Genomic DNA, 288,358 nt, shown 5'->3' with positions numbered 1-288,358 from the left:
TTTTAACTCTGCAGTTTATCATAATTATTATGGGCCATTGTCAACACAGATGCAGAAAACGGGAAATAAATGAAAATAGTTGCTTGGGGGTCTGAGCATTTAGCGAGGAGGAATTTAAATGATATATTAAAGTAACTTTATTGGGAGAGAAACTGTGCACTTCTACTAAAGTTATTTTTCCTTTTTTTGTTTTTATCTTGAATGTGGTTTTCCACAGTATTTCAGTCTTGCATATAGATCCTACCAAGCGAATCTATGAAATGATACCATGTGGAAAGAATGGCATGGGTGTGGAGGGCAAAGCGTGGCAGTTTTTGAAGCCTTCAGGATGCTAAGATCACATCACCTCTCTGGAAACCATGTCTAGACACTTCAGTTTAGGAAAATGAAGAATACATATATTATCTTTTAATAAATATATGCAAAGTATTCCTTGATCTTATGAGAATAATCGTCAGTAAGTCCTCATTCTGAAACTATTTGTATATAGTTCTTCTAAGCTTGAACATAAAAACGTACATAGCTATTACAAGTTGTAATGGATCTGAGAGGCAGTTAAGAGATAAAAAGAACAGTGAGTGACAGCAAAGATCCTGGAGGTAAGGAATTATAAACCAGAAGAGAAGTCAATTAACTTTAAAGTCTAGTTTTTTTGGAATCGGAGGCAAGAATTGTATCCTAATTGTGTCTCAAACATGTCACTAAATTATCCCAACCATTACCATAACTGAAATTTATGAAGAAACTGAATCATCATGTAACTATTAAATTATGTATACTCAATATGTTGAATTAATTTAGAAGACTAAATGTTATCAGTGTCAAAATAGAACAGTTTTTATCCATAGATAGCACATCTATCTATCATCTATCTATCTATCTATCTATCTATCTATCTATCTATCTATCTATCTATCTATCATGTATCTATGTATCTATGTATCTATCTATCTGATCTTCATATCTATCATCTTCCTTTTTAGTTTCTATATATAGGCATATTATTATCTAAATGCCTGTTTTAATTCTCAAATTAACACCACCTGTAAGAGTCATTAATCTAATCATTGCTTCACGTCCCAACTGATTATGAGTGCTGTTGAACAAAACTTGACCTAGCATTGATCCATATACCTTATTAGAAATTCCTTCAAATGCCATGCTCTGCCATTCATCATTACATTTGCTGACAGAACACACTTCTCATTTCATTTCATGCTACAGGACTCAGTTCTCAGCTGACCCTTGGTTTGTGCAGACATCTGGTCAAGTCAGAGAATAGATCATCTTAACTCAGTTAACTTTTCAGGAGACAAATATCTTCCAGTCAAAGGTTGTACCTCTCTCTCTAGTTGACAAAAACATGTTCCCATTTGGAAACATAAACTTCTGGGGAAATGTTTTTAAAAGTTAGTACAGGAAACATTGTCCTGTAAAAGGAAAAAAAAAGAGAGAATATTTATTATATTTGTCCTGTAGGATTTGTGTTTTTAAAATAAAAATCTAAATGCAACAATTCATATATCATCAGCTCTATCATTCCACTTCTTAAATAAATGATTTTCAAAGATATATTTAACCTTACTTTTCCAAGGGAATACTTTCATATTGTAAAATAGAGGAAATATAGTACTTACTGTATAGAATTGTTATAAGGTCAAGTTAGAATAATGGTGAGTAACATATGACATTATATATAAATGTCTGCCATTATTACTACAATAATAATAATTATTATTCTATTAACACCAAGAAATAGGATGATGCCTTAATCATATTGTTCAAACACCAAAACTGTACCATTCCTAAGATTGATATGATGGCTTTCTGTTCTAATTGCCTGATTTTATCATCTCAATATTAAAAATAACTGTCATATTCCAAATTGGATAATAAGATTTTATGTAGGTCATCTTAAAACCATATTGAAATATATTGTTTGAAGGCAAACATAATTAAATTAGAATTTCAGTTTTTACTGTATTATTTAACTGTTTTTGTTCTGTATATACAGTCTTTATTCCTGGTTATCAAAAGCCCCTGCTGGATTCTTTCCCCTCCAATTTACAAGGAGTCACAATTGATATTTCTTTTCTATTCAGGTGTCAGCCTTTCTTGATTGAAATCCTTTGTGTTTACGTCACAATTACTAGGAGTATTTTGTTTTCCAGAGTCTTTTGTAGAATCTCTGAAAAAAGAAAAGTGTATGTAGGGGGATAATTAGAAGAAAGAAAAAGTTCAATAAGCGTGATCATCAAGAACAAGTATAAGAAGAGTAAGAAAAAAGGAGAAGTTTGATAACAGGAGGGACATTTAGAATACTACATTGCTTTAAGCATACCAATTATTATTCCATGCACTTCAAATGTCTTCACAGGTGTAATCCTTCGAACAAGTATAGAAGGTAGCAGCTATTAGGTCCATTTTATACATAAGGAAACTGAGGCATAGAGAACTGAAATAAATTGCCCAAGATCGTACAGCTATTAAATGTTAAAGCCAGTGTTGGAAAACTTTTAGGTCTATGATCCACCCATATTAATTATATTCCCCCATCCTTAGTGTTTTTAGTTTTCCCATCATTAGTTATTGAAATGACTTTCCTTATGTCTTGAATCGCATTGGCACTTGTTTCAATAATCAATTGATGTTATATATATATGTGGACAATTTCAGTATTTTATTTATTTGATTTTATTATTTATGTGACTATTTATTTATTCATTCATTCTGATTAGAATGTCATATGCTCTATATAATTATATTATCTAACTTACCTCTTTTTAAAAATTCACTGAATTTATAGAATAAAAATATGGCACACTTTACTCATTATTTTTCCTGTTAGTAAAACTGGTGATAGTTGTGCTCAGACTTTTGTAAAAACGTGTTTGGACAGGATAATTATGGGAATTGTTTTATTAACAAATATTTGTTTATAGTTACTTTATTTTATAGGAGAGATTCATCTAATGAATAGCATTGAAAAGTTATTAAACGTGCCAATTTAATTTTAATAATGTCCTATTAGTGAATCGACTAGTCTATTTTCTATTTCTACTTCGATTGCGCTTGTTGGGTAAGAAACAATTGATTTTTTGCCCTTTTATTTTCTATCTAACTAGCTTACCGAAACTTCATTTAATTATAGTAGCCTTATTTTGTCTTTAGTTTCCAAAGTTCAATTATATAGTAACTTTTTCCCATATTGTACATAAATTATTTTATTGTCCTGTTGCTTCAAATCAAAGCCCTTCCAATGTTTCACTTTTTAAACTTTGTTGAAACGTATTTGATGTAATATATAAAAACTTAAGGTGTACAACACGTTTGATACCCTTATACACTGTAAGATGATTGTGAATATTGATAGTTATCATGTGACACCTTCATCATGTCACATAGTGAGTGTGTGTGTGTGTGTTGGGAATTATTAAGATCAACCCCTCAAATTATATAGAAAACAAAAAGGCAACACTAACAAGTATTTCTCACTTGGTCGATAATTTTAACAAAAAATAGCTTTGACATTTTACCACTCAAAAGGGTGCTTATTTTTCCTTTCGGGTAAAAATTTGGTTGGTACCATTGTTTACTTATTTTATAGCTTTCTTAAAGGCTGTCTTTCTCCTGTCTCCATCTCCCACCAGAGAGGTTGAAATGATTAGCTATTCATTCTCCTGGGCTCCTTTGCATTTACGGTTCGCATGTGTACATTATCTTGGGATTTTAGTCAATGTATTTAAAAATCAAGGTGGCAAGCAAAATATGAAATCAATTTAATGGGTGTCAAGCAGATACTTTTTAAAGAATAAAATAAAATAGAAGATATCAGAGTGCAGTACAGTGCTATGGTTTTTTTAAACAGTTGCTTTAGTTCATATATATGTATATAGATATACACACATTGATACACGTAGGTGTGCTAGAAAATGCATTCTTTGCATGATTCACATTCAAAAACTGAATGTTGCTTCTTTATGCCATAGCTATTTGAATTTGCTGTCACTTGTAGCTAAATGCATCCAAACTGATTCTATAGTGGATACGTATAAACAGTGTGCTTTAGGTAACATCCTTTAAGATTTGGAAGTGGTTGGGTACAGGAGGTAAGGCGGCCATTAATCTATTCCAGCTGGGCAGTCTGTGGCCCTTGATGTGAAGTAGATAAATATTTTATCAGCCTCTTTCCTACTGTGTCTTGGGATGCATAAAACATATGGAAGTCCAAAGCCAGGTAACTGGACTAATTTACAAAGGTATCAAAGAAAGCTAACCATGGCACAGAAAGTATCCCAAGGACAGCAATAGTGGGGAGGTATTAACAATGCCAAACCTGCAGAAGGAAGGGGCAAAGGAGGACTTACAGCTGTAGAAAATGGCAGCCCTACAGTCATTGTCCCTTTGATAGGATAGGCATACCCTGCCCTTGTGTCTATTTCTGGTGCTTCCATTTGGCTATATCCTAAATGAAACCAGTGGACAAAGAGGCTTAAGTTTTATGTCCATGCAGATTAGTGTCCGCTGGAGGCAGAAAACATTACTAGAGATAAAGAGGGTCTTTCCATAGACTAGAAGTTCAGTAAACACTATGAAATTATATGTACCTGTATCATCCTTAAAAATATTGAACAAATTCAACAGAACTGCAGGGGAAACATGGGCAAATGCAATATTTGAATGGGAGATTTTTAATATACTTATTTTGGTAATTGATAAATTCGGCAGAAAAAAAATCACTAAGGATAAAAATTATTTGAGTAATGCAATTAATGAACTTGATGTAGTAGATAAGCATACATTCCACTCAACAACAGTAGAATAGGCTCTAATGACTGTGGTAGCAGCACTAATCTTAGATTTCCTACCCAGACTAAGTAAAGGAGATAAATTTCTACCTTATTAAATTCACTAGTATTTTGAATCTCTTGGTTCTGCAGCTGCACTGATAGCTTAAATAATATACTCTTTTAGCCCCTACTTTATAATACTCAAAGACTGCAAGGAATATTGATGCTAAATAGAATTGGAAGGCTAAGTCAAAAATTAAATATGTTCGAGTAAGCGATGACATTTTTCAGGCCAGAAATTTTATAGTATTTTCTATTTATCATCAGAGTTTGTTTTATAAATAATCGTTTGGATCTGATAGTGAGTTGGAATAGCATTGGGTATTCATAGATCGCTGATTTATTGTACTATGAATGAGGTGATTGGAGTCCGTGTATGGTTAAATATGTAATAATTTCTTAGCTGTTTCGGATGATTAATACTGAAGCCAGCTCAACATTTCACTCATTGCGTGCATATACTTGTCTACCAGGATGATAAATCACTAATAGATTCTTTTTACTATCCAGGGGCAAAATGAGTTTCTCTTCAGCATTTTTGTGACTATCCTAACATTTTACAATGAATGCCCCGAGCCAAATGAAAAGATAGAATATAATGGAGATGAAGAAAAAAAGTAAATGATGAGATAGAATACAGATAGATTTTAGATAAAATTATTGAATAGAACTCCTTTCTTTGGGAAAATGACATGTTAGACAGAAATTTCAAATCACTATTTTATAGAATCATAGGTCTTAAAGCTAAAAGGAATGTTGAATAATAATCTGTGGCAAACCTCAGCTCCCAGGCAGGGGAGATATTAACATCCCTGGTCCATATACTGGTGACTAGCATTCTCCAAGATTACAAAAGAGGCAAGTCAGGATTAGAGCCAGAGGTCTAGACTCCTGATGTATATGAATGCTCGTAAATTACTCATCTCATGATGTAAAGTTAGATTTGGTGATTCATTTGTTTTTATTTATTTATCTACCCCAGTGGTTCTCAAAGTGTGCACCAGGATGCACTGGTGCACCTTAGAAGATTTCCAGGTGCACCCTATGGTATTCCAGAGAAATATGTGCCTGTTGGGGACCAAAAAACCAACAGGGTTTTTGGAGTTTAGATTTTTGGGGGACAGAGGTGTGGGGAATTGGCTGTAAGTTGACAGTCTGCCCAACCCCCCACCTCACTTGCTTGATTAGGTTGCAAAAGGCTGTTAAGCTGTGGTGCTGGATTGTTTACACTACCCCCCATGTTCCCCGGAAAGACTGGAGGCAAGTTTCTTCTATCCTTTGTTTGGTGTAAAGTTAAGATGATATGTATGGTGGGGGTTTTCTGCACTCAACACAATTAAGAGTAAAAAGAGAGAAATTCTTCAATGTATTGATGAGGAATTGTGAGTTTGCCTTTCAGGTATATGCTCAAATATCGAAGAAATCACTAGAACACATCAGGCTCATGTTTCTCATAAACACAAGAATGAAAAAACACATTCACGCCGGGACCTGCTGAATTTACTAAATCTTACTAAGAAAGTTTCTATATAAATAAAAAGATAATTTTTTGTCATTTTTTAAATTTTTTAATCCCTCTTTTTTATGAATTCTATTTTATTTTTATTTTTTTATTTATTCATTTTAGAGAGGAGAGGGAGAGACAGAGAGAGAGAAGGAGGGGAGGAGCTGGAAGCATCAACTTCCATATGTGCCTTGACCAGGTGAGCCCAGGGTTTTGAACCGGCAACCTCAGCATTTCCAGGTCGACACTTTATCCACTGCACCACCACAGGTCAGGCTTTTATGAATTCTAAAAAGCATAACTCAAAAAATGTACCATAAAAATGTTTTTTAATGTCAGAATAAATTTAATTTTATCATATTGATTTCATTTAATTACCATAAAAGCACCTTTGGACTTTATATTTTTTCTTTAATATTTGACTTAATTATTATATCACATTTATCAGAAATTTGTATATAGTGTGCCTATAATTATTTGTAGGATTTTAAATGCATCCCAACTTCAAAAAGTTTGAGAAACACTGATCTACTCAGTTCACAAACTTTTAAGGACCTAAGGTGGTAGGCGGGGCTACAAAGAAGGAGTCAGAGAAATGATGACACCACATGGCCAGTAAAAGTGAAGAGTGTGTTCAACTGCTAAGAACATGTGGGTAGAAGATGGTTCAGTTCTAGAAGGTAATCAGTTGAGTTTTTATATGAAGGGATATCTCTGAGCTTAGTATCAAGGGTAGATTAATGTTTTGGATGGGAGGAACAGAGCAGAGAAAGGCATTCCAGCCAGAAGGAATATGTTGTGCAGAGGCAAGGGGCCATGAAAGACCATGGTATGGCTGAAAATATGAGCAGCCCAATGTACCTTAGACATGAAAGGGCTGGTTCAGGTCTTTGGCAGGTGTCAAGAGGGACAATGTGCAACATGCTTGTGAATTGCTTCATCACTCAGTGAAGAAATCTGCATATTAATCCTGTAGGGAATAGAGACAAAAAAAAGTTTAAGGAAGAAAAAAATATGATTTGTCTTTTTTTTTTTGTATTTTTCTTTTTAGGGTGACCCCTGTTCTCTTCTGAGTTGAAGGTTAATTGAAGAAATTCTTGGAGCATGAGTAGCATACCAAATTTAGACATAAGAAAGAATTTTCCTGAGATGGGACTGTGCTGATGGAAGGAAAAGGCCAGGCTTTGTAGGAATTTCTAAAGTAGAAATTTCAATTAAACAAGGGGACTGGAAATTCAGACCATACTGACATTAATAGAGACTCTGGATTCAAGATCCTGAAAGTTGATGGAGAGGTGTTAAAGAACACATTTATCCATGCTACATAGAGGTCCCCAAAATTACTTCATTTTTCTGACCCACAGGTTTTTAAAAGTAAAACAGTGACCCTGGCTGGTTGGCTCAGTGGTAGAGTGTTGACCCGGCGTGTGGAAGTCTTGGGTTCAATTCTCGGGCAGGGCACATAGGAGAAGTGCCCATCTGCTTCTCCACCCTTCCCCCTCTCCTTTCTCTCTATCTCTCTCTTCCCCTCCAGCAGCCAAGGCTCCATTGGAGCAAAAGTTGGCATGGGCACTGAGGATGGCTCCATGGCTTCCACCTTAGGTGCTAGAATGGCTCCAGTTGCAGTAGAGCAACACCTCAGATAGGCAGAGCAACGCCCATGCCAGGTAGATCCCGGTTGGGCACATGTGGGAGTCTGTCTCTCTGCCTCCCTGCTTCTCACTTCAGAATGAAAAAAAAAATAAAATAGTAATAAACATGTATTGAAAAAGATTATGAAGCTCATAGAAAAAGTAAATCAGATAAGGCACATAAAGTCACCATGATTACCAGCTAAAGGGTAGGTCTTGAGTAAGAGGCAGTTATTTGTATTTCTTTTTCCCCCCTATTGATTTGACAGCAAGACAGAGAGAGAGAGAGAAGCATCAACTCATTGCTCCACTTAGCAGTGAACCCAGTGATTGATTCGCATATGCACCTAAACCAGTGACCTCAGGGTCAAGCAGGTGACCCTGGAATCCACCAGGTGATCTTGGCGCTCTGGGACACTGTTCTACCCAATGTGCCACTGTGCCACAGTGCTGCTCTATCTTATTTTAATCACTATTATTATTACAGTGAAATTAGAAATAAGTATCCTACAGGAAAATGAAATAAAATAGGAACCTTGGCAGAGAGGTCAGGCAGCTAAATGTCTATTCAGCAGTCATTACCGTAGAGGTGAAATTAAAAACCTAGGAGTAGACATAATCCTGATAAAAATTTTACTCATTAGCTGTTTTTGTTTAAAAGAAAATCGAGTTTTATGAAATTTGAACATCCAAAGTTAAACAAATAAGCACAAGAGCCTGGTAGCTATTAGCAGTACAACTCTACAGACACAGGGGCATTTGTGCGTTTCTGCCTAAACCTGAATAAATACATTTCAGGCTTCAAAGCATCCTCTAAGTAGCAATGTAAGTGGGCTCTAGGCCAAATTCTGAAATATGCAAAGGTCGTCTTGATGTGCTAGCTTTTCAAATCCACTGCAGGGAGTGGAAGGGGAAGGTTTCTAGAATAAGACCTGAAAATTCCTCAAGGGTTTTTCAGCCTTAGGCGTATAATAGCATACTCTAATCTCTCCACCATATATTTTCATAGAAGTGAAATCAAATTAAATGAATATTTGAAATCGACTTGAAGGAAAAAAGGAAAGCACAAAAGGGAATCACCGTATTAGGTAGCACAGAAAATTGTCTAGGTGACTTTTCTAGGAACGGTGGGTACCAATTATTGGTGCATGAAACTCAAGTCGTTTGTAGTGGCCTCTGACAGAATTGTATCTTTTGCTCATGCAAGGCTTTCTGAGTCACAGACTAAAACCTGAATGTGAGTGAACTCAAAATATGATTTCCATAGACAGAATAGCTGAGATACAGCTTTACTTTCCCTAGTTGGGCATTGCAGACGGAATCTCTCCTTCCGTCTCTAACAGGGAAAATCACCATCACCATTTACACCGTCATCATAATCACAGTCCCAGAGACTTATGAGACCCTTACGGTAAGCCTCTTCCAGTTACTTTTCAATGATTAATTCCCTTATTTAGCAGCAACTTTATAAGGTAGGCATTACTTCCCTCTCTTATTTTACAAACAAGGAATCCAAGGTAGAGTTTGCACGACAGCCTCAAGGTTGTAGACAGGAAAATTCCTTCATTTAGTTGGCTATCATTTCCATGGGCTATAGTGTCCTATGGCTGGTTTGACTTCCCAGACTGAGTAATCTCTTTTATCTGGGGCCCCAGGGTGGGTCAAATGGCTGCTGAAGCCCTGACTGACCCATGGGGGAAGCAGCCTCTTTAACTAGCATCATAAGCCTTTGGAAACTTATTTTGAACTTGAATTTCTGTATCTGTACAATAAAAACAAGAGTGAAGGGGAAAATGGGACAGTGTTAGGTCATTGTGAATGTCCCTAACTGGTGTGCCCTAAGGTTTGAATTGTAATCGTAGATAAGGGAGATGGCCCCAACGTTGTTAGAGCAAGAATCCTCAGCCCCGGAAGTCACCTATGCGGTCCTCACGGGGCAATAACTCACTGAGTAGCAGAACTGTTTTCTTAGTGGCTGTGGAAGTTCTGAGTGCTGATGTGGCTAGAGTAGAACAGCAGTGAGCTCAGCAGTATTACATGATTCCGTAAGTGCAATGCTGTCCCACTAGGGATAAGATGCCAGGGCGCCCAACTTTAGGTGCACCTTCTTTGAGATACAAGGCAGGCAATGGCGAACTTGTCCATAATCTGTGGTCTGCAAACTTGTGGCTCATGAGCCACATGTGAGTCTTTGGCCCCTTGAGTGTGGCTCTTCCACAAAAGACCACGTGCGGGCACTACATGGATAAAGAATATACCTACCTATATAGTTTAAGTTAAAAAAATTTATCTCTCCAAAGAAATTTCAATCGTTGTACTGTGGATATTTGGCTCTGATGACTAATGAGTTTGCCGACCATAGATACTTGAGGGCCTCCAAGATTACAAAGTGAAAAGAACTTTGAACAGTCTAAGGCCGGGGTAGTCAACCTTTTTATACCTACCGCCCACTTTTGTATCTCTGTTAGTAATAAAATTTTCTAACTGCCCACTGGTTCCACAGTAATGGCAATTTATAAAGTAGGGAAGTAACTTTACTTTATAAAATTTATAAAGCAGAGTTACAGAAAGTTAAAGCATATAATAATAATTACTTATCAAGTACTTTATGTCTGATTTTTGCTAAGTTTGGAAGAATAAATCTTTATAAAACAACTTACTATAGTTAAATCTATATTTTTATTTATACTTTGGTTGCTCCGCTACCGCCCACCATGAAAGCTGGAATGCCCACTAGTGGGTGGTAGGGACCAGGTTGACTACCATTGGTCTAAGCCATCACTTTTATCCCCACTTGAATTAGAAAAAGCCTGTGTAGCCTAACCTAGCTTAGTTTGTCCAGCACGTAGACAGGACTCAGTTTACTGTCCATACCTAATAACGGCCGTAATATTATATTTTAAGAAAGGTAGGGGATGGGGTCTTTAGAAGACTTGTCAAATCATATCATCACTGCAGTTCCCTAGTATATAATGAAGGTGCCCCTACTTAGTAGGTGAGTTTCTAGAAATAGTAAGCAATGATGTATTTGTTTTACAGATTAAGTTTAAACTTTTTTTGGTTTGACATTTCACTTTGAAATTAAGGACCCTTAACTCTTTTCAGTGCTCTCAGGACTCTGACCACATACTATAAAAATCACTGCTGGGCTACCATAAAATCCAGTTTGATCCAGGTGGGTATATTATTCTTCCTTTTGCAAAATATATTTTTATTTATTTGCTGGGTTTGCTTGTGGACTTGTGCTAAATCAAGACAAATTCTATTACTGTTTTTTATTTTACATTCTGTCAATAAAATGACCACAGATTTGAGAACTTACATTTAGGTCATCATTTTGCATTTTTCCCCAGAGACTTCCTGAAATTAGTAAACATTTTAAGTTAGAAGAATTGAGAAACAGAGTTAAATTATTTGCAGACTACAGAGTAAATTAGAGAAACAAATCACTGTCCAGGTGAGGCCAACCCAATCGATCCTAAATGCATTTAGATTTTTTTTACAAATAATATGAAACTGTGATTCTAAAATTCAACTAATATTCTTCTACCAGTGGACTTATTGCATTTGGCAGCACTTTTACTAAATATTATGGCAGATGTGTTAGACTACACTAATCTTAACTGCAAATAGTCTGGGTTATTAATGAATTCAGTTTCTGGGCATGAAACCAATCAAATATCTTAGCTAAGTTAAAGCCTGATTTTTTTTTTTGTTTGTTTGTTTAATTAAAAACTAATGCTCAATTTCTGGATCATTCTAAGCTATTATCACTTCGATCTGGAATGTTTATTCTTTCCACCTTCTCTCATGTCTGCATATCTGTTTTATATTTACAGAGATATGGGGACAAAGAACAGAACTTATCCCAGGTGGAATGACTCGCTATTGGGGGACGGAGGGTCCAAAGATGACTTACCCAGCAGCTTTTTACATCATAGTTTACAAAATATCAGGCATCTAGAGCAATAAGATAATTCCCTTGTTCTTTCAAAACTCTTTTATTGAAGTATATTTTATGTTAGAGATTCTATTAAACATTGCCTTCTAGGGGATTTATGTCAGACTGTATTGTGATTACAGTCTGGCTTCTTTCACGTAGTTTAATGCTTTATATTGTTACATCTATTTTTCATTTCTTGGTATTATCCCATTGTATGATATCATGTAATTTTTTTTATTCACTTGCTAGTTGAAAGACAGGTGGGTTGTGTTTAGTGTTTCAGAATATGAAGAAAATGGCTGTAAACGTTTGCCCACAGGTCTATGTGTGGATGTGTGCTTTCCCCTTTTGGAAAAATTTCTAGGAATGAATTAGCTGTGATAGCAGGTGCGGTAGCATATGGTCAAATACATCTCAATATACAAGAAACTGCCAAGTTTTGTTTCGAAAGCTCAGTGTCCCATTTGGAAATCCGATCAGCAATGTATGAAAGTTTCAATTGCTCCATCCTTGTGAGCACATGGTACTGACAGACTTTTTAATTTTGGCTAATCTAGTCTGTGTAAAGTTGAACCTTTTTATCATTTCTGCTTGCATTGTTGTAGTAGTTAATGATGGTATGCATCTTTTCATGTATGTATTTGTTCTCTCTATAACTTCTTTTAGTGAAAAATCTACTTATTTATTTTGTCATTATTTAAATTGGGTTGCCTATCTTTGTTTTATTCCATTTTAAAAGTTTTCTATACTATGGATTCAGGGTTTTTTTGTTTGTTTGTATGGTTTGTTTTTTGTGTGTGACAGAGATAGAGAGAGACAGAGAGAGAAACAAATAGGGACAGACAGACAGGGAGGAAGAGAAATGAGAAGCATCATTTCTTTGTTGCAGCTCCTTAGTTTTCATTGATTGCTCTCTCATATGTGCCTTGACTGAGGGGCTACAGCAGACCAAGTGACCCTTTGCTCAAGCCAGTAACCCTGAGCTCAAGCCAGTGACTTTGGGCTTCAAGCCAGCAACCTTTGGGCTCAAACCAGTGACCATGGGGTCATGTCTATGATCCCACGCTCAAGCCAGTGACCCCATGCTCAAGCCGGATGAACGGTTACCTCAAGGTTTTAAACCTGGGTCCCCTACATCCTAGTCCGATGCTGTATCCACTGCACCATCACTTGATCCAGCTAGTTGTTTATTTCTTAAATAATAAATGTCATTTTAAGTATTTTCTCCCAGTCTGGGTCTTATCTTTGTATTAACTTCATATTGTTTTTCAGGCAATAGAACTTTGAAAAATAATGTTGTATTTATCATTTTCTTTCATGTTCCATGCTTTTGTTAGGATCATATATATGAAATCTTTGCGTAACTTAAGTTATGAAGATTTCCCCTACATTTTCTTCTAGAACCTTTGTAGTTTGAACTCTTATCTTTAACTCTATGATGAATTTTAAATTAATTTTTGCATGTTGTGTAAAGTAAAGTCTTTGTTTGCTTGGGGCCCAGATATGCCTTCTTTGTACTTTTTATATATACGGTTTCCAAGTTATCTGCATTTATGTCTTCTCATCATACATTAACTTTAGAAAATTCTTCCTGGTAAAGTTTGAAAATAATTCTTCTCTGGTTTTCTCTCTTTTACCTCTGAGACTTCAGATGCAAAGATATTCATACTGTAACATTGTCCTACAGTTTTTGGGTGAAATATCTGCTTTCAGTTTGTTTGCTTGTTCTCTTTTATTCCTTTTTTCTTTCTGTTTCAGTTTGAATAATATCTAATGATCCTTGTGACATTTACTAATTAATTTTTCACCTAATCAGCCTCAGGAAAATCTGGTCCAAGAAATTTTCTATTTCTTATATTGTGTGTGTGTGTTTTTTCCTTCCAGCATATATAGTTGACATTTTAAAAATAATTTCAGGCCTGACCTGTGGTGGCACAGTGAATGAAGCATCAACCTGGAATGCTGAGGTCACTGGTTTGAAACTCTGGGCTTGCCCAGTCAAGGTACACACATGGAAGTTGCTTTCTGCTCTTCCCCCCTTCTCTCTCCCTTTATCCCTTTCTTGCTCCTCCCCCTCACTAAAATAGTAAATAAATAAATAAAAATAGTTTCAACCACTCCTCTTCAATTTCCCATCTGTTCACAGATTGTGAACACCTTTTACACTATCTCTTTAAAATATTAATCATCATTCTTTATCATTCTAGTTTAAAAGTCCCAATCTGAAGGCCCTTTCTGGTTCTGGTTCTGTGAGTCCCTTTATCTCTTTACCGTGAATCATCAGAACCACGCCTAAACATGCGCTGTTCTTTTTTTCTCACCTTCTTGTATTGTAATTTTTTATTCTGTGCTGAACATCGTATGTCAAAGAAGAACAGAACCCAAGGTCTCATGTGTTTTCTCGGCAGTGGACACTGATCTTCTTCCATCAGACTGTTCCTGGATGAGCTGAGTCAGGGTAGACATCAGTTTGGCTGGTCTAGGTCGTGTTTTTTGCTGTAGTTATCCACCATCAGGCAATGACTCTTGTTTGGCTTAGTGTGAGGCCTGGAAAACCAGAGGCTTTATTCCTCCCTGTTTCTGCACCATCCACCAGGCCCAGCAAGCATGGCATTCTTGATGTGTTCGCTTTTTCCTCTTCTGATGAATAAGCCCCACCACGTCATGCTGGGACGTTTTGTTTTCATTTTGAAATATATCTTCTGTGTTATGTTGCATTTCCTCTATTAAATGTTCAGTGATCCATTTGAACTATTTCATAGCATTCTCCCTGGCTCTTTATGTTTTGCTTTTTAATGACATGGTACCTTCATTATCTCACCATCTATATCACTGAAAAGCTAGGATTCTCCCCCATACAAGCCATACACTGTGGTCTTTGAAAGCCATTGGCCAATTGCATGCATATTGGTTACTGTGATGTAAATAGACCAAGTTGCAGAGTAGTGTGTAGACTTCTCTCTATTCATAGGAATGCAACTGACACTTGTGTGTCTAGGTGTATAGACTATCTCCCCAGAGCACAGCTAATGATCATTGACTCTTCAAAGAGGAAGCTAGAAGACTTACTTTTTTAGACCACACATTTTTATAGTTTCCGTAGCTTACCACGTGAAAATGTTAGCTTGTCAAAATTAGCTAAAGACAGTAACATAAGCTGTATAATTTAGCATTTGAACCTTTTAACATATTTATGTGTTGTTTATGTAAACAAATACTTCAACTAAGTCTACAGACGGTGTGTCCGAAGTCATGGTCTTCCTGAAATATCTCCGAAGCTCACTGAATTCTTTCTGATGTTGCATCCATGAACTGCCGGCCCAGAGAAGAGGTTCTCAGCGCTGGAAACGTTCTAGTATAACCTGGACACCTTCTAAAACTGTCCAGACTCTGCATCAGAATCTTGATTCAATTAGTATTATATAAGTGTCATGCATTAATCTTCTCTTTTATTCTAAATTCCTTTTTTACTTCCCCTTTAGATGAATGTCTGGGAATGGAGGCATTCGTATAGAGGGACCCTCAAAACTTGAGAACTCTGTGGTTCTTCCTCCATCTTTATTTCATTAGATCACATGTAGACTTTTTCTAGAAGAAAAACTATTGGTTATTTCACTGACACAATCATTCCCATGTTCGCTGTTTCCCACTGAGTCCTGTTCATGTAAACCTTCTCAAGATTTATGCAAAATAGGTTGAATTCATCTCTAGCTCTTTCTCTAAGCAGCATCTGTTTTATTTACTTACTTTCTATTTCATAAATTTGTTAAAATTTGTTTTGTTATCTGATTTTATGTAGACATTAAAAATTACTCTTTCTGCATTGAAATGAGGACTCAGGAAGAAGGAGAGTTATTATAGACATTTTTATGATTCAATATCTTAATTGAGAAGCCTGTTATGTATGTTAAATGCTGGTAAATAAAAACATTTCATTATTCTTTTAAATTCTCTTATATTAATGAATGTTTCACTAGAAAATTACCTTTTCTATACTTTTCATTTCCATGCATTTCCCATGTCTTACCCCATTGTCAAACATCATGAGCCGCTGAGACACAGTGCATAAATTGCTATTTTCCTGTCTTTCTAGTGTTTGAATCTTCAGTTACACGATAAAACTTAATTATCTGTGATGAAGCTAGTAGTGTAGGCAGAGAAGAGGAAGAAGCTGAGTAAAAGTCCTCCCTCTATACTTGATTAACACAAACCCAAAGCTGATTATTAATATGAATTGAACTGCTGGAAGAAGTTATGTCGGAAAACTAGGACTCACCACCATCTGGACCCTCCCATGAGAAAGACTAGCCTAAGTGGTACTGCAAGAAGGAACAGCTGCAGTAAATGCACTAGGTGGTTTTATAGACAGTGTTAAGTCATATGCAGGCTTCTGAGCTGATTTGCCAAATCGGAATTTTAAAATTGGACACTTTGTAATTCTGAGACCATGCTATTGATTTCCAAGTATGTAAACGTCCAGACTCAATCACTCATCTTGGAAATTATTCCCTGTGTTACTGTGGGTTGTTTAGAAGACATGGGAACCTTCCTTCTCCATCTAAACTGCCATAGAGTGCAGCATGGGTGTCATCTCGTCTCCAGCAGTACTGATATTAAATAATTCAAAACCCAAGACATGGAGGATTTTGTGAAGACGGCAGCAAAGTATTGTGTGACTGTCCCCCAGTTCTCTTCCTGAGAAGACACAGAAACTAACTGGGAAAAGCAATAACTTCGAGACACAGCAGATATTTTACAATAAAACTCAATGACAAGGTTATATCCCTATTAATCCTGAAATGCAGACATATACTGAAAAGGCTTCAACATTTAAAAGACTCGTGTGGAATCAATTTTGTGCAGGAGAAAGCAGAGGGAAGAAATGGATATGAAAGATCTGGAAATAGGACACATTCAAAATATCCAAGAGTTATTGACTGAAAAGTAGCAGCTCCAACTGGGAGGGGGGTTTCCTAATCCAATCATTGTTGAGCAGGAAGGACCAGGTTAACAACTGAATATGCTGGTGGAGTGCAGCCCCTAGGGCCCTATGAGGTTAATCAGCCAGGGCTAACTTCTGGGTTGAGGCTCCACAATGAGGATAAACTCCTGGGCATGGCCAACCATCAAAAAGCAGGGGAAGAATAGAGACAAAGGGATGAGAACCTTGTGATAACCTTGAGGAAGTGGAACAGACTGAATCAATCTTAGAAAACAAGCTAATATATATATTAGTCTATACTATATATATATTAGTCTATACTATATATATTAGTCTATACTATATATGTGTGTATATATATATATATATAGTAATTACATAAAAGCAATAGAAAGGTGGTAGGTATCTCAAGTTAGAAAAAATACCTGAACCATGAGTCCCTCTAAAAGTCCAAAAAGAGAAATATCACATGTACACACACCATAAAAAAGCCAAAAAATTTGAAATTAAACCCCTGATAAAGTGATCCTGAGCTGACAAAAATAGAATAATACCCCTACAGATGAGATACTGAACACAGAAGACATGCACACAAAACCGAAGGACACTAGACCCCTAGTATTTCAGAATGACTTAAATGACCGGAGATCCTCTAGACTCCTACAAACTTAGATGCATTGGTCTTTTCCTCCACATACCTGTTGTTTTCTTCCTCTTAGGTTCCTATCTCAGGTAATAATTAGGAGCATCAATTATCCTGAACTAGATACAAAGCACTGTTTTCTCCTCATTCTTCAATAAGTGGTATCTCCCGTCCATCACTAAGTTCTGGAAATGCTTCCTTCTAAAGATCTAGTCACTCTGTTTCCTCTTTTCTACCCTCCCTGTCCCTGAGCGCGCTGGAAAACTTACCAGCCCTCATGTGTATCACTTTCTTACTGAGGCTGTCTTTCTGTTTCATCTCTCGCCATTTCTCACTCCAAACGCAGCTGGCTTTTAGCCAAGTCAGCAATCAAGAGAGTTCCGTAAGAAGAGAGCCAGCAAGATCAAAGTCTGTCTTTTGTCACTTCGTCATAAAGTGACACACCATAACATTTGGCTTATGCTACGGGCTAGAAGCAAGGACCCAGGTCCATCCCACACTGAAGGGACAGGGGTTCCACAGGTGATGAACACCAGCAGGTAGGGAACAACTGGGGGTGTGGACTAGCAGCCTGCCACATCATTCATTCTCTCTCTCTTCTTCCACCCCTCTCTCTTCTCACCTCCTATTCTGGGTCTCACTGACTACATTGCAGCCATCACAGTGCCCCCTCTACCCTCCATGGGTTCCTTGAAAACATCAAGTACATCATGATAGGGTTTTCTATCTGCTATCCTTCAGTCTAAAATGCTCTTTCCCCCAGCCAACTCCTTCACTGCATTTAAAGCATTTGTGCAAATATCTTCTCATTGAGGCTGGCACAAACCTAACCACTCAAATAAACAAACAAACAAAAATCTCTTCCTTAACTCTGAAACCTAAATAACTTCTTCTCCTGTTCTTATTTCATACTCAGCAGTACCACATTCTAGCATATCATTCATTTACTTATTTAATCCCTGAACTGTTTATTGTCTATCCTTTGGCAAGACAAGCTTCATGAAGACAAGAATGTTTTTGTTTTGTTAACTAATGTTTCTTAGATGTCTAGAAGTGCCTAGCCCATGGAATGTAAATTTATTAATATTTTTAAAATGATGGATGAATAAATATATATTTCTTTTCTACCTTATGAGATTTCAGACATACTAAGGGTAGAGTCTGGAACTTTAATTATTAGTATCTTCTTAGTACTTAGCACAAGGACATTAAACTGTCACCATTCAAACACAAAATCTTATTGAAGATGATCTCTGTATAAGGACCAAAACTTGCGAGCATTGTAGAATCATTTCTTTTTGCCTGTAATGATTCTTTTGACTTCAAAGTTAGTTTATCAAGTAGTTCTTTTTTTTTTTTTTTTTTTTTTTTTTTTTTTCTGAAGCTGGAAACAGGGAGAGACAGTCAGACAGACTCCCGCATGCGCCCGACCGGGATCCACCCGGCACGCCCACCAGGGGCGGTGCTCTGCCCCCCAGGGGGCGATGCTCTGCCCATCCTGGGCGTCGCCATATTGCGACCAGAGCCACTCTAGCGCCTGAGGCAGAGGCCACAGAGCCATGCCCAGCGCCCGGGCCATCTTTGCTCCAATGGAGCCTTGGCTGCGGGAGGGGAAGAGAGAGACAGAGAGGAAAGCGCGGCGGAGGGGTGGAGAAGCAAATGGGCGCTTCTCCTATGTGCCCTGGCCGGGAATCGAACCCGGGTCCTCTGCACGCTAGGCCGACGCTCTACCGCTGAGCCAACCGGCCAGGGCTCAAGTAGTTCTGTAATGACAAAATTTGGGCTATCAAGTGTTTTTGGCATATCAGCTAGAAAAAAACAATTTAGAAAAGCCATTATAAAATGAATGAATAAAATTTGAAATTCGAAGTCATGGGTTGTGAATTCCATTATTTAGGACAGGAACTCTCCTGACTGATACTTCATTTCTGGTCTATTATCTCATGTCAGTCTTTGGTTTTATCACACCACTTAGTTCAGGCACTGTATTGATTACAATATATACCCTTTCTCCATAAGAGAAAGAAGAAGCTTTAGCTAAGGAAAAAAAGTCATGAACTAGAAATAAACCTAAAGATTAAATAAATGCATTGCACATAGGCTGTCTCAATCTCTCCCTCTCTCTCTCTCTCTACACACACACACACACACATGCACACACATACACCTCCTACTCTCCTCCTAATAAAGAGCACCTTGTAGAATTTTGCTGATACAAATACCTCAATTTTATATCCTAACTATGTCTTATAGAACATCTTATTTGACATTAGAATTGTGGTTCAATAAGATGCCTCTGCCTCTTCATTCTTTGCCCTTATTCACTCTTTCCCTCATATCTGAATTCTAGTGATTTTATTTTCACTATAACCGGCGGTCATATCATTTCTATAATTTTTTATCTAGTTCTTTCGAAGATAACATTGATTTTGCACTTAACTCATTTTAAATGACATGAACGTAGGGAAGATAGCAGAGAAAAATGTCAGAAAAGTTTTTTCTTGCTCTAGTTAATGTCTGATTCTTTAAAATTATATATACTTGTCTGTCCTGCCTTGTTCACTGTGACACCTCTTACTTATTTGGACATAATTTAAATACTTATATTGTATTTCTCACCTGAATAGCCTGGTATCTGAAATTTCTTTATAGCATGAGAATAAGTTAGGTCTTGTTTCCTTTTATTTAGTTTAGTTGTTGTTGTTTTTTTTTTTTTTGTAAATTATTTGCCACAAGAAGGGGAACTGTACTTTTGATTGCCTAAGAAGATAGTAATCTCTTATTTTCCACCCTTCCTGGTACTTCTTCTGAGATTTCTCTATGTGTTAATAACTCATTTTTGTCTCAAGAAGAATATATCAAGAATGTCCAGGTAATAGTTCTTTCATTTTTTAACTTTATTTTTTCTTAGAATTTCCTATCTTTTCAAAGAAAGTAAAACACTGAACATGAGGTGCATATCTGCCAATATTAATAATATATTATATAACAATATGTACATCAAAATATAGAATAATTTATCATTGCAAAATATACAATATCAAAAAAGACAAGCTGATGTGTGTTCACACACGTACCCTATACAGTTTTAACAAAAACTATCCTACTTACTGTGAAAATATTCTTTCACTGAAACCAACTGGGACAGTCCTATCCAAAAGTAATCTATATGTCATTTCCAGTCATTTAAAAATAGACACTTCATTTATATTAACATCACTAGAATTAAAATTTATGACAAAATAAATTGACAAAATTAAGAATACTATTCTCAAACACAAAACTTATTTTAAATATGGAAAGGAATACAGTGCATGAATAAATATCAGAAAATAGAAATTATTTAACAATTTCAATAATTGCAACTTGTATATACAAGTTGCATAGTAAAATTCTTTGGAACTTTCTGTAGCCTAACTAAACTAATATATATAAAGTAAAATAAAGATGTCTCTTTAAGGACAAGCAGTACAGGGGTATTGTATGATATCAATATAAAGATATATACTTACATATATCAAATAAGTGCTTGAATATTATTTTATACATTACTTGAAGACACACTTGTCAAAAGAAGAAGGGGAAAGAGGAGGAGGGGAGGAAAGGCATTATGAGCATTGACCTCTGTGTGTATGATGCGTAGATTTGCTGTTATTAAGGACAAACTCCTGTGTGTCAGCTCATGCTGGGTTACTCTCTGCTTAAAATGTCTGATCTTATAACAATATGATATTGCTTGACCTTTATTCCTTACCAGTTCCTGGGACATACATACTACAACAAATCTGACGAATCTATTGATATTCAGTAGCAAGACTGAAAGATTAATTAAGTCATTTTTGGAAAACAATATATGTTCCATGAAAAACATAAAATATATATTAAAGATCACCAACTAGTATGTCCCAGATTTCAGTAACAAATAGAAGTTTTTTAATTATCTTTAACTTCACTGTTAATGACAAAATCATGTACTGTTCTTTAAACTGTGTCTTGTTCATATAGAAATGCCAAATATATACTTCCAAGTGAACCAGCTGTGTTCATGTTCCGCTAGACTGAGTCATTTATTCCTTAATGAGTAATTATACTACTCTGTACAGAATAAACAGCAAATATTTTCCAAGATCAAAGAAACAACTGAGGAAGATCTTTTATTGTTAATAGGATATTAGAAGTGAACCAAACAACCAAACCTTCCTATCTGACACCAGAAAACTCTAAGGCTCAAAGAAACGGAGACTTGACCATGACTGTGTGATCAGAGACAGGAATGTTGCCTTGGTTTTAAACCAGGCTCTCCTCTTTCCGGTAATAACAAATCAGTGCCTACTAGAAAGTAAGCACTGTGCTGGGATACCAGAATGGTTTTGTATCCAAATTCCTCATAGTGTGGAGGGTAAGTTTATTTACAAAAAGTAGGGTAGAATACTATGATTTGTTCATGTATGTATGCATGTAAGTTTGAAGTATCACTTGAAACATGTATCAGTTCTGCCTGGAGGATGGAGGTGATGTCTTAGATGACTTCAAAGAAGCCTTATCAGTGCAACTCCGCCTTGAGAGAAGGAGAGTCACTCATTGATAATGAGAAGACACTCTCATAGGAAAGGGATGCTCACTGTAGCACTATCCTGCTCAGGATGCTACGTGAGGGAGACTAAGATTGTAGCCCTATCCTGCTCAGGATGTTACCTGAGGGAGACTAAGATTGTAGCACTATCCTGCTCAGGATGCTACCTGAGGGAGACTAAGATTGTAGCACTATACTGCTCAGGATGCTACCTGAGGGAGACTAAGATTGTAGCACTATACTGCTCAGGATGCTACCTGAGGGAGACTAAGATTGTAGCACTGTCCTGCTCAGGATGCTACGTGAGGGAGACTAAGATTGTAGCACTGTCCTGCTCAGATGCTACGTGAGGGAGACTAAGATTGTAGCACTATCCTGCTCAGGATGCTACGTGAGGGAGACTAAGATTGTAGCACTATCCTGCTCAGGATGCTACCTGAGGGAGACTAAGATTGTAGCACTATCCTGCTCAGGATGCTACCTGAGGGAGACTAAGATTGTGGCACTGTCCTGCTCAGGATGCTACATGAGGGAGACTAAGGTTGTAGCACTATCCTGCTCAGGATGCTACCTGAGGGAGACTAAGATTGTAGCACTATCCTGCTCAGGATGCTACGTGAGGGAGAATAAGATTGTAGCACTATCCTGCTGAGGATGCTACGTGAGGGAGACTAAGATTGTAGCACTATCCTGCTCAGGATGCTACGTGAGGGAGACTAAGACTGTAGCACTATCCTGCTCAGGATGCTACGTGAGGGAGACTAAGACTGTAGCACTATCCTGCTCAGGATGCTATGTGAGAAAGAATAAGATTGTAGCACTATCCTGCTCAGGATACTATGTGAGGGAGACTAAGATTGTAGCACTATCCTGCTCAGGATGTTACCTGAGGGAGACTAAGACTGTAGCACTATCCTGCTCAGGATGCTACCTGAGGGAGACTAAGATTGTAGCACTATCCTGCTCAGGATGCTATGTGAGGGAGACTAAGATTGTAGCACTGTCCTGCTCAGGATGCTACCTGAGGGAGACTAAGACTGTAGCACTATCCTGCTCATGATGCTACGTGAGGGAGACTAAGATTGTAGCACTGTCCTGATCAGGATGCTACGTGATGGAGACTAAGATTGTAGCACTATCCTGCTCAGGATGCTACCTGAGGGAGACTAAGACTGTAGCACTATCCTGCTCAGGATGCTATCTGAGGGAGACTAAGACTGTAGCACTATCCTGCTCAGGTTGCTACCTGAGAGAGACTAAGATTGTAGCACTATCCTGCTCAGGATGTTACCTGAGGGAGACTAAGACTGTAGCACTATCCTGCTCAGGTTGCTACCTGAGAGAGACTAAGATTGTAGCACTATCCTGCTCAGGATGCTATGTGAGAAAGACTAAGATTGTAGCACTATCCTGCTCAGGATACTATGTGAGGGAGACTAAGATTGTAGCACTATCCTGCTCAGGATGTTACCTGAGGGAGACTAAGACTGTAGCACTATCCTGCTCAGGATGCTACGTGAGGGAGACTAAGATTGTAGCACTGTCCTGCTCAGGATGCTACCTGAGGGAGACTAAGATTGTAGCACTATCCTGCTCAGGATGCTACCTGAGGGAGACTAAGATTGTAGCACTGTCCTGCTCAGGATGTTACCTGTGGGAGACTAAGATTGTAGCACTGTCCTGCTCAGGATGCTACCTGAGGGAGACTAAAGATTGTAGCACTATCCTGCTCAGGATGCTACCTGAGGGAGACTAAGATTGGCGCTGGATGAGGGCCAACATATAAAGGCTCTTGAACTTGATGAAGAGTTTGGCCTTCATTTTGTATACAATGTTTATGCACAGAAGAATGAGGTAGCTGGGCTTTTAATTTGGGGGAAAAAAGCTTTAGTTATAGGAAGGAGAATTGGATTGTAGACATATTAGAACACATTACTTAGTGATAAGTAGTTTTTATTATAGCAATACCATTGAGATTTAGAAAACTAATTGAGAGGAAAGAAAACTAACCAGTTGCTACTCTAAATGAGAGTAAACCGTCATAGTTCCATATTGACTGCACAGGTGAGTAACAGATAGCAATAGAACAGGCAGGGAAGTTTTGACAGAAAACTTATACATTACACATTTAATGTTGTGTATGTGGTATTTAAAGTCTCTTGGTCAGATTTGCTTGGGAAAACCTGATAGGAAGCTAAATTTAGATACCAGGGACACGGGAGACATATCTGAGCCCCAAGCATATATTTAGAAGTTAGAATATAGAGATAAAAATAAATCCCATGAAGAAAGGAATATGGGAAGGAGCTAAACAAGACAAGGAGACAGAGAATAGAAACTAGAACTTCTAAAAAAGTTTTTTTTTAATTTTTAGTATCACACAGTATGAGAAGCCTTCATTTAATTGAACTTTAAATTTATTAAAATCCTAATTATCTTTTCCAAATTAAAACATATGACTAAATCTGTCATCTTGTCTTTTCAGTAAATCCAATCGTAAAGCTAACCAAGGGTAAAACTCATGCATGCTCTGTACCTGGAAAACAGCACAATTCAATGAGCATCGTACTGTGAAATCTTGGCCTGCATATTTTATGTTGTAATTAAGCTTCTTCGAAACAGTCCTCATTTCCTATTTCTTTCAACAAACGCCCTTCCAGAACAACAGAAAATATTTTTATTAAAAAGAAAAAGAAAGTGACTTGTTAGAAACAGGAGAGCATTGGAATGCCTTAAGTAGTCTCATACAGCACCCAACAAAAATAAGTTTGTTTGAATCAAAATAGAGTTTATCATTACTCATTCGTTACAAGTTATCTTTTTTCGTAGGGCACATGTCAAAAACTCATTAAAATGCATGAGCAAACAGAACAAGATTGTCACATCAGATACTCTCTCCTCTATGAGTACACTAAATGAATAACTTCAAGGAGAAAAATGTTTCTGTCATAGTTTCCCTATATATCCATAAATATTCTCAGGTTAAAAACAACTTTTCTATCCCCGGAACACATCATAATAGAAGCCACAAATGAAATCGACTTCTAATGCCAACGTTCGCTTAATTTTTCTCTGGAAATTCCTCATTGATTAGTTCTGTACAAATAATCACTTGCCTCATACTAATCTTCGGAAAGCATTCTTACAAAATTAATCTGAGCATTTCAGACAAAAAGATGATGACATTAAAATGATAGCCTATTACTCCGTAATTACTAGTAGTGGTTCAAGCTAATGATCATAGTAACTTTTACTTGTTTGAAAACTATTTACATTCGTCATGTAAAGAGTTGGGTTACAGGGCTCCTCACATATCAGGTTATGGTCCTCGCATGTTAAAGGACCTGCCACCAGGTTCATTTCAGTTGTACAATAAGATTAACCTCAAGGAGTGTCTCTAAGGGAGCCTGGGAATGTGGTTGTATATACCAGAATGCCCTACTTTCCCACGAGGTTTTAATAGAATGAGAAAAGACAAGACATAATTCTCTTGTTTTGCTCTGCTGTCTTCCCACCCACCTAGCACATCACTACTATGAGGCGTGGGACTGAGCCCACACACCCTGACTAAATGGACTGTGAGGTAACTGAAACTCTACCCCCAGTCTGGCACCCGGGGGGAATGTTGTCATCACTCTAGGCCAGAAGTTCTACTGTGTCAAGCAAGGAGGTTGGGTTATTTTAAAAAATGGGGAAGTATCTTCCTCTACATAGACATTTAACTATGACTCTGGCGGTGCATTCTTGGCAAGTGGAAAATGTAATAGACAAGTTGAAAGAAAACGAGAGTCTAATTTTCCTTCTCTGTAGGAAATAAAATCGGTGAAGTAAAGAATGAGAGTTAGGAGGAAAATGCCTATTAAAGAGAAAGAAGCACACCACGTCTGCCACAATAATTCTCATTTGTGCTGTATTTTCAAAACTTGGAAAGAACAGATGCATAGCACCTCATGCTACTACTTAAACAAATTCGCTGTTTAAAAATTTTGTCTATTTGTGACTGGCGGGAACCAAGAATTTTGCCTTTTGGGATATTGATTATAAGCTGGTTATTAAGAAACAAAAGAATTAGAAAGAACCTTTGACCCTTCCCACTTGCATAAGAGGAAAAACTTGCTTCAGGGTGGGGGGGGGGGGGCTTTAACATTAGTCAGGAAGACTCCAAGCAGGAGGTGTATACACTACACGCACACTCACATTCACAATCAATTCAAATGGTTACTGCATTTATGAGAAAGTGATCAGCCTTGCTACAGAAAGAAAATATATAAGTTAAAACACGCTGAGACCATAATCACCTATAAGATTAGCCATCCCCATAAATTCGCCTGCACATACAAGCGCATGAAGCTGTGACTAAACCGGCCATCTCAGATGCTGCAGGTGGGCTAGCAAGATAACGCAATCGGTAGGCAGAGGAATTTGGCAAAACTAATCGTATATTGACCCTTTGATCCAAAAGCCCCTCTTCGAGAAAATTATCTTAATGATACCCCGGTGAAACCATAAAATGTGAGATGCACGGACCACTGGGTGTACGAGCAGAGACGAGAAGCAACCCAAGTGTCTATCCACAGGAAATTCATTGAGTATCTTTATAACATGAATGATTCATTAAAAGTAAAACACACCATTACTCGGCAGCCTTCAGAGTGAAGGGAAAATATCTCTGTATGCAGCTGCGGAGATCACTCTCTCATCTGTGGCTTATCCAAGAAGCAACGTGGGGGGTCTTGCTGTTTCTGGCCCAGCATGGGAGAAGCTGGGGAGTTGCTGCCCTGCACAGACCAGTGCACTGCTGACCACACTTAAAAGCCAACACCTCTGCCAGAGCTGTAAGAGACCCCGGGTCCCAGGGTAAACAGGAATACAGAGAAGCCAACTTGCCAGAGCAGGACATTTGCAGGAATCAGTGCTGAGGTTAGGACACAGCCTCCTCCAGTGACAGATTTTGGAGGTTCAGTGTAAATAGATCTGAGAGGTAAAAACTCCAGTGGGGGTGGGAAGAAGCCTGTTTTGAAAAATCTCAGGAGCATTCTGTTCTCAAGCAGACCTGCCCTCAGGAGCAACTATCCAGAGCCTAATTAATCTGCTGGGGGTTTTGTCAGAGTCTACATGATGGGGGTGGGGGGATCCCCAGTACTAGTTGTCTCCAGTCTGTCTTGAAGGAGGAAAAATATCACACCACCTGTCTCACCCCGGGGGGAGGGGGGGACCAGAAATGCTTAATGAAGTTAGCAGACCAGGGGCCAGCCTACTAAAAGACAGATGAAACCAGAGGCCCACAGGCAAGACCCTCCCCCAGCAGATCAGAGCTCGCTTCATTGAGATGGTCTGGAACCCACAGTGTCTGCCATGTCTGTCTCTGTAGGGTGCCCCCCACCCCATCACCACAGCTAACTAAAGAAAGGACAAGTAGTGTAATGTAAGAAAAAACAAGTAGGGTGAATTGTTCATAGGACAATTTAGGGTGTGTGCATATAGGTATTTATAGTACACTTATATAAACTTTCTTTAGACATCACATTTTTTATCATAATATATTAGGTGGGGCATAAAATAAGTTTTCTTACCCAAAGTCAGAAAAATATTTCCCTAGGTTTGCATCTGGAAGACTGGGTTCATAATACATCTTGAATTTTTGTGTAAGGTATGAAGAGTCAAGCGCTAGTATTTTCACCATATGGATCATCTGAAACCATTTATTGAAATTTCCATATTTTCTCATCACACTGCTATTATGTCTTTGTTCATATGTGAGGGGGTCTATTTCTGGGATCTCTATTACTTCATGTGTCCACTGTTCTGTATGTCTGTCCTGTATCATGCTGTCTTGAATATTTTCTCTTTAAAACTCTTGAAATCTGGTAATTTAAGTTTACCAGGTTTTTACTATTTTTTCCCCCAAGGTTGCCTTGATTTTATTGGGTCCTTCGCATTTGAAAATTTAATTTAAAATTAGCCTGCCAATGCCACAGAAAGAACTTGCCAGGGTTATGACTGGGACTGTAGTGACTCAATACATTGTATTGTTTTACAATAATAGCCAATGTTAGGATATATCATAGTAAACATATTCAATACATACGTAATATCTATTTCCTTTTTCTTTTTTTTACCTTCATGCCCCTAAAAGGTAGTTATAGATTAGGAAAGTAAGGTTCTTAGACATGACACATTTTGTCCACAGTGACACCTGCAGCAATATTTATATGCAAAAAATAATGGTGTCTTAGATACTGTATATCTTTTCATTCTTAAAAATATTATAATACAGTCTAGAGAGAAAAAAAAACCCCAAAACAATGGACTATTTTTTTTATCATATAGTTGTGTTACTGGTTGGGCGGGGGCAAGGAGAGATATGGATGAAACTTGTAAGTCTAAGTGTAATATATCAATGCGAGTGTTAACATTCTCAGTTTAGTTGGAGAAATTCTCAAGTTAAGTGTCTCCAGTGCTGACTTTAGCAGCTTCAACAAATTTGCTGACAGTTTAATTTTCCCAGTTGCTAGGATTGGAATGTAGGCCCTTAGATCGTGGACCCTCAGCCTGGTTATCTTCCTGGTTTAGAGGAGGAGCAATACAGATCCACCACACTATGTGAGAGTGAGAGTGGGTATCTGTATGGTGGACTGCTGACAGTAATGCTACATGTTTGGATAAAGAAATGCATTCTAATGGCTAGGAAGAGACAATGTACTTTTTTGTTAATTTTTCCTCTTCAGTTATATTTAATGTTATTATATTTTCATGTTTTCCTCTGTTCCCCACCCTGCTAAAATTTTAAATTATCATTTTCTTTTCACTTTCTAGGGTCTTTATATTTGTACCTACTTTATAGTTTGGATAAGTGACATTTTTCTTTATTTTCTTACTGATAGATTGTCTTATTTTTAATTTCTCCTCATAATATATTTCTCTTTTCTTCTCATTTTATTTCATTTGTTTATAAGATATTTACTTTTTTTTGGGGGGGGGAAATCCCATAGGTGAAATAAAATATTCAGAAAATATACAAAAATTTGAGTACACAAACTCTTGTATTTGAAAAAAAAAAATCATAAGAAAGTAAAAGGTGACACATATAATAATCATCTAAATAAAAGGCTCCCAAAATAAAAATAGGAGTAAGCTTATTGTGTGTAATATGATAATCAACATATTATGTTTATAGAAAAATTGCCAAAAAAAAAAAAAAGGAAAAATACACACCATGCCAGGCTTTGTCCTGTGCCTGCGTACCAGGCCTTGTTTGAAATCTTTGTTTTGTTAGCTCATCTAATCCCTCCCATTCAGGGTAACAGAGACAGATATTTTTAAATGTGCTATAAACCTTGAATGGTAACAGTCAATACACTTAACATTTTGAAGAAAACAGATGGAATCATATTACATGAGAACCCAAAGCAGATGGAATGAATATAGGAAAAGAAGCAGGATGTGTTCAATAGAGACGAAAGCAATTTCAGAACAGGAGGCCTGAATGCCTGGAGCCTTCAGGAGGAAAATGAAGGACACCTGAGAGGCTGTTTCTCGCCTCTTAGAAACAACCAATAAACATACAAAACTGCGTCATATTTGAATCCTAATTGGAGAAACCTCAGGTAAAACTAGATGCCATTTCTCACCTTTTAAACTGTTGACACTGAAAAAATATAGATATTTAACAGTGTTTGGGAAAACATGGGGACACAAACACATACTCACTCTTTTTTTGTGTGTGTGTGACAGAGACAGAGAGAGACAGAGAGAAGGACAGATAGGGACAGACAGACACAGGAAGGTAGAGGGATAAGAAACATCAATTCTTTGTTGCAGCACCTTAGTTGTTCATTGATTGCTTTCTCATATGTGCCTTGACCGGGGGGCTAGAGCAGACTGATTGACCCCTTGCTCAAGCCAGCGACCTTGGGCTCAAGCTGGTGAGCCTTGCTCAAACCACATGAGCCCTTGCTCAAGCTGGCAACCTTGGGGTTTTGAACCTGGGTCCCCTGCATCCTAGTCTGATGCTCTATCTGGTCAGGCTCACTCATTCTTCTTGACATGTAAATAGGCACAAACTTCAGAGACCAATTTGGTGATATGAATCCCAATTAAAGTGTCTACGTCCCTTAACTTAGCAGGTGTACTTCTTGAATGTAACTTTATAGATATACTTGAAGAAATTTGCAAACAAATCGACTCAGGTTCATTACTGTGAATCATATAGAATTGAAAGAAAACATATTTGGAAAGTGCAATGTCTACAATAGTGGAAGAGTCAAACAAATCATAGTGAATCCATATAATAAAATATGTTTTCTCATAGATAGCTCAAGTTTAGTTATGGGATGTGGTCCTTTTCAGGTATCCATCCAATTGTGTTTTTGAGAAATTGTCCTGCTAAAATTTATGTAATTGCTGACATATACAAATACTGGGCATTGAACAATCAAAGTAATGAAACTGGAACAGTTCTGTTTCCTCTTTCTCTTTCTCTGAAATGACAGGACATGTTGAGATAACAATTAGAATACTAAAAACATATACTGAGTTATACCAGGCTCATGTTACCATTCCCATTATTAATTCATATATACTTATACTAATCCTCTGATGTTGGTATACCTAAATCCTCAATTGTCCTATGAAATAAGAAAAGGAGTGATTCAGTATAATTTTTGAATTAATCAGATGGAATTATGTTACTAAAGAAATAAAAGCAGATGAACATATGGAGGGGGGAGGGAGTCTGTAATCGGCAGCATTGGTAAGGACAATCCTTGAGAAACTCCAGGCTCACAATCAACCACTCTGAGAAGCAGCAGGAAAGCCCGCCGGCAATTTAAATAAAACAAGTAAAATATAGCTGGGGGCAAAGGGAACAGGGCAAAATGGCTGGAATGCAGTGGATAAATACTGAGATAATTGTCAATGTAAGTACAATAATAAGTTTAGCCCTGGCCGGGTAGCTTAGTTGGTTAGAGCATCATCCCAACACACCAAGGCTGTGGGTTGATCACTAGTCAGGGCACAGACAAGAATCGACCAATGAATGCATAAATAAGTGACACAACAAACTGATCTATCTCCCTTCCTTTCTCTCTCAAGTCAATAAATACAAAAAAAAAAATTAAATAACAAGCTTTTTAGACATCTGTAGTATTAAAAATGCCACACAATTCTAGGCTCTGTCTTCCCGGATCCTGCAAGAAATAACAAGAATGATCTAGACCTGCTGAAATTAAGATTATTTATCCAGAACAATCTTATGTTACTTCTAAACCAAAAAATCTGATTTTAGTCTTTTCATCTTTCTTTTCTTTTTCCTCTTGAATGCACTATATTGTTTTATTCATTTCTGACTGGCAGAAAGAAATTCCAATAAGTTATGATTGCCACTTTATGAATTTTCAGAACATTTGAGTAATGTAAAATGATATATTACAACAGAGGAGATCTTTCAGGTACTGTGGAGACATTTCAATAGGTTTGGAGGGTAGGTAAAAAATATATATATATCGAAGAATATTTAGTATGAAATATTCTTTAGAAAATGACTGCTCAAGTGAAAATTTCTCTCTCTATAACTAAGATAACTTTCTTTAGGGGTCATCTAGAGAAAAAGCTAAGCTGGAAAAAATACTTGTATGAGATGTAAATGTTAACTGTACTCTTTTACTATATATATATATATATATATATATATATATATATATATATATATATATATTTGTATTTTTCTGAAGCTGGAAACAGGGAGGCAGGCAGACAGACTCCTGCATGCGCCCGACTGGGATCCACCCGGCATGCCCACCAGGGGGCGATGCTCTGCCCATCCGGGGCGTCGCTCTGTCGCCACCAGAGCCACTCTAGCGCCTGGGGCAGAGGCCATGTAGCCATCCCCAGTGCTCGGGCCATCTTTTGCTTCAATGGAGCCTCGGCTGCGGAAGGGGAAGGGAGAGACAGAGAGGAAGGGGAGGGGGAGGGGTGGAGAAGCAGATGGGCGCCTCTCCTGTGTGTCCTGGCCAGGAATCGAACCCAGGACTTCCGCACGCCAGGCCGACGCTCTACCATCGAGCCAACCAGCCAGGGCTACAATAATTTTTAATCCCAGTGGAACTTGGAGCAAAGAAAGATGGTTTTACTTCTCTCTTTATGGTACTGTGTGTTGGTAATGCGTTATTTATCTCTGTGATTGTTCAAAGGGAAATAGGGGAGACAGAATAAACCTTGAGCTTTCGGTCCTATTTTATCGAGTCAATTGAGTACTAAGTATCTTGTGTGACCATATTTAGAGATAGAGTTAAGATCAGCTGCATTATCACATTACATTTTCTCAGCTAAGTGGGTCTTGGACACTTCCATAAGCTACTCCCAGACAAACCAAGGGTCCTCCATCACAATCAGTACTAAGGAAGAATACAGGAAGTGCCACAGTGGAAGATTTTGGCACCTCCTCGACATTATGATTAACTATTTGTTGATCATAATGATAGTGAACTTATTAAAAAACCATTCAAAGTTTCACTTACATATATATAGGGGAAAATATGTATTTTATCAGTGATAGACAACTGATATTCAAATTAACTAAACTTAGAATTTCAACAAACATGATAAAAATGTGCTTAGGGAATGTTAGTTTTTAGAATAATTTCTCAAGAAGAAGAATTTCTCAAAATAAAAATTTAATATTCCTCTTGGCTCTTCAAAATCCCACTGGAAATTATTAGGCTATGTTTTCTTATATTACAAATACCAACTTCTCATATGATGTCATGACACTAGGATTTTAATCCTCTAAAATTTTGAAAACAGGACAACTTAAAATCAAGGAAAAATAAATGAAGAAATATGGTTATTACTGTTTAGCTATTTGTGCACTGAATTATTTCATAGTTTAACAAATCAACTGACAAATCAGCAATACATGTGTCAAACTATGAGTTTTGAGTATGCAAAGAGCAAATAATACATATGCATACTAACAGAAAGTTTCTCAGCCCCCTGGTGTTAGCCCTTATGTTGCCTATGATAATTGTCTTTTTCAATATGAGTTTCAAGAAATCTGCTTAAATATGCTCTGCTGGGCTTCTAAAACATTATACGTGCTCACAATATAGACAATTCTTGGGGAAAAGATGAATTCACTTGGTTATATTCTCCAAGGTTTTGCCTTGTAGATTTCCTCCAAATCAAGACTTGTCTAATTCTTCTCAAAAGGAGGTTGCAAATAAAACAAGATTCATTTTTTTCCCCTCAAACTTTCCAAGAAATACTGACTTTTTATCTCTTTTAGTTTTAAAGTGATACGATTATTTAAAAAGGAGAATTGGTCCTCGGGAAGTTCATTAAATCTTATTTGATCTCTCCTTAAAGATTAAATATTTCATTTCAATTAAATGTATAAAGAATGAAAATCCTCTAGTTAAAGTAATAAACTAAGCAATGAGATTCCCAGATTCTTAAACCATGTACAGCGTATGGTTTATTAAACATTAGAGAATATTTGGAAACAGCATTAAAAATTTTGAGGATGGGAAACAACTCTTTTATATGCTTCCATGGCAAGTTGAATGACAAATATATTTTGAGAAATAGAAATTGGGGGAATGTGTCATATTGTCATTTTGAGAAACAATATCTTCTTATTTACTTATATGTAAATTAAATGTACTAAAGTAAAGAGAATCCTAGGCCAGAACTTAAAAAAATAATGCTAATACTAGCATACAGAATAAAAATTATAATGCTTTTATTTATTTATTTTTACTCCTTGAGACTGAAAAACATCTTATGGGAGCAAAAGGGCTACCTGAAGGCTTAGGGAATGAAAACATTAAATCAGAGAATACTACCTTTGGGAGTGATGATCTTGAACTTGTATTGTGAAGGAGGAAAAAAAGTAAATTGTTTTTCAAAAGAGAGAAGCTGATACATATCGAAAAAAATAATTTGAATAAAGTGATGATGATTATTATTATTTTATTAAGTGAGAGGCAGGGAGGCAGAGACAGACTCCCGCATAAAACCCAACAGGGATCCACCCAGCAAGCCCCTACCAGGCAATGCTCTGCCTGTCTGGGCCACTGCTCTGTTGCTCAGCAACTGAGCTATTTTAGCAACTGAGGCAAGATCATGGAGCCATCCTCAGTGCCCAGAGCCAACTTTGCCCGAACCACTCAAGCCAAGGTTACAGGAGGGAAAGAAAGAGCAAGAGAGTGGGGGGCTGGAGAGGGTGGGGAAGCAGATGGTCACTTCTCCTGTGTGCTCGACCGGGAATCAAACCTGGGACTTCCACCCCCAGGGCCAATGCTCTACTGCTGAGCCAACTAGCCAGGGCCAAATAAAGTGATTATTGGTTGATCTTGTACTGGCATTATAAATAAATGAGAGAGAAACTGCCTACACCACGATGGATTTTGAGAAGATAACAATCACGCACAGCCGTACCCCATCTCTCTCCGCAGTAGCACAGGAACCAGCAGGTGCAGTCTGTGCGTGTTGGTGCAGCCGGGGAGCAGGCTGAGGTTATCAGTGGTGAAAGAGAGGGTCTGCTTTTTCTGGAGCCATTCGGCCAGTGCTTTTCATTATTTTGCTGCAGAGTAGCATCAACTGGAGAACTATAAAAAATATGGATGCTGCAGTTTCAGGCTTAGAAATTTTAACTTAATAAGGCTTGGATATGACCTGTGTATTGGGAGTTTGAAAGGATCCCTGGGTTTGTTTGTGTTTTAATCTGCAGTCAAGTTAGAGAACAGTGGCTTGCTTTCCTGGCTTCCTCCTGCGGGGGTCAGATGGCAGAATCCAGTAAATCCTCTTGGGAAAGAGTTCCAACAGTCGCTTTCGTGCTAGTGCTTCTAAACAGACTCACCAATCTTAGGAACCTTGCAATGAGGAACTGCCCTGGAAAACCAGACTTCTTTCAGTTTCTGAAGATGACAAGGAATTGTTAAAGCCTAGTAGTTGCTGATAACCCTCAAGAGAAGAAATGACTGAGCCTTGACCACCTCTCATCCGATTCTGGTCAAGAGACTCTTAACAAAATGATACAGGTTGGCAAAACAAACAAATAAACAAAATAAAACAAAAAGGAACCCCATATCTAAGACTATCAATAACCTGAAGGATAAAAATTAATCTGAACATCTAGAAGAAGGGGTTCTCTTTTACTAAAAGTACCCAAACAATGGCTACTCATCCACAAGCACAAGTTCTCTCCCTTTGGAGAAACATCCTGGAGCAACTCTATGCAAAACAAGCTAAATGTTGCCTGCTTCCCTATTTCTAAAGGCTGGTAAACTATTTGGCCTGCCTTCTTAACTTCAAACTCAAAGTCAGAGCCTTTTCACGCCTAAAATTTAAAAAAAAAAAAAGTCGTTTTTTGAAAGTCTTATTCTGACTGCGTTCCAGTGATAATAACTTCCATAGATGTGTTTGCAGTCATGTTTGGCCCAGACATCAAGTGCATGTTTTACATTGGCTCATTTCTTTCAAAATAATTCCTTGTCATAAGACTCCTAGATCCTAGCATCAAAATCCTCCCTTTCGTCATCACGCTCAAATGCCCGTCCCTATGGTCTGGGCTGGGACAGCCAAGCAGAGGGAAACCAGCGTAAAGACTATGGGATGGAAAGATACTGCATTTTTGTTCCTGGAGGTTAATTATGTCTATCCTAAGTACCCAATCCATCAGATTGCCTCACCATACATCATCGTGAACTATACCCGGCCCTCCAATACATATTTATCGAATAGATGAATGGGAAGCACAATTTCGTATTTTAAATGATGTAAGATCTGTAGTCCAGGAAAGATGGTGCTGAGCCCTGAAATAACTCTAGCACAATGGCTGATGGAAATGGGAATTCTTAACGCACATGGCATTACTGTCAACCATGCATTCTTCTGAGAGAAAGGATAGCTGTATATAGAGAGAAAGACTGTCAGACATCTCTCCATAAATGTTTACAAATTGATGCCCTTATTATTACTAAGAATGGTGCAATGAATAAACTTCCATCTATTTCTTATCGGCCACGGGCAGGCAGGCATAGCTTCCAACTCTTTGCTTCCTCCCTGTAATTGGATTCGATGCCCAACCTCCTCCCCATATGACTGTGCAATACTTCCTGGCAGGTAAAATACAACTCAGTGCCCTGATGACTTTGGTCTTAGTCTTGTGACTTCTTTGTCAGTAAGCAGAAGGAAGAGTATCCTAACTTCAAGCAGAGACATTGGGAAGTCTTCCATGTGTCCACTACACCTTTTTAGCTTCTGCCCCTGCAATAAAAACAAACATGTCCCAGATAGTGGGAGCTACATAGGCCCTGGTCCAGGAGTGAGAAGGCACCAGAAAGACCAGAAACTGACCTGTGGTCCTCATGTAATATGAGCATTAAATACAAGTTTCTGTTGTAAGCCATTGAGATATTAAGGTTGCGATTGCTGCTGCAAAAACTGACCAGCAGAGTTAAGCTAAACTCCCAGAAATGGGATTTCTGGGTCAACAAGTAAATATATATATTTTTATTTTCATAGATATTGCTAAATTTCATTCCATTGGAACATTACCATTTTGCAATCTAAGGACATACCAGTATGTCTGTTTCCTGACAGCCTGTGCTGTGTTCAACTTTTGCTTTTTACTAATCTGATAAGTGAGAAGTTACATCTTAATGTCATTTGTATTTTCAGCTCTCCAGTTACTGCTGTGATTTTGTTCCTTTTCGTAGATTAAGGCCCCTGTGTTTCAGAGGACTCTCTAGTAATACCTTTGCCCATTTTTCTTTTGGTTTGATAGTATCTTTCTTCTTAATTCCTACACACTCTCTGTGTATAAGGAAATTAGTCCTTTGCAGGATGATCAACATTTTCTGTAATTGTCTGTTGTTATTTCACTGGTTTACAGTTTTATTACATTAAATTAAATTATATTTTATTTTACTTCAAATACCTACATCTGTATTATATTCTTATGGTTGAAAATGAGCAGAAATCAATTGGATCTAATTTGCCATACATTGGTAGAAGAGATAATGTGGTCAGTTACGTTTGATAGAGCCCTTTGCTGGGTATAGCCCAGGTATAGCACACTTAATATATGAGTCCTATATTTCCCAGTACAGAAATAGCTGGTGTGACAGACCTCTCTGACTATGATAATGAAGGTTCTTTGTCTTAGAATAACAAAACAAAAGTTAAAAAATTACTTGCAGAATTGAGTGCTAAGAAATCATGGTCCTAGCTGATTCTAAAAAGAATCAAATGGAATATGACTCATTTTTTTATGGATAAACAAGACCAGAAATAATAAAAAAAAAGTCACAAAGAATGCTCCCTATTACACAACATAGCAGAATTATCTAATTAATGACAGATGCAATTTCCCAGCTCCACACTTTATCTATAGACAGTAATGGGATCTCTTTTTCAGAAGAGTGGTTTTACAAATATTTTTGCTAGCTACTTTAAAACATTGAACTCCATGCCTTCTCACATATCTTTAAGTTGATCTAAAATTATTCATCATCAGTTTAAATAGTTGCAACATATGTTTATTTTTTAACAAAAAAATAGTTTAAGTGACCTCCTGTGGACTGTTGTATGGACAAGTTTAAAATATGTTGGACATAATTTTTGGATACTTTTACTTTTCCTACAAATCAGTTTATTCCTCTGTAGAACCATTCAGTTCTCAATTTCTTGAGTCAATTCAACACCCCCACAAACCAACAACCTTACTGAGACTTATCAAATTCCTCTTCATTATAATATTAGTCTTTAACCATGACAAACCTTTAGTAATTCAATATACTTCAGAAAGGGTTAGGAAGATTGAAATATTGTTCATTGCAATATGTCTTTGCCAACAAGTATTTCAGGTGAAATGTTTTCATCTTATAACACTCTTTATTTTTCTGTTTGTCAAAGCCTGAGCCTACAGATTTACTGTATTCAATTTGGAAAATATCAACCTTATACCCTAATTGGCAAAGCCAGTCGATATTTTCAAATTAATCAGCCAGTCAGAATTCTTTCTGCCAGAGAAAGTCTGACTTCATTTTTCAACTCAAATAAACATACTAATATGCATACCTTCGACAGCTGTCTCATTTCTGAGTTCCAAGTCTAAGATAGACAGACCAGACCGAGTCTTCCCATGAATATCTAGGTTGAGTGAAATAGAGTGCCATCTCCAATATTTCTAGTGAAGCCCCCTGGCTTAGCTTTCCTGGTGTTCTCTCAGGAGTGATTAATTTTTTCACAATAGTTGGAAAATGAAAGAGGCACGTTCTCCAAATGAAAACTGTCACTGTCTCTCTGCTGTCCTGCTCTAAAAATGCATCACAAAATCCCAACAAAATACTCTGGGTCTAAGGCGACTTGAGAAGCAGAAATGTGCACCAGGCGTGGACAAGCCATCCTGCTAATTAAAGGGGTCTTTCTGCAAAATAATTCCTAATGCAAACGTTCCTTTTGTTTTCTACCTGACCACATCCTTTCTTCTGTAAAGTAGAAAGAGAGAAAGGAAAACCGGCATTATAACTTCTTGGTGTTACAATCTCATGCTGACCAATCTTAGGAAAGAGCAGCTGCGAAATATACAGTGACAGTAAATGACTTGACTTTGGGTGATGGGCACACGATACAATCAGCAGTTCAAATGCTATAGAAATGATTACCTGAAACCCATGTACGCTTGTTGATCAATGTCACCCCATTAAATTTAATTTTATAAATAATTTTTTTAAAAAGGCGGACTACAAAAAATTGTCGGTATTTCTGGAATGTGATATACCTAAAATACTCTTGTCTATGTACCCCTGGGGATGTTTTGTGTACTGCAAAACATTGTACCCTAGTTTGAAGTCTGTTCTCCAGAGGGTGATAGCTCCTTTACCTTAGGGGAAACTTAACTTTTTTGAAAACATGACATTTTCAGAGAAACCAGATTATGTAAGAAGGGGACAATTTCCCATCTTGAGCAGAAAGAGACTGCAGACATAAAACCCATAGAGCAGTTGGATCCGCTGCATGATGAGGTTGAAGAGTGTCCCTCCAAAAATTGATGTCCACCCAGACCTGTGAATGTGACCTGACCTGGGAATAGGGTCTTTTCAGATGAAATCAAGTTAACATAAGGTCATATTGGGTTAGGATGCGCCCTAAATCTAATAGGACTGTTGAAACACAAAAATGTCAAAGCTTTAGAAAGAAAGGAAAAGCAAAAAAAACCCCACAAAACTTTCTTAAGTTAAAATTTCTTAGAAGCTTATAATAAGATTACCAAAACCAAGCACAATGTGACATTTGAAAACCAGCAGAAACAACAAACAAGTTAAAAATCACAAAGGGACTCAAATTTTAAAGGTTTTTACCCCTGGAACGTTTCAAGAAATAAGACGGCAGTGTAGCTATTATAGAAAGAGCAAGAGGTGCTACAGCAGTTCCTCTTGTCGGATCGGAACATTTAAAAGTGACTAGTGCTATTTCACTCCCAAGTATGTGTCACTTTTCTTACTAAACACTTGTTCTGTAGAAAACATTTAGAAATCCTACACATTCAGGAATACTCTAATACAAACACTTGCTAAAAAAAGTTGTTATATTGTGGGGAAAATATGGGATCCAGTACAAATGGGGTTTCAGCAAGTGGTGGTAGTGGGGGTCTCTTAAAAATACCAATGCCACCTGACCTGTGGTGGCGCAGTGGATAAAGCGTCGACCTGGAAATGCTGAGGTCACCGGTTCGAAACCCTGGACCTGCCTGGTCAAGGCACATATGGGAGTTGATGCTTCCTGCTCCTCTCCCCTTCTCTCTCTCTCTATCCCCCTCTCTCTCCTCTCTAAAATGAATAAATAAATAAAGAAAAGAAAAGAAAAAAAAAAATATATATATAAAAAAAGTCTTTTTTAAAAAAAAAATACCAATGCCTGGGACTCATTCAGATGAATGAAATAAAAATTTCTGTGGAAGGGAAAGCCATTCCTATGGTGTAAATCTCTCCAGGTGAATGCAAGATATATTCCGAATTGGGAAAGACTGTTTCAATTGGATCTATATAAAGAACCCCAGAATTACGTTAGCAAAAACAAAAGCAAGGTGAGTACTGGAAAGGCAGTCAAGAATATTTACCCTCTCCAATAAAACCAAACCAACCAAACAAACCCTTTCAATTATACCGCACCATGACAACCAGCAGAGACCGCCATAACTTTGTTCATAATAAAGCTCTCTCTAAATATTAAAACATTCATGATTACTCTTATTTTTAGACTCTGGGTATTTCTCCTTAAGTTCTTCAACAAATGTAAACAGACTGATATAAAAGAAATTAGAGGAAATAAAATTAACCTTGAGACAGTTATTCACTATAATGAACTGAGACGGCTACCGCTCGTTCCAATTACATGGAAAGAAGGCTTAGGCCATTGTTTTCGAAGACACCTTCCACACTCAGTTTGCATTTAATTCTTAGAAGGAATTTGGCCATCTTGCTTGTTTTTGATTTGTTTTGTCTTTTAACCACATCAGAAAAGAACCAAGAGCTTAGAAGACAGAGAAGGATGCTGACAGGCTGGCACACTGACCGCACTTAGAAGCTCTGGCTCACATACTGATGAAAAGAAAAAAAACACGTTATATTGAGTGATACATTTTGTTTTGGTTTTTTTGTTGTTGTTGTTTTGTTTTGTTTTCCCTTGACAATTGCACAACGTTGAAAGAAAATCAAAGTTTTCTTAGATTGATGTGCACTTGCAATTTATAGGGAAAGGAAATTATTACCTCTCCTTTTAGAGTTGAGGAAGGGTTACTTGTCAATCACTGGGATAACACCTTCACAGAGGAGATGTAACCGGGGTTTTAGTCTGATAGAGCTTTACAAATCAAAATAAAGAGCTATCTTATTGAATGTTCTTTAAATTTATTGAAGTATTTGAAGAGTAGAATGGTATCTCTAAGAACCACTTTTATACACAGTTTAATAAAAATTATATTCAGTAGACAGTTTATCTTGCAATACATATTAAACCAATATTAACAATATTGCTGGTGAAAGAAGTTGAACTACCAACGATCAGAGAACAGTATTTATCTCTAAATTTTAAATACTGGATTATCTCCAACTGAATGGATAGAATTTTAAAGTAAAACAGTTTAACATGTTCATCTTCTGTGATAAATTTATATCCCATATCTAGTAAATAAAATCCCAGTGGGGCACGCAATTGACATAATTTGAAACTTACCCAAAAGACATTTTGATAATAATATGGAAGAGTATAAAGGTACTCACATAATGTTCCACTAAAAATGAAGGAAATAAAACTTTTTTTATTATATACCCTTCAATATACACATCAATATTTCAACAACTATGAATTCCATTCCTGCCATTTTATAGTCAATTTGAGATATTGGGAGTCTCCCATAAATCACAGAGGAAGACAGTAACAGTCTGAGGGCTAGAATTTTGTTCCTACTCTATTGATTAAATACTATATTTCTCCTGTTTGCTCACAGGGCAATGTCAATTTTAACATGACTAAATAATTATCAATAAAGGAATTAAGTCAACATTATAGATATTTGATAGAAAACACAAGAAGAAGACATACTGAGGAATCTAAAAGCTATAAATAAGAGTGCAAAAATTTTATTGAAACTGAACTGATCTTTCCCACCAAACATTTTGGAGTTCTATTTTTTTTTTAATCTTAGTGATGGAATTTTCCCAACCTAGATTTCCTAATTCATTTCTAAGTAGTTTGACTCTTACTTTATTTTAAAATACCTTCCTTAGGTTTATGAATGCAATGATGAAAATCTACACATACAATATTTATTATGCTTTAAATTTAAAATCTATAGAAATTTATATAAAAAAGAGTCAATCTACTTTTAAAGCATATCACTAAATCTTTAATTTAACAGTTATTTCATTTTAGTAATTTGATCATTGCAGTATCTGTCATTGAATAAAACAAAGACTATATTGCTGGAGTCGACCAAAGTCATATAGGGCATGACTATTATTTTTATTAGCTCTTTGAAGTATTTGAAACTCTTCCATTTATATTTTGTATTGATCATATATATTTTTTTAGTTTATTGATTTTAAACAGAGGAAAGGAGAGACAGAAACATCAAACTGTTCCTGTATGTACCATGACCAGGGAGAACCGGCAACCTTTGTGTATTGGGATGACGCTCTAACCAACTGAACTATCTGGACAGGGCTGATTATATTTTTAAAAAGCATTGAGAAATTTTTATTTTCTGGTTCCTCTGTGCTGTATGTCTCCAACCCTTAAATCAAAAGAAGATTACAGTCATGCTTAATTGACACCTATGGAAGGCAAAGTCTCTCTCTCTTTCTCTCTCTCTTTTTTTTTTTTTTTGTATTTTTCTGAAGTGAGAAGCAGAGACAGAGAGACATACTTCCGCATGTGCATGGCCAGAATCAACCTGGCATGCCCACTAGGAGGCGATGCTCTGCCCATCTGGGTTGTTGCACTGTTGCAACCAGAGCCATTCTAGCACCTGAGGCAGAGGCCATGGAGCCATCCTCAGTGCCTAGGCCAACTTTGCTTCAGTTGAGCCTTGGCTGTGGGAAGAAAAGAGAGAGATAGAGAGAAAGGAGAGGGGGAAGGGTGGAGAGCAGATGGGCGCTTCTTCTGTGTGCCCTGGCTGGGAATTGAACCTGGGACTTCCACACACTGAGCTGACGCTCTACCACCGAGCAAACTGGCCAGGGCTAAAGTCTGTCTTCTTAAATGATAGTCACCCAAGGTTGTTCTGAAAGTATCTCCTGATAATATGCTCCACAGTTAATAGATAGCATTGAAAATAGAGCTTTGAAAGTTCATCTTAAATTTGAATATTAATACCTGGTATGGAAAATAAACCAGTAAAAATATTGTTCTTTTGGAATAAAATGATATTATGTTTTTAATAGTGAATTGATTAGTCAGCATGGAAGGTGTAAAATTAAAGAGCCTTATGTATACTGATATGCCTTGTGAATCTCCAAAATGAAGCCATACAGTAAAAAACTTTCCAGACATGAAGATTTTTGTGTTGCTGTTTATATTTACATAGATAGACAAATAGGTAGGTAAGTAGGTAGATGATAGATAGATAGATATAGATATAGATATATACAGTATAGATATAGATATATACACTTAAGGGTCTAATATTCACAGAACTACACTTTGGAAAACCTAATCTGACCTGAAAAATTTAGAACAGAGATTTTGACCTTGATTGACTGAACATCATTTATCAATAGGTTTTAAGGGATCCATAATCTTTACTATTTTTGCACTACTAAGAAATTTTTGGATATTCAATATAGCATTATGGCTATGGAACACACATAACAAGTGTACATTAAAGGTACATATTGCATCAGAGGAAGAGAAAGCATGAGTTGTATCGAATTTCTTTGAGAATACTATCTTTGTCAGAGAAAACTCATTTGTTCTTTACACTTTCTCTATTAGAAAACACAGAATCTCACTCTTATTTCTTTAACTAAAATAAGTCTCTTATAATCAATTGAAATGAATAAATCAGCTTCAAATACTGTTAAGAAAGTAATGATTGCATGTGATTTTTGACTGGAGGGGGTAATAAATGAGAACACAATATATTTCCCCTTTGGTTCTGTCTCAGGATCTTGTATCAAGGTTGTGGCTGCACCTGTCCCTAATACCATGGCAGTGTAGGATTCTGAAATTTTGGACATGGAAGACTTCCTTTTTATAGAGGACTAGAAGAATTCCAGGTAATATGTGAATGCTGTTTAGTAAGGAACAATTAAACATTTTTGGATTAATTTTTTCTACTTGTATCTTGAAATTCCCACTTATTGCAGATATATAAAATAATATTTAATATAGAGGTATCTTTATTATTTGAAAATTCTTAAGTCCCTACCATTGTGAGCACAGGAAGAGGGAAATGATGTTCATCAGATAATGAATCTCAAAGATTCAGAAAAGACTTTAATGTTGAGAGTATCACAATACATTTAGAGATTGATTTGGGTAGTATGGGCATTTTAACAACATTAAAGTCTTCTAGCCCATGAATACAGGGTGTCATTCCGTTTGTTTGTGTCTTCTTTAATTTCTTTCATCAATATTTTTATGTTTTCAGTATGTCTTTCATTTGCTTAGTAAGCTTTATTTCTAAGTATTTTATTAGTTTTCATGCTATTGTAAATGGTAAAACTCTCAACTGACTGGGAAGATAAAACAATTATAAATATAATATCATATACCCAACATCATAGTGATTACAAAATATGTGGCAATTTGGCCATTACCTTACATTGTTGGATAAAGCAATGCTCTTAAGACATTTTTTTAGTCAATAAATATGAAATGTAATTGGGCAGGGTATTAGAAAGAAAGGTGAGTGCCTCCTCAATGCTTTTCTCTTTCATGAATGTCAAGCAACACAATGAATATATACTTATATCTTCCTTCCTGCCTCGGGTGCTAGGCCCCCGTGTGTTAAATTAGTACTCTATCATTCTGGCTTACATTTATGTCTCAATAACTAGTATTTTAAACTTGAGTCTTAAGAAATGACTCTCAGTATGGTCTTTTCTTTGGTGGAGCTGAATCTTGGAATAAAATCCAGTTCACCTTTTATAACCAGCTGTTGTCTTATTTTATTTATTTTTCCCTTTCAATTTCTTCCTCCAAACTTTGTTGCCATAGGCACTCTTCTTGGTTCTCAGCTGTCATCATAGGATTCCATTCTTTTGTCATATTACAAAAATGAGGCTCTGGCCAGTTGGCTCAGCAGTAGGGAACTGGCTTGGTGTGTGGAAGTCCCAGGTTCGATTCCCAGTCAGGACACAAAGGAGAAGCAACCGTCTGCTTCTTTCCCCCTCCCCCCCTTCCCCTCCTGCAGCCATGGCTCTGGGTGAGCAAGTTGGCCCTGGGTGCTGAGGATGGCTCCATGACCTCAACTCAGGTGCTTAAAATAGCTTGATTATCAAGCAACAGAGCAGCAGCCCCAGATGGGCAGAACATCAGCCCCAGACAGGGGTTGATGGGTGAATCCCAGTCGGGGCACATATGGGAATCTGTCTCTCTGCTTCCCTGCCTCTCACTTGATAAAAAAAATGATAGATTATTTCCCAGATAATGACAAATTTACTTAAGAGACAAGTTGAGATGGGGGCTGGTCATCTTCTTCCATTTAAGGAAACTGTCCTCACAGGCCTGTCTTTCAGGGGTACTTTGAGGACTAGCACCACTCAAAACAACACTTTTCTTCTCACTGACATTGGGTAGCCATGGCAGTAATTTTTGTTACTTTGTAATCTATAGGCTAAAACTTATTAACTAGGCTGGAAAAGTGTTTGAAGACATGAACAAATATCTGCGTTGCTAAAAACCAGAAGAAAGGAGTCAGCCCAACCTTAAGCTAATCAAGGTCTGCTGTTCATGTCCATTACTCTCTGGCTGTTCCTGGGTTGAACTTGACCTCATTTCAGAGATAGTATAGTAGATATAAATAGAAATGAAATATCACTTCCCAAGGAGGGACTGGTTTACCTAAAATTCATAGAATTCTACCTCCACCCAAAACTATAAAGTGATATTGGAATCCTGAGGATAAACCTTTCAATTATTACTTCTTGGACACAGATAAATCTTGATGATCGGCCTGAGAAACTATTAAGACATAGGTGATTTCAGGGGCTTTTGCTTCACTCTTGTAGTGGCTGCCTGTGCCCGAGGCAGGGATCTAGATGCTAAGCAGCAGAAGCAGCCTCTGGCCACCGGTGAGTTCCTTCCACACGCCTTCTAATTTAGAGAAAATCCCTCCCTTGATTCACTCTGATCCTCGGAGCCCAATAGAATGGGAAACTGGCAGAGCAGCTCCAGGACTCCAAGTCTCTCAATAGTCCATATTTCAGGAGCGGAGTGTGTATGCTGTACCGAGACTTCCCTGAGTCAATCATTTCTTGTTCAATCTCTCCAAAGAAGATAACAAAATAGAGGGTCTACCTAGAAATCATTTTTCTACCAGCCAGTCTCTGTTGCTTTTATTTCATAAATTTATCAGTGGGGGAAATAGCATGGATTTTAAGAAGTTCTCGAAAGGACCCCAATTTCTTTTCTATCAAACCTCACAGGCAACGTTTGATGCAGCTACGTGCCCGATGGTGAAGTCTGTGCTCTATGCTTTTCAGGATGAATGTGAGCTCTGTGGTGTGTGATGCGGGCTGTGTGCTGGTGTGTTACAGACCAAGAGAAAAACCATGGTGGGGAAAGTTTTCAGGGAAGAAGGAGAATTTGAACTGAGACTCTTAGGATATTTTCGGTTTTAGTAGATTATAGGCATCACTGAAGACATAGAATATGGGTTGTTTTCAATGAAAGATAATAATTTTATATTTTTACATATTATTTTAGATATTGATCATATTATATTTAATAGAAATAGCCAGTAAACTAATTGGAAATAAGGAGCTAGAACGCTAGTATAAGGGTCTCATAATTCTGAATCATTTAGTGAAACAAATCAACAAACTACAAAAAGTTGAAATCTCAGAAGTGGGCGAATAAAATGTTGCAGTGCATTGAATACTAGCTTTAAACCAAAATTAGTAAACTGAGGAATTTAAGAACTTACAATAAATACTCTTATCTAGTACAAACATGTCCTTAGAATGACAGATTCTTCCCCATCCCTGCCTTTAGAATCTCATGCAAGAGGAGTCTTATTGGCAAACTTTAACATGAAGGAGAAGAGGATGTAAGAAATACAGTTTCATCTCCCCTTGGCATTGTCCCCATGTGTCCCTAGTGAAAGTATTTCCTCTTAGGAGCTAAGACCACTAAACCATCAGAGGCCAAAGTTGTATTTCATTCGGTTTACTAATATGAGGAGTGACTCCCGAAGACAATACATTTAAAGCTTCTTTTTATAGTTTGTTACTGGAGAAGTTTCTCAGAAAGTCAAGAGGAATGAGCCTTATTTCCATTCCTTAGATCCTGGGCCCATAAATGAAAGAAAAACTCGTAATGGTATGTGAGAGGAGGAAGAAACTTCTGCCTACAGGACGTAAGCTGAGACACTTGCAAGGTGTTTGAGCTGAGTCTTCAGAAGCCCAGTGCACCACTCTATCAGGCAGGCGCTGGGGTGTACGGCAGGAACCGTGAACTCCCTTTGCGCAGGCCAACTACTATACTTCATTTGCTCTACAATGATGTCCTCATTCAAGTAATACCATGGAGAATTTCCTGGCTGGGAAAAGAGCTATCTCCCAGATCATGAATGGTGCTTTTGTCAGGATTGTTATTGGCAGTGAAGGGAAATCCATCTCCAGCATAAGTGTCTATTCCAGAAAGTACAAAATGCTTCTCCTTCGGTGACAAAAGTGTCGAGTTGTCACCAGGTGGCTGGCTTGTTCACTCGGGAAATTTTACCATATTGGTGGCTCAGTGTCACGTCCTGTTGCTGACGTGCGGGGTACTCACCAGTAGTTGTAACCACATCACAGTGGCTTGGGGTTGAAGGCCACATTGTGGGGTCCAGGCACAATCTCCCTGCCTGCTTCCTCAGTCACTGGTTTGTTCCTTTTTATGAGCATTGAATCCAACAGCTGGGCAAAGAGAATCAGCGGCATTCACCTGATGGGCCATCTTGTTCTCATGATTATTGAGACCTTTCTCTGCTGTGGACATTACACAAGACAAAATTATCCTCATGGTGTCATTCCCCGAGCTCTGCCCCAAGCCTTTTTATCACTAATTCTCTAATATTTTTCTTCCTACATCTATCACCACTCCAGCTAAATCGTTAGCCATTCATTACTCAAAAAACAGTATAAATGTAATATTTTTCTACTTCTTTTTCCAGAAAAAGTAAACAACCATGTACACTCCTCAAACTTATGCCAATGGAAAGATTTTCCTTCTCCTAGGACCTTTTTTAATGTCTAAGTGAGGCTAATGTTAGAGTCATTCAATTTTAGGTGTTCCTAGTATATGATGTGGAACCATCCATAAATCAAACATAAATGTCTTCTTCATCAGACAACCTTTTGTAGGAAACTGCTCAGAAAGCCATAAGTGTAGGTTCATGGAGAGGGGACAGTGCTTTCAAAGTAGATGCGTGAGAGTCTAAATCTCTTGATCATGTAACTTAATTGTGCCATTAGCATCTGTTTAAGTCTCCCCATGAGACAGGCTGACCATCTGACTTAGAATTCTCTAGTCAGTTGGACAATTCAGAACCTACATTAAATAGCTCATGTCATATAAAGTTGGTTACTCTCCCTTGAATAGGATCCACAATAAATTGTCTCATCCTGTTAACCTCGCTCAGAGGAAGTTTTTGTTGTGTATGTAACTTTGAGTAAATACTCTTCCCATTGTGTACACTTGTTACCACATCATGTTATTTAAAGCAGTGGTCCCCAACCCCTGGGCCGCAGACCGGTACCGGTCCGTGGGCTATTTGGTACCGGTCCACAGAGAAAAAATAAATAACTTACATTATTTCCATTTTATTTATATTTAAGTCTGAACGATGTATTATTTTTAAAAAAATGACCAGATTCCCTCTGTTACATCCGTCTAAGACTCACTCTTGACCCTTGTCTTGGTCACGTGATACATTTATCCATCCCACCCTAAAGGTCAGTCCGTGAAAATATTTTTGACATTAAACTGGTCCATGGCCCAAAAAAGGTTGGGGACCACTGATTTAAAGGACATGACTTCTATAAGGAAATACACAGCAAAAAAAACAAAAAAAAAAAAATGAATTATTGATATGCCCAGTAATATCAACTTATTCTCAAAAAACTGATGCTGAATGAAAAAGCATGACCAAAGAGAATATGCTGTATGAATCATGACATAAAACTTTAGGAAATGCAAATTCATAGAGAGTGACAGAGTGGGATTGGGTTTGCTTGGGGAAGGATGTTGGGGATGGTGGTGGTGATGGTGCAGAAAGAAGGATTCTTCTTATACTTTTTTAATGCTTTATTTTTTTGATTGGTCAGCAGGAAACAGGCACCTTTGTTCTTTAGTTACAAGAAACTAAATCCTACTAACAATACACATGAGCAAAAAAAGTAATTCTCCTTAGAACCTCCAGAAAGGAATCCTGCCAACACTTCCTGTTAGGCTTGTGGTGTTCAGACACATTCCTGAGCCTCCTTGCCCCCCACAGAACTGCAGACAGTAAGCTTGTGCTGTTTAAAGTGCTCAGTGTGTCATAATCTGTTAATGTAGCAAAAGGAATCTACCTCAAGCTCATTAACCCCATCCCAGAAAGGGTAAGTAATACCTACCTCAAGTAAAATGTTGTGAACGGACTATGAACACGCATGTGCACGCACAGGCACACTTGAAAACCTTAGGATGACTAAGCCCATTTCATTTTACCTTTAGCATCCCGCATGAAAACCTTGGGAATTAAAGTAATTTAAATTTAGAATAAAAAAAAATACCACTGGGGCTTTATGTTTATCAAAATATAGTAAACACTAATATTCCCTCATCTCAATTGCATAGCAATCTTCAAGAGTATGCTTTATTAGTTTAAAATTTATTAGATTATTTTGAAAAGGGCTTGGGAATTGTAGGTTTACATAGAATTCAAACTCTAGATATCTACTACTCTATTTTACTTACGAGAAACCAATGTTAGATTTTAAGGCATTTAACCTTTAAAAATAAAGCAATCTGTTATGGTAGGTTTTATAAGGCATGACTTCAAGTTTTCTGTCCCTCTCATCCTTGTTTTAGGCCAAAGGCAGACAACTGTAATTACCAGAGAGCTAGAAAGATTATTGTTGATATAAGACCCAAGAATAACTTATTGTGATCATGAAATCACCCTGTGCAGGTTTCGTCAGGAAAAAAAGAAACTATGTCTAAACTAAAATTATTCTATTATAAACTAAAATCATTTACATGGAAAGAAAGTAAATGTCATTTTTGAGTGTGTGTAAATTTTAGTCCTGACATTGTTCTTTAACAAATTCTAACACTCCATTTTTCATTGTCTATATATTTTTTATATCTCTGAAGGATTTGGGGGGCTATTACTCATTGATTATTCCTTTAGATAAAATTTTTTTCAGATGTATACTTAATTACAGATAGCTAATATTTTACCAACATATCTGTCCTTTTTATTTATATCATTCTTACCCATTGCTTTTTAATTTTTCTTAGTTATTACATTTTTAGAGACAAATAAAGATTTTTTTATTTTGAATTAAATTTATTGGGGTGACATTGGTTAATAAGGTTATATAGGTTTCAAGTATATTAGTCTGTGATACATGGTCTATATATTGTATTCTGTGCCCACTGCCCAAACTTTTTATAATATTACAGAGATAATTTTTATTATAGTTTTTAAAATGATATTAGTTTGTGTAGAAAAACTGTATAGATTTTTACATATCTATTTTATCAATTTTATTATATTTTTATTTAATATAATGATGCTATGAGATTTCAATAAATGTTCACCTTTTCTAAAAATTTGTATTAAGTGAGGAGAGAGGGAAAAGTTACTTTTTTGTTATTTTTACTGTCTTTTTTAAAACAACCTTTAATCTTTTTAAAAACAATTCTACTGTGGCACAAATAATACATAAATAATTTAGAAACAAAATGTATCAATATTACAAAAATTTAAAGACATGTTTCATAGTTGCACATTCCTCAATGAATTTAATGCTAATAATACTCTATTATTTTCTGATGTGCTTAAATTGTTCAAGTAATTGAAGCCCAGAGGAATTGTGTGAATGTCAGGGCACAGTTATTCAAAAGGTATTTGTTTGTGTAAGTTGACCTGTAAGTATTGGGCACTAGAGGATACAACTAAATCAAATGAACATGTTTCTCAGGGTGAGTCAGCTTGATCACCTTCAGAAAAAGGTAAAATAAATTGAGTGCTTTATGTCAACAGGGTCTATCACCTAGGGTGACAAGCATGCAAGTCTAAGACACCTCAAGGTTATAAAACAAATCCTAAAAGTTCAGGTTTATTGCTTCACACTGAGTCACTGTAAAACCTTCCGAATCCCATCGGGAACCTTTTATTTCAAAATCAATGTTGGAGTTGTTTGAAGAGAGGAGAACTCTCTCTGGACCAATGCTCAAGCAGTTATGGAAAAATCACAGGTGTTTGAAATAAACTTCTATGGAGCTTTTCAAAATTTGAAGAAGGGGGCATAACAGCTACTTTTTCCATAACACCCCTAGAAACAGGACTGATTTTAGCGACATATAATTAATATATATTGTCATCAAGGACTTTTAAGGACTCTGTGGGAAAGGATTATATTTTGTACCAAAGGTGGATTTAAATCCATCCTTCAAGTAAACTCCTTAAAACACCACATATCCTGAAAATTTGGTCCAGGCTTAGAAAGAGAAAGGACAAAATTGCATATAGAACATGTTGAGTATTTATAGATATTTATCGCGGGAGGCTACATATAGTTTGAAAAATGGTCACACAGATGATCAAAATATTTATTTCACTCTAATAACACACACAGGTTTCTATGTAATATGAGCACATACAGATAATGGAATGTCATGCTTGCTCTCCAAAGAGCACATTGTGCAGGAACATGGCAGATTCAGAACCATTCTTTTTTTTTTGGAGGGAAAATCTGAATGCTGATCTGGGATTTCCTTGAACCCATGCTGGAAAAATACTTCACCTTTCATTTTATTTTCTCCTTCTTTATATACTCGATTTAAAATATTCAATGAGATATTACATATTTTAAAATAATATGTCTCACCTATATGGATGTTAAATAGATTTATAGTAACATAAACCCTCATGTACACAATGCATGTAATTTTTGTTTTGTTTTGGGCCCGCACAACAGAAATGTATTATCTCACTATTCTGGAGGCCAGAAGACTGAGACAAAGGTGTCAGCAGGGTTGGTTCCTTCCAAGGGCTGTGAGGGACAGGCCTGTGTCCTTGGCTTGTGGATGGCCATCTTCTCTATACACCTCTTCACATTCTCTTCAGTCCGTATGTGCCTCTGCAACCAAATCTCCCCCTTCTAATGTGTTTTTCTCAGTCTTAGTGGTCCAAGGGGGTGCATCAGTGTCACCCCCATGTTCCAGGATTTTCACTCTGGTGTCTTGCCTATGGATAGTTGCTAATTGGTCTTCCCGTGAAGGGGGGTTGAAGTCAGGAACAACCTACATGGTTTTCTTGATGACATCACTCAACACACTGTTGGAAAAAAGCACGTCACCAATGTCTTCTCCCCACGACCTTTCTCCTTGCTTTCCATTACAGTATAAACACATAGGAAGGCAAGACTGAAGAGGACAATGTTCAGATTCTCCTTGACTTAGCGTGAGGTGTGAGCACCATAATGAACAAAGCAACATACCTTTTGTTATTTTTTCTGAGTACTTATTACAAATAAGCAGTAAAAAATGACATCACCAACAGTTCAAATGCTATTAAAATATTGACCTGAAACCTACGTACTCTTATTGATCAATTGGTCACCCCTTTCAATGTAACTTTTTAAATAAACTAAAAAAGAAATGAAATCGACATTATCTTTCACGATATGGAGGAGGCTTTCATTTTTCAATGAGTTCCTGCAGGACTGGATGGTTATTACGAACAGCTAGGATGAGACCTTTTTCTAGCTTTCTTTGTTATGGATGTAAATGAGGAGAAACTGTCTGAGTTTAAATGAAGAGATACAAATGAAAAGAGCTCTGGAGAAGCACTGCTTCTCAGCTCTTTAAATGCTCTTTAAATTATATTCGAAATAACATAGCGGTTTCTCATAAAACCTATTTTTAATGTTATATCAGCTGACAACTTGATTACTTCCTCCTTCAGTTTTATTGATAGCAAGGCATTGGAAACGACCCAACTTTCAAGAAGATTTGTTACTTTGTCACGTAAATCAATCACACACTCAGTTTCTAGGAATTATACCCTAAAAGGCTTGAGGAGAACTTTTCAAAAGACTATTAATTATTCCTCTTAATTCTTCCTCAACCTAAAGTCAACCTGTTTAACCTGATATGCTAAAAATGTATGGGAATAAAATAAAAATAGGATTCATTTCAACATCCCTTGCTGGTGCGATACATATTTTAATAATGCTTTTATTTTTATCTCCTGCTTTACATATATTTGAGCACAGATCATGGAGCCATAGTTGAACTCATTTCGTTTATGGGAAAGGATGGTCACATAACATAATTGGCAAAGTCAATCCTTGTCATATCAACCAGATGAGATTTACTTGCTCTTAGACAGTAATATAAGCATGTTAGGCTTTCCCTGGGCAATCACTGAACTTCTAATCCAACTCTAAACTACATAGATTCCTTAGGATGAGTTTGTGGTATGAAAAAAAGGAAGAGCTATACCAGCACTTTTGAAGTTGTCATTTATTCTGAGTGTCCCTCTCCTGCCCTGTCCCCATTCTCTTCCCCACCTCTTCCCCCACCCCATCCTTTTGCACCACAGGATTTTCCCCCAGGAATTGTGCATTAATTATGGGAATGAAAACAAAACACATAGAGAAAGGAGCTTATAAATGATACATTTACCTCAAGTATATCTTCAGGCAGAGAATTTTGACAAAAGAAAAGACATTGAATTTAATAATCTAGAATTATTTTCTGTTCCAATGCTTTGTGTTTGCATAAGACTTAAGCTCCTACTGTTTACATATGTCAGGTTGGAGGGGATTGGTATATGTTGTGAGATAGGGAATTAGTTATCTTTATTTTTTAATATTTACAAGCAACTGAGGTATCAACATATATCCCATAGGTACTAGTAGTCTGCATTGGTAGGTGAGTATATAATTAAGTTTCCATTTATTACACAGGTGTATGCTTCAGGACGCACTATACTGTTCTGATGTCTTTTTCTGTGTCAATAATACAGAATTACCATAGCTTTGTAAAAATTTTTAATCTATAATATGGCAAAGGAATAACTTTTATCCTGCTGCTTTTTTCTTCCTCTTCCAGAAGTAGCTATTCTCTTTTATTTAAACTTACAATTAAATTTTAGCATTACATTGTGAAGATCAACAAAAATCCCTTTTGAGATTTTAGTGGAATGTGATTGAACTTAATATCAATTGAGAATTTATATATTTATTATGTGAACTTCTTGTGTATGAACATACTATCTCTCTATATTTAGGAATTTATTAGTGTTTTACATTTTATTTTTTTCCATAAAAGGGTTACCCTAGTTTTCAGCTTTATGCCTAAGTACCATGCATTTCTATTGCTATTTTAAGTGATATTTTGTTTGAAAACACCTGTGAAGTGAGACCTTTTATATATCTCAGCAAACCTGGAAACTGAAGTGAAATTTGCAAATTTTTAAATTTTATAATTGAACTCATTAATTCTCAGAGAAGTTAAACAACTGTTTAATATTAACTGAAGGGCAGAGAATGGTTTTGAACATAGGACTAATTTCTAAGGCGGTGTCCTTAACTACAACTTACTTTTTAGAGAAACTTAAATAGATACAAGGAGACCAAATGTGAGCAAGTTACAATGCACTATAAATAGTATCTAATGTGGACTTATAAAAGTACAGTTAAAACCCAGATGAAGTTAATAGCTATTTTCTTGCTTACACTATAAAATGTTTATTACATAGTATATTTTATAATATATAGTTAAATGTTATATAAATACAATTTATATAGATATGTACATATATACTATACCATGATATAAAGTTTGCTTCTGCTTTGCCTAAGGTTCCATCAACCTATCAGAAAATTTCCTTCGCTCTATAATGTACTAAATTGGCTTGTGTTATTTATGAGCGAACTTGGCAAACATATCACAGAAAAGTCTGAAATAATTTGCTACCATTTCTTTTTAACTTTGTGACTTTGCTTTATTTACCCACACCCTGTGTGTCATATTTTTCATTATTTGTAAAAAGTTCCTTTGGGACTCTGGTACTATTACCAAGTTATTTGTTTTGCCTCCCAGTGGCTCAGGTATGCGGACATGGGGCAGGTGCGCTACCAGTGTTTACGTGGCTCGGGGATCTTGCTAACGGAAATCAGGTTATAACCATTGAGTCATGGTTTCAAGGAACCAGGAGACATGATTTTTAAGTAGCACTTCAGTGGGTGCATACATGCTAATTTTCCTTCTAAGTGGTCTTTTTCCTTCCCTTCAGTATTCTTGCTTTTCACTATTTTGTGTTTGTTTATCTATTTTCTTCCTTTTATCCATCACTCTAACATCTAAATTATGTTGTCTCAACAATCATTTGTGGTGTTCTTAGCCCTATCAGTGCAGTATGCTAAGTACAGCCAAGGGTGAAAAATGCTGGTCCCCCATGGGCTCTGCACCACTGGAATTTCCAGTCTATGGCCTATTGTGAAAGATGCCTTATGTACAAAAATGAGAATCACACTAGAAAGCAGTGATAGAGACAAGAGGGAGAAACAGCCATGAGCAGTCAATAGAAAAGAGATCACATCCACATGTGATAGATAGAAAGACTTTCTCAGAAGATGCCTTTTAGTCTTCCCCTTTAAGGTTCTGGGTAGGTGTGGGCAAGAAAGAGGGTGGGTAGTAATTTCTCTCCCTTTGTGTTTTTTTTCTTAAGTTGGATCAGTATTCCAGTTCCCAATTTAATTACATTCTTGGGAAGGTAACTGCATTAAGCTCTGTTCTCTCCCATAGCTTGCCTGAAGTGCGACATGTCATTATAAAATCACATCTAAAGTTGTTTTCATGACTTTATAGTCCTCTATGCAATTACCTAAAAGAATCTAAACATAACAGACTTCATTAAAAAACATGCAATAGTAACTCTTTTCTGCCCCTAGTAGAAGCTCCAGTAATATTCACTATCTTCTCCCCTTTCCCAGTTATTGTTTTTAGCAAATTTAATAGTAAATTGATTATCTTCCACAATCTGTTTTATTTTTTTAGCCACCAATTTTTCTACCCTATTTTGGTTGAACCACAATAATACACACACACACACACACACACACACATACATATACATTGATATCAGAATACCTCATAAGCAATTTCCTTCTCAAAAAAAAAAAAAGAAAGAAAGAAGAAAAAGAACAAAGTCATTTGTCCGGCCAGCTTGGTTCTTACCTTTTTTCCCTTAAGGGATCTTAATTACGAAACCATTTTTTTCACAAAAGAAATGCTCCAAAGAATTTTTTTATAGGAATCTTTTACTCACTCCCAATTTGTTCAAGAACTCATGTAAGAATTCATTGCTCTCACGGGAGCAGCATGGCTCTAAAAACCATTCAACAGATTCTATCACCCTCTCTTACAGATGAAAATAAATAAGTAAACACCACAGACAAGGTTTATAATACTTTTAAAAATCTTGTTTCAACTTTGTAAGGCGGCAATTTAAACCCTCCTCCATCCCTGTGCTTTCCTAAACCAAAAGCTTTATTTATTTATTTATTTTTATCCAGAAAATTCTGGATATGTTTTAATGGAATGGTATTTTGAGTGTATTTTTTTGTTTCCCTAGAGCAATAACATTTCTGCTTGGGGGAATGTGAATTTTTTTCTTTATAGTCTTGGTGCGAGGAGAGAATGGGTGGGTTAGGGAAGGGGTATTAATAAGAGATAGAGTGAACGTAAGACATCTTCTGTGTTTGGAAGTGTATTTCTGTGGAATATAGAATATGTGCCCTGGAACAGGAACTCTTGCAAACAGAGTGAGTCATAATCTTCATGGTGTTTTTTTTTTTTTTTTTGCTTAAGGTTACATTGGTATAAAAGTGGGTGCCCTTATGTAATCAGCACATTTCCATCACGGTGTATAAGAAATAGAATTGAGGCCCTGGCCGGTTGGCTCAGTGGTAGAGTGTCGGCCTGGCGTGCAGAAGTCCCAGGTTCGATTCCCAGCCAGGGCACACAGGAGAAGCGCCCATCTGCTTCTCCACCCCTCCCCCTCTCCTTCCTCTCTGTCTCTCTCTTCCCCTCCCACAGCGAGGCTCCATTGGAGCAAAGATGGCCCAGGCGCTGGGGATGGCTCCTTGGCCTCTGCCCCAGGCGCTGGAGTGGCTCTGGTTGCAACAGATCGAACCCCGGATGGGCAGAGCATCGCCCTCTGGTGGGCTTGCCAGGTGGATCCCGGTCGGGCGCATGCGGGAGTCTGTCTGACTGTCTCTCCCCATTTCCAGCTTCAGAAAAATACAAAAAAAAAAAAAAAAAAAAAAAAAAAGAAATAGAATTGAGAAATATTCATAACAAATCTACAATACATGGCAATATTATCTTGAATAAAGTTATCGTGGAAGCAACTTTTATAATATTTTTATCTTCTTAGATATTCTATATCCTGATATATAATTAGTTTTCGCTCTAAAGGTGCTTAATAACATAAAAAGTTCCTTATTGACTGACTTTAAAATATTGTCTTGTCTCTGAATATTGAGTTACAGTTTTCAGGTGAATGAAATATTATAATTCATTTAGAATGTTTGGTGACTAACTTTTTATAAAAAGCTAAAATAAATGAAGATAAAAACACAGAAACATGATAATTTTAGGTAGAGATTTTCATATATTTCCATAGTCTTTTTAAATTTTTTTATCTTGTTTAGCTCATGCTTCAAATTTTATTATTAAAATTTATTTGTGACAAAATGTCTCAGAAAAATATGTAAGAGTAAATAAGAACTACATTGATTTTAGGATTTTCCTACTTACTACCATACCATAAATATTTTAATATGCTATTAAAATGGTTATAAAAAGCTATTTAACTGGTGTACATTATTCTATCAATTAGAAACACAGTAATTTATTTAGCATTTCCTTCTTATTGGAAATTTATCTGTTCTATTTTTCCACTACATAAACAATATGGGCAGAATCACTTTTGTGCATAAATCTTTATTCACAAGCACAGCAAAAATGATAGAACAGACTTCCAAGAAGTTGAAATTGCTTGTTTAAATTTTGAATAAAGAACTCTGATTTTTTATTGTTTAACCTTTACTGAGAAATCTTGTGCCATTTGACGTTTTATGTTCAAAGACACTCAATAATCTGACAGATGAAAGGTAAAGCTTATAGTTTGCTGGTTTGGGATTTTTAGTTTAAGGTTAAATATAGTATGAAAAGGATGTTTATCAATCATTGTTCATTTTGACCATGTTTTCGAATTGTCTGCCTGTGTTTTACTGATTGTAATGCTATTCTAGCTCCCTTCCTTCTGATCAATTTCTCTCTCACCTGCTGCCAAAGGTGGAAAGAAATTGCATATTGAAGTAAAACACATCTATTTCGCCTTGTAACCACATGTCCCTGAACTGTATGTACGTTCTGGGTTCAGATACTTTTACCCAGCATGCCTATGGGATTCATCCATGTTATTATGTATGTCAGTATTTTGATACTTTTGATTGTTGAGTAGTCCACTGTATGCATCTACCACTATTTTTTTTCAGTATCGATGGCCTTAATAACATTACCATTAAAATAACTAGCAATAATTAATACTTTGAAGTTCATTGTGGCAATTGTATGGTCCCCCCCCCAAGGTAATTATCTTTATTAATTATCTTCTATAATTCTTCAATTCTGAAACTTCATTTTATCCTTGAGTCTTCATTTGTCAGTGAGCAGAAATTTTTCTAACTCAAGGCACATGGAAATTTCTACTTTTAAATTTCCTTTTGGGTATACTGTCAATTCAAAATTCTTAGTGACTGTCTCTTTCCAAGGTAGAAGTTGAGCTGCTTTTCATATAGCCTATTGGAAAATATTGGCGTTTCCTAAGCTGGGGGTTCCTTTGCTGTGAAGAAAAACCACTGTACACCCAGCATCCAGCTGGGGTGCTCTGCATCACCACAGGAAAATGGTGCAAATGTGAGAAGTAAAGTCTTTTATCTCTGATCCATGAATACTGTGTCATTTGGTTGCATTTATAAAACTATGGAGGGACTTATATGCAATTCTATACTGCTTGCTATACAACAGATGTTTGTGCCTTTCTCCCCAAATTTATATGTTGAAACCTAATCACCAGTACGAGGGTATTTAGATGTTGAGACTTTCGGAGGTGATTAAGAGTAACATTAGTGTCCTTATAAGAGACCTCAGAGAGCACCCTTGTGCCTTTTGCCATATGAGTTTACAGGGGGAAAAATGGCTCTCTATGAAATAAGATGAAACGTTATGCTTCATAGTCAAGCATCTTGGCTCTGAGGCTGCAAGAAATAAGAGGTTATTCTAGTCCTATCATGGAAGCCATCTGGTTCTGAGATCATGACTAGAGCTAATAATTTAACAATGTGAATTCCCTAAAAACTTGCTTCAGTTGTCATTTATCACAATCACAGGTAACAACTGGATGCCCTGTTGATACCAGTGTAAGATAAGATTATTATTTCATTTTCCATAACAAGTTGTTCATCAAGACCATGACTAAATCAACTGCTGCATTCTATAATTGAGGGACAGTATTCTAGGACCACAGGACCAGTTCTGTATCTGTCATGGTCCTGTCACAAAGCACAAACCATACTAACAATTTGGACAAGCAGAGATTTACTAAACTGGAACTTCCTCAGTCAAACATTCTCCAAACATCATATTTAAAACTGCAATCCCACACACTGCCTAAATGTCACAATTTAGCTTCCTCCAAAATTCTCACTGCTACTGATAAAGTGTATATATATAAAATATATATATAGTGTATGTGTATATATATATATTATCCTTATGTGTTATATATGTTTTATTACATTATACCATAAACTCCAGAATGTTAGAGATGTTTGTCTGTTTCACTCATTGCATTATTCCCATCACCCAGAATGGTGTCTGGGATGTGACAGTTCTCAGTAAACTTTTGTCAAAGAAATTAAACTCTATTCCAGATGGCAAAGGAATGCCTCCTATAGAAGAAGGATGGGCTTGGATTTTCTTCTTAGAATTAGGACACAATATAATCCAAATATTTTAAAGACATATACTGTGTGTGTGTGTGTGTGTGTCTGTCTGTCTGTCTAATGAGATTTTTCATAATAGATTATTCTAAGAAAAAATTATGTTGCCTTGAACAGTGGTTTTTGGCTTTAAACATTAAAAGTGTTTTGTGGAAATTTTTTCTCTATCATTTAAAAAGAAATTAAAGAGGCTTTGGAAAAAATCATTTAAAAATGATCTATATCGATGATAAAATTGAAATGTGGCGGTAGAGATCTGACAACATCCCAATGAAGTTGTACAATCGGTGAATGTTTATATGCTTTTAGCTTCCCTAAACAAACTAATATCTCTGACACTGAAAATGAATGGGTCCTAACATCCCAGTTTAGAAAAAGCATTTTATCTGCACATTGGTTATATTTGTCTTTTCCATTTCGGTCCTGGCCTTCTTGCCCAGGGCAAAGGGAATGAAAAAGGGCTAGCAATAGTATTTATTACAAAGAGCAATCAACCATAAAGACTATAATTGAACACACACACCGTGCAGTCATTACATGATTAATTACTTTGGCAAATCATCCCCTACATATATCACAAACACATTCAAAGGAGCCAGAACAGAGTGTTCCAAGATCAACTTGTCTTCGGCATAACCACTACCATCCGTGCCTTGTTTTCAGTATTTTCCAGTTTCCATCATTCTTCCTTCCTGCTAATCCTCTCTCTCTCTCTCTCTTAACTACATTTTAAGATAAATTTGTTGATGATTACGTGGTAGCAATGCAAACATTGGCTGAGGCAAACACTTTTTTTTCAAGTTTTCTGTCGCATGCACAAAAGATTTAACTCAACAATTCATTTGTCATCTTCTGTGCCTATTGTTGATTGATACATTATAGCACTCATTTCTAATATTTTTCTAATGCTGTGGTTTAGGAGGCGATATATCAATATCATTTTTTTCACAAGTTAAAATCAATTCAATGGCATATACAAGGCTCTGGAAAAACAGTGCAGAGAATAAAGTCTGATGGGATGCAAATGATGCATTAGACATGGTGTCTTTTGTTCTGAATATTCTTATGTCTGGATAATGACACCTAGAAATTTGGCTGCCATCCTGTAACCTCGAGGGGAATCAGTGTAAGGATGAAACTGTCATATGTCAGGTGACAGACAAGAGAGAAAGGAACCTACATCTCAGGTAACATTAAACTATTGGGACAGCTCTGGCCCAATAGCTTGGTTACTTAGAGCAGTGTTTTTCAACCAGTGTTGAATGAGACATGGTAATGAGACATGGTCAGGTGTGCCGTGGGAAAATTAAACATGGGTCCCCAAACTACAGCCCACATGCTGGACATGGCCCGCGGAGGCTATATATCCGGCCCACCGCCAGCCACCAGCTGCTTCCATCCGAACATAAACATTCCCCTCACAATCCCTCCAGCTATCAGCGACAGGAAGAGTGGAGGGACAGGGAATGCTCACTGACCAGTCACCTTCTAGGATTCATCCCGACCACTAGCGATGAACCAATAGTAGGCCACCTCTCATCCACACTCAGGAAGGTCCCCGCTCAGGCTGCAGAGAGTAGTTGAAGCTGCTACTCCTCCCCATGGTCCCAATTTCTAATCCTGATCAGGACTGGTGGTAAATGTTGCCACCACTAAATGAAGCCTCAGCCTCAGCCTCAGCTGGTTATGTCTATCCTGATGGTGAATTTAGATATTTGACCTTTTTCTTTTTAAAAGAGGCCCCCGCAGAGGGTGATATACAATGCATCACAATGTTATCTAACTTTAAAGCTAAAGTTTGCTGATCTTTCTTTGGATAGTTTTTGGTTATCTGTTGCCAAGGCATTCCCCATTCTGGCCAACAAAGCTATTTTGACATTGCTCCCATTTTCAACCACATATCTATGTGAGCTGAGCTTCTCAAGCTTGACTGTGATAAAAACTAAAAACAGAGAGAGACTGAGAACTGTTGAGAAAGAGCTTCGTGTGTGTCTTTCTACCATTCCTGCCAGGATATCCCTTTTGTGTTCATTGAAACAGGCCCAGGTTTCACACTAAGTGAGTATAAATACATTTAGAAACTATATTATTAACTATATGTATAATATGTACTGTGTTAGAGTGTCATTTTGGTAGGTGGTGTGCCCCAGGACTTTGTAAATGTAAAAAATGTGCCGCAACTCAAAAAAGGTTGAAAATCACTGACTTAGAGCATCGTCCTGAAGTGCAGAGATTGCTGGTTCCATCCCGGTCAGGGCACATACAACAACAGATCTATGTTCTCATCTTTCTCTCTCTCTTTCCCTATCTTTCTCTCTCTCTCCATTCCTTTCTTGCTAAAATCTCTAGCTTATTATGCTCAATGTCTGATTCCCTCTGTTGCCTTCCTTATTAATATTTAGCTACTTACCTACACCAACAGCATGAAAGTGGAAACAAGAGGACAGAGCATTGCCTTGTTGAGGAGGCAAATTGAAACATAACATTCACAAATAATGAGAATGGACCATATATTATTTTTGATAATATTACTATATCCCTATTATTATGAATATTAGCATCTACTATATTCAACAGTAATAACACATTTCATGCTAATAACTAATAGCTTTCTAAATTCTATGTTCATATTTTTTTATATGTGTGAATGATAGAAATATTGTGAACAAAGTAACTAATGGGTTTGATAGGCCATATCACCCCTGTATAGAGCAATTAAAACAGAGACATAACATTTCAAAAATTGTTCACCTATTGAAACATAAATTAATCCTGCACTATTTTTGTTTCATGTATGAATGGTAAACTTTATAGGCTATTGTTAAGACTTAGGATGGGTTATTGTTGACTTTACACTCACAAAACTTTTGGGAGTTGTGTTGAAGTGTATATTAGCAAATTCACTAAACAGTATATATTTTAATATATTCATTTCCTGATAAGCCTACTTCAGTGTTCCACAACATGGAGGCCACTTTCCTTTTTTATTTTTTAGACAATAACACCAGTATGGCTTTATAAAAAAATGCCCTCCAGAAAATTTCAAATTAGATCTTGCTTTCTATATTGCCACTACTGTTATATTTTTAATGACATTTTCTGAGATAACAAAACAACTCACAAGATTAGGCTTTTTAAATGAAACCAATTTTATGCATTAAAGATGAGCATTTTAGAAGATAATGCTGACTGGTGCTCACATAGAGTCCATTTTTTTTCCCTATATCAAGGGTTATAAATTAAAGCAACCCAAGAGTCTATTGAGGGATAAATGGATAAACAAAATGTGGTATATACAGACAATAGAACTTATTTGTTTCTGTATTGAGGCCACTAATACAGAGCTTTTCTGGGTGATCAACCTCAATTATTGTTTCTCACTGATGAGAGTCGAGGGTTGACAACACTTTCAAGCCCCTCAGAGTCCATAGACAGGGCTTCCTACTCACTCAGCACAATGGTGGGCTATGGGCTCTAAAGACAGAAGAGAGAGCCCACTGGAACTACTGTGCAACTGATAACAGGTAATATTTATAATTTAAACATTTCAATAGCAAAATTCATATGGAATTTATCAACATGATCTGAATATTTATATTCAACAGAAACATTAATATGAGAATACATTCAGGATCTTAGAGATTTTGAACTTTATTGCAAAATATGCCTTCAACTTACGTCTTCCAGTATTATTGTTATCTTAAAAGGATCTTTGAGCAAGACAAAATTGCAGCAAATTGAATTACAGAATTTAAGAAAGAGGTCTAAATTGCCAGGTATATGTACATTTTGAAGATGTTCTCGGAAACATAATTCATTTGTATTCCAAATCTGAATACAACACACACATTATTTGTCACAATTTCTTCTTTAGAGTTCTGTAAACTGACAGCCCACACATTAACTTTAGTCTTCAAAAATATACTTATGGCACCAAACCTAGCTAGAATATTGGAAGATTATAAACACTGCATTTTTCTCTATGAAATTCTGTTTTCCTAATAATGCTACATTGTTACATCTATATATATTGTATATTTACAATGTGTCTGGCACTGGGCAGGAGACAGGTACGTACTGTTAAGGTGAATAGAGAAGAATTTGATTTGGTTTGGCTTTTGTTGCTTATATGGCAAGGTTCACGTTACAAATTAGCAAACAAATAGAGGAGGAGATAAGGCGAAATCATTGCATACTATTTACAATACAAAATCTCATGGCCTTTATTCTGTAACGTAATGGATAATATGGCAGGTTTTTTTCTTTTAATCTGAAGATGAATGTTATTAGAATTTTAAATATCTTATACATGAAAAAGAGAAGACCTAAGGAGTTGAGGATTAAGCAGAAATTCTGGATATAAAGAATTAAGAATATGAACTTTGGCAGTTGTAAAGAAATGGGTATAAAAAATTTGAAAGAGAATGAATATCTTTATTAATTTTTCTTGTCTAATTGCTCTGACTAGGATTTCCAGTACTATGCTGAGTAGAAGTGGCGAGACAGGGCATTCTTGCTTTGTCCCAGATCTTAGAGGAAATAAAATATGATGCTTTGAGATTTTACATATAATCTCCATTTCTGTTGAGGTCATTTTTTCTATACCTAATCTGTTGAGAGATTTTTTTTTAAAGGAAAGTATGCTGAATTTTATCATTCTTTTTCTGCATCTATGAAGATGACCATGTGTTATTTATCCTTTGTTATGTGCTGTATCACATTTATTGATTGGCATATGCTGAATTATCCTTACATCCCAGGGATAAATCCCACTTGGTCATGGTGCATGGTCTCTTTAATGTATTGTTGACTTAGGTTTGCTAACATTGTGTTGAGGATTTTTCCATACATGTTCATTAGGATATTGGCCTGTAGTTTCCTTGTGGTGTCTGTCAGAGAAATACTGGCCACATAAATGAGTGTGACAGTGTTTCTTTCTCTTAATTTTTTTTTTTTGTGTGTGACAGTAACAGAGAGATAGAGAGACAGAGAGACAGAGAGAGGGATGGATAGGGATAGATAAGCAGGAAGAAAGAGAGATGAGAAGCATCAATTCTTCATTGTGGCTCCTTAGTTTCCTCAGTTGTTCACTGATTGCTTTTTCATATATGCCTTGACTGGGGGGCTACAACAGGATGAGTGACCCCTTGTTCAAGCCAGCACCCTTGAGCTTAAGCCAGCGACCATGGGGTCATGTCTATGCACCCACTCTTAAGCCAGCGACCCCATGCTCAAGCTGATGAGCCACCACACAAGCAGGATGAGCCCATGCTCAAACCAGCAACCTCGTGGTTTCAAACCTGAGTCCTCCACATCCCAGTCCAACACTCTATCCACTGCACCACTGCCTAGTCAAGCTTACTCTTAAACTTTATAGGAATTCTTTAAAAGTTTGATAGAATTTGCCTATAAAGCCATTTGGTCCTGCGCTTTTCTTTTTTTTCTTTGTAGGGGTTGTGGGGAGGATTTGACTACTAATTTAATCTTATTTGTTATTGAGCTGTTCAGATTTTTTATTTCTTCTTGATTCAATCCTGGTACATTGTATGTTCTGGAACTTATTCATCTATGTTGTCCGATTTTTTGGTGTATAATTGTTCATAATATACCTTATGATATTTTTTATTTCCGTGGTATTTATTGTAATGTTTATTGATTGTCCTGTTTTATTTTCAAATTTATTATCTTTCCTCTTTTTTTTCTTGGTTAAGATAGCCATGGGTTTGTCAATATTTTTTAAAGCTCTTAGTTTTGTAAATTTTTTTCTAACACTTTTACAATCTGTATTTCATTTATTTTTTCTCTAATCTTTATTATTTTCTTTCTTTTAATAACTTTGAGCTTAGCGTTTCTTTTTCTGACTCTTTCGGGTGTAAAATTAGGTTGAGTTTTCTCTTCTTTTTTAATATATGTGTTTGTCACCATAAATTTTCCTCTTAGTATTGCTTTTACTGTATCCAATAAATTATGTTTTCTTTTTATTTGTCTCAATGATTTTTTCTAATTATCCTTTTAAATTTCTCTTTGACCCAATTGCTGTTCAAATATGTGTTGTAAAGTTTCTGTTTGTTTGTAAGTTTTCTCATTACCCCTTTGTTATTGATTTCTAGAGAAATTGACAGCACAGTGGTCAATCTCTATAGAAATAAGGGGAAGGGAGTAGTAAAAAATATATTTGTGATTTTCATTTCAGGCTCTATGAGAATGACACCAGTGAGAAAAACAGAAAAGTCAATTTTGTTTGCAAAGGGAAGGAAAATTTATACTAAACTTCATTTTAGGATGAATTCAGTTTGCAGAGTAAATACAGCATTCAAATGGAAATTACCATAGAAATGGAAATGACACATGAAGGTGTAATTGCTTATTGAGTAAGAGATGTTTATGAAAATTACATTTTTGGTATATAATAAGATATCTTTCCCTTCCTGTAAAGAAAACCTGTAAATTTGGGTTGATTGTAGAGAAGATCATATAAATTTATTTTGTCCTCAATATTGGCCAGACTGAAACACAAAGATGTTGAGGTCTAGATTGTAAGTGGCAGCCAAAAATATTGTTCACCACTGACCCTTGCTTGCTCTTACTGTCAGAGCTACTAATCCCGAATGAAAGAACTCACTAAAAAACAAGAGGGCCAACCATTTTCTATAGAAACAATACATGCTCTGCATTCTCAGCTCTGGGGTAATATGGAATGGGGCAAAAGTAGGAATATAATTGTTTATATGAAAAATAATGCAATGATTAATAAACACTAACACAGAATAAACTTGGTGTTGTGTGTACTCACAACTGTAAACCTACTTATGCCTCACCCTATATCACATTGAGAAGTTTTTCAGGAGAACACTTTCTAATATAAACCAATTATAGATTTTATCTTAATTTGGGCATTGGGTGGGGGAGAGAGGTAAATATATATTAAATCTTTATATTAATCATCTTCACAAGATCCAAGATTTATTAAGTCAAGCTACCCAGCTTCCATTTCCTACCTTTGATCTAGATGGTAGAGGAAATATTAGTGATCTATAGCTTAGGAAAAAAATAAATGCATATGCATGTTTGCCTTGTGAACTTCCACTGGTAACATGAATTTAGTTTGTACAATTTCGGAATTCTGTAGAGTTACCAAATAAAAATTTATTAGATAGTATCTCAATAGCCTGGGGACTGAGGCTGAAAAGCAAACGGAAGAGAATATTACTCAGGAAGATAAATGGAACCACATTATAGCTCCTTAATTCCAAAGAAAATGAATCATTATTCATAATAAATTTATGTGGAAAATATTAACATCATAGTGTGTTTCAAAAGGCTGGTCTGTCTTATTTGACTGGGAAACTTAGTTTTCCTTCAGGGCATAGTTTATCATTTAAATTATGGGGGAAAAATGTGATGAACATAATATTTGAAATAACACAACCTAAAATTTATCTTAAATGAGATTAGACTGTGCTGTTGTTCCTAAAGGTATATATCTTTCTTTCTTTTATTTTTTTAAAACAGCTGTTGGGAAATGAATGTATCATTTCCATATCAATTTTAAAACAATTACTATATATCTTTTGAGATTAATTGGCTACTCAAAAATAGGCATCTATATATGAAAAAAGAAACCAAAATGCATGCTGCAATATCTCTTGGTCTCTGTGTCTGAGATAGTTAATGTCATGATAAAAATGCATGTTCACAAGGGCCTGAGGAATATTTAATAATCTCTGTAATTTTTTTCATAAAACTTTAATTGGGTTTTTATGAGAGGGGATGTGGACACCTTTACTAAATACAGAAAGCATCTCATTTATTTTCTCTTTGTCATATTAATACAGATTTTTAAAATAACACATCCACAAGGATGGTTCACAGTGAGGCAGAGGACAAGTTCTACATTTAGATTGTTGGTATTCGAAGTGGGTCTCCACTTTAGGGAAACTTTGCCTTTTGTATTTAGCTTCTGCTTTGCTCACAGAATATTTCACAAAAGGCAGATGAAATCTGGTGATACGGAGACAAGAAAATGGTATGCGCAGAGCTAGGGATAAGGAATTGTTGTCCCCAGATGATCCATAAGGAAGTAGGGATTTGTAGACTCCAACACAAAATAGGGTTTAACCTTTTCTCTTGTGATTTCTTCCCTATAAAGCGATTCATCAGAAATTATTTTGTAGGTTTAGATTTATAATGACTATGAGTCTAGCATCCTCAGTGGAAATTGTGACTAACTTGACAAAACATTAAGATATAAACAAAGTAATTACATAACTCATTTGCATTTCATTTTATGTAGTGTAATGTTGAATCCCACGCAATACCTCACTTAACTATATACAAGAAAGTATGCCACTAAAAATAATCTCTTCCATCTTTGCCTATTTTCTCTTAATTTTACTCTTTCAGTAGTCTAAACATTTCTTTTCTGCCAAGGGTAATAATCGTCAACAGGATTTTAAGTGGTTATTTGGGGACTACACTTTGACTCCACAGTGGGAGTTGGGGAGATCTGGTTGGAATCAGGGCACAAGATACTCAAAAGGGAGAGAGCAAGCAGCAGGTGTTAAGAAGTAGACATGGTGAGAGGTGACAAAAGGGCCTCAGAGCCTCTGTCACCTGCTTCCCAGTCAGCCTTTGTGCTGTTACTACTCAAAAGATACTAAGCATCCCTGTTTCTATATTATAAATGAAGGTTACTTCAAAGCAGGAGAGGACAAGTATTTCCTAATTATGACTTATTCGGATCCTGAAAAGCCAAACAAAAGTGAAAATAAAAATAATAGATATTAAAAAATACTATGTTAGCCCTGGTGGGCTGGCTCAGCGGATAGAGCGTTGGTCCAGTGTGCTGACATCCTGGGTTCGATTCCCAGTCAGGGTACACAGGAAAAGTGACCATCTGCTTCTCTCCTCCTCCCTCTGCCCCTTCTCTTCCCCTCTTGCAGCCAGTGGCTCGATTGATTCAAGCATCTGCCCCAGGCACTGAGGATAGCTAGGTTGACTTGATTATCAGCAACAGACAGGGTTGCCAGGTGGATCCTGGTTGGAGCCCATGTGGGAGTCTGTCTCTCTATCTCCGCTCTTCTCGCTTAAAAAAATATTCCATCTCTTTAAAATTTCTGGGACAGAGTATTGGTTTCAGCTTTAAAAATACTTTAGAAAAAAAAAAGAAATACTGTAGCTTCATGTCAGTTGTATATGACCTATTTACTTTGAAACAACATTAAAAAGAAACAAGTTAAATATTAAAGGCTTTTCATAAAGTAAGATAGTAAAAATAAATAAATACCGCCATCTATTATTAAGGGCACTTTATTTTTTTAAAATAACTTTACTTTTACCAATGGACAATATTCCCTTGACTATTTTTAACCTAGTTCATAAAATCCAAGTATAACCCTAGGATATTTTTTTTTCAGTATTTATATGTTGAATTTTCTCAGCTGTCTCTTATTTTGTCATGGTTGGAGTACGATGTTAAAAATATATTAAAAAGAAATTCCGATATGTAAAATACTTTCTTTTCTCAAAGACATTATTTTGAAGAGTGTCATATTCTGTTGGTTACAGTATATTTTGAGATGGAGCATGTTCCTCCTAATTATATTTAAATCGTCTGAGTCTTTGTAGAAATCAACATATTTTAAAACAAAAAGTTAAAAAAAATAAACAAGTAAGGATGAAATAACAGGGACTAGATTGATTCTACTACCTGAAGCAACAAAAAGTGGCATCAAGTGGGCCACTCAGCATCATCTACACAACACATCATGCCCCACCACGCCCCATGCAAAGTCTCTGTCAACCCGCATCCCCCCTTTTTCTCCCCGCCCACTACCTCCACCTTTCCCTCTCTCACTATTGCTACACTGTTGTCTGTATCTGTGTTCTATGTATATATAATTTGGCTAATCCCTTTACCTTTTAATCCAGTCCCTTCTTCCCCTTCCCTCTGACAGCTGTCCCTCTGTTCCCTGTAACCCTGTCCCTGTTTCTATTTTGTCTCACTTTCTTGTGTTCATTAGAGTGTTTTAAATGTCTAAGCACGCTGTAACAGAAATGGTCCATATGATTTCTTTATTAAAGGTTGCATAAATTAATTCAACATATGTTTAGTGATTGGCTATTCTATTTACAAAAATTTCTAGGCTCTTTAAAAACTAAAAGGATGGATTTGTCCTCAGTAAGCTTATACACCATGGACGAAATAAGATAAAGGCATCTTGATATTGATAAATGAGTACAGGTAGCATAATGTGATTATTCATAGATGGGACCGAGCACTTTAGACTGACTTTTTCTCTTGTTATATCAGTTACCTAAATAGCAAATATTGAATAATCAATTGAATGTTAAAGAAAAGGGAAGAAAAATCTCCCATATGCACAGGTGTCTATATTAATTGACGCCTATGCAATAACTTTCACTACCTGCCAGTGGTTGGATTTTCTTCACCATAAGGCAGCTGAGGACATAGTGCTCATTAGCACCTGTCTGTCAGCTTCAGCAGCGTCATCAACACCAACATGAACAACAACAGCAAGAACATTCAACACAACAAGGTACCTACTGGAATTACTGAAAATGCCAATACAAGCCATATTCCTTTAATGCCCAAATAGATCCTCCTAATTTTTTGATGGTTCAGATATTTTTCTAGTGTCTTAAAAGCATTTTAAGAGCACATATATTGCCAAAGGCCATCTTCCTGGTTTACTTTTTTAAAGCAGCTTTGTAAGCTATACTTTATAAGATGCCATAAAAGTCACTCATCTCCAGTACAGCACTCGAAGGCGGTTTTGTATATTTACAGAGTTGTGCCATTATCACTACAATATAATTTTAGCCATTTCAGTCATCCTAGAAATAGATCGCATTGCCTGCCTAGCTGTTACGCGGGCCTCCTTAAACTTTTCCAAGTGATGTGCATGAGTGGGGATGTTTAAGACATGTTTGGAAATGTATGCGAAAGTGTAGAGCTGTTTGTAAAAACTCCAAAATTCTGTAAAATGTCAGAAATATTTACTAGCTCAGATACTAAAATAGCTGCAATAATTTATCGCTCCTGGAGTGTGAATATTGAGGTTTTTAAATACAGAGATTTCAGTTATAAACTTCTTTCTAACCATCTGAATGAATACTTATGCATAATTATTGGGGGAGGGATATATAATGAGAGTACCTACCTGAAATCCATGTTCTTAGTCCATGCCCCAAATTCAATACAGTATTACTATCAGCATCCTGCCAGTCATGGGTCTATAGACTTAGTCATTCTACATGTCTGCAACTGTGTGCTCCCCTTTTTTTTTTTTTTGACACAGACAGAGAGAGAGTCACAGAGACAGGAAGGGAAAGAGATGAGAAGCATCAATCTTTGTTGTGGCACCTTAGTTGTTCAATGATTGCTTTCTCATATGTGCCTTGACTGGGGAGCTGTAGCAGAGCCAGTGACCCCTTGCTCAAGCCAGAAACTTTGGGCTCAAGCCAGAAACTTTGGGCTTCAAGCCAGTGACCTCTGGGCTCAAGCCAGTGACCATGGGGTCATGTTGATGATTCCACACTCAAGCCAGAGACCCTGTGCTCCAGCTGGTGAGCCCATGCTCAAGGCAGATGAGCCTGCCCCAAGCCAGTAACCTCAGGGTTTCAAACCTGGATCCTCCACATCCCAGTCCTATGCTCTAATCACTGTGCCACTGCCTGGTCAGGCTGCAACTGTGTACTCTTAACCATTTTCCATCTTCCCCACCTCTCCGTCCTTGGTAACCACTGTTGTATTCTCTGCTTCTATGTATTCAACTTGTTTAAATTCCAAATATAAGTGGGATCATGCAGATTTTTTTCTCATTCTGGTTTTTTTTTACTTAGCATTATGCCCTCCAGTTTTATAGTTTTATCCATGTTGTTCCAGATGGCAGGATTTCCTTTTTAAGGCTGAATAATACTTTGGTGTGTGTGTGTATGTGTGTGTGTGTGTGTGTGTGTGTGTGTGTGTGAGAGAGAGAGAGAGAGAGAGAGAGAGAGAGAGAGAATGTGTATGCATGTCACATTTTCTTCATATGGTCATCCACTGACAGACGACAGACCCTTAGGTTGTCCCCATGTCTTCACTCCCATGAATAATGCTGTAATGAACACGGGAGCCCAGAGGTGAACTCTCACTGTCTCTAGCTGACCTTGGAGGTTCTCCTTGTCAGAAGTCTTTGCTCAGATCAAAAAGGTGGAAATCTTTGGTGGAACATCAAGGATAAGTATAAATTAACATGGGAAAATAGGATTACTTAGAAAGATAATAACTAATAAGAATAAAATTAAATGAAAAACTCTACCTTTTCCATATACTTGAGTGAAAATATAGGTTCTTATAAAAGCTCAGTTGTAAGGATAAGTGTATGGTGAGTTTGAGGAAGCTTGCTTGATAAGCTATTAAAATCAGTCATATGTAAAAATTAGATGCTTCTAGATCCAAATTTCATAGCTTTAATAATTTGAATTTTTCTTCTATACAAACCAAATTGCTTCAATAATCTCTAGAGTAACATTTTTAAACAGCCAAGTAATGAGCTCATAAACTTACAAAAATCATAAAGAAAGGGCTTGAGTTGTTAAAGTAATAAAAAGGGGATATAACGATTCAAAATTACAAAGGAAGGTGTCAAATTAAGTATTATAAGTCCTAAAATGTTAATAGGCATGCTAATAAAGTATGAATGCTAATAAAGTAAGGTAACAATAATGGTGAGGTTACTATTGGCAAGAGGCAATCACTTTATAATATGGAATTCTCAGTTAAATGAAGAGGATTAGAAAGCTAAAATAAGCAAAAATATCTTATGGAAATTTTTATTTTTCTAGATTGACTTTCAAAATGATTTCCATAGTAATTAACCAAATATTTCACCAAACATAGATTCAATTATTTTGTCATTTCATATAGGACCTTTTTTTGTGTTCATATTTATCTCAGATAAATGAGTCCCCTTCAATGAAATATTGAATCCGCAACACTATTAAAAACAGCACATTCTGCAAGCAATACTTTAAATATAAGGACTCGATAAGTTGAAGGTAAAGGGATAGAGAAAATATACCAAAATAACATAAAAATTGAAAGCTGGAGTAGCTATGTAATGTCCAGACAAAAATGTAGAAATACAACTACCAGAGGCAAGAAAGGAAATAAAGTAACAATAAAAGAGTAAATTCCCCAAGAAAATCCTAAACATCTACATACAAGACACCTAGACACAAAAATAGAACTGAAAGGAGCCACTGACACAACCACTATTTTAATTATGTAGTTTAGCATCTCTTCTTCCATAATTGATAGACAAAGCTGGCAGAAAATGAGTAAGGATAAAATTGACCTGAAAAGCACTATCAATTGTCTGGATCTAATTGACATTTAAAGACTCCTCTATCCATCAATAGTAGAACATACATTTTTCTAAAACTCATCAAGTATTGAATAGAACAAATCACATTCTGGCCATAAAACATATTTTAAATTATTTAAAAGTACATAAATCATACAAAGTATGTCCTCAGGCCACAATAGAATCAATAATTAATGATCTTCCCAAATAGAAATGCTAGGCCCAGGTGATTTCACTTATGAATTCTGTCAAACAATTAATAAGGAAATGATACCAATTCTCAAACATCTCATCCAGAATCAAAGAGAAGGAATGCTTTCTAACTCTTAGGTGACCAGCATCATCCTAATAATATAACCAGATCAAGATATTAAAATAAAAGAAAAATGAAGACCACATCTTTCACCAGCATACATACAATATTCCCCTACACTGTATAAATTAATTGTACATCCTAGTGATATTTACTTCAGGTTGCCGGACCATTTCAACATTCAAAAATCAACTCAATGAATCCCTTAGATCAAGAGGCTAATAAGAGAATTCATATGATCAGATCAACTCAGGCAGAAGAAGCAATTTACAAAACTCAAGGCCAACTCATGAGAATGCCCTTAACCTGATAAAGACTCACTTCATCAGAGACCTGAAGATGGCAGTGGAGTAGGCAGATGCCCAGATGCCCAGCTCTCACCACCAAACAGGAATACAAATCAATTTAGGAGAAATCAGCGTGAAAAATCAACTCTGGACTACAAGAACAGCTCTCAAAAACCAAGGAGCAAAGAAGAAGCCACAACAAATCTTGTAGGGAGCACCTGAATCTCCCCTGCTTACAGGGAAAAGAGCAGAAAATACTGCTCACAGCCACTTGCCTGGCAACCAGGGAGTGAGGTGTGTTGAAAGGACCAGCTTATCTTCCAAGTGGAAAGGGGAAAGAGAAGGACAGATGGTGAGGGGCAAAGGAATGCAGGAGATGACCTAAAAAGCTGACTCATCCATGCTGGAGGTGGCCATAGCTGGGGGAGGGACTGATCCTTCCACAAAACATGGCCAAAGTGCTTCTGGATCACAGATCTCCAGACATCTCTCCAGTTCCAATCAGCACAACAAGACACAGTTGAAAACAAGAAGTAGGGAGGAGGTGCAGTAACTCAGGTCTCCATGGAGATCTGAGATACACCTCCCCCTACTGAAACTGAGAAAACACTCTGCTCCCAGAGAGATTAATTGGCTAAAGAGGCTTTCAGAGTCGCAGGTTACACCCACCACATCCCTGGATACAGTTTCAAGGAAGCCCCCTGCTGAGATCAGTAAACAAGACTATCACCTGTTAAGAAAACAAACAAATCAAGACTTCAAAGCTGCCCAAATCCGAAGGTGGATTACAAATAATAGCTGATGCCAACCTAAGAAGACCTAGAAATAACACAATTGAAAACTAGAGGCAGACAACACTAAGCCTAGACTCAACCAATTCTACAAACAAAACACCCAAACACAGATAATGAGAAGACAAAGAAGTGCAATCCAAATGAAACCACAAGAGAAACCTTCAGGAGATGAACTGAGTGATATGGAAATAATTAAACTTCCAGATGCGGAGTTCAAAATAATGCTTGTAAGGATGCTTAGGGATCTTAGAACAACAATGGATGGATGGTCATTACGAACACCTAAATAAAGAAATAGCAAGTATAAAAAAGGATATTGAAATATTAAAAAAGAATTGGTCAAAGATGACAAATACAATATCAGAAATGAAGACCACAATGCAATGAATTAAAAACAGGATGGATAGAGCTGAGGATCAAATCAGCGAGTTGGAGGACAATTTGAACGAAGGCAAGAAAGCAGAGAAGAAAAAAGAAAAGAGACTCAAAAAGTCTGAGGAAACTCTTAGAGAGCTCTGTGACAACATGAAGAGAAATAACATTTGCATCATAGTGGTTCCTGAAGAAGAAGAGAAAGAACAAGGGATAGAGACTTTGTTCAATCATATCATAGCTGAAAACTTCCCTAAATTAATGCAGGAGAAACTCTCACAAGTTCAAGAAGCACAGAGAACTCCATTAAAGAGAAACACAAAGAAACCTACACCAAGACACATCATAATTAAAATACCGAAGCTAAGTGATAAAGAGAAAATATTAAAAGCTTCAAGAGAAAAAAAAGCTATCACCTACAAAGGAGCCCCCATAAGGATGACATCCTACTTCTCAACAGAAACACTTGAGGCCAGAAGGGAATGGTGAGAAATATTCAAAGTAATGCAGAACAAGAATCTACAACCAAGACTACTTTATCCAGCAAGGCTATTATTTAAAATCGAAGGAGAAATAAAAAGCTTCTCAGACAAAAAGCAACTCAAGAAATTCATTACAACCAAACCAATGCTGTAGGAAATGTTAAAGGGCATGGTGTAAACAGATCAAAGTGGGAAAAGAATATAGCAAAAAAAAAAAAAAACGAAATACAGCTTTAAAGAATAAAATGGCAATAAACAACTATATATCAATAATAACCTTAAATGTAAATGGATTAAATGATCTAATCAAAAGACAGGGTAGCTGCATGGATAAGAAAATAGGACCCGTACATATGCTGTCTACAAGAGACATACCTTAAAACAAAAGATGCATAAAGATTGAAGGTAAAAGGATGGAAAAAAATATTTCGTGCAAATAGAAATGAAAAAAAAGCTGAGGTAGCAATACTTATATCAGACAAAATGGACTTTAAAACAAAGGATATAGTAAGAGATAAAGAAGGCCACTACATAATGATAAAGGGAGTAATCCAACAGGAAGATATAACTATTATAAATATTAATCACCTAATATAGAAGCACCTAAATATATAAAGCAGACTTTGATGAATATAAAGGGTGAGATCAACAGCAATACTATAATAGTAGGAGATTTCAATACCCCACTAACATTACTAGATAGATCCTCAAGAAAGAAAATTATCAAAGAAATAGCAGACTTAAAGGACATACTAGATCAAGTCGATTTAATAGATATCTTCAGTACCTTTCACCCTAAAGCAGCAGAATATACATTCTTTTCAAGTGCTCATGGTACATTCTCTAGGATAGACCACATGTTAGGGCACAAAAGTGATCTCAACAAATTTAAGAAGATTGAAATCATATCAAGCACTTTCTCTGATCACAATGGCATGAAACTAGAAATGAACCACAACAGAAAAGCTCAAAAATTCTCAAACACATGGAAACTAAATAGCGGGTTGTTAAATAACGAATGGATTAAGAATGAGATCAAAGAAGAAATAAAAAAAAATTCCTAGAAATGAATGACAATGAGCATACAACAACTCAAAATTTATGGGACACAGCAAAAGCAGTACTGAAAGGGAAGTTTATAGCACTACATGCACACCTTAAGAAACTACAAAAAGCTCAAATAAACAACTTAACCCTGCATCTAAAAGAACTAGAAAAAGAACAGCAAGTAAAGCCCAAATGTAGTAGAAGGAAGGAAATAATAAAGATCAGAGCAGAAATAAATGACATAGAGGCTAAAGAAACAATACAGAGGATCAATGAAACTAGGAGCTGGTTCTTGAAAAGGTAAACAAGATCGATGAACCTTTAACTAGACTCACCAAAAAAAAAAAAAAAAGAGAGAGGACTCAAATAAATAAAATTAGAAACGAGAGTGGAGAAATAACAACTGACACAACAGAAATACAAAAGATTGTAAGAAAATACTATGAAGAACTGTATGCCAAAAAACTAAACAACCTAGATGAAATGGACAAATTCCTTGAAACATACAATCTTCCAAAAATCAATCTGGAAGAATCAGAAAACCTAAACAGACCGATTACACCAAATGAGATTGAAACAGTTATCAAAAAACTCCCAAGAAAGGAAAGTCCAGGGCCCGATGGCTTCACAACTGAATTCTACCAAATATTCAAAGAAGAACTAACTCCTATCCTTCTCAAGCTATTTCAAAAAATTCAAGAGGAAGGAAGACGTCCAAGCTCCTTTTATGAGGCGAGCATAATTCTGATTCCAAAACCAGGCAAAGACAACACACACACAAAAAAATTATAGGCCAGTATCCCTGATGAATATAGATGCTAAAATCCTCAACAAAATATTAGTAAACCTGATCCAACAATATATGGAAAAAATCATACACCATGATCAAGTGGGATTTATTCTGGGGAGGCAAGGCAAATCAATCAATGTGATTCATCACATAACAAAAAGAAGGAGAAAAACCACATGATAATTTCAATAGATGCAGAAAAAGCATTTGATAAAATCCAGCACCCGTTCATGATCAAAACTCTCAGCAAAGTGAGAATACAGGGAACATACCTCAACATGATAAAAGCCATCTATGACAAACCCACAGCCAACATCATACTCAATGGGCAAAAATTAAAAGCAATACCCTTAAGATCAGGAACAAGGCAGGAGTGTCCCCTTTCACCACTCTTATTCAACATAGTCCTGGAAGTCCTAGCCACAGCAATCAGACAAAAAGAAGAAATAAAAGGCATTCAAGTTGGAAAAGAAGAAGTAAAACTATCATTATTTGCAGATGATATGATATTGTATTTAGAAAATCCTAAAGTCTCAGTCAAAAAACTACTGGACCTGATAAATGAATTCAGCAAAGTGGCAGGATATAAAATTAATACTCAGAAATCAGGCATTATACACCAACAATGAATAGTCAGAAAGAGAAATTAAGGAGACAATCCCCTTCACTATTACAACCAAAAAAATAAAGTACCTAGGAGTAAATTTAACCAAGGAGATTAAAGACTTGTACTCGGAAAATTATAAAACATTGATAAAAGAAATCAAGGAAGATACAAACAAGTGGAAGCACATACCGTACTCATGGTTAGGAAGAATAAACATCATTAAAATGTCTATATTACCCAAAGCAATCTATAAATTCAATGCAATACCAATTAAAATACCAATGACATACTTCAAAGATATAGATCACATATTCCAAAAATTTATATGGAACCAAAATAGAACAAATAGCCTCAGCAATCTTAAAAAAGAAGAATAAAGTGGGAGGTATCACACTTCCTGATATCAAGTTATACTACAAGGCCATTCTACTCAAAACAGCCTAGTACTGGCATAAGAACAGGCATATAGATCAATGGAACAGAACAGAGAACCCAGTTATAAACCCACAGCTCTATGGACAACTGATATTTGACAAAGGAGGTAAGGAAATACAATGGAGTAAAGACAGCCTCTTTAACAAATAGTGTTGGGAAAATTGGACAGCTACCTGCAAAAAAATGAAACTAGACCACAAGCTTACACCATTCACAAAAATAAACTCAAAATGCATAAAAGACTTAAATGTAAGCCATGAAACCATAAGTATCTTAAAAGAAATCATAGGCAGTAAGGTCTCTGACATCTCTCAGAGCAATATATCAATATTTGCTGATTTATCTCCCCGGGAAAGTGAAATAAAAGACAGGATAAACAAATGAGACTATATCAAACTAAAATGCTTTTGCACAGCTAAAGACAATAAGAACAGAATAAAAAGACAAACTACACAATGGGAGAACATATTTGACAGTACGTCTGATAAGGGCTTAATAACCAAAGTTTATAAAGAACTTGTAAAACTCAACATCAGGAAGACAAACAATCCAATCAAAAGATGGGAAAAAGAAATGAATAGACACTTCTCCAAAGAGGACATACAGATGGCCAATAGGCATATGAAAAAATGCATCACTATTCATTAGAGAAATGCAAATTAAAACCACAATAAGATATCACCTCACACCAGTCAGAATGGCGCTCATCAACAAAACAACACAGAATAAGTGCTGGCGAGGATGTGGAGAAAAGGGAACCCTCCTGCACTGCTGGTGGGAATGCAGACTGGTGCAGCCACTGTGGAAAACAGTATGGAGATTCCTCAAAAAATTGAAAATCGAACTGCCTTTTGACCCAGCTATCCCACTTTTAGGAATATACCCCAAGAACACCATAGAACTGCTCCAAAAGGAGAAATGCATCCCCATGTTTGTGGCAGCATTGTTCACAATAGCAAAGATCTGGAAACAGCCCAAGTGTCCATCAGAAGACGAGTGGATTAAATAGCTTTGGTTCATATATACTATGGAATACTACTCAGCCATAAGAAATGATGACATCGGATCATTTACAATAACATGGATGGACCTTGATAACATTATATGGAGTGAAATAAGTAAATCAGAAAAAACTAAGAACTATATGAATCCATACATAGATAGGACATAAAAATGAGATTCAGAGACATGAACAAGAATGTGATGGTAATGGGGTGGGGGGTTAGGGGTTGGAGCGAGGAAGGAGAGAGGGGTGGGAGAGGGGAGAGGCACAAAGAAAACCAGATTGAAGGTGATGGAAGACAATTTGACTTTGGGTGAAGGGTATACAGCATAATCAAATGTCAAAATAATCTGCAGATGTTTTCTCTCAACATATGTACCCTAATTTATCAATGTCACTGCATTAAATTTAATTTAAAAAATAAAAAAGACTTCATGATGGTACAAAAATTAGAATGCTATAGGGCAAGAAAAATAACAAGGGTGAGGAGAACCCCATATTTTGTGTCTTAATGCATCCCCTGGTAGGTTGTGGAGGGTGGATGTTCAATTTTATGTTGATAATTGATATTTTCAACTAGTTTTCTGTCTCATCCCTTCTAAGTGTTATGAAACACTTCCTTTACGAAGTATAGCTCTGTATGTCTTATAATAATTACTATTAATGTAATAAATATTTAACATTTATTAAGGATTTATGTGTCAAATACTGTGCTAAGAAGTTGATGTGTATTCTCCTATTTTAACCTCAAAACAATTTAATGATCTACCTCTGATTCCCATTATTCAGAGATGAAGATCCTAAGGTCCGAAAGTAAGCACTATGATTAGTGCTGTAAACTTAGTGGAAGAGGCAGCACTCAAGTCTACAGAATCTGGCTCCAAAAGCATCTCTTGTCTCCCATGTAGAGCTGCCTCTGGACAAGGACAGGTAAGCATAGTTACAAAAATAAAATCTCTCGATTAATTCTGGTGAAGCCCAGAGCCTTCTCTCTTCCTTGATAATTCCTGATGTAAGCCTTAAACCTTTGTATTAGAGTATTAAAGAACATGTTTTTTTCCCCCTCACACTAACTCTATCTCCTTTTTGATAACTGTAACCTTTTCCATGTCTTACCCTTAGAGTATTTGTGAATCTCAGCTTCAGATTATTAGCTTTCTTTTTTTTAAATTTCACCATCATGGTCAAACAGAAACATTTCTATTTTAGAAGCTTAAAACTAGTTTTTAATTATTATAGTAAAGCTAATAAATTTATCTCAAGCCATAGAATCTTTGTGGAGTTTTAATTTCCAGATTTAATATGTCCAATACAATACCTCTAAATCAAATGAGGTTATTAAATATTTTTTTATTTCAGGAATTTGAAACACTCAATACCTAAACTAATTAATGATCCTCCCAAATGGAGTTCTTATTCTTTTCTTGCTCTTATCCATGAAAATATTCCATATCGAGGCATTTATAAAGATAAATGGGTTGTTTATGGAAGAAAAACACAAAGCACCAATCATAGAGTACTATAATTAAATTCCTCAGCCATTAAAATCATTGTCAAATAGAATTCAAAATTGTTTTTCTTTATATGAAAATATGGCTTGCTAAAAACACTATAGTTCAACAATTATTGGCAACTGCATACTTTTCCGCAAATTTAATGCAACAGAAGTCCATAACATAAAAGGACAAATGAAATAGCGAAAATAAAAAAGAATATATACCTTGTAGGTGAACTTGAAGTTTTCTTTTGTGGAGGATTTATTTATTAATTAAGTTAAATAGAAAACACATTAAAATTTGACAAACGTTCAGGTATGGAAACAGACACAGTTAGAAAAAGCTTTTATGTGAAGTGTTTTTCTTTCAATGAGTTCCCTTTAAAAACAACCACAGCTTAACTGTTCATATCCCCCTTGATTAGTCTTCTTTGTCTCCTCCATAAAAGGTTTGGCAAAAACATTCTTTAGTCTTTTTCCATTTATATAATTCCGCAAGGCCTACTCTAGTCATTAAGATATACATTTAAATATTCATTACACTAAAATACTAATTGCTCCTTCCTTGCTTACTTTGAATACCTGGTCTATAAGTTTATGAAAACTGTACATGAACTACAGTAGAATTGTATGAAATAGGCTTATTAGAGTTTTTTAAAACACTTTTATGTGTATTTAACAGTAAGAATATATTTAATAAATTCTAACAGTGACTCTTTTTTTTTTTTTTTATAATTTTATTTTTTTAATGGGGTGACATCAATAAATCAGGATACATATATTCAAAGATAACAAGTCCAGGTTATCTTGTCGTTCAATTATGTTGCATACCCACCACCCAAAGTCAGATTGTCCTCTGTCACCTTCTATCTTGTTTTCTTTGTGCCCCTCCCCACCCCCTTTCCCTCTCCCATTCCCCCCTCCCCCCCGTAACCACCACACTCTTATCAATGTCTCTTAGTTTCACTATTATGTCCCACCTACGTATGGAATAATACAGTTCTAACAGTGACTCTTAAGATGTATCCCCTTATAATTTTGAAAAAAATGATGCCAATTTGAAATATAGTCATACACAATGGAATGAAAAGTACCAATGATAGCTTTGTGGATAAACGGAAGTTTTTCTTATTATGTAAACATTTCTAAATGGTAAATAACTGTTTAAATGAAACACAATAATATGGTGAACTTCATAACATTTGTATGACAAGAATGGCAAGTAGGTATAAAATGAAAATATATGGTTGTAAGGTTATGATACTGTGTATGAATGACACAGTGTCATTTGAAAGTCAACAGTGATAGGTTAACATGCGTAATAGAACTATAACCAAACACTAGAGCAACGAAAAAATGTTATAGCTAATAATACAACAGGGACTAAAATTGATTTATAAAATATACTGAATTAACCCAAAATAACATTATACAGTGGGACAAAAAAAAGAACCATATAGGACAAATAAATAAAATAGCAGCCATAACAATGATATCAATGACATAAACTATTTAAATAATTGGCAGTCATTCCCAAAATGGATCAAGAACAAGACCCATCTATATTCTGCTTACAAAATGCTCATTTCAAATATTAGGTGCACTGAATAAATTAAACGACAAAAACTACCAAAAGCTAATTCAAGAAGAAATACTCAAATAGCCTCGTATCAATTACTTTTAGCTAAAATCCTTCCCACAAAGAAAAGTATCTGGCAAGTTGGCTTTACTTTAGTAAGTTAACTCCAGCAATACATAAGAAATACAATAATTCTTATTTCAAATCACCTGCATGTAAATATAATATAACCATGGACCTAAATATGAAGCTCAGAGTTCTAGAAAAATGTAGAGGAGAAAATAAGTGTGATCTAGCATTAGGCCAAGGTTTCTTAGAAGTATAATAAATAAAACATTTACTAAATCAACTTTTATAAAAAGTAAAAATGTGGGCCTTTACAAGTCCCCCCTATTTCAATATTAAGACATAACTGGAAGAAACTGTCATATATCTGACAAAGAACACCTATTCTGAATATGTAATCTCAAAACTTCAGAAGACGACCAGCAACTCAACTAGAAGACAGGCTAAATAGTTGAAATATATTTTTGTTCACTAGGGAAGAAATATAAGCTGCAAAGAGTGTTTGAAATGTATTCATCATCATTCATTATAAAAAAAAATTCAAATGAAAATCACAATGTGATACTACTTCACATTCTTTAGAAGGTCTAGGGTTAAAAAAGACTAACCAAAAATATTATTGGAAAGATTGTAGAGCATTAGTAAAGGCACATTCACTTCTGTAAGAATGTGAAGTCATAAACATATTTTGGAAAACAGCTTGGCTTTTCATAAACCTAGGCATATGTCCATGCAAAGACTTGCAGACAGAACCGAATAGAAGGTAACCTGTAGGAGGCTTAGAGGAGAAGACCAGGGAACTATAAGGGATATGAAACTCTTACTTACCACCTGCACTTATCAAAAGGGGTGAAGAAATCTCTAGGCTTTCCAAAACCTGTGTGAGAAAGAACACATATGTGAAAAATGTGGAAATTAAATCATATAAGTGAAACCAAAGGCAGTAGGTTGAGGATAGATATTTACAAGCATTTTATATATTAAGTCATGATACCTCAAAATATATATTAAATATTAAGGTCTAGAAGTCTCAAGAAGGAAACCATCACAACTAAAAGAAAATTGGTAAAAGACATCAATGCATTTACATATATTTTTAACTCAAAATATACCATAAGTGTACACAAACATGTTCAATTTCACCATTAAGAAAATATAACAGTAATAACTAGACAGCCTGAATAACGTTTATACTGACAACAGTCATTACAAGTGGTAACCCTGCTTGTGTCGCATGTGCAAGGAAAGGGGCTTGCTCTTGGGAACTCATGAACAAAGTATTTATTGCATTTCATTCATTTGAAAAAAAAACCTCCAAGTAGCTACTAAAATTGAAAATGTATAAACATTGAAATAAAAGACAAAAAATGTTATTGCTGCATCCCTTGTATAGGCAAAATATTTGGAAATAAATTATGGTACTGATTATTAAGAATTATATATGAAAAAATTTTAAAAATAACATATCACTAATTTAAGGGACTCCTTAGATAGTATTATGTGAAAAGTGTAAGATGCAGAGAAACTATAAAATGTCCCATATTTGTTACACAAAAATGGCAGAAATTCATTTCATGAGTGCTTATGTATATCAACAATAACATTATATAAACATGGAGAACAGTACAAATCAGTTTGTCAGCATTAGTTACATGATAGGTAAAAGTAATAAGAAGGTGAGAAGGATGTAAATTAAAAAATACCAAGCTTTTATAAAAATAAGAATGTTCATTTTCCCATAAAAAAAACAGCCATAGGGTAAGATGGAAAATTAAAATTGTATAAAGAAAAAGAAAAATGTAGCCACTTAAATTTATATACTTTTTTTACATGACTTTCATTATAAAGCATACTTAAAAGACAAGAAACCAAATGAAAAACACATCGTAATAAAATGTTTAGTATGTACATGTAAAGTCCTTATAACTCACAAGGCAAGAAGAGCAGTAGAAAAAAAGGAATTCTCAGTTAAAAATGTTTCATCACCGCATTAGTAATCCATAATGTAGATGAACATGATCAAAAGATTTCAATTCTTACTAATTATATGATGGAACTGGAAATATATGTATGGTAAATTACAATGGTTAGACAGTCTGCTAAAATTGGTGCTCACATATACAGTTGACAGAAGTATAAATTGGTGGAGCCCTTTTGTCTGGTACAGCTTTTAAGGTTGACAAGTTGACAGCCATCTGTCAAAATTGAAAATGCTCATACTAATATCTACCCCACAAAAACATTCACCAGCATACACAAATGTGTATGTATAAGAATGTTATTGCACTATTGTTTTAATAGCAAAAAAAAATAGAAAAATCAATATCTATCATTAGGACAATGATTAACAAATTATGGGATGCACATATTTTGAAAAATATGAAAGTCCTATCAGACTATGAAGTAGCTGTATGTAAATGAAACTGTATAGCTCACTAGACAGTGGATGTGTGAGTCTGTTGAAAATAATACTATATTTTAGTACAAGTACAAATTTGCCCGAATTATCCCTGTGTGTGTGTGTGTGTGTGTGTGTGTGTGTGTGTGTAAATGCATCCAGAAAGAGTAAAAGAATGGGTATCAACTGTTGATAGAGGTTACTTCTGTGGCAGAGCCGGAGAAGAGAGAGATATTTCTAAGTGCTAGAGCTTTGGGGACAATTTTTTACAATTTTTCAATTTATGGTTAGTGGAGAGAAAGCACGGCACATGCTGGAACAGATGAAGAAAGAAATATGCCATCATGGCAGAAATTGTGAGAATCATCTTTCTGGAGCCTGTTGTTCAAAGAAACAGCAACAGTTGCTTTTGTTCTTAACCTTCATTTCACAGGCAAGCAACATCTCTCTCCTGGTCTTGCACCCTGACCCCATCTCCCCACCTGGCGCTGGGGACATGCATAGAGAGGGAAATAAATGCTCACAGAAGCAGATCTGTACCTGGCTATTAGAGCACAGTCTCTACGGAGAGTATCTCATACTGGGTCATTTGTTTCCACTGATCAACATGCCATTAGGAATTCACTGGCTGTTATGTGTTAGGTCTTTGGAAACTGTCAGAATTGCCCTAAGAGTTGAAAGAGCTAAGACTTCAAGATAAAGCATGTCCTCCGGAGGCTCACAGTCCCAGAGTTGCTTTCCCATTTTAAGGTAAGTTAACTATTTTAATGTGTTTCTTCTTTTAATTGTTAAAAATAACTGCATCATTTGCTATGAATCAAGAGGTCATCACCGGAAAGCGGTCTGTGGCTTGCCACAATTGCTTTGGTGTTTTCGGAGCACGTGGAGCTAAACGTAAGTGGGCTAGTTTGTTGGTGCTCAAGGGAAGCATGGTTGTGGCTGCCTGTGGGCCAGAGCCTCAGGAGGATGGGCCAGCAGGAGTGCAGGCCACCTGTGCCTCAGTCCGCACAGAACAAGGGTGTTCTACACAGCTCTTCCAGAAAGCTGCTTAATTTGAACATGGCTACTAATGCAATATGGCAAAGGTAATTATTTTCAATGCACACTGTTGTAAAAACTAACTTTTCTCAATCATTATTTTCTTTCATTCTGAAGCCAAAAGATTGTTGGTGAAAATATATCACTAAAATCACAGCTCTGACCCAGTACTTCCGTTGGTTAGTGTGTTATCCCAACATGCCAAGGTTGTTAGAGATCCAATCCTGGTCACAGAGCACATGCAAGAATCAACCAATGAGTGCATAAATAAATTTAAAAAACAAATTGATGTTTCTCTCTCTCTCTCTCTCCCTCTCTCTCTAGAAAATAAAAGTGTATACCAAGGGGTTTTGCATGAAATTTTAAGAAAATATTCAGCATAAAAAGTATTTTGCATCTTAATTCTAAGATATTTGGTTTACAATTTGTCTTTTTTATACTCTGCCACATGGGTTCAGAGTTGTTGAGTTCGATTACTTAAAAAATACAATCAGCTTGATAATTCTTTTTGTTGTTTTTGTTCCCTCCCATTCATTCTTGTTTTTTCTGTTAATTGTCCTGCCATTGTGCTTTCACTTTTTTAACAAAAACAATTTTTTTAAATGATGTTGCTCATTCAGTGATGATATGAGCATTGAGTGTAAATGTGCCTTGAGGGAAGTATTTGATATCCAAAGCTTGGAGAATTTCAGATTTTGGATGAAGGAAAACTAAGTTCCTTAATGTAATTTTAATGCATCATTTAATGACGGCCATAAATCCTGAAATATTTTTTTTCTTTTTACGAAAGAGAAAATAACATCACCTAATATTTAATTTACAATTTACAATACAATTCCTCATTTTCCTGTTCTTGGTACATAAACCTCTTATTATACAAAATAGCTAACTGTGAAGAAATAATTTTTTTTTGCTATGAACATAATTAGAAATAGAACTTCAGACTTAGCAATTTTTAACTCAAAATTCTTTCTTGCATAATGATCTGTTTCTTTTATGTTTCTTCATGCAAAAGCAAATGCATAAACTTTCTAGCTTTTTTATCTCACATATTTTAAGCTCATTTTTAAATTGGGAAACCATCCTTTTTAAGCTATTAAAGATATGTGAGGGAACAGGTAATTGTATGTAAAAGAAAATACTACAAAAAATGCATTTGAGTTTTAGAAAGTCTTGATAGGATTCCACAGAGTTCATGGCATGGTGATGTATCACGTGATTGAGAAAATAGGAAAATATTGCCCTATCATAAAAAATAAATAAATAAACTGAACCACCTGGAAAGGGAGCTGGAGTGACCATATCAGAGGAGCTAGCCTTGCCCAGACTGTGCCTCAAATCTTTGGAATAGTGAAACAGGAAAAAATAACCTTTGAACTAGGACTAGGGCAATATTATACCCTAAAATAACTGTTTGGAAACATAGCAAGTAAGCAGTTATTATGACCCTTGGACTAAAAACTGAAAACATAATTTAGAATAAACATAACTATGTTGTTATCTGCACTAATAGAAGAGCCTTTTATTGATATAATTATTCCCCGTCTCTTTTGCATAAATACCCTTTGCCTTTGTCCCCTAATCAAAACACTACTTGAGGTTTGGTGTGAATCAGTGGGTCCCAGATAACTATTTTTATTGATCTCAAATAAGTGGGTGTTGCCTGACACTTCACGTATATACAATGGAATATTACTCGGTTGTAAAAAGGAATGAAATCTTAGCATTTGTGACGATATGGATGGACCTAGAGGGTATTATGTAAAGTGAAAGAAGTCAGACAAAGACAAAATACTATACGATTTCACTTGTATGTGCAATCTAAAAACAAAATGAATGAACAAACTGACAGAAAAAGAGAACAAATTGATGGTTGCCTAATGGGAGGAAGGTTGCGGGAGGGGGCCCGAGTTTAAATGGAGACAGGATTAAAAAGTGTTGATTGGCAGTCATAGAAGCAGTCCTGCAGATGTAAGTTGTAATAACTATGTATGCTGACCGGTAGGCACTAGACTTATGGGGTGAATCCCTTTATAAGTGATTTAAATGTCTAACAACTATGTTGTACACCTGAAATTAAAATAATAGGAATCAACTGTCATTGAGATTTTTATTTCATCATTAAAAATAAAAATAAATAAATAAATGATACCAATCTCCTGCAATAAAACCCTCCCATTTCCTCTGACTGCACTTAGGATAGCAGGTAGAGCCCTTTATTAGGTTCACCTGGCATACAAGTTGCTTGTGACTACTGTCACAAATGACCACAATAAGGTGGCTGAAAACAACAGAAATTTGGAGCCTAGAAGACCAAAGTCAAGGAGTTGACAAGGCCTTGACCCTTCCAGAGGATTGAAAGGAAGATCTGTCCTTGCCTCTTCAGGTTTCTTTTAGCGCTGGGCATGCCGTGGTTTGTGGGTGCATCACCCCAAGGTCAAAGCCATTAGCATTGATCCTCTCTGCTCCGTCATCACATTGCCTTTTCTGTGTCTCCGCTCTCCCTCTGCCTCCCTCTGATAAAGACTCGTGTCATGGCCTTCAGAGCTCACCCAGACCCTTCCAAGCTTCTCAGCACGAGATTTCAAGGTAATCACATTTGCAAAGACTGGAACCACGGAATGTAATGTTCATAGGTTCCAGGGATGAAGACGTGGCATTTTTGAGACCTGTCATTCAATCACAACACCAGGTTTCTGTCTCCTTCTCCAGCCTCATTTGATGCCACTTTCTCTCATTGTCGCAGCCACACTGGAAAGCTCTCTGTGTCTATCAAGATGTCGAATTCTCTCTGATCACAATGGCTCATGGATACCACTCAATCGCCATGGGTTTGTCTCTCAAGCACTCCGCAGGCTAACATCTACCCCTTCCTACGACACATGCTAAATGCTACTTTCTCGCAGAATCTGCCTAGTGTTTCACAGTGGAACTGGGTCCCGTTATGCCCCTCACAGTGTCCTGTCCTTTTCATTTGCATTATTTGTGGCAGTGGTTAACTATGTAATCATTTGTGTTATTATTTGTGTAAGTTCTGTGTGTTCTCCGCTACACTTTCTGAAGCCAGAAAAGAGATCTGCTTTACTCAACAGGGAAGGTTTAAGAGTATCGTTCACAGGGCAAGAAGCTCAATCAAGACACATTTCGATTTGGAGATCATCTTCATAACAATTATGCATTTATTCAACACATATAGACAGAGGCTGCATGATGTACCAGAGACAGTTCTAATAAAGAGATTTTATCTCATTTAATAAGGGGTGTGGTGTTTGATTTAATAAAATTTTAGTGTAATGAAAACATTACTGCAGTCAAGTACAAAGTTTAAAATGGCACGTTTTTATGTATATTTTGGATTCTGAATGTGTAATAAAATTCAGAAGGTTAAATTAGCCTTACAATAAGCTAGCAAATAAAGGTAACATCAGCTTCCACCTAAACTTTGAATTTTGCACTAAAAAACTGAATTGGCTTATTTTTATGTCATATGTTTTGCTTCTAATTGGAAAGATGAGGAATGATTTCAAGATATTTGAAATTACAGCTATGAAAATAACACAAAGTGCGAATGATATTTATTCTCAGTTAATGCAAAAAAACCACCAAATGCGATCATCGCTCTTTTTTCTTTCTTTCACCTTTTGTTTTTTAACACCACAGTCATTCCGACGTGCTACATAGAAACTTTGATCAGCAGGGTACAATTCGTAGTTGTGATGAACATCTTAAAGTGAATTTAATTAGTTTCTACTCCTAACAGACTCATTATATTTTAACATCTGCGTACCTCACATTTTCTGCCTTTAGCCAATAGTACATTATAGATTTATATCAAACTAGCATTAACTGGGGAAAAATGATATAAACTTTATAAATATCAAAGTCACCCATAATAGCTAGTGGCACTCCACTGAGTGGTAACTAATCTGCCAAATGATAGAACTCTGAGGACTTACTTTGGAATTCCCTTTTAAAGGGCAGAGATGTCTAAATAGTCTTTACCTATAGATTTAAAAATTTTTGAAACAGAAACACATGATCCCACTCTCTTATGATACAATTATTAGCTTGGAGAGAAAATCTGCCATAGGTCATGAGCATCCCTGTATTCAGTGGTAGTCAACCTGGTCCCTACCGCCCACTAGTGGGCGTTCCAGCTTTCATGCTGGGCGGTAGCGGAGCAACCAAAGTATAAATAAAAAGATAAATTTAACTATAATAAGTTGTTTTATAAAAATTTATTCTGCCAAACTTAGTGAAAATCCAACATAAAATACTTGGTAAGTAATTATTATTATATGCTTTAACTTGCTGTAACTCTGCTTTCTAAATTTTATAAAGTAAAGTTACTTCCTACTTTATAAATCACCATTACTGTGGAACCGGTGAGCGGTTAGAAGATTTTACTACCAACAGAGATACAAAAGTGGGCGGTAGGTATAAAAAGGTTGACTACCCCTGCTATATATTCTGTGAAGATGCTTTACCTGACCAATTCTTCAGAATGGCATTGGCAGTGGGAATCCTAAGGGATGTGGTAACACTTCCTCCTGGACAAAGATTCGGCTTGCTTCTGCTTCCCATAATATCTCCCAAGCTCAGGGTTCCTCTCCTGTACCTCAGTTCATGGGTCTACAGACTTCCATCTTGCCCCTCCTGTAGCACCCCTCCCCACAGGGGACCTAGGGACATCAGGATTGGGCACAAAAATAAAGCTCTAGGCAGTGCTTTTACTGTGAGTTATGAAATTCTTTGTTTCTGACCCTGTAGTCTCACATCTTCCGCCTGAATCCAAGAAACAGTAACAGGACGACTTACTACCTTTACACTGGGTAAAATCCCCAGCCTTCATGGTTTGGGACATCACTGTAGGGCCCTTTTGCAAAACAGCCTGACGAGCACTCGGCAGATATTAGAATATCACTCTATCTTTTCAGCCATTCAACAAATACTTTGAACTTCTGTTTTCTATACATCATCCATTTTAAAATGATAGGTCTGCCTTTCTGGCTTTGGCTTAAAATCCTTAATTGACTCTTTGGGGATGTGGATCTGAATCCAAACGTCTTTCCAACAAACGCTTAGTACCTAAGAGCAACTCTGCTGTGCGCTTCCCAGACCTCAGCCGACTTCTCCCCTCTTCCTTTTCTTTTTTTTTTTTTTTTTCTGAAGCTGGAAACGGGGAGAGACAGTCAGACAGACTCCCGCATGCGCCCGATGGAGATCCACCCGGTACTCCCACCAGGGGGTGATGCTCTGCCCCTCCGGGGCGTCGCTCTGTTGCGACCAGAGCCGCTCTAGCGCCTGGGGCAGAGGCCAAGGAGCCATCCCCAGCGCCCGGGCCATCTTTGCTCCAATGGAGCCTTGGCTGCGGGAGGGGAAGAGAGAGACAGAGAGGAAGGAGAGGGGGAAGGGTGGAGAAGCAAATGGGCGCTTCTCCTGTGTGCCCTGGCCAGGAATCGAACCCGGGACTTCTGCACGCCAGGTCGACGCTCTACCACTGAGCCAACCGGCCAGGGCCCCTCTTCCCCCTTTTCCATCCTTCTCTCTCTGCTGTGATGTTGTCCACATGATTCCCTTTGGCTGATCACTTCATATCCTTCAGAATATTCCCAGTTTGTGTTTCCTAAGAAACTCCCTGGGCAGCATGGACCTCCTCTTTCCTTCATGCCATTTCTCAGCCTCCGTACATTTTGTTTTCCGAAAGCTCAGTCCTAAAGCCTCCATCCTTTCCTCAACATTGCAGACGCTGAGGAGTGGAAGAGGTTTGCAGCCTCTCTTCTTCGCCTTAGCCCTACTTTCGCTGTGACCACCAACCCAGCATCTCAGTGGCTTGCCACCCCCGGGGTCCCCTGCCCGGTGCTACAAGGCACTCGGCAGTGGATGGAGGAGTTCTCTTAGAGGAAGGAGAAAGCAGAGTCCATTACAACCTAATCCAGACCAATAACAAAACCAAAACCAAATCTTTCATTTTCATTAACAGAAAGTAAGTCTATATACAGCTGTGAGAGCCCATGAGAGTCAATATCCAGATAAATTTCACAACCTAGTGGGTCTAAGTTTTCCATTTATTGACCAGGGACTTATGTTCCCTCTTGCATCTTCAAGGTTACCAGATTGTCTTTATGTTGTTGGTTTCCACTCTCTTAACCCTCCCAGGCTTGCTGCGGAAGAAAATACATTTCCTCAGTCTGCTGGCTCTTCTCCATTTCTGCCAGAATAGAAAGACAAGCCTTTCTCCTTTCTCCTGTTGAACGTGATAGAAAACAGAGCAGCCGCAGAAAGGAACAACAGGGGAAAATGGCTAAAGTCCCAAGGGCCAGCGAGACTTAGAGCCCTGACTCCATTTGGTAGCAGCTGTCTGAAAATGCCAAGGCACTTCTGAGAAAAAGGAACGTCCTAACCTCGCCTCCCACCCCAGCAGACTCCCTTCCAAAGGCCTTCTCTGAGACAGCTATGCAGGGGCAGGCTGACCACGAAGTTCAGACAGCTGAAGCTTCAGCATCACCTCCTCCACAGGCTTCTTCCAAGGTGCCGGGAGAGACCTTTGTGACACGCATGGTCACAGCTCTATGGATTTAAATGTGTCCCTCCCAAATTCATATGTTGAACCCTTAACTGCCAACATGCCTATATGTGGAGACAGGGCCTGAAAGGAAACAATTAAGGTTGAATAAGTTTCTAAGGGCAGGGTCTTGAACTGATACAATAGTGTTCTGATAAGAAGAGGCACCAGAGGGCCAGCTAGCTCCTTCTCCCTGCGTGGGAGGACACAGTAAGAGGGTGGCCCATTGCCAGACAAGCAGAGCATTCTCATAGAAACCCACCATGCTGGCATTCTGATCTCAGACTCACAGCCTCCAGAACGGTTATGTCATTTTGTTTGGGCAGCCCAAGCTGACAGAGACACACCTTTGCAGACATAGCAAAAACTGAGGCATTTCAAGTCCATTTGCTTTAAGACCGCCATGTTTTTTCTCTTTCAGCTTCTCTCACATCATATTCCCTGGTGTGTCTAATGACGTTGACTTGGCTATGATGATTTCAGGATATTATTGAGGGTCAGTTGAGCTGAGGATGGGTTTAGTTTACTTTGGTTTTCAGGAGATACGTTTACAGGTTTGTTAAAATTTTTTAAAGTATTGCTATATTCTCTCTATACAAAATAATTAAAAATCACTATTATATGGAGAGAGAATCAAAAGTGAGGCAGCCAGTTTTGGGTTTTTTTTTTGTTGTTTGTTTGTTTTTTTGAGAAAACATTAACAAAGCTTTGCAGACCCTCCTGTCTCTGTCCAAATCCCGCCTGTCCCATGTCTGGCTAATTGCATCACCTTAGCCAAATGCTTCAGTCCCTCTCTGCTCTGGTACTGGTATCTCATTGGTTAAAAGGAGATTATGATAACACCCAAGTTCGAGCTTTGAAAATAAAGTAAATGAATAAATCCTAAGTGTTTAAACAAAGTGTGACCCACCATAAGTACTATAAAAGTATTAGCCTTTTATCCCCCCCCCCCCCCACCACTTTTGGTCAGAGTTAATCCATTTTGGAGCAAGGATTACATTAATTGCATGCTGACTGTATCCTGGTCAACATGCTTAATTTAGTGCATATCAGACCTTCACTGGAGGGATGGCCTTCACCTTAAAGGCAGTGACTGAATCATGCCAGTGATGTTCTTATGGTAATCTAAGTCCCTGCAAGTCAGCAGGAGAACTGGTGCTGACAGCCCATCCTGGAGGTTGGTACCATCACCGAGGGTGCCGATTAGGAGCAGACAAATGGAAGGCTCTCTGAGCCTCCATCTCATTCCCTACAATGGCACCTGTGTTATGACTGAATGTGGAGACAGCTCTGATAGCAGGCATGTGTGTCTGGAGGGTCGATCCAGGGACTTCTTTAATTGTCCTTATACTCGGATCTGCGTGTTTTTGTCTAGTTTTATTTCCCTAGAAGTTAGTAGCTTACAGGTCTACATTAAAAATATATTGTTGGCCCAGCCCTGGCCGGTTGGCTCAGCGGTAGAGCGTTGGCCTGGCGTGCGGGGGACCCGGGTTCGATTCCCGGCCAGGGCACATAGGAGAAGCGCCCATTTGCTTCTCCACCACCCCCCCTCCTTCCTCTCTGTCTCTCTCTTCCCCTCCCGCAGCCGAGGCTCCATTGGAACAAACATGGCCCGGGCGCTGGGGATGGCTCCTTGGCCTCTGCCCCAGGCGCTAGAGTGGCTCTGGTCGCCGCAGAGCATCGCCCCTGGTGGGTGTGCCGGGTGGATCCCAGTAGGGCGCATGCGGGAGTCTGTCTGACTGTCTCTCCCCATTTCCAGCTTCAGAAAAAATACAAAAAAATATATATATATATATATATTTATAGTTGGCCCTGGCCGGTTGGCTCAGTGGTAGAGCGTCGGCCTGGCATGCAGGAGTCCAGGGTTCGATTCTTGGCCAGGGCACACAGGAGAAGCGCCCATCTGCTTCTCCACCCCTCCCCCTCTCCTTCCTCTCTGTCTCTCTCTTCCTCTCCCGCAGCCAAGGCTCCACTGGCTGAGGGCGCTGAGGATGGCTCTATGGCCTCTGCCTCAGGCGCTAGAATGGCTCTGATTGCGGCAGAGCGATGCCCCAAGATGGGCAGAGCATCGCCCCCTGGTGGGCGTGCCGGGTGGATCCCGGTAGGGCACATGCGGGAGTCTGTCTGACTGCCTCCCTGTTTCCAACTTCAGAGAAATTAAAAAAAAAAAATTATATATATATATAGTTGACAGAAAGAAACATTGCCTCCTGAGATCTAAGGCCCGCTCCCAAGGAGGAGGATTCCAATCAAGGAATTTTATTTTGTATCTTGGGATAAGTCTACCTCAGTTCTTCCAATTATTGTCTGCCAGGTGGCAAATGCTGTTATTCTAGAAACCTCAAGAAACTCCAGGCAAGTGCTCCAGGCTTTCCCAGATCCTACAATGATCCTTTGCATAGGAAATAATCCAGTTTGCCCCTGAAAAGCATGGGCTATTCCTTGATGGAATGCCGTTCAGTCTAGTGTACCAAGCACCGCAGGGAGACAGGAGGGTGGAGATGGAAGGCAGCTCTTATCTTCAAGTTGCTCCTAGTTTAGTATCAGAAATGTCTTTTAAGTAATGGACACATCAACGCATGAATGACTGAGTTATCTGTGATCAACTTACCAAGTCTCGCTGATCCTCCGTTCCTTATGATAAAAGAAGGTGGACTGTGCCATCACTCCAGAGGACGTAAGTTGGAAACACTGACATGATGAAACTAACAGGCTCTGGCACCATGTTCTGCGAACAGTAATCACTAAATAAAATTTTCATGATTTTTGTTATGAGCGAAATATTCTAATGTTATTACTGGGTGACACTTCCACTTAGCCATTAGTGTCGACCTCAATGCTCCAGCACTCAAAACGTGAATAATTAAAATACATGTTGATAAGTCATATCACAAACATTGCTGGCACAGTGGAAACTTTTGTCCTAAAAAAATTCACTGTCATTTTTTTCATAACACAAAGTAAAACTAGAGTGATTTTACTTAAAATTATTTCAATGTTCATGAGTTTATCATCTCAGTAATTACTTGAGAAATAAAGTTAGCTCTGTTTGAACTTGATATTTAGCTTGGAATAAAGTACACAGCGGAAAGTAAAAAATAACAACACTTTAAGTGATTAAAGTACTAATTTGAAAGAGTAGAGTAGAAGATATAGTATTGTATGTCAACTCTAAATATTTTTAAATTAAAAATAAATAAATGGGGGAAAATAAATTTAAAAATACCATATAAAGTGTTTAGCACAGCGTCTTGTACTGGATAATCTTTCAATGAAGAATAGCTCTTGCTGTTACTACCTGCGTCGATAACACTGTGAACAGTTCATATTTTAGGGCTCGACTTATTTACGTTGTTATTTCCATCACAAATTTAAACACATTGAAAAAAAAAGCTGTGTGCATATGTAGAAGTAATATTTGTAACTCAATTATAAAATAGAACATGCTGCAAGTCGTTACATAAGAAATACTTGTTTGTGTTTTTTTTTTAAACTGTCTAGATGTGAGCTGTATTTTTCTTTAGCTTTTCTCCTACCTTCATACAATATTATTGGTAGGCTCAGAATCGTTCCAACAAATAGGGCGAGATCAAAGATAAATGAAACATTTACTAAACTTCCCTCTGTAAACATCTTACTCTAAAAGAGCGTTATTCATCTTTCCTCAGGTGTGCTGGACTGCCCTGGGGGGTATTCAGGAGGTGCTGAAGCAAGTAAGAGGGAACTTACTGGGCGGGACTGAAGACTCATAACCAGAGTGTCATTAATTTTTAAAATCTTTTTTTAATACTACACTAGAGTAGATGGCTTCTTTAAAGGACATTTTCATAGTTAAGTTGAACCAAAATCAAGATAATAGTTATTATAGAAATAAAACATTGTATATAAGAAATATATCTGCTCATTTATCTGCCTGTCTGAGGCATAGTTCTCAGCCCTATGCAACCTATGAAGATATTAGACCTAAGTATGTAAAACTGGCCTTTTTTACACATCTTAAGCTTGACTATTTATATAAAAATCTTCCAAATTATTTTAATGTGATTCCTACTGGGTTTTTTTTTTCTAATTCCAAAAGTAAAGCATGCTTATTGTAGGAAACCTGAAAATTAAAAAAATATATAAAGAGTAATTCATAATCTCATGATGAAGAAACACTGTTAATAGATTAGCATATTTACAATTCACTATTTTCTATAGGCAGATAGAGTTCAGATTTAAGGTGCTATTGTATTATGTTATTAAAATTATTATAGCATAATTGTGTAATCTGTCTTAAAATAAATATTATGTGGCAAGTATTTTTCCATGGCATTACAAATATCTCAATACCACCATTTTAGAAGTAGAATAATCCTTTTATAAGTGTGCATAATTTATTTAAACATTTCCCCATTTTTGTACATTTTGGTTCTTGCCAATCTGTCTCTGTCTTAAATAACTATATAATAACAAGCCTCCTAAAGAAATACTTTTGTGGCCCTGGCCGGTTGGCTCAGCGGTAGAGCGTCGGCCTGGCGTGCGGGGGACCCGGGTTCGATTCCCAGCCAGGGCACATAGGAGAAGCACCCATTTGCTTCTCCACCCCCACCCCCTCCTTCCTCTCTGTCTCTCTCTTCCCCTCCTGCAGCCGAGGCTCCATTGGAGCAAAGATGGCCCGGGCGCTGGGGATGGCTCCTTGGCCTCTGCCCCAGGTGCTAGAGTGGCTCTGGTCGCGGCAGAGCGACGCCCCAGAGGGGCAGAGCATTGCCCCCTGGTGCGCAGAGCTTCGCCCCTGGTGGGCATGCGGGGTGGATCCCGGTCGGGCGCATGCGGGAGTCTATCTGTCTCTCTCCGTTTCCAGCTTCAGAAAAATACAAAAAAAAAAAAAAAAGAAAGAAATACTTTTGTACTTACCCAGATTACTTGCTAAGAATTTTAGAGAGAAACCTAATTCAAAAAAACAAACCTATTTCGACTCTGAAAATATAGGACTTTTCTCTATTTAACTGAGGCATGCAAGCACATATCAAGTCCCTACTGATGCCATGACTGTTGTGAGCTGCTTTATTATTATTACTGATTCGAGAGAAAGAGAGAGAAACATTGATTTATTGTTCCACCCATTTACGCAACATTTGGTTGATCCTTGTCTGTGCCCTGACTGGGGATCAAACCCACAACCTTGGCATATCAGGATGAGGCTCTAACGGTTAGAGTCTAACCAATGGAGCTATCTGGCCAAGGTAGAGCTTTTCTAATATCTAGGTGTACTCCCAGGTAGCTTCAAGACTGGTAGGGACGAAAGAAAAAAAAAAAACACAACAAGAAAGAAAGAGCAAGAGTAATTAGCCCATCTCCTGGCTTTCTACTGTGCCTTTACTTTTATATATTATACTTTGATATAAGATCCCTTTAAAGAATAGGCTCAGAGTTGAAAATCATTTGAAAAGCACTGTTAGTCTATTGTAGCATCCCTATGGAATATTTCTTTCTTTCCCCAGTGAGAAATTATAGCATCTTGACCTAAAAGATGTTTTATAGACTGTGGACTATGCAAATTCAGGGATGCCTCTTGGCTTTCTAGATCAAATATGATACTATTTAATTATTATAGCTTTATGATTTTTTCAATATGTGGTAGGTTAATTTCTCCCCTTACATTTCTTTTCATATATTTTTGGCTATTTTTAAAAGGAACTCCAGAGAACTTAATTATTTTTACCCATTTTGAAATAAAGTGTTTAATTAAAAAATAAAGTGTTTTAATATTTAGTGCTGCAGCTAAGAACAGAATGTTGACGCCCCTCTTATTAAACTTATATTTCAGATTTGGGGGATTTTTTTGTTTTACCCATGAAGATAATGTAAAGTTATTTCTAATATTTATACTTAACCACAATTTTTTGTTTGTATATTTTTATATTATCTTATATTAAATTGGTTTGGATGATATATAGCAAATATATTTATTTTATATTTTTCTTTCATACAGGCTAACTCTGGGGCCCTCTTATAGGCCCTCAATATTTTTTCAGTTGATTAATTTAGACTTTTGATTTCTCTCATACAATAACCCACAAATAATTATAATATACATCTTACTCATGTTTGATATTTTAATTAATTTAGTAAAACTCCAGAACAAGCTAAAATAAATTTTTTCAAAAATCTGAAGAAATTTTATATCAAGTTTTGTCCCTCAGGGAGAGTAGCTTTTTCCAGTGAAAGTGTTTTAATATTCATTTTGTGTTTGATCTAGAATTGTTTAGAGCCAGAAATATCAATTGCGCAGGTGCCTGACAAAAGAAAAAACTTCATTTACCTCGCAGTTCGAGCATGCTTTAAGGTTGAACATTATGCTCAGGGACATTCTGAATCTATTAGAGGATTTCAAAATCTACAAATACAATGATAAATTTTGTACTGTCCTCAGTATGTCCCTACTATAATGAAATAAAAAAAGACAAAACATAGCATGAAAATGAACAGAACAAAAAAATAGCTTTAGAATTTATTTAAAATGCTTCATTTGAGCTGGGATGTTTAAGAAAATTATTTGGGTAGCTCACTCAAGATCTGTCTTCCCATTTATGCTCTAATAGAATGACATCTTAGCCTGTTTATGCATAGGTAATAATGTATATATTAAAATCCGTTTTGATTAAGATCACATTCAAGATAATAAAGCACTTATATATTACCAATAATTATATAATATATGTTGTTTTATTCTATTTCAAATATGTACAATTTTCTGAATATTAAATACTGGCTAAGAAAATAATTTTTATCTCACCACCCTATAGTTTATCCGTATCTTGGGTCATTATTCATTGAAAACATTTCTTGAATAATTACTATGTGTTAAACCATATACATTAACACTGTTCAGTACAGTTGCATTGGTCACCTAGGACTAGTGAATACCTAAGACGTAGCCCCTCCAGACTGAGATGTGCAGTAGGTGTAATATATATAACTGATCACAAAGATTTGGTAAAATAAAAAGAATGTAATTACATAATATTAATAATTTTTCTGCTGATTGCATGTTGGAATGACCTTTGAATATATTGGATTACAGAAAGCATGATTATATTCATTTCACTTAAAACCTTTTTTAATTTGACTAGTAGAAAATCTTAAATGGCACATGGACTTCCATTCAGATTACTATTACACAGGGGGGACATGAGATACGGATATTAAAATGCATACACTTTGTTCTCAATGAGTGACAACTGTTTATTACTTCTGACGCTTTTCTGTTTATTGAAAACTTACAAATGACTAATCAAGTCATCATTTGTATTTATTTTACCCAGTAGTTTGGTGAGGCTTAAAGTAGCTAAGTAAGTTTTTTTTCCACAATATTTTACAGTGGGTCAACATAGAAGGTAGAATTTAAACCTAACTGATCGAGCATTCAAAGGCACTTTTCCCTCTTTGCATCTCTAGAGAGGTCATAGGCCCAATAAAATATAATCAGAATGAAAGATAATAGATTCTGGCACATGAACAGATTTAAAGCCACTTCCTGGGAAAGTGGCTCTCTCTCTATCGTCGGCTTCATGCAGAGTTGAAAGGCTAGCTATTTGGGCAATGATACAAATATCTTGCTCTATATTTTTCAATAGAAAGTCAACTTTTCACCTCCCTGTCTGGTTTTTAATAAAAGCCTCATGTTTTCTCCAGAAAAATCTCACTACCGACTCGATTCATTTCCTGTGCTGCTGAGCTAATTGATATAAGAGAGAGATGTTCAGCTTTTACTCATTTGGAATCTGAGAGCAAAGTCCTGGTATCTGGTAAGAACACCACAATGTTCTTCACCTTCCTGATGGTCGTCCTATTTCCACTAGAATAGCTTTCAACCTTTAGAAATATGCTCTTGGGTATTTTTTTTTTTATCATCAAATGATGTAATAAATAGTCCAAAAAGAAAAAGTAAGGATAAAATAGATAGTATGTCCACATTTCAATGAGCAGCATGATTCAGAAGTTGCTCACATAAATTTTGATCATATTTCATTTCCCTGGACTTTCTGGTATGGACAGGGGGGCTGGAAAGTAACCTTGCCAGGGTATCTGTGTGCCCAGGGGGCCCACTCTGGAGTGGAAGAAGAGAACTGACGAGCTTCCCAGTTAGTAATGTCTATAATGTGTTTGCCTAATGCCTTTCAAAAAAACTCCCAAGTTACCTTGGAAAGGTATAGTCTCTATTCTCAGAGCTTTCTCTCTAGTCTCAGTTCTTTTTTTGTATTTGGAGTCAAGCTGGGGCATTCTCTAAAAGTTCAGTTCTTTGTAATATGTGAAGGAAAGGTATTAGCCTAATGATGCTAATCTTCCTGAGGTATTGGTAGCCTTAAAGATTATAATGTGTAAAAGATACACTATGAACTGTAAACTCTCACTTTAAACCAAAATATTATATGATATTATTTTAATTATGGAGGAAGAACTGTTGTTTAAGGACCATCATTCAAAAGTGATCAGTTACAACTCAGGACAACTAAAAACGATGTAAATGTTATATGTATCAAATGACTAAAAATCTAATTCAGAATGCAAATCATTAAAAGTGGTAAAAATAAATACAGTATTTCAGACGAAATACTTATAAAACATTACAACTGAGCAGACAATATGACTTATGCATATGAATATACCTACACAAACATGAGATACACCTGTATATATTCCATTTAGCATCAGCAAAAATTTTTTTTTTTTTTCCTGAAGCTGGAAACGGGGAGAGACAGTCAGACAGACTCCCGCATGCGCCCGACCGGGATCCACCCGGCACGCCCACCAAGGGGCGATGCTCTGCCCCTCCGGGGCATCGCTCTGCCCGACCAGAGCCACTCTAGCGCCCGGGGCAGAGGCCAAGGAGCCATCCCCAGCGCCCGGGCCATCCTCGCTCCAATGGAGCGTTGGCTGTGGGAGGGGAAGAGAGAGACAGAGAGGAAGGAGGGGGGGTGGAGAAGCAAATGGGCGCTTCTCCTATGTGCCCTGGCCGGGAATCGAACCCGGGTTCCCCGCATGCCAGGCCGATGCTCCACTGCTGAGCCAACCGGCCAGGGCCAGCAAAATTCTTTAAAGCAAGCTTTTGATGTTTCAAATGAAGAAAACTAAGGGCCCTGGTTGGCTGGCTCAGGAGTAGAGCATCTTCCCAGTGTGTGGAAGTCCCAGGTTCAATTCCTGAGTCAGGACATATAGGAGAAACAACCTGCTGCTTCTCCATCCCTCCCCCTTCCCCTTCTCTCTCTTTCTTTCTTCCTCTCCAGAAGGCATGGCTTGAATGGTTTGAGCAAGTTGGCCCTGGGCACTGAGGATGGCACCATGGCCCTGCCTCAGGCACTAAAATAGTTTAGTTGCTGAGCATTGGTGCAGCAGCCCCAGATGGACAGAGTATTGTCCCATAGGGGGCTTGCTGTATGGATCCCTGTCGGGCTACATGCAGGAGTCTGTCTCTCTGTCTCCCCTCCTCTCACTTAATTTAAAAAATAAAGAAAAAAGAAAACTGAGGTTCAGAGAAATGATGTATATAAACTGATAACAGAATTGTGAGTATAATGCACATATGATTCTAATGTCAGAACTAAAGCTTAAACATGGAGTCACTCTTTATTCTGATTGATCCAAATATTAGCAGGTATGTAAGGTTTAAAAATAGCAGCAGCATTACAAAAAGTAATCTCACTACACTGACTAATTCTGCCATCATCTTGCAGCTTTAGAGCAGAAATATTGGAAGCTTCAGTGAGAATACTGCTAACTAAATAGGAAAAATGTATGTTTTTACTACGGCCTATCTAATTAATAAGTTAGTCTAAGTAAAAATGTATCATAAATAATGTATATCCTAGTTAATGGGGACTGTATAATTTTATTTTGGTAATTTTGCTAAATACGAGATGCCTAGAATTGGAAACACATCTACATATTGTCATTGATTCAACTGAACGTGTTTGATCCCTGATGAAATATTCCCATTTTTTTTTCAGTTTGGAGGAAATCAATATTGATTCATCATCTTTAGCCCACTGGATATAGCATCCAAGTGTCAAACTACAAGCCCATCAGCCTCATCGATGATTAAATTTCCTTTAAAATAGAGATGTGGGAAATTGAATTTGCTTATTGTAAATGGAAAAAAGATTGGATTGCAGCCTGCTTCCCAGAATGATTGAATCATTCTGGGTGAAGCAGCATTAAATAAAATGATTAACAAGAGACTGTATTTTTTTTTCTTTTATAATGTGGATGAATCGGCTTTCAGGGTGAGTATGAGGTGCACATTCAGCCATTCAATCAGTTGGAAAAATGAGTAATGAAAACCTTATGGAAAATTAACATTTTTTTAAACTATCCAAATTAGCACAGGCACAGTCTGCTCCAACTTCCAGCTACAGAGCAGCAGAGGACCATGCCAAAAACAATTCTTCAACTCTTGCTTGTGCCGTTAGTGGGGAGGAGGAGGGGAAAACGGGACATTGAGAAGGTTTCTGAATGTTGCTTGCCCTTCCCTGCCAATCCATCAAGGTAATGAGCAAATCATACCTGTCATAGGCCATTGCTGCATCTCCGAAGCACTTAAAGATATTATGAGCTTTCTTTGAATACTGAGAAATATAAACGTCAGGCTGAGTTCAGCTGGAACCACGGAGTTCTTAAGCTTCTTTGACAAGTGCATTGCGGTAAACAGATGAGTTTTATAGAAAGGCGATGATGACAAAGAAAGGTTGAACCGTTTCTATGAAGTGTCTTTGTGTGTAATATAAGAAAGTAAGTTTGGATGGCTTCCCCGGAGACGATGGCAGTACTGCACAGAACGACTGCTTCTTAGTTACCAACTATTTACACGAAAAGAGGCACTCCTCAGACACCTGGATGATACTTCATGATTCCATCATGACTCCAATAACATACAGCTTTTTCCCCATGTATGCTAGTAAAACATATCAGTATCTAGACCTAAGAACAGCTTAAAACACCGCGTAAGACTTATTTATACCGTGACACTTCATGCCCCATAACTAATCCAATATTAGGATGGCCCATGTTATCAATAATCCCTACTTTACTATCAGGATTCCCAAGTGTCCCCTGATAGGAAAAGACTCAAAACCTGACAGTCTCTGTTATATAATATTTAAATGTTAGTTCATTTACATTTTGGTTATTATTTTCTTTTTTTTGTATCAGGTCATGGATATTTATTTTTTACTTTGGATTATAACCCAATTCTACATTAGCCTTTGAGCATCCTGTTAATATTTTATTTCAATGATTATAAATTTAATATCAATGTGTCCTTTCGGTTCTTCCTTATAGTTTCCAATTGTTCTTTTCAGACAGTCCATTAACTCATTTAAGACCATGTTTTCTTTTAATATATTTATACTTATTTGAATATTTTATAACAGATGCAATTTAACAAATTGAACAATTGTGCCATTACTAGGTTAGTTTCTATTGGTTACATTTCTTTTTTTTTTTTTTTTAGTATGAAACCTGTTTTCACTAGTCATTTTTAAAATTTTGTATTGCACATTACAGATGACACATTGTGGGTTTTCTGGGTTATTTTAGTGTCTTCTAGAAGCACTGGTTTTTATTTTAGTGGGCATTTCAATTACTGTACTGGCTGCTCTCCTGTAACAGGAATAGGCTTGACTTCACACCGTGTATACTTGAGGAAAGCCCAATGTGTTTCTCAGACCTCTCTAAATTACCAAGAATTAATCTCCAAACTCTGTCTCCTCTGTAGATATTATCAAGGGTGGTCTCAGACTGGGTTAGGGTCAGTCTATAGGAGTCTTGTTCTAGAATGAGGACATAACTCCTAAAGCTTGGCCTCAGCGGAGTCTCTGTTGGATACCCAGTGTACGAGGCACGTGTCAGAACCCCGATGTCGCTGGCATGTCTCAGCCTCCAGTATCTCTACTTCACTCTCCACCTCACAGTTTCCAAATTCTTCTAAGACAGTACAGTCTCGCTCTGTGGGTAGACAGCCCAATCCTTACTTTGGGGGAAACTTCATCTTGACTCTCAGACTCCTCTCCTCTGTGTTGCTCTCGTTTATAGATCATACCTGCTTCATCTGTCCCAGACTGACTTTTGTCTTCCCCACTCTGAAGGACCACATCACTTTTTTGGACTCTACTTCACTGCACTCTCGCAAGAATTTGTCCCCAGAGAGAGAACAGCATTGAACAGGGGTGGAGGAAGGATTTCCCTCATGTATGTCCACGCTCTCAAGGATAAAGTTCTTGCGTTGGCTGTTGTCAAATGCTGTAGAACAGTTGATATAAACATACATAGATGTGTGTTTACACACACACACACACACAAACACTTGTTTGTTGATGTTTTCATCAGTGACAGTAAGAGGACTAGTGTAGTACCAGATAGAAAAAAGAAAATGTTCTGCTAGAAAGTTAATTGAAATTTGTTTTTTTAAAATATACTTATAAAATGCTTATTATAAATAGTTTCAATCTTCACTATTGCTCTTGGAAACTATATAGTAAATCTTATTTTTCCATTGTTCATCTACATAAAATGAGAGTTTTTTTAGAGTGCTGGGGATTATCTATTGACACATTTCCCCCATTTCTGTAGATCTTTTTTCAAGTATTTCTAGAGTATGTCCAAGTTGATTTTTAGACAAATGTTCAGAAAAGAAACACAAAGTGATCGTTTCTGGTGGTTTGTATTTAATTGTATACCATTATCTCTAAACCACAACTAGGTTTTTGAAGTATAACATCCAATTAAGAGGGAATGAACTTGGAATGAACAAGTGAATAAAAAAAAGGTCTTTCCTCACTTCAACAGAATTTTCAGTGCAAGATTCCAAGATCAATATTGTCTCCAGAATTCAAATTACACTGAATTCTCTCTGTAGCTTTCTGGACAACTTCATCTGTCCTGAAATGCATTTTTTTTTTCTGCCTACTACTGACTTCTCATCTGCTCAGTGTTTCACTGAATTAAGATCCTAGGAATCACGATTATGGACAGTGTGGAAGTAGTTCTCATTAACTTAATATCTTTACAGTGGTTGTAACCCACTGGCAGGACAAGGGCCGTTGGCTGTTTGTCCTCTAGGAGCGTCTGCCATTAGTACGCTTCTCTTATGCGTGAAGTTCCTACGAGGACGTATACATGGATTCTGATACAGTATTAATCAAATAATTGATTAAGTATATATTGACAGATACTGATTTTACTTCAGATTTGATCTTTTAAAGATGGTAACTCAAAATTATCCCCACAGCGATATCCCCTACACTGCCATCTGGTGGAACAAGTTTCACTGCAGAAGGTTTAGAGAGCTTCCATTAGCAGATACAATCTGCCAGTATTGGCTCTTGAAGCTAAATGGTAAGGAAATAATTGTTTGTCCTCTTGTAATTCTTCCTTAATCACTAGTAATTCTTCATCCTACGGAGCCTGACTTTTCCTCCAAGTGATCTAGCCTTATGAACAGTTTGAGAACTGCCAAGACATGGCGGCAATGTAAAATACAAGGAAGGGTAGTGGAATGTAAAGATTATAATGCAACTAGGTAGAGCATCAAGAAAATCATTAGAAATAAGTTGTCATAAAATAAGCCTAGAAAGGACAGTATCACTAGAGTTTAATGTTATCTGTTGTTCATTTGACATTATCCAAGAGCCCTTAAATGGCTTCTGAGCAAGCGTGCCACAAGGTCAAGTCTTCATTTTGGTATGCCAAAGATGCATCACCAAACACTACTGAGTGACTTCCCCAAGGCAAGATAACTGTAGCTGGCTATGGTAATGGTGTCCTTCAATTCCCTTACTCCCCTCTACTACTCTTATGGCCAGGCACATGTATCCCTGGGGCCATACATTCAGAGCCATCCTTCTCTCATTGAACGAGGAGGGTGTCTAGCAGATTGATCCTAGTTCCCACGAGGATAAGCAATTTGATTAACTTAGCATTCATCCACAAGATGGATTTCAAAATCTCTTCTGTGTTCACAACGACGTGTCATTTATTACTTTAATAGTTTCAGATAAATGCCTTAATATATGCTAGTGGGAACTTTTGGAAATTTCTAATGGTATAAAACGTACAAAGAAAAACTCATGGGGACTCTGCAAATCTCTTGACTCCTAGACAAATTCTTGACAAGGAGAAAGGTTTGGAGGATACAAATAACAGAAGTTCACTTCTGCCCTTCCTATGTAGGAGTCTATTGATAAGAACTTTAATAACAGAAGATATTTATGTGCTAATGCTATACAGTAGCAGTTTTGTTGTAGCCTCAAATTTAATTTTAGTTGCTCACATATTTAATGAGCACTATGGATTCTGACATTTTGCCACAAAACGATAGAATTTCAGATTTGAAATAGTGTTCAGCCCAGTCTCTTCGCATTTATTCTCCTCATTGAAACACTATCAATCTTGACTTTTCCTGACATGCCAAGTTTTTCTAAATCTTTCTAATATTTATCATTCTTCCTTAGATAACGTATTTTTAATTTCCTGTCCTTTCAAAATGTTTTGATATGAAATAAGATTATGTGAAGAAAAGAGGGACCTAGATATGAGAGGCAAGGCCTATAACAAGAATTTATTCTAAAAAAAATGAAATTAACCTCTTTATATGATCTTATGCAATCACATCGGAGGTCAAGATTCTAGGCAAGACAGGGTTATAAGTAGTTTCTAGTGCACCTTGGACGGAATTTAACCCTGCTGTCCTGATAGTGCATCTCCTTAAAGTCCTCTGTTCATCAACATTAGATAACACACTTTATGATAGTTGTACTTATAAGGAAAGTAGCAGGATCCATTTTAGGCAGACATTTATTAATTTATTTATTTTCTTTTAGCCAAGTGTAGTCTTTGGAAGTCACAATGTTCATATTGCATTTTATTATTATTTTTTAATTTTTTATCTTTTATTTTATTTTATTTTTGCCTGAGTTAATGCCCCTAACATAGCAGATATTTAGGGATGGAAGCTGGGCACAAGGTGGGAATGCTTGGGCTCCCTGCCCAGTTTTTAGTGTCTTCACACACTCCTCCAAAATATGGACATTCCTCTCAGTCCTCCGGTGTGAATAGATTTGGAACTTTAAAGCAAGAATAGTCCCTTTTCTTTCTCTGCTATCATGCAATTATATTTCTCCTCTGAGGCAATGAAAAACCATAATGACTGACTATCTTAGAGCAAGGCAGGGCAAGAAGACTAGAGAAAGATCAGAGCTTTTTTAAAAAAAAAATTCAATTACATTATCTTGTTATGTTTATCTTGGCTCCATGGGTAGCGCCTTTCATTTAAATGTCCTAATTAAACATTTGGTGAGGAAATGAATGACCTGGAATGACCTACACCCCTATCACAAAATCCGAGGTGACCAGGACACCTTCCAATTTCAGAAAATAATATTAGGCAGCTGTGAACCCTGAGAGACGATGGCTTCAGCTGGAGCTCATATAAATTCGGACTGTTCAAGAATGTTAATCTTTTGTCGTTGAATATTCAAAAGTATAGCAATGGGTTAGAAATGGCTTGATATTCATTTCCGTTTATAAAAGTGTCCCCGGGTTTGAAATGAGTGGCTCCCAACATGAGCAGAGCTTTGTTCTTAGTTCCTCAGTCAACTTGGTTCCTTTATTACACTGAGGTATGTTCCCTGAGTTCCAGCTTTGCTGGGAGTTTTTCCTCTTAAATGAGTGCTAGATTTTATCAAATGTTTTTCTGCATCCATTGATGTGATCATGTGGTTTTTATTCTGCATTCTGTTTATGTGGTGTATCAAGTTTATTGATTTGCAGACATAATACCAGTCTTGAATCCCAGGAATAAATCCCACATGATCATGGTGTATGATCTTTTTAATGTATTGCTAGATTCGGTTTGCTAATATTTTGTGGAGGATTTTAGCATCTATGTTCATCAAGGATATTGGTCTAGAATGTAAGTAACCTCAATGAGATCAATTTAAAAAAACTTGGTTTCTATTCAGAGTTGTATGAAGTTTTCTTTTACATCTTTCTATTGAATTTATTGAGTGTTTGTTGAGTACCTATTATGTGTTTTGAACTAAATAGAAAAAAAACCCCAAAATTTATGTTTGTGTTCATGAAGGTAAAAGAAAATATGTAACAAATGAAATATACATAGTCAGCCATATAGTATAAGAAAAAATTAATGAGTAAAATATGTTACAAGAGTTTTTAAACAGACAATTGATGGTGGTGACAGCAATCTGGGAAGACAGAATGCATGATGATAAACATGTGCTCTGAGTGAGTAGAATTTGGTGACCCTGAAGATATGGAAGGAGATACCGATGTTGACATTTCACTGCTAACACTGAATCCTTTTGTCATTGACATTCTTGAAAAGATGTATTCACACCTATGTTCAATGCAGTATTTTTTACAAAGAGCCAAGATATGGAAGTGATCTCTGTGCCCATCAGTAGACAAGTAGATAGAGAAGATGTGGTGTGTGTGTGTGTGTGTGTGTGTGTGTGTGTGTGTGTGTATGTATATATATATATATATGATGGAATATTACTCAGCCATAAAAATAATGAAATCTTGCCATTTGTGACAACATAGATGGAAGTAAAGGGTATTAGGCTAAGTGAAATAAGTCAAAGAGAAGATAATAATTATCATGTGATTTCACTTATATGTGGAATCTAAAGGACAAAATGAACAAACAGAACAAGAACAGACTCATGGATACAGAGAACATTTAGTCAGTTGCCAGAAGCACTGGGGGTGGAGGGAGCTGGGTGAAGAAGTGAAGGGAGTAAGGAGCACAAATTGGTAGTTATGAAATACTCATGAGGCTGTAAGGTATAGTATAAGGAGTATAATCAATAATATTGTACTAATTACATATGATGCCAGGTGGGTACCAGAATTATTGGGGAGATTACTCCATAAAATATTTAAATGTCTAGGCCTGATCTGTGGTGGTGCAGTGGATAAAGCGTCGACCTGGAAATGGGGAGGTCGCCGGTTCGAAACCCTGGGCTTGCCTGGTCAAGGCACATATGGGAGTTGATGCTTCCTGCTCCTCCCCCCTTCTCTCTCTCCTCTCTCTCTCTCTCCCCCCCCCCTCTCCTTTCTAAAATGAATAAAAAAAAATTTTTTTTTAAATATTTAAATGTCTAACCCTTATACTATCACCTGAAACAAATTTAAAATAATATTGAATGTCAATTGTAATTGCAAAAAAGAAAAAACATAAATGAAAAAAAAAGAATTTTAAATACTTGAAAGAAAACATCACCATGTCAGTCACACACCCTACCACCAACCACTTTCCCTGCCCCTCTGCCATTCAGATGTCGTTGTATCTTATTGGTTCTCCTCTGTGCCCCAATTTTCTCTATGTTATACAAAAATCTATGCATTCTTTCTATATATATGGAATCATTTTTTCTTTCTACATTGTACTTTGAGCAAATGTTGTTCAGGGCTTTTGTTTGAGTCTATGACCACTTTTTAGCTTTTAACATAGATTCTAGAACTTTTTAGATGTTTTAGTGTCATCCTAGTCTTTAAGGGAGTTTCAAGTACTTATTTCTCTAATGTCTACATTGAATCATTGTGCCCTTTTCAAAAAGTGGGGAACTGAATGACAAATTATTTCCACTTCCTTCCTCTGCCAGCTGTAACGTTTAGCCAAATTGGCATCATGATGTGATCGTGGTTCAGCCAAGTCCCCTCTTCATTCTGGTCCTTACACGCTCTTCAAAACATTAACACATATTTTATCACAATTTTGAAACTGTGAGTTTTGGGTAATTGCCTATTCTCCATTAAAACTCTACAATTTCTACTTCCTCGCCTGTATCTGCTGATCAAATGTGTGTTTTTTATGAAATTTCTCTCTAGGTTAATGCCACAACTTTCCTAACCAAGTTTAGTCTCAATAAGCTGTATGTATCATGTGTATATACATTTCTTACTTAAACATGTGTTACACATCGAAGATTTGAGAAATCTTACAAAAGCACATTTTTCTGTAGCGGCAGCAAAATTGTTCTCCGAATGTTTCTGTCATGTGGGGATACAGAAGAATTCCCCCAGGTAGGGTTGCCAGATAAAATACTGGATACCTAGTCAAATTTGAATTTCAAGTAAATAATGAGTAACTATTAGGGTCATTATGCACATGTGGGTCATAGCTATATAAAACTATAGTGGTCATTTTCTTAATTCAAATTGAACTGGGCCTCTTGAATTTTAATTTGGCAACCCTACCTGGAAATGAGTCCCAAGACTCCATTGGACTTCCCCGGAGACATCTGCTTTGTATTTTTCTTCCTTCTTTTTTTATCCAGTTTCTCCCTTCGCTACTTTGCTCAGTCTCTTTAATGGTCGCTGTCAGTCCCGCACAGCCTTTGGTACGTCCCCTCCCTGCCTCTCGTTTCTCGTCTGACCTACTTGTACACGCTGTCTGAAATCATCTTCCCATGTCCTTGACGTCTGCTCTAAAGTTGTCCTTGGCTCTCTAGTCTGCTCGTGATGAAGTCCAAATCTCTCAGCTAATTTTCTGCCTCTTTTATTATTTTAACAGGGGACGGGTTTCTATCCAACTACTGTCGCACGAATTCCCCTAATGCCTCACTGCAAACACCTTTAGAATAAACATGGGTTTTGTATATTCCTCACATTGGTCATGTGACTTCCATGCCTTAGCTTCTCTCTTCTCATCTGATTGTCCTCTTGAGGCCCCACACACATTCCATCTCTCAGAGGCTCCCCTATGCTTTTTAATCCTCTTTGCAATTATTCTTCTATTGACGTTACCTATAACAATTACTTTAACCCGTGACTATGTACGGCATGCTGTTTTTTTAAAACAGCATATTACTTCTTTCTCACTCAAGAAAATACCAGTATTTTTGAGACCACTGACTTTGTCGTTTCTTAAAGTGCTAATCAAATAGCAGGCATTCAATAAATATTTTTTTAATTGACTGGAATACAATAATGACATCCTGAGGTAGAGGCTCCCGATTGTCACTGAGAAGGAAACGATTGAAATAGTGTGGGAGGGTATGGACAAGCATACCCTCTGCTTTGCACTTAGTAACAATCAGAGAGGAATTTAAAGTGAAAAAAACAACAAACAGCATTAGGCTTTCTTTCATCATGCTTCTCAGAGTGAAAGCTACAGGGCTCTACGATTCTCTAAAATAGAGTATTTTTGCAGAGTTCCTGTTAGTGCTTGGCAGTCTCAAGGTATTTCCTCCTTGTGCTGATTCCTCATCCCTGGAGCTCCAGTCTGACCTTCTACTCCAAGTTCAGATTCCTACAGATGGTTCTTTCCCAGCCATTGCAAGAAGTCATTGCCTTATATTTGAGAGCAGATCAGTGGAGGTCAAGGTGCTGGGCCCTTGATCAAAGGAATGGCATGAAGAAAGTGGGCATCTCAGTAATCATTCAGAACTTGATATGAAGAAAAACAATAAGACAACAGACACCTTTGAGCTACTGACTGAGTCCCAGACATGACCTAGTATTTTTTCTTTCTTTCTTTTTTTTTTCTTTCTTGCGAGTACTATATCTCGAGAGTTTGTATAAATCAATTTCCAGGAACATTATTTATTCCTCTCTCCAAGACGATTTGCCAGAATGAGGTCAGAAAGAAAGATTTATATGACAGCTAATACGGCAGCAAGAGGAAGAAAACTGTTTTACAATTAGGGTCAAGTCTTAAAGGGGCAGGTGTTTTTGCTTTGGCAGAAAATATGAAATTCACAGCCTCCCATGAAGGTAGGTCCCAGGCAAGAGTGCCCAACATCAGAGCAGCAGAGATGATCCCTTTTAACCTCTCTGGGCCTCAGTTTTGTCAGTTGTGAAAATGAGAAGTGGGGTTTTGTGAGGATGAGAACCGAACATTGGCGGCTGATGGGGCCTCTCTGTGAACAGTAGCCGCTCCATAAATGCGGACACTTGGCTCCGCCCCTTGCATCTTTCCTTGCTGAGGAACCAAAGTTTGAGCCCAGGTCGGAATTTGTAGTCTTTTCATATTGCCAAGCTCTCTCAAATCTCATGCGTGTCTCACAAATTAATAAAAAACTCCATTAATGAGCAAAGCTTGTATTATTCTTCTTACAGTTTTCAGAGAAAGAAACTGAATTGCAAGGAAACTGTGGAACAGAACAGTGAGAGATTTCTAAACAAGAATCAGGGAGGCGGGTACATTTTTTGACTCAGCCGTGAGCATTTTTAGCCTTCTGTGTAAAGTAAAAACGATGATCTATCTAGATGTTCATCACGGTCTGGCGTAACACAGTCTGCAAGGCAGCCTGGATGGGGACAAAATTATAAACAGAATGTGGGTTTTCTGGTTATTGAGTGGTATGACTTTCCTCCCTCGAGCCCATGGCTTCTGTTGCAGTTGTGTGTGGCATTGATTGCACGTTTACGTGGAGAAATAGAAATTCCTTTGCCCTTTAAAATCCAGCTGCTAACTGTGAGCCTCACAGTCAGTGTTGTTCAACCGCCGATAATCTGCCTGCCGTACCTGCGTGGGGGCCACCCATAAATCAAAAACGCATTTAGGGCTCTGTCCAAATTATAAATTCAGTAGCTCGGTCCAAATGATAAATCAAAGAACTGACGACTGTGCAACTGTCAATCAACTGAAATGGATTAGTAACCTGCACCGAAGCGACCCGAACTGTAGAAGTTATGGGAAACTGAAATATTTCAGCTCTAATTTGAAGAGCTCCTCTTATTAGCGTTTGGTGGGATGTTGCTGTTAACTGGGTAACGGGAATAGGGGGATTTATGGAACACACGTGCCGCCCCCCGCAGAAGCTGCTCACTGTTGTTATTATTTGACACAGGAGGGACTAAGAGCAGAGAGGTGAAGTGGCTGGCCCCTGGTCACATGTTACTAGAACACAGGTGGGACTCCTATGCCTCCAAGGCTTTCTCTAGACTCTGATTACCTAACAATTACAACAAACTGCTTCCTGTACCATTCTAAGTAGGGGAGGGTGACTGATGGGTATAATTTCACAGTCAAGTCATCTTCCATTGAAATCTACCTCCATGGGCTAGAAATGTAAAGGTTCTCCCAAAATCCCAAGGGTGGTGGATGTATCGGCTTTAATGATGAGTTAATGATGAGTTTCATTTTTTTTGCTCCAATGCATTCTTTCAGATTAGGGTATGCGGTCCACCTGTGCTGTTTTCATCTCTTACTTGAACTACAAGAGGACTCATTTGTGGAATTAGATGCTTGTGTTTTTTCCAATTTTTATAGTAACTTGCCTGATGCACTTAACCACCACCTGAGGCTTCCTCCTTTTCCACACACAAGAAATGTGTGGCCATGTCAGGGGGTGTTTTGAGGATTAAAAAGAAAAGATAAGTAATTGTCTACCAATAGCTCGGTAATCTGTTTCTCAGAGATTACAGATTAGGTTGAGATAAGTGGCTTTCATTTATAGTATGTCATTTTTTTATTTTATTTATTTATTTATTTTTTTATTCTTTGTATTTTTCTGAAGCTGGAAACGGGGAGGCAGTCAGACAGACTCCCGCATGCGCCCCACCGGGATCAACCGGGCACGCCCACCAGGGGGCGATGCTCTGCCCATCTGGGGCATTGCTCTGTTGCAACCAGAGCCATTCTAGCGCCTGAGGCAGAGGCCATGGAGCCATGCCCAGCGCCAGGGCCATCTTTGCTCCAATGGAACCTTGGCTGCGGGAGGGGAAGAGAGAGACAGAGAGGAAGGAGAGGGGGAGGGGTGGAGAAGCAGATGGGCGCTTCTCCTGTGTGCCCTGGCCGGGAATCAAACCCGGGACTTCTGCACGCCAGGCCGACGCTCTACCACTGAGCCAACCGGCCAAGGCGCATGTCATTTTTAATATGACATACCGCACAGCGGGCTGTGTGTTCGCCACCATCACACGGATTGTCCAATTCCCAGAACCACACTGACGGGAAGTTCTTATTGTCGTCATCAGCGCAGAGTCTCAGGCTCATGAGAAGAGGGGCAGGATAGTCTCGTTGACAAACAGTGTGTGAACACTGGTTACCCAGATGCAGAGGAATTGAACTGGACCCTGAACTCACACCACAGACCACAATCCACACAAAATGGATTGAGACAATTTCAACACCTGAAACTTCCAAATCACTAGGAGACAACATAGGGGAAAGTTTTCTCATCTTTGGTCTGGGCTATGACTTTTTTTTTAGATATGACACCAAAGGCACATGCATAAAAAAAGGGGGAGGGGATCACATCAAACTATGGAATGAGATAAAATAATTGCAAACCACAAGAATCTCATACAGCCTTGGCTGGTTGGCTCAGTGGTAGAGCGTTGGTCTGGCGTGCAGAAGTCCCGGGTTTGATTCCTGGCCAGGGCACACAGGAGAAGCGCCCATCTGCTTCTCCACCCCTCCCCCTCTCCTTCCTCTCTGTCTCTCTCTTCCCCTTCCGCAGCGGAGGCTCCATTGGAGCAAAGATGGCCGGGGCGCTGGGGATGGCTCCTTGGTCTCTGCCCCAGGCGCTGGAGTGGCTCTGGTCGCAATAGAGCGACGCCCCAGAGAGGCAGAGCATCGCCCCCTGGTGGGCAGAGCATCGCCCCTGGTGGGCGTACCAGTTGGTTCCCAGTGGGGTGCATGTGGGAGTCTGTCTGACTGTCTCTCCCCGTTTCCAGCTTCAGAAACACACACACACACACACACACACACACACAAAAAGAATCTCATACAACTCAGCAAATAAAAGTGATTGGCAAATGGGCAAATAGCCTAAATACGCATTTTTCAAAAGAAGATGCACAATGGCCAATAGGCATATGAAAAGGTGTTCAACAACACCAGCCATCAGGGAAATGCAAATCAAAATTACAATGAGACATAACCTCATACCTGTCAGAATGGGTATTATCAAAAAGGGAGCAGATCTATTCTAATTAAGACAGACATATAACCCCAAATAAAATATACTAAAGCTTCTAAGATCTTTAAACATCTCCCTGACTCAATTTCATATGATTATATGATATGTGCTGGCAATAGAGAGTCAAATAATTTTTCTTTCAGGGGAATATAGTTATCACAAACATTTCCCTTTGTTTCACTTCAGTTTATTATGATTAAAGACACTACTAAGGTTCTTCAAAAAACTGGTTACAGATTCTCCGATGCTCACAAATGTTGCCAATCTTTTGTTTATTTTCCTCCCCTTCCTTCTTCAACAATCTACAAAATAACAAACATCTTTCTTTGATTTGCTCAGCAAGACTATACTTTCAGGGATCATTTCTATAGTTTGTCATTTGCTCACAATTATCTCCATTTTTTTTCTTTCTTTTCTTCTCACTTAATCTTTTCTATTTTTTCTTCCTTTTAGGTTGATATGTTCTGCTGATGGGTAATAGACCTCATCTTAATTATTGTTGTGGAAGTTTCCCTCTCACCGCGTTCTCCATTCCTGGAGATAACTTCTACCGCAGGTCTCTATGCTACAGCTGCTATAACAGCTCCACAGCCACGAAGCTGTTACCATTTCTATGGCCAGGTCTTCATTCCAAGGTTCATCAGTCACTCATCTTTTTGAAACTGTTCATTTGATTCTCTTAAAAATCTCCTTGAAATGGAAAAATTTTATTGCACCCATTTTCCAAATGAAGTAGCAGAGTAGAAGGCATTTAGTGCCTTTCCCAATTTTTTAAGGGGGTTGTCACCCAGACCTCTTAACTCTTGTTCCAGGATTTATTAATAGTGCTTATATCTATCTTATCATTTATGATATGATTAATATAACTTCTAGGAGATCTATATAATATCAGAACAAATTCATCAACACATTCAGAACTGAATATTTTTTTGTTTCAGATTTTTTTTTGATTTGGGTGTAATAAAATATTATTAGTATTAAAGAAATCAGAATGAACCTGAACAGGTGAATACTAGAGTTTGCATTTCAGTTTTTTTTTTTCTCTTTCTGATATGTAATTAGACACTTAGGGTCTCTCTTTTTCTTAACATTAATTAACACATATCTTCTTTTCCTTTTCTCAGATTTGCATAGCCATTTACTTGAAGCAACGTTATTTACAAGCAATATTTTTCTCCTGCACTTTGGTGTTATATAATTTATTTGGTGTTATATATTATTTATTTGGGGTCACATATAATATTTATTTGGTGTTATATATATTATTTATTTGGTGATATATATTATTTAGTTGGTTTTATATGGATGATATATATATGAATTTTATATATATGAATTATATATATATATATATATATATATATATATATATATATATATATATATATATATATATATATCTCCTATGTGTGGAGAAACACATTACTAGCTTTTTTAGTAAAGCAGATCAGGCAAAATAAAAAAGTCTTTAAAACTTCAAAGAAAATTCACATCAAATCACATCAATTTCAGTCCATGTCTGACTTACTTAACTTTTCCTGATTTATGCTGATTATATGGCTCTAGGATTATGCTTCTTTTCTAAGCCCAAGAAGTCAATAGAAAAACAGAGTTTTAACTTTAGTCTCTTTTGATAAATTTATGAAATACCTGTAGTGAAATAACAGAAATAATCATTAATGGATTACCATCTTTATGATGGTTACTCTTAAATTTGAAATTTGAAAGCAGTCTTTTTAAATGGATGCAGAATAATACAATAGGTAGAACTATTACCTACTGCTTTGTTTGCTTTTCTAGTTTTTGTGACATTACTCCTGGCAAAACATTCCCAGCTGCCCTCATGTAGACTATAAACTACTGGTTCCTCATAATGGTGGGTGGCACTTCAATATCAAACCTACCCTCCATAAAGAGAATGAAGAATTACTGCACTTGTGTATACACGGCTTTGTGACTCAAAGTTTTTTTTACCCTAATCAATAAGACCCAAATTCCAAAAGAATCAAAGTGTATATAAAGTAAAACCATCTTATTCTGTATGCTAAGCAAATTCTTTATAATGTTTTGAAGTAGAAGAGATGAATAAAAAACAGGGAGCGTTACAAGGTAAAACGTTCATTGTACCAACATTATAACGTCAATTAAGTGGTCAGCTATTCCACAGACCAGCTCTGTCTCTGATGGTGATTTCGTTTAGGTACTTGGTGATTTCCTCAGATGTGTGATCTAGTCTCACTCATCTAGTCACCAGCTCTGATCTGTCCTCTGAGAACTCCTAAATACCAAACAGTATTAAACATCACCTAGGAAAATACATTGTGCTCCAGAGAAGTTAACTTCCTGCATAAAGAAACATGTGAGAGCAAATAATTCTAAAATAAAATTTTAACTTTTGCATATTATACGTTTAGAATAAAGGTGTTTCTATTCAGAAGCCTGGCTTTTGCTCTTCACTTATTTTTTTTCTGGTCTTCCAACTCCATCCTTCCTTAAATATCTACCAAATATTATTTTTAAGGGCATATTATGTGAAGCATTCACTGAAGCTTAGATCTAACTATAACTGTCACAACAATAAAAAGAGTCAGGATGTCACAATCTGCTTTCTACTGCTCCCTTGAGGAAAATGCTGTTCCTGAGGATAAGGCTATTTGCAATTGAATCAAAACTTCAACACGACATGATATGAGAATCCTCATCCTCTCTTATTTGGCTGTAATAAAAAGAAATATAAGTATGGAATTAAGGTTTTTGTGACTTGTTAGTGGTGTGGCTCTTCTCTTATTTATTCATTCTTCCAATGCCTTTTTATTAACTACTACTTGCCAGGTACCCCTCTAGACTACCGGCCTACATTAAGGGACAAGCAAAACAATGTGTCTTCCTTGTGGAAAATACATTTAGTGAATGGGAAAGTGGATGGTAGCTAGACAGAGAGAAAGATGTAAAAAAGTGAAATATTGTGATATAATATGATAGAAGTACCATTTTCAATCACATGGGCAGAAAGAACCATTCTGAAGAGATAATATCTGAACAGAAGCACAGTTAAGGTGATGGATTTAAGAAAACATGGTAATTTCTATAGAATACTCCATGCAAAGGCTTTGGAATGGGAAGTGAACTTTGAGCATTTGCAGAAGGAGAGAAAGAAAGCCCAAGTGGCTAAAGCATTGGGCACCAAATAAAAGAGGTAGGAGATGACTTCAGACCAATATGGAGAACTCAGATTGGGCAGACGGTATAAGCCAGAGCTCACTGGCTTTGATACGTGCGGGATGGAGAATCACTGGAGGTCTTGAGTAGCAAAATACCCTGAATGTATCTTGGCTGTAAAATGTTCTCATCAACCGCTGATGGAGGACGTGCAGTTACTCAATCTCTCAAATCTCGATTTGTCATTTTGAAACAAGCATAATAATGTTTGCCTAGTGTGTCCCATGAACATTGAATGAATTAGTATACATTAATGTCTGACACACACTAAGGTCTCAATAACAAATGTTTTTTTTTCTTTTCTCTGTGTTGGATAACACAATAGCCCCATTCCTTTTAAAGCTAATTTCACCCATCACCCCGATTCCCTTAATTCAATATCTTTCTAACTCTGAGCTCTTCTCTGTCAATATTTTCCTTTCTAACCTCTAGCTTTCTTGCAAATAATGTATTCCATTCTAGAAGCATATATTTATCTTCTTACCTCAAAAAAAATTTTTTTCAATCCAGTTACTTCAGATGTCAAAGTGTACCAGTCTCTATTTTTGTAAAACAATTTTTAAATAAGAGCCACAGTCCCTATACACTGTGTTTATGCTTTCCACATTTCATTGTTCCCTCGTGTTTGTAGCCTGACATTTGCCATTACAATTCCATGAAGCCCAAGTCCCTTGGCTGTTTGGCTCCGTAGACAAGGTGGTGGGAGGACTTTAATCATGATGGCAATGAACTAATCCCAGTGCTAGAGGTTCGAGAGTCATGGGCTCTCCAAGACTTCTGAAAGGTGTGGATAAATTTTAAGGAGTTTGTCATTTTGCACCGTTGGGAAAGAAAACCGCTTGTGGATAGTCCTGGATAGTAAGGGAATAAAAATATAAATAGTTTCAGAGAAGAGACTGCAGAAACCCACTAAGCTGCGGTGGGGGCTCCCCCTCCCACCATGATGGGAGAGAGACTGCCGGACTTGCCTGCCCACTCACCGTGAACAATCTGACAGATGGAAAACTTTATGGAAAAGTGGATTTTAGACACTGGGAAGCCATTGAAGAATGCTGATCCCTGATAGAAGGGAAATAAATGAATGAGGTTTATGATAACTGGTTTTCTACCTAAAGGCCCTTTGTTGAACTGCAGCACAAGCTGATGTGATGTTCTGGCAGAATAGAGAAACCAAATCTCAGAACTCATAGCGGCCAAGGTGGCTAGAATTTATGACACAGTACTGTGAAGACAAGGAGCTAGGCAGACAAAAGATCCAGAAACCTACAGATTTCCACCTGAGTGTGTAGCTGAATCAAAAGCTATAGGCATTTAGGATAAAACAAAGCAGGGAACAAATTATCGGGGACATGGAAGAACTAAATTAATTCCCTGATCTCACATAAGACCAGGAGATAGCACAGTTCTTACCGGCCAAATTGGAGAGACTTCACTGAATATGCAAAGCATTTAGTTAGAGACCCAGAAGTGTTTTACTTTATCAGCCGATTGTATTGGTTTGGCTTGACCTAGCTTTGGTCAGATTTCTCTCCTCTCTACAGGCCCCTCAACTTCGATTCACCCTCAAGATTAATAACAGCTTTCGTAATGTCCAGTCTGCAATAGAAATTATGTGTGAAACCAGGGTGAGGGTGAAGATCAGGCCACACAACTGATACAGTATAGACTGAGATGATGGAATTAGCAAACAGGACTTCAAAACACTATTACAAAGGCTTATGTCAGTGGTAGTCAACCTGGTCCCTACCACCCACTAGTGGGCATTCCAGCTTTCATGGTGGACGGTAGCGGAGCAAAAAAGATAGATTTAACTATAATAAGTTGTTTTATAAAGATTTATTCTGCCAAATTTAGCAAAAATCCAACATAAAGTACTTGGTAAGTAACAATTATTATATGCTTTAACTTGCTGTAATTCTGCTTTCTAAATTTTATAAAGTAAAGTTACCTTCCTACTTTATAAATCACCATTACTGTGGAACCGGTGGGTGGTTAGAAAATTTTACTACTAACAGAGATACAAAAGTGGGCGGTAGGTATAAAAAGGTTGACTACCCCTGGCTTATGTGATTAGACTGTGCCCATCCAGAGAGTCATGATAATATTCTATATAAAGTTCCCTAGACTTAATTACAGCTGCAAAGCCCTTTCCCCACATAACGCAGCACCTTCCTGGGTCCCACTGATTAGCATGTGGACATCTTTAGGGATAGGGACACACAATGCATAACAAAGTCCACAATAAATAACACATCGACTAAAATGCACAGCTATGTTCCATGTTTGTCCCCCCAACCTGAATACCCATCAACTTAATTATAGCTGATCATTGTTCAATGAAAAACTCATATAGAAATATTATTAATAGATTTTCATAATAAGCAAGAAGTGAAAAAAACAAATACATCTTTGCAAAAAAAAATTGGAAATGTTAGAAAATGAAGATAATTCTTTGAAAATAATTTACATGTACTGGGGTGAGAGAGAAGAAAATCTCTCTTTTATTATTAGTTATTGTTTTATATTCCAGCATCTAAAATACGTGTTAAAAAAAATCTGTCCTCTTTGTCAATCTGTCATGAAATATAAGCCCACATCAAGCCTCCTGCTCCCAGGGAAATCACGCAACATCTCATTCAGCTGAAGAGGCTGAAATTCTAAGCAGTACAGTTAATATCTCCCATTTCTGCCATTGGCACGAAGAGCAGCTCCTTGGAAGCAGAACTGCTAATTGTGTCTAATAGCTTACATCTGGCTGTGCAAGTTCAGCACATTAGGACTTGCTGTAATGTGTCCTGGTCACCGGGCATGGAGTGGACGTGTTTAGACCAGAACTTCAGAGTAGCTGCTCCATTCTGATGGTCTCAAGAAATAACATATTCATTAATAAATGATATCCGGATTCAGGAAAGGCTCTGTAGACATTCTTCTTACCAAATGCAGCTTTATTATAACTTGCAGGATTGAATAAGATGATAAAAATACCATAAAAGTAAAAAAAAAAAAAAAGAAAAAAATTTCTCTAGAATGTGTCAAATTAAGTTTTGTCTAAAATTATGAGATAAACAGGGTGTTATACTGATTCAATTAATTTTGTCTTCCTGCTCTAAAAATTCAAGACTCTTGCATATATTAATTTTAATAGCTATCTTGGAAAACCACTCATCTATGTATAAGTTCAGTTCTTAAGATACAAAAAATATATGCCGTTATCTTGTGTAACTGAAACTTTATATTCACTGAACAACAATTTCATATTTTTTCCTCCCCCAAAACCCTGGAAAGCCCATTCTAATCTTTGCTTTTCTGAGACTGACCATTTTATAGACTTGATATAAGTGAAATAATATAGTATTTGTCCTTATGTAACTCGTTAATTTTATTTAGCCACAATGTCCTCAAGATGTATCCATATTGTTGCATGTCATTGGAGTTCCTTTTTTTCAAGGCTGAATAATATTCCATAATTAGAGACACTACATCTAATGTATCCATTCATTTGTTGATGAAGAGTTGGATTGTTTCCAAATCTTGGCAATAGTGAATAATACTTGAACATCAGAATGAAGGTATAGTGCCTGTAGTTAACATTACTATATTGAATGCTTAAAACTATGTTAAGGCTAGATATCCTATAGTCTTACCACAAAAGAAAAAACAAGCCCAAGAAAACCTTTGCATATGGCTGTACATATTATCTTGATTGTGGTTTATGTTTCATAGATGAATGCATATGTCAAAACTCAGGGAATGATATAATGATGAACGTATCAATTATACCTTAATAAAAGTATTTGAAAAGAAGTATAAGTTAACAGAGCTTCAGCCCTGCCAAATTCCTCTGTCCACTCAGGAGCCATCCTCATGCCCAGGGCTGATGTACTCTAACCCACTGAGCCATGGCTGTGGGAGGAGAAGGGGGGAGGGGTAGAGAAGCAGATGGTTGCTTCTCCTGTGTGTCTTGACCAGGAATTGAACCCAGGACAGCTACACATCAGGTCTATGCTCTACAGCTGAGCCAACCTGCCCAGTCCTTTCAATGAAAACATAATTCAGATACTATGCTGATTCTTAAAAAGATACAAAACTACCTGTGGTGTCTTGTTAATCAATTTTGTTAAGAATTTATAGGGCAAAAATCAACTTTTCTGACAGCTGTTTAGGTAAATAAAAAAAGGTTTTTACTAAATATAGATTTCTTTCTTTTTTTCTTTCTTTTTTTTTTCTTTTTTCTTTTTTTTTACAGAAACAGAGAAAGTCAGAGAGAGGGTTAGATAGAGACAGACAGACAGGAACGAAGAGAGATGAGAAGCATCAATCATTAGTTTTTTGTTGTGACACCCTAGTTGTTCATTGATTGCTTTCTCATATGTGCCTTGACTGGGGGGCTACAGCAGACTGAGTAACCCCTTGCTCAAGCCAGCGACCTTGGGTCCAAGCTGGTGAGCTTTTGCTCAAACCAGATGAGCCCGCGCTCAAGCTGGTTACCTCGGGTTCTCAAACCTGGGTTCTCTGCATCCCAGTCCGACGCTCTATCCACTGCGCCACTGCCTGGTCAGGCACTAAATATAGATTTCTATGAGGAGACAGCACACTAATAAAATCAAGGCAAACATTTATTTGTTTATGAACACAGTTGAAGACCTCTTTAAATTAAAAACAAAAATCAGCTACTGCAGGCCAATCCATTCACTAAGTCACAAAGAAAGGGAAACAAATGATGTCATATCCCTCCGTGGCTCATTGACACATACCCACAGAATCCAGATTTCACATTGTTTTGTTCTGAAAGGTAGTTCTTGTCCAGGAGGCGGTGACATTTTCCCTGGGATCTAATTTCTATAGCATTAATAATCCTTGCTAATGAATGCATCCTCAAGGAGAAACAGAAAGGCAGTATCTTGGCTCTCTGACAGTCTTAGATTAGTCCTGTCCCACGTTCCTTGCACATATCTGATCGTGCTTCTAAACTCCCATTTATCTTGTCCTATTTTCTCCCTCCTATCAGCGGTGGCTATCTGAAAGTTCTTTTTAATATGTTTTTTTTATAGAACCTAAAGTTTCTTAAGTGAAATAAAGATAACTAAAATATCCTGTAGGGAAGCACAGTCTATAACGGCTTTGGCGGGCAAGGTAAAGTATTTTTAATAAAAGTGTACGACCATGTTTATCCCGGTCGGATGATTGAGTGTGATCAATATTGAATCCAAGACTGTGCAATGTGAGGGCACTGCTTTTATGGGTACTCTCATAAAAATAAGTTCTATCTTTCCAGGTCATCGTTAATATCACTATTCTTCAAGTACCATAATGGTGTGATAGCGTTGAGAAAGAAATATGATAATCTCATGTTGGCAAGGGGCGGGGGAGGAGGCATTGAAATTAGATGTGTTTGCCTTTTTGTCCTTCAGAGACAAAAATCAGCAACTTTCTTTTAATTTTAATAAGTTTCTGTCTATTCACTCACATTCAAAACATTTTGCAAAGGGTCTAGTATATAGTACTATAAAAAAGTGTATAATATCAAGATTTATTAACTTATCAGCCGCTGCAATATTTATTGGTGTACAAAGAAGAGAGCATTTGTATCAATAAAGAAAAGTAAGATATTTTTTCCTCTATTTATTTTTCAAAATCAAAATATGGTGATAAGTCCAACATTAACATTCTTTTTTTTTTTTTTTCAAGAAGGTGACTTGAATTTCTCCCTTGTCTCCAGAAACTGACGTTACCAAATAAGTAAGGAAAAAACAACAATTGTGTGTCCCACTGAAACTGCTGGGACAAATACTAAACACTAGGATGAGGGCGGGAGGCACTTACACAAGGACCAGGTTTTCCTTCAGAATTTCCTTAAGCGACCTCAAGCAGGATTTCCTTTGGAGGAACAAAAACTGTCAAATCATCCACTGACAAACAGTGCCTAGGGCACATGACCTGGATGTCCTTCCCCAGGTCTGTACCACCCCACCTAACCCACCCCTGGAGATTCACAGAAGAAGGAAGCATGGGTATTATTTTTAAATATCCCCCCAAAGCAAAGGACAAGAAAGACTTTTCTGTTTTTTTTTAAATCTTAGAGAATAATACAATGTGACTATTTTAATTGCTACATAGTTGATTTGTATATAGATTAGGACTGTGGACCAGTACATGGAAAATCAGATACATAAATGGGTATGTATATAAAAAAGAAACATGAGTAATAATTGGAGAAAAAATGGATTTCTGCAATGGAATATACACACCTCAAATATTTTTATGAATGTGCATGTGTATGTGTGTGTGTGTGTGTGTGGAGAGAAAGAGAAAGAGAGAGAAGTAAATATATAAAGAGAGGGTTGTTCAATAAACAGGCAGGTGGATGAATTCTTCTAGGTATGGATCAGTACACATGCACACACTACTTAGCTCTGACGTCCTGGCAGGGCGAAGGCAAAGACAGCCCAAAAGCAATGAGTACAGGACGTCACAGGAGAAACTGAAAATAAATTATTTACAGTCATTACAAGTATCTTAATCTAAAACCAAAGGATAGAAACCTCCATTTACAGGAATTCTCAGGGTTTTTTTTATCAGAATTAAAGGGAAGGTTAAGAAGTTCATTTATTCCTTTAAGAAATGTGTATTTAATGCCTGCTATGTGCCTGATATTATACTAGGAACAGTAGATTCAAGGATGAAGAAGATGAAATATATAAAACAATTATCATACATAATTATCACATTATAATCATGGAAAGGAAAATTTACTCTGTTTTACTGGTGTCTTTGGTAAATCACAGAATTATTAAGCCCTGAAGCAATCTACCTCCTAAATTATGGCTAGGTGAATGAAATGTTCCTATTTCGGATCACATTTTAGAACTGATTTTCTGCTACTTGCCATAAATTATTTTTAATTGATAGCCTTTAAATATTTTCATGACTGCAATTAAGTGATGAAAGAATCTTGATCATACTAGGTAAATATCCTGAGAAGGTGCAGAAATTGGTCATTTTCAATTAGGAGTTAATGAAAGATGTTAGGGGCAAAGAGGAGGCACAGATCTTGGCTTGTAGTTTTGTTTCAACTGTTCAACCTATTTTCAGTCCGGTGTGGTAAGCTGACAATTAGCCCTTATAACCTCTGTTCACCGGGGCTACTCTCAGGTTAATGCCATGAGAAAGGCAAAGGAATTCTGCAGATATAACTAAGGGTGGTAATAATTTCTAATGAGGGGGATTGTCCAGGTAAGCCCAATGTAACCAGGAGTCTTGCAAAGAAGGAATCTTTCTCTGGTGGCAGAAAGAGATGGCAGAGAGATTGGAAATGCAAGAACTAAACATCCTGTTGGCTTGAATACGGAGGAGTTCACATGGAAAGCCTGAGCAAGAAATAAGTTCTGTCAACAACTAGTGAGCCTGGAAGAGGATTTATAGCCCAGGGCAACTCCGAGCAGAGAATCGGGCCATGTGGTGCCAGATGTCTGCCCTACAGAAGCTACAACATAATATACTGATATATAAATTCGTGTTGTTTACTGCCACAAGGTTTGTGGTGATTTGTTAGTGCAGAAATACAAACGAATGCACTCGGATATTTATAATTTGTATTGCTTCTTTATTTCGATACTCTGAGGTGTGGTTTTTCCTTTTCCCCTTAAGTTAAATAACTTTCTCCAGGAATTCTTGTAGAGTCAGTATGCTGGCGATGAACCTTCTTATTTTGATTTCAACTCTCATTCTTTTAGCCTCATTCCTGAAGGGTATTTTCACTAGCTATAGCATGCTGGGTCAAATTCACTCCCCCATCCCAGTACTTTAAAAAATGATGTTTTACTTCCCTCTTGCCTCCATGGTTTCAGATGAAAAATCATCAATAATTCTAATTGTTCTCTATAAGAAAAGTATCGTTTTTCTCAGATGTCCTGTTCTCAAAATTTTTTTCAATTTTTATTTCTTGATTTTAGAAAGAAAGGAAGGGAGAGAAAGAGAAAGACAGAAACACTTATTTGTTATTCCACTTATTTATGAATTTATTGGTTGGTTCCTCTATGTGCCCTATGAGCTTGGCGTATTGGGACAATGCTCTAACCAACTAAGCTATCTAGCCAGGACAAGACTTTTTTTTTTACTTTAAGTTTTTATTATTTGGTTATAATGTATATGGGCATCAATTTGAGTTGTTCATATTTTGATGAACCATTTCAATCTATAGATTTATGTCTGTCACCACATTTGGGAGGTTTTCAGCCATTATATATATATATGGCTGGGACTTAGGTGACATTAAAGTTTAATCTTTTGGTCCATGAGTTTCTGTTTTTTTAGACTGCATAATTTACACTAGTACATTTTCAAGTTACTGTTTCCTTCCTGTCATCTTCATTCTGCTACTGAGTCAATTCCAGTAAATAAAATACTCACTGGTTACTATATTTTTTAATTTTGTAATTTCCATTTGGGTCTTCCTTCTATAATCTAAATTTTGGCTTAGACTTTTTGCCTTTCCTTTTTGCCTTTATGAATTTCAACAAGGAAGAAAGGCTTCAGAAGCATGTCTGTCGCATCCACCATATTCCTCGGACTTAGCACCCTCTATCACTTGTTTTTGTCCTTACAAAATTTTTTGAAGGGCAAATAATTCAAAAATGAAGAAGATATCAAACTTCTACTGTATATATGGTTCTATAGCATTTCTTCCTTGTTGAAATTTGTAAAGGCAAAAAGGAAAGGCAAAAAGTCTAAGCCAAAATTTAGATTATAGAAGGAAGGCCCAAATGGAAATTACAAAATTAAAAAATATAGTAACCAAAATAAAATACTCACTGTATTCATTTCATGTGTGTACCTCTTACTTTTTGGAGAATTAAAAAAAAATTTAGTATGTGAATTTTAACATGTGTCCTCTCACTATATCATTGCCTATTGATTGTCTTTTTTTGTGTGATTATAGATTTTTTTAGGTCTGCATGTGTAAAACTATCTTGGATTGTATCCTGAACATTTTAAATACTATGTTTTGAAACTCTGGTTGCTATTTCAATCTTATAGAGAACGTTGATTTCCTTTGTTTGTGTTATCAGGCTATCAACTTGGTTGAATATTGGCTACAAGCTGCTACCAGCCTTCTTTAGGTTGCAGTTTCAAAGTCCGTTACGTTTTCAAAGAGCTTGCGGTGCTGCTTGGGTCTGTTCGGCATGTACTCCCCCCAGTGCACAGTCTGAGACCTAAGCAGTGGTCTGTGTGTCAGTTCAGTTCCCCAAACACTGGCATGAGATTTTACATCAGTTAATCCCAGAAATTCAGAAACTACATTATGGGTTGTTTTCCTGAGCGATTCTCTCTCCGTGATATTCCAAATACATCACAAGTGCCTGGGACTCACATATCTGTCCTTTGACCAGAAAGTTGTGCTTCTGTACTTCTTAATCCCTTCACCTTCTTCACCCAGCCCCCCAACCCCTCTCCTCTGGCAATCATCAATGTTTCTCTGTATCCATGAATCTGTTTCAGTTTTGTTTATCTTGTTCTTTAGATTCCACACATAAGTGAAATCATACAGTATTTATCTTTCCCAGTCTGACTTAATTCACTTAGCATAATAATACCCTGTAGGTCCACGCATGCTCTTGCAAACAGTAATCTGTCGTTCTTTTTTGTGGCTGAGTAGTATTCTACTGTATATATGTACCACTGCTTTTCTTTATCCACTTGTCTATTGATGAGCCCTTGGGTATTGGAAATCTCAGGGGGAACACTTAGTAAAGTATATAGTTAACTAATCACTATGCTATAACCTGAAACTAATACAAAAAAAAAATAATGTTGAATGTAAACTGTAATTGAAAAACAAAATTTAAAAAAATAGCAACAAAGCTGTGCTGTTATTCACTCCACTGGGCACTTTCTGAAAATGTTCCTGCATCAGAAGCCAAGCAGCAGGACAGAGAGAAAGTAAGAACAATGGGAGTCAGATCCCCTCTCTGGCAACTCCAGCTCCTCAGATCAGAGTGAAGGACCCCCGCTCCTGCAGAACTCTAGGTGACCATGGGTCCCCGCTGCTACACCTATTGCTCCCACTGCAATCCCAGTGGCAAAGCTCCCTGAGGACTGTTTTGCATGTGGAAGAAGAGGAAACGTGGGTGGGATTTTCCATTTTTTTCTGAGCATTAGGAAATCATCTTTCTGGACTTAGAACTAGATGGTTTCTCCTAAAAGTCACTCTGTCCTGCCAATGCCAACTTCCTGATTAGCGGTGGGCTTTCGTCCAGGGCAGGGTAGACTGTAGAGAAAGCAGTGGTAAGCTCGCAGCCAGTTAGGGGGTTCTGCATTCCCCGCTAGCTGCCTCCTGCCTACGGCAAGATTCCACAGTGCATTCCGTGGGAGAGACAGGGTCAGTATACTGACTCCATTTATCCTAGAATGATACTCCTGTGCCCATAATCTTTAAACTTAGAAAATAAATTAATTTATGGTTTTCCAAAATTCCACAGAAAATATATATTTAATAAATGTTTTCCTTATGATTTATTGCATTGTCTTGTAAGTAGAAGGAGTCATCAAGAACTGGCTGGTGGGATTCAGTTCACAGGAAATGTAGCGTGATAAATGACGGGGAGTCTGCCATTGAGTCAAAGTGAATAAAAAGAAAAACATTCTAAGAAAAGATAGGAAATGGAGGTGAATCTAACATTTCTTAATAGTGTTCAGCTTAACATCAATATTTTTACAATAAATTATTTACACTCCCGAGTGAAGAAACAATAAAACTAGAACTATGCAAAATGGAATTATCATTACAACGAGAAATAATTTTTATAAATAGGTACAAAAATAAATGTGTGATTACAGTTTCTTTAAAGCATGTTTATTGAGTCTATCTTCAGAAAGATAACATTCTGTTTCCTTCTTCTAACCTAGAAGTATGTCTTTCCATGCCCAACAGATAAAGACTATACACATATCAGCATTCCAAAAATAAAATAGTATATTTGGGTTGAACTTCTAATAGTAGATGAGAGACACTGGAGCAGAGACTATTTTGCACCCGTAATCACTACCACGTAACTGTTGCTCTTAAACTCCCTTAGTCATTCAGTTTATATTCCTTGGTCCTTTCTCTCTGTTTTGTTAACTATGTCATTCTATGATTCTCTTCTCTTTGTTGTGTGGCACACCACTCATGCTCTAGGGACAAGATTTGCATACAACCGAGACAAATTTCCACCTCTATACCTTTGGTATCAATGAACCTTGAAGACACTCAATTCCTCTTTGCCTGGACTTCTCCTGAGAAAGATGCACTATCTGTTGCTCCTCACACTTAGGAGAAGGAGAAAATCCCAGAACACAGTTCAAAATGATACCCAAATTTGGTTCATATTTTTCTTCACTCCCTTTTAACTGGGGAAGTTTTCAGGATCCTTATGATGGGTGCATTTTACAGTCCTGCCTCTCAATCCACTAACTCCCATGACACTGCAGACATTGTTTTCATTGTGTACCAACCACTCACCAGCCTGGACCATAGGGCACAACATCATACTCCCAGAGCTTGGTGACATTGTCTTAAATGAGCTGTAACTCCCAAAATTCTTTAAACACATTTTTTTTCTTATGGAACATAGCACTACACTTCTAATATTCTTAAGTTGCTTCTCAGATATCTTGACATCTTAGTAGGGATCAGGACTAATAGAGAAAGTTTCTGCCTGAAGTTTATCTATTCATTTCTGGTTTGTATATAATTACCAGCATTTAGTCATGATGGATAACTTCACAATTCAGAGAAAGCCCACAAAGTAGTAATAAAAAAACCCAGCATAACCAATTATCAACCTAGGATTTTCAAAAGTATCTGGCAAATAAATAAAGATATTTGGGATCTAGGTATGGAGCAATACATAAAAAGTATGTTTTTAATATTTAAAGTAATATTGATAAAAAGATGTGTTAAGCACATTTCCCCCTTCTTCTGTTTGGTTCAGCTAATAATCCTGGAATCCTGGACAACACATATAAAATAAGTATAAGGAGACCGACAAGTGGAGAGAATTAAAACAGTTTGGCTATGGACTTCATCACCTGAAGAACAACATGCTGGTAGTGGAACAAGTCAATGTGTTTATCTCTCCTTCTGTGTGTGTGTGTGTGTGTGTGTGTGTGTGTGTGTGTGTGTGTGTGTGTGTGTGTCTCCTCTCCCTCCACTCCCCCTCTAAAAAAATCAATCAATCAAGAAGAAATACACATATACTGGAAATAAAGAATATAGTCTCAATAAGACAACGTATAAGGAAACTGTTATTTAAAGCTAGGGTAAGATTCATGCATTCTTTTCATGCTCCTCTAACTTTACAGAGTAGGGTTTTGAAGTTTCAGTGTCAGTGAAAAAAACCCAGCTTTCTCTTCTCAAGCAAAAAAGACTTGGGAGTTTTTACATTTTTCATAGCAGCTTATCTGATTTGCATTCCCAAACACTCGGTGATTTTGTCTACACGTAAGACATCAATATTCTCTGGAAACAGTGACAAACCACAAAAAAACAACATGGGACTTACAAGCAGTCTAAACTACTAGGAAAAAAACATATTCTTCATATCTTTCTAAAGTCAAGACAAGGAGGAAAGGAAATTTTTTTAACTGCATGTGTTAGGTAAGTAAAAATACACTGTATTTATTTCCAGAACACTTGAAATCACTCATTTCATTGTTATTTATTTTCCAGTTTATCACCCATTTCTCTGACCTTCACCAATTAAAAATAATCTGATAGTTAAAGGTGTATTAGTATGCATCAGAATAATTGATAGTAGTTCAGTAATACATCTTGGGAAAAAGCACTCTGAGATCTCTATAAAACTTAAATAAAAGAAAAAAGTTGCAGTTGTGTTTAGCATTGATGGTATTTTTTAATGTGCATTCCCAACTTAATTCATAGTTAACGCTATATATGGAATCTGTAAACATTTAATTAGCTTTGTTTTTCAAATTTGTTAAAGAAAAAAGTCAAATACATCAAGATTCTCATTTCTAGGGTAAGCTCATTTCTTCATTTCCTGGTATGCAAGGTGTACATAAATATAGTTATCAGGGGTTTAAACAACTATAGCCATCAATACCATGCATGATAAAAAAAAAGAATTTACTGAAGAATCATATATGTCATGTAATTATGGGAGCATGAATAATGGTCCCCCAAAGCAGTTCACATCCTAATCACCAGACCTGTGAACCTGGTACCTAGAATTTAAAACAACTTTTCAGAGGTAGTGAAATTAATTATCCGGAGATACGGGCATTATGTTGGGTTACCCAAATGGGCCTATGTAGTTACAAGCATCCTTACAGGAAAGAGGCAGGAGTTCAGAGAGGATAGAAGACACTATGCTGTGGCTTTGAAGATGGAAAAAGGTCACAAGCCAAAGAATATACTTGTCTCTTAGAAACTGGAAAAGACAAGGAATAGATTCTTCCAGGAAACCTCCAGAGGAAATGAAAGATTAATGAGCTAATACCTACCAAAGTCAAAAATAAAACTATTACATGGGAAAAAATTTTTCAGAATATTTTTGAGAAATGACCTATCATTTAAAACTTTCATTTCATCTCATTTCCATGAGAAGAAATAATGCAACTTTGGTCATTTTTATGCAAAGCAATTCTCTAAATAAAGATAGGCTTATTGAAACACAAACTTTTTTTTACCAGACTGTTAATATTTTTCCAATAAGCATGAGAGCTGTAGCAGCTCTTGACATTGTGAAAATGCAAAAAAAAAATAGGAACGTATTTGGACAGTGGTCACCACTCACTCCTTTGCATTCTTTCCTCTATAGTCACAGAACAGATCAATACTATTGGTACCCACGTAAGCTTAAATCATCAAAGTTTCCAATAAATATTTTTTAGTTTAATATTTTCTGAAGTGTTTGGTAAGAAAAATTTAGCTGGTCCTAAAACGTTTTGCTACTATAAACTCTACAAATTCTTTTTCAGCTCTAGTCATGGGTCCATCAAAATACTTAAAGCTCAAATTCTGTTAAGCATCTATGCCTGACATTTTCTTTCAAAAGGAAATTAAAAGTAATCAATGATGATGGCCTATGGAACTTTCCAATTAAAAGAGCTAATTGAATATCTGACTTCTAGCTTTCACCTCCTAATTTATTATGAATATTCATTTCTAATTTTATAAAATAAAATAAGTACATTTAAAAAAACACTATGGGCATAAACCTTTAATACAAACTATTTTTTAAAAAAGCTACTTTCCATTTTGACCTCATGTTTAGGAAAACAGTAAGTGTGATGCATTTGTTGGGTTGAATGAAATAAACAGTCATTTAAAAAAATTTTATTATCTTTGATTTATGTTAGTACTATTATAATTCCAAACTATTGAAGTAGTAGTTGGCTTTTAATCTAACATAGTTGCATAATATGTCTTATCTAAAGAAAATCATAAGGGCACATGAAATAATACCTTTAATTCTAATTGAACTGATTCATTAAAGTGACTCATGTGAGGAGTAGTAATACAAAAACCATTAAAAATATATTATTATTGGATTGTTGCCCTGAAATGGAGCATATCAAAATTCATTTTCACACTGGGGAGTACAGCTAATGACAGTATAGCCAAATGTCATAATTTCTGAAACACTTTCAATTATTGACAGTCTAATAGAGTTTAAAACTTCCATTGTCTTATATGATGATTGTAACTCCCAATCACCTGTCCCCAAAGAGAGTACAAAGGCAATAAGATTAGGCTATACCCCAACAAAGTTCTAGTATTAAATTTCTTCTACATGTTGTGGTGATTAGCAGCTTTTATGATGTCAGTGTATATACTTTCTTTCTATTATTTTTTCAATGTATGAAATCCAAAGGTTTTTATAGATAACATATATAATACTCTGTATAAATCTAAAATAAAAAGTGAAATCATCTAGTACAAAAAGAAAGAATAAACTAAGAGCAAAAATACTGAACAGATAGGGGAAGAAATCTCAGGAATACCAGCACCTTGAGGAAGTCATCATAATACTAATGTCTAGTGTCTTTTCGATGATCGTGTAATAACTATCATAGGATTGAATGGGATAAATAAAGACTTTCTTTATGACCTACGTATGTACATGGTTAAGAAACATACAAAGGAGTCGTGAAGATAAAAACCAATGGTAGCTAAAAATTTACTCCTCCATGGGTTGGACCTACTCACCCCCACAGAGAAAACAAAATTCTATGAGGGTGGGCTTTTTCCCAGGGAAAGTTCCCAGATCAGAGCCCATTTTCTCAGAAGACAGATTGGGGTGGAAGAGAGGGAAATAAAGGAACTGAACTTCGTACCTTGTCAGAAATGCACCAATCAAATCAGTCATCCCCTGAGAAGGGAGTAAGTGAAGGATGAGTTTCACTGATTCCCATATTGGCTACTCAGTGAAACGACCTGGGGGGTTTTAGAAAATACTTTGGCCTGGGTCCCTTTCTCAGAGACTCTCATTTAATTGGCGTTTGTCTTTCAAAATGACGATCTGTTTCCATCTACTTCTAGGTTTTAAGGTGAAACACTGTTACAGTGGGATTTTGTGAGCCAAATTTAGTATGACAAAGGAACACAATTTACACATTTAATATCAGATTTAATGGTAAGGACGATTATTACTATGCCAGATGGTTATTAACCACAATGAGTAAGTGATTAAGATAATTGAATGAAGGTATTATGGCTTTACATATGTGTCACAAAGTTAAATTCTCCCTGGGGATACTATGAGCCTCTCATCTGTTATTGTACCCCAGGGGTATCTTTTGGCTACACCAATAAGGTCATAGGTTTGAGGACTCATTCTGGAATCACCTTTGGACATCTAGATTTTTACTAGCATTTTCCTACTTCAAATCAGAGACCCAGAGCTCAAACCGGTAACCTCAGAGGTCTGGGTCTACACTAGTCCACTGCGCCACCATTGGTAAGGCTTAGCTATAATTCTTTAGCTTTTCTTTAGCTTTCTTTCATTTTTTTTAATTCAGCAGCAATTAAGGTACACATTTATATATATGGAATTTATTGCTTTTGTTAGAAAATGTAAAAGTATATATATATATATATATTATACATTATAGTTAGTTAGTTATTTGGGTAGAACAGTTTTGCAAAGATGCATGAGAAGCCTGGAATGTCTTATGGTCTATATGCCTTTATGTTTTACATTTTCACAATAAGAGTATCTTATACTCACAATTTTTAAAAAGGTAAAGGGCTGTCTACTACAGAAAAAAAATGCACTAAAATATTTATCTGATTTCTTTCTTGCCTCTTTTTAAACCAGTTTCCAATCTTTCGATAGTTGGCTGGTTTTCCGTGAATCTTTTGAGCCACATTGTAAGATGAAAACAAATGAAGCCTCTGATTTAAAATTGATCTGGCTATATTGGCTTGATGTATTTTTCACAACTTTCCACTAAAATAAACATAAAGGCAAAACAAAATAAAAAAAAGGGATGAAAACCCACCACACTGCTAAAAATGCAGTCCCTGTTTCAAATACGTAAGGTTTTCCCTGAAATATAAACTTGTAACAAATTTGAGAAATAACACTACTGATGAACATAACCATACTCAGGTAACAGCAGAAAAGAACACAATCTATCACTCCAGCCTCCTACTCCACAAACCTGAGGTTTTTCTTCCCATCAGAAAATTGAGTCATCCCCATCTATGTATTGGTGCCGTTTCTATGCAACCTAAATGCCACAATATTTCCATGCCCTCTGTTGCTGATATATTTATTTATTAACATCCAGAAAGATACCACCACCACCATTTATCCAAAACATACACAAACACACAATTTGTCTCAAAGTAAATGGGCACCTAGATGTTGTATGCTTGCAGGGTTTCATCCTCACAGGTAAAGCACAAGAGGAGGGTCAGAGACAGAACAGATACACCCCCCGCCCCATGACAATGCCTGCTGGAGAGCCGTTATAGCACCGGCTGTGTTTGTGGAAGTGACGGTAAGAGATTTCTTTCGGGTCCCCCAGAGCCCCAGTCAACTACGTGATGCCATTTTCTGGAATGGGAGAAGCAGCTATGTGCATTTACTCTGCTGTTTTCTTTGTAGGGAAATAAAGAAAATGGATGTGGCTGACTTATTGGCAAACAGTCTCCTAGACAGATGTAGCCTCATCGATAAGGAAGTCAACATAAATAGACTACGAAAGTGGCTTATTAAAATTTTAAAACAAAAGGAAAAGAATAGCTTACACTTTAAATTTAATTACCTTAAATCTAAAAAGAGCATTATATTTATAGATATACATTTTTTTATTTTACATGTAATACATATCACATTGATTTGTATGTATTATTTACTATTCAGTTCAGATTAACATTTTAGAAAACGATTGGGCATTTTTAATGGAAATATGTTAAAAGCAGAAAATACAGAACCTTTATAAAACAAGTGAACAAACTGGAACATCAAGATACCTTTAAAATTGAGATAGAGGTAAGAAAATACAGAGACAAAAAATTAATTAGAAGTTTGTAATGCAGGGTTAGGAACAACAAAGTGCTTTATTAATACTCAAGTATTTTTTAAGCATGAAGAGAAAAGCTTAAAAGCTATCATTGAATGACTAAAGAAATGAAATACAACTAAAATGTTTCAAATTTGTTTGAATGATTATAAAAAGGGTAGAGGACAGCATAACTCCAACTCTTAACTTATTGACGTATTTGAGAAAAAAAATAATAATGCAAACAGTAAAACATAACTAAAGCATTAAAGTACTTACTGAAATTTTTCGAGTATGGTTATATTATAAGACTAAAGGTCTAAGAAATCCCACAAAATATTTACAACTGGGAGATAAAACGTTTTAGAAAATGCTACCTCCAGTCTTTAGACAGTTTTGCTTTGCAGAGCAAACTATCAATAATAAAAGTTCAATTTCAATCAACAGGGGGAAATATCTTTTTCATTTCATAATTAGATTAAATGTTCGGATCAAAAATAATTTCTTGAAACATAACATTTGTGGTTAAATTCCTAGGACAGCTTTGGCAGTCAAAATCTTTCGAAATCTCTTACGAATTTAGCAGGATTCTCATAGCTGTAACTGACAATCAAGGATACTTGTCGACACATTGATCCATTTTGATGGACACCCTCAGGCCGGGTTGCCTTAGATATTATATTCAACCATTTCACTCTTGGGGGCTGGTGGAAATAGAAGAATTATTTCAGGGATTGCTAAGGCAGAAATCACCCTGAGCATAAGCGAATTCAATTAAGATCACTGAGTCTATAACCTTCATACAACATCAGGGTGGTAAACTCTTTCGGGAACCTGCAGGGAATTCCTGGCAGACCGGTCCATGGGCTGGCAGATGAAAAACACTGCTTAGCACACCTGTGTACCTCTCCCTGCCTTCAGCCTCTGTAACACTGTTTGGAAGAATTCTCCTTGGGCTACAGGAGCTGCTCTGTCTTCAGGCTAAGACATCTACAAGTGCCAGGGTGTATAAATCTGTTGTCCTGACCTGGGAGACCCTTAGCCCGTAAGAATCTAAAGTCGGAGTTTGATGAGAGCCCATCTCCTTGAATTTTAAACCATGCGTCTCTATGTGTGATAGTTGGTTTGTGTACTCATCAATATATTTATTTCCTTCATAGCTCTTATCATAATCTGTAATTAATTTTTTTGCCTTCTTTCTTAACTATTTTATGTTTTCTCAGTTAGGCACATAGGGCACACACTAAATATTTGCTCCTATCCTTATTCATCCCTTCATTCATTTAGGCAATGATGCACTCAGTAGATATGGATTAAGTGAATAATACCATGTGTCAGCACTGTTTAGTATGAATCTAGATCAACAATTTTCACTCTTTTTTTTTTTTTCATGTGGCACACATAAATTACTAAAAATTCTGCGGAACAGCAAAAAATAGGCTTTTGCCGATCTGACCAAAAAACCAAAAAATTAGGTATAATTTTGATTCATTCACACCAGGCGGCTATTGTTATTGCCTGTTATTTTTCCCTTTAACAATCTAAGGGAAAGGAGGTCAATGCCCCTGACTAAACAGTCAGGCAGTGCAGGCTTTGAAAATTCTTGCGGAGCCCTGAATGAAAATCTCTGATCTAGATAATAGGAGAGCACTTTGAACACAGAAACATTGTCAAGTTTTATCTACCGAGCTTCCAGCCTCCAACGTTTGCCTGAGAAGAGAGGATCACGACCAGTTACTAATTTACTGATAAGCAATTCATACACAAACCCTCTGATCTATAAATATAGATTTATGTGGTTGGGGGACTATCTTTGATATGCTTTATTTCTTGAATTGCATAAAATAATAAATAGATATGGCACATAAGTGTATTGAATGAAAAAAAAGAAGAGGCTCTCTCTATGTATGCCTACCTCCATGTCAGGATAATAAATGGAATGAATTTACAGTGGCAAAGGTTTTATAGCAAAACCAATGCCCTTATTTGACCGGTAAAGAACCAGAAACCCAGGTATATGACTTACTGACTTATGCCCTAAACACAGTTCTGTGCCACGGCAAAGAACCTTCACACTCAATTTTTTTTTATCTTATCTCCTTTGGGTTCTTCTAAGACCTTACTCCATTATCCTTTTGCAGTCCCCCTGACTTTTCTCCATCTAAGCAGTCTGGGATAAAGACTGAGGAAGAAGAGGAAAGAGCCAGAATATAAGGAACGGGAGGCACAGAATTATTTCACAGAATTATTTCACATCAGATGCAGCATTTAAGATGACACCTAATATCGTGCAGATGGCTAGAAGTCCCTTGAGTCATTTTCTGACCTGCACTACCAGGCCTGCTTCATGGTGCCTTTTACCGAGTAGGCATTCAATCAACAGCCATCAGCTGTTTCCTTTGTCACTGCCGCATCGCAACATAATATAAAAATTTATAGTGGCAAGTTCCCTAGTGAAAGTACAGTTCTGGCTTATATCAGGATTAAATCGGAGGCACTACCATCCAATACTTGCTCTAAACGTTCTTCAATTAGCATTAAATCTTTCTGGTCTGATGTCCACGTCCAAGACCAAAGTGACTGTGGGTAAGTGATTGTAGATATTCATTTCTACTCTACCTTTTACTCATGTGAGCTATAGTCACATTTCCAGTGTGAGGAGGCATTACTCCACTGTGCCTCCCAAGGGGAGAAAACATTACTAAATAGATCAGTGTATTTGTTAAGTGCCACGTGAATGTTTTGGTTGTTGTTGACAAGTTCATGTCCAAAACCAATCTACTATTTCTAGAAAGAAACAAGGGGGTAAAAAAACTATGCTTTTAACATGCCCATCATTTCCACATAAAAATGCTATATTATCCGATGCTTCTATTAACCCCAAGTAGGTTGGAGGCCGTGGGTGGCCTAATACAATCACTTCCCCTAAAAGTCTCAGACACTAATTCTAGTTCTCCCCTCTTATTCCATATTATCTCAATAGCATCCCATGTTTAAAAGTCGACTTGAGGAATGAACCAAACTTTTTCTCCACCTGACTCCTCTCAGGCCCAAGGACCTTTCTAACTGACAGCAAATTTCTGTTGAATGAAGGATGAAGGGCAAGAGGAAAACATTAAGATATTTTGTCCTACTTTCTTGTGACTTGTTAAATATAATCAGGGGGCCTATTTGTCATGCCAGAGGTTTGTCTCTCTTCCCCGTAGCCTCTGACAGGCTCGATGAGAAAAAAAAAAAGGGCAAGTGAAGACGAATTGGCAGTCATATCATTTCTGCTCTGTCTCCTGGTCTTTCTAATTTCGCCTCCAATGAAATATATATACAATATCAAGTCAGTTAAGTGAAAGAAACATCTACAGGGAGAGGGAGAGGCACCAGGCTCATTCTCTGGCACAGAAATGGCTATTAAACAATATCTGTCTCTTTCACTTTCAATAGTCCAGTTATACCCTAAGTCCGTATGTCGGGGAAATGAAAATGTGTTTTCCTTTGGAAAACAGAAATGACAGATGGCTCAGGGAGGTGGAGGACCGAGAGGAAATGAAAGGGAGGGAGCAGAGGACTTAGGCCAAATAAACACTAACAACCATAAAGTGAGCTCAGGGAGGGAAAAATAAAAAAGATCGTATTCTGAAAGACATTGTCGGGATGAAGTGTTTTAAGTTCAAGGAAACAATTCACTCAAGAATATGTAAGAGAAAATAATACGGCCCTGGGAATAAAAGGATGACATAGGGACCATATCACATAATTTAGAGCTCAAGGGTACTGGTAAGGCTCACCAAGTCATCTGGTAAGGATTCCTTACACAGCCTCCTGGACCAGTCTCAGGAAGCCCCTTCGTGAATGCACACTGGAAGCATGAACCTGCTTTTCTCAAATTGCCCCACCCTGACGTTGGACGCCTCTTTCTTATTTTAGAATAATATAACTTTCCTTCATCAATCCTAATTTACTAGGTGATGCTACTCAAGATTACATTAAACTTTTATCCTACATTTTTTTTGGGGGGGTGAAAAATATCTCCCCCAAGTTTGATGATCTCTAGGTCAAATATTCTTGTATCTTTTGCTTTGGTTTTGTTTCTGTCTAACCTATTACTAATCTCTAGACCCCCGTCGAATTTCTCAGGCTTCACAGTTTTTTGAATTGAAAATATTATGCCAAGCCTGACTAGGTGGTGGCTTAGTGGATAGAGTGTCGGACTGGGATAAGGAAAATATTATGCCAATATTCACAATTCACTTTCCGATGTGTAGCAGCTAATTTCCCGAGGTAGTATTTGTTTTCAATAGACACTGTTGATCTGTATTGAACTTATATTTAAGCCAACCACTACTTTTTCATTTTTTGTGTTTTGTTTTTGTTTTTGTTTTGCTCTCCCATGAACCACTGTTCAGCCAGTCACATTTCCCATTACTTATACTTGATCAGTTGTGTTATTATTGAATAAAACTAAGTGAGAGTTGAACTGTTTGAATTTGGTCATGGCCAAGTGTCTTGCTCTAGCCCAGGGGTCAGGAACCTATGGCTCGTGAGCCAGATGTGGTTCTTTTGATGGCTGCAGCTGGCTCACAGACAAATCTTTAATAAAAGTAATAATAATGTTAAAAATATAAAACATTCTCATGTATTACAATCCATTCATTTCCTACCGCTCATGTTCATAGTTGCGGGTGGCTGGAGCCAATCACAGCTGTCCTCCAGGACAACACCAAATTTTTATTGGATAATGCGTAAGGTACACAGGTCATTGTATGGCTCTCATGGAATTACATTTTAAAATATGTGGCGTTCATGGCTCTCTCAGCCAAAAAGATTCCCAACATCTGCTCTAGCCAATAAAATAGGAGAAGCGCCATATTTCATTTCTGAGCAGAAACATCTAAGAGCCAGGATGTGACCATTTCCCTGCCCCTACTCACTAGCTATATCTTATAATATTGCAGTAAGTTCAAGCTAATTTAGAATGTACAGTCCACACCTGTAGGACACCTGCCCTACAGAGTCTTTGAGGGGGAAAAATGAGCTTTTACTTTTCCTGCTGCATAACTAATCCTGGGGTGATATAACCAAATAAATCAGAACTAGTATAAGAATTTCATATTTGGGGTGATCCAGATGTCGGTCAGCGAACTCAGCCATTACTAAGCAAAAGAAAAGATTCTTTGGATACTTTATCCAACTACTACACAATCATTTTATCCACATACACTCATCAAAGTATTATTTCAAAATGACTCAAAATTTTGTGAACTGGTATTACTAAGATTAAAATGAATCTTTATTTACTTACTGAATATTGTGAAAAATTCAAAAAACATGACTGGTTTTTCATATATATATTCCCCATTAAATTACAAACTTATTCAATGTAATTCTAGTAAGGAGAGCAACAAATCCTTTGTCTTTCAATGATCTCGGGGGATTCCCATTCCTTAGTAAGTAACCTAGTATAAAGATAAATTCAGTTATACTGGCTCAACAGAAAGGTTTCAAGCTCTCTAACTAAAACTCCCAATATCTCTTTGAAAAATAAGCTTTTGTCCTGAACCCAAACAATGCAACCTGCAGTTTCTTTTTTTTTTTTTTTTAATATAATTTTATTTTTTTAATGGGGTGACATCAATAAATCAGGATACATATATTCAAAGATAACAAGTCCAGGTTATCTTGTCGTTCAATTATGTTGCATACCCACCACCCAAAGTCAGATTGTCCTCTGTCACCTTCTATCTTGTTTTCTTTGTGCCCCTCCCCACCCCCTATCCCTCTCCCATTCCCCCCTCCCCCCCATAACCACCACACTCTTATAAATGTCTCTTAGTTTCACTATTATGTCCCACCTACGTATGGAATAATACAGTTCCTGTTTTTTTCTGATTTACTTATTTCGCTTCGTATCATGTTATCAAGATCCCACCATTTTGCTGTAAATGTTCCGATGTCATCATTTCTTATGGCTGAGTAGTATTCCATAGTGTATATGCGCCACATCTTCTTTATCCAGTCATCTATTGACAACCTGCAGTTGCAAATCCTCATAATGACTACCTCTGCTTCAACCCTATGAGATCCCAGGTTCTGGGGAGGAGGTCACTATTAGAACCCTACTGTGGATGGCCCTTCATTTTGGTTTATACACCCTGGGCTGGATAGAGTTATCAAATAAAAATTTAGTGTTCTTAATTTAATTATAGTTTTTGCACTTTGTGTACTTCTCTGCATTTCTGCTTTGTTTTTGAAACAAAAATAACAACAAATGTTGAATTGTTTGGGAAGTACGTGGCATCAGCCGTTCTAAAAAACAGGCAGAGACAGAGTTCACAGGCAGATAAAAGTTTGCAAATGGCCCTTGTCAACTTTATTGAAGGCTCCGTTATCGTTTCTGGGGATGGGGCAGAAGTTCCTAAACAATAGGCATCAAGTAATCACTCTCTTTGTGAGAGACCTTTAAAAAATTATTTAAGCTGTCAAAATGAAACATTCTAAACATGCTCCTAGCTGGGGAAATTACCATTCACTATACAACAATGTGAGAAGTGTCAGAGGCAGCATGTGAAACTCAAAGGCTTACAAAAACCCAAGTAGGATGTCCTTACAGACTGGACCAGCTTCATGTCGCTGCCTAGAAAGAGACCAAAAGGCAAGGAAGGGATCCTGGTACATGTTCTCCAGGCAAGGAGTTTGGAAGTCACCTCTCTGTCCTAACATGGAAAACACTGAACAGGCTGGAAAATCAACAACTGTTCCTGGACTTGGAAGAGAGGACATGCTGCTGACCCCAACACTGGAGAGAGACAGATGAAGGGACCAGCTTCACCAAAGCAGAGATCCACCCTCTGAAAGGGCTGAGCTGGAGCAGGAGGCTCCCTGCAGACCCCTCAGAGAGTTAGAACTCCTGGGGACACTGTCTGGGGGCTCCTTACCATATAGTGAGATTGATACCCAGGACTCAACCACAGTTCCACAGTAAATATCAGAGAGAATTAATCACAGGCTTCCAGCAGGGAGAGTAGAAATGGAACCATTTTTAAAATGCTCGAAGGTGTCCTGTTCTCAAGAAGGGCCACACCCAGTGGACACTATTTGACTAGAGTCTCATTCCTAACCACCTCCCACCGGCTCTAGCCTTCCTTGTGAGAATGGGAAAACACCCAATTCTAGTCCACGTAGTCACGCAGGCCCGCTAACGGGGTGGGGGTGGGGGGAGACAGAAAACAAGAAACACCTTGTAAAGTTCGAAGCCCAGAGGCATAGGCTTTGAAAAAAGACTGAGACCTAAGCGTAGAATTTAGAATGGTTCCTAACCCTACATTTGCCTACCACGTTAGTGAAGGCCTGCTTACCACAGTTCCTTTTCACCTGGTACCTCGTGTCCGATTATAAGAAAAAATGACAAGGCACACCAAGGTTAAATAAATAAATAAATAAATAAATAAATAAATAAATAGCACAGCTTGAAAAGCCAGAGCAAGAATCAGAACGAGACACGGCAGAAATATAAGAATTACCAGAAGTAGAATTTGAAACAACTATGATTAATATACTAAGGGCTGTGATAGGTAAAAGTTGAGAGCTCAGAAGAGGAGATGGGAACTGCAAGCAGAGGGATGAAAATCCTAAGGAAGGTCCAAATAGAGATGCTAGGAATAAAAAAAATTAAATAAATAAATGAAAAACAGTGTAAGGAAAAAAGGAGACTGGTTTTGATGGGCTTGTTTGTATACTGGACATGGCTGAGCTTCACACAGCAACAGAATCCTCAACAACCAAAAGGCCAAAGAACAAGGACAGAAAAAATGAGAACACACTATCTAAGAACGCTGGGACAGCCACCTGAGCTGTGACATACACATCATGGGAACCCCAGAAGGAGAAACAAGACAGAAAGAAACAGAAGAGATGGTTGCAAAAATAATGACTGAGAATTTGCTCCAAATAAATGTCAGACAGGAAGGGATGGGAGAAAGGAAGTAGGAATATTTTGTTTTTATAAAGTATTCACACAAACCATGAAGTGGGTTAGAGTTATATGAATATGGACTTGGATTCATTGTAAATGTATGACTCTGTGACAACCACAAAAGAAGTAAAAAATAATAATAATAGCCCTGGCCGGTTGGCTCAGTGGTAGAGCGTTGGCCTGGCGTGTGAGGGACCCAGGTTCGATTCCCGGCCAGGGCACATAGGAGAAGCACTCATTTGCTTCTCCACCCCCCCCTTCTTCCTCTCTCTCTCTTCCCCTCCCGCAGCCAAGGCTCCATTGGAGCAAAGATGGCCCGGGCGCTGGGGATGGCTCCTTGGCCTCTGCCCCAGGTGCTAGAGTGGCTCTGGTCACGGTAGAGCGACGCCCCGGAGGGGCAGAGCATCGCCCCCTGGTGGGCAGAGCGTCGCCCCTGGTGGGCGTGCCGGGTGGATCCCGGTCAGGCGCATGCGGGAGTCTGTCTGACTGTCTCTCCCCGTTTCCAGCTTCAGAAAAATACAAAATAAATAAATAAATAAATAAATAAATAAATAAATAAATAAAAAATAATAATAGGTATAACTGATAAGAAAGAAGAGAAAATGGAATTACACAAAATGCTCAATTAAAACCACAAAGATGCCTGACCTGTGGTGGCCCAGTGGATAAAGCGTCGACCTGGAAATGCTGAGGTCGCCGGTTCGAAACCCTGGGCTTGCCTGGTCAAGGCACATATGGGAGTTGATGCTTCCAGCTCCTCCCCCCCTTCTCTCTCTCTGTCTCTCCTCTCTCTCTCTCTCTCTCTCTCCCCCTCTCTAAAAAAATTGAATAAATAAAAAATAAATAAATTTTAAAACCACAAAGGCAGAAAAAGAGTGGAAGACTAAAATAGAAACAGAACTAGGAAAACAAATAGAAAACAACAGTTGGTACATATTAATCCAACTATGTCAACAATCACTTTGAACATCAATGGTATCAATGCACCAATTAAAAAGTAAAGACTGTCAAAGTAGATTAAAAAACACAGCTTATATGTTGTCTATGTGAAACCCATTTTAAACATAAAGGGGTATGTACATTAAAAGTAAAGGGATGGAGAAAAATAGACCATGCTAACACTAATCAAAGGAAAGCAGCAGTCACTATATTAATTTCCAACAGATCAGACTTCAAAGTAGGAAAACTATCATAATGATAAAGTGGCCAATTCTCAAAAAAGATATAACAATTCTCAATGTCCATGTGTGCCTAACAACAGATCATCAAACTATGGGAAGCAAAATCTAACAGAACTACAAAGACAACTAGATGAATCCACTATCAGAGTTAGACACTTCAAAACTCCTCTCCTAGAAAAGGGCAGATCCAGCAGGCAGAAAATCAGTAAGGACATAGATGAACTCAACAACACCATCAATCAACTGAGTATAATTGACAGCCATAAACTACTTCACCCAACAAAGAAGAATACAAATCATTCTCAGGCTCACATGAAACATTCACCAAGATGGACCACATTCTGGACCATAACACACGCCTTAGCAAATTAAAAAATATATACATAGAAATCCTCTGATGTCAGTTCTTAGATCACCAAGGAATTAAACCACAAATCAATAAAAGAAAATAACTGAAAAATTCCAATAGAGATTAAACAATGCACTTCAAATTAATCCATGAGTCAAAGAATAATTTCACAAGAAATATTAAAATACTCCAAACTCAATTAAAATGAAGACATAAGTTATCAAAAATTGTAGGCTTCAGACTCTGAATGACAGAATGTGTCAATGTTTAACGTAAGCTTTGGAAATGCTGAAAATAGAACTGATGCCTGTCATTACCTGTGCTGATCGCCCGGGATTCCAGGGACACCCCGTTTATAATTGCTGTGAAGTCCCTTCTACTTTTAACATTCTGTAATTTGTGAATACTATTAAAACTAATAAAACAGATGCACATCCAACAGCGAGTTTTAAAATCCAGATCCAACAATTTGTAGGGGTTTGGGGGAGGAAGGCACCATTAGATACCCCCAAACCTCAGAGAGCAGAGCAGAGATATGAGAATAGCTGTGCTTTGAGGGTGCCCTGCAATTTTCCTTGGAAAGCAATCCAAATTAACAATGCCAACTTTGTTATCCTTGTCCACAGTTTTATTTATGATTCATTTATATTTGATTAAATAATTAATATATAATTATATATTTGTAATTTATTTGTCTAAAAATCCAAGGTAGTGTCATTCCCTTAGAACAGTGGTTCTCAACCTTTCTAATGCCGTGACCCCGCAATACAGTTCCTCATGTTGCGGTGACCCCAAACCAAAAAATAATTTTGGTGGCTACTTCATAACTGTAATTTTGCTACAGTTATGATTCGGAATGTAAATACCTGATATGCATTATGTATTTTCCGATGGCTTTAGGCGACCCCGCTGGGGTCGCAACCCACAGGTTGAGAACCACTGCCTTAGAAACACAGAGGGCATATGTTAAGCTCTATGATATCTGTGGTATCACCACACCTGCCGATGGGCTAGAGGGGGAAAAAAAAGAAATAAATACTCTGTGGTCAGTTCCAATACTTTCTTTCTTTTTTTTTTTTTTTTGTTTTTTTTTTTTTTTGTTTGTTTTTTTCATTTTTCTGAAGCTGGAAACAAGGAGAGACAGTCAGACAGACTCCCGCATGCGCCCGACCGGGATCCACCTGGCACGCCCACCATGGGGCGACGCTCTGCCCACCAGGGGGCGATGCTCTGCCCATCCTGGGCATCGCCATGTTGCGACCAGAGCCACTCTAGCGCCTGAGGCAGAGGCCACAGAGCCATCCCCAGCGCCCGGGCCATCTTTGCTCCAATGGAGCCTTGGCTGTGGGAGGGGAAGAGAGAGACAGAGAGGAAAGTGCGGCGGAGGGGTGGAGAAGCAAATGGGCGCTTCTCCTGTGTGCCCTGGCCGGGAATCGAACCAGGGTCCTCCGCACGCTAGGCCGACGCTCTACCGCTGAGCCAACCGGCCAGGGCCCCAATACTTTCTTACTAGAGAAAAGATTCTTCTCTTACCATAAATTTAGAGTGTGTTGACTTGGAGAAAGAAATGCTACTTATCTTTGAGATGTGTTCTTAAAATATCAGCAAAACAATGAGCAAGTCTGTGGCTTTCTTAACTGAGAGAGTTGAGCTAGACTTGAAGGACACTTGTTTCCCAATTCCCAATTCTGGGCTTCCAGAAATTGAAACGAAGACACGTATTAACCAGTGCACCCTTGAGCTGAAGTTTCAGGCACTACTAGAAGGTGGAAGATTCTGGAAATAATTAAGGAGAAAGAAGTCTTGCTATAGAAAAGAATCTTAGCTCCTAAGAGACTTACGCCTTAGAATGTAATTGAAGACTTGGCCCCTCCCCTGTTTAGATGGCATGAGGTTGCAGAATGGGAAAGACTTATGAACAGATTTACCTAATACACAGCCCTGTACCTAAAGGCAAGGGAGACAGAAAAAGACAGGAAGGAATCTCCCTCTTTTCTGAAGACTTTAAAACATTAGAGGTCTTCTTGTGTACTACAAGAAAAGTCCCACCTTACCAATTCCGGAGACTTAAAATTTTCGTTAAAACCCAGTGTTGGTTTCCTGTGGTATGATAAACTGCGTGGTTACAACAACAGAAATTGTTTTCTCACTAAAACCAAGGTGCCAGGATTGTTGCCAGGGTTGCTGCAATTCTTGGTGCTCCTTTGCTAAGGCTACATCATTCTGATCTCTGCCTCCATGACCTTAGTTCCTGAGTGTCTATGTCCAAACTTCCCTCTTCTTATAATGACACCCATCCTGTTGGCTTTAGGATTCACCCTAACCCAGCACAACATCACCTTACCTTCATTACACCTGCAGATGCTTTATTTTTAAATAAGGTCACTTTTAAAGTTCTGGGTGGACATACATATTGAGGAAACACTATTTAATCTAGTACAAACCCACAGTAAAAAATACCTTGAATATGAACAAAACAAAAACTCCAAAGTGCTTACCCTGGTTCTACACAATGAATGCTAATATTTTCTATTCTCTCATTTTTAATGTTTAGAAAATAACTTGTCACAATATCCAAAATTGAGTCCAGGGTCCAACACTATGTGACATCATAGTCATCTGAAACCAGTAAAACCAAAAATATTTGTCACTTGAACATTTTAGTTCACTTGTAACATGGCACTAATGCTTTCACCAAAAGGGTGGCCAGGATGGGAGAAGAAGGAAAAGATATCTGGTCTATCAGATAACTCACATTTCTTGTAGGCCTCTAAAAGAGAAGGGGCATGGTTCATTGGATGGCCCAGAACACAGACTTAGCAGTCTTTACCACTGTCAATAAAGTCCCACATCAGATATGATTGACACTGACAGAGACAATATGTACAAACCACATAGTAAGACCCATCCCATGGCTTAGCAAAAGTGACACTTTAAAAAAAAATGGGCTCTGGCTGGTTGGCTCAGCAGTAGAACATCAGCCTAGGGTGTAGAAGTCCTAGTTCGATTCCTGGTCAGGGTACACAAGAGAAGCAACCATCTGCTTCTCCATCCCTCCCCCTGTCCTCTCTCTCTCTCTCTCTCATTCTCTTTCTCTCCACCACCTCTCACATCCATAGCTCATTCAAGCAAGTTGGCCCAGGGTGCTGAGGATAGCATCATGGTCTTACCTCAGGCATTAAAACAGCTCAGTTGCCAAGCAACAGAGCAACGGCCCCAGATAAGCAAAGCATCACCCTGTAGGGGGCTTGCTGGGTGGATCCCGGTCAGAGCGAATGTGGGAGTCTGTCTCTCTGCCTCCCTGCCTCTTACTTTATTAAAAAGAAAAAGTGAAGGCAATAAACATCGAGGTTGCCTTTTTATTAAGTTAAAATTTACATAACATTTTATTCTAACGAACTCTGAGCAATAAAGCTTAGAGAGTACCTAGCTATTCTCTCGCTTTTTTTTTTCTCTTGCTTTCTTTATCTGCAGAAGAGTTCTAATGAAAGCAAGTGAAACACCCATGAAAAGTCAATCCTCTTCTTTGAATTCCTTTGGCAAATGTGTTATTTGAAAAATCTTCAGGTACCAGTTTGAATAAATCTGAAAGTCCTTGATAGACAATAAAGCCAGAGGTGTCCCTTCTAAGTCACTTTTATGACTAGCCCCAAACCTTAACTACGAGCTAAGAGTTCATACTAGTGATTAACCCAGGAACAAAACTCCTCTATGATATTAATTGATCTAATAAAATATCTTTCCTTAGGCTACTTTTCATGCATTCATTTTATTATCAAATAGGCAACCAGTCCTAGGAGTTGTAATTCTTTTTTTTTTTTCTTCTCCCCTACCTATATTCTGGAATGAAGTAATGGTTAGTATGATGAGCTAGCCCTTTATAATATTGCTCCAGAGAAACTGAAAAGAAATTAAAGTTGTAACATATCACAGAAGGTGCCGAGGTGAAGTTCTAATTTATGGTGTTGTCCACATGAATCTCAGAGGGATATGGTATTCCCTTCTGCATTGGATTTCTCGTGGGCTCTCCTTGCCTTACTCATAGCCTTCCTACTGAGAGACACCTTTATACTATCTTCAGATATAGAAGAGTTGTCCTTTTAAACCACCATGGCTAAACCTAGTCTTACACATAACATATTATGCAAACAATAAATACTATACTTGAACATTGGTATCTTCATAATTATATTGTTTCCTATAGTGTGGGTTAAAGTTGGTTTTATCACTCTCTCTGCTGCAAGGCCAAATCACAAATTTAAAACTGTGATATATTTAATATAGGCTAAGCAAGAAAATCCCTTTGAATTTTAGAGATCTAGGATGCTATCTGGAGAGAATAGAGAATGACTTTGTTTTGTGTTTGCTTGTTTTTTTCCCCATTATACTGAGTCCATAATATCCTGAGACAAACCTCAGAGTATTTACTCTCTGTTCTAACACAGGATTGGTTTTCCAACCCCCTCCCCTCCATCCCCTCCAATGAATGAGATTTACAATTAGTTACCTTTTGGCAAGCCCATGGCAATGTGATTCTAAAATTACATTTTCTAATAAACTTTCTAGACTAAAGAATGGTTTGCTGACCTACCTCTAAGCAAAGACGTAGATATTGTTCTTAAAATAAGAAGAAATCCACTCCCCCTCATCTATCTTCAGATCTTCCTAAGCCCCAAGCAACAAGCTCTCTCCTAAACAGACTTCTCTCAGCCTTTTAGCTAACCAGTGATAATCCATTTCTGCTTGTGCTTCTTCCTTTCACCTGTTTGCTCCTGAAGAACACTTAGGGCTCACCTTTGACCTTTCCTTTGGTTTAGCTGGACTTTTTCAGTAAACCATAAAACACTGTGTGTTTTTTTTTTAAGCTCAACATCTTGCCATTGCCTGTTAATGTTATAACTATGCTTCTTAAGCCCATACCCAAGTCTATGGACCTAATATTTACCACCTTTAGCAATGCTGTATGTACACGAATACTGGTGTTTTTTTTTTCTTTCACGTGTGGATCTGTTACACATAAAGTTCCAATTTATATAATTCTTAACATTTACCTCACCATGACCAAAATTGGATAGCTTACTTATTTTTTATATTTATTTTATTCTGAAAGCTGATCTGATTTTCACTGGATTAAAATTTTCAATCCACAGTGTTATTTGGTGGGCGCTTTGTGGAGAAGTGGTCTATGCACTTTACGGTTTTTTAATCCTAACAACAACCTCTTGGAGGCGCTATTATTTGCATTTTACTTAAGAATTAGTGAAAATGTCCAAGCGCCCCCAAATTCAGTAACAGTAACTACCACCGTAACTTATCTATTGATAGTTATTTCCTAGCAAACAAGGTAATAATTTACTACCTGAAACAGCAGGCAAGATGTCATCAAATTGATCTTTCGTAATTCTGAAATGAAGATGTACCTTATTTTTCTAAAATTCTGTGGGAATAATCTCATGTTCCACAGAAGAGACTTTTTTCAAGATAACTGATTCTTTGGCCATTCATAAAATGGAACGACTACTGTATGGTAGTAATATTGACTACTATTTGTGTGTGTTCTGCATATTTCAGATAAAGACACTAAGACTCATAGGGAATCTCCTACTCAAGGCCGTCGAGCTAGGGAAGCTAGGAAGTCAAATAGCCCAGGACCCGAGCCATGTATGTTCTTTTGACTGGACTCTAAGATTTTTCATCTGCCCACATTATCTCCCAGAACAGGAGATGGACCACCAATGGACCAAATACAAACTTCATGGTAACCCGTTTGCAAAAACATTATTTCTAAACCGTGTGGTCCCTCTTTCAAATTTAATAGACTGCAAAGGGGAAAAAAAATAAGTGACTTGTAAATTTCTATTGAATTAGATTTATTGTTAGTGTCAGTTCATATACCCTGTGCTATTCAATCCGTGCCCACATGCATTTTTGTTATTTTCAAAGCACTTATATGAAACACATACAGAAAAAGCCACTGTATAAACCACCAAATCTACTTGATTATTTCCATTTAGAAGTTGACAATTCTAAGTCTTAAATATATTATGGTTTTTTTTTAATTACAAGCTAGGAGGTGTCTTAAATCAAGTAATTTTAATTTCTGGTGCAGAAATCCTTTTTTCACGTATTATCAATTCCCTGAGAGTCTGCTGAGATTAGATTGGCAGCCCATCAGTCCCTGCTCTAAATGGTCTCAGGAAGCTATGATTGTAGAGGACTTGCACGTTTTTCTATAATATCACTGATTCTTCCACGGGGAGTAAGTTGTCAATTATTTTATCTTTTCAGACTCTGCCTTTGTACAGTAGCTCCCATCATTCCTCCCTTTAAAATCCTGCCACCAATTTATTGTTGGTTTGAAATCCAATCATTAACTGTTTAAAATAAGAACTGGCCGGCTATGAAGGTCATTTAAAAGCACAGGACCTAGCATTTCATAGGAGATATTTGGCTGCTCTGTATATATTTTTTTCTAACTGAAAATCAACCTGTGCTTATTACTTAAACAAGATCAAATGTAGAAAAGCTTAAATGTGAAGAATAAATATGCCATCCTTCATCTCAACAGCCAAGTAACAGCTCAATATTTTAGTGTATTTTCTATTATATAATGTTTTAATGTTATTACTATTATTGTGATTATCTTTAATGTTATTATATTTTTTTAAAAATAAAATGGCCTGTATCCAGCTTTCTTTCATTTAGCATTTAAATTGAAATATTTTCCCATGTCAATAAATAATTTTCAAACACACAAATTTTGATTTTTATATAAACTTTAAGATGGAAATACACCATAGTGCATTTAGCTATTTCCTTTTCTTCCATATAATGTTTCTATCGCTTTCTTTTTTGGCTACAATTCAATGAAAATCATTTTTGTCCCATCATAACTCTCACTTGGATTTCTAGCTGTAAATTCAAGGTCTAACTTCATTTAAAAAAAAATTGGCACTAGATATATGTATATGGCCAGATTTTTATCAGCTATTATAGTATAAATTTATACTCTTACCAAAATTAAATAAACTGTAATTATTTTAATTAATTAATCCAGGGTGATCAGTCAGTCACCCTGTGGCAGGTTGATGGATGTTTTCTACCACGAAAGAAGCAGCATTTTGTCCTGACCGGAATAGACACCCTGGGTAAAGATTTGGCTTCCATGTATGCAATGTTTCTGTCCAAACTACCATCCGGGCACTTATTAATAACCCCTTTTCTTCGTACCCACTAATGAGTTATAGCACTGGTATGTATCAGCCCCAACTTTCCATTCACATCGCTGCTACAGCGGACACACACAACCAGAGGAAAGAGCCACCCCCTCGGACTGCCGAGATTTATTTCCTCTTAGCGGATTCTCTGCCCCAGGGTGAGACAGACCCGGCTCCATGGCTGACAAGGCCTTATCCTTGTGAGCTGATCTCATCATTTTTTCCTACCCAAACCCTGCTGCTAAGTGAATCTAGAACAGAAGTAACAAGAACACTATCAAAACAAAACAACTGTTCACTCTTCAGATCTATAAATTACAAGACATCTGTGCTTAAGTGCATTCCAGTCATACTCTTGCAAACCTACTTCTCTTCCTCTGGTAAGTGATTGCTTTTATTTTTCTTCATCTTCTTCCCCACTTTGAACTCGTGCACATTTTCTTGCTTCCTGGAACAGTGAGACACAATTCCCTAGGCCTACAACATTCCCATGGTTAAAGCTGATGCTTTTAGCATTTCTTACTTATCTTGGCTAGCTCTGAAATCAATATAACGTTAGTAACTTGCAAGTGCTTATCTATGGAACATTATGAAGCAAGAAAGCCTATAAATTAAAGCCCTTTTTATCCTTGTCTTGAGTGAGGAGAGGCTGAATAGTTGTGTGTGTGTGTGTGTGTGTGTGTGTGTGTGTGTGTGTGTACACGTGCACATGCTCTGCCTGGCGTCTGAGCCTCTGCTTTGAAAGGCTCAGATGTCCCCAGCCATTCTTGATAGTTCCCCAGTTAAGCATAGTGAGTACCCCACCATAACCAGAGCCCAGCATTCTCAGACAGAAGCTTTCATACTTCTTAGATGCTGCAAATAGATACTTATTGCCGTTGATGTAAATAACATGATATGAGCCAAAAGTATGAGCCAACAGCACACTCATACTTATGAGCCAATGCTTCTCTTAGTGTGGTTTTCTCTTTGCTCACCTCTAAAAGCTGCCTCTTTGGGGTATTTTATTTATTTAAACAATAAATAAATAAATAAAACAAGAAGAAGAAAAGGTGATGCTATTTTGACAGTCCTTGGCGTTTTTCCTTTGACAAATGTGTGGCAGCTTTCAATTTGATCCGAGGACTTCTGTTTTCATTCTCTATCCCATCGCTAAAAATAATTACTGTATTTTGCTACTGGTCTTAACGCTGACTAATTTTTAGATGGCATATTGATTTCTAATTTTGTTCCTGGCGGTTCATCACTCACCTGGTGAGACACCTCATTCTTTCTGTGAAGTGGAAGTTCCGCCTGATCCATCTTGAGCCTTTATTCCCAGCAACGTTACCTCCTTTCTGTATACGTCAAGCCAATTTTCCTCCCCCGTGATTTTTCTTATTTAAAAATGCATGTTTCTTCATGTTTTGTTGTTAATGAGGTATTATTACAAGGCACACAAAAGGGATTGATTTGGAAGCTTCATTGTTGAGGGCGTGGGAGCAAGTTACTCAGGTAACCTGAGTACTGCACCAGTGAGATAAGGTGTGTATTCAGGAGCCCCTGAGCCAAACTCAGAGACCCATGCTCTGCCTTCAGGAAAATTTCCTCTTCCTGGACCACATCTGGATTTCTGTTAGCACTGTGGCATCTGTTTCTCTCGACTGAGAGTGAAGGGGGAAGAGATAAACATTTTGGGCTCAATACAGAAGGAACAGTGGCAGACACACAAGTAGGTCACCAGTGCTTATAGAGGTTAAGCATCTATTAAAATTCTTTCTTGGATTACCTTTAGGATGAAGCAGGATCTGGTGGCCAGGTGGCTTGTTAGGCCAAAGGGAGGCTCTCCTCAGGGCCTGGAGGGAAAGGAGGACTTGTACTTTTTATGGACTACTCCGAAGTCTCTGTGAGGCCAGAGTCAGCAGAAGCCTACAGCTCCCCCACCTGCACCCTTCCTGGCTAGACATTCTGCACGTCACTCCCACAATGCTCTTTTAAAGTCACTGCCCTGCTCAGGACCCTGTCGTGGCTAAGAATAACAACATAGTCTTTGCATTCACCAAGAGCTTGCACATCGCACATCCATCATCTCCTCTCCTGCCAACAATAATCTCTGAGTATTCAGTAGATCAAGTCCAAATGCCTTATCCATAACATGGTCTTAACACTTTCTTGACTAGTGAGATGGTTTTCTCTTACTTCTCCCTCTTCTTCACTCCCAGGCAACAGCTACCACCTTCCACAATCGCCACTCGCCTTTGCCCCGGCCTGTGCCTGCAAAGGCTCCAGTCTCCTTCTGAAAGCCAGGAGGAAACGCCAACTGCTGAATGGCACAGTGATTCCTGAGGACATTCTGCCATAGATTAGCCACTCTTTCTGGCCTCACATGCACATGCTATACAATGTCTTCGCACTGCCATGGATGACCCTTCCTTACCTGAGTACTGTTTGACATGGATGCTCAGCCTCCCGACCTTCACTTGCATGTCATGTTATTGTGGGCTCTGTTTCCCTGCAGATTCAAATGAGGCATTGATTAGACCGACCCTGAACTCCTCCTTTAAGTACTTGAAGAGCTCTGAAAAGGTCTTGTCAGGGTCCCATCACTGGAAAATACATGTCCATTAACTCTATAAAGAATTTGGAGGATGTTATATTCTCAGGTTTTTGTGTTTTATTTTGTTTTGTTTTTGTATTGATTTCACTTTCTTTTCGGAACGGCTTTACAATGATCACCACCACAGCATAATCTATTCTCAGCCCTGCCAGACAGATGGGGCAGGGGTTAAGTCACACAGACTTTCTTCACCTCTGCAACCTTCAACATCTGTATGAAGACGTCTCGTTTCTCAGTGTTCCTGGCAGCCAGCTGCATGGTAGGTCAGATGAAAGCCAAAGTCAAGATTTTTTTTTCCTCTATAAGATTTCTGTTGCAGTACTCACTTCTGGGACCTGGGTAGTTTCTATTGTACTGGTTTTTTTTTTCCTTTTGTTCCCTCCATTCTTCTTCTGATCCATTGTGTTGTTTTTTCATTTCAGTCATTGTATTTTTTAGTTATCAGTTTTTCATTCGGTTATTTTTATGCCTTCTGCTTTTTTGGCTGATTTTCTATTAATTTGTCAAGACTTTTTTCATTTGTTTAAAGCATGTGTGTTCATTTCTGGCTGAAACACCTTGTCATGGCTGCTTTAATTTTTTCGATCAGGTAAGTTTAATAGCTACGCCATCTCACTGGTGACATCTACTGACTTTCTTTCCATTCAAGCAGCAATGGCCCTGGGTCTTGGTCTGATTAGTAATTGTAAACTGGTACCTGGACATTTTGTGCATGATGTTATGAGACTGTGGAATTTATCCAAAGTGTCTGTTTGTACCTGGCTGCTTCCGACACTGCTCCTGGAGGAAGAGGGGTTATACCATCTACTTACTAGCAGATGGAGCTAGAAGTCTAATGTTCCCCACTTGGCTTCTGATGACAGCATGGGGCCTGGGGGGTGAGGGGCTGTCCTTATCACCAGGCTGGGGTGGTAATGAAATCTCTGACTCTCCATTTGGCCTCTTCTGACACAACATCAACCCAAAGGGCAAGCAAGAGAAGCAGCGCCTCATTCTGTTGGATAAACAAGAGCAGCCCTAGGAAGGTTTCTGACCATGGACGGGGGAATTCTCTGTCTCCTCCTAGGGAAACAGAGGTTTCTACATATGTGTAAATTTCACGTAGCCCATTTCTTTCTGAAGATTAACTTGTTCAAACTTGTGTACCTTAGCCAATCATTAAGCATCTCCAGTGTCTAATTACATGGGTTTTTTTTGTGTGTGTGTGTGTGTGTGTGTGTGTGTGTTTTTAATTTTTCAGTAAATCCATGAAGATCAGTCAAGTAAATGATCACGAGCTTCTAAAAGATGACTATGGCATGAAAATGACTCTTCACTGGTATAAATGTCAGTATCCAGAAATGGCACTAATCACATACCCAATTTTCTCGGGAAAGACAATCATGGAGGTGTGGGGGAGACAAAATTAGGACAATAGTATCCAATGTAGTTACCTATTCTTCATTAAATGATCTACTCGTATGAAAAAAAATTATGCAATATTTAAAAAGCATGAAAATATCTCATCCCATTTGTTAAAATTGAAAAGAAAACACGGCCATTTTGTTTTTTGCCTAGAGGCCTTTCTATCTGTATACACGTTATAATAAAACAAAATAGAATCTAATGAATGGGGATCCACACGGACTGAAACAAAGAGCAAGGATGGCGGACACCAGATGGTGAGTTTTCAAAGCTTCACTCAACACTTTTTTTTCTCTCCCTAGGTGACTTGGCCCACATTCTTCTTACCTCAGTAACAGAAAGCGAGTTTTTAACACCAATATCTCCTGCTAAGCTGAGGCTTTTTGTCTCAGACATCAGCTCCACCACTGTTGACTAAGTTTCTTCTGCAGACCCTTTATTACTGCTAATGATGTCAGAGAAAGGGAACCGAGCTTGATTAATAGATGGCAGGTAGAATTTTCAACACCAGCAACCCAAAATGACCTTTTGATTTATAAACTGAGAACCTGCAAGACAAAAGTCACGGAGAGTGAATAAGTATGTTCATTTTGACCCAATCACATTAGACATCGAGTTTTTCCTTGTAATTACAATTTTAATGCCATTAAAAAAAACCATTCTGCCTTACCGTTGTGCATGTTGTATTTTAGCATGTCTTTCTGAGGAGAATCATTAAAGAGAATCCTTCTACAAGAAGCTATTCTTGCCTTCATGAGTAACTTATTCCAAAACAATGGGGCATTGGTGTATATGTGCATTAAGGTACACAAACCAATACAGTACATGCACTGAACATGAAAAATCTGAAAGACTGCCTACTAGAATTCAAAATATCATCAATGGCAATACAGTGTATAATTAAGGTACTCATTTGTTCAGAACTTACATTTTTAGAAGTCAAACAAACCAGCTTCTGACTTTTACCCTACTCATCTTTCCTCCCTCCTTAATCAAAAAGACAGAATTTAACATTTTTGCCTGATAATATATTTTCCTACAGGCTCTGAATAAAGCTGAATTTTTTCTTATTTACAGTAGAAATAGCCAGTGTTAAATAGTGACCTGGTAAAAAGTGTACATCTTTTTGAAGTAAAATTCATCTAAATATTTACATCTCTTCTTACACCATTGCCTTTTAAATAGTCGTCCAAATGGACAGGCACCTGAAATGTTACTTTTAAAGAGAAAAATGCACAAAGAATACAAGTGTTACTTTTTATAAAGGAGAACTCCTGGGTGTCTCAACATCTATATGTTGTTAAAAGGGTAAGAAACGTGTTGAGAGGAAGACAACATTTCAAACGTGTACAGATGCCATTCTTCTCTCACATTAGTCTTTCTTTGTTGACTAACAGCTTTACTCCTCTTTCAGAGTTAGGGGAGATGGCTTCTTCATTCATTTTCCTTCTTTCATTCAACTGACATTTTTTGATTGACGCTCAAATCTTCGACTTTACTCATCTGTACCGGGAGTATATGTCAGATAGTGCCAGAAATGTGTATGTAGTATGTATTAGTGAGGGTCAACTTTCAAAGATATGGAGAAAGTCCAGTAGTTCTATCAGCTTCTGTGCATTAGAGATAACCTAATCTTCAGAATTCTCTCTAATTATGCGGCTTCAATACATTAATGTCTATGATAATTGTTAAAATATAGTTGCTGTGTCCTTGGACTTATCTTGCACAAATTTTCAGCACCCTCATTTTATAGATGTAATCACTGATAACACCTGTCAGAGCTTGAGTTATTTTTTTTACTATGATTCTCCATGGTTATTTTACAGTTAACAATGTTTAAAAATATATTATCCAAAAATAGCCTCTCTAAATATTTCTAGGTCATACGCCAGTTGGAAGCACTGCAGATATGCCTCTCAGTTAGCAAACTCAGGTGTGAAGAAAATTTAAGCTTATGTTCCATTATCTCAACTGAATTTTTTGAGCCACTATCCCACTGGGTTAGTGATGATATTATTCTTGGGGTGGGGAAAGTTTTGCCCTGTTAGCTAACACCTTACGTGTTGTCAAGGTTTGGAGTGGCTTACGCAGTCAAGGAGTTAAGGGATGGGAGGCCAGCTAGTTTTCAAATTGCCCATTCTCAAAGTTAGACTGAAACCATCACTTAAGCATGGATTGTGCCTTTAGCATTGCATCTAAAAGGTCTCCACCATGCCCCAAATCATGTAGGTTCTCATATGGTATCTTCTATGAGCTTTACAGTTTTGCGTTCTATATATAGGCCTATGATCCATTTTAAATTCATTTTTGTGAAGTTGTAAGGTCTGTGTCTGGATTAATATTTTTGTTTGTTTTTTACTTCTGGATATCCAGTTGTTCCAGGCACATTTGTTCAAAACAACAACAACAAAAGACTGTCTTTCCTCCATTATATATTACCTTTGCTTCTTTGCCAGAGATCAGTGTTTACGCAAGTCTAATTTCTGGGCTCTTCATTTTGTTCCATTGATCTATTTGTCTGTTTATTTTTACCCAAAATGCCTTATTTTTAATTTCTGTTTCCATCAGAACTTGGCTTTGCCTCGCTGCTAGATGCTTGGTCTTCTCACTCCACCCACTGTTGTCTGCAGTGAGCTTGGCAATGGAACAATACTGCAGATACTTGTGGCGGAAGTTCATGCATAGCCTTGCAAAGTTCTGTGCACCTGATAAAAATTGCTTCTCATGAGGATTTCAGAAAAGCATTCACTAGATTTAATTTGGAGATGCAGGCGCAAGGTCAAGTTTTGCTAGTAACGATGGATATTTTCCTCTAACCTGGAGAAAGTCCCTAACCCTGGCAGAAGTATCTAACTTTTTTTTTTGCATCTGTGTTTGAATTTTCTTTAACAAGTAATGCAGCTGTCAGGCTCTGTCTTGCTTTGTTCAAAAGACATTGCAAATGTTGTATATGGAACACACCTGCCAATGTGCTTTGAAAATTATTGTTTGAATGTTGATAATTCATTTTGATTACAAAGACATGGAAAATGATATTACTGATTCCATCATGCAGAAATAATTAATGACGCGGTGTTTGAAGCTGCTTTAACTCTTTTGCTATATTCATTGTTTTCTGTTTCTGTAAGAATAAAATGCTGCTCGTAGGGATTACTGCAGGAAGCCGACCCTTAGAGACTCCTTCTCGCTCCATAAATATTCTACTCCTCTGAGATCTTTTCTGAACTCCAGAATATATTAGAAATGCTATGAGATTTTTTTTTTTCCTCAAGTGGAGTACAAGCTGAAAGTTAAACATTTCTAAGTGAATTAGTGGAAATGAAAGAGATGTAGCGTTTTGTTATTTCAGCCAAGCATCTGGTGAAGACTTGCCTGAGTAGGTGTTTTCTAGGTACTCAGAACACAGCCTTTCTAAGCAGAGTCCTCACAGCCTGCTGGCATGCCCACACCATTCTCTCCAGAGTTCCAGTTGTGGCCAGACTCTCCCCGTTTGCCTGTTCACATAATAAAATTGTCAACTCACCCTGCCTCTGCTTGTTCCTCTCAAAACTCTTTTGACTCGGCCTCTTCCAGTTTCACTGTCATTGCTCTTGCTCAGGCCCCACCTGAGCAATAGTTTTATCTAGACTATTGTAGAACCTTCTGGGTTCTTTGTCACTATGTCCTGTAGCCTAGACCTCCAACCTATCCTGTCAAAGTGACCTATGCAAAAAACACCGATTCAGACACATTATTTCCTCCTTTAAAAACATCAACAATATTTCTCCATCTTTAAAATAAATGTAAAGCTATTTAAATAAATGAGTAAGAATTTTAAGACCTGCTTTCAATCTAGTTCTCCAACAACTTTTCAGCCATTTCTCAATCATACTTTTCCTACTCAATCTTTTCTCAATCACACTCCCCACGATTTGCTATTTCCCTAACAGGCTTTGTCCAGAGCACTCTAGGTCAAAAGAATTCTTCCACCCTTTCTTCTTTCTGAGTTACGGTGGGAATTTTTCTATGTAAAGGGGTTCTGTAAGTTCTAAACGCATGTGGAGGAGAATCTGAATACTATGTCTTGTGGAAGGCTGGAAAACAGGGCTTGTTTATTTCTGTGTGTTTTTAGAAAGGGTCTTTATTCATTTAGTCCAGAAACAATAACACAAGCCTTGATGGCTGCTTTTTTAATATTTAAAAGGTATCATGAAGTAAATGGAGTAGAATAATTCTTTGTAATGCAACAGGATTTGAACAAATGAGGGGAATTTATACAAATGCAGCCTTTCAATGAGGTTGTTTTAAAAACCAAAGACAATTTTAATTGTCATTTAAAAAGAAAAACAAACATGTTTATTGCTAACCCAGTCCCTTTTATATACAAGAGTTCTTTAATCCTTACTACTCTCTAAAATTGTTAAAAATATTTACCGATCAGAACAGAGGCATTCAGGGAGGTTTAAGCAACAGAGCCAAGATTTAAATACCAAAATGATGCTCTCAAAAATAAGTGTGTGTGTTTACCATTGTGCTCTGAGTACCTGGCTCAGGGAAGTCACTGAAAAGCAGCCAATTGCCCATGTATTAAAGATACAATCAAAGGGATCTCTGCACTCGCCAGAGGGAGAAATTTCTGTCTTCAAAATGTAAGCATCTCAATTTTAGGAGTTGATCATTAAATGGACTAGTAAGACTGATATTAGTAAACATCTCTTTCTTTGTCTAGGGTTATTATTTTTTTCCAAAGTATTGTTAGAAGCGGCCATCAGGTAAAAGCAAACAAGTCTCTCCAGAGAATTTTAATCCGCAGTAAGTGATGCAAGTTCTTCTGTTTCCTGGGGCCACTGAGCTTCCCAAGGTCTCCCAGTAAGATTTGCTTTAGGAGATTAATGGCAATATAATTTTTATTACCTCCAGAGTGCAGAATTAGCCTCCATCAGGGCAGTTAGGTGCCTTATGAGTAAAATTCAGTCCTTCATACTCTACTTCAGATTCGGTGGTGGTCTCTGGGTTGTCCACTGAAATTATTTTCTAACAGATTTATTCTTCTTTTGATACAGAATGTGTCAAAAAGGCTGGCATAGCTTCTTCAGGGTAAAGCAAAGCTCCCTAATCCAGTGGTCCCCAATCCCCAGGCCGCGGACCGGTACTGGTCCATGAGCCATTTGGTACCGGTCCGCAGAGAAAGAATAAACAACTTACATTATTTCTGTTTTATTTATATTTAAGTCTGAATGATGTTTTATTTTTAAAAAATGACCAGATTCCTTCTGTTACATCCATCTAAGACTCAGTCTTGACGCTTGTCTTGGTCAAGTGATACATCTATCCATCCCACCCTAAAGGCCAGTCAGTGGCCCAAATGTCAAATATTTTCTGACATTAAACCAGTCTGTGGCCCAAAAAAGGTTGGGGACCACTGCCCTAATAGATACTTCCTTTGTTTTCAACTGTCTCTCCTGTTTCAGGGTCTGTAAGTAAACCTGGATCAGAGACCATTTTCAAAACAGAATGGTATAAAAATATTAAGAGGGTAGCTATTTTGAAAACTCATCTTAACCACAGTCTTGTTATACAAAAGAGATTTGAAAATAAGAACACAAAGGGATAAAGCATGCATGTATTCGTTCAGTATTTTATAGGTTTTAAACACTACAGAAAAGGTTCTTAAGGTTTATATACCATTGGGTTTTGTAATTGGATTTTTGTTTTTATATGCCTGGAATCATTTTCCAAGTAAAGTATACATAAATAAACAGTAAATTCTTTGAGGTACTCAGCAACTTAGAAGTGCACCTTTTTTTTTTTTTCACTCAAAAAACTCCATCAAAGTAGGTGTGTATAAACAGTTGATTATACTGAGTTTGTCTTCTTTCAGCACTTTGCCCAGTATTTGCTGAACTTAATATGCTATTGCATCTATCGCTGCTAGCTTGATCCTGACCAGGCGGCATTTTGGGCTACGCTAGAGTGGTTAACGTGTGATGTAGGTCCCTCTATCCCTTCTAAAATCTACCAGCATTTGAATAAAGTCACCAGCTTCACACTTAAACTCTTCTTGCTCCCATTTAAATCATTTCTGATTTGTTGGAGCAAAGCTTTCTTATACAATTGCACAGCCACAGTTTTTAAAGTTTAAATTTTGTCCCAAATAGCTTTCTGGGACATCTTTCTTGGTGAATTTTTCTAAAAAGATATAAATAATTTGCTTTGGGAATATTAGTTCTTAGAAACCTAAACCTGGACACATTCCCTTCACACAGAAGCCCTTTGACCTGTTGAGCCTTGTCTAGATAAGAGAGCAATAGTGTTGGAGGTTAAACACAACAGTCGCTGTCATGATCAGATTTCAGAAGAAAAACAGTTTTGGCTGCTGTAGTCAGCATGGCACCCGCTCACCGGGCCTGAGATAAGATGTAGCGCAGTGTCATAAGAAAGCCTGGATCAGAGAAGGCTCGAACTGCAAGCCCCAATTCGATATATTAGAAAGCAAGCGAGGACTACAACAAAGGCAGTCAATGACAATACACAATCCTGAATGTTCTGAACTCCTTCACACAACTGTTGAACAAGTGATAATATCACAATGCACCCAGAGAGGTCATCGGTATTCAGAATGTAAATAGTTACCATACCATATGTAACATTGAGCAGAAACAAATAATTAACTCCTTACTTATTCAATGCACTATTTTTTAAAGATTTTTTCAAATTGAAAGTGAAACTATATCACTAAGAATTTAATTTTAAATTCAAACATGATTAATTTGGAAATCACAAGTAATGAAAGTTCATTTTACAAAAATAAAAAGTACTGATTGAATGTGTCATTGGCAACTAACTCTACTGGACTCTATTTGGTGATATTTGAAAAGGAGGAAGTGGTCTCTGCTTCCAAAGAACTTATAATCAAGCGCAGGAAACACCAGCGCTTATGATGTAACTTTAAAACAATATGTAAAGCAATAGGCCAAGGAATTTATATAATTCAGCTATATGAAGCACAAAGGAGTGAAGAAAAATGGTCAGAGTAAGTGGTCAAACATAGGGTGATAGGTTGTGAAGCATTTTAGGATTGAGAATTAGGAGAGCTCCTGTCTATTTATGAAGGTCTGGCTGAGTACAAAACTCAAGCTGTTTACCACCAAGTGATGCCAGAGCTGAGTCTGGTAGATCAGCAGGTTAATTTTAGGGCAAACTACCAGGGCTAATGTGGCATTCGGTTGAGTCAACCTGCCCGGGGCCAAACAGCCAGGAGCAGAGCAGGCAGCCTACAGCTCTCAAAGTACATATTCCTTTATCTCTATTAACAAAAAGAGAAGAGTGAGATGATTTCTGAACCAGGGCAAAATTAAGATTTAAAAATATAACATTAATCAATTATGCATAAAATATAGTATTAATTAATTATGTAAAAAACAAAACATAAAAACACATTTTACTAAATTGGCCAGGTAAAATTTAGGAGGTAAAGCGTGAAATCAGTGCAGCAAAGGAGTGGATGGCCAAAGTCTGGAGCCAAAGTTCAAGAGCCACGTTTGACCTGGTTCTTGTGATGAACTCAGCAAACATAAGTGCTTCTTTTACACCAAATAGGGCAAGAAAGCTATGAGGGACACTAAATGACAAACTGTCTTCATTTACCTGGACCTTGATCTTTCCTCTGTCTCTTCATTTTTTTTGTCCTTCTATTTCCCCCAAGGTTCTGTTCCATGCTGCTTTTCCTGTTGACAATTCCAACTTAAACCAACCTGTCTCATCCTGATTACATTTTTAACAGATGTTAGAATATTAACAAAAGTCCTGTAGCATGATTTCAGGCTGTGGAATATCTTTGGGAGGTTTGTATTTTTTTTATGACTATAGCCCTCTAGAAGGAATTGAACTTTAACTTGGCCAAAGTTTCCTATAGACTCACTCATGTAGGCTTCAGAAATACTTTACCATAACATCATAGTGCAACCCAATACTCATGTGTTTGTGGTGATGCTGGTGTAAACAAACCTACTGCACTGCCAGTCCTATAAAAGTATAGCACATACAATTACATACAGTTCATAATACTTCATTAAAAAAATAAGCAACTGCCCTGGCCAGTTGGCTCAGCAGTAGAGCACTGGCCTGGCATGTGGAAGTCCTGGGTTCAATCCTTGGTCAGGGTACACAGGAGAAGCAATCATCGTCTTCTCTACCCCCCTTTCTCTTTCTGTCTCTCTTCTTCTCCCATAGCCATGGCTCAAATGGTTCGAGTGAGTTGGCCCCAGGTGCTGAGAATGGCTCCATGACCTCCACCTCAGGCACTAAAATAGCTCAGTGGCTGAGCAATGGAGCAGCAGTCCCAGATGGGCAGAGCATCAATCCATAGGGGGCTTGCCAGGTGGATCCTAGTCAGGGCCCATGAGGGAGTCTGTCTCTCTGCCTCCCGCCTCTCACTTAAAAAAACAAAAAAGCAACAATATTACTTGTTTATAAATTTACTATCCTATATTTTTATCATGTAGAGTATACTCTTTCTACTGAATGAAATATGCAAATAAACTGTTTTAAGATACAATATAGACAGTAAAGTTGGTAAAAGATGTTACTGGATCTCACAGAAGGATCAGTCTCCAAAATGTGGATATGCTATATGTTAATATACTTAAATGAACATTTAAATATTTAGAAATAGACTCTTTGTCTAGTTATAGCAACAGAACATTAATCTAGAGGGTGAAATCTCTTTTAAAAACATTTAACATTTAATAATTCTTTCAGTGATAAAATTCCAAAATCTAGCTGCTTCACACTAAAAGTTTAATTGAACAAACTATTTAATAGCAAAACATGTCTTCATATCCTTGAGGTATATTATCAACACCAAAACACTTTAACATATATAAAGTCAACAGATCTCAGTAATGTAAGTGGGGTAGAGATTATAATCTCTATTTCATGGAAGGGAATATAGTAACTGAGAGATGGGTGAATGCATTATTTTCACAGGATTAGTAGAGGGAGATATTGGGAAGAGAGGGATGCTATCATTTATCCATAAGCCTTCCTCAATTTATGCCTTAGAACAGGGGTCCCCAAACTACGGCCCGGCCCGTGGGCCGCATGCAGCCCCCTGAGACCATTTATCCAGCCCCTGCTGCACTTCTGGAAGGGGCACCTCTTTCATTGGTGGTCAGTGAGAAGAGCATAGTTCCCATTGAAATACTGGTCAGTTTGTTGATTTAAATTTACTTGTTCTTTATTTGAAATATTGTTTTTGTTCCCATTTTTTTTTTTTACTTTAAAATAAGATGTGTGCAGTGTGCATAGGGATTTGTTCATAGCTTTTTTATAGTTCAGCCCTCCAATGGTCTGAGGGACAGTGAACTGGGCCCCTGTGTAAAAGTTTGGGGACCCCTGCCCTAGAAGCTCCATTCAGTGACATTTATTAGTCCTTTAAAAAGAATTCCTCATGGAAAAGGAAAATAAGGATGGCTACAATATTCATCCTCTCCCTCCACATCTACATTATCTACGTAACTATAATAAATAAAGTACATATGGTTTTAAGTATGGAGCTAGAAGCTGTTGTTCATAAATTGACAGGTCTGTCTATTATCAACCATTCCCAATCCCAAAAATTAGCATTCAATTTTTATTTCTCTTTGTATTACTATGAATGCTCAGGAAGATTTAACGGCTGTTTTCAGCATTCAGCCTGGTTTTCCCCCCTCTGTGAGAGCTATATTTCTCGAGATACGTAATCAAATGAAAGGCTGGGAGATAAAGCACAAAAAGTTGAAGTATTTGCTGTGGTTGTGCTAGGGTTGCATTTTAATTCCTATCAAAAATCAATGACATGTTTCAGGCCTCTGCACCTGAGGATGAGTTCTGCCCCTGAGGATGAGAGGGCAGTACACTCATTGCATTTCTATGTACAAGTTTCCATTGCCTTTCTCTCCAACCTTCAGAGTCATCCTTAATAACATAACCTTCAGTACAAATGCGTGTCATTGCTCTTCCTCTATTTGAAGGAAAATATAGCCCCCGTGTCCAAAGAGAATAGGTAATGCAAGCTGAAAATACAATAAGTGAAAGGAGGCATTCATTCAAGTTGGTTTACCTAATTTCATATTTGATACCTGGAAGATTGTGATATTCATTTTATCATCCTCCCATAGATATTGGATGGGAATAATCAAGGCAACAATTTCTGGGCTTTTCAGGTAATAAGAGATGCCCATAAAGAGTTTCCTTTTGGGGCTATAGTTCTATATGGCAGGTTGAATTATTAAGTTTGGTGCTGATGGTGGTGGGGTGTTGTTGGTGTTGATCTAAAAAGAATTTGCCAAATTGTGTAGGCTATTTGCAACTTAGAACTCATAATGCAATTGTAGAGCCCTAGTCTAAACTCCAAGCATTAAACAATGTTATAAGAAACTAAAATATAAATAATCATATTTTTATTCTTCCCCTTTGTTATTACCATCAAGAAAATTTTATTTTTTTCACTGGGCAGTAGCAAGTAGTCATGAACAAATCAGATTACATAGAATGTGGCTAACTGCGATTCATAAGACATTGCAACACATTTCACATCAGACTCATAGCATTCATTCCACTTAGCAGCATAGAAAGAAGTTTGCCCAATAGTGAAACAAGCAGCCATACAAAGTAGTCAGTTCATTGCTACAAGAAGGATTCAGAGACTAGACGACCACTCACCAAAAATGTTGTAATACAGAATATGGGACATTGTTGAGTAAAATTTCAGATGACCCAATGGACCCGAATGTCCCTCCTTCCTTTGTTCTTACATGTTTTGCACAAAGTAACATGATGAGGCCCTGGCCAATTGGCTCAGCAGTAGAGCCTCAGCCCAGCATGTGGAAGTCCCGGGTTTGATTCCCAGCCAGGGCACACAGGAGAAGCACCCATCTGCTTCTCCACCCCTCTCCCTCTCCTTCCTCTCTGTCTCTCTCTTCCCCTCCCGCAGCCAAGGCTCTACTGAAGCAGAGTTGGCCCGGGTGCTGGGGATGGCCCCATGGCTCCCACCTCAGGTCCTAGAATGGATCCACTTGCAACAGAGCAACAGCCCAGATGGGCAGAGCATCAACCCCTAGTGGGCATGTTGGGTGGATCCTGGCCAGGTGCAGATCCAGGTCAGTCTCTATGCCTCCCTGCTTCTCACTTCAGGAAAATACAAAAAAGAAGAAGAAGAAGAAGAAGAAGAAGAAGAAGAAGAAGAAGAAGAAGAAGAAAGCAACATGATGTAAAAGATTAAAACGGCTCAAGAGTCAGCCGATGCACTAAGAGTTTGTGAGAAGAAATGTATATAATATGTATATAGAATCAACTCATACCAAGAACTTATAGAGGCCATTCTACATAAATTATTCATTTAGTTTCCACAATTAGCCAATGAGTTAAACATAATGATTCCCTCTCAAGAGTTAAGTAAGAAGGAAATCCGGGTCCCAGGCAGAGCCAGCGCTAGGGCTCCAAGTCTCCTCACCCTGCCACTCTGCCTTCAACATTTAAAATACTCCGTGCACTATTCTAATTATTTCTGAAACATGGATGTCTAACCCTATTAAAGAAGACTATGGTTGACTGTTTGGAGGGGGGAAAAAATTACCCAAAGTAAACCTTCTCAGGCAGACTGCCAAAAAGGCAGTGTCCACACCCAGGTGGAGGTTTTGGTTCGGGTTGTTTTAGAGAAGTGTTTTTACAGGCAGTCAGTCCTGGTTGTTCATGCGAGAAACACCAGCCGTGGGGCCAGGAGGACTTAGAGAAGGTCCCAGGAATGCTCACACAAGCGCTTCTGTATTCCTTCTGTGAAAAGAATTCATTAGCTCAGAAAAAAGGCTTCATGACCTAGCACCGCAGAAAGGAAGTGCTATGCCCATGAGTCTCCCTAACAGCCCTGCAGGACCCAGCCGGAGATGACTGTCACATGCTAGGCTGGTTTTAATGGAATCCCAGCCTGACCCAAATCTTCTTCACTAAAGAATTCGCAGAAAACACACACACACACACACAGTCTTAAGTTTTCTGGCTTCAGTAAGATTAACATTACTCGGCATCTTTGTTCTCATTTTATAAAAACTGACTTGATCCAAAGCAGCATTTGGCTTATCTCAAGGCATTACCACATCTTTAGTCTTAAGCTAAGGTAAATTCAGCCCATTATATTTTTTTTTCTCGATGGTCTCTTTAAATTCCTACACCTTACCTTGCAAGTTGTGTGCCCCTCTCAATTCCCTTGGGGATTCACCTGCCTCCGCCCCCCGGCTCACCCCTGTGCTCAAAGAGCATCTACAATCACACTATCCACTGTCTCCTCTTCATCTTCTCCCCAGGGTGGTCTCATCTCTGCAAGTCATGGCAAGCACACTTCCACAGGGTTCCATCAGACATGCTCAGGAATAGGACAGACCCTCTGGCTTCCCCACCTGGGCCAGGTGGCAAAAGCAAGGAGCACAAAGGAGTCAATACCTCTGGTGCAAGTTCTGACCAATACACGTCAGGATACGGAAAGTGTCTATAACATAAATTCTTTCCTCCTCTTGGGAAACATTCCACACGGTGTAGTGATTAGTGTCGGTTTCTTGTAAGGTTGTCTGAGTAACACACCAAATTTTCTCTACTTATCTGGTCATACCCAACTTAGGATGGCTCAAATAACTTTTTTTTTTTTTACCTTATGATGGTGTGAAAGTGATCTACATTCAGTAGAAACCCTATTTGAATTTTGAATTTTGACCTTTCCCTGGGCTAGCGATATGTGATACTCTCTCTTCTTCTTGATGTGGGCCCTGACAAGGAGCAGCAGTTCTTTACCCCACCATGAGCCACGTGATCATGAGGGTGAACAGCCAGTACTCTATAGTGTGTTAGATGATTCTGCCCAGTTATAGGCTAATGTGAGTGTTCTGATCATGTTTAAGGTAGGCTAGGTTAAACTATGTTGTTCGGGAGGTTCGATATATTAAGTGTATTTTTAATTAAGATACATTTAATGTAAGATGGGTTTATTGGGATGTAACCCCACCCTAAGTCAAGAAGCATCTGTAATTGTTTCCTCCTCTTTCCTCACAAGAGGTACAAGCTTCTTTGTACACCTTGGTTTTGTTACCTGGAGAGCCACCAGAGAATTGACAACCACAACCATCATTTAATTTAAGATAAAAAAAAACTGTGGTGATGCTTGTACAACTCTGTAAAAATACAAATAATCATTAAATTGTGAACTTAAAATGGATGTAGTGTATGATATGGAACTTATAACACAATCAAGCTTTAGAAAATGAATTCCCCATGCAACATCTCATTTCATCATTAGAAACACTCTTCTGAAAGGTAGTCATTATTATTCCTATTTTGTAGATAGGGTAAAACCAAGACTCACAGAGTTTAAGAAATTCCTGTGAATGCCTGGCATTGTGGCAAACAGAACATCAAATGAATGTCACCTGCAGTTTCCCCGACTTTGCCTACTCGTGGCCTGTTTTTATGCAAATCTAAGAAAGCCATATGATTATTCAGATGTTTCCTAAAGAAAGCAAACACCATTTTAAAACATATTACAAACAGTCCTACACTTATCCCATAGAATAGCTTTAATTATTCACAGTTTGTACAGGGTTAAAGTTGAAGAATATGCTTAGGAATACCCAACTGCTCTTTCCACCAAACCATCCCCTAGATAGGAGTGGGGGAAGGGTAGTGGGAGGGAGGGAAGGTGTATGTGTGTGTGGAAGAGAGAGAGAGAGAGAGAGAGAGAGAGAGAACTTGTGAGAGAAAGAGAGGGAGAGAGAAGTGTTTTGCTATTAACAGCAGCATGAGAACAGCACTCCATTTTTCTCAGGGTAGAGAGAGCTGTCTAATGGATCCAAGCCTCCCTAAGTAGTGATAGGCTATTTGATACTCTATACATTTTGCCTAAGAGTATGAAGTTTCAAAATGCACAACATAAACCATCCTGGCTGCTATTCCCACTGTTTCACAAACTACAACTCTCAAATAAATCCCACACTTAATTAGCAATTCAAATATTACATAAGATTTTGTTACGCTCTGTTTTTTTTTCAGCTGGTAAAAACCCAGGTTTTAGAACAAGGCTGAAGACAGCTAAAATATTGTAAGCCCATAGAGAATGCAGAAATAAAATCGATCTTAATTGTAATTTTACCCCCAAAGGAAAAACTTTTTACTTTTGTTATAGTATGTTTAGGGATCACTAACATGTTTGGAATTGTGTAAGTTGCCTGGCACCTTCACAGAAAGGTGTTTTTTTTTTGGGGGGGGGGGGGTTCAAAAACTGTAAAACGCATGTTCTATAAACTGTTAAAACAGAAAACTGCCCATAGCTTTTAATTCTACAAATGACTGAATACTCCTTAAACAGAAAAAAAGCAAGTGTGTGTGCGCGCGCGCGTGTGAGCACAATTTCTAGCAATATTATTGCCTTCATCATCCTAAATGTCTTTGCGACATTATCTTTTTCTTGGTTCTTAGTCACATTATGACCTCAACCCATAATACAGTTAAGTGTCATTATAGGATTTTTGGTCAGGAGGTCTTAGAACAACTCTCCTTAGCCATTCTCATTTTCTCTAACCCTCCCAGTAGATGAGTTTGGGGACGCATTTGCTAAACTGTCATTTAGTGCTCAGAGTAGCTATCCGTGACTCAAGTTTAGTAGCCATTAAACACTTAAAATAGTAAGCAGGTAGTTGAAACTCTCAATTGGCTGCATTATGGTCCCTGAGGCAGCCTCTTCTTTACAGCTGGAATTTGTTTCTTGTCATCATTCACAGTGAAATTCAGGTGACAACCCCCCATGCTTATTAAACCTTTTCCAATTAGACCAACTTCAGGCGTTCTGGTAGCCTCAGGCTCTGTTCAAATCTTGAGTGTTAGGAATGAGTCTTCCAGTGAGAAGGGGGTGGTTCAGAACATATATGTCGAATGAGACAAGGTCATAATTACCTGTTTCCTACTTTTTTCCTACTTTGTTATTATTTTGTTGATGCAGCAGAAGCTAAGATCTTGTCTCCCCTAGAACTCCAGCATCCTTAGTAATTGACCAGGCAAGACCGCCTACTGCTTCTTGAGAATTATGCATGCTGACAACTTGTCACAATACCATTGTGAACTTCCAGCACCTCTAGATATAACAACGACTTGGTTATAGTAAGGCAGCCAACTCTGTCACCATCCACCCAATTTTACGAACTCTCCCAGGTGTTTACCTCTTCCTTGGGGTCTAACTAGAGTTTCCCTCTGAGGCATCCAACCTTCGTGACTACCTTTCAATAGCATATGTCCAGGTTCATGCTGTTGTTCTTTCTGTCTAATTCCTCCCCAAAGGATGACTGATTTCATGAAGTATACATACACAGAAAAAGAAAATCAGCAATTAAGGGCAGAAAGCAGAATTAAATAAAGGATGAAATGAATGGCAGTTTTCCAGTGGAAATTCTACATCCGAAATGCATGGGAAATGAGAACTCAGTTAACTGAGCTTTCTGTGTATGACACCTTACCCAACAGGGAAAGTACAAATTGAGCAACACTTAGAGCTATAAGCTACAGAATGCACCAGCCAGTGAAACTGTGACTCACAGAGAACTGATACTCCAGGAAAAAAAGAAAGCATGATGTAGGGTGGTTTTACTGGGACAAAGGAATTGAATTATATATGACACATATTTTATATGTATTTACATGTATATATAATTAAAATGACTCTCAAAGAACTGTCCAGAAAATTTATAGTAATAAACTCCTTATTTAAACAGGCATAAAACATTTGATAATAAAAATATATTTGTTCACGCACCCAGGTAAGTTCAAGTTAAACAAATACTTCAGCGCTATCGGTTTTTGAAGGGAGCCACTATTTCCAATTCAGATTTCAACGCCTCTCATTCTGATCCGAGCCAGCAGAGTTGGCTATAGAAGTTTCATATTTTGATCCCCCAAAGCAAACCATAGCTTGATTGTTTTGTTCTGGTCTGTGTGACACAGAACTTCCCTAGTCAATGTCCTCTGATTCCCATCATCTGAAAGCAAGTCTAACGAGATGCCATTTTTGAAACTTTTACAGTCCTAGTGAAAATTATACAATTATATATAAAACACCTTAACTGTGTTGTAACTATACCAAGAGTTATCATTGTCCCTGTTTTGTAAATGTTTTTTTTTTTTTTTTTTTGATAAATTCTATACTGGGTATAACTCTAAGGTTGCGAGCATGGCTTTCTAAAATTCAAATTGAAGACAAAGCAAGTTTTTTCCAAAGGTGTTCTTTCCTGCATTCAGGAAATGTGAACTCAATTATGAATGACTGTGGCCACAGATGAAGTTCCTTTCACATGCTGCTGGATCATGAGAGGTAAAAGTCTTCCCTGCAGCCTCCACAATCTTCACAAAGAAGCTCAAAGGGTTCATTGTTTGTTTGTTTATTTTCCTTCATCAAATCTTCTGGGATGTCTTAATGACGCCAACGGTCATCTTGCGGTCCAGACATCCTCTTCATTCTGCAAGCCATTGAGGATTTTTACAAACTACTGGTCATATTTACTCCTTCAGACTTGGGGTTGCCTCTTTTATGCCCTGTGTTGGCCACTCACCTCTTAGCTTTTCACTGAATCTAACCATTCTTTCCCTCCTGGGCTTCCGAGGAGGCAAAGGAGCTGGGGCGTACCTTGAGCAGAGCTTTTTCTCTGACCCAACTTTCATTAATTTAGTGCACTCACACAGGGGCAGATGAGCACTTTGCGGCATCTCTCAAGAGATGCAGCACCATAAAACAAAATAAACATACCATCCAAAGGACTGTGGCACATGTACATAGATGGAGAAGTGGTCCATCACCAGAAAGGAACTCTCCTCACCTTGTCCTTGGAAACCACTAACCTGCTCTTAATATATAATTTTGTTATTTTAATACCACTGGGATGGTTTCCTGAGAAGTGAATAGGGGCTTTGTTTTTTGTTCATAGGTTTATTTTTAGTGATAGGTTTTCTGGTAAAAAGGTTAAAAGATCATTTGTCTCTTCCCATTTACAGGAAGCACGGTTTGATCTTATTGCTTTTAAATTCTTGGATCCACTGCCTAGGACTTTTTGTATATGTTTTAGGCTGACTTCCAACCCACCCTCGAAACCATCCCCCTAAATTGTCAGACACCTGGGAAACACACTGAAACTAATGTATACCAGAATATCTACATCATGATTCACAATTTATGTAGCCCTCAGGCCCCTTTATTATATATATATTTTAAAAAAGCATTTTTATAATACTTTAGTTATTATTTTAAAATGAACTCACAGATGATTTTTAAAATATTGCCTATAGTTATACATTATTTAATTCAGGGTAGTGCTCTTATTATATTATAAAGGGGAAATAAAAATAAATTGATTTATAATTAAATAACATGCATATCATTTTAATGTCTAAACACAAGTACATGAAAATACCTAATGAAACAATCAGATGCTTTTATTTGTGTGTAGTCATCCCTAATGAGAAGCTACAACAGTGTGCTGTGTGCGTGTTGTGTTGGTGACTTACGATCCATGAGCTGATATATTGTGGGTTTCATAATACCAAAGTGGTAATCAACTCTGGGTAATGTTCTGAGCCAAGCACAGAATAATCCTTTCTCAATTTGCACAGCATTTCACTCCCAGAAATTAATATTAAAAATAATACATAAAGTATTGGTTATATTCATTTTTACCATGGAGTTAAATTTTCACCTCAGGCAAACATGAGCAAATTTTTCACCTCCTTAGAGAGATTTGAAAGGTACAAGTCTTAGCCATGTGCATGGTGCCTACATTGCAAACTATCTAGCGCCCCCAGCCTCTAATCTAATGCAAGTAACATCCCCCCCAATAATTATTAACACCAACGCACTCTCACATTTCTCACTGCCCCAGATGGCTTTGGACAGCCTCACAACTAAGAAACAATTTCAAAAGCTTTGACTCAGAGCTTCACAGGTTAATCACTCTTAATCTTAGCTAACAAACATGGCCGGAAACAATCCAACTAACATGGACAAGAAAATATTTCTCACAGCAATGTGACCAGCAGGTGCTCAATATTGACTAAAAGAATGGATATTTTCAGGGAAATCCAAAATTGTTTAAACATTACTGACTGCAATATTTGTCCGACACATCCTGCCCTGAGGCTCTATTAATCACCGATTCGTGCACAGCCCAGCGAAACATTGCCTAGCATCAGGACATTTTATTTGCAGTGTCATGAATTTATTTTTCTGCTCCATGCATAGCATTTTTTAAAAGTACTGAAATTGCTAAAACTTCAATTGAGATCACCTTCCAGAAATGGTTTCTCATCTCTCTATTTGGTGGAGACGTCTCAGTCCCCTTGGAGTCTCTCATTGTACTGGGCATAGATTTGTGCTTTACTGATCTCTGGCTTTCTTTCCATACTAATCTACATTGTGATTGCTCCTAAGAGCAAGAGCAATTCTAAAGGAAGAGAGAGGAGAGGGAAGGGGAAAAAACATGTAGCTGGTGAAGTATAAATTATACATAGGTTCCTGGAGTTGATACATTTGTTTATGTTGGTGAATTTGGGATTCAGGGGCAAAAACTAAAGGAAATACATCATAGCAAAGAATGATAAAGCAAAGAAATTTACTCCTTATTTATAATAACAAAATACGTTTTCAAGGCTGTGGAGGGAATTCGGTTTCCCCTACTTAATGTTATTTGTTTAGTAGGCTTTTATGGAGTGTACACTTTCCTTCAGAGATCACCCCAAATTCACACAGGGGTTTTCTCTTTCTCTCAAATGGTAGCTCTAAGTTTGAACTATTGATCCGTGGTGTTTTGATAAATGGGTATGAGTTTACCAATGAAATTACAATATAAGTGTTTAGGTTGAGTGTCCCTGTTATCAGATAAATGGAAGAGTGGCGCAGGCGGACATCCCACTCAGTGAGGCTAAGCTGAGATAACACCGCTGTAGGGTTGCTAAATGCCAAACCAGTCGTTCCCCTAAAGTTTGCTTTTAGGGCCTTCATGTGCATTAGAACAAGTCGCCTTTTTATTTCAGCATTTATTTGAATGCACGAAGGGCTACGTTTTACCATAGGAGTTGAATTTGATAAGTCGGCTAATTTTCGTACACCATTATTTTATGATAGCAACTTATAAAATCACCATCATCATACACTGTTGATCTGTGGCTAGAGTAAATACACTGGTTAGTTTGCCAGTAATAGAGTTGGCTTCTCCTTATGTAAAATATTTAAGAATGTATTTGTAAAGTGCTTGGGCATCTAAAGAAAAAAATTATTTTAGAAATTAATGCAAGTGACTGAAAGTCATGGACAAAAAAAATAGATTCTGGAAGTCATGCCTGAAGGAAAGCATGGAAACAGAAACAGTATCTACCATGGAGAAGACTTGCATCTCTAGAGGTGACAGGAGACTGTTTCAGTACTTGGAAAACAAATGTCTTGGCTCAAAACTCTATCAACGGGTGGCCAGAATAAGGTAAACTAGATCAGATGTGAAAAGCACTTTGGTGTAATTCAGATGGTATAAGATAACAGAAGCCCTTCATTTATTCATCTCATTTATCTTCAGTTACATTTGCATTTCCCCCTTTTCTTCCATCCTCTTCATTCTCAGTGAATGACGTTGGATCCTACTTCTGTGTGAAAGCTGAAGCCATGACCACCACCACCTGTGCCCATGTCCTCTGCCTTCCCACCTTTTATAATAAAGGAACAATCAACCATAGCCATTTCCTTCACGTGGGTACTGGTTTCTATCCCCTCTCGCCAACTTGAGCGTTTCGCCATAGCAATCCTCTCTCCTACATAATCATTTTTCCTCCAGTGTGATTATTGTAATCAGCACAGAAACATGCTGTGTTTTTCTCTCATTAAAAAAAAAAAGGAGCCCTGGCCGGTTGGCTCAGCGGTAGAGCGTCGGCCTAGCGTGCGGAGGACCCGGGTTCGATTCCCGGCCAGGGCACACAGGAGAAGCGCCCATTTGCTTCTCCACCCCTCCGCCGCGCTTTCCCTCTCTGTCTCTCTCTTCCCCTCCCGCAGCCGAGGCTCCATTGGAGCAAAGATGGCCCGGGCGCTGGGGATGGCTCTGTGGCCTCTGCCCCAGGCGCTAGAGTGGCTCTGGTCGCAACATGGCGACGCCCAGGATGGGCAGAGCATCGCCCCCTGGTGGGCAGAGCGTCGCCCCCTGGTGGGAGTGCCGGGTGGATCCCGGTCGGGCGCATGCGGGAGTCTGTCTGACTGTCTCTCCCTGTTTCCAGCTTCAGAAAAATGAAAAAAAAAAAAAAAAAAAAAAAAGGAAAACTCCTTGTGAGCCCACTTCCTCCTCAGTGAGGGCTCCCTGTCGTTGTTCATCAAAGTGCTGTCCAAACTCACTTTTTTCTAGTCCTTCCTTTCCAGTCTCCTTTAACCTACTCCCTGTTCGCTATCACCCCACCCTTGAGGGAAACAACTTTTGTCAAAATCACCACAACCTTCAGTTTCTCAATTCAATAGTCAATTCTCAGTCCTCATCTTCCTTTGCCCATCAGCAACGTGTGATAATGACCACCTCCCCTGCTGGATCTCTTCTTAAGACTGATAGCCACTCTTTCAGAAAATTATCTTGGCTATAACTTCAAAATATATCAACAGTTTGTCCACAACTCATATTTCACTTCTCACACCCTGGTGCAAACCACTACTTTCTCTAGTTCGGATTATTGCAGTAGCCTTGCCCCATATGTGTACTGTCAATAAAATGGTGAGAGGGATTGTTTTCAAATGTGAGTCATATTATTATGTCAAACCTAGCTGAAAGTCTTCAAATGTCTTCCCACTTCTTTCAGGGAATAATCTGAAATCCTTACAGTAACTATACACTCCTGCTGAACTTCCCTCCCACTCCATCACCCCTCTGATGTCATTCCCTCGCTCTCCCATCCAACCCCCTCCTTTCCAGCCCAAACACTGTTCATTTGCTGTTCCTAGCACATTCCAAGCATTGTCTTACCATAGGAACTTCTCCATGGCTGTTTCCTCTGCCCAATGTTCTCTTGTTGTAGATATTCAAATAGCCACCTTCTCCCTTTCATTCTTCAACTCTTGGCTTGAATGTGCATTCTTAGTGGTACCTTCTTCTGCAAATTTATTTAAAATGGAATTTCTTTATCACTGGATCAACATTTCTGATCTTTTGTTTTGCTATACTTTTTGCAAGTAGTATTTATCTTCTAAAATTCTATATAATGTATTTATAGAGTTGAGTAGTAGAGGGCCTTTGTATCTGCTTTATTGACTCCTGTGTCTCATTTACTAGAATAGTAACACATAGTAGATAGTGACATATAGTAGGTATTCAGTAAGTACTTCTTAAACGAATGTTTTGTGAACAATTTATTTTATCATAATCTATGTGCTCACTTGGGTGTTTCTGATTCTATTGGCTCTCCTGCAACCAGACTAGATAACACTTATCACACATCTACATTGCTAGGATGAAATTAAAGGAGACTCTATTCACCATAGAATCAAGGATCCAAATTTGAATTTAAATATTTGGTAGTCAAAATATATAATTTCTATCCAAATTACAATATTTATTCAAGTATATACATCTCCATTTATCTGTTGTACAGTTTCTGTAAATTTTGGAGAGAAGCAGAAGAGTTCCGGACCTAAATTAGAACTGAATGAGTGTCTAGTTACATCGGAACTCTGTAATCCCACCATCCATAATGTCTGACGATGACCATTGTAAGAACTGGACTTGGAAAACATAATTGCAAGGTTTGATATTGAAGCACGTCATAACAGAAAAGGGAGATCAAGTGTAAAGCCTGTTTTGTCAGATTATATGTACTGTAAGAAAAAGAAAGACAAAGGTAAGATTAATAAATGAGATACTGCGTTCTGACTCCACCTGCCTCTCTGGGCCAGTAGTTATGTGTGAGGAAACCCAAGAGCATCCAGAACTGAGGCTTATTTAATCAGAAGTAGCAAAGGGGAAAGAGGAGTAGGAAGGGGTCCTGAAAACCCATAGGGGCATCCCACCCACGATAGGCAGAATTCTTAAGTGCCTGCTAAACTGTCCTGCCCCCGTTCTCAGAAATGATGAACATGCTATGATATGATAGCACCCCCATGAATACATTATGCTATGTGGCAAGAGGCATTGTGCAGAGGAACTACCACTGACCTTCAGGAGCAGGGGCAGCCCCTGGCTAACAGCCAGGCAGGGAAGAGAATCTCAGACCCACAATCACAAAGAAATGAACTTGGAAGCAGGTTCTTCCTCATTCTCCAGAAAGCAAGGTAGCCTCATCTGCACCTGATGTAGATCATGAGATTTTAGAATTTTAGCTGATGAGACAGAGATACAATTTTGAAAGGATGCTGTAGGGAAGTGAGACTGTGGGGGACCAATGGAATGGTGGGTAAATGAATGTTGCTACTGGGAGGGATGTAAGTTTTTGAAGATGAGAGGGCAGATTGTGATACATGGATTCTAAAGATGATCCTCCCAAGATTCTAGTTCCCTAGTTTTTTAAACACTTGTCCAGGTGATGCTTTGAAGAGATTTTACAGATATACGCATTGAGTCAAGTAAGTTATGACATGGAGATCATGAAAGTCAGCCTGGCATAATCAGATTAGAGCTCTTAAAAGCCAAGGATTCTTCTATGGGTGGCATCCGAGAGAAGTCATCTGAGAGATTGGAGGTATTAGGAGAACTTGACGTACTATTGGTGGTTTGAAGTCAGAAGTGTCCACGTGGAAAAGAATAGAGTCAGCCTTATGAGCTGAGAGCAAGACCCCGGCCATCAGCCAGGAAAGTATGGGACCTCAGTCTCCAGATGCAAGGAACTCAGTTCTACCATAACTGGGATCCAGAGGATGATCCATAAAGCCAGAGCCCCCTTCTTCTCCACTCAGATACAGGTCCACTCACTCACTGAGACAAGGTCCTGAGGTGTAGCAATGAAGGGGACAAAAGTCCAGACTCTTACCTTACAGAGAATCATTAGTACAAAGGTTACACATCAAACCAGCTCAGGTAGGGAGTTAAAATCTCAGTAGACTAACTACTTAGACTGAAGAAACTCATTCACCCAGGAACTACTGAGAGACCATCAAGCATAACATTCTCTGTCATCCAGTAGAAAGGAGGTTCAATCTTAGAAAAAAGAACAGAAGCCTTCTATGCACTGCTGAGTAGAGTATGATTGAATTTCTTTCCTTGATACATTAATAAATATCAATTCTTGCATGTCATATATAGAAATAAAAGCAAAATTAAAATGTCATGTTAAAATAATTCATTTATCTAACTTCTCACTTACATGAGAGATTTATAAAGATCGGTAAATAAAAAAGGTTTCAAATATTTCATTGTGCATAATGGTTAAATGCATGACTAGGAGCAAAACTCAATAAATTGCACTTTAATGAAAAATTCAAAACCTTGAAAACTGTTCTTGCCTTTATTTCCCCAACTCTAAATTGAGCAAATATTATATGCCTATGGAGGTATGTAATGGGATGGCGGGATAGGTTGTGTTTTATGAAGAGATTGTAAAACTCATGAAAAGTTGCCCACAGCCAAAAGGATATTAGGCTGAGCATAAAAAAGCACATTGCGAGTAGAAAATAAGAATTTTAATAAAATTGAAAATACAATCCTTCTCCCTCTCTTTTACTTCTTCAGGCGACCAAAGTTCTCTCCCAGCCATGTTTCACTGTTACAATATTGATAAGTATGAAGAAAGCAGATAATAGTTTTGAGAGCTGGCAAAATCACTTTGGGTGTTGAGCCATCCTAAGGCTAATATGGCAGAGTAAGTTCACTGATAGTGTGAAATGCAGTTGTCCTGTTAATGGTAATAATAATAACAGAACTAAAATGGGTAATATTTTACATGTGAGTATGAGGATGAAATAATAATAAGTTTTTATATGTAGAAAAAAATCTTTGAGATATCTCAGCCTCCCAATTCACAGCCCAGAAAACAGGATTAGAAATGGTGATAGTAATCAACATATTACAATTAATCCAAGACTCATTAATCTAATAGTAACATTTGCCTCCTTCCATTAATGGTATTAAGATTACCATCAAAATCAGGTCAAAATCAGTTAGTAAAAAAAAATGTAAGGATTTCCAGATGGGCTTCTTCTGTGCCTGTCTTTAATAAGACTAGACAGAAAGGAATGCAATTAATCAAGGGAAACCGGAGCTGTATCTGCATCCACCTCACTTGTTGACAAACAGTTTAGCCTTTCTCTAGCCTTGATACAAATTCTTTTCTGCAGTGTTTGGGACCATTTGGTGATTTCCTGTTCCTATAGCAGCGCTGACAGCTGAGACCTTTCACTCTATTCACAAGACTGTAGGGAGGTAAGCTAGGAACTCAAAGCCCATTGTTCTCTGAGAACAAAAGCACTATTTTCATTACAACTACATACACACATACAGACTCACGTACTGACACACTCCTCAGGAGGAAATACAGTCTTCTTTTTAAATTTAACTTTAGCTGGGTTTACCACAAAGAGAGTTCTAATTTGTGGGTTAATTTCTGTACCTACAACTGTTTTGTACCTTTCCAAGTTTCCTCTATGGGGTGGAGGAACAGAAAAAGATAAAAAATAAACACTACCTTGTAAACTCCTGACTTCATTCAACAGCCCCTAAATTGTGCTTTACCCACCTGTAAGCAAGCTGAATCCAAGGATAGGTTGGAAACACAAATGAATAATATGGTTTCTGCTTCCAATTACAGGGGGTCCTCGGGTTATAATGGTCTTGACATACGTGTCGAGTTTACAACGCTCACTCCCATAAAAACTTAAAAAATTTGAGACGTGTTTGTTTTGGCTTACATGGTTAGCACTGTACTTATGGACTACATGGGCGAACTAGTTTGGTTGAGCGTGGTGGAAGAATACGCAGTAACGTGGAATTAGTGAGGGAGTTGGCGGCCCCCAGTATGCATACCTACGCCATTTTACTGTTAAAAGCAAAAGTGTTCCATTTGTGTTAGGCTACAGTGTGTTCTAACTTAACACCAACATTTGGGTTACGTCACTATCATAGGAACAGAACTAACTGTGTTATAACCCAAGGATGCCCTGTACGTGGTCAACTGCGCATGGCGATCACACAATGGGTAGAAGCACCTTTTTGTTGTGTTCAGCTCTAAAGATGGAGAAACAAAAAGGATAATGCACCATGATGGTGAAATCACAAAGCCAGTGGGGGCTAATTTTAAGGCTTTCAACTTGAAATAGAGGGGAAATTAAAATATATAAATAAGAACTAAATATTTTTATGCTTATTGTTGCCTTGTGTTGTGGGATAATTAAAGCCAAGGACTCATTTAGGTCCACAAATCCACTGAAGCTTCACATGTATTTGTAACTGGGAGATAACAAACAGCATTGATTTCCAATGGAACCATAATATGTTTTGATCAGACTGTCATCTTTATTCCACTTTGTTCAACATGGCGCGAGGGGTCTCTAGCTATAGAACACAGCCCATGCCCTTAAGTGGGTTTTGAAATGATTAAGGCAGGCTTCCTTGGATGCTGGCATTGTGAATGTGTATGTGACATTTTCACCTCTCAGGAAATAAGAATAAGAATCTAAGATGATGATGAAACTGTCTTCGAAGTGGCTGAAGCTTTTACATCTACATATGTCAAGTTCAGAGTCTTGTGCAAATCCACTGTCTGATGCTGGGACTTGAACTACTCAAGAAGGCCTCTGGGAAGGGAAGAGACATATATGCAAGTAGAGGACAGCAAAGACGTTCTGGAGCCACAGCCTGAGCCAGACACCAGGAGGATGGACCGGAATGTCATTTCTTGTTGCCTCTGATCTTGAGAGTCAGGGGGTTTCTGCAGGGGACACTGACACCCTTCACCATGGAATAGAATATACTGCTCTGGACCAGGGAGAATATTTGCAGGACATGTAGCTGTCCCATACCAATGATACTGGCCAGCCAATAAGACACAACTAGCGTGAGTTACCAAGTAGCTGCTGCCTTAAATCTACCCTTCAAATCTCACTCAAGAAATCTCTCGTTGCCCACTCTAATAGGAAATGTACAGTAAATCTTTGAATGATAATATTTTAGCCCCAACTCTCTTCCAATGAACGAATATAATATCTATATTAATATATGGTATTATATCACTCTATACTACCATGACAGAAAAGCTATACAGCTTTGGATTACTGGAGTGGAAAGTGAGAGACAAACAGGAAAGGGAACAACATGACTTGAATAACAACAGCAACAAAGATTCACTGTAATGTATATTCAATGCTATAAACTGCCCTCCAAGTACTGGAAAGGGTGTAGAAGATAAATCTGGATAGAGCCTATCTTCATTTACATGAAATTAAAAATGTTTTTTACTTTCTCTTGAAATCTTCTTTGACCCACGTTTTACATAGACTTGTGCTATTTCATTTCCAAATATGTACAGATTTTCCAGCTGTCTTTCTATTATTGACATCTAACTTTATCTTATTATGGTCAGTAAACCTATTTTGTATGACTTAGGGCCATTTAAAAGTTATTGGAATTATTTTCTGGCCCAGAACATGTCTACTTTGATAAATGTTCCCTAAGTACTTGAAAATAACAAGTAATCGGCCTTTGTTGGGTGAAGTATTCTATTAATGTCAATTAGGTAAAGTTGATTGATACTTTTAATCAGTGAAGTGTAGAAATCAGACTAGACTTATGAATTTGTCTACTTTTTGCTCTTCTATCAGTTTTTGCATTATGCATTTTTATACTCTGTTATTAGTTTAAAAAAAATTCAGGGCACTAATGCTCTCTTGACAAATTGACCTCTTTATCATTATGCAGTGACTCTTTGTTCCTGGTAATAGTCTTTGATCTGAAATCTACTTTTCGGATATTCATATAGCCACACTTTATTTTGCTCAGTATTAATGTGGTATATCCTCTTCCATCCTTGTGTCCTTAACCAATCTGTATCTTTATTTTTAAATTGGGTTTCTTTTGGACAGTACACTCTTGGATCTTGCTTTTTATCCAATCTGATTATCCCTGTCTTTTAATTTCAGGGTTTCAACCATTTATATGTAATGTGGTTATAATATGGTTGTCATCTTGTTATTTTTTTCATTTCCCCATCTGTTCTTCCTTTATGCACTCTTTTGGATTATTTGAGTATCACTGACACGTCCCTCTAATCTCAACTGGCTTTTAGCCAAAATTATTTGACTTTTGCTTTTAATGGTTTCCTAAGCATTGATAGTACATATTGTAAATGATCACAGTCTATATTCAAATAATATACCACTCTATATAAAAAAGGACCTTATAACAATGTACTTCTATCTCCCCACTCTGCCTTTGTGCTATTATTGCCATACATTTTAATTAAACACGTTATAACCCCCCAAATCCATTGTTGCTATTTTTGTTTAAAATAGTTATCTTTATAAAGATATTAAAATTTTTTAAGTTATTTTTTGTTTATCCACATATTTACTCTTATGGCACTTTTTCATTTTTTAAAATGTAGATCGACATTGTCATCTAGTATACTTTTCCTTTGGCCTGAAGCGCTGCCTGGAACATTTCTTTCAGCGTAGGTCCAAAGATGACGAATAACTTCAGCTTTTGAATCAGCAAAAAAATTCTTCCTCCAGTTTTGTTTTTGAAATGTATTTTTCCTGGGGAAAGGATTCTAGGTATAGAGGTATCTCTTCTCTTGCCAGCAACTTAAAAGAATTGGCTCCTGCTGTCACTCTTGTCTTTATTTTATTCTTATGTTCATATTGTGACTTCTTTTCTGACTACTTTACAACTTGTTTTCGACGAGTCTTAAGCAAATTGATTTTGATATGTCTTTGTGTAATTTTCTTCATATTTCTTGTACTTTGGGTTCTTAGACAGCATATAGTTTTCATCAAATTAAGAAACTTATAACTTTTTGTCATTATATATTTTTATTTCTATATCCTCTGACACGGACCACAATTACATATACGCACATCTCCATGAAATTGTCCTAAAATAGTTGCTAGTTTCAATTTGGATGTTGCTATTCCTGCCATAAAGTTCATTATTTTTTTTTTTTTGTCTGTAGTGTCTAAACTGCTGCTATTCCCAACCAACGTATGTGTCATCTCTGACAATGTAGCTTTCAACTCTAGAAACTTGATTTGGGTCTTATATCTTTCATATCTCTACTTAACATGCATAATCTGTCTTCTACTTTCTTACACATATGCCCTATTAGTATAATAACCATTGAATAGGCTTTCTGTTAATTCTATCACCTGCAGTTTTAGAGGTCTATTTATAATGATTTTTTCTGTCCTCATTGTGGATCATATTGTCCTACCTCTTTACCCTCTTGTAACTTTGGAGCAGAATGTCAAACCTTGTGATTTTTACCTTTTTGGATATTGAAAATTTTACGTTACTATAAATATCCTTGATCTTTATTCTGGGCTATAGTAGAATTACTAGACACAGTTTAATCCTTGCAAAACTTGCTTTTACTATTTTTAGATGCAACCAGACATGACTTTGAAAGCTAATTTTGCTTCATTTCTGAGGCAATGCACTTCTGCATACTCCATCCAAACTCTTTTAATTTCAAAACTGCAATCCCTTTGTATTGTGGGAACAAGAATCATTCCCACTGTTAGTGACCTCTGCAAATGACGTCTTCAAATCTTTTTTGCAAGACTCTTTCCCAGCCCAAGATAATTGTCTCTTATGCGTTAAGCAGTCCTCAGCAAAGACTTAAAAGAGAAACTTAGTTGATATTCAGATCCCCATCTGGCCCCTGCTGCTTTCTCTTTTCTCTCTTTCTCTTCTTTCTCTCACTCTCTCTCCCATCTGAATTTTTGCTTTGCAAATTCTTACCACTTTGGTCTCTCTTCTTTTCCTCCACTCAGCAAGTCCACCAATCTTCAGTGAGCTGGGCCAATCAGAGGGCTCATACCATGTGTTTCCCCTCTCAGGGTTCAATAGGTACCCATGCCTAATGTCAGAAAATTATGGTTTTGTTTATTTTCTCTAGTTTTTTTCATTGTTTCAGTTGGAAGGTCAATCTGGCCCCTCTTCCTGAATCCTCTCAAGACTATTCTAACACCTTTCTTTTCTTGTAATTGCAAAGGAGAATCAGATTTAGAATCAGAGTATCTAAATTTCAAGTCTAACTTGATTCTGACCATCAGTGTTCTGTCTGTGGCTTTTTCTTCTACTCACTAGAGCAACATTGGCAAGTATTTTTAATGAATTGCTCTAAAATTTTCATTCCCTTTTATGAAGTAGGAATGGTTATACATGTTCTACTTATTTGCGAGGTATTTTGTGGGGGGAAATGAGCACTAAATTATGTAAAATTGTTTTGTAATTTCCACAGTTGAATTCTCTCTTCTAAATCTAGTGCTGTTTCCACAGTTGTCTACTTTATTAAATATACAATTTAGAAATGGGTTCTTGTCAATAATGCATTCTAAATGCCAGCCTGATTTTCCATATATTGTGTTGTATTTTTTTTTCTCCCTATATACATTTTCTGACTGAATGTTGTCACCTTTGTAGCATTCTCTAAGATTTGTACAGCTTTTCACCCCGGATGGTCTCCAGTTGCATTTAAAATCTAGTTATAAATAGCTGGGTAGAACGAGTATTTATAGAGTAAGGCAGTTATATATCATATTATTATTACTAACCACACAAGGCAAATCTCAGTTCTACTTTAAACAGAGAAGTCCTTGCCATCTCAAAAGCACTACCAGATTTTCAATAAACTTTGTAGAATCTGAACCAATTTTAGTCAATGTGTTGATAAGAAAAATCTGGTTAGAGAAAAAGAAAGCAGACCCTAGATTTAGGAATAGAAGTGACCTTCCAAAAAATATTCTGGAAATATATGTTGATAAAATTTTATCAACAGTCTCTACGCCTTCTTACCTCTAACATCTCTCTCTCTCTCTCTCTGCATGTCTTTTCCAGTTTCCTCATTTCCTGTCCTGCTCTCCCTATGAAAATAGCTCTTAGGAAAAGCTTTTGAAAAACTCATGCTGTGGAAGTATCCGCTATGGTCAGTCATTCCAGGAGCTACTGTAAAGTTTTCCTGTTGGGTTTATTTTCATGTGGGGTTCAAAAAGTAACATGGCACTCTTATTTAGTTTGCTTCAGAGAAGCATGTTAGAAACCAATGAACTGTAACATGGCATCTAATCCTGATTCTTCTGTACCTCTCTGAATGAAAATTTGATGATGGAAATTCAAGAGTTATCAAGGGATTCTGCTATAGACATGATAAGAAATTTCACTCAAATAGGATATTCAGAGGTGGGAGTCAAGAAATAATTTCTGATTTGATCTCAGAGTCCCAAAGCTCTCTTTATAGATTTGGATAAACATTTCTCCAGATGGCATTCTCTCATTTGCAAAATTGTACACAGTTAAACATCCAAAGATCATCTACAACAATTAGCACAGAGTTCACGTTGAAGAAGCTCAACATGTGTGTTCGAACTGAAGTATCTTATTCACTATCTTGTAAAACTTTCACCAGTTTTCAAACAAAAAATCAAGCCCCTTGAATAAAATGAATGTAAATATTTTCATTTGTTTCTCTTTAATTTGAGTTTCTGGAAAGACAGCTTCAAGGAGTCAGTATAATGAAGAAAAAAATAATTTATTAAAATTGGTTAATTGAAGTCTAGATTGAAATAATAAGTTTGGAAATATTACGCCATCTCTGTTTTTACTAAAGTAATGACAAAAATCTTCCGGCAACTAAGACCTCATGGGAGCTTGTAATTTTTTTTTTTCTAGCTAAGAGAAGATTTACAGGTGGATCAATCTTAGTTTGAATCTACCATGCAAACTCTTTATACCAATTTTCAGTTTCAAAAAAAAAATTGATTTGGCCTGACCTGTGGTGGCGCAGTGGATAAAGCATCGATCTGGAAATGCTGAGGTCGCCGGTTCAAAACCCTGGGTTTGCCTGGTCAAGGCACATATGGGAGTTGATGCTTCCAGCTCCTCCCCCCTTCCATCTCTCTGTCTCTCTCTCTCCTCTCTCTCCCTCTCTGTCTCTCTCTCCTCTCTAAAAATGAATAAATAAAAAAAATTGATTTGAAAAGTAAATTTTAAATAAAGTTGATATTTTTGGTTCAAACTATACTATATTATTCTGCCTTTAAGTAAGCAACAAACTAAAAAATGATTTCTTTCTGATGACATTCTAATTTGCTTTTTATTGGCTGAGAATAATTCCACATATTGCTTCAAAAAAGACATTCCCAGAAGATTAAAAAAGGCACAAGATGGCAAGAGTCCATCCACTGTGTTCAGAGTATAGAAAAAACAACTGCAATGGGAAAGATACATGGTGCCTGTTGGGAAACTAGGACTTAAAACTGGAAAGGTGAATTGGGAAAACACGTATTCACCGAACTGTATGTAGAGCAGTGGTAGTCAACCTGCTCTCTACTGCCCACTAGTGGCATTCCAGCTTTCATGGTAGGTGGTTAGGGAGCAACCAAAATATAAATAAAAAGATAGATTTAACTATAGTAAGTTGTTTTATAAAGATTTATTCTGCTACACTTTGCGAAAACCCGACATAAAGTTCTTGGTAAGTAATTATTATTATATGCTTTAACTTGCTGTAACTCTGCTTTCTAAATTTTATAAAGTAAAGTTACTTCCCTACTTTATAAATCTCCATTACTGAGAAACCGGTGGGCGGTTAGAAAATTTTACTACTAACAGAGATACAAAAGTGGGCGGTAGGTATAAAAAGGTTGACTACCCCTGCTTTGGGTATTAATTCTTACTGATTTATCAGTGAAAAATTTAGGCTTATGAGTGACATGATTACACTCCATCTTCAGAAAGATGACAGCTTAGAAAATACTCTTGGGGAGGATTGAGTGAGAGTGTAAGGAACAATCAGAAAGTTGCTACAATAATGGAGTGAAAACGTTCGGTGGGAGGAGGTGAAGGCAGCGGCAGGGAGACAGCTGGAGGGATGTATTTTATTTAAAATGGACAGAGTTGCACAACCAGTTGAAATTTTCAACAGATGGTAAAAGAGAGGGAAAGCCAAAGACTTCCACATTTCCAACTTAAGAGGCAGAATGGTCGTATTATTAATCAAACAGGAATACAGAAGAAGAAGCTACCTTACAGGTGAAGAAATTGAATTTAGTTTGGGCAGGTCATGTGTTAGAAGCCTGGAGAACTCAGAATCATGAATGTTGGATCAGCTGCTGAATGATGAATACAGATGACTAGAAGTTGGAACTGAAGAGGCAGATTTGATCTTTGGTATATATTTTTGGGAAAAAAATATTTTCACTAAGAAAAACTTTATAAAATGGAAATTCTTTTTTTGTGTGTGTTGTCTCAAAGTGAGAAGGGGTGGTGGAGGCAGACAGACTCCTGAATGTGCCCGGCTGGGATCCACCCAGCATGCCCACCACAGGGTGATGCTCTGCTGCAATCGGAGCCATTCTAGCGCCTGAGGTGGAGGCCATGGAGCCATCCTCAGCACTTGGGCCAACTTTGCTTCAGTGGAGCCTTGGGTATTGGAGGGGCAGAGAGATAAAGAGATAGAGAGAAAGGAGAGGGGGAAGGGTGGAGAAGCAGATGGGCGCTTTTCCTGTGTGCCCTGGCCAGGAATAGAACCCGGGACTTCCACAGGCTGGGCCAACACTCTACCAGTGAGCCAACCAGCCAGGGCCCGGCAATTCTTCCTGAAGTCCTAACAACTATAAAGCATTGTGGTATAGATTTTTCAGACAACTGGTTTATAAGATGAATGAGGAAACTGGTCCTAAACGAGAAACTGCTTTGCCCCAATTCCTGTAGCAATTTATTGGTATTATCCAGAATTAGAATCCAGATCTGTGAGATGAGGTAGGAATTCTATCCAATGAACTGTGCTCACTATCACAGGGCCAAAATTCCTATGTTGGATTAGAAAATCATTATGAGAAAATCATAGCCCAGGCTACACAAAATGTAAAAAATAAGAGGGGAAAAAAGAAAATATTAGAACCCTTTTCCACGGCATACAAATATACATGGATATATACACCCACACACTTACATATTGTGCTAGAAAGAAATGTTAGGAAGTTACCAAAATCTACTTTAAAATTTTATGAATAATAAGAATACTAATAAGATATCACACGTTGGATGCAAAAAGAAATAACAGGATAGTAACTGAATTAAGAGCTGAGAGTAGAGAGTAATACAAAAAATAAGATAAAGTAAAATAAAATGACATAAAGCAACATAAATCAACTTTCTTAAATGGACCAATAATAACAATGTGAGGAGAAAGGTCAGCTTAATTCCTTGACACCTGAAAACAAATACTTAAAATCAAATAAGTTTACTATGTACACATTTTATTCCTCAGGTAAGTTAAAATAAAAATCAGTGCTGTTTTAAAAGTTCTTCATTTCAGGTGTGTTTAAGAATTGGGCACCTGAAACCTGTATAATTATGTTAACCAGTGTCCCCCAAAAAAATTCAATCAAAAACAAATACATAAAGGCTGTTCATTTCAATTATTTTTAATAGCATACATTCTACTAACACTCCACTTATTTTTATGATGAAATAGAAGTCTCTGCTATAGAGAAGAAAGATTAAGTGATGTAATAAAAGATCATTATCATGAAGAGAGATTGCATTTGTCTTGAATAGAATTATCTTAATAAAATATATATTTCTATAGAAATTTAGTTACCATTGTCTTTTGTCCAATCCATTCATCTTCAAAGCAAGTTGTCACAATTCAGGGAGTGTGCAAAGGATCCCATGTGATGTAAAAAGAATATGTTAAGATTTTTATTGAAAATTATTTTATTTTGAAATATAATACACATATTAAAAGACATACAAAACACAAACATGGTACACTGATTTAATAACAATTATTTTATCCAAGTTGTCATCATCCAAATAAAGAAATAGAACATTGGTCACTACCCTCATGCCTTCTCATAATTACTAACACCTCACTTGGGTGCTATTGATTTTCTTAATTTGGTTATAGTTTATCAGCTAAACGTGCACCCCTAAAAACTGGTTTGTTTTAATTTTGTCTGAATTTTTTGTAATTCTTGTAAAAGAAATCATGCATTCTACTTTTTTTTCTTCCTGTTTTTTTGGTTTCTCAACTACTGAGATGCATACTTATTTTGGTTAACTACATTTCATTCAACTTCAATGCTGTCTAAGTCTTAGGTGAATACCATTAATTTAGACTATGACGGTGCTGTTAGATATTTGGGTGGTTTATATTTAGGAGCTATTACAAATGGTGCTATTTGTAATAGCTATTTTCAAACTATTTCTGTTAGGAGTAAACCTAGGGGTAAGATTGTTAATTCCTTTGATTTTTGTAACTAGTGTGCATCTTTTGCTAGTGTTTTTGGTTTCATTTTTATTATTCTGCTTTTGCTTGGCTTCATTTTGTACGTTTCTTATTAAATATACTACCAGAAAATACCCATTTTTACTTTTTGTGGTTATGGTAAATGGAGAACATCTCCCACAATAGCTTCCAACTCTTAATTGTGAATATGAAAGTGTTTGATTTGGGTGCAGCAACTCAGATCCTGATATTTTAGTGAATTCATTCATTGTATAACTTCTGATGCAAATTCTTCAAATTGATTATATTTATTTCAAGTTGATTTGACCAGTCTATGTCCTTGGAATTTCCATATGGATATTAGAATTAATTCATCAATGTCTACAAAAGATGATGTTAGGAATTTAATTTCTTGAAAAGTGTAATTGCTTTAAGTTTATACACTACGTGGGAGGAAATGACATTTTAGCAACCTTAAGTCATATGACCTATGAGCATGGGATATCTACTTATTGAGAACTTCTTTAATCTCTCTCTCTTTTTTTTTTTTTTGTATTTTTCTGAAGCTGGAAATGGGGATAGACAGTCAGACAGACTCCCGCATGCGCCCGACCGGGATCCACCCAGCACGTCCACCAGGGGGCGATGCTCTGCCCCTCCGGGGCATCGCTCTGTTGTGACCAGAGCCACTCTAGCACCTGGGGCAGAGGCCAAGGAGCCATCCCCAGCACCCGGGCCATCTTTGCTCCAATGGAGCCTCGCTGCAGGAGGGGAAGAGAGAGACAGAGAGGAAGGAGAGGGGGAGGGGTGGAGAAGCAGATGGGTGCTTCTCCTGTGTGCCCTGGCCGGGAATCGAACCCGGGACTTCTGCACGCCAGGCTGACACTCTACCACTGAGCCAACCGGCCAGGGCTTTAATTTCTCTTATTAACGTATTGATTTTCAGTGAATGTCTATTTTATTCGTGTCAGATATATCCTTCCATGCTGCATTTCTTTGAAGTCTTGTGACTCCAAATTAAAATATCCACCAACACAAAAGCATTTTATAATAACTGTTACAGGTTTCATTGTGTCTCTTCCCCAAATTTATATGTTGACATCCTAAACCCCAGTACCTCAAGATGTGTCCTCGTTTGGAAACAGAGTCTGTAAAGAGGTAATCGAGCTAAAATGAAATAGTTAGGGCAAGCTCTAATACCCTATGACTGATATCCTAAAAAGGAGACATTCAGAGATAGATGTATGTGCACAAGGAAGAGTTCCATGTGACCATGAAGACAAAAGGTACAGAGATGCTTCACCAAGCCAAGGAACACCAAAGATTGCCTGCAACAGAACAGAGGTGGAGGCGAGAGTTGTGGGGTAATCATTCCTCACAGCTCTCAGGGGAGATTAACCTTGCTGACACCCTGCTCTCGGACGTGGCCTCCACAATTGTGTACAATGAATTTCTGTCATTCGATCCACCCAGTTTGTGGTCCTTTCTTAGGTCTGTCCTAGAAAGCCGGTACAGATGGTATAAATCAAGGTACAGAACACACTGGGTTTTGTGTAATGACTTAGAAATAATTAATGTTCCTTTTCAGGTCCCAGATCTAGACCGTTCCAAGGTCTCAACTCTTCTAAAGAAATGGGAAAAAATTCCTTCGGGCTCCTCAGTTATCCTTCTGTAAAATACAGCTCTAGGGTCCAGGAGGGAGCACACAGGCAATGAGGTTGGTCCCAATTGCTCGGTGCCGAAGAGAACCAACCGGAGCTGTCCCGCCCTGGGACCTGCCACCTGCCTGCAGCAGGCCAGGCTCTTCCTGCCTGTCGCTGCTTGCTCTTTCCGCTGTCATGTTTGGAAGGTGTGTTCACTCATCCAAAGCTCTGCTGTATCATTTCAAGTAGCTCACCAGTTTGGACCTGGCTCAGACTAGCCTTAAATTATACTAAATGGTACCCTAAAGACATGAGGAGTTAATGTAGCTTTCAAAGTGGCCTCCTTCAGATACACAGTATGCCAGATCCAGTCCCTTAAAGGCTGCCCAGGCAACGTCTTCTGGGAAAATGCAGAGATATGTACTCAGGAAAATGACGGGCATGTTACCATGCTGAGTTCTATCAAACCAACAGAAAAGTATGGAAGTTATTTTTATGGCTACCACTGGGAACAATAATCATAAGGGCATTCCACTTATAATGTAATTATTATTATTATTGCACAGTAAAAAAATAAAAAAAAAGAAAGAAAAAGGAAAGACTTACACAGACATCATAAAATGCAACATTAACATTAACCTCAGAAAGGCTAAAAGAGCCTCCATACTGATTTTAACCTTCATCAACCCTAACCCCAGGCTGCCATCACTAGACGCCTTGTGTCCTCAGGCCCCTGCCTGCATCCTCTAAATCTGCTTTCAAGAATCATTCTCATTTGCACTAGAGAATACAGACTTCATAATGACTTCAAGGTATTCTCAGAAGAGCTCCATAAGTGAATGAGAAAAGCAGCAGAGTCAGAGGGAAGAAGGTAAGAAAAAGATGTGGTTTGGGGAGAAGTCATGATCAGCCTGATCCCACAGGGAGCTCTGGAGCATGAGTTGGACCACAGCTGTGCTGTGCAAAGCAAGGAGGTTGCACTGGTACATCCCCGGGGTGGGAGCGCAGAGCCCCTTGGGTAATCAGCCACTAAAAGCACAAGACAGTCCTCCAGAGCTGGGTGCGGCTGAGAGCCATGAGGATGGGTGCTTCAACCCACTCAGAGGCGGTCTGGATGGGCCATCAACTGCCTCCCACACCATCAGTGTGGGTTTACTCAGTACCTGGCCGACTTGTAAATTCATTAAGACACCACTGGCTTCACTTTATAGGAGTTAAATCTTATTGAGAAGACAAAATACATACATACATACATGTATATATCATGTATATATATGCATACATATATATACATATATATGCATAAATATACACGCATATATACATATATATTTATTTTCCAATATTTATTTTCCCTTTTTTTTTTATCCAAGCAATCCAGTATCTCAAATCCTATATTTAAATTTTCCCATAGAAGGATAAATATGAAAATAGTTTTCTCTACTAATACACATAGATATATACCAGACATTTGCAGACAGTTCCCTTTCAGGAAAGTATTTTGGGCAATAACTAGAAATTCAGGTCATTCAAACATCATTTGGTATCCATGAACCTTTTACTGGCTTATCCTTGGTCTTAGAGAGTTGCAAAGTTCATAATTCTTGAAGAAAAGTGAAAATAAATAAATAAATCATGGTTTTACAGTTCGAAAGAGATGTGGGTTCTCCCATTTACCATTGCCCTAAAATCGACCATTAGAAATGACCCTGATGGCTACTCAAATTCTTAGTTTTACAAATCATGTTGATCACACAAGTTTTCTGCTCTGAGTTCTGTCCAAAAGAATTGGTCGTGATTTGTACAGTGTGAGATCAGCAGCAGAAAGCCACTTGACAAGCGGCAAACACTTATAGTCAGGTGATGAATTGTTCGTTGATGGGGAACAATAAGACAGTAAAGATAAGGATTCTGACCTGTGCCACATGCGGTCAAGCGCACGCCTGGGACGTTGCTATGCTCTGACGACTGACCTGAGGCTGTACTTGCAGAGTGTCTCACTCCTGATAAGCAGATGCCGGTCACATCAATGATGCGGGAAGGCCACGGTCAACTCCCCTTGCCTGCAGGATGCTGCTTTGGACCTGCAGCCCCAAATATGATCATTTAGAAGCAAATTATAATAGATTTTACAGTGTATGCTTATGGCCACATAGGTCATTCTCTCCCCTGGCTTTCATCGTTTCACATATCAAAATAATAATAATAATAATAATAATAATAATAATAATAAGCCTGGGAAACCACATTAACAATTCAAGAACACAAAGTTCAGTGATGAAAAGAACAAGCCGTTATTGGAATTAGGAAGGCATGCCTCTGAGGTTGCCCTTCGTCATTACCAAAGCTAATGTCCATGGAATTGAAGTAGCTTTTTCAAGAGAGGCCAATAACATTAGATATTTAGTATGAGTCAAACAAAGACATATGACTATAAGGGTAACACGGTCAAATTCTTCACCAAGGTTTTAAAAGTTGCATGTGCAAATTATTTACTCCCTAAAGGCTTCCCTAGCAAATGATGCATCCATTCCAATGACACTGCTATTTCTTAGTTAAAAAAGGGTAAGGGAATGACAGCTTCCTTGGATCTATGGCATCCTCTTCTGATGTTAGAAAATTCTTATCTGACCCTGGCCAGTTTGTTCAGTGGTACAGTGTTAGACTGGCATGTAAATGTTCCGGGTTTGATTCCTGATCAGGGCAAGGAGAAGTGACCAGCCCTTCTCCACCCCTCCCCCTCTCCCTTCTATTTCTCTATCTCTCTCTTTTCTTTCTGCAGCCATGGCTTGGATGGAGCAAGTTGGCCCCAAGTGCTGAGGATGGCTCCATGGCCTCGCTTCAGGTGCTAAAATAGCTTGTTTGCTGAGCAACAGAACAATAACCCCATATGGGCAGAGCATTGCCCTATAGGTGGCTTGACAGGTAGATCCAGGTCGGGGCACATGTGGGAGTCTGTCTTTCTGTCTCCCCACTTATTACTTAAGAAAAAGTAAATAAATAAAAAAGGAAATTCTTACCTATAAGGATGACTTTGATTTTTAGCAAAAAAAAAAAAAAGTAAGATACAAGTTGAGCAAATAATTTAAAATCACACCATCAGTAAATGCATACACAGGCACTCATCAAAATGATATAGTTACGGTTTTTCAGACATACAGAATATACTACTCAACATTCATTGTTAGTACAATAAATATATGGTTTAACATATTTCAGAGGTCCTGAATTCTCTAAGGATTTTGAGAAATTGTTTCTCAGGGTTCTTCCTACAGCTTGAGAGTCCCTCTGGGAATTCTCGATGTGTCAACTGCCAAGAAGGAAGGAGGTCAGGAAAATATTTCTTCTCACGACTACATTATCAGTATTACAATTACCTCCCGGCCCCTAGAAACGAGCTGTGGACGGTGGCCTTGATGGCTGCCCTGGCCGCTCTCATTAGAGTTTGTCAACGGCCAGTCTCTCTCAATTTCTGTCCCTGACAGATATGAATTGTGGGTTCATAGGTTGCATTAACTCTATTCCAAGAAAAACAAATTAACCTTTGTGACCAGAGGTGGCCTTGCTCAGTTAGTGGAGGGTATATTTATACACAATGAAGATAAAAATGTCAAGATATCAATAGACTTTGTAACTATTATGGATGGGTACCCCTTTCTTATTAGACAGGGCGGAACATGATTTGTGCTCCGTAATATAGAAGGATTACAGTGTGCCGGGAAATGACATTGGAATTACGTAAAGTAGTTATTTCCCTTGAAACTTGAAGGCGTGATGCTGGAGAGAGAGAAAAAAAAAAGAAAGAAATGTTATGTACCCAAATGTTAACTCTGTTTGAAAAGTAACCTTGTAGAGTTAGGAGGTTCTTATCTCATGGAAATAAAGCTTTATGTCCCAAGAAAAACACCTGCAAAACTCAAACAAGACTTTAGGCCTTTGGGAGTGTATGTGAATGGCTTGTATAATAGATTAGTCGCTATGTGTGTTCTCATATATGTTTGTGTGCAGGTGTATGTGAATGAAAGAAAAAAAATTGCAATATCTCACTACTAATAGGGCTTCAGAAATTAGTGAGGCCAAAGCATATGCCAATAGAAATAAGCTATTTCTTTTTCCTACTTTTCCCCACTCCTTCTAAGTATACTTGACTTTACTTAGCAATGAGTCCTAAAAAGTGGACCCCCGGTAAAAGTTTCTTTTATGGGTTTATGTTTTCTTATGGCTAAGGAAAAAAAAGAAAAAAAATTCTTTTGTCACTATTTCATAATGCACTATATAGAAATGAAAGGCAACTCTTTGACAATTTCTATTTATTTGATTTACGATTGTCAAACAATCTGAGTGGCTAAGGAAATTTATGACTTCTGTTCATCACTCATATTAATTAACATAAATTGTCCTTGCAAAATATGGAAGTAAATTCTAACTCTAGGTGCATATACACAGTTTACAATAAATGCATTATGGTCAGCAACACCAGGCATAGGATTGAAACTTGTCCGTAGCCAGTGGTTCATTATTTACGTATTTATTTCCTTATTAATTAAATTTATTGGGATGACACTGGTTCGCAAAGCCATATGGTTTCAATTGTACAACTCAATAAAACACCACCTGCCTACCATATTGTGTGTGCCCCCCACCCAAATGCCACCCCAAGCAAAGTCTCTTTCTATCAAATCATCATCTAACCAGAGAATGGCTGGGTCTTCAAAGAAAAAACAGGGACTAAAGTGCAAATAGATTTAAGACCTAGCCAACATGTCCTAGCAGGGCTTGGGAGAGTATACAGGTAGTAGATCTTTTAGGCTATGGAGTAAAGGAGATGGGCTATAAATTTGAATTTCATTAAAATGGGAACACTCTCCTATAAAAGGGGATTGAACCCACTGACCAGTATTACAAAATAAGAGTGTTAATATGTCACTAGGTTCACACAGAAAAACTTAAAGTACAGAATTCTGGCAGGAGTGTCTACCCCAGGGGTCCCCAAACTTTTTACACAGGGGGCCAGTTCACTGTCCCTCAGACCGTTGGAGGGCCGGAGTATAAAAAATACTATGAACAAATCCCTAGGCACACTGCACATATCTTATTTTAAAGTAAAAATACAAAACGGGAACAAATACAATATTTAAAATAAAGAACAAGTAAATTTAAATCAACAAACTGACCAGTATTTCAATGGGAACTATGCTCCTCTCACTGACCACCAATGAAAGAGGTGCCCCTTCCGGAAGTGTGGCAGGGACCGGATAAATGGCCTCAGGAGGCTGCATGCGGCCCCGGGCCGTAGTTTGGGGACCCCTGGTCTATCCATTGGTCACGCTTTGGTTTACAACCTTACTGATTGAAGTACAGTCTGCAGACATCATTGGAATCCCCTGGATGCTCATTAGAAATGCAAGATGGAAGGCATTTCTCCTGAGGTGCCTTCCAGAACTACTGCGTCAGAATCTGCTTTTAACAAGTGTCCCAGGTAATGTCTATATTCCATAATGATTGAGAAACACTGATTTACAAGATGATTCCCCTAGCCTTTTTGGGGTTACTTTTGTATCTTAGGAACATGCAGTGTTTACACCGTTTCTAATATCCCTTGCAAATTTTTATGTATTCTCTTCCATCGGCCATTTTTCTTTCTTTCCCTTCTCTTAGTTTTTCTTCTCCCAGCTGAACAAATTTTTTTCCCCCTAAGATCTTTTCCTGCTCCTTTGTTATCAAGATTTCAAGAAATTTTTGGAACCTGAGCACTTTTAGCATGGTTTTGACAAGTGCTAGAAATAAGAGTTTCCTCGCACTAAGTTTCTTTAATACCTCTACTGTTTTCATTTGTTTCCGATTATTGAAGAGTTTCTTTTATTTGAATACTGCTGAGATGCAAATTGAGTGAAGGACAGGTGAGAGATATTATAATAAATTTTAAGTACTATATAATAAATAATGACACCAGAGATATGGGTCCACAAAAACATTATTTTAAAAAGGATCATGATTCTTGAATATCTAATGACTTTTTAAATTTTATTTGGGAACCAAGAATCCATTTTGATACTATTAAGATAACCATCTCCCCCAAATACTTTAAATTGCACGCAGATAAAACTATGCATATAGCTTCTGGGCGTTCATGTACTCTGAATACCATGAGTGGATCTTGAACTTCATGTTGTAAGCTCAAGCAGAAATAAATATAAATGACTATACTTTCTTATCAGTGTTTCAGCCAACTGAAAAATGCAGATTGTGCTGGGGGGAAAAAAGTACCTTTTTTTTTTGTTTGCCCCTGCCGGTGCACATTAATTGTGAAATATCGGTATAATCATAACAAACCAAATGAAACATAAATTTCCTTTAGTAAACTGAAGATAATTAATCCCCCTTGGGATGACGCAGGAGAGCCATCCAACAACCATTTGTTTTATGATGTGAAGCTCCCTCCCTGCAAAGCCACAGGATCAGGAACACCCCCTATTTGAGCAACCAGGTTGGCTACACACCCTCAAGTGCTGTGTAATTTAGGTCAAGTAGGTTAATTAGCATATTATTGTTTTGGCCAAATGAACAGTGCAAAGTCGCCAAACCTCCATTCCTTAAATAGTAACACATAAATCTTTGTACTTGGCACTTGTGCAGATGGTAGTGTACTATCTGATGGATGGAACAGGGCCGCCTGAGTGAAACATTAAGATTCTAAACAGCACCAGAACTTCCGCACTGAAGGAATTCCACGGGACAGCAGAAATTTATCATCTTTGTTTTGTCGCTGTAACTAACGTCTTGCCAACTCAACCTCATAAAGCAATAAAGGGACATTTACGGAAGGTCACCAGAGGGGGAGTGAACGAAATCAATTTATGCAGAGTCTACAATGAACTGCGTTCAGAGGAAGAAATGATGTAAAAGGGTTGTATTGTTGCTTTGCTTTTTATGAATAATGGAAACTTGTAGGTCTTTTTCATCTGTTTCTTATTTATCTTGTCTCTCATGTTATTGCACAATGTTTGTGGAAGCATTCAGTCAAGTACTAATTCTCTTTCTTATTGTTTTCTGCCTTCCCTTCAATGGGCGTTATATTTATCTTGAAATGAAAAGCAGATCATGACAACAAGCAATGCATTATGAGATCAGTCCCTGAGAAGGGAAGCTTGCTATGCACAGAGAATAGGTTCTACTCTTTAAGTCAAGATGTTATAGAAGTCCTAAGTTAAATCCTGTTGGGCGTGTATGATGGAGGTCAGCAAGACCCCACTCTGAAAGACTCAGTGGAAGGATTTAAAGGACCCAGAAGAGCTGTAATACTCATGTTTACAGTGCATTGTAGCAACTGGACATAGATTAAAATCATCAAAGGAAACAGGTGACTAAGGCAAAGTCCAAGCAAACCAAGCATGGGCTTCCTGTCACCTTCTCCCCAGGGAGTCACAGAGTCAGGACTTAATTTTCCCCAGATGTGAAACAACACGTACAAAGTGTTGCCAGCCAGAGAAGTGCACCAAGGCCTTGGTGCTCAGGAATTTACCGGGGGTGTTAGCCACCTAGGCAGGCAGGGCCTGTGTAGCTGACCTTACCTCTTCAGAGGTCAAACTACTGTTGAGTGAGTGGCTCAAGGCCCCATGCAAACATACAAAATTGGGCATTTACCATAAGTCACATTGTTAGCATAATCTATCCAGGGTGGCCCAAGGTCACAGGAACACATAGATATTCTTATCAGGCAGGCTATTCCAATGGCTCAGAGGTTACCTCCCAGGAGCCAGCGAAGGGCCAGTGCAGAAGGCCTTGGGGTGTGCAGAGTTTGCGCAGCCCAGACCTGGGGAGCTAACTCTTCACCGCACACCCCGGAAATGGAGCAACACCATGGCTACTTATCGACTCTGAGTTCTATCCTCCTCCCCCTCCCTGCTCTTTCCCCTCATTGCTCCTGAATTTCTTGTTGTCAGACACTCTGACAAGACTGTACTTTTACTTTCAGGAAACTCTTGATATGTTTGTGTGCCCAGTTGCAGACATATCCTATGACATTATTCTCTCTCCTCAGGCAGCCAAACAAGGTGTGGGGTCAGTTATTCAAACCTATGCCACTTACACAGGAGGCATTTTACAGCAGGAATTAGTATAAATCCTGCAGAAGTTTTACAGACATAGCCTCACTTAAGGGGATGACTTTCTATATTTTTCAGACTGTCTCCAGTTCCAGGGGAGAGATCTTTAAAAACCTAATTATAATATTTCGAAAATTGAGAAGCGTATCAGCTTGAGGCAGAATCTCTATTTTGTTTTTTTATTTCCACCGATTCCTCCTAACGTTCGTTCTTCTTATTTGCGTGGATTTGTTGACGTCGCACTCACATTACTGGAGAAGACAGGCTGTCACCGTGTGGATGCAAAGGCTTATCTGAGGCAGGCAGGAGACCCAGGGCTCTAATCCAGGGCTGGGATGGGCCAGGGTTTAGACAACAGGGACTGAGTATTCAAGGAGGAACTTGGTTAATCAAGTTTTGGGGGCGGAAGGTAAAAGCAGACTCTAAAGTAAAGAAAGAGTCCAACCCAAAGGAAGAGAAACAGACAGTCTGGCCACAAAATAAAGGCGCTATCACAGAAGCCAGGCAAGCTGGAACAGTCTGTTTTAGAAAAGTAATAAATGATGGACCCTGGAGGAATCCCTGTCTTTTAACACAGAGAAGATCATAGGGCACTTGTACTTGCACTTGTTGGAAGGAGAAGTGCGGCTTGGGGAGGAAAGGCCACCCAGACACCATGGGCACGAACTTGCGCAGGCTCTGATGCTTCTGAGAGCTGAGGGTGAATGAGTCGAGAACTTCAGTGAACATGTGGGGTAGGGCAATGGGAGGGTGAGAGCATGGGCAAAGTCTCAGAATTTTAGATAAAAGAAAAGAAGAAAGGAAGGAGGGCAAGAAGGAACAGAGGGGAGGGAAGATGGAGGAGAGGAGGACCCACGCCTGTTCTAAAGGAAAGTTGGGGGTTGGGAAATAATAGGAAGACTGAGGGATTTGAAAGATGAATAAGCTAAATTGTGAAATCAGAAAGACGCACCCAGTGGGAAATGCAGGTTACAACAGCAGAAAAGAAGGGAGGAGGAGATGAGCGTCGTCTAAGAAATCACTCACATACACACCAACCAAGGCAAAGAGCGAATACGATCTGAGCAAAAGAGAGACAGGAAAGGACGTGGGACGGAGATTCATTAAACAAGTGAAAATGCTCCGGACGTTTTGGGAATACTAATACAATTCTTAACAGATAACAGGGAAACCTAGTCATGAGCCAAATTAATGCAATCATTCAGCCCTTATTTACCGAGCGCCCCCTATTGACATCCCTGTGCTTGGCACTGCCTACAAAGTGCCGAACCAAAGGAAGAGCATCCCTGGTCTCCTGAAAGTTATGGTCCGTGGGAGCAACAGGTGATGAAATAAATTGCCACAGCTTCATGAATACAGTGGTGCCTTGACACACAAGCACTTTAAATCCTGAGCAATTTCAGAGATGAGCAGTCACTCGTGGGAATTTTCCTTTAAGTCACGAGCGGATATTTGAATCACGAGCTTCCGCCACCCTCCACTAGATTTGACACACGAACAAATTGAGTGACGAGTTCGGCCATGAAACGAATTAAACTCCTGTGTCAAGGTACCACTGTATGTTGAGATGCTGAATTGCCGAATACAGATGGTGGGGTTTTAAAGAAATATTTCACTGGTAAAACAGGGAGCTCATAGAAGTCCTCTGTAGAAATTCATAATAATGTAGGATCTGAAGAGAAAGGGGAAATCAGCCAAGCAATGAGAGATACTAGAAGCAGTTGGAGTGGAGGAAGAGGCGTGTAAAAACCTTGTGATGAACAGGAGCATGACTTCCTTGGGCTACTGGGGGGGGGTGGTAGGGACCAGTTCAGGCAAAGCGTAGCAAGCTAAGCAGACAGTGGTATGAATGGACAATACAGGGAAGGGTCAAGTCTGCTGGTTTATATTAAAAATTTGCATCTTTATCCTAAAGAATAAATATTCATTGTCGGCCCTGGCCGGTTGGCTCAGTGGTAGAGCATCGGCCTGGCGTGCAGAAGTCCCGGGTTCGATTCCCGGCCAGGGCACACAGGAGAAGCGCCCATCTGCTTCTCCACCCTTCCCCCTCTCCTTCCTCTCTGTCTCTCTCTTCCCCTCCCGCAGCCGAGGCTCCACTGGAGCAAAGATGGCCCGGGTGCTGGGGATGGCTCCTCGGCCTCTGCCCCAGGCACTAGAGTGGCTCTGGTCACGACAGAGCGACGCCCCGGAGGGGCAGAGCATCGCCCCCTGGTGGGCAGAGCGTCGCCCCCTGGTGGGCGTGCCGGGTGGATCCCGGTCCGGCGCATGCAGGAGTCTGTCTGACTGTCTCTCCCCATTTCCGGCTTCAGAAAAATACAGGAAAAAAAAATTCATTGTCAATACCAGGGGAGGCCGTATCAACTTTTGTAGCACATGATAACTCAGAGAAAGAAATCGAGATGGGTTGGCAAGTGTAGGAAGGTGTAAGAGTGATAAATGGTGATGGATGAAGACTTGACTTGGGACAGGGGAGGAGCACACAATGTGGTGTACAGAGAGGTGTGGTAGACTTGGGCACCTGAAACCTGTGTCATTGTGCCAACCAGTGTCACCCCAATAAATTCAATTAAAAAAATTAAAATGGGATATGTTGAATTGGATGAATTAAAAAAAAATACAGTGAGGTTGTAAGACCCTCAGGTATACAGGCATCTTGAGAAATTGAACCTTGAGGACACTGGGCTAGAGACAACAAAGAACATTGATACATAAAGAACACATACACCGAAGTTGTGCCATGTTCATGCTGAAGGGAAGGCACGTTGGATCAACATGACCCCAATAAAAATGATTGTGCATTGCTTCTGTGGAACAGAAAATACACAGTGGATAGTGCATCAGAACACCAGAGGATGCGCCCCTCTGACAGTTGTTTATTCAGCCTTGCCACCTCTTATTTTCCAGGGAAAGCAAGAAGAGGTCTACACTCCCTAGGATGAAAGTCATCGGAGGACCACTCCTCCCAGATCTGGAGGCATTACCTGAGGAGCTCGGGAACCAACACCTACTAAATTATACTGAAGTGAAATGCATTCGATTCCATACTTCTGATTGTTAAATGAAAGCTGGAAAACAGCTTTTTATGGTAAGCTACTTATAGCTGATATTATTTTGCATTAGCTCTAACAAGACCTTGACATATGAATTCATCATGGAAGAAATCTGTCTTACAAATGAGAAATAATGAAAAAAGCTCTGAACTTAGCACAGACTATTATCCCATTGTTAAATTCTTCTCTCAAAAGGCCCAAAGGATTCCACCTTATCTTCCTCAAGCCTCAGGTTTTTAATTTTTTTTCTTACGCAAAACTGTATTAATCCACATTCATTCCCCATTTTTCATTGTCCTCATCAAAAGCAACAGTACATCATTCTGATTTTGAGGGCGGGCTATGTGTTTATATGCAGGCTCTACTGTTTGGCAAGTCAGATAACCTCACTGTGTCCTTTTTCCCTTTTCTATAAAATAGACTGCTTTGTGGAGCTGTGGGAGCTCAGAACAGGACACAGAAACACAGTGTGGGACCAGTGGATATTATTTATTATTTTATGAATATCTATTAAGAGAGGCCATGCATGTAAAAGTACTTAGAATTATAAAGTGCTATGCAAAGTGCAAGCCATTCTTAAAGTGACATTTTTTTTTTTTCAATTCTAAGGCATCAATATGAAGTTCAGCCTTTATGACACACTCATGTCTATCACAAAGAGTAACAGTTGTCAGTATTTTTTTAATGTATCTGATTGCTCAGTATAAGGCAGATATGAATAGGCCGTCCACGGGGGTTGTGCCAAATGTTTTTATATTGTCTACTCTAGAACCATTCTCTATCTTTCCCCACCCTGTTCTGGGCCTCTGAATCTTACCTGTATAGATTCAACCAACAGGATAGCCATGCTTTCTCACTTCCGATTGAGTTCAATCAGGGGCCCTAAAATGACCAGAAGAAAGGAAAGAACACAAGTTCTTTAGTAATTTGCATCCTTGGTTTTCTCTAATCCAGTTGTATCACCTTATAAACCACGTCTTCCTTTGACTCCTCTCTTGAGAGCCTGTCTCACGTTGGCTCCTCCAGCCAACGCATCCTCCTTAATGGGGTTCTACCTCCACCCCCTTGTCTCGTTGGTCCCTCCTAGGAGTGGTAGCAGCTTCACTGCTGCTAGTCCAGGTTCCTGTCCTATTGTGGCTCCTTCACACCTGTTCACACCCCTCTCATAAGACCCACTGTAATTAAACCTTCCTTGAATGATCCTAATAAAATCTCTTCCTGGTTGTGCTTTAACCTAATTTAGGGACCTTGAGTTATGCTTCATTTTACTCTTTAAGATTTTTCATCTCAGGCAATAGATAAACGGTGACACCAAAAATCCCAAGCATTCCTACTTTGACATAACTTTAAAAAAAGAGTGAGGTGCAGGAGGAGTGAGGTGCTTGAGCATCCGTTTCATGGGGCAACACTGGACAGTGGTCCTGCGCAGAAGCAGAAAACACTTCTTAGGATAGAAAGTAAAATGGTATTAATGGTGTCAAGTTAGTCTATAATTCAGAGAACTTTTGTGATTCTAGAAGGGAAGGAAATAACTTGAAAAGTGGGGGTGTCACTCTGAGAGCCTACCAAGAGGTCATCCTGACAAAAGAGCAAATTAGCTGTTTAGAAAGAAAGGAAGTAAGACTCCCTAAGTGCTTGAGGAATAACTGATGCAGGATCTTGAATGCACGGCGAAGGGTCTTAGTCCAGGTCAAAAAGGCAATGTGTACGATATCTATGGGAGTACTCGGTAGCAAGTTTGTAAAATATCTTGGATATATGACTCGAGCAGTTTTTGGCAAGAAAACATAAAAATTAACAAATATTGCTTGTTGGGCCACAGCCTAAGGTGCTGGCACTAATATTACTCAGGAAGGAAAAACACCCAAAAGGTATTCTTTTAAATGACTGATTACAATCAGATCTTGGTTTCTAACACAAAAAAGAGGAGCAGGAGGGAGACATTAAAATAAACCTGAGAACCTACAAAAAATGTCTACTTCTAGAACTCGAGTAAAAAATATATATATAGCCTGACCAGGCAGTGGTGCAGTGAATAGAGTGTCAGACTGGGATGCGGAGGACCCAGGTTCAAGACCCCGAGATCACCAGCTTGAGTGCGGGCTCATCTGGTTTGAGCAAAGCTCACCAGCTTGGACCCAGGGTCGCTGGCTTGAGCAAGGGGTTACTCGGTCTGCTGAAGGCCCACGGTCCAGGCACATATGAGAAAGCAATCAATGAACAACTAAGGAGTCACAACAAAAAAAATTGATGATTGATGCTTCTCATCTCTCTCAATTCCCATCTGTCTGTCCCTCTCTCTGACTCTCTCTCTGTCTCTGTAAATATATATATATATAAAGCCTGGAGGATTAGAGTAGTAGGAAGGATAAAAATGTTTTGAAACAAAACAGACTATTCTAACTTTATTTTTCTCTCCTAAGTACTTTTATTATTAATAATATATTTTAACACCAATAATCATCAAGTGTTAGGAGAATGTAGATGCCTAGGCAAAATGATTTTCAAAAAGTTCCAGATATTTTGTCATTAAGGTTTAAGTCTTGGAATACTTAAAATTGAATTACTTTAGGCTATGTTGAAAAAAAGATTTCTGGGATATAAAAAATTGCAAAAGAGACATAAATAGAAGCAATGAGCCTGTCAAAAGGATTAAGAAGAATAGAATTACATTCATAAACAACAATAGTTGTGTTCCAATAGAATGATTCTGTACACCCAGGTCTAAAAAGGCAAAACTACCATTCAAAAAAAATCATTACTTTGCAAGGTATTAAAAGCAAGGACATGATTATTGTACAATACAAATAATAAACTGTAAGTCAGGAATTAGTATGTGGGTGTATTTTTTGTCATTTATATTTTCTAACACAGAAAAGAACTTCTAATAAATGAACTATCATCTCACAATTCTTTATGGTTATTTGTTCTACAAGGTTTATCTGTGGTTGCCTTCTTTCAGGGATCGCTGGGTCAGACGACATTTTAAAAAACACATAATTAAGACTGGATGTCCTTCTAAACTGTTAATTCCATGCCAATACACTTGGTATTTTAAGGCTGTTTTGAATTCTTTCTTATTATAAATGTGTAATTTACAAGCTTCTACTTTTATTTATTAGTTTAGTTAAATTGTTTGGTTAATAAATTTATATAGGTTTCAAGATGTATCATCATATGATACATCGTCTGCGTATCGCATTGTGGGCTCACCACTTAAAGTCAAATCTTCTTTCATCACCACATATATTTGACCCCCTTTACCCATTACTCTTCCTCCAACCCCCTTCCCTCTGGGGACCACCATACTGTTGCCTGTGTCTATGAGTTTTTGTTTTTCTTGTTTGTTCATTTGTTGCTTTCAGTTTTATAGCCCACAGATGAGTGAAACCATGTGGTTCTTGACGTTTTCTGTCTTACTTATTTCACTTAGCGTGATATGGTCAAGATGCATCTGTGTTGTCATAAAGGGCAGTATTTTGTCTTTTCTTATGGGTCAGTAGTATTCCATAGTATATATGTACCATGTCTTCTTTACCCAATCACCTATAGAAGGACACTATGGATGTTTCCATGTCTTGGCCACAGTGAATAAGGTTGTACTTTTGTATTAGGGATATATGCATTGGGACACCTCAATATACTATAATGCTTCTAAATGAGAGCCTAACACTTCTTTCTTAGTTAAATCCCACTGGACGAACTCAAGAAAGTCCCATTTCATATGGAACACTTTCGAGTAGTAAACATGGCTCTAATGAGATTTCTGTGCATTAAAAAGTTGGTTCCAGTTCCAAAAGTACTTTACTCAAACTCAGGGAGTAATAGAAGTACCAAGAGACTGATTTATTGCTCTACAGTGACACCTATTATAACACTCAGAAACATCACATTTCACCTGGTTTAATGATCTCTCTCTAGTACTCACTAGGGCTCTCCCTGGAATGCGCTACCTTTAACTTCTGCCTTTTGTGATACACTAATTTTTCTACTCGTTTTTTTTTTGTTTGTTTTTCTACTAGTTTTTCATATATTTGCACTTTATTAGCTGTATTATAATCATCCCTTTATTGTGTCTGGGTCTTCATCTTAATTTATACTATATTGGAAGTTTGTAACTGCTCAGATAGATGTTACTTTTATTTATACACTTCAAGCAATTCTCTGCTTTTGAGGAACTGATGTTGTAGTAAGAGAAAATATATTGTAGAGTGCTTTATGAATATCCCATCTTGAAATTCCCTTTCTTAATGCATAAGGTGCACAACTTAACATGACTTCTCTTAATAGATTTGAAAAATGAATCATGAACACTATTTCAGAGATAACAAGACCTGTAACTTCCAAAACCAAAGGAGAAATAAACAAAACAAAACAAAGAATTTAAGAACCTCTGAAAATACACAGGGCTAACAGAAGTGCTGCACATTCAAAGAGGTATTGGGTATGTCAGCCAGGATTAGAAGAAAAAGGAACAATAATAATTTTTTTTTCTTATGCCTGGTAGGAAAAAAATGCACGGGCATCTGACGTTTGTAGTGATGGATAGTTCCATGCGCCAGGAGGTCAGGGAAATAATAAAGAGCAATAGTACAAAGCAGTGGTTAGAAAACATACTCTGCCCAGTTTTCTAACTGGGAAAGAATGACAAAAGATGAATAGAGGCAAAGGTTGCCTGTGTCACTACCCAGAAGTGTGGCACACTGTCACTTCTACGTTGCGGAGGTATTTTTGCATGCATTAAAGACTACCAGGAGTTAAGACTAGCAATACGCAAATCTTGATGAAGATTGCTTGATCAGGGTACTCACTGCCAAACAAGAGATACAGACATCTCAATAAGGCTGCAGAGGAGATTATGGACCATACAGGAGACAAATTCAGGATAGTTTGATCTGATGTCAACTTTCTGTTGTCAGGACAGCTGTTAACAGCATTAGCCACACCAATAAAATTAAGATGCTCTCCTCTTTACATGTAAAAGCTGGATAAAAAAGAAAAGAAAAAGAAAACACTGCCTACCTGAGTTGGGCTCATAACTATACAAAATAAATGCTCTAAGATACACTGGTGCAATAAGCAAAAATGATACGATACAAATCATCTTCAGAGGGTTTCCTGCTAAGTACCTATTATTGCTAGACACAGAGTATTAAGAGGCAATGGACCATGTTGTACGGGCCCATTTACACTGTATACACACTGGGTAGTCATTGTTGGTAACGGGTAATCCTCCGGAATGCACTCGCTAGATCTGTGACATAAAAAAATGGACTGTGGGACCAGGTTATGGAACATGAAGGGAGCTAGGCATAAGAGCCGTAAATGCAGCTGGGACCAGAAAACAAAGCAAAGCAGAACGTTCTTCTCATCCTCCCCTACCTCAGTCCTAAAAACCATTACAGCATTTCAAGTAGTACAGAAAACCACCTCAGGGGAGGGTTTTCCCAGCCCTCAGTAGCTCCACTCACGCACAAGGAATTAGCATGATCAGATTCTGCCAGAGGGGGCCAGGGAAGCAGGAACACCAGCAGCATTCCGACCAATGCTTGATAACGTTCTTTTTAAAATTTTAATTTTCTTTTGCTGATTCATTGCGGTAGAAATGATATAGAATAAATTTTGCATCTTTTTTGTGAGTTTGATTATATATATATATATCAGTGATAACAAATACATAATATCAGTCTAAAAAAGTTTATTGTATCCATTTGTAATCCTTTCCTACACCCCCTCCTCACCCCCCAGTACCAACTGTCATCAGGCAAATAGTGATTTGCTTTCTGTCACTATAGCTGGATTTACCTTTTCTCAAATTATATATGAATTTAATTTCTATTTGTTGAATCACATAGTTTCTTCACTTCTGTGACTGGCTTTTCTGTTTTTACTCACCGTCCTTATTTTCCCTGTATCAATTGGTTGCATGAGTATCAACAGTTTACCCAACATAACTGTGCTGCACATAATTACTTTTATTTTGAGTAGACAGAAGTTTATTATTTAGTAATAAACGGGGGCCTCAGAGCCTAAACAACACTGGTGTTTGACCAGAGGCTTGGACTTCAATTAAAGATGATCCATGTAACAATGTTTGATTTTTTTCTTACTTTTGTCATAGGGCAGCATGAGAGTCTTTTTTCTTGCTACCAGCTAGATGTTTCATTCATTGCTGGCTTAGCTGCAAGTATGTGGTCCCCTGCTATGAGAATGAACAACTTAGAGCTGAGAACAATGATTACAAAATCCTAATTGCCCAAATTCAAAGGGAATTTATCCCAAGGCAGTGGAACATATGACTAAGCACACAGATACTTGGTTGCACACTGCCTGTGTCTAAAACCCTCTCTATTACTTAATACTTGTGTGACCGTAAGAAATACGCCCCATATTGTGCCTCCGCCTCCTCATCTTTAAAATAGGGTTGTGCCTAATTAATAAGGCATTCTGGAATGGGTAAAGGAGAGGGTATCTGAGAGAGCCAGAGGGAGCCTTTTCTATGTGTTTTGTGCTTTCAACCTCACATCATAGGTCTAAAACCAAAAAACCAAAATAAAAATCTATGTCATTAGCCATGCTCAGAAAGTCCTTGGGTCAGTCATCCATCGTAATACTTAAAATACCATCAGGAAAGTGAGTTGCTAGATTCACATGCAATTTACCAAGCTTGAAATGACTGGGACGGGATCTCCAAGGTCACGCTCTGTGAATAAGAAGCTGGCAAAACGAGGAGGATGCTCAAGGGCCCAGCCAAGGAGAACCCAGTCTCATGAGACTAGAAACCCATAGGAAACCATGCAAGCAGTTCTTAACTGGGCAAAACTCGTGACCACTTGGGGAAAGTCAGTAAGCACAGAGGGGCCCAGAGATACATGAAGCACATTTTCTTATGGCAACAAGATGGATTTTCGGTCCGCTGATAATGCAAGTGGGGCTCATATGATTCCACTGTCAGGTCTGCTTCAGGTAAACTCACAATCTCATTCTCTAGGATGAAGGCTCCTACTACCTGCTGTTGGGCCGGGTTGGTGTAGACAAAGAATGCCAACTGCTTAGGAAATAAAAATGTATGTATCTTGGCCTGAACAGGTGGTGAGGCAGTGGATAGAGTATCAGACTGGGAACCAGAGGACCCAGATTGGTAACCCCGAGGTCACCAGCTTGAGCACAGGTTTACACAGCTTGAGTGCAGGCTCACCACCTTGAGCGTAGGATCATAGACATGACCTCATGGGTGCTAACTTGAGCGCAAAGGTCTCTGGCTTGAAGCCCAAAGTAGCTGGCTTGAACAAGGGGTCACTGGCTCTGCTGTAGCCTCCTGGTCAAGGCATATATGAGAAAGCAGTCAATGAAAACTAAGGTGCCGCAATGAAGGATTGATGCTTCTCATCTCTCTTCCTTCCTCTCTGTCCCTATCTGTCCCTCTCTCTGTCACCAAAAAAAAATAATAATAAAATAAAAGCATGTATCATTAAGTGAAATGACCACAAAAGCTAAATTAATGCAGCATTATTACCTAACTCAGAGAATTTTTTAAAAATAGGTTGCCTTTAGAAAGGAACAAATTCATATTTCAACAAAAAATGAAAATTATTTTTCAAAATATGACATGGGAAATGCATTTTTACCTTTTGTCAAAAATATTTATTTATATAAATGGACCTTTCTAACCTTGGCATAACTTCTCATTCTGTGGTGAAACATCCTTGTAAATCCTTCTCTCAATTCTCCTTAAAAGGAGTGTTCTGTTTCTTCCTATTATCATTATCTGAACCCCAATTCACTTGCACGACGCATATTTTTAAACATTAGCGTCTACCAGCTCTTCCTGAGGACAACGGTCAATGCTACAAGAAAAAATTAGTTTAGAGTCAAAGCACTATCAAATTACTAAACGAAAGAGATTAAGAGAAAGAAAGGAAACAAAGAAACAGACAACACAAATTTTCAAACAAAAACAGGGAGTACTTTTTGTCCTGAAAATAATTAAATAGTGGACATTCATTTTAATTTTTGTCTTAAAAATGATAGGACTACAAATGTATGATTACTGCTAAGAAATCCTTCTTAAGGAGGAGCAATAGGAAAAAGAACTGAGTTTTAAAGGTAGATTCACGTCTGCGCTTCGGTGTACACAGATCTGACATGGTACTAGAGCTCACCAAGTTGTTTACCCAGTGATCCTAAATGCAAACTGCAGTGCTAAGTTCCATCAGCATTACAAGGAACTTTAAAAAAGTTGCTTCTTTTAAAAGAGTCTTTTTTTTTTTTCCCCAGAGAGAGTGAGAGTCAGAGAGAGGGATAGAGAGGGACAGACAGACAGGAACGCAGAGCGATGAGAAGCATCAATCATCAGTTTTTCGTTGTGGCACTTTAGTTGTTCATTGATTGCTTTCTCATATGTGCCTTGACCGCGGGCCTTCAGCAGACTGAGTGACCCCTTGCTCGAGCCAGCGACCTTGGGTCCAAGCTGGTGAGCTTTGCTCAAACCAGATGAGCCCACGCTCAAGCTGGCGACCTCAGGGTCTCGAACCTGGGTCCTCCACATCCCAGTCCGACGCTCTATTCACTGCGCCACCACCTGGTCAGGCTAAAAGAGTCTTGCTGTTAATTTGCACATACACTTAATAAATTTAAATTTTTTCATTAAAAAATAAAAGAATGCTTTATGAAAAAGAAAATTATATTTGTTTTACAGCAGTTATTTCATTTAAAAATGCTTCATGATAATTAGCAATGCTGGAATTGATTTTTAAGTAAATCAACTTTTAGTGTATTTCACTAGGGTGAAGGTTCCTTTATTAAGAAAATTTAATTCAAAAATAAATAGTAAGAGTTAACAAAATCCATAGGATAGAGTGAAACTATTATTTTGGCCATCTGGCCTTCTTTAGTGTGAAGTTCATTAGTATGCAATAGTTTAGTTTGGCTATATACAGTAAGTTTAAAAAGTCCACTCCTGTAGATGCTACTTTCTGTAATCCTTACTAATGGTTCCGATATGTCTGAGGCAGAATTCATTGGCTTCCCTTGAACACGCTATCTCATTGGCTGAAGCCCACTATAGTCCATTAAGTAAAATTAGGAAAAAAATATTTTAATTGTAGCAAGTCTTCTAGAGCCAGCAATTAAGAGTCTGATTATGTAAAGATGATTTGTCTATTCAGCTGAAAACCTTACAAAATTCATGAGTATGCTACGGAAAAGAATAGTCCATTTCAGAAGATGGTGTTTAGTCTCCTTCTCAGCCTAAAAAGCTTCTCAAGTACTCATACTCTTCTACAATCAGAAAGTTTAAAATTTGCACTCCAGGGCTGTTTCTGAACAATAAATATGTCAGAGTTCCATTTGTCAAATGCATTCTATTGTAGATAGTCAAGCGTTTTGAAATGCAAGATGGTGAGTTTTAAAGTGGCGTGGGGCTCACTGAGACAAAATATAATGTAACACAGCACATTATATTATTGATAAAGCTCTTTAAAAGTCTAGAATATGCTCTCACTTCTTGGTAGGATTAAAAATATGGCTCTACTCAAGAAGGGAGGAAAAAAAACTTAAGTGATACTTAGGGAAACTATTCAGTGTGCTGTGCATTTATCTAGAATCAGTACCATTTTTCTTTCATGCCTGCGACATTGGTCATTAATCTTCGCAAGTGGCCAAGTGGAAATCCAAGGTGTCATCCATGCATAGCATTATTTCATCGATGACTAGAAGCACATTTTAAAGCTCAGCGTACTGAATCATTGAGCAACTTCCTTCCTCTTTGATCCATCCCTGTCAAACTGGCAATGATCAGAGATCTTCACTGAGTTACTTTTAGCAGTGTCATCATTTTTCAAAGCAAGAACGCACACAAACATATTTTGACTGCAGTTGAAAATATTTTGAAGGGCATTAAATTTGCACAGAAACGGCATCTTAAGTGTTATCAGTTTTAGTAAGTCAAGGTCAACCTCTTTCTTGCCGATCAGTAGCTCGTCTTAATTTAGGTGTTCAGAGGGCACTGTTCAGTCTCCGCTACGATGGTCCCCCAAAATTACATCAATTTAATGAGAGCTGAGAATGGTCCAACACATCCCACTTATAGTTAAAAGCAAAGGTGACTGCAGAAGGGTTACCTTAGGCACACATCATTTATATCTGTCTGAATTATGAAAAATGAAGCTGCAGATAGAAAACCTAGACATAACCCTGATTCCACCACTCACTAGCTGTATGACCTTGGACTAGGAACATGACTCACCCAATATAATGGGATTCATCTATGAAATATAATAATAATATGGCTTGCTCTACCTAACACACCAACTTCCAATAAAGTTCAAGTGAAATTATGCCTAGGAATGTGACATTCACATTTTAAACACTATGCAAGAGCAAACCTGATTATCGACTGTGGTATCTTTGCCTCTTCATCTTTGAAGTGTCACCATCCATGATAAATGTTTTACATTTATTCCTAAACCCCCTAACATGCCTACTCCTAAGTATGACCCTCTGTCTTGGGTCCAGTGGAGGCGGCTGACTATCTCTGTTTTCCTGCTTAAAAACAAGACTAGAAATGAAGAAACTAAACTATGGGTAACTTAGCTGTTGATCAGAATGAAGCCTAATACTCTTTAAAGGAAGGATACAATTGATTCCAAGAAACCTAACTGCAAATTGGGGACAAGAAATGGCGTGAATATTTATGGGACTGCAGACATAGTGCACATCTAACAGGGTAAAAATGAATGATGTCTGGCATCCAATAAAAAATTTACAGACAAAGAAGGAAGCAAGAAAATAGGGCAAATAATTAAGAGAAAAATCAATCTGTTGAAACCAACTAAAAGTTGACAATGTCAGAACTAACAGACAAGGATATTAAAAAAGTTATTTAGCCACATTCCATGCATTCAAAAAGTTAGACAGAGACATGAAAGATATAAAATGACAGAAATTAAACTTCCACAATGAGTGAGATAAAAAAAAAATACACTAGATGGAATTAGCAGAATATCAGATATTGTAGGAAAACTGCTTTATGAACTTGACTGGTAAGGCAGAGGACCTTCAAATGGTTTAATACACATATAATAGGAATATTCAAAGGAGAAGATTATGAAGGGAAGACATAAAAAGATTTGAATAAAAAATGGTTGAAATTTTTCAAAATTGATGAAAATTAAAAATCCACAAATCTAAGAAGCTCAAACATAAAAAATTTGAGAAAATTACATTGAGACTCTTCATAATCAAATTGTTTTAAACCAGTGTTAGAGAGAAAAACCTAAAACCTCCTACAAAAAGATGTTATATACAAAACAAGAGAAAGATGAAAATTTTCTGTTTTAAAACAATGTAAGAAGACAATAAAACAGGATCTATGAAATACTATAAAAAAGATACTGTTAACCTAGACTCTTATACCCAGCAACATAACTCTCAAAAACAAGGTGAAATACTGCCTTCTTAAGCCTACAAAAGGCTGAAAGAATTCTTTAGCAGTGGACCCAAAAGAGCAACAGAGGTAAAAAGAAGTTCATCAGCTAGAAATTAAATGATCCAGATAGAATAGAAACAAGGAATAAAGAACATAAAAATTGATAATAATCTGGATGAATATGTTTTCTCATTATTTAAATTATTAAGGTATTTTTCAAAGGAAGCATAGATAGTAATAACTAGGTGCTGTATTTACAAACTATATAGAAGTAAAAACTATGAAGTTAAAATAGAATCATAAATACATAAGTAAGACAGAAGAATTCATCTAAAAGAAGACAGAGAAAGAGGGTTGAAGAAGTAAAGGAACAGATTGACAAAGAGAAAACAATTAGAAAGGTGAAAATGGAAATCCAATCTTAATACTCATCATAAATATTAACAGCAGGTGGTTAGATTGAATTAAAAAAACACACTCAATGTGTTGCCTTAAAAAAAATCACTTTAAACAGCAGGCTCTAGTAGGTTAAAAGTAAATGGATGGAGGATTTTAATTTCACTTTAGATGTGAACTAAAAAAAAATAAAAAAGAAAAATCCTATTGTCTTTACAAGAAAACAAGATGGACGTGCAGCACATTAATGACTTTTCATAAGCCCGCTGGAGAACACATTTGTCAGGGGACAAACAGCCACCCCGAGGAGGAGCAAACACCCCAGGGAAATGCAGGAGCCAAGCATTTGCTTAAGTGTCCAAGAAGCTATAGTTGGACATCTCAGAGGTCGGTGGGATCACTGAACTACTTATTCTGCAGAATTGTTGGACTAGAGTCAAAAGGCAAAACTCCTGGAGGCTGAGACATAGGGAGGTGCTCCCCTTCTCTTCCCACGGGAAGGAGATCCTCAAGAAAGCCCCTCCGCACCCGTGTGACTGATACCCGCTGTGGGGGAGGGAGAGCAGCCGGAGGGAAAACCCATCAGGCCTTTCTGCCTTATTGAGCAGAAGGCTCGCTGTGCAGGTGCAAGGCAGAACTCCGTCTCAGCCAGGGCCAGGAAGCTTCGCCAGCCCCACTCCCTCGGTCTTAGTCATGCGGGACGGAAAAAGCATTCATCTCAGTGAGAGAGTGTCTCAAGGTCAGACTGACGACACTGGATGATACCCATTACCCCGGGGAAGGCATTAGTGTGGGGGAGAAGGACAGAAACCCTTATAAAGGCCAAGTCCCCAAACGGGGACCCAATATGCACTCCAGAGATGGAGCTTTAATCAGAACCCCGACCACCAGTATAGCCAGGAGAGCAAGACAACGAGCAGGTCAAAGCCCAAAAAGGGAGACAATCACCAGAGAAATTTGCAGCTTCCGGTGTTCACAGCAGCAACATCCGTCAAACGTGGCATGATTACTGACTTGACATGAAAGGCCTATTTATCTCACTGTCTACTTCCCTGAACAGGTCACACACCAAAAAATTCCAAGGCATGCAAAATAAATAAATAAATAAATAAACAAATAAATAAATAAATAAATAAATAAATAAATAAAAGCCAGAGAATGCCGTCTGAACAGATAATGCAAACATCAAAACTAGCTGTGTTCACTGCTGAGGACATCCAGAAAAGATAAAACAATGATATCCAACGACCACCACCGCTCCCTGACAAACTTCAGCACAAATCAGCCCAGGTCATTTGCACTGAACTATTCTGAGACCTCCCTGTCCCCTAGAGCTGAGCCTGCAGTAGGAATGCTCATTGCAGTGATCTGTGAAATGCACTACCCTCAGGAGTCAAGGAGTAAGGAAGAAGGGGAAGGTAGGGGAAGACGCCCAGGAAGAATGGCTTTTAATAGCTCTGCAGGCTATTCTGCTGCACCGCAGAGCTGTGGCTCGTGAATGGTACCCACACAGCTGGTCCCACCTGCAGTCAAGGAAGTCCATCGTGTTGTCGACTTCTGTGTCAGCATCTGGCTGCTGTCTGCAGTGGAAGGGATGGTCCTCCTACTCTGAGAAAGGGTGCTGCCTGGAGGACTGAACAGCCAATATTCACAGATGTCAGGGTTGGGTACATTACCACCAGTCAACATGACGTGGATGGGGCACCAAGAACATCCAGTACAACTTCCCTCAGGCTAGCTTTTATTCTCCATACTAAACCGTTCAAGTTCCCACATGCCCTCTATGGTCCAGAAAATACACAAACTCGATGTCAGCTTTTCTGGGCTCTCTCACCACCTCAGTACTTCCCCAGAACTCCATCATCTGGACCATCTCCAAACTTTCTCAACATATACATATTTATCCTTTAAGTTTTCCCCACCTCTACCAATATAAGACTTTCTAAAGTTATTTTTCTTTTACTTCTGCTTTCCATTTTATCACTTTCTGTTTCATCTTCAATCTCATCATTTCTACTCATTTTTCTTTTAAATAACCTATTCCTTGATACTGTGAAATCTTTGGTCCACCACTTTTTTCTTACTAACAAATTTTTGAAAGAATAATTTTGGCTGCTCTCTCCATTTAATTACCATCTGTTCATTCCTTAACCATTTTCCTCTTTTGGCTCTAAAGTTGCAGTATAATCACATAGATTTGGAAGCAGCAAAGACACATATTTTGATGATTTTTCAGCCTCCAAGATAATGCTGAAATTATTCCATCAAAGATCAGCTATCTAATCAACAAGTTCAATGGTGTTCTCCCCATTCAAGAATGCCTATATGCACTCACTACCATCAATTAACTCCTTTTAAAATTTCTCCTATTTGGTAAAAATGGTATAAAGAAAGTTGTAATATCCTCTTGTCTTAGAAATTATTATGGAGAAAATATTATTTCTATTTGGATCTGATACTTTGCTAAATCACAATGAACAGGAAAAAAAATCCTTCTAAGACTAGGTCACTCTACTGAATGTAAGGTCGCTTGTTAGAAAATTTAGATGAGCATGATATTCAAGTTTTGGGTCCAGAGCTTGATTGTTCGGCATAGGAATAGTGAGGTAAGGAAGAAGGGAGGGCGGGAAGGAGGGAAGGAGGGAGGGAAGAAGAATGGAGGGGAGGAAGAAAGGAAGGAACAGATGAGACTTCCTTCACAATTTTAAAATGTTTGGCTGATTAATTAACCTTCTTAGGGAAATCCAAACGGAAGCAAAGCAAAAAACTTTTTAAAATTTCCTTTTCAGGAGTTAAATGTTGCTCATGGATTGATTGTTATAATTAAAATTCTTGTCAAAAAATATAAAAAGTTTTTCCTATAAAGAGACCACCATTTCATCTACACCTTAGGGTTTGGTATGTGGATAAGATTGATGTGACTTTGGCTAAAAATGGAAAAACATTTTAGACATGATGCGTTAGAAGTACAGGTTTGCAAAAATCAGCCTTGTTTTCTTCTAACATCCTCATTTGTGCCTGATTATTTACTAATTCCTTGTATTGGGTGGTGATTTTAAAGGCAGACTTTAGCTTGCTCACATGAGCATAACCTTTACCACTAAGAGAAACCATATCTCTCTCCCTGCTAAGAGAACCACCTGCTTTTGAGGCTTGACAACAAATCCCCTACAGAAGTCACTGAGGGATAAATGGACTCCTCCATTACCATTCTGCCCCAGTCACTTTCATGGTTATAACTGCATTTCAAAGGCAACGTGGCTGCCACAGATCCATCTTGGCATTCCGACTAATCCTCCACATAGTCAATCTTGCTACTTTACACCATTAGTATCTTTAGCGCATGCACACCAAGTGACAAAAGTAGGGAGTTCAGTATTTCACTGGCTGTCTAAGTCAGTCATTTTTGAGCATGAATAAGTCATGCTTAAATGGTTGGCATCAGCCTACATTAAGAAATACTGGTGTGAGAAGAAAGTTGAAAAACAGTATCCATTTAGGTTTGGGGGTGCCACATTGCATTCTTTCTCCTGTAACCAGTCTCCCTTCTTCTTTTTCTTCTTTTATAATAGATATATAATCATTTTAATACAAATGCAGCTTAGATATCCTGAAACTGATTTACTGGAAGGGCTTGTAATATTCTAGCAGAGACCTCATTAAGGAAATTCAAGATTCTGAAATCAGAATAGCATTTGCTGCCTCTCAGAACACAGGGTGATGGATGGAAATGGCTCACTGTGCATGTTTCCCAGCCAGCAGGTGTATTTCATTCCCTTGATCCCTTAAACAACAGTTGAAGGATTTTCTTCAGCATTAACTTCTCTCTTTTCAATTCCATCATCAATCTGTAATTCATTTCAGAAAGTGTTTTGTTGGGAATCCATCTCAGTATTTCACTGGTTTCTTTTGAAGGTCATACCTTGATTTATTTATTTTTTTAACACCGGAGATGAGATTTCTGCCAAGTGCAATGGGTTATGTGTTGAGGGATCAACTTATATTTTTCCAGTTTCACATTTCCTGTATCTTCTGCCATATTTGGTTGCCTATAAACTACAGGAATGCTTCACTTCCCCAGAGAAAATGTCAATCCTGGATTTAGATAAGCCATGGAAATGAAGGGAGAAACTGGACCTCTGTGCTATAATGCACATCTTAGACTAACGCACGGACCGTTTAGGGGAAGCTCAAAATTTTCATTCAATATTTTCTTACTCATACTTTATAACTAATGTTGACAAGCCTGACATGTGGGTTTCAAATCAGGGAATCAGTAAAAGTTATTCCTGCATTCGCTCCCCCAACTGTACCTTAAATACTATTACCAGGCAATAAATCAGTAACCAAGTACTAATAAAGATGATACATGGGGAAGAAATTCTTTCTTTTACACATATGATTGTAAGGATTATTTCTTGAAGGTATAAAAATGTCTTTCCAGTTACTGGGATTCAGAATAACAACTCTACGGAGGTTATATATTCTTATGGGGAAATAACAAACAATTTTTCATTTAGGTATATAATAACTATAGTCATCAGCATATAGATAATATTTTAGTTCCTGAAAAGGCAATTGTGTACACACATAAATTTGTTCTGTCAGTTGAGAGGGTGTAAGAGCAACAACACCCTAGTAGCAACGAGCCTACCTCGTTATACTTCAATGTTAGTTTATAATACCATTCTGCAGTAAAAGACATCAAGGTTCTTCTACTCCTTGGAAAACGTCTGATTCTAGAAAATACACAAGATGCTCCTGGAGCCCCTTGAAGTGTCAGAAAGGAAATGCCTTGGAAAGGGACAAGGTTCTGACAGGGGTGGTTTTATTTGTTGCAATTTGTGTTCAGAATATCTATTAAAACTCCATATTGGCTGATAAATATAAATGAGGAATAAATAGATTTGCATTATCAGCAGTAGAAGGTATTCAAGTCCCAGAAACAAGATATCAACAAAGAGGCCAAGTAGTTAAAGAAGGAAAATGGGACTCTAGCATCTGAAGCATTCCAAAGTTTGGAGTTCTGAGTCCTGAAGGGAGGGGGGGGAGTGACCAAGAAGAAACAGCCTATAAGACATTAGGAACCATAAGCATGTGGGCTCACAAAAACCAACAAAAGAGTGTTTAAAGAGAAAGGAAGAATGGCAGACAGAATTGGCCATGACCAAGAAGTTAGATAAGAAAAAAGTGTTCTCGTTGACTTAGGCAACATGAGAAATGTGATGACTTATTTCCAAAAGAATTTGATTCAAGTAGTTGGGATGGAAGTCAATTTGGAATAGACTAAAGAGGAAAACAGATGGGAGGAGTTGGAGGCAGTGAAGATAGATGAACAGTTTTAAGAGATTTTTTTTTCTATAAAAGAGGGAAGAAATATCTAGTGTTAGCTGGAGGGTTATGTAAAGTCAAAGGACATTTGAGGTTTTGTGTGGGTTTTTATTCCAGTTTGGTTTTTTATTTTATTCATTTCCAGAATGTGTGTTTGCTAAAGGAGACGAAATAATTGAGCGAGAAGGACTCATGATGTATGAGAAAGAATCCATAAGTTGAAAAGTGATGGTTTAAAGAACTGCCGAACTGATATGACCCTGGCCCTTCAGGTTGTATATAGAGCACCCTTCATACTGTTTCTATCAGCTAATGAGCCAGGGCAGCAGAGACAGGGAGAGCTCGGCATAACCCCAACACCCATGCTGACCGTGAATCTCTACCTTCACCCTTCTTCTTTCTCTACCAATTTATTTTACATCTATAGCTGTTAACAAGTCATGAAATATATGTAATGCCATCCTTTCTACAGTTCCTGCAGGAAATAAACTGCCTGTCCTTAAAAAGAAAATGCTCAAAAGTGTGCCATGAAAAGAATGAAGAAATAGTTAATGCCGTCAATCCACAAATGTATAAACCATTTTTCAAAATTTTTCAAAAGTTCTATATTAAAACACTGAATTTTTTAAAGGATAGCTATTTACTGAAGTCATGGCTTAAATAGCAATGTTGGTGAGCCAGGGGACCTCACAACCAATGATGTACTTAGGGATGGGGGGAAGGAGGGATCCCCAGCTGGAAAGGTAGGACCAAGCTAGTTGAAAAGACTGCCAGGGAAACAATGGGTAGAATGGAAAGGAGGAGACAGTGGTGTAGGAAGAAAAGCCCAGAGGCTGCTGAGTTTCTCTGTCTGACTTAATTTTGTCTCACTCAGTGTGTGTGTGCGCACACACAGGCATATCAATAAACTTGTATCATTTTTGGCCTTAAGAGTTTGCAGGAAAAGGCTAGGTCAGCCGAAACTAAATGACCAGAGAGACGAAGAGCAGCCTCATTCTAAGCAAGGTCAGCTACTGCCTGGAAGCTGAGACCAAGTGCTATGAAGTCAAGGCTCAAGTCCCTGAGTCCACTCCAGCTTCCCCAGATGTAGCTGAATTGAACTTGAGAAGCTCTGGAGTCTATTAAAACTACATTGTGGTCTTGGCTGAGAGTCCCAGGTATGTGAGCCCTACGTTATCACGTCACCTTTCTGGGATTCAATAACGCAGTGTAAGAGCACTAACCAATGAGGTTGTGAGTGCAGAACCTGACTCAAAACAATAAAAAGTCACAGAATGCTGGTTGTAAATCCTCTCAATTCATTCATTCGGTCTTCCAATCAACAAGTATAATTGTTTGAATTACCTCCTTACTAATGTATCAGGAAAAAATTCTGCAACTATCCTAAGCATTATGAACTGATGCTCATAAAACTAGGGGTTATTAAAATAACCAATGTTCTCCCAAACAGATCTAGAATAACCTTTTAGATGGCTTCTTCAAATAAAAGTTTGTTGAATAAAAACCACTTAACTCATTATGATTGGTTAAGGATTAATTTTTGATATTGGAAAAATGCATAAATATCTTTCATGTTTTGTTTTTTTGTTTGGTTGTTTGGGGGTTTTTTTTGTTTTGTTTTTTTTTGTTTTTTTTTCTGAAGTTGGAAACAGGGAGGCAGACAGACTGCCTCATGCGCCCTACCAGGATCCACCTGACATGCCCACCAGGGGGCGATGCTCTGCCCATCTGGGGCATTCTGTTGCAACCAGAGCCACTCTAGCGCCTGAGGCAGAGGCCACAGAGCCATCCTCAGCGCCCGGGGCCAACTTTGCTCCAATGGAGCCTTGGCTGCAGGAGAGGAAGAGAGAGACAGAGAGGAAGGAAAGGGGGAGGAGTGGAGAAGCAGATGGGCGGTTCTCCTGTGTGCCTGGACCGGGAATCGAACACAGGACTCACGTCAGGCCGACGCTCTACCACTGAGCCAACCAGCCAGGGCTGTTTTGCTATTACATAAACATGTTGGTTGGTATTAAAAATTCAAAAATAGCTGTGCTTAATTAACTTTAAAACCCATTTTTATCTCAAACAAAGTGACAATGTACTGTATAATAATTAGTGATTAACAAACTATATTTTTGTAGTGCTCTTATAAAGAACTAATTTGCAGCTCAGAAATTAATTACATGCACTATTGCTTTGTTTTACTTATTTAAAAATTTTATAAGTCAATAGTATGCTTTAATTACACATGAATGTATTTGGTTATACATGTATAACACTTCTTGTTAGATACATATTTTTATGCTTACCTTATCCATATTGTAAGGAAATAGTTTTTATTCATGGAAATATGAAGTTTAGTATTAAACTAAATTTAAAAAGTAAAATTTTTGAAAATAGTAACCATAAGATGAGTCAAGATAGTAATTAAATAATACTTATATATGAGTAATTTTAATTATAATAAATTACAAAAATAAAAATTATAAATTATAAAAAAATAATTTTAAAATGCTGCCTTAAATGGAGAAAATTTAAAAGTTGACAACTCTTTATCAATGACAATCTTTTCCAAACATCAGTGATTAAAGGGAATCATATATTTTTCAGGAACATTCTGGAGTTAGAGCCATTTTCTTAATCTTATATGACATTTCTTTAAATAGCATGAAAACCCTATAAAGATGCTTTAAGATAATGGTGTTTTATTATGATTCTCAGTGTGTCAAGGTGATTTAAAAAATTAATTATGCCACCATGTAACATTTGAGTCAGTATATCTATATCTACATTAATAAATGAAAATTTTAAAAATTGAATCACCTCTACTCAAATATGAAGGTTTGGGGAAAAATGCTCGTAAAGTCCTATTCTAGAAAGATCAGCTACCCTGAGGTTCTCCGTTGCAGTAAAAGGCATTCAAATGACAACGGTGACAGCACTCCTGGTCAGCCTGAAACAAGGGTAAGACCAGAAAGAGCAATATTTGAAAAGTTGCCTGCCTGTATTTTTTCTTGGAAAGGTAACTATTGCCTGGTCTCAAAAACTTTTATTATTTTGCTCAGAGGCTTGTGGGCTTGAAGACTTGAAACCTGAAAGGTAAAAAACAAACAAAAAAAAACCTCTCTGAATTATTTTTACCACCAACTCAGTGACAAGGTCAAGGAAAGATGACTTTAACATAGATTGCATTAGCCTAGAAAACTCTGTCAATAGGCTGGACAAAATTATTTCTTTTCCTGTATCTACTCACTATTCATTGCAGGAGAGGTGGAGAGAGGGAAAAAAGGACATGATACATAGGAGTCAGAATTTTAGAATTGTTTATGTGAATGAAGAAATGAAAGCCACAGAGTTTAAGTGGCTTGTGCATGTGCGTGCGTGCGCGCGCTTGCGCACGCGTGCGCACACACACACACACACACACACACACACAAAACTGACTAATGATACAGAAAATTTTGCATGTTCTTTGCAAGATCAAGTACTTTCCAAATGATGTGATTAAGGATGCATCCACAACTATGTGCATGTCATTTCTTTCTAACACAAGTAACATACATCTAAGTATTTTAGCTTAGGATCTGTTGTCATTTTCTGACCTAAAATGTACCTCTCTCAGAAAACACACTTTTCCTGAGAACTGCTTAGTGAGAGCAGCAAGAAAAATGGTGACTTTTCAGAACAGGTAGTGGAGATCCTGAGACCTGAGCTCAACTCAACGGCCCTCAGTCGGGCCCCTCTGAGGTCAGTTGTTCGGAGCTCTATCACAGCGAAGAGAGTGACTTTCCCTTCCTGCACAGGTTCTCCTCGCCAGTTCACATGCAGTAGGATTTATTTCATTTCTCAAAAACACTACAGACCCACAGAATTCTTTCTGTGATCATAAAAGTAATAATCTGTGGATATTATAGAAAATCTGGTAACCTAGAAAAGAACAGAAAAGATCATAAAAATCAGTCACCATCCCACGATGGTGGGTGTGAAATTCTGGATTTCATTCTCAGAATTCATTCCTTCTTCCTAAAATTCTCTGGCTTTATTTTTGAATCCAGGTGCTTTGGGGAAAGTAGATGACCCCTTAAGCCCCAAAGGGGTGCCTCAAACAGTGGACATCTCTTATCTATGGCCACAGTGATAGTTTCAGGACTACAACTGTGCCTTCCTAAATCAACTGTGTAAAGGTTTCTTTTTTTTTTATTTTAAAGATATTATCTCATTCTCATATTTATTGCTAATTTTTCCCAGTCTGTTTCTGTTTCCTTTCATTTGTTAAAGATCTTTTAACATAAATAATTTTTGAAATTTTTCACTCATGCAAGTCAACTTTTTTCTTTAGAATTTTGTCACTGTTTTCATAGTTGAAAGTTTATTGCTGCCTGACCTGTGGTGGCACAGTGGATAAAGCGTCGACCTAGAATGCTGACGTTGCCAGTTTGAAATCCTGGGCTTGCCTGGTCAAGGAACATATGGGAGTTGATGCTTCCTGCTCCTTCCCCATTCTCTTTCTCTCTCTCTCTCTCTCTCTCTCTCTCTCCTCTCTCTCTAAAAATAAATAAAATTCAAAAACATTTATTGCTGATATAATCTGAAAGTCCCCTCCCAAATTCATATGTTGAAATCCTAACACCCAAAGATGATGGTTTTAGAAGGGACAGCTTTAAAAAGGGATTAGCTCATGAGAGTGAAGCCCTCCTGAATGATATCAGTGCCTTAGAAAAGAGACTTCACCAAGTTTCCTACCTCCTCAAAGGCACATCATCTGTGGCAGAATGGGCCCCTTCAAAGGGGTTTTGAAAAGAGATATGTTTTCAGAACTATATCCCCAAATCATATTTAGTTTAAAGAAAAGACTGAATGATTACATATTTCAGAAGCTTAGAATAAAATGAGGAAATGGGGCAAGCTGTGGGTAGTGTCAAAGGAACTTCTCATTATTGCAGATCAACTGAACCACAGTATCCTACCTCAACAATCACAAATCTCCATCAACACTTCAGAGAAAAGTTCCTTCAATGTCCAACTTTCCTATTTATTAATTAGGGCATAAAAGGGCCAGAAGTGCTATTCTGTAGGTCCCTCCTACATACTGTTAGGTCCCCAGAGGCAGGGAAAAAAATCTAATGAGAGATTAGTCAAATACAAGCAAGAAGACTAGATGTGAGAAGTTTTTTTTTTTTCTTTTCCTCCATCTTGGTGAAAATTTCCAAATATCATATGGAAAATTGAAAGTAAACATTACTCTTCTTTTACATTTTAATTTCTTCTTAGGCTGACAGTTATCTTTAGAGAGGCTATTTTCAGTCATCATGAATATCCAATTTCTATTCTTATACTCTTGGCTACTGTGAAGCTACATTTCAGCTTTTTAATATGAAATCCTTTTTTCTCGCTGCATTAATTCTCTCTACCACATACAACATAGTTCAAATCATGTTGCTCTCTATGGTGTATCCTGGGGGCAGAGAGAACTTCACAGAGCCAAGCAATGGCCTCCCTGTAGCAGTTTTATGACCCTGAAAGTATAGAGATATCCCGATGTGATTTTCATGTACCTTAGGACATTCAGATTCAGGCGCAATAGAATTAATCTTTGCATAATACTCCATGAAATGTTAAAATGTCTTCTGCCTTACTAGCTCAGAATGCCCTGAAAATAACTGACCCAACAAAATATTAAATAGTAAAAATAAAATACGTTTATATGAGTCATGGTTGAGTTTGAGGAAGATGCCCAGATAGACCTAGGGTCTTTAGTTGAACTAAAACCTGATCTGAAGTCCCATTGAACATGCGACCCCTAAATTTTTATGGCCAGGCTAAAAGTCTGAATGAAAAATTACCTCATTTAAACATAGTTTCAGGTAATGTTTTTCTTGACTTTTATGCAAAGAAATGTTTTACTGTAGCTGCTAGTGGATAAGGTACAAATTTTCCAATCAATGTGCTCAGCACTTTTGAGGAAACTAATTCAGTTTTTTCATAGAGCTAAAATCATATAAATTTATACAGAGGCATTAATTTCTATTCCTTGGTACTTACCTAATAGCAGCACATTGGTACTTTGGTTCTAATTCAATCATTTGAACATTCTAATTATGCTCTTTTACTAACAAAAAGCAAAACTATTCAAAATGGTAAATGCTAAAATATTTCAAATACTTTATAGTAATAGGTAACACTGGGTGTCATGATAGATTAGAAAAAAAGATGTGTGGACAGTGTTTGGGCCTTAGTTCACAATTAAACTTAAGCAAAATAATAAAATTAACCATATTATACTTAAAACATTTATGAAATATATTTTTAAAAAAAGAAATTCTAAGAATAACCATCAAAGGAGCAAAACACATAGTGGAAATAAACATCTATGTTGATGACATTCAAAAAAATGATTTCAGCCTGACCTGTGGTGGCGCAGTGGATAAAGCGTCGACCTGGAAATGTTGAGATCGCCAGTTCGAAACCCTGGGCTTGCCTGGTCAAGGCACATATGGGAGTTGATGCTTCCTGCTCCTCCCCCCTTCTCTCTCTCTGTTTCTCTCTCTCCCTCTCTCTCTCCTCTCTAAAAATGAATAAATAAAATTTTAAAAAAAAAGAAATATTTAAAAATAATGATTTCAGGCCCTGGCTGGTTGGCTCAGCGGTAGAGCGTCGGCCTGGCGTGTGGGGGACCTGGGTTCGATTCCCGGCCAGGGCACATGGGAGAGGCGCCCATTTGCTTCTCCACCCCCCCCTTCCCTTCCTCTCTGTCTTTCTCTTCCCCTCCCGCAGCCAAGACTCCATTGGAGCAAAGATGGCCCGGGTGCTGGGGATGGCTCCTTGGCCTCTGCCCCAGGCGCTAGAGTGGCTCTGGTCATGGCGGGGCGACACCCCGGAGGGGCAGAGCATCACCCCCTGGTGGGCAGAGCATCACCCCTGGTGGGCGTGCCGGGTGGATCCCGGTCGGGCGCATGCGGGAGTCTGTCTGGCTGTCTCTCCCCATTTCCAGCTTCGGAAAAGTGCAAAAAAAAAAATAATAATAATTATTTCATTATCTGTGTGATGAGTCAACACCAGAATAATGAAATTAGAAACTAAAAATGAATCGGAGAAAATGTGCCTGTGTCAACTCTTACTGACCACGGATCATAAAGCCAGCAACTAGAGGGCTATCTGGTCTGACTTCAGAAAATGAAAGGTAAATCAATCTCAGAAAGATATAAACAAATCTTAAAACCCTCTTCATTACAGCCAAATTAATAACAATATATAATGGATATTTTAGCATATTTAGATATAGCAGTAACATCAAACATGGCTAAATATCGAAGTAATTTTGTGAAAACTTCTTATGCTACTGTGATGTGATTCAGTATTATTTGGTGGTTGATTCTTAAGGTAAAAATGTATATTAAAAGTCCTAAAGAAACCAACTTAATAAAACAATGAGGTGAAGCTAATAAGACATAAAGTGGAAGTAAAATGGAACCATAAAAAACAGAAAGAGAAGAAGAAATAATTTAAAACAGAGAATATGGGGCATATATTACTAATAAGCTTGTAGATTTAAATAAAACCATATTGATAATTCAACACATTGACATTAAATATAATTGGTCTAAACACTGAATAACAAATCAGAAATTTATTTTTAAAATTAAAAAGCTAAAAACAACTGTATGTTTTATATAAAAAACAAAAGAATATGATGAGTGTAAAAACAAAAAAGATGTGACAAACTTGATGTATGATAAATTTATACAGAGAAGATGCTTATTACAACAAATACTTATTGCAAAGTAAAAATGATCTCAAGCCTGACCAGGCAGTGGCACAGTGGCTAGAGCATCATCAGACTGGGATGCAGAGGACCCAGGGTTCAAAACCCAAAAGTCGCTGGCTTGAGCATGGGCTTCCAGCTTGAGCACAGTGTCGCTGGCTTGAGCATGGGATCATAGACATGACCCCATGGTCTCTGGCTTGAGCCCAAGGTCACTAGCTTGAACAAGGGGTAACTTGCTCTGCTGGAACCCCTCCAGTTAAGGCACATATGAGAAAGCAATCAGTGAACAACTAAGGAGCCGCAGTGAAGAATTGATTCTTCTCATCTCTTGCCTTTCCTGTCTGTCCCTATCTGTCCCTCTCTCTGTCTCTGTCACAAATACACACACATGGATCTCAAATCAATGGCTTCAGCTTCCACCCTAAGAAACTAGGACAGGACACCTGACCAGGTGGTGGTGCAGTGGATAGAGCATCAGACTGAGATGCAGAGGACCCAGGTTTGAGACCCCAAGGTCGCCAGCTTGAGGGCAGGCTCATCTGGTTTGAGAAAAGCTCACCAGCTTGGACCCAAAGTCACTGGCTTGAGCAAGGGGTTACTCGGTCTGCTGTAGCCCCATGGTCAAGGCACATATGAGAAAGCAATCAATGAACAACTAAGGTGCCACAACGAAAAACTGATGATGGATTCTTCTCATCTCTCTCCATTCCTGTCTGTCTGTCCCTATCTGTCCCTCTCTCTGACTCTCACTGTTTCTGTAAAAAAAAAAAAAAAAAGAAACTAGGACAGGATGAATACATTAAACCTAAAGCAAGTAGAAGAAAGGAAATATAAACTGTAAGGACAGAAATCAAAGAAATAGAAAAGCAATAAGGAAAAGTAATGAAATAAAATGTTGGTTCTTTGAAAAAAAATGAGTCATTAAAATTGAGAAACATCTAATTAGACTTAATGAAAGAGAAGGAATTAACATAATTATTCTAACATCAAAAATGATAAAAGGGACAATTTGGCGTAGTCTGTGGCAGGATTTGGACATCGGTATGGAGCCACCACCACCTTTGAGCAGTGGAGTAGAGGACTGGCTGCTGTTATGGTTCCCCATGGTTGTCCTTTTGGGGACTGTAGGCTGGCTGACTTTTACAGCCATGAGTGAAGAAACTGAGAGCTCTGTGGAAGAGGCTGCCTGGGACCTGCAAACCGAGCAGTGGAAGGAGCTGGAGCAAACGTGGGATAAACAGATGCTGACCCTGGAGCTGGAGGAAGCAGCCAACCAGGTTTGTGAGATTCACCCAGAAATGGAGCAGATGCTGGAGCAGGAATCACAGGTTCGTGAGTTGCAGATTGCCCTGGACGTTGTGGAGAGCCAGCAGCGGTGGGAGGCCGGGCCCGGAGCTGCAAGGCCAGCAGCAGGAGCTGATGTTTTCAGTTCCACTTTGGAGGATAAGGAGAATTGGTCTGGAGTTGCGATCCACAGTCTCCAGAAGGTGAGAGCTCAGCAGCAAGGAGTACTTACTATGCCCCTGGTAGGTCTACGATTTTGGGACATAGGAGTGGAAGTGTTGGGCAGATAAAATGTATTATGCTCACTTTGTTAAAGATGGAGGCCGTCGCCCAGGTGATATTAATGTGTGTTGAGAATCCTTGTAGCCTAGGGCTTGGTTTTGGGATTAAGCCTTTCCCACCCTTTTTGATGTGGGGTGGTACAATCCCATCATGCCTCAGAGAAGTGACTTTGTATTAGAGACTTCCCTATTTTGTATATTGGATTAAGGGTTTGGATTTCTACACTATAAAATAGGGACGGAGCGGGAGCTTGCGCTCTTGGTTCCTGGGATGATTAGCACGAGAGAGCAGAGGGAGCAGAGCAGAGAGCAGAAAGAGGCCATGTGGCCAGGAGAAGCAGCCAAGATGGCGGAGTGCTGAGTGAGATGCCAGTTTGTGCAGAGTTTGTATCTGGGATAAGGAAGGAGATGGGGAACTGAGGAGAATAAGGCTGGTGAGCTAGAGACCTTTGATTCTGGGAAGCTCAGATGGGTCGGTGGCTTTGTGAGCACTGAATGTGAGTGGGTTTTGGAGCCCAGTGTGTGTTTTTACTTGCCCGCCGGGTGCAAGCTAGGATTAAAGACTATGGCCCACTAGTTTTTGGCTCCGTTGTTTCTTTACCGACTGTCCGAATCCAATGCGAACCTGCATGGGCCGGGCGGCTGCTGTGATGGTGGTCCTGGCCGTGGCCACTGGCCTTACAGGAAGCCATCATGCTGCCAGAGCAGAGATGGAAATGCTGACTGCCATTGCCATGTGCTCTTCTTTGGGACAGTGTAAGACCTGCCAGGACGGCAGGGATGAGGGGGGTGGCTGAGGCCCCATGTGCATGGACTGATTTCCTGGACTATGACCGGAGTGGGCACTGGCTCCTTTGTTGGATGGACTTACGGATTTTGGACAATGTGAAATATCTTGATGGGGGTGGGGGTGGCTTTGCTGGAAGCACTCCCCCGCCCTGGGAAGCTTTTCCCATGTCTAAGAAGGCTGAGGACATTTTGCACTTTGGCAAAGTGCTCAGACTGGTGAAATGTACCTTTGTAATTGTTGAAATTGTATGATTTGTCATGTATTTGTAATTTGTGTAATGTGCCTAATTTCCTTGCACAGGGATGCCAGTGGTGTAGATTGTGGGTAGTAAAGTGAGCATAGGGGTGAATTGTTGGGCAGATAAAATATATTATGCTCACATTGTTAAAGATGGCGCTGCCCACGTGGAAGCCCATCGCCCAGGTGATGGTATTGGTTGCCTTTCTTGCTTGGGATGGGAATGATTATATTAATGTGTGTTGGGGGCAGGCTGTGGGCAGGCAGGATCCTTGTAGCCTGGGGCTTGGTTTTGGGACTAAGCCTTTCCCACCCTTTTTGATGTGGGGTGGTGCACTCTCATGAGGAATCCCATCATGCCTCATAAGTGACTTTGTATCAGAGACTTCTTTGTTTGTATATTGGATTAAAGGTTTTGCTTTCTACACTATAAAGTGGGGCAGACCTGGAGCTTACTCTCTCTCAGTTCCTGAGATTAGCATTAGAGGGGAGAGCAGAGAAAGGCCACGTGGAGAAGGCTAGGAGAAGCAGCCAAAATGGCAGAGTGCTAAAGGAGAAGCCACTTTGTGCAGAGTTTGTGCAGAGAGAAGGAAGGAGATGGGGAACAGAGGTGAATAAGGCTGGTGAGCTAGAAACCTTTGATTCTAGGAAACTCGAATAAGTCAGTAGCTTTGTGAGCACTGAATGAGTGGGTTTTGGAGCCCAGTGTGTGTTTTTACTTGCCCGCGGGTGCAAGCTAGGATTAAAGGTAATGGCCCACCAGTTCTTGACTCCGTTGTTTCATTACCAACTGTCCAAATCTAATGCGAACCTGCACAAAACGTACAGCAAAATGGCCCCTCTCAGTGGCAGAAAGCCACTGATATCTGAAATGCTCCCTGAGGGCAAGCACCTGTAGACTCACACAGACTATAAACACATGGTGCTGCCACGTGCTCACACACTAATCAGGCAAAGTACAAGTGAGCAAGCCTAGCACAACTGTTTTCCCAACACTTTGGAATGAATGCATAGACATTTAAAAGATAATATATATCATGAACAACTTTATGCCAGTAAATTTGAAAACTTTGATGAAATGGACAAATTCCTTGAAAGATACAAAATACCAAAACTCACTGAAGATAAAGCAGATAATCTGAATAGCCAGTATTTATTGTTTAAAATTTTTTTTTACAGAGACAGAGAGAGAGTCAGAGAGAGGGATATATAGGGACAGACAGACAGTAATGAAGAGAGATGAGAAGCATCAATTATTAGTTTTTTGTTGTGACACCTTAGTTGTTCATTGATTGCTTTCTCATATGTGCCTTGACCATGGGCCTTCAGCAGACTGAGTAACCCCTTGCTCGAGCCAGCGACCTTGGGTCCAAGCTGGTGAGCTTTGCTCAAATCAGATGAGTCCACACTCAAGCTGGGGACCTCGGAGTCTCGAACCTGGGCCCTCCACATCCCAGTTCGATGCTCTATCCACTGTGCCACCGCCTGGTCAGGCAAGTATATATTGTTTTAAATGAACTTGTAGTTAAAATTTTTTCCAGAAAGAAGGCTCACTGCTTAAAGGCTTCACGGCTGAATTCTACTGAACATTTATGTAAGAAATAATCCCAATTCTACACAGACTTATCAAGGCACTCCAATAGAAGGAATCACTTCCAGTTCATTTTTGTAAGGACAGTATTACTCTGATATCAAAAATATTGAAGCCCTGGCCAGTTGGCTCAGTGGTAGAGCATCGGCCCCACATGTGGAAGTCCCAGGTTTGATTCCCAGTCAGGGCACACAGGAGAAGTGACCATCTGCTTCTCTACCCTTTCCCTCTCTCCATATCGACCCCCCCTTCCCCTCCTGCAGCCAGGGCTTGATTGAAGCAAGATGGCCCCAGGTGCTGAAGATGGCTCCATGGCCTCACCTCAGGCACTAGAATAGCTCAGTTGCTGAGCAATGAATGAAGCAGTGGCCCCAGATGGACAGAGAATTGCCCAGTATGGGGCTTGCCAGGTGGATCCTGGTTGGGGCATATGTGGAAGTAGGTCTCTGCCTCTCTGTCTTTCACTTAGTAAAAAAAAAAAAAAAAAAAATTAAAGAAAACTCTAGACTGCTACCAGTAATAAAAATAGTCTCAATAATCCTCAACACAACTTTAGCAAATTGAATACAGAAATACATTTAAGAAAATAAAAAGCAGTACATCACCATTGTAATGGTGGTGGTTGAGGCCAAGCAGGTTCACACTGAATTCCAGCAGATGGTAGAGGAACTGTGGAGCCAGAGAGTGTGGGGCCATGCCCAGTCGTTGGAGGCTCACAAAGACAGGTGAGCAAATAAACAAAGGAAAACCTGTATTTCACAGTGAAGGTCAAGGGATCAGAAAACCGCACACCTGTACTGGTTGGAGAGCGATCTGGGAGAATCACCCCTGAGGGAAGGCACCCCTAGCCTTTCATAGAGACATACACATGGCTCTCTGCCACGTGCTCACACACTAATTGCTCAAAGTGCTTGCAGCCAGTAAACCAGCAAGTAAGCCTAACAGCTGTTTCTCCCACAACCAGCAATTAGGATTTATCTCCAAAATGCATTTAACTTGTGAAACTCCATGTGATTCACCAAATTGTGACATTAAAATTAGAAATTGTTTGGCTGCCTTCATAGATGAAGAAAAGAAGGAAAAAATGGACAAAATTCAATAAGCGTGATGATAAAAAATGCACATTAAGATAGGAATAAGCCCTGGCCGGTTGGCTCAGTGGTAGAGTGTTGGTCTAGCGTGCAGGAGTTCCAGGTTCGATTCCCGGCCAGGGCACACAGGAGAAGCGCCCAGGTGCTTCTCCACCCCTCCCCTTCTCCTTCCTCTCTGTCTCTCTCTTCCCCTCCTGCAGCCAAGGCTTCATTGGATCAAAGTTGGCCCAGGCGCTGAGGATGGCTCTGTGGCCTCTGCCTCAGGCACTAGAATGGCTCTGGTTGCAACAGAGCAATGCCCCAGATGGGCAGAGCATCGCCCCCTGGTGGGCATGCCGGGTGGATCCCGGCCTGGCGCATGTGGGAGTCTGTCTGACTGCCTCCCCCGTTCCAACTTCAGAAAAATACAAAAAAAAAAAAAAAAAAAAAGATTGGAATAGAAAGAACTCTCTCAAATTGAAAAAAGGGGGATCTGTGGATAGCCTACAGCTGACGTCAATGATGTGTAACGGTGAAAGAATGACTGCTAGATTCTGCATAGAAACAAGAACAAAACAAGGATGCCTATTCTCACAATTTCTGTTCAACATAGAGCTGGAGGTTCTAGAAACAGCAGGTAAGTAGAAATATGAACTGAATAAGATAGCCTATTTGTTAGTCTGCTGATAGAGCTAAATCATTCCATTACATTGGGAGAGAGAGAACAGCCAAATACCCACCTGGCCCATATTCAGCCTGAAGTTAACTAAAGCCCCTTGAGTTTTTGTTTCCATTTAATTTGTTTTGTTCATGGTATTGGTTAAATCATGTCTTCTACTCAAAGTGTAAGAAAGGCACTGTAGTTGAAACATAATCAATAATGGCCGAGCAGATTATACTAATCAACTAATCAATGAACTAACTACTTTTCTACATCTAATCAACTGATCAATCAACAAACAACCTGTAGGGAAGTTTCTCAAGAATTTCTGTCTGTTCCCCTCATCATCATCTTCCTTTGTCAAACTGTATATTCATTTGCTAAACAAAGACTACCCTCCCCCCCCCCCACTGTGATCATCATTTCACAATATATGCAGGTAAAACCACCATGCTGTATACCTGTGATGTTGGTTGTTGGGGCCAGGCAGGTTCACACTGGATTTGGGCAGACAGCAAAGGTAGAGGCACTGTGGAGCAGGAAAGCATTGGGCCATTCCTGTTTATTGGAAGCTTGCAAGAACAGGCGAGCGAATAAACAAAGGAAAACCTGCTTTTCACAGTGAAGGTCAAGGGATCAGAAAACCGCACCTCTCAGTGGTTGGAGAGTGACCTGGGAGAATCACCCCTGAGGGAAGGCACCTCTAGCCTTTCATAGAGGCACACACGTGGCTTGGTGCCATGTGCTCACGCACTAATTGTGCGAAGTGCTTGCAGCCGGTAAGCCAGCGAGCAAGCCTAACACAGCTGTTTTCCCCATAATACCTTAAATATATACAGTGATGCATGTTAATTATTTCTCAATTAAACTGAAAAAGTGATAAAAATACATTAAAAATAAATTTAAAAAATGAAAGAGCTATTAATCTTAAAGAAATTTTTATAAAGGAAGATCTGCACTAATCTGGCCGATAGATGGACTCTTGTGGATTGAATTGGAAGTTTTTACTGAAGTGCATTTTAAATGCTTTCCTAAAACTAGAATTCTCCTGTTTGTAAAACCAGTGTACAGAATTATATTGAACAACTGCATACATCATAAAGCTAATCTGATCAATGAGCTGTCGTACTGAATTCTCCATTCGGTTCATTTTTCCCTCTGGAGTAGGCCCTGCCTTGCTCTTCAGAAACCGTGTGTGGTGTATCCATCCCCCGTTGTGTCATGATACCTCAGACGTTCACACTGAGATATTCTGACTTTGAGAGTAACCCAGTGAAGTGTGTGTCAGGGAAAGGTGAGGGCGTATTTGTTATGCATTCTTTTCCGGTACACGTGAATGTATGCACACGTGCATGCACACATACCTAAGCATAAACATGATATTGTGCTGAAAATCACTCATTTTGCCAACCAGAAATATGCAATCTCATTTATATTTTCAAGATCTTAGTTATCAGAAGTATATATTTTACGTGATGGCCATTTTGTCCTTGGCTGACAACATCACACTGTTCCTAAAATCATAGGTAGGAAGTATACACCTGTTTTCACTATTTCGTTGTTTTGGTAGCAGCATACATACAAAGTGAGGAATGTATGAGCTGAGGTCATCAGAAATGAAACGACTGCTCCAAGGTTACACAGAAATGGATGAAATCAGTACTGACGTGTCTTCACCTGCAGGCAGCAGTAAGTTTCGCTGTTCTGAGACAACCGTTTGATGACTGCTGAAATGATATGTAAGCATGTTTGGACGTCTTGATGCTCTTTTAAAGGTAAAATTATTGCTGCTCATTGTTTATTATCTTTAATTTTTTAAAAAAAAAAACTCGTAAAATCTAGAAATAAGGAATGTGTATATATTAAATTAGCACAGGCACCTGATTGGGGAACTGAGAAGGAAGAATTGTGGGGAAAGGGGGAGGAGCTCAGGATGGCCACCTTGGTTCACAGGCCTAGCTAAGGTCTCTGCACAGTGAGGGCTTCCCACTTAGGGGTGGATGAGGAGAGCCCATAGCAGAGGCGGTTTGGGAGCAGCTGGATGCAGCCAGAGAAGGGAGCATGAGAGTAAAGCTCTCCCAAACGCTGGGGCGCCTCCCTCACTCCCCGCGCAGCCATCTGATCTGTCTTCTTTCTTCTGAAAATCGCTCTTCTTGTCCTACCCTGTTTCCCCGAAAATAAGACATCCCCCAAAAATAAGACCTAGTGCAATTTTTTTCCAAGCTTAAAAACATAAGGTCTCCCCTGAAAATAAGACCTACTGTGTCTTTAGGAGCAAAAATAATATATATAAGACACTGTCTTCTTTTTTTGGGAAAACAGGGTAGATTGCAGTACTGTACATGGAAATATATAGAATCACAGGAAATTTTTGATGGAATTCACAGTTTGGCTGGTTATGCTGATGTTTGAGATGACATGACTACAGTAGACTAATAAATGTTGATTTTTTTGTTCAACAATAAATGTGAATTCTTGTTTATGGAAAAATAAGACATCCCCTGAAAATGAGACCTAGCGTGTGTTTAGGAGCAAAAATTAATATAAGACACTGTCTTATTTTTGGGGAAACACAAGTAGTAGCCTGTTTGTGGCAGTGATGAATTAAGCAGGATGTTAGGAGTAACTTTGCATGAAGCTGTCATGGGCAGAACTTGAAAGGGGGAAAGAAGAGGATTCGCTTAGACAACAGATAGGGAAGGAAGGGTGCTTTCCACAGAGCGGTAAGTGTGGTGTAGTCAACTGGGAATGGAAAGAGACAAGCAAACGAATGAGCACAAACCCCAGGGAAAGCCAGGAGGCCATGGACACGGCGACACCTCTCCCAGGTCATCCGTCACGAATAAACGCAACAGCACAGTTCTTTGAAATCTTTGTTAGTATAAGAAACTACATATATACAGCAATATATGTAGATGAAACCACCATGCTGTATCCCTTAAATGTATACAGTGATGCATGTTAATTATTTCCCAATAAAACTAAAAAAGTGATAAAAATGAATTTAAAAATAAATTAAAAAAAGAAAGAGCTAATATAATCTTAAAGACATTTTTATAAAGTAAGATCTGCACTAATCTGGCAGATAGATGGGCTCATGGAGATATATAGTTATGTACATATACATATAACTAAGCAGTTAAACACTTCTAACATATAAATATCAGGAACCATATGAAAGCAGTGAAGTGACATCTAGAAGACATTTCCAATTATATTTCAGAAGGATATACATTATCAGAATGATAAAAATTAAAATCCAAGGAAACCATGTTTGCCTGAATATCTCCATTTTTCTAACATTTATTTGCCTCTACACGCAGGACTCTCACAGGGCAAGCTCAGGAAATCAATACAGTAAATAAAATAGCACCGGCATCCTCTTCTCCTTCCAGTCGCGGTGTGACTGAGTGAAGAGCGGGAATGTCACCATAAATAATGTTTAGCTTCCGTCCCTCTTACCCTCGTTCCAAACAGATGCGCAATTTCTGAACAGCAATGGCAGACGATGCGCTTTTACCTCTTCATCAGAAACGTATAAAAATGAAATAGATTGTGATATTTACTACCGTGTAGATTACAAACTACCATGGCGACCCACTGCAAATGGCTTTTCTTTTTTCTTTTTCCCTCTGTGGCGCCGACCTTCAAAAGTGTTGATGTGAAAAGCCCAAGATTTTATGACGGCTTAACGGCAAGTACATTACAGCTGCAATATGAATATGTAGCTGTCGCTTTGCTATACAGTCTGAATTTGTAAAGAAACTCTGAGCCTTGCACTCTGCTGTACCCATTAAACACGTGGAAAATGTGTACAGGAAAGCAGCAGGAAGAGGTTGAGAAAAGGTTTATACGACATGGTGATGCCTCTTGTTCTGAGCCTCAGAACTTCACTGCAGCATTTGCATATATAAATTCGAGATTAGCAATTGGATGACTGGCATCATCTCCAGTACAACTACTCAGAAAAGCTTTTCAGAAGTGTGCCCGTGTCCATATTCACCTCCTTAGGTCCCTGTGTATAGTGACAAGTGAATCTCTAGGTATAGCTAGACTTCAGCTCCATAGGAAATCGGTGAGTCTATTTCAATGTCCAAATGCTGAATAAAGAAAATATGATGGGTGTTGAAAAATTATTTGAAAGCATCAAATATCTTTCCCCTTTGCACCTTCAAAACATTTTATATGCATAAATATTATGATGCTACATTTTTAGTAGCTTACTTAACACCTATAATCTGGTCAACATTTTGGTTTTAAGTGGACAAAAATTTCCCTGACATATAATGATCCCATGGTGCATACTAAGTTAATTTTTTATAAGATTTCATATTAATTTGCAAACATCTGCAAACAGCAACCTAAATTTATCTTTTTCTGATGACAGGTGAGGCATGTTTGGTGTAAGCAGACACTCTTGAACAGAGCCTAACACTTGAAGACCTATCTTAGCTTGGGCCATTATAACAAAATACCATAGCCCCAATGGCAAAAACTGACATTTATTTCTTATTTCTCTGGAGGCTAGGAAGTCCAAAACAAGGTTGCCAGCCGACTCTGTTCCTGGCAAGTCCCTCTTCCTGGCTTGCAGATGACTACCTTCTCACTGTAGTACAGTTTGTTCTCAGGTAGTGTGATACCTCCAACTTTGTAATTCTATCTCAAGATTACTCAGACTGTTCAGGGTCTTTTGTAATTCCATATAAATTTTTTGAGTAGTTGTTCTAGGCCAGTGAAATATGACAATTGTATTTTAATGGAAATGCATTGGCTCTGCAGTTTGCTTTGGGTAGTATGGACATTTTAACGATGTTAATTTTTCCTATCCATGAACACGGTATATGCTTCCACTTAGTTGGAACTTTCTCTATTTCTTTCTTCAGTATCTTATAAATATTTTGTTGCAATAGTAAGTGGGATTGTTTTCTTAACCGCACTTTCTGATAGTTTATTATTGGTAAATAAGAATGCCACCGATTTCTGGGTATTCATTTTGTATCTTGTTACTTTGCTAAATTCATTTATTAGATCTAGTAGGTTTTTTTTTTAATGGGTCTTTAGGGTTTTCTATATACAATGTCATGTCAGTCCTGGACCAGAAGGCTTCACAGGTGAATTTTATCAGACATTCAAAGAAGAGCTAACACCTATCCTTCTCAGGCTATTACAAAAAAAAATTAAGAGGAGGGAAGGCTTCCAAGCTCCTTTACAAGGCTGACATTATCCTAATTTCAAAACCTGAAAAAAGCACTACAAAGAAAGAAAAGCCCAATATCCCTGATGAACACAGATGCTAAAAACCTCAACAAAACATTAGCAAACGGGATCCAGCAATACATTTAAAAGTTTATACACCATGAGCAATTGGGATTTATTCCGGGGATGCATGGTCGGTACAATATTTGCAAATCAATAATCATGATACATCATATAAAGAAAACAAATGATGAAATCACATACTCATATCAATAGATGCAGAAAAAGCATTGGATAAAATCCAGCATCCATTTATAATTAAAAAAAAACCTCTCAGCAAAGGGGGAATAACGGGATCATACCTCAATATAATAAAGGCCATATATGACAAACCCAAAGTCAACATCTCTCACTTAAAGTATTCAGTACTGCATGCTATTTTTTATGGATCAGTTAGTTGTATTATAAATAAAAAATCATCTGTAATTCACCTCTTTCATAAATCTTGACTTTAGCACACATTTAATAAACATGGAAATAGTCACAAATGCCAGTGATGGAGTTGAATTTCAGGAGACAGCTACAAATATATCAGCTAAATAACTCTGTCTTTCACTTAAATTTGTGGTGGAGGCCGTTGTTTGCAAAGCAGCTGGTATAGCTTCTGGAGCTTACCTGCTTAGGGTCACTGCCTGGCACTGCACCCGTGAGCTACATCGTGCTCTGCCTTTCTAGAAAACATGCTTCCAAGGATTTGAGACCATTTATCTTAATCTGGAGAACACGGAGGTACAGGAGACCCAGAACTAGCCACTTGATGAAACTTGGCCTTGTTGATTACTTCTGATGACTTCAGAGATCAGATCTACCCCATTAATCATCTTGACAGATCACTTCTGATTTCCGCCATTTGTACAGAAGAAAAAGCAGTAAAGTGTTTTGGATGTGTATTTTTGTATGTGTGAAAGAATTTCAACTTTAAAATTCTGCTTTTTCAGGGTTTAATGATACCCCCAAATTGGTGACCTATGGTACAGTTTATTTTCTAATGCTTTTTCTGAGTAATACTTGAACATCTTGTCTAACTTGGAAAGACTAATTCTTTGTTCCATATTTTTTCTTAGAGGAACCCCAAGTCACATTTGGCTGGTAAATATTGCTGCTACTTCTACTTAATATCAGAGACTACCATTAATTGAGGTTTTTATTTTATCTGTCTTAGATGTTGCGAAAAATTTCATATGCTGATCTCATTTATTTAAACAACACAAAAACTCTTGAGACACAGGTTTCATTGTTCCCACTCTCCTAGTAAGTAAATAGAGATTCAGAGAATTACGGTATTTTACCCAGAATCACCTAAAAACACTTTATACAGAATTTGAACTAAGTCAGCTTAAGGTTGAGGATGATGTCGGAATTATGGGTGGCAAGAAGCAAAGGTGCAAAGATCAGAACTCATGTTGGAGCCCAGGATGTTACGCAAACCACAGAGCAACAAGTGCCAATGGAAATGCACTGTTTCCCTGGAAAGTTCTCCAGTTCTGCCGCAGCGTCCCAGTCACCCTTTGTGATCAGCCTCCTGGCTTTTGACCTTAACCTAACTTTATAATTGCCTGGAGAGCTTTTGGAAAAAAAAATCAACTTAATATTTGAGCCTTACCAATTAAATCACAATATTTGGGGGTGGGGTCCAAGTACTGGTTTGGGGTCCTATAATGACCATGTCAATAAACAGGCCAGTTAGCCCCAGGAGGACAGGGTGATTGTGGTAGCTGTAAAGGTGATGGTTGATTTAGTGGTGGTTAGGGGAGGGAGATGTACAGTGGGTAGAAGAAATCCCAAACTAATTCTCCCGGCATTTTCAGAGTTGAAAATCATTGGAAGCTACATCACTGCTTGCTGGTCTACCGATAGACCTGATCTATTCCCTCTAAAGCCCTTGGGAAGCTTTCTATGTCCAGATAAGGGAGCTGGGCAGTTTGGTGAGTGTGTTGCAGTTAAAAAATATTTGATGAATAGCTAAATAGATGAAGTGATTTCAGTGTTCACTGGCTCGACATGGGTGCAATGGGGCTTTGCAAAAAAACTGCTTGCGTTTCATAAATTTTATTGCCAAAAACTCTTCTTCTGAAATACCATGATAGTTCTCCATGGGGGATAATTCAGTAAATAAAAAGCACAATAATGGAACAAATCTGAGGACTTATCTCATTGGATCAAGACAATATCAATACCACTGCTAGAAATTTCTGCTGTTTCACAAAGTAAATCAGATCTGAGCCGAGTGAAATGAGGACAGAGAATAAAATTATGTAGAGTGGAATGGCGCTAACTTGGGAAACTGGAAGCCATCTTAAAATAGATGCGAAGTATGGCTGAGTAGTAATCCATCATATATATGTATACCACCTCTACTCTATGCAATCATATATCAAAGGACACTTCATTTGTTCTCATGTCTTGGCCACCATGGATAATGCTGCAATGAACCTAGCGTTGCATATGTCTTTGCAATGAAATGTTTTCAAATTTTTCAGATAGATACCCAGAAGAGGGGTAGCTGAGTCATATAGGACTCTATTCTTAACTTTTTGAGAAGCTTCTATAGTGCCTATACATAGTTTTCCATAGTGGCTATACTAGTTTACATTCCCACCAGCAGTGAATGAGGGCTTTTTTTCTTTACAACCTCTCCAACATTTGTTATTACCTGTCTTGTTGATACCAGCCATTCTAACAGGTGCGAGGTAGTATCTCATTTTAGGTTTTTATTTGCATTTCTCTAATAGCTAGATAAGTTGAGCATCTTTTCATCTATCTGTTGGCCATTTGTATGATGGGAGAAGATCTGACTTCAGGTCATGGGCACACAATGCAATACACAGGTGATGTGTTATAGAATTGCACACTTGAAACCTATAGTCTTATTAACCAATGTCACCCCCAATACATTTAATTCAGAAATAAAATAGATGCTCAGTAAATAGTAAAATATCTGCCACTGAGATTACAAAACTGTAGTAAGCATAAGAAAATGCTTTACCCCTAAGAGGCCACTATGTATAACTTCTGGTAGATGCAGTTATCATGTATATATAAATCAACATACTGATTCTCATGTTCATACACGGGATACAAAAGTCTGGGAATAGGTGACATAATGTTAGAGAAGAACAAAGTCAGTGGACTGACGGTCCCCAAATTCATAACTTGCTAAAAAACTACAGAAATCCAAACAGTGTGATAATGGTGAAATAATAGAAAAATAGGTCAATGGGACAGAATAAAGAAACCAAAACTAGGCCTACACAAATACAGTCAACTGATCATTGACAAAGGAGCAAAGGCAATTCAATGAAAAAAACAAACAAACAAACAAAAAAATCTTTCCACAGATGGTGCTGGAACACCTGGACATCCACATAAAAAAAAAAAAAAAAGAAACTAGACACAGACTCTAAACCTTTTGAAAAAACATTAACTCAAAATTGATCATTGATCTCAATGTAATGTGCATTAAAAAATTCTGAATTCTGGCCCTGGCCGGTTGGCTCAGTGGTAGAGCATCGGCCTGGCGTGCAGAAGTCCCAGGTTCGATTCCCGGCCAGGGTACACAGGAGAAGCGCCCATCTGCTTCTCCACCCCTCCCCCTCTCCTTCTTCTCTGTCTCTCTCTTCCCCTCCTGCAGCGGAGGCTCCATTGGGCGCTGGGGATGGCTCCTTGGCCTCTGCCCCAGGCGCTGGAGTGGCTCTGGTCGCGGAAGAGCAACGCCCGGAGGGGCAGAGCATCGCCCCCTGGTGGGCAGAGCGTGGCCCCCTGGTGGGCATGCCGGGTGGATCCCGGTCGGGCGCATGCGGGAGTCTATCTGACTGTCTCTCCCCGTTTCCAGCTTCAGAAAAATATAAATAAATAAATAAATTCTGAATTCTTAAAAGAAAAGATAGAAGACTATCTAGGTGACCTTGGGGTTGGCAATGACATGTCAACTACAACATCAAAAAGCATGATCCATGAAAAAAAAAACCTGATAAGCCATACTTTGTTGAAATCATAGACTTCTATTTGAGGAAAGACACTGTCAAGAGAGTGAACAGACAAGCCACAGATTGGGTGAAAATATTGGCAAAAACACATCCAAAATATACAAAGAATCTTAAAATATAATAATAAGAAATAAAAAAACTCAGTGTAAAAATTGGCATAATATCTAACAGATAGCTTACTAAAGAAGATACACAGATGGTAAATAAGCATATGAAAAGATGCTGAACATTCCTATATTAGGGAATTGCAAGTTAAAAGTATAATATGATGCCATTATGCACATATTAGAATGGCTTAATATCTAAAACACTGACAACTGCAAATGCTTATGGGGATATGGAGCAACAGGAACTCTTATTTATTGCTGGTATTATTGCAAAATGGTACAATCATTTTGGAAGATAGGGTTAAAATATCTTGGAAAACTAGTCATAATCTTACCATATGATCCACCAACTGCATTCCTTAGTCTTTATTCAAATGAGTTGAAAACATATGTCCACACAAAAGCCTACACACAAATGTATAGAGCAGCTTTATTCATGATGGTCAAAATTTGGAATCAGCAAAGATGTCCTCTATAGATGAATGGATCAACAAACTATGCTACAATTATGAAATGGAATATGGTTTAGCAATAAAAAAATAAGCTGTCAAGCCATGTAAAGACAAGGAGACATCATAAATGCACATTATTAAGTCAACTAAGCCAATCTTAAAAAGTTACATACTTAATTTGCATTTCTCTAATGATTAGTGATGTTGAACATTCAAACATTCAACCACAATGAGATACCACCTCCCACCAGTCAGAATGGTGCTCATTAACAAAACAACACAAAATAAGTGTTGGTGAGGATGTGGAGAAAAGGGAACCCTCCTGCACTGCTGATGGGAATGCAGACTGGTGCAGCCACTGAAGAAAACAGTATGGAGATTCCTCAAAAAATTAAAAATATAACTGCTTTTTGACCCAGCTATCCCACTTTTAAGAATATATCCTAACCAAATCACTAATTCAAAAGAAGAAATGCACCCCCATGTTTATTGCAGCATTGTTTACAATAGCCAAGATCTGGAAACAGCCCAAGTGTCCATCAGTGGACGCATAGATTAAAAAGCAGTGGTACATATACACAATGGAATACTATGCAGCCATTAAAAAGAAGGAAACCTTACCTTTGCGACAACATGGATGGACCTGGAAACTATTATGTTAAGTGAAATAAGCCAGGCAGAGAAAGAAAAATATCAAATGACCTCACTCATTTGAGGAATCCAATGAACAATGTGAAGTGAGGAATGGAATAGAGGCAGAGGCAGGATCAAAGGGACCAGGGGAAAGCGGTCAGAGGGAAAAGGGATGAGAGGATGGGATCAGAGAAGGGAAAGAGATTGGTGAAATTATATATGTATATATATATATGTGTGTGTATTATATATATTATATATACACACACACACACACATAACACAGCATTGTAGACAGCAGGACAGCAAATCCTGGAGGGAAGGGGGGAAGGTGCTGAGGGAGGGGGCAAAGGGGATGTCAAGAGGAACACAGGGGTGGGGAGGGAGATATATTTGGTGCAACACTTGAATCTATGTAAACACAATAAATTAAAATTAATAAAAAATTTTTAAAAAGACTACATACTTAATGATTCCAACTATATTACGTTGTGGAAAAGGTATAACTATGGTGACAATAAAATGACAGTTGCCAGAGGTTGGAGAGAGGGAAGGAGAGATGCATAGATAAAGCATAAGGGATTTTTAAGACAATGAAACTACTCTGTCTGATAATATAAAAGTGGATATATGACATTATACATTTTCAAGAACCCATAGATCTGTAGAACACAAGTGTGAACCCTGATATAGCTATGGACTTTAGTTGATAATAATCTATCAGTACTGGCCCATCAATTGTAACAAACATACCACACTACTGAAAGATGTTAGTAATATTAATAATAAGGGAAACTCTGTGGAGAGATGGCAGTGAAAAGTGGTATATGGAAACTTGCTGTACTTTCTGTTCAATTTTTCTTTAAAATTAAAATGGCTCTTTTAAAAGACTATGTAAAAAAGAGTCATTTGAGAGTAGACTGTAACAATTAAAACTGTGTTCTATAAATTTTAAAGCAGCCACTAGCATAACATAATAAATGGTTATAACTAATGACATGAAAGAAAATTAAAGGGAATCACTAAAAAATTTAATGTTAAAGGAAGCAGAGAAAGAAAGCAAAGGGAATGAATATTAGATGGGACAAATGGGAAACAAATAGCAAGATGTTGGGTGTAAAACCAACCATATAAATATTCACATTAAATGTAATAACCTAAATACATTTTTTAAAAACAGATATTGTCAGGTTGGATAAAAAAGTAAAAACAAATTATTTGCTGCTTAAACAAATTACATATCAAATATAAAAAACATAAATAAGGTTAAAGAAATAAAATTGAAAGGGATATATCATGCCAACAATAATAAAAGAAAGCTTGAGTTGTTATTTTAATATCAGATGAGTATATCTATAAAAAAAGAGCAATAAGAGGGAAAAAGAGGATTATTTTATACAAATATTGATCAACTTACGACCTATGCAACTTACGGCCATTCCATTTTATGACCACAATCGCTAGCCACGACTGCTCCACGTCTGGCAGTACAAGCGTTGCCCAGCTGGGTGTACAACAGTGCAGACCAGCTTCCGGCAGCACCACCATCTCCACGTGCACCATTTCAACTGTTATCCCAGACTCGGTACAGCAATTTGTGTTTTGTGTCTTGGATATTTTTCATCAAACCCCTCCCAAGAAGTCTACCAAGAGGAAATTGTCTTTGCAAATATTAAACCAGTTGTACTGGTAATGCAGTGTTTTACTTAAACCTGATGAATGTAAAAATAAGAAACAAAATGGTGTAGAGATGATACAAATGGCATAAAATGAACAAAGAACATTATGATATATAACAATAATGAAAGAAAATTATGATAAAATATGACTTAAAGATTTTTATAATATCATTTCACAGTACTGTGCATATAGCCTACTCAACTTAAGACCAAATCGTGTTACGATCAGTCTGTTGGAACCATCGTGGTCATAAATCGAGCACTAGTTGTAATTATAAATGAATCAATACATCAAGAGAATATAATAATTGCAAATATTTATGTACCTAATAATAGAACTTCAAAATACATTAAACAGAACTAAATAAAAGTGCAAAGGGGAATAGAAAATCTACAATTATAGTTGGAGGTGTCAAAACGATCATCTCAAAAACAAGTGGGCAGAAAGTCATTAAGGATATAGAAAGCATAAACAATACTATTAAGCAACTTTATTTAATTGATGTTTATAGAACATTCAACAACAGGAGAATATTCAATCTTTTCACTTAACAAGATAGACCAGTGGTCCCCAAACTTTTTGGGGCCATGGACCGGTTTAATGTCAGAAAATATTTTCACGAACCAGCCTTTAGGGTGGGATGGATAAATGCACAAAATAAAAGTATGCGACCCGTGTAAAAACTGTAGTATTTTTAAATATAATTGTTGAACTTACGAGACAAGTGTCAAGAGTGAGTTTTAGATGGATGTAACAGAGGGAATCTGGTCATTTTTTAAAAATAAAACATTGTTCAGACTTCAATATAAATAAAACAAAAATAATGTAAGTTATTTATTCTTTCTCTGCGGACCAGTACCAAATGGCCCACGGATGGGTACTGGTCCGCGGCCCGGGGGTTGGGGACCACTGAGATAGACTATTTTCTAGGCCACAAATGAGACCCATTAATTTAAAAAATTAAATTGTATTAAGTATGCTCTTGGACATACTTAATATGAGAAATTAAACAGGAAAATTTAATTAGAAATTAATAACAAATAGAATTTGAATAACCATAATTTTTTGAAAAATAATTCTTATAAACTTAAAGATTTAAGAAGAAATCCAGAAAGAAATTAGCAGATACTTTGAACTTAATGAAAATTAGAAGACAACATATCCAAATCTGTAGGATATATCTAAAGCTGTATTAAAAAAAATTTTTTAAGCATCAAATGCCTATACGTATTAAAGAATAGAGGTCACAAATCAATTATATCAACTTTCACCTGAAGAAAGTAGTTGAGCAATTTATCCCAAAGAAAACATAAGAAATAAACTAAAGCTCAGAGAATAAAGCAATGGAGAAAAAAGAGAGAAATGATAAAGAAAAATCAATGAAACTAAAAGCTGTTGTTTTGAGAAGATCAACAGAGTAAATAAATTTATAGCTGCCACAATCAGAAAGAAAAAAAGGGAAAAGACACAAATTATTGATATAAAAAATGAAAAAGGTCATGTTGTCCCAGATTCAATATATAGAAAAGAAATTAAAATGATAATTTTGAAGACTATTATGCCAACAATTGACAACTGCAATGAAATGACAGTTTCCTAAAAGACATACACAACCAAAAGCTCACTCAAGAAGAAAGACGTAACCTGAATAATGCCATGGATATTTTAAAAATTATTTTGTAGAAAAGCAATACATGTAACTAAATAGTCTATAAATAGGCCTTCACATATATGATAAATTGGTTTGTGACAAAGTGCAGTATAAATTCCATCAAGGGCCCTGGCCGGTTGGCTCAGTGGTAGAGCATTGGCCTGGCGTGCAGGAGTTCCGGGTTCGATTCCCAGCCAGGGCACACAGGAGAAGCGCCCATCTGCTTCTCCACCCCTCCCCCTCTCCTTCCTCTCTGTCTCTCTCTTCCCCTCCTGCAGCCAAGGCTCTATTGGAGCAAAGTTGGCCCGGGCACTGAGGATGGCTCTGTGGCCTCTGCCTCAGGCACTAGAATGGCTCTGGTTGCAACAGAGCAACGCCCCGGATGGGTAGAGCATCGCCCCCTGGTGGGCTGGCCGGGTGGATTCCAGTCAGGCGCATGCGGGAGTCTGACTGCCTCCCCGTTTCCAACTTCAGAAAAATACACAAAAAAGAAAAAAGAAAAAAAAAGAAAGGATGGTCCTTTTCACAGCTGTTGCTGGAATAACTGGATATCCATATGCCAAAAACGAACTTTGATTCATCCTTTATACTATATGAAAAAATAATTCAGAATGAATCATAGACCTAAATATAAAATTTAAAACATCTAGTCAAAAGATAATAGAAAAATTTTTGACTTTAGGTTAGGCAAAAATTTATTGCATAAACACCAAAAGCATGATCCATGAAGAAACCATCGATAATCAAGACTTTATCAACGCAATTGTAAGAGTTTCTTTTCTTTAAGAAATACTACTAATAAATTCAAAAGATGAAACATACACCTAAGGAAATACTTGCCAGTCACTCGTCTGACCAAACCATCCACACTTAAATATTTTCCAAAGAGAGATAAAAACAACTGCAATGTTGGCTGCTGACAGCTCACACTTGGGTCTCTCCTCGGTATTGTCCTCTGTCAAAGGAAGCTGCCCACCCGAAGCTCTGCCTCCTCTCTCCTGGCTTACCCGAAGCCAATGACTGGTCCAGGTAGTATAAGAGTTTGAAGACCCGCCCCAGCTTTGGTCTGCAGACATCTCCGCTGGACAGCTCTATCAGACTCTTCTGTTGCAACTACATAGCAAGTCCCTTCTTCCTCTGCCCAATGTTCCCATCTCCTCCAGGGGCCGGCTCCCGGGAGTTTCTCCAATCAGCCTTCTGTATGCAATTTTCAGAGCCTCAGAATCTATTCCCCTTCCCCCAAATAAATAAGATCTGAAGCTGTTGATGCTCTTATTTTAAAAATCAAACAGTTCACTCAGGGATAGATTTTAGTACCTGGGTTTTACAAGTGAGAAAAGAGTAAAGGTTAGAAATTTTTCTTTTTTTTTTTTTAATTTTTTATTATTCATTTTTAGAGGGGAGAGAGAGAGGGAGAGGGAGAGAGAGAGACAGGGAGAGAGAGAAGGGGGAGGAGCTGGAAGCATCAACTCCCATATGTGCCTTGACCAGGCAAGCCTAGGGTTTTGAACCGGCGATCTCAGCATTTCCAGGTCAACGCTTTATCCACTGCGCCACCACAGGTCAGGCCAAAGGTTAGAAATTTTAAGCAACTTGTTCAAGATCACTAGGACAATGGAGGAACCAATAAAAACAGAGGCCTTTAAGCCTTCTGAGGGTGTTTTTATCATGAATGAATTATTGAATTCAAACCTAATAGCTTTTTAAAGAAAGATTTTATTTATTGAGTTTAGAGAGAGGAGAGAGAAAGGCAGGGGGGAGGGAGGAGCAGGAAGCATCAACTCGTAGTTGCTTTCTGTATGTGACTTGACCAGGCAAGCCCAGGGTCTCAAACCCGCGCCCTCAGCATTCCAAGTTGATGTCTTATCCACTGCGCCACCACAGCTCAGGACTAATATTTTTTCTTTATAATATGTTCAGGTTGGCAAATGGTATAAATGCTGAAGGCACAGTTTAGCTTAATACATCCAAGTTTTTCAAATAATAGCTTTATCAGGATAAGGTGAAATGAGACATAAATGATGGTGTAGAGAGATGAATTAACAGCTAACTAACCCAATGAGTGCCGATTAATAGACTGTCAGACAGCCTGTGTATTTTTTGAGGGCAACATATTGTTAGTGCCTCCATAGGCCCGTCAAACATTTAGCACTGATAAATGATTATACCATTTAACTGAAGCCCTTGGGATTTTGTGATGGATTGTCATCAAGCCCTATCCTTGACCTTGTCTTTTATGATATTTATATCAGCAAATTGAATGAAGCTTGTAATCCTACTTACAAAATCTGCTATACATATTCCATTAAATGGTGCTAAGAAATTACACATTAAAATTTAAAGACATCAAAAAAAACCCCCAAAATTCAAAGACATCACATTCAGCAATGTTTATTTAATAAGTATTCATATGCACCTAACCCACAATGATTAAAATATTTTTGATTGTCTGCTACAATATAATATTTAATAGAGACTATAAGTGCTATACTTACTTTCAAAAATAAAAAGGAATCACATCATAATAACTAGTCAAGTTCTTTTGGCTCATTATACAATCATGAGAAACCTAACAGCATAATGTTGTTATCATGATTATCTGAGTCAAATGTATGCTGGTTTAACAGAAACACAATGACCAGGTACATAAAAGGCGGAACACCAAGTTCTCTGTTCTGACCTGGTCAGGTCAGATCCATGATATACTTTATCTAATCTGAGCGCCACCTTGAAAACACCACAGCCAACCACTTAACAAATGACACATACACTAGCCATTATCCACATTAAAGCAACTAGAATACGCTGGTAATAGTACTCTATGAAAAATAAATGAACAGGTTAGAGTTATTTAATCTGAAGAAGCAAAGGCTAACCCAAAGCATAACACATCCACTAAGGACTATTATGTCAGAGTGTGTTTGCTCTTTGATGCCCATGAAAAGAAGATGAAAAAAAATTAGAAGCAATCGCCGTTGGGATTTACCAATGGAAAAACTTTGTTAATAGCTACACCAGTTTCAAAGAGGAGTGTTCTTGCTCAGGATATGGTAAATTTACTCTCTTATGAAGCATATATTTAAAAGGAGTTGCATAGTGTTTGTTGAGTCAAAGAACATCTACTAAAGTTTCTTCCATTTCTTTTTGGGAAACCGAGACTTTTTTTTTCTTTAGGATAAACCATTAAAAATGAGATAGAACATTATTGTGGTTTTTCACAAGAGTCACATATCCTGAAAGATAATGCATATATTTTATTCCCTATAGTGATATATTTCCTCCCTGGAGCATCTCCAGACAAACTCACTGATGAAAACCGAATTTGAAATGCAACAATCTTTATGGAACAAAATTTCAACAAATGGACTTGCACCTTACTGATTAGTAATGGCATCATAAAGATCGTTGTCTACCATATGTGTTAGTCACTTGTCTCTTAACCTCACATATAATTTAAAATGTCATTTCAAATCTCAGGGTAACATCTATACACCCTGAATTAAGGGAATATGGATATACTACAGTGACTACTATTGGCACCAATTTAATAAAATGAAACAATAAATTTTATATGTATATCATAAATAGTGTAATTTGTACATTTTTCCTTCTTTGGCCAAAAAATAAATAATTAAGATAAAAAGTACTAAATAAAAATTTAAATGGTGCCTGACCAGGCGGTGGCACAGTGGATAGAGCATTGGCCTGGGATGCTGAGGACCCGGGTTTGAAACCCCAAGGTCACTGGCTTGAGTATGGACTCACTAGCTTGAGTATGGAGTTGCTGGCTTAAGCGTAGGATCACAGACATGACCCCATGGTCTCTGGCTTGAGCTCAAGGTCACTGGTTAGCAAGGGGTCACTTGGTCTGCTGAAGGCCCACGTTCAAAGGGACATATGAGAAAGCAATCAATGAGAAACTAAGGTGCCGCAATGAAGAACTGATGCTTCTTATCTCTCTCCCTTCCTGTCTGTTTCTCTATCTCTGTCTGTCTCTCTCTCGCTTGCTAGAAAAAAAGAAAAAATTAAGTGTTTCCCAACCAGAATATTAACAACCGTTATGCATTCTGGTGTGTTACTAAATCTAGGTAAATATTTGTTGGAAAAGCAGCAATGATTCCTCTTCAGTTTCACATAGCTCAGCATGCAATTTCGCTAACCCTTCTCACACTGTCCTTCAAGTGAAAGCTTTCTTCATGTGTAATGTTAATGATTAAATAACCAGAGTTCAATGTGTATTCAGTTGATTGTGTTTTCGTTACTATCTTGCATATCAGCACTACACCTCTAAAGTTACAGGTGTGGATCCTACCTGAAGCTCACATCTGGTTGTCTTGCACTGAGTACAACTGATACTTAGAACAATGCTCAGGAAGATTATCAGCACAGGTCTAAGACACTTGTGATTTTCTGTCAACAGGGACCACTCAACAGGCCAAAAGTGGAACACAAGGTCATTATTCTACCTCTGATCTTATCATACTTCTCAGATGGGTAACAAGTTCCTTTCCCCACCTATTCCTTTCTCTTTTTTAGGCATTTCATTTTTTCTTATGCACTCCATGTCATTTACTGTCTGAGTAATGTTAACGTACTCTTAATATTATAAACTATCTTATCTTTCTTTTAATCATTTTCCCCAACAAATACTGATAATCAGGAATCCTTAAAACCTTGTCCTACCGTCCAGTTACTATTCATGTGACATTGGGAAAACCACTTCCCTGCCTGGCCTTAGCTTTCTTCCCATCTATAAAAGGAATAAATTGCTATAAACATTTGGTTACAACATTCCCTTAATTCATGAACTCCCTTCAGTGGCCCTAAACCACTCGCTCTCTCCTTCAAAGTTTAACATGTCTGTCTAGAAAATGCAAAGTATTTAAAGTTGTGATTAATTTACATTTAATCATGATAATATTTTTCTGACTAGAAGATCTTTCATTTAGACCTTGAATTGTATTCTATTTTTTTTAAGTAAAATAGGGATATATTTGACAATGTAGACCATTTCTTTTCTTGTAGGTCCTCATCTAGCCTTTCCCTAAGCCCCATAGGGCTCTGCCCTAGATTTTATTACTCTATACAATCCTCCTGGACAGTCACCTTCACACACATGGTTTCACATGTCATCTATATGTTGATGACCACTAGTCAACATATCCACTTCATATACCTCTGGAGTTCTGCCCTTCTATTCAGTTGCCTGTGTGATACATGAGATCAGATATAGTACAAGCACTTCAAAGGCTGAATATCTCACACTAAACTCATTACATTTCCCCAAAATTCTTCATCTCTCTGTTTCCTGTGCTTATTAAATGTTTCCATCATTAACCCAATTGCTCAAGTTTCAAACCTAGAAGTCATCTTTAAATCTTCTCATTACCGTTTCCAACGTTCAGTTAAGGTCTCTGAAGATGTCACTGCAAGAAGTTAAAAGTTAAACAGCTTTGCTTTTCACATAGTAGAGCAGCCCCCTATGGACAAAAAGCATCACCTCAAATAAAACATGAAGTGTGGGTTATGGGAGAACCAGTTTGTGAATTCACTTTGTAAAAAAAAAGAATTATTTTTTCTTGTGTTTCCTTTGCCTGAGAAAAAAATAACTCTCTACAAAGTGAATTCACAAACTTGTTCTCCCATGAACCACACAAATGGGACTATGTCAAAATAAAACATTTTTGCACAGCAAAGGAAACTATCAAGAAAATGCAAAGACAACCATTAATGGGAGAACATATTCACTGATTCATCTGATAAGGAATTAATATCCAAAATTTATAAAAAACTCATACAACTCAATACTAAAAAAATCCAATTAAAAAATGGGCAAAGAAACTGAATACAAATTTTTATAAAGAGGACATACAGATGGCCAACAGACATATGAGAAGGTGCTCAATGTCACTCTCAGAGAAATGCAAATTAAAACCACAAGGAGATATCACCTCACACCTGTCAGAATGGCTAGCATCAATAAATCAACAAAAAACAAGTGTTGATGAGAGTGTGTATAAAAGGGAACCTTTGTGCACTGTTGGTGGGAATGCAGATGTAGAAAGCAGTATGGAGTTACCTCAAAAAATTAAAAATGCAACTATTTTATGACCCAGTGATTCCACTTCTGGGACTTTATCCAAAGAGATCCAAAACACCTATTTGACAGAATATATGCACCCCTGTGATCATTGCAGTGTTATTTACAATAGCCAAGATTTGAAAGCAACCAAAGTGCACCGTAGATGAGTGAATAAAAAAGCTGTGGTACATTTACATAACGGAATACTACGCAGCTATAAAAAATGAAGGAAATCTTACCTTTGGTGACAGCATGGATAGACCTGGAGAGGACTATGCTAAGAGAATTAAGCCAGTCAGAAAAAGACAAGTACCATATGATTTTATTCAGATGTGGAATCTAATGAACAAAATGAACTAACAAGCAAAGTAGAGACAGACACCCAGAGAGAGCAGCCTGACAGCTCTCACGGAAGGGCAGGATTGGGTGAGGGAGGTGGAGGGTGTGAGCCAAAGAGGACAAAAGGAAAATCTCAAGGACGTGCACAGCAGTGTGGTGATTGCAGGGCTGCAGAGGAGGTAGAGGACGGGATGGAGAGAATAAATAATGATGGGCAAACACTCAACTTGGAGAGCTGAACACACAATACAGTGCACAGAGATGTGTTGTAGGATTGTGCACCCGAGCCCTGTATAACTATGTTAACCAGTGTGACCCGAATGAATTCATTTTTTTAAAAAAAGAGTTAACATTTAAACAGTATATTCTTCTCTAAATTTTAAAATTTACTTCCAGCCTAAAATTAGTGAAATGACAAGTAAATTCTCAACCTGCTTGGCTGCATTTTTTAAAATTTGGATATGCTCCGATCCAACCAGAAATACTCTTTTTATTTTTATTCAGGTTAAAACAATAAACAATACACATTTTGATCTAAGTCTGGCTGTTTGAAGGAAAACAATCTAGAAAAAGGTCCTGTGAGATTGAGATTTGTGTCAAGTAAGAGAATTATGAAACAATTCTACTTTGTTAGCTTATAACACTCAATTTCCTTCATACACATAAGGCCAATGATTTGTGGCCCTTATTGATCCAGTCCAAGCCAAATGACAGCAAAAGTTCAAAACGACAAATACAGTCTCTTTTGCCCTTGTTTGAAGTTTTGCTTTTTTTTTTTTACCGTAAGTAAAGAAATCCAATCAGAAAAAAATATTTACATAAGAACATACATAGAAGCCCTTTTAAACATATAAAATGTGACCACAATGAATAGAATGTTAAAGTTATCTTTAAATTTTTACCAAGTATTTACTATGTGCTAGGTAGGTACTCTTCTAAGTCATTTATAAATATGAATTTATTTAATCTTCAAAATGAGCCTATAAAATAAATGTTTATAAAAATCTATAAAATGGGATAATGCCCATTTTAAGAAGTTATAAAAACTGATGCTCAGAGTGGTACGTTGCTCACGATCACATAGCCAACAAGTAGTCCAGCTGGGATGCAAACCCAGGCGGTCTGGCTGTAGAGTGCACATGCTTAAATTATAATGCCACAGTCACAGCATTGTTTTAAATGTTTTTATTTGTTGATTTTAGAGAGGGGAAGGGAAAAAGAGACGGGAATATCCTGTTTCTGGATGTGCCCTGACCCGTGATCAAACCGGCAACCTCTGTGCCTCGGGACAATGCTAACCAACCGAGCTATCTGGCCAGGGTTTTCCTTCCTCCCTCCCTCCCTCCCTCCCTCCCTTCCTTCCTTCCTTCCTTCCTTCCTTCCTTCCTTCCTCCCTCCCTCCCTCCCTCCCTCCCTTCCTTCCTGGGTTTTTCATTTTTCCTTCCTTCCTTCCTTCCTTCCTTCCTTCCTTCCTTCCTTCCTTCCTTCCTTCCTCCCTCCCTCCCTCCCCTCCCTCCCCTTCCTCCCCTTCCTCCCTTCCTCCCTCCCTTTTTCTTTCTCTCTCTCTCTCCCTTCCTTCCTTCCTTCCTTCCTTCCTTCCTTCCTTCCTTCCATCCTTCCTTCCTTCCTTCCTTCCTCCTTTCCTTTCCTTTCCTTTTTCCTTTCCTTTCCCTTCCTTTCCTTCCTTTCTTCTTTCTTTCCTTTCTTTCTTCCCTTCAATGTTTTTATTTAGTCACATTTCACAACCTGTCTTCAATCAAACTCAAACGGCACATGCTGATTATCTTGGGACTTTTTCAGGATAGTCGATTGATTTTATACAAATTTCCCGATGTCTGGAGAATCACTACATAAATCCTCACGACCTGTATGCAAATTACTCCTGCACAGTCTCCTTCCTTCTATTAGGCACGGGAGACATGGTTTCCCTCCTCTCCAAGTATCTGTCAGAAATTACTTCCTGCAAGATATACATCTGTCTTAAATTTAACTACAACAAGATCAAGGTGATATTCAAAGATAAAAAGATTATTTAGAAGTGACTCAGGACAGACACTAGAAATGAAACACAGTCAAGGGTTCTGAAAGACAAAAGAAATTTTGTCCTAAAAAAAAATGCTGGAAAATGCAGAACACATGCATGAACAATTCACAAAGAAATTTGTAGCACCACCTGCACCTGGCCATGTGGCTTTGAATGCGTTTGGGAGATAGATAGATAGATAGATAGATAGATAGATAGATATAGATATAGATATATTTTTTTAATATCAGGCTTATTTGGTTTGTGAAAGATGTCCACACAAGGGCATTTACAGGCCCTGGCCAGTTGGCTCAGTGGTAGAGCATTGGCCTGGTGTATGGATGTCCCAGGTTTCATTCCTGGCCAAGGCACACAGGAGAAGGGCCATCTGCTTCTTCATCCCGCCCCTTCTCACTTCTCTTTCTCTCTCTCTCTATTTCCTTCCTGCAGCCATGGCTCAAATGGTTGGAACGAGTTGGCCCTGGGGGCTGAGGATAGCTCCATGGCCTCTGCCTTAGGCGTGAAAATAGCTCAGTTGTTGAGCAATGGAGCAGTAGCCTCAGATGGGCAGAGCATCACTCAGTAGGGTCTTGCCAGGTGGATCTGGTCAGGGTGCACGCAGCCTCTCATTTAATTAAAAAAAATTTTTTTAAAGGGGGCATTTACATGAAGGTAACTATTCCCTATGTCCTTAACGGTGACATACATACAGAAGCAAATCAATATTAGGGACAATGTTTCAATTTTGGACATTACCTCTGATTCTTAAACACTTATTTTTTATTTCCTTAGGCCACTGTACAGAAGCTGGGGTCATTTTTTTATGAAATTTAAGCAAGGCCACCACTTAACATAATTTGATCCATAATAAGCAGAGGGAAGCAAATTGGTAGACTATATAATTCAACATGTATATTTAAAATAGACACAATAAAGAGGAAGAATGATGTGTCTTTTATTTCCTTTCTATTCCTTGTAGCCTACATTTTGGCTAAATCAGCAAAGTTCAGTAAACCAGACACTTTGAAGGGTATCTCTTCTCTATCAAATAAATGTCAAAAAATCAAAATGAGTTCCTTCAGTGCTAAGTGGCCCTGTGACTGACATGTAAGGCTGAACCCTCCTGCTATTTCTGAGGCCTATGCAGAGAAGCCCATTAGCACCTCTTAAATGTCACTCCTGTAATTCCTGTAATTGCCACCACATGGCTGGTGTCTCCTTGGGTTACACAGAAAAAACCAGATAATGTTGTTTTTCCTATGTCTAAGGGCTTCACAGGAGTGGAACCAGCTCACAACTGAGTCAGCACAGTCTGCTTTCTAAACTGTCATAATACAAACGTTCCTAAGTCCCGTCAGATTGCACAAAACTCAGAAGTGACTTTTTTTTTTTTTTTAACTCAACTGTCTATGGAGAGAGAATTTTAAAGTACATGTTTAATTTTAATGAAATATCCTTGACCATCAAGAAGTATTGAGATCATCATTAAACGAGCCTGGGCTCAGTAATCTTGCTGGGTAATTCCCCCTTGGAAATCTCCAGCACTGATCACTGAGACTGTGATCTCTCTGAAAGCCAGCTGTCCTATCGTCTAACCATTTTCTTCCCGTCCCCACCAGGATGCTTGGTCTATTGCGGACTCCTATTACAGATGTGCTTGCTCAACCCGGCATGTATTAATTGCACGCCTTATACCTGACCTACTTGATAAATATAAGACCACAAAAAATGACCCCGTCTTCAAAAAGCTTCCAAGAAAATAGAGGATATTAACATAATGTATAGGAGTCCCACCTATCCTTAAGGGGTATGCTTTAAGACCCCACGATGCCTGAAACCTCAGATAGTATTGCGTCCTATAAATGCTATGCTTTTTTTCCTATATATACATCCCGCTGAAAAAGTTTAATTTATAAATTAGGCACAGTAAGAGATTAAAAGCAGTAACTAATAAGAGAACAGAACAATCGAAACAATACACTTGTTGGGAAAACAGGTGTATTAGGTTTGCTTGCTTGTACTCTGCCTGATTGGTGTGTGAGCACAGGGCAGCGCCACGTGTGTGTAGTCTATGTAAGGCTACGGGTGCCTGTGCTCAGGGCAGATGGCTGATTGCCTGCCATTGCTGTGAGGGGCCATTCTTGCTGTTTGTGTGCCCGAGAAGCGGTTTCCCAGCCTGTTTGCTCGTCTGCCATTGGGAGACTCTATTAAACAGGAATGGCCCAGCGCTTTCCGGATCTGCAGTTTCTCTGCCCTCTGCCCGAATCCAACGTGGGCCCCGCCGGGCCTCAGTCATCGGCATAACAATACTATAATAAAAGTTGGGTGACTATGATTCTCTCTCTCTCTCTCTCTCTCTCTCTCTCTCTCTCTCTCTCTCAGTACCTTGTCTGCACTCACCTTTCTGATTTACAAGGAGCGCTTTCTGGCTTCTCCTTGGCCGGTCCGACTTACCGGCATCACTTGGGAGCCACTAGGAAGGACCATCAGGGTGACTTGGGCACAGCACTGTGACACCACACAGCAGACCTGCCAACTGAAGCGGCTACTAAGGCACGACGCAGGGGCAGCGTGTCCCGCGTGCAGATCCTGCGGGACTGAGGGCTGATTCGCCACCTGGGCGGGCGGAACACGCGAGATTTCACCACCACTCAGAACCCCTTCCGGCGCACAACTGGAACAGAAGAATTGTTTTTTTCTGGAATTTTCTATTTGATATTTCCAGCCTGGGGCTGACTGAGGGGAACTGAATGAGGAGTAAGTGAAATCAAGGGTAAATGGCAGGGGGAGGAACTATTGTTATAGATTTTGCTGCTGAAGTCTGTGTAAAATCCTGGGAGCGTGCAGAGAAGCGCACCTGTCTCAGGTAAGCGACAAGGCAGTGAGTGCCCTGAGTCGCGTGTGTAAATGACTGAAGCACGCGAGGGGAGGATGGTGGAGTTCTTCCAGTAACCAAACAAGTGAGGATGGAGTAGATGAGCATGGGAGACGTGGATGTGGGCTGGTAAAAAAAATTGGGGTGGCAGAGCTAGGGAAAATTTGGAAGTGTGGATTGCACCAGGAGGACGATGGGAGACAGCTGAGAGTTATTATGTGGTGAGGGATTCATAGGGGTTTTAGAAATAACAACAATGTAACCAGTGAAAGGGAAAACGTTGCCGCTGCTCAGGGGTAAAAAAGCAAGTGGCCCAAATTAAAGCAGTGGCAAAAATAAATAAATAAAATAAAATAAAATAAAAGAATCATTCTACGAGGGAGTAGGAAGATGAAATGGAATAAATAAGACCTCAACATGTTAGAGAATGGAAGAGTGAGGTATGTCTCCTAGGATTCTATCTGCAACGAACGGGATGGGTCCTGGTGACATTTGCCAGGCCAAAGGGCACAAGGGGAGGGGTACAGTTAGCAGATTATGAAAAGGAAAAAAATTGGTGAGGTCTGAACACACTGCATTTTGTCACATCTTTGGATTGTTTGGAAAGAAGGGACAGCACAGAACAGTGAGTACAAACTGTTTGTAAAAGGGGGTGATTATCAAAGAGCTTGTCCCATCATCTTATTGTGAGCATACAGGTTCATTTATAAGATAGGACCGGATATGTAAATGTTATTTAGAGATATGATTTATTCTTATCATTTTTTTTTTTTGCATTTTTCCGAAGCTGGAAATGGGGAGGCAGTCAGACAGACTCCCGCATGCGCCCAACCGGGATCCACCCGGCATGCCCACCAGGGGGCGATGCTCTGCCTCTCTGGGGCATCGCTCTGTTGCATCCAGAGCCATTCTAGCACCTGAGGCAGAGGCCACAGAGCCATCCTCAGCGCCCAGGCCATCTTTGCTCCAATAGAGCCTCGGCTGCGGGAGGGGAAGAGAGAGACAGAGAGGAAGGAGAGGGGGAGGGGTGGAGAAGCAGATGGGCGCTTCTCCTGTGTGCCCTGGCCGGGAATCGAACCCGGGACTCCTGCACGCCAGGCCGACGCTCTACCACTGAGCCAACCTGCCAGGGCCTATTCTTATCATTTTAATCCACCGGAGGCACCATGTGGAACCTTATTGCACAATGCTTTCTCAACCCTGGTTGTGCCGGGAATCATCCGGGAGCCTGGGTGTCCCTAACAAGCCCTGTCCTTTATGGTTCCCATGCACAATCCAGAGCACAGGGAGACAGAGGTGGATAGAGTCACCTGCTGACTGAGGTCCTCCTGAACCACTGGACAGAATGAGAAGAGGTCTTACATTCAAGATCCCCAGACCAAATTCATCACCGTTGTTAGAACCAGCTCTTTCTTCAGAATGTCTAACATGACTAACTCTTTCCTCTGAATGTCATTTTTGCTTATCCTAATGGGACTACAGACATATGTGAACCACAGTACCATGGGAAAATGTAAAGATACGAGCGTGTGTTGTTTTATTGTTGTGAGGAAGCAGTGACTGTCGATCATGCTGTCAATCATGCTGAGGTGGAATTCAAGCAGGCTTTGAGAACCCTGGGGGCGGGGTGAGGGGAGGGAGGCAGAGAAGATTCAGGGTGTCATTCTTTTGTTGAAGGTGAACTTCTCTGGGAGATGGGGCAGCAGGATGACAATTCTAGAAGCATCATCAAGTTGGTAACTGCAGTGGTGGTAGAGACTCCAGCCTCAAAAGTCATTGAATTCCTGGGTTCAAGGACAAAAGAGAGAATGATGACTGGCTGTTCGGATATGAGATGAACAAAGCGCTCTCCTCACATTTGAAGGGAGGTGTTGGCTCCGAGTGAATAAGATGGCTTTCCTTAGTCTTTTTTGACCTGGCCCTTGAGGTGGCCCACAGGAAATGACAGACTATTCTTCTTGAAGAGCAATACCAACAAGACCTACTATGATATGGACCCACCTGAGCTAAACATAACATCAGGGCAAGGGGACTTCCTCTTTATCTCTGACCCTTTTATCCATCGTACATGAGATTGCAGCTCTCCGCGGCAGGACCTGCTTTGGAGGTCAGAGGCCTCCCTCTTAGGTCAGAGCAGGTGCACCGTTCCTCTGGCCCACATGTCAGTGTAATGGGCAGTTATTAACTCACAAAGGCCTCTGTTCTGTAGGCAGCTTTATGTAATAAAGACCTGTGATTAGTAGAAAAACACAAGGCTCAATTACACAGAGCAAAGTTAGAAATGCATCTAAGTCTAAAACCAGCATTTTCCCCACTACATTCCAGCACATACTTGGAAACAATAACTACAGTAGTCCAGTTTGGCTAATTATAGAATAAAACACAGGAAATACACTAGAAAGAATGCTGGGAAAATGATTTGGAAGCTGACTCTTTATACCTTGAGTCTCAAGGAAAAGAGTTAAGACTAAATTCAGTAAACAACAATGAAATTGGTGTTGGCCACTATCAATGGCTTTCGGACAACTCATCCAACCCCTTCCACAGATATAAGCCCCTCCCTTGTACCAGACCCTCTTGTGGGCTCTAGGGATACAACAGCTAAGAAAAGTGACAAAATACATGCCATCATAGAGCTAGCAGGGAGAGGCAGAAAGTAAACCATGTTAAATTCATACATCCGATGGTGACAAATGCTAGAAATATAAAAGAAGGTGAGGAGGAGAGAATGTGCAGGGAAGGAAGAGGTGTTCTGTTGTCGATTGTACTGTTCAGGTGGCTTTTCCAATAAGGGGACACTGGAACCTGACTGTAAGTGAGAGGGTGAGCTATGTCGATTTGTCCAGAGAGAGCAGGGAGAGTGACAGGTGCCAAGTTCCCTAGAACAGGGAGAAGTCCACCAAACACTCAGTTCCCAAATATTGTCATTCTGGCTCCCTCCCTGTCTTCTTTACATAAATGTCTACATTACTGATACAGGATGTTGTGTGTGTGTGTGTGTATTGTTTTGGAGAGATATGATTTTTCACAACGTGGAGTCATGAAGAAAATGGAGAAGAAAAAGTTCTCTATCCTCTTTGTCTTCTAGAAAGATGAGAGACAAAGTAACTGTTTAGTAAATCTACTGCCACCATCCCTGTCTCCTAAGCCCTACTATCATTTTTTAGTAACCCAATTTTCTCTTTTTTTTTTTTTTTGTCTGTTAACTGGGGATTGATGGGAGCAGCCCTTTATTGTCGTAAAAAAAAGTCTGTAAAGCTAGTAGCATGGCCACCATCACAGCCGCCTGGCCCATGTAGGTTCACATTTGATTTGGACAGACGGTAATGAAACAATGGAGCCAAGAACTGATGGGCCATCATCTTTAATCCTAGCTTGCACCAGGTGGGCAAGAAATACACACAGTGGGAAAACACTTCTCTTTCCATTCAGGGCTCCGAAAGCCACTGTCTTATCCGAGTTTCCTAGAATCAAAAGTTCCTACCTCACCAGCCTTATTCACCTCTGTTCCCCATCTCCTTCTCCCTGCACAAACTCTGTACAAACTGGCTTCTTCTTCTGCACTCCACCATCTTGGCTGCTTCTCCTCTCCTCCACGTGGCCTTTCTCTGCTCTCCTTTCTCTGCTCTCCTCTCTAATGCTAATCTCAGGAACCTAGACAGAGCAAGCTCCTGGTCTGCCCCACTTTATAGTATAGAAATCAAAGCCTTTAATCCAATATACAAACAAGGAAGTCTGATACAAAGTCACTTATCTGAGGCATAATGGGATTTCTCATGACAGTGCACCACACACATCATGCAATCAGTCAAGGGTGTGGGGAAAAGGTTAGTCTTAAAACTAAGCCTTAGGGTATAACAACCCTGCCTGCTTACAACCTGTCCCCCACACCCAATACAAACTATAAGTGAGCAAACATATATATCATATCATATTTACAAACATATTTGACCAACACAGTCACTGCCATCCAGAAGGCTGAGTTTTCTTTTTGCACATCTTATTATGAGAGGGACTCTGGACACAGCAGGAGCAAGGGTACCAAACAGCTGTGATGGACACGTCTCTGATACATTCGATTCATTTAAAAATACATCATCTGCCCCTTTCTGAGTTATTGCTCCTTAGAATTTCTGTAACACAACGATATTCCAACAAGGCGGATAGTTCTATACGTGCAAAACTTTCTTTACTCAGCAGTTTTAATCACTGCCCAGAGTTGCATGACTTTCCAGATATCTCAAAGGACACAAACACCCCAGAGGAAATGGTATCTTGGTTATAGCTCATGTGGAGCTGGCCAAAGTTTCAGGTTTATTAGTGTCTTTTCAAATTGGGAATATTATCAGTTTGATTTTTTTTTAATCACCATGTCACTGTAGGTCTTACTCTCTTTTCTCTCTTGATTCTCTATCTAACTTCAGTCCAACAGTAACACTTTGTAATTTACAACTCTCCTAAAAGCCAAGGGTGGGGGAAATCTAGCAGCAGCTACTGTGAGACCCCACCTTCTTGACCCAACCATTGAACTTGAAACGGGGCCAGCTTTAAACCACAACAATGTTGGTAGGACAAGGCGGTATTATGTGACATCATCTACAAGACACGAAGACCTCTCTTCTTTAAATATTAACCACTTCACAGGTGTTCCATTAGTAACTCATGACTTTGGGTTAAATGCTTCTTTACCCTTCTGATTTTCTTAAAGCACCGTTATGGAAGAGTACACATGTGAAACATGGATTGGTTTGACTTGAGTTTATGTGGCACATCTCTCTTGGGTACTAGTAAAATGAGGACTTGGAAATAGAAAGGAAGTAGTATGAAGGAATAGTTAAAAGACAGAAAAATGATGGCAACAGCACACTAAATCCATTTCTTTAAAGTTTGCCTTTGAGGCAGCCATACATTTGACAGCAAATGGTTAAAATTCTTGCAATGTTAGCGCAACCACAGAGGATGGGAAAAGGCAGTCAGGCATCAAGCAAAAGGACTCCTCTCCTTTGGAAATAAAAACAGAGCGCCAACATTTCAGCCATTTTCATCAAATTAAATCCGAATGGAACACCCACCTGGATGGTTTCAGTGTATAGTAATTTTAAGTGCATGTTTTATGTCTTCTTTGAGAGTGCCATAATGAAAAGGTGACAATTTGCCACCTGAACGCAAGCGAAAAGTAGACAATTACTCCGACCTGGAAGAATAGGCTTTTTGAAAATAATATTAGGACAACCGCCTTAAAATAGGCAACAATCTGAGGGCCTAAGTCCCAAAGAATAAAACATTAGCTGTATAATGTAAGGGTTGTAAAATAATTGCACATAGCTCTAAAAGTCTCTAGAGCATTAAACATTTTTGTTCACATTTTTTTTTCTTGCTCACATCGTGTGTCAGTGAAAGGATTGTTATCTTCGTTGTTTCTGTAGCCTTGTTCATTAGCCAAACGTTTTATAGACACTGATTAGTTGACTGTATGATCCCTGCCAGAGAAGTCAGTATGATTAACCTCAAGGCAGAGCCAGGGTGCCCGAAGGTGAAAGGATTCATCTTTCCCTTCAAGGACATCAGTGGAGGACAAGATCTCAACTCTAGATTTCTTCCATCTGAAGCTCTTCCTATCCTGCCTGACATACATAACAACAAAAATGCTTTTTCTTCCCTAGCATAAGGGATGTCAGAAAAAAAAAACCCTGGAAATTACACATACTTATTGGTAAAGAATGAAATGTTATCCTGATGAGATTCTCTGTTCAATTAGTGCCGGGGTCCCGCCCCAGGGTGAATCCAGGGGTCCCGCAGGAAGGGATGGCGTCGGCAAGAAATGAGTGAGAAAGCCGAATTCTTTAGTTCATCTGCTAGGTATCTCTGCCAATTGCTAGTATAGCTTTATTTTTATACACTAAGTTATAATCACATGGTATACAGAATACATTGATTAATAGTTTTTGTTTTAATGTGGATAAATATTCCAGGAAGAGGTTAATACATTTCTTTGAGCTATAAATCAGGTGGTAAGCCATTCTAAGTATAGTTATACAATAACTTGAGCAGCAACAACAATATTGGCATCAGTCTTACGCAAGCTTCTAAAGGGTCCCTATTGATTAATAACTCTGCTTTGCCTAGTGGCCTATTGTCTAGTAAAATTATGTTTGTCTACTTTTTTCATCTACTAATTAAGTTCTAACTTCATTTTTCTCAGAGTGTTCCACTACTTGAAGGTCAGGTATGTAAGAGGAATGGAAAGTTTTTCTATTCTTCGATAATATGTAAAGGCTAGGAGGGTTAAGCAATGGATTGGGTACAGGCTGAAAGGTGGTTTTGTGTTTAGCCTCTGTTTCCTACCTATTTGTAAGTCACAATCTATTTTATCCTAATGATTTTTAGGAGGGAGTTTTCCTACAGACCTCGCCCCTTTTGGGGAATATCATAGCCAGCCTCTTATTTCTATGGGCTTAGGCAAGGGGGTTTATAGGCTTTTCTGTGGAATTCACACCCTCTGTCTCATTTCCAGAGAAATTACTGCAAATCTGCAGGGAAAGCATGGTGCAACTATTAACTCCAGATGCTGACCCTGTGCCATAAGTGACAGTACACACACCCAGAAAAGTGGGGGGGGGGGGGAGAAAAATCAAATAAACCTAAGAAGTTAGGGGGAAAGTATCACTGCGCCTCTTCTTCTTTGCTGTGACTGTGTCGACCAGCAGCTGTTGATCGGCTCCTGACAAATTAGAAATTGTGAAAATGGATAAACTTTCTCATCTGTGGCCAGTGGAGGCATCTCAGGTTAGAGTTCTCCCATCTTCACGCAACAGTTTGTTCTTCCTCTCGGTATGTATTGAGATCCCATGATGCCCCAGAAATGCACTAGGCTCCAGGGACACTGAAGTGAATTTGAGGGTCAAGGTCCTATTCTCATGATGCTTACATTTCAGTTGGGTGAGACTAGCAATACAAACATTAAAGAAATAAGGATAGCCCTGGCCGGTTGGCTCAGCGGTAGAGCGTCGGCCTAGCGTGTGGAGGACCTGGGTTCGATTCCCGGCCAGGGCACACAGGAGAAGCGCCCATTTGCTTCTCCACCCCTCCGCCGCGCTTTCCTCTCTGTCTCTCTCTTTCCCTCCCGCTGCCAAGGCTCCATTGGAGCAAAGATGGCCCGGGCGCTGGGCATGGCTCTGTGGCCTCTGCCTCAGGCGCTAGAGTGGCTCTGGTCGCAACATGGCGACGCCCAGGATGGGCAGAGCACCGCCCCCTGGTGGGCAGAGCGTCGCCCCTGGTGGGCGTGCCGGGTGGATCCCGGTCGGGCGCATGCGGGAGTCTGTCTGACTATCTCTCCCTGTTTCCAGCTTCAGAAAAATGAAAAAAAAAAAAAGAAATAAGGATAATGGCAAATTGTGATAAGAACAGGGAGAGAATTAACATAGTTGTCACTGCGCCTAAGTAATTGTTTCCAGACGAGGTCTACAGGGGAGGTGTCTCTGAGCGGGTGGCATTGAGAGGGGATGACATGACAAAAGGGAGCTGACCACTGGAAGAGAAAACCATATAACGTTCCAGAAAGAAACAAAAGCAAAAGGAGAAGCCTGTAGTTAGAAATGAACAAGGCATGACCAGAGACCTGAGAGCAATCCAGTGTGTCTGGAGTTTATTATAGGGGCCATGGGAAACCACTAGAGAGCTGGAAGTGACAGCATCACAAAATCTTATTCCTATTTGCATAATATTAATTGGGCTGTGATTTGGGGGGAGGGAGGAAAGAGCAGCAGAGGAGAAGCCAGTTAGCAGGCTGTTCCCATGACTCAGGTGACAGATGATGGTGACCCGCACTAGGATGGTAGCAGTGGAGATGAAGGCTTCATTGGATGGATTTATTTAGGTTTTTATGGTGGTATTGACAGGATTTGCTAACAGATACAGAAAATATGGATGGTGTAGAAATTAAAGACAACCTGCTCTATCTTCAGGTTGGAACATGCAAGAGAATTATAAGTAAACGTTTGAAATCTAGGGCTGGTCACAAGGCATTTCGACTTGGTAAATGCCTAGCACCAGGAAAATAAATTGGGAGGATCTGACATTGCCAAGGAGGTCAGCAAAGGCTTTTTTGGGGAATGACATGTAAACTATGATCTGAAGAAATTTGCTGGAAGGATGCCGTGACCATCACTGGGATTTAAAGTCATAATTTGATACACTCATTATGCCACAACTTACAGACTACAGCCATTCTGTCTCCAGTTTGGAGAAGGACCTTCTAATCAATTGATTGTCCTTAGGGCAGGTGTCCAACTCTCCTCTATTCAGTTGTGGCCAGGAGAATGAGATTGTCACAGAGCTTGTGGTTTCCCTGGACTAAGAGAGAGCCTCTTACGCTAGACGCTGGGCGTGACAGCAAATTGACTAACATGTCTAATATAACCCTCCCCTCACCTTTGCATTCCCAGAGCTTAACTCATACCAGGCATACAGGAAGCTTTCAAAGTCAAGTGATTAAATAAATAGAAGCAACTGTAGAGACAGCAGGCAATCAGGGCTTCTCTTAAGTAGGAAGGAATTCTGTGTCCCAAGTCAACCACAGTCATCTTCCAGATAGACTACTCCCCCACTCCGTAATCCTTTGGAACTGTGTCTCACTAACAGACGTATTAACAGTATTAGGTTAGAAATAATTGGGGTACTTCTGGCACCAGAAATTGCTCCCATATGAATGCAGTGCTTCTCAAACTTTGCAGAAGCTAAGAATCACCTGGTTTACAGACGTTAAAATGCAGATTCCTAGATCTCGCCTATTTCAACACAGCCAATGTACTGACAATATAAATGTTAATACAATCCAGCAATTTCACTTTTGGGTCTATATCCAAATTGAAACCAGGATCTTGAAAACGTATTTGTACACCTGTGTTCTTGGCAGCATTATTCACAAAAGCCGAACGGTGGAAGAAACTCAAATGTCTGTGAACAGATGAACGGATAAAACAAAAATGTGGTATCTACATGCCACAGGATATTATCCAGCCTTAGAAAGGAAGGAAATTCTGATGTAAACTACAACATGGATAAAGACCTTGAGGACATTATGCTAATTAGCCAGTCACAAAATGGCAAACAGTGTATGATCCAATGAACATTGATTTGAGGTCTCTAGAGTAGTCACATTCATAGACACAGGAAGTAGAATGGTGGTTGCCAGGGGCAGGGGTAGAAAGAAATTGGAAGTTGTTGTTTAACGAGTATAGAGTTTCAGTTTCAAAAGTTGAAAAAATGTATGTCCTGGGCTCAATTTCCGGTCAGGGCACACAGTGGAAGCAACTATCTGCTTCTCCACCCCGTCCCCTCTCCCTTCTCTCTTTCAGTCTCTCTTCCCCTCCTACAGCCATGGCTTGGTTGGACAAGTTGGCCCCAGGTGCTGAGGATGGCTCCATGGACTCCCCTTGGATGTTAAAATAGCTTGGTTGCCAAGCTACAGAGCATCAGCCCCAGATGGGCAGAGCATCAGTCCCAGATGGGGGTTGCCGGGTGGATCCTGGTAGGGGCACATACAAGAGTCTGTCTCTCTGCCTCCCCTCTTCTCACTTAAGAAAAAAAAATTGAAAAAGTTCTGTAGATTGGTTACATAAAACTTAAGTATATTTAACCATACGGAACAGTGTGCTTAAAATGGTGATGATGGTAGATTTTATGTTATGTGTATTTTGTCACAATTGAAAATAAAAGGATACAAACTTTAACAAAGATTCCCAAGTGATTAAAATGCAAACGAGGACATTAACTTTGAGAAGCCCTGCGCTCTAATCAGTCTTTTCCCCAGTCCAGTCTGTGGCATATCTAACTAGTCCCATGGATCACTGTCACTGACTTAATTTAGACTTCATCACCTGTCTATTAGAGTCCAACAGCCCCATATCTGTTTTTTTGGCTCCAGTCCCATTCTTGCCCTAATCTGTCACTTTAATCTAATATTATATTCCCAAAACAATGATTTCTGTTTAATATAGATGAATGAGGTGATTCTGATAGAAGAGTACAATGGAATGAGAAAACAAAAGACAGTGGAGAAAATGATCAAGTGAGTACAGAAAGTAGCAGGAGTTAGTGTGCTTATATTAGAATTATAGAATTGAGTTCTATCTTTTCTATATTTTAACCTCCTCAAACTTGAAGTCTTTTACTTAATAGGACCTACATAATAATCCTATTTATTTGCCTCCCCTTATACTGTATACTAAAATACAAACACTGCAGTCCTCACAAACATGCTGTATATCCTCTACTCACTTAACTCGCATATGGTCCAGAGTCTCCTGTTTCAGACAATCTCATACTCCTCAGAAGGAAATCCAATGTGAGAATATTCAGGAAGCCTGGCTTCAGTCCAGTCTTTTCTAGAACCTAGCTGTGAGAATGTAAGCCATTTTCTTAACTTCTCTAGGATCCTTTTTATTTATTTTTTTCTCTCAGTAAAGAGAGAGAACTGACTTAGACTAGTGGCATCCAAACATTATAACTCCTCGCTATCCAAAGGAGATTTTTACATGGCAAAGACGGTCCACAAAACTTCCGTAAACCACTTACCCTTACTGCATGTGATGGACTCCACTACTTTATTTCCTAATTTGTTCAATCCTGTACTATTTCTTTTTTTAAAAAAATAAATAACCTGACCTGTGGTGGCGCAGTGGATAAAGCATTGACCTGGAAATGCTGAGGTCGCCAGTTCGAAACCCTGGGCTTGCCTGGTCAAGGCACATATGGGAGTTGATGCTTCCAGCTCCTCCCCCAGTCTCTCCTCTCTCTCCCTCTCTCTCTCTCTCTCTCCTCTCTAAAAATGAATAAATAAAAAAAAAATTTAAAAAAATAAATAAATAAATAAATAAATGATGCAGGTGACAACCCTCTATATTGATTCCATAGCACTGCTAGGTTACAGCTGCAGTGTGATAAACACTGACATAAGTGATGTCCCTGGTCTGCTCCAGTTCTAATGCTCTATGATAATGAACAAGTGTGAGATTTCTTCTGCATATTTCTGTATTTCCTCTATTTGTATATTATCACTTTTACAGACAAATTCCTGGGGAGGAAATAGACTTTCTAAAGTTCTCTGACCATTCTGATATCATAGCACAGATGCATATTACAAATTCATAAGATAATAATTCATACACTGAAAAGTTTTTTTAATGATAATACAAGCCAATAGAAAAGAAATTGTACTACGCTCCTCATTTTCCCACTGAGCCAAGAACAAATTACATGTCAAATATTCTTACCATGACTGAGGAAGAGATACCACGATCAAAGGCATGTCCCTTCACATCTTGGTTACATCACTGGTTCTCAGCCCTCCCTGACTTGACTTGATCACCATCTGAAGAAGTAAAACAAATAATTTGCTGCCCGAATTCTAGAATTATTCAGAATATAAAAGGTAGAACCAGATCATCAATATTTTTCATCTCTCCAGGTGAGGGCTGAAAACAATTAGACTAGCTGATCCAACATGAACGTCACCATCCTCTGGGTATTCGGTTTAGTCAATGACAGAAAATAACTGGGCCCTTGACAACTCCTGTTGATATAACATTCTCTTTTAATTTCTTGCCCCTACATTCCTCCCTGTTGTAGACTGAGTGTTTGTAATCCCCACCCTCAGAAAACATATGTTGAAGTTCTAATCTCCAATGAGATGGTAGTTGGGGGGAGGGGGAGTAATTTGTTTTAGATAACATCCTGAGGGTATATGAACAGGTTATTACTCTTCTGAGAAGAGGAGGAGACTGAAACTTGAGCAGGTAGCCATCTTCAAGCCAGGAAGAGACCTCTCACCAGATCCCACCATGCTAGCAGCCTGGTACCAGATGTCCAGCCTCCAGAGATATAAGCATGAAATCTCTGTGGTTCAAGCCACCTGTCTACAGTATTTGTTACAGCAGATCAAGCTCAGTAAGACACTCCCGTAGCCTCATGCCACTCCATCTTCCCCTCACTGTCTTCACAGTCCATACATGAGAACAGTTAGGGTATCTCTCTAAACGGTTGATCCAGTTCTGCCAACTCATTCCGTGGGACAGAGTTGTAAACAGCTTGTAGGGGCATCATTTTGCAGAGCTGATAGCTGAAAAGGGTTGTGTGGAGGGGGGGAGGAGTAACTGCCATGTCTCACCCCACAGCGAAATATTGTGAAAGGTGGAATAAAATCATAGGGACTTTGGGGTACAAACAAGCAGACAAAAACCCCGCCAGACTCAAGAGAATAAACGGAGTCAGAAGTTGTGATTTCATTTAACATAACAAAACCTAACTTTTGGGTAAATTAGAAATTTTTGAAAAACCAGTGAAGAGAGAATATGAAGATGAAGGGAAAAATAAACCAAAAGCAAATTAAATGAAAAAGTTTAACAAATGTTGTTTTGAAGGGTTAGGGTGCTTTCGCTTTGTGCTCCGTAGACTTGATTTTATAATAATATTAATTTTTCTTAATAATCCAATTAATTGAATTTTGAGACACAAGAGTGTCTTCTTTTTAATTCGTGAACTCTCATTTCAGACAAAAGCTATTAGCTTTTATATGCTTCCCTACCGCCACCTGGTGCACATTAATATATTGCAAGGGAAAGGCAAAGGTAAAACCAACAAAAGATCAAAGCTGGCCACTGACCAGTTTATTAACAAATAACTCATGTAACTCAGTGAGTTGCAAATAAAATGTGAGAGCATCTCCGTTCACTAGTATGGCTTTCCCTGGTTTTCAAAAACTGGTGAAAGGGTTTCCTTTTGTTTTGAGAATAGGATTATTATAATAACATTAAAATATAGTTTAATGAAATGTTGGTACAGAGGTGGTAGTGTTTTGTTTTAGTATGACATTTTGATTATCTTACGAGGCAAAAAATCAATAGGGTAAGTGATCAGCCTTTCTGGAGAGATGTTGAGAGACACCAGATACTACCTCTTACTTTCTTCTCTCCCCATCTAAAGGAGGGGACTGGACTCACACTGAGTTTGTTCAAAATATGGACTTCAGTACATTGGAAGCCAACATCCCTTTATAACAGTGATAGATAATAAGCTAGCTGCTTCTCAAAAGGTGATCAAAAAATGCCAATAAAGACTTACTACAGTAAAGCAGGAATTGGACCTCTTTCTCAATTCTGACAGGTTTCTACCAGCCAGAAAGTCTCATGTGGTATTCTGTGTCCATAGAGATAGTCACATGCTTTATAGAGAAACAAGGGGCCAGGGAAGAGCAACCCTGAAACGTGATGCACCTGTTCCTTCTCTGTGTAGCTGCCTCATACCCGTTCATTTCTGTACCGTTGGACAAATATAGTGGATTGTATAGCACATGCATGTATGTGGGCACCCTCACATTCTCTCTCTAGTCCTATTCAATGCCAGACTGAAAGCTCTTTATTACTGTCCCCACAAACATGCCCATTTTTATTGTCTTTGAAATTTTAGAGGACTATAAAATCCACAATTCTAAGAACTCTTGATATAGTGATGAAAATAGCAGAGTGTAAAAGGAATGAGCTATTTCAGAGCCTTATTCCCTTTGGTCTCTTACCAACATGAGTGTAATCATATGGTAATTATGAAATATAGAGATGACAGGCCAGCAGGTTCTGGAGAAAAGCCAGTTTGGGGAACATGGTGGCTGGTAAGGGAGATTGGTTCCTATGAAGACTGGGCAGGGAACGTTACTTGAATTTAGAAGGAGAAGCTGAAATAAGAGACCAAGGCTGAGTTTGACTCACAACTTTGCTTAGAAACAGGTTTGTACTGGGCCTTTTATTGCACAATAATCTGTGAGCATGGGTTTACAGCAAGAGACAAATTTTGGAAAGAGAAACAGCAGAGGCATAGGTCACTGAATTTGGCCCCTACTTTTCTTACCTCTTAGGTTTTATAGAATTGTAACATCAATTGCTAGGTGTTTTATTTTCTCTTCTTCTCACTTGCCTCTTTTCCCTTTATTTTTCTCTCTTTTTTTTCCACACACATTGAAGATTTATTGATTACAGTGTTTTTTATACTTATTTTCCTTTTTTAAAATAAATCTTTTTATTTTTGACATACAATAGTATATTAGTTTCAGGTGTACAACATAGTGAGTGATTAGACATTTATATAACTTAAGAAGTGATCATCCCAATTAGTCTAGTACAGGGGTCCCCAAACTACGGCCCACGGGCCGCATGCGGCCCCCTGAGGCCATTTATCTGGCCCCTGCCGCACTTCCAAAGGGGCATCTCTTTCATTGGTGGTCAGTGAGAGTACTGTATGTGGCAGTCTTCAAAGCACGGCGTCGCTCATGTACAGTGATGTGGGACACACGCGTCACAGCTCCGGAAGTGCACCATATCACTTGTTATGGCTAGCAGTGACAAATATGGAACTGGACAGTGACCATCTCATTAGCCAAAAACAGGCCCATAGTTCCCATAGAAATACTGGTCAGTTTGTTGATTTAAATTTACTTGTTCTTTAAATATTGTATTTGTTCCCGTTTTGTTTTTTTACTTTAAAATAAGATATGTGCAGTGTGCATAGGGATTTGTTCAGGTTTTTTTTTATAGTCCAGCCCTCCAACAGTCTGAGGGACAGTGAACTGGCCCCCTGTGTAAAAAGTTTGGGGACCCCTGGTCTAGTATCTGTCTGACACCATGCATAGTTATTAAAATATGATTGACTAACACAAAATAATATTGAATGTAAGTAGCTCAGTTTACATTCAATCTTATTTTGTGTTAGTGTCAGGAGTACATCATAGTAGTTAGACAAACATATACTTTACAAAGGTCACACTTTTCTTTAATCAATGTGGTAAGAAACTCTTTAGGGAAAAAAAATAAGGAAATCATCAAACTCTGAAAACTTGCCTAGCCATTAAAATTTAAGTTCAAGTTCTTAGACATTGAATATTTCTTAAAGCCAAGCCTGATTATTTAAGTGATGCTTCCTCTTCCTTCTTCAAACACTTCCAGTATCCATTGTTGGCAGGATTCTGACAGTCTCCAAAGTGTTAGCAAAGCTCCCCAACTTGGTTTAATTCAGAAGAAGCCTTATCAACTTCACTAGATCAGAGAGACTCTCTCTGCCAAAAAATTAACCTATTTAGCACAGAAATAGTTCCTCCTCACCTGTGACTGTCATTTCTTCCAGATCACTGCCGTCAGAATGTCACTTTCTCCACTCACAAAGACTGAGACTTCTGCCGCTTATAGAATGATCTTGCATTTACGATATTTGGATCATTTTAATGGCCGTGTAAGTACTTTCTCAATTATACTCTCTGCTGTCCCAAATATAGCTTGGGACTGATGGATTTTATAGAAAATTTCTGTCTCTAAAAATCTAACTTTTAGTACTAATACTAAAGGACTATCAGTACTATTTATTTTGGGTCTTTCCTTCAAAATAAGTAGTTGTTGCCATTTGAATAAAACAGAGAGGGAAGTTGCTAACTTATTCTTTCAAGGAGACTTTTGGGGGGGTACTTATTCATACAGTAATTGGAAAGAGAGAAGTTGCATGCATAAGAAGCAGTAATTATACTTTCTCATTGGAAAATTTTTGGAGAGTGGGGAATTGTACAGTATTTGATTCTTCATTAAAACTTATAAAGGCAAGATGTCAAATTTGAATACTTTCATTTACTTCTACCAAAATCAGTTCTCATTGCTCTTTTAGCAGCACTGACTGGCTTAAAAAGTCTCAGTTATATTTATAAAATGAGCAGTTCAGTGTTTACTGCTGAGAAACTTTTAAGTTGAAATGAAGATATATTGCTAATAATTATAGGATCATTGCACTGGAGGCAGTTTAGAGAAATATCATCAAAGGCTCATTCTGACCTATTATTTTATTGTTTCACAGATAAGGAAACTGAGTCCCAATGAATTGTTTAATTCTACAGAGCTGATCAGAAGGGTCAAGAATTTACTTTTCTTCTTTTTTTTTTTTTTAAAGAAGCCAGTAATGTGTTTTGCCTTAGATTGTTTATATATTGCTTAGGTAATACAAAAGTATAGTTTGTTTTCAGACTCTATCAAAAGTAGGAATACCAATTTATGACTAGTGCTTAATAAATACTATCTGTTAAGGTCTTATGATTATTACATTCTTTGTAGATAAAATAGATATTAATAAATGAAGTCATTTGCATTAAGGAGCTCCTCATAGATACTCATAATGGAAATGAGACCAATACTTTTAAGTTATTATTAATTGAATTGATTTTATGTTGCTGAGTAGCTTTTTAATATGTAGTTGACACTTGAGATGAAATCATGTTTTTATATAAATGTAAATTATGGCAGAAATACACAGTAGCCTTCATACCCAAAGAGAAGATCTGTCAACCTTGAACCCCAAGAGGCAAATCAAAGGTAGACCAAAGCACTTATGGTGACATACTCTTTTTGAAAAGAGAAATATCCTAACTCCTAGCTCACTCCTTGCAAAAGAAATGTTATATCTGTGTCATTCTTGAATAAACTACTTCTTCCTGCTTCAAGATTTATTATCCATGAGAATGGCCCTTGAGAATGATCACACATTTATTATTTGGTCTTATTCCTAAGTTTCAGCTCCCCTACACTTAACTTCATCAGGTGGTATGATTTAGTGTGTGTGTTCCTATAGATAAACCAGACTTTACTAGCTTGTATTAATATAATGGGGTTGAGATGAATTTGGGCCTATTGCTTTAGAAATAAAATTTCCTTCTAGAGGACAGAGAAATGAATTCAAAGAAAAACTATCAAAATGTTCAAAAGCACAATGCGCATAAACTGAGAAAATCTGCCGTACAACGTGATACCTGCAGTCAACAACAATGGACAGGACACGTAAATATTTGTTAAGAGAGTAGATCTCATGTTACCTGTTCTTCCCACCGTACAATAAAATTCAAATAAAGGAAAAAAAGAAACATTCTTCAAAACTGCTCCAACAAGTTAACAGCTTACACCAAATAGAACCCTTTAGTATTTCCCCTTCTTTCTTTCCTCTCTGACTGGAGTTGTCCCTGATGGGTTGCAAACTGAGTTGCTTCCTAACATTTTGTCCAGCTTCTGTGCTTAGAAAATCGTTGTTTCAAAAGCAAGAAGATGGTCCAAGATGCCTGCCTGTAAGCGCTGAGACCTTCTTCTCTTGGAGTACCCATGAACATCTTGCTTAAAATCAAGGTTCTAGCAGTTGTGCTATTTAGGTCTGACAGGTATCAACCTTTCATCAAGTTAAGCCAAAGACTCACTAGCAGTATTATTTAAGAAGAAAGGTAGATTATAACCTTTTGTTAAAGAACAATACTTGCTCAAGTAATTGAACCACTACCAAATAAGATGCATTTGGTTTACCTGGAACGGCCTGAGTTTGCTTACCTGACACAGAACTACCAGGAGACGTAGTCACAGTCACTTGATCAGTCAAATCAGCCTCTATCTGAGGCTATGGTCACCTTCAGTGAAAGATAAATTTTAAGAAAAATGCTTACATAAGAGATTTTATTTGGAAAATGTTTAATAGTATGAGAATGCTATTGGAGATGATATTTCCTACAGATGACCCTAATGACATCTTTTTATCTAAAAAGAAAAAGGAATGGCCTCATTCAATTATACTAAAAAATATTCAATTAAAATGGATATGATTTTAACATTTATTTTCATGGATTTTCAAATCGTTGAGTTCTCACAACTGCCAATAAACATTTAGCTCACAGTTAGTGTTTAATGCCATTTCCAACAACAGCATGAGTAAAAAGAAAAGGAAATTAGAGGCCATTGTGTAAAACTTTAAGTAGGATGAAACGTTTTAGTTTTTCTTAAAAATCCTCAAATGTATTCATATGTTTAATCAATTTAAGGCTATTTATGTGTTTTACAAGTATTGTCTGACAGTTTTGTGGCCTCTGAGGTTACAGTGGGGTTCAAAATAGACAGTAGCCTTTTTTCATGAGCCATACGGGGATGGGAAAGTGAATATTATGTTAACAATAATCAAATACTATATTTTTCACTCCATAAGATGCACCTGACCATAAGACGCACCTAGGACTTTTAAGGAGGAAAATAAGAAAAAAAAATATTCTGAACAAAATGGTGTGTTAAAATATTTAATAAAATATACCACAATAATATTTCAACAATGTAAACTCAACAGTAGTATTAACAACCATTAGCACTGTATTAACAAATGAGACAAGACTTTAATGTTCAAATACTCTTCTAGTTGTCCAGGAACCCGCAGCTGCTAAAAAAAAAAAAAAGAACATTTGCCCCATAAGATGCACAGGCATTTTCCTCTCCATTTTTGGGGAAGAAAAGTGCATCTTATGGAGTGAAAAATATGGCAACTACATCTCTGTGACAATGAAAACGGCTCCAGTTTACAGGAAGAGCTAAGGAAGAGTCTCCTCACCAGGAACATTCACACTGAGGCCAAATGAATGGACAGAGACTGAAAGACCATTGGGGGAGGGAGGAGAATGGCTCAGGCAGAGGGCCCCTGAGGCGGACACGGTGAGGGTGTGTCCAGAAACTGAAAGCACAGACTTAACAAAACAGTTCATCTGAGGGAGAAAGATAAAAAAAAAAATAAAGTTAAGTATAAAAGGCATCTATTACATGGAAGAATTTGGTTTTTATCTGGAATGTAACAAGAAGTCATAGAATGCCCTGACCAAGTACCTTAGTTAGTTAGAGTAGTGGTCGGCAAACTCATTAGTCAACAGAGCCAAATATCAACAGTACAATGATTGAAATTTCTTTTGAGAGCCAAATTTTTTAAACTTAAACTATATAGGTAGGTACATTGTTATTAACTTAATTAGGGTACTCCTAAGCTGGCCTTTGCGACTGCACTCAAGGGGCCAAAGAGCCGCATGTGGTTTGCGAGCCACAGTTTGCAGATCTCTGGGTTAGAGCATCATCCCAATACATCAAAGTTGTGGGTTTGATCCCCTATCAGGGCACATACCAGAATCAACCAATGAATGCATAAATAAGTAGAACAACAAATCAACATTTCTCTCTCTCTCTCTCTCTCTCTCTCTCTCTCTCTCTCTCTCTCTCTCTCTCTGCGCTAGAATAAGTGGGGGAAGAAAAAATATGAGTTTGGAGCTTCAAATTCCCAGCTCATCTGCAGCATAAATGACCCAAATGGTTCAATGTCTTCTTTGAAAGAACTCCTGTAGCTGTGGGACTGAGATTTCTGAAAACCAACCTAGAGACTCATCCTACAAGTGGCTAAATTAAAACACAAGCTGAACTCCATATTTTGCAGGATGTAGCTAGACAATCTTTTATTTTTGTTTTTGTTTTGTTTTGGTGTGTTCTGGGGAAAGGATAAGCTTGTACTCAATGGATTTAATCAACCAACTCAACAGAAACAGCCAGGAATAACAACGGGCTTATGCAAGAAAGATTTCTGGAAGACCCTGGTCTGATGGCTTACACTCCTGTTAATAGCATGAACAATGGACAGGGTTTCTGAGAATTTTATGTCAGTAGAAACTCTGCCAGCCTGGATTGAAAGGTACCCACACACAGGTAAGAAGGACAAATAACAACAGAATCAAAGACTGGAGTGATGCAACTACAAGCTAAGGGACATCAGGGATTGCTGGGAGTCACCAGAGCCAGGCAAGTTTCTTCCTTCCCTAGAGACTTCAGAGGGAGCGTGGCCCTGCTGTCAACTTAATTTCAGAGCTTTGGCTTCCAGAACTATGAGAGAATATATGCATATTGTTTTAATCTTGTTGCTGGTCTTCTGTGAGAGCTGCCCATGGACACCAGCATAGCAGACACAGCTATCCTGCAATTTTCTTGTACGATCCTTCCCATTGCAGGAAGAAAGATTGAGAAACACAGAGAAATTGTGTGTCTTCTGCCCCTTTTGGAATGTTTGGGGATTCAGACGGGATGTGGTTCAAAAACTTTTAAACTTTACTCATATTTTCTCAAATTTTCCAAGACTCGCAAGGAAGACTGGTATATCAAAAGACGTATCTATATAAAAATGGTTTGAAAAGAGAGCTCTCAGCTTCTCAGCTTTTCTTCCTCTTGACCCAGATAGTCTTACAATTACAATTATTACTAAAGGAATAGACAGGACACATTGAGAAAAGGTCCAGGAGTGAATAGAAGGAAGGTAAAGAAGGAAGTTTATTATAAATGACCTTGAGATAACCTTACAGGTCCGGGAGTAGTCCCAAAGATCTAATGTAGGCTGCCAGTCTCTGACTCTATAATACAAATGGTTTGAGTTGAAAAAGATCTTAGATATCACACAGTCTGGAGACATAGTATTTATCCAGAGGCACAGTGAAGGCTAACATTGCAGCATGCCTGGAATGTGAACACATTTGGATCTGAGAAGTAGAAACCATTGAGACAGATGTACGACAATAATGTCCACATTTGCCAAGCTGGAGGACACCCTGGTGGAAGCAGCAGGGTTCTCAGTCATTGTGTGACAGCGCAGTGGTGTGGCTCTTTTCATCTTAGGCAACCACATTTTTGGTCTTACTGGGTTCTAATCATACTGCTTCAGAGACATCTTTCATTGGAAGGCTAAGCTGAGCTGGTCCTGTGCCAAGAATTAGATCTATCAAGAACTACATGTTTCAAAGAGAGGTCTTGTGTTGACCAGTATATGAAAAATTATCAGAGAGCATGGTAAGGAAAAGGAACAATTCTTAAGAAAACAATACAGTGCCAATGTGTTTAAATGGGTCCGAGACAGCAGAGAGATAATTGTTAGTATTTTGTAAGACGTGATATTGAAGTACTATTTGCATTGTAATTAAACCTAATCTTTAAAACTGTGTTGAGAGACAGCTGATCACTTAGCATATGCTGCTAAAAACGGGATGATTCCAAAAACGTTGAGAACTACAGCAATAAGATCTTTGAACATGCTTTATCGCCTCGTGCTTCCTGTAAAGTACCACCAAGCTAGGTTAGTTGTGTTGTCAAGTCCTAATTGACTGAAAACATGTGATTAGGGGTGGGAGGACTAAAAGTGGCAGCCACACTTAGAGTTGACAGACCGGCAGTCAGGAAGGAGGCATTTAACCACTATTTAGCTACCTAGTAAAAAGCTGACTTGTCATAATAATAGCAACTGTCAGGTGTTTCTGTAGTGCCTTTAGCCCAAATTGTGTCCCCACTGATTCAGCCATGTGTGGGCATATCAGAGAGACGGGGAGGCACAACACAGATGATCTATTTTAAAGCACAATCTTAGGACACCCTAGAGGAAAGACTATTTGGGGGCACCCCACAGTGTCTGTAACCTTTATTATCTTTTAGCCAAGTTACCACTAGACTCTTCCTAAGGAACGATATGGCTGTAAATAAGAAGTGAGAGACCCGTTTCCACAGAAAAATCTCTGAGTTCTTAGGAGTAGAATAATTCAAACATGTGGACAAATATCTGCCTCGCATCTGAAGAGCAGCTTCCCAGCAGTGACCCTGCTATAGAAGGAGCTTGAAAACATCTCAGGAAGTGGCCCAGAGTCAGCGTGTCACCCAGGGGAATGCGTATAATGGCCTTCACTTCTTTATGGGTGGCAGAAGCATCAGCGGCTAGTGGTCACTATAGTGACATCTAAATTCATTGCAGAACAGTATGAAACTAACAGATGACAATGGTTGGGGGGACAGATAGCAGGACCAGCCGCAGTGGCTGAGTTGAGGAGCCTCTGTATGTCCGCATCACCCGAGAGATCAGGAGCAGAAAAAGACACCATGGAGACTTTTAAAAGAGTTTTAAAAGTTCCCTTTACTCTTAGAAATCCTAGGTACTTTTAGAAATCATCAAGGAAGGAAAAAAATCCTTCCATAATAAATGAAAGTTAAAGTCAAAGAAATAGCATTTATGGCTGTTACAATCATTATTTTTATTCCCGGCCTCACTCCTGGTTTCATCTGTTAGTTCTGGGGATATATTGACTACTTTAAGAAAGGCGTTAATTATTTGGCACACGCTATTTAAGATATCAGGTATGACAGAATACATTGTTGAAGTTTTGTCATCAAAATGGTTCATTTTAAAAAGTATTTGCACTTGAGATCATATGTTATCTATGAACTATACTTATATGGAATAGTTCATTCTCCAACAGAGAGGATAAATAAGGTATTGCTATAAGAATAGGATAAATTTGATTCAAGTTGGATTTAAGAAAACTGGTATTAAGAATAACTCTTGGTTTAATTAGGAGCAAAGCAACTTCTATGTTCAATAGTCATTTGTTAAAGTTGGGCCAGACTTCAAGAAGAATTGATTTTATTGCCCAAGGCCTTTTCAAAATTATTATTCTTCCTTTTCATCCTTACTATGGACTAAATGTTTAAAAAATATAAATATATGTGCCTTGATGTGATAAAAGCCATATATGACAAACCCACAGCCAACATCCTCAATGAGCAAAAACTAAAAATGTTTCCCTTAAGATCAGAAACAAGACAGGGCTGTCTGCTCCCACCATGCATTTCAATATATCAGGAAATCCTACCTGATGTCAAACTATACCACAAGGCCATAGTATTCAAAACAGGATGGTACTGGCATAAAAACAGACATTGATATCTAATAAACAGAGCATATTGGAGAACAATGACATGAGTAAGTAACCACGCATCAAGATTAGATTCCCAAATTAGATGGACTCCCTTTTTTGCAACTGCAGCCCTTCTGTCCAATTTGCATACTGTACATTATCAACCATGATGCTAATAAAATGTGCCTTGACCATAGGATTGCTTTGAATAGCCAAATGAAGTATCTGTGAAAAACAAACAAACAAACAAACAGAGGAAGTAGTAGGGGAGAAACTAAATGTATGCTTATCATGGAATAGCTATTTTTGCATGTTTTTCTATTAAAATATTAGGTTTTCTTGGCTCAGCAGAAGGTAGAAAATGTGCTGAACATGAGCCACTCCTGAAAAATTACTTAATAAAGAAATATATCATCCCTAAATTTAGACAGGTAGTATATCATTTCCCCAAAATGTTATAGACCTCTCAAGCCATGTTTAAGGATAAAATTGTGTACACACACACACACACATTAGATATAAATGCTCAATATGGTGCAGGCTCAGGATAAATAGTCAATCAATGCATCTTTTGTTTGTTTTACAGGGAACAAAAATCAGCAATCACCAGAAGTCCTGGTAAGTGTGTATGTCTCAGACAGAGGAAAGAGGGTTCAGGCATCATTTATGGTTTGTGTTAGTCCAGTGGAGGTGTTCTGGTGACACTTACTCTCCCCTAAGAAATGGATGATAATCTTAATCCAAGAGTTATCTTAAAGTGAGTTTAAAAGTCTGTTCTTTTGCCTCAAGTCCAGATATTTTATGGGAACAATGAAGCTTAAGCAACAAAGACGTGTCTTTTGAGGAGTTCTCCATTCTGATGACTAGTAACAAGTAGGCCATGCTTTTCTAGAGAAAATCTACAGTTCCAAAATATACATGTTCCCTGTCGCTCCTTCATCAATGAGTAATACAGTGCCAAGACCTGCATCGCCTCTTTTTCTGGGATCTTCTATAAACAGAGGGGTCCTATAAGTCTAGGGAAGGACTGATCAGTGCTCTGAGGCTTCTCCAGAGATATAAAGAGTAAAGAGAATGAGAGGAAAACAATTAGAGTAACGCCAATGCCAACCTCCGTTCTGTCTGGTGGGATGGGTCATGATTTTTAAGTTGTGAATTCCACTATGTGCTTTATCAAACTGTCATTTTAATAAGTTAAAAATAGAACTGTTCAAGTATAGAAGAAAGGCATGCCAAGGATATATTCAATTCATTAAGGAGAGACCCAGCAAGATGGTAAGGATGGTTCAAAGCAGAATTTGAAAGACTAAGTGTATACAGGGGGGAAAAAAAAGGCTGAAATAAATTCTCTAAATTACTTGGAAAACTTTATGTCCTACCCGGCAATGAGGTCTTAAGTTTCAGAGTCATTCTTTCTACGGAACAGAAAACTTGTGCATCTCTACAGAATAAAATCTGAATGCTAATAACCTGTAATTTCATGTGGGCTTGGCCCTAATAAACAGTGAGTAGTAAATTCAAAACAAAAGTACATTGCCCAAAGAGTTCAATAAGAATCAAGACAAACATTGCATCTTGTCAATTTTGGTATCCCAGAAGCTCCTCTTATACACGATCCTGAAGAATACACTCCCTAATACCTTCACCATTGGTTGCCAACAGAGACCAGATCCAAATGATTTTATATGATACCTCTTACTTGTAAGCCATACTGAACTCCCCAAAAGATGATTAGTTAGTAGCAGATTATCCAGTAGACTGCGACAATCTGTGAAGAATTGCCAAGAATGAATGCGATGTAGCTCCTTCTGACACATATTAATATGCACAATCCATAGTCTCCCCATTTCATTTATGATATTCATAATTACACATACAGTTTCTTAATTGGTTTAGATTTAGTCTTCATTTTGCACAAAGGCCTGTCGTCAGCCAGAACTGGATGTGGTAAATAGGCACTCATCCTGGATTTACAAGGCATTCATGCCTTAATTAACAGGCCTTCCATCAGATGAGTAGTAAATGCATTTAAATTTCAATAAAACTAAATGTCCATGTTTATGCAGTTCTTATATCTAAATGTTGCCATTTAAATGGCAACATCTATTTCATTTTTCCCTTGGTTTCCCTTGATTAATCTTGTAGTAGATTGTATTGAAGCCCAGTTGTCAAAAAAAAAGAGTTCCAGTGTCAAGTTCTTGGCATTTATTCAGTGTAGCAGGATGGAAATACTAAAGTTTTAGCGGTAAGGACATCTGAGCTTCGGCTATGCTGCAGATTTCCCCCAAAAGAGGGAAAATGGGATCAGGATCAGTTAGAGTAAGCCCTGGTTAATAAGCTCACTTCAAACCAAAAATGTATGTGATATCTTTGTCAAATTGCATGGACTGTTTTAGATCATCAAAACTAGATGTAAGTTCTGCCCAATGAGTTGAAAGCTGGCTTTTTAAGTGGAACCTTCAGTTCGTGTATCTCATTCATAGGGATTATTGTAACCTAATGATCTAGTGGCCGGCTGAATTATTTAGGTCAACACTCAACATTTATTTTTGTTTGTTTGTTTTTTAAATATTTTATTTATTGATTTTTTAGAGAAAGAGACAGAGAGAGAGAGAGAGAAGGGGGAGGAGCAGGAAGCATCAACTCCCATATGTGCCTTGACCAGGCAAGCCCAAGGTTTCGAACCGGCGACCTCAGTGTTCCAGGTCGACGCTTTATCCCACTGTGCCACCACAGGTCAGGCCAACACTCAACATTTTTAGAAAAAAAATAATGAAGAAAAACAATGTTAGGACTACATTGTTAAAAAAATATCGATATGTGTTTTGCATATACATGGTTAGAAAATTATTTAGCACCCACAGAGAATATTAGTATGTTAGAAAGGGAAATGACTATTCTATCGAGTCAGAGAAATGTAATGAAGAAAGCAGATGACTTTGGTTTGAGTCTAAATTCTGTCCTTAACTAACCACCTGCATGGAGAGGAACAACACCCTTTACTACTCTGGTGATGCTCCACTTCTCTATAATTAAAGCAAAATTTGCACCAAATATTCCCTGATGTCTTTTTTTAGCATTAATAACCCATCTCTGGTTAGGCAGTGCGAAGGAAAAACACTTTGAGGACATTCTTTTTAAAACAATCCCTCTGTAAATTCCATCAAAGCATTAATTCCTGGGGATTTTTCTTTCTGGACATTTATCTCAAATCCATTCACTTCTCTCCAACCTTTCTCCTTATTAGTTCAAGCTATCATGGTCTGCCTAGCTCTCTCTCTCTCTCTCTCTCTCTCACACACACACACACACACACACACACACACACACACAACTCTATGTCCCATTATAGCCAAGTTATACTTTTAGTAAATAATAATTCTTTTAAATGTACATTAACTAGGGCCGCTCCTTCTGTGGCTTTCCATTTCTCTTTGGATACAACTGAGAATCATTAACATGGCTCTCCAGCTATAACTCACTCTCTCTTCCCACTCCAGAAGTCTGAGACTTTTCTTAGACCCTCAGGATCATCAGCATGGAGTGGTATTTCCATATCTTTTTTTTTTCTAAGATTTTATTTATTCCTTTTTAGAGAGAAGAGAGAGAGAGAGAGAAGGGGAGAGGAGCAAGAAGTATCAACTCCGCCTGACCTGTGGTGGCGCAGTGGATAAAGCGTCGACCTGGAAATGCTGAGGTTGCCGGTTCGAAACCCTGGGCTTGCCTGGTCAAGGCACATATGGGAGTTGATGCTTCCAGCTCCTCCCCCCTTCTCTCTCTCTCTGTCTCTCTCTCCTCTGTCTCTCTCCTCTCTAAAAATGAATAAATAAAAAAAAATTTAAAAAAAAAAGTATCAACTCCCATATGTGCCTTGACCAGGCAAGCCCAGTGTTTCGAACCAATGATCTTAGCATTCCAGATTGACACTATCCACTGTACCACCACAGGTCAGGCCTGTTCTCATATCTTTACCACAGTGCACCACCACAGGTCAGGCCTGTTCTCATATCTTTACCACAGTAAGTCCATAACCTTGCTTCCACATAAAAACCATCCCTGATTGACATACCAGGTTTGATTCCACAGCAACCCATGGTTGTCTCCTTCCTATTTAGTACAATTATTATTACTGAATTCCTTCTATAATATCTCCTCCCATGTGCGCTCACTAGTGGATGGTACGAGAGAATTAAAACAGGTGTCCAGTAAGTTCTGCTACCCTGAACGTTTATTTGCCAAAAGACACCCAGACTTCCACACAGCCTGCACCTGTCCGTGAGGTCCCGCCTGCCTCACCTGCGCTCTCTGGCACGTGCTGAGCTGGGTAGGTTCTCTTGCAGGTGATGGTATGTTTTCTGCGCTCTCAGCCAGCCTTCTAGTCGGATCTGACAAGGACCTTTTGCTAACCGAAGCAAGAAGAACCAGAGTATTAAGGCCTATGTGTTAGACAACCAGGCTGGCTAATATCAGTTTCCTTCATTTTTTCCAAGACTCCCCTAGTTTCATTGAAATGCGCCTCTTTCTGAAGCCATCCCTCCAGGCCAGGAGGCGGGGTCTGAGGGGGAGGGTCTCGGCCACCTGACAAGGGACTGGCAGGTGGCAAGAGCAGGCTCTGCTTTCGCAGTGAGTTTTCTCTGCAGTGTCTCGGGCCAGAACTTCTATTCATCAGTGGTAAATGCAAGGAATCTCAAAACATGGAGGACTAGAGGGCCCAATCGTCTCCCTCTTAAGAGAAAATTGGTTTACTTTGTTTCAAAGGAGAAGCTTTAAATACAGTCCTATGTCATTGGAAGGAACACATTCTGAGAAACACATCCTTAAGCAATTTCCCTAATGTGTGAATGTCGTTATATGCACTTACGCGGACCTAGATGGGACAGCCTACTACACACCTAGGCTGCAAGCCTGTACAGCATGATACTGTCCTGAGTACTGCAGACAAGGGAGACACGTTGGTAAATGTTTGTCTATCTGAATATAGCAAAGGTACAGTAAAAATACAATATAAAAGATAAAGTGTGTGTGTGCGCACTGGAGGTGCAGGGAGAAGGTGGTGGAGGGGGTGTGTTTTGGGGGAGACCGGTGGTCAGGAGGAAGGGAGAGAGAGAAGGGAAAGGAGAGTATGGAAGAGCAGAGGTTGAAAGAGAGTCAGATGATGGGGTGGGGGGAGGAGGAAAAAGGAGAGGGAGAGAACACAGAGAGGAATGGACTGGGAAGAAAGAGCGATAAAGAGAAGTACAGGAATAATATGTGTTTGGAGAGAGAAAGAGAGAGAGAGAGAGAGAGAGAGAGAACTTTGCCAACCCTGGGCCCAGCCTCCAGAAGGAGCCCTTGGATGGCAGTAAATTCAACTCAACATCCTCTCAGGCTGGTCCAACTCTTTCTTTTGACATCACAAACTTTTTACTTAAAATCCATTGTAATCTTATGCAACTGGCATTATATGCGTGCTCTGTCCCTGATTGAAAAGTCTGTAATTTGCTATATATAAGGCTACTAGGAAGGGCAGTAAATATTCACGGCAAAACAAAAAAGTAATA

The sequence above is a fragment of the Saccopteryx leptura genome, chromosome 2 (assembly GCF_036850995.1).
Source record: "Saccopteryx leptura isolate mSacLep1 chromosome 2, mSacLep1_pri_phased_curated, whole genome shotgun sequence".
Classification (NCBI taxonomy): Eukaryota; Metazoa; Chordata; class Mammalia; order Chiroptera; family Emballonuridae; genus Saccopteryx; species Saccopteryx leptura.
The sequence above is the reverse complement of the archived record's forward strand: the minus strand, read 5'-3'. Positions refer to the sequence as shown.